The sequence below is a fragment of the Apteryx mantelli genome, chromosome 7 (genome assembly GCF_036417845.1).
Source record: "Apteryx mantelli isolate bAptMan1 chromosome 7, bAptMan1.hap1, whole genome shotgun sequence".
NCBI lineage: Eukaryota > Metazoa > Chordata > Aves > Apterygiformes > Apterygidae > Apteryx > Apteryx mantelli.
In genome coordinates this window covers 11,197,276-11,478,761 of record NC_089984.1, presented here as the reverse complement: position 1 = coordinate 11,478,761, position 281,486 = coordinate 11,197,276, and the positions used below count along the sequence as shown (strand labels likewise).

At 40.5% G+C, this 281,486-nt stretch overlaps 3 protein-coding genes across 7 annotated transcripts in view; all 3 read left to right on the top strand.

Annotated features, from left to right (window-relative positions):
• The first annotated feature begins 74,621 nt into the window (after window positions 1-74,621).
• LOC106495457 (protein NDNF-like) lies at window positions 74,622-82,510 on the top strand. Its single transcript, XM_067299505.1, has 4 exons — window positions 74,622-74,707; window positions 76,597-76,780; window positions 78,835-78,968; window positions 80,232-82,510. Exons 2-4 carry the CDS (start codon window positions 76,605-76,607, stop codon window positions 81,581-81,583), a joined length of 1,662 nt encoding a protein of 553 aa, XP_067155606.1. The 5' UTR covers window positions 74,622-74,707; window positions 76,597-76,604; the 3' UTR covers window positions 81,584-82,510.
• A 27,794-nt stretch (window positions 82,511-110,304) lies between these two features.
• On the top strand, window positions 110,305-225,879 carry BICC1 (BicC family RNA binding protein 1). 3 transcript variants are annotated; one of them, XM_067299792.1, is made up of 21 exons: window positions 110,305-110,585; window positions 143,632-143,678; window positions 161,893-161,962; window positions 193,975-194,054; window positions 195,992-196,150; window positions 197,565-197,618; window positions 198,570-198,764; window positions 199,734-199,985; window positions 203,695-203,826; window positions 204,916-205,102; window positions 206,545-206,703; window positions 207,079-207,275; window positions 207,570-207,708; window positions 208,819-208,975; window positions 210,365-210,530; window positions 212,306-212,345; window positions 213,021-213,175; window positions 215,465-215,621; window positions 218,490-218,650; window positions 221,361-221,460; window positions 222,904-225,879. In XM_067299792.1, the coding sequence occupies exons 1-21, from the start codon at window positions 110,381-110,383 to the stop codon at window positions 223,032-223,034; spliced, it is 2,943 nt and encodes a 980-aa protein (XP_067155893.1). In that variant the 5' UTR covers window positions 110,305-110,380; the 3' UTR covers window positions 223,035-225,879. The 3 variants fall into 3 exon arrangements, with proteins under 3 accessions (XP_067155893.1, XP_067155894.1, XP_067155895.1); XM_067299793.1 differs by lacking the exon at window positions 197,565-197,618; XM_067299794.1 differs by lacking the exons at window positions 110,305-110,585; window positions 161,893-161,962.
• A 10,190-nt stretch (window positions 225,880-236,069) lies between these two features.
• Window positions 236,070-281,486, top strand: part of PHYHIPL (phytanoyl-CoA 2-hydroxylase interacting protein like) — a 133,947-nt gene continuing 88,530 nt past the window's right edge. Inside the window, exon 1 of one of the 3 annotated variants that reach the window (XM_013955925.2) lies at window positions 236,070-236,184. The gene's annotated coding sequence lies outside the window, so the exon portion shown is untranslated. Of the gene's footprint in view, window positions 236,185-240,685; window positions 240,731-244,205; window positions 244,232-281,486 lie in introns of those variants that run through there. The other 2 variants (XM_013955924.2, XM_067299790.1) reach the window with 2 other exon arrangements.

Here is a 281,486-nt window from a genome sequence, read left to right as displayed (position 1 = left end):
AGTGGGGTGAGCAGACAGTGGTATTTACACAAATACTCTTCCAACCTCCCATAGTTGACAGACCAGGGACTTTAAGAGCCAAAGAAGTATTTTTCCCACAGATTTGTTCAGGCAGAGCAATTTCAATGCAGGGAGCAATAGGGAGGCCTAGTTTTCCTAGTAATAGTTGAGCAGGCATTTTCAGAGTATCCTGCTGTAACCTTGCTAGGTTCCTCAGTTTCACCTGACTTGCTGATAGATAATGAAATGAGATAGGAGTAAACAACCAGCTATTCAATATGAACTTTACTGATTATTGTAAATAAGAAGACTTCCAGCCAGTAGCTGTATCGCAGGCTGACTTGAAGGGAAACTCCTGTTCCTTTAAATTTGGACTGGTTTCTGTTTCATATATCTCTGCAGACTAGAAGTGCATGTGTTTCCCTAACTCCAGTAGAAAATGAAAGAAGGGTTGTTCAAATTTGTCCTTGTAACTGTGTTTCCTTCTTTTTACAAAACCTGAATCTGATGTTTCCCAACCCTTGCATTACAATGAAGCTGAGAGAGTCTGTTTCAGTTAAAGCCATCCTCAAAGCTGGGACAATCTCCTTCCTCATCATTTTTGCCATGATGTTCACACAAAACGGGCTTGTTAGGTAGCTAATATACTGTGACCACTCCTTACTATGCTCTTCATAATCATTTCCTTTTTACCTTGTTCACCCTTCTTGTTACTGTATCCAACTATCTTCTACTTATACTCCGATTCTATTAAATCTGATGCATGAACCATATTTTCTCTCTTTGCATTGTTTCCAGTTCAAAAGGGCTAGGCAGCTAGGTGCCACAGTTTTCTTCCACATGTAAGTAATAACTTAGTCATGGCTGGCATTTTATTTCTAAAAAAGTAAAACACTGTTGTATGGACTCTCGCTATCTAGGAAATATTTTAAAAAAGGAAAACAGATTAGAATTATAGAGCATATTTTTCTTGTGTTACAGCTGGATTTTTCATGAACTATATGACAGAGCACATATACCTGGATGGTTATGGCTTTAAATTCTTCATTTCAAAGCGTCTTGGCTCATTCTGTAAAATTTATTCATTGACAGGCATTAAAGAACTGTCAGTTTCAATCACTGTCCCCTCTGATACTATGAAGCTAATAGATAAATGCTGACCATAATTCCTTGAAAAGGCATTGAAAATAATTTTTCACTAGTTTATTACTAAGTATTATTTTTGCAAGAGGAAATTAAATTTTGTTTGTCCTAGCTAATAAAGCTATTTGCATTGTTTTCCTTATAGAGATGAAATACCTTTGCTACCTGGAGGTAGTCTTCTAGAAACAAATCTGTTTTCTTAATTTGCGTCTCTACAAATAGCTCTTTTATTAGTGAGTAAATCCTTTATATTTTCCAAGTTGTAACTTGACACGAGAGATCTCCTGTCTCCAGAATTACCTATTTCCTTTTCAACCTCTTATACTTTTGTAAGCTATACAAATAACTTCACTTTTGTAATACCTTAAAAATATGTACTAAAGCAAGTATTAAAAGTTGATGAGCTTATTTTCTGAGATTAGGTACAAGAAAAACACTGGGCTAATGTCCCATACAAAAATAATTACATGACTGTGGTAATATGCATACATATTTATTATTTCCAAGCACAGTACCTGCAGGTAGCTAAACTTTGTACCACTATGCAATAAATAGTTGTATAAGAATAAAATAACTGATAGGAAATTCTCCTTGGTGCAAGCTGAGGTCTTGACAATGATTTACGATAACCGTACCTCCCTTTGCGTACATGTGGGAAAACGCAGAGATGAGCTCAAACTTGTTCTGCTGGAATATATGATAACCCTATCATTTTTAAGACTAAGTCCTGTATTTTCCCTGGTTACTTGAAAAGGAATCCAGTTTTATAGAAATGAAGTACCTGAGCATTTGTGATACTTTTAGACATTAGTGATATTTACCACTTTCTAAATACATGCATAGGATAATATTTAAATGAAGAACTGTTCATTACCAGTTGCACAGCTAGTTTGCTTTCTAAATAATTGGCTCGGACATCCACTTTGGATGTGCTAAGTCAATGTTCCTTCATTTATGTTTTTAGTGAGCGAATGATGAACTAACCCTTCCTTTGCCTTCTCCTTTCACATTATCTTTTTTCTGTCTTGTAAGTCAAACTCTTCTTGTGAACTGAAACTGAACTTCTGAACTGAAAAACAATATTTAAATATCATTTCAGGGTTTCTGTTTTTAAATCTCCATAATATGTTACTCTGCGGCTAGCACTGCCGACTTCCAGAGTTGCTGAGAAGGCATTACATTGTCTACCCATGCTGTGAAAAACAATGAAGTTACACAAGCCTAACCTATTCTCTAACTTATTTTTAGTATTTCTCATGTAAACGAACAAGTAGGCAGAAAGCTTTCCACTCTGTCCCTTTCTCTCAAGGTGCCTCTGGCGATCTCTGCACCCTGCTGCTGCTGCTGCTGCTGCCACGGGCTGACCACCCAGCATTTAGTAGCCTTTTTGTTCCTTGCAAAGCTTCAAAACACTGCACTAGTCTAAATAATTAAAACCTGTTTAGGTCTAAAGTATTTAAACAAACGAGTTAAACTACTTAAACAGTCTAGTTAAAACTACTTTGTAAAATACTGCCAAACTTTTTCTACATATCTTTAGTGGCCATATTCCTACAATACAGAGCCCCCTCACAAACTTGGAAAAACATTTCTATACAGTGATTAAAGATCATATTGTACACTTCTAAAATTCAAATATGCTTTCTTTTTTTTTAAATATGCACCTTTCAGTATCTATTAAAATGAATTTGCATATAATATATTTCATTTAAGTCTGATACAGTTTCTTCTTTATTTTTTATTCCAACTCAATTTTTATTCACATAGGCTGAATCCCCCAAGGAATACAAATGTCTAACATTTCCATTAAGTCAGTGGGATTTTTGAGGATTCTGAAACGCAAATAAAACTGTTATTTCAGCTTGACTTACAGGTATGGAAATTATTTCTGTTTGTATAATTAAAAAGGATGCTAAGTCAGGCTAGATAAACATTTTAACCATATTTTATAAATGAAAGGTTGACTGTAATCTCAGAATTCAAGAACTAACTTTCTACTAGTAACACTGTCATGGAAATTAGTCTAATGTGTTTGGGTTTTCTTTTTTAATTAATCTGTGAAGACATCATTCAGTTACACAACAGTAAAAAAATAACTTACACTTATGTTTGTAATAACTACCTCCAAAATTAAGAGTATGAGAAAAATTGATTGGAATTCAATGAAATTCATAGAATTCAGTGAAAACATTCAAATAGATTTGGCAACATAAGGCTTATCTTTATGTAAACATTGTTACAAAGCATCTTGTATTGCATGAATGCTAATCCTAAACTGATTGATATGAACAATTTGTATTTTTGGTAGTTTTGTTATTTAATAACATTTTAAATAGTACAAAGCTTAAAAATGTTTAATAAGGATGAAATGCAACTTTATTTTTTGTTTGTGTAGCTACTGTGTCCTCCATTTTATATCATTGTTACAGTTTTTAATCCCATCATTTACAGAAGTAATAATCTACTTACAATCAGCATACAATGCAGTGGATAATACAGCAATAGAGTTATACATATTAAGAAATACAACATAAAAGGAAAGAAAGCATATAGCAAAGAATACATACAGTAAGCGCATTACAGTTATCTTTGTTTTCATTCACCTGATCAAAGCACAGTATTTGCATTAACATTCATCCACAGGGAGAGACTGTCAGCATCACTCAGCAGCTGGAAGCGAAGAACTAAGCATGATCCTTTTGAGTCTTGTTCAAAAAACAATTTAGAGATGATGAAAGACACCTGAGTGGTGTGGTGACCAAAGGTTTCTACATATTGCTAGCACAAGAATAAATGCAATATACGGAGTGCAGTTGTTCATTTATAGCCCCACTAATGAGTCTCTTAACTTGAACCGAAAAGACAGCTGAGAAGAGAAACACATCACTTTGATTCTAGTCAAACTCAGCACTTACCCCTTCTGCTAGGATTGCCAATAATAACTTTACCAGTCCTAACAACGGTTTGATTATGGGATGTCCCATCCAAACTCTTAACAGTCCTGCATTGCCTCGTCATCTGGTTCATTGTAACATTTGTTATTTTCCTTTAGAGTGTCTAAGGAGCATACAAAATTATCTTTATCAGCTACTAATTTTTGTTCTTTAAATATTATTGTTTCCCAGTGACAGATATTCTGTAATATGGTGAGAGACTATATAAGAAACCTGATACAGAAAGAACAGCTCAGACTCTTGCCTGACACATGCAGATGGCACTCCACCTCCCCCAGCCTCATTCCCCTCTCCGTTCTCCCAAAGATCTCCGCGCTGGCTGGGCACAGCACAGTCCTTGGCCCACCACTCGCGGGACCAGCTGCGCAATGTGCAGGATTTGAGCTGTGCAGAACTTGGCACAGGGAAGGCTCGTTCTCATTTACCTCATCCCAGAGGGGATCCTTTTAAGAGGAATTATGCATTTTCTGAGTCTTGATTCACAGCTGATGCAAACTGCAGAAAGGAATGAAATAAAGTGATACTGTTTTCATGAACCCTACTACTTCAACCATATCTTTTTTTTTTATTTAAAGGAAAATACAAGCAGACAGCTCCTATAGCAAATAGCACTTTCAAAATAGTTTAGTACTTTTAAAATACAGTTTTATTCCATATATATATATATTTGACCCTAATCTTTCTTGTCTGAACATGTGAAAACATCAGATAAAAAATGAAAGCTGAAATACCATTTTCAGTGATTAGATTACATTTTCAATATTAAATGACAATGAAAAACAAACAGCTCAAAGACGCAGATTAAAAGATGCAATTGCTTTTCCTGTTCTTGTGCACATGGCAGTAACACATGCATTGAGAAAGGAGCTGTCCTTATCCAAAATTGTATATGTAAGCAGTATAACCAGAATATCTCAATAATTAACTGAAAGTCTCAGAGCTTTACAGGAACATCAAATACAGTAACACTATTCAAAATCATAGGTCAAAATCATGGTTGTTTGGAAAAAATCATGAAATATTACATCAGAAAATATTTTGTGTCTTATGAGGACTTTTTCTCTTTTATAACTTGCCTTGCAGCTTTTCTCTGCTCTCACAGGGAATATATATACTTACTCCCTCCCCCCCCTTTTTTTCTTATATTAGCTGTAGTTACTCAAGAAAGTTATGCTTACATCTGCATGTGTATGTACATACAGATATATATATATATATATATCCTGATACATACATATATATATGCGTATATATCTCAACAAAGATATGTTAACGGTTGAGAATAGCCTGGAGAATATAACTGGAGAATTACCTTATTCCTAAACACTGATCCTGCTGGAGATATTGCATATATTGTTCACTTTTGGTTGCTCCTCCAAGTGGGACTGGTTAGTCCATCTTGACATAGGCTGTAGGATAAGATATCAATCTATCTCCAAGGTCCTTCATAACAACGAATAGCTATCTTGCTGGAGACTGTTTCCAAAGTCAAACACAGTTCAGTTGCAATGAGTATTAAATACTTGCTTTTGTGTCAAGTAAGAAAACTGAATTCTCACAAAGACAAAACAGAAGAAGTTTTATTCGTATAAGCTGGCACCTGCCTCCGATTCACAGACTTCTGAAGCCGTCATCCTGAGTCATTCTGTCAGGTTGCCGAAGTACAGCTGCCAAAGAGTCAACCACAGATCTACCTAGTAAGGTGCTTAGCCAGGTTCTATTGTACTTCTAAAACAGAAGATGTTGAAGGTGTTTTTCTCTGAGTTAATACTGACTAACTGTAAATGGCAGCAAGTTTGAAAGAGACTGAAATATTTTAGAAATGCATGCAATAAATAGTATTGGGTATGTTTCAGATGGTTGGCACAAGACTCAAGGACAAGTTCTGAAAAGGATAACCGTGGCATTTTAAAGGCTAAAAATATCTTCTATCCACACTGCGATAAATCAATTAGAAAAAGCTGGCAGACCAAAAGGTACATGCAAAATTATAAGTGAGTAAAGTTGCTGCTCTTCAGTCTCACTATAAAGATAGCTATGAAAAATATTTTGTATTCTAGATCCTTTGAAATCAAGGAACTCCTGGTGCTCTGCAAACATGAATGTATCCTCAGAATATGTTTTAACAGAGGTAGGGCTATTTCTAATTCATCTTAAATAAACTGAGGTACAGAAAGTGGCAGGGTCAAACTGGCAAGCTAGTGGCAGAGACAGGGCTGGAATCCAGAATTCCTCACTGTCAAATCAGTGTATTTATGATTGAGCCATGCAATACCATATGTATGAAACTAAACAGTATGAATACAGTATGAAACTGTATCCCATACCAAAATGGTGCAGAAAAAGAACATAAAATTCAATGTTTTGAACGTGAGAAAGCTTTAACAGTATTAACTGTGAGTAAATTAAGAAATGTTTGTGGATTTTCACCTAAATGTTGGTGGTTAAAACAAATGTGACTGAGGTGCGTGTAATTCTGAGAGAGACAGAAAAAGAGGACAACACAAAACACAAACAAACTAAAAGATATGCAATTAAAGTGCAGAACTAACTCAAATGACAGTGATGGACATACTTTAAGCATTATTGCATAAGCACTTAGGAAATGGTAAAGCTATGAACAATGCATAGGTAGGTGGACAGACTTTTATGGAATGTCTGGCTTTCCTCCATCCTTTAATACTGCTTTAAACTTTGATTGCAAGCATTTTTAAAGTCATATTTTATTTTTACGCTACATATTTATAATCCACTACAATCCTTTTTTCAAGAACAGTATGATACGCTGGGTCACATGAATGTCTATGCTGTAAAGAAAGTGAGGACAAACATTCTAGACAGAACTCAATCAGCAATTTAATGTCAGCTACTGGGTTTGAATATGGTGTGTACGTGTCAAGGAGGAGCCTTGTGAAAGGGGAATGCTCTCCTGAACAGGTCACAGATTAAAGTGAGAATGGTACTGCCTGGAGTGTGCTTTTTCCAGTGCATGCTGTGATATCCATTGCTGAATGTTTACAATATTTAATTCCTACTAAGACTCTAGATTTTGTTGCTGTGTAAGTGACATATGTTTCACACTATTGCAGGGATGATCATTTTTTTCATGTTCCTTACAAAACACTTTAAAAAAAGGTCTCTTTCCAATTCAGAATTTCTTGAATATAAATAGCTCAGGACGCACTGCAGTATCTACAGGGAAAATGGGTCTGGAAGCATTTATATTTTAAAAGAGATACTGTATTAGTCTTGTGAAGATCTTCAAAGATGGCAGCCTTCATCAATGTGAAAATTCAGCAACAGAAATTCTCTTACTGATCCCAAAATACTTCACAAGACAGAAGTTCATTGGGAAAAAGTCCCTATGTTGATCTTCTCCAAGGACAGAATTCTTTACAGGTATAATCACCTAAATAAATAACTATCCTTCATCCTGTCGGAGATGATAGTGTGCATTTAAAGTGACGTATTTCAGTATCAGCAAAATAGTAGCCTGTGCTGCTGATATATCTAACTCATGAGTAGTGGAGTAGACTCTAGCAAAGAGAAATGAACCTCAGTTTTCCCTGGAGCTGTGCTTCTCTTACAGGCTAAATGTCCAGCTTATGAAGTGGAAGTCTCTTGATTTTGTGAAAGGGATAGAAACAGCTGCAGATAAGAATATAAAGCAGTATTTGTTTAGATGCAGAGGAGCTGGAGTGGTCCACAGATGGGAGAAAACAGTGGGGAATAAGAGATTGAAAAGAAGGGGAAACAGAAAAATACAAAAGGAGACTGAAAAAGGTTTTCCAAAGCTGGAGAAAAAGGCAGAGCTGTTGGTAAGAGAATACCAGGTCTCAGGAAATACGGAAGAGGGCAGTAGGGAAGGGAAACAGGCCTGCCATTTGGCCCTGAAGTGGTGGAGGCCCCTCACCACACTCACTTCGTGCTGCTTTTGCTTCCTGTTCCTCATACAAGGGCACTCTCTAACTAGATGGATAATTAAGAGGAAACACAAAACTAGGGAAACTAGGAAAAGAATAAGAAAAAACGGGAAACACAATTACTAGCTGTAAAATCTTACACCTGAGGCCAATTATAAACACTTAGCTAACTATATAATTTGCATATTCAGTGAATGAATTAAAATGTATGTACCAGATATAAACATAATGGTCTTTAGATCTGTTTTCTGAATCAGTGTTTATGGGTACATGTAAATCTCTGTTAGTTTGTTAGTTGCTCAATAAATGATGCTACTGCAGTCTACTGTGTCATTTCATGAGTCATGGAAGTCTACTGACATTTTCTAAGAAGAAATGCTTACCAGGCAATTTTAAAATTTTAGTCCCCAAGTATAGTGGCTTTAAAAAAAAACCCTTAAGAATCTGCAGTCATTTAACACTTATAGTGCCGTCCTACTCCTCCAGGTGCACATTGTAGATTCAGTATCTGCTTGGGTAGTTTTTTTAATTGAAATACAATTTAAATGAAATAAATTCTGCACACATATTTTCTATAGGTTCATGATGGATATACAAATATTTACCATCCTCATAGGCTTTTGACTTACTCATAATGAATTTACAGGACTACTGCTTCAAGTAATGTGGTTCCATAAATAAAATTTTAAACATTAGGATTTTGGTTAAAGCCATATCAGAAGACTTTTTTTGCTTTTCTCTGCAGCCCCGAGAATGTATGTCACTGAGACACAATATATGTGTAACAGTCATACAGGTGAAACATAGATGAATTATGATATGAGTTAGAATTTTTCCCTAACATCAGCTCCCTACTGTTTTGTGAAAGTGCAATGGCTTTACTAGTATTTAATGTCTTTTGTTTCCATTACCTACTGTTAGATTAGCTTCAAGAAACACAGACTACAAAGTCAGTAGTATAGCTTTCTGCACTGGATGAGTGAGATTGACTTTTAAGAGGGACATTGACACATGATGTAACCACTGTAGTATTGAATAGCATGTGTTTTTTCTTACGGTTGCTCCTGAAACTCAATGCAGAGACAATATACTCGACACTATTTCCAAATTAGCTCCTTTCACTTTGAGAAATACTTTGTGGGAATTCATATCTTTTATCAAATTTAACTGATGACAACAAAATCAAAATATGTTCTTCTCATGTAATGATGGTTTTGTAATGATTGTTCAGTGCTGCTGCACCATGCCACAGTCCTGCAAGAAGAACCAGCTGGCTGCATATGCACATGCCAGCTAATGCCAGCTGAGCTCCGGCGGGGCTGACCTCGTGTCTACACAGAACGAAACAGTAATGTCGTTCAAGCGTTATGTGGATGCGCAGGTTTACCCATGCAGCTGTCTTTGCAGGATCTGGGCCGCCTTGTTTTAACAATTTCAATGATCAGATATCTGTTCATACATTTTGCATTACTTTTAATTTTTCATTTCTCTTTTAATACCCAGGAAAACAATGTTACAGCACAGGTGCACATTTCCTTAGTCATGTGTGTTTGTAATACAATTATCTAATTTTTTAAGAATAATGCACAATATAATTCACAGAGAAAGCTGTGCTGTAGTATTACATGTGCTTTGGCATTTATAATAATTGAGTTTTCTTTTACACATGTTCATCTTTCTAATGTTGACCAAGTGTCCTTAAAATCTGCTTCCTGTACATTTTTCACATTTGTGTATCTGTCAGTAGATAAAAATACTATTATAAAGTACAAGTTCAGTACTAAGATGAACATATCTCCTGTAGAAAAAATGTCTCATATCTTTATAGCTTCATCTTCAGTCAGCACCTTTGTTATTAAATATGTATCAAGTTAACTTTGCATGGCATAACTATTTGAAAAAACAAGTACAAAATATAAACTTCATCATAATTTTTCTCTCTCAAATGGACATTAAGAATTTTTTCCCAAGCCTGCTACCAGGATGTCATACATCTCCCCATCTCTGGAAGACCCTGCCTATAGGATCACTCTTGGTAGGGTGGTTTATAACATTATTCATTAGTAATCTCATTTTGCTTTCAAGCAAAGATCAAATAGCTGCAAAGAGAGAATTTCATCACAAAAGGCTTGCATTCCTGGTCAAGGTCCTGCAGACAGATCATTTGCTGCACTGCTCCATTTTCATTCACAAATATCTTGCTTTAAGGATCTGATATTGCCCTTAAAATTACTAGGGAGTTAATATTTTGCTTTGGTTTGTGATATGGAATTGGTCCTTATTGAAGAAAAGGTACCTAATCTCTCACCACATCTAAAAATCATGAAAATCACTCAGCTGCCTGAATTCATCACCAAGTTGTTGCATGAAGTAGGTTGAGACCAGCTTACATGCACCAAAACTTATTAAAGGGGTCCACAGCTCATGACAAACATCAACTCTAACAATAAAAGCTAATTTAGAGGAAAAATAAAAAATAAATATATTGATGGATCCTTTCAGATCTTTCCATGATTAATAATTCAGCAGGAGAATCATCTGGGCCTCTTATAAATTTAGAATGCTATGATGATAAAGGTACCAGACTAAGAAAACCAAACCTGAAATCAAAATCCTCTACTTATACATGATTTAGAAACAGCTCTAAGGAACATACTGCACTGCCAACATGTCTCTCCTCTAAGCTAAAAGAATCCTCTTCAGATGAAAAGATAGTTCAAGATCCATGTCTGATTAGCCCATGGCCTGTTTGCCAAAACTACAAACATTCTGCTTTATAGAATAAAAAGCACATTGCTGCAGAGCAGAAATATTGATACCCTCTAAGGACAGCAGTTTTAATGTAGAAATCTGACCACTGGGGACTTGACTAGGACTATCAAACTTATCCCGTTGCACTTTTAATAGCCACCAGATCATAATGTCTATGAGAAATAACACATCTTCGCTTAGATGTGGTCTAGTTGGTGACTGCCAATTGAACCTCACTGCTCCTTTACTACTCCTCTGAGCTAAGGAGCCTATTATCCATTATCTCTGTCTTTGTAGAGCATGTAACATTTCTTACAAAAACCACTCTCTCAAAAGCTAATAATATGTTTTTAGACCTATTTTAGATAGTCTTCTGTCATTGCCAAAAGGGAATGAAGCTAGCACTAAAAGTTCATCAATGTGCATAGTAAACGCAAAGAATAAAAACAGATGAGAGTGGCTTTTGCATTTCTTCTGCAACACTGAGTTCTGTAAAATAATACATACAGGTCAGAAGACATTTCCTTATCAAAATACAGTCATAATAGATGACCAAATTTTGATTAGTTTAGTATTTTCTGTATTGGTCATCCTACAAGTAAACTAGGGGGAAGAAAGGGGAGGAAAGAATATACTGAATATCTTCTGTCTACAGAGATTGTTCTTTCCTTTTTGGAAGGAAAAAAAATTATTATTATTACAGGTCTGGTACTGTCTTGTTTATACCTAGCTTTACAAAAATCTAAATACATACTACATTTTTATGCTTATTTTTATAATCACAGAATCACAGAATCACAGAATCACTGAGGTTGGAAGGGACCTCTGGAGATCATCTAGTCCAACCCCCCTGCTCAAGCAGGGTCACCTAGAGCACATTGCACAGGATTGCATCCAGGTGCGTTTTGAATATCTCCAGAGAAGGAGACTCCACCACCTCTCTGGGCAACCTGTTCCAGTGCTCTGTCACCCTCACAGTGAAGAAGTTTTTTCTCATGTTCAGATGGAAGTGTCTGTGTTTCAGTTTGTGCCCATTGCCTCGCGTCCTGTCGCTGGGCACCACTGTGAAAAGAGTCTGGTCCCATCCTCTCGACACCCTCCCTTCAGATACTTGTACACGTTGATAAGATCTCCTCTCAGCCTTCTCTTCTCCAAGCTAAACAGGCCAAGCTCTCTCAGCCTTTCCTCATAAGAGAGATGCTCCAGTCCCCTCATCATCTTTGTGGCCCTTCGCTGGACTTGCTCCAGTAGTGCCACATCCCTCTTGTACTGGGGAGCCCAGAACTGGACGCAGTACTCCAGATGCGGCCTCACCAGGGCTGAGTAGAGGGGGAGAATCACCTCCCTCGACCTGCTGGCAACACTCTTCCTGATGCACCCCAGGATACCATTGGCCTTCTTGGCCACAAGGGCACATTGCTGCCTCATGCTTAACTTGCTGCCCACCAGGACTCCCAGGTCCTTCTCCGCAGAGCTGCTTTCCAGCAGGTCAACCCCCAACCTGTACTGGTGACTGGGGTTATTCCTCCCCAGGTGCAGGACCCTGCACTTGCCTTTGTTGAACTTCATGAGGTTCCTCTCTGCCCACCTCTCCAGCCTGTCCAAGTCTCTTTGAATGGCAGCACAGCCCTCTGGTGTATCAGCCACTCCTCCCAGTTTTGTATCATCAGCAAACTTGCTGAGGGTGCACTCTGTGCCTTCATCCAGGTCATTGATGAAGAAGTTGAACAAGACTGGACCCAGTACTGACCCCTGCGGGACACCGCTAGCTACAGGCCTCCAACTAGACTCTGTGCCACTGATCACAACTCTCTGAGCTCTGCCATTCAGCCAGTTCTCAATCCACCTCACTGTCCACTCATCTAACCTACACTTCCTGAGCTTGTCTATGAGGATGCTATGGGAGACAGTGTCAAAAGCCTTGCTGAAGTCAAGGTGGACAACATCCACTGCTCTCCCCTCATCTACCCAGCCAGTCATTCCATCAGAGAAGGCTATCAGATTGGTTAGGCATGATTTCCCCTTGGTGAAGCCATGCTGATTACTCCTGATCACCTTCTTTTCCTCCACATGTGTGGAGATGGCTTCCAGGATGAGCTGCTCCATCACCTTTCCAGGGATGGAGGTGAGGCTGACTGGCCTGTAGTTCCCTGGGTCCTCCTTCTTGCCCTTTTTGAAGACTGGGGTGACATTGGCTTTCTTCCAGTCCTCAGGCACCTCTCCTGTTCTCCATGACCTTTCAAAGATGATGGAGAGTGGCTTAGCAATAATGTCCGCCAGCTCCCTCAGCACTCGTGGGTGCATCCCATCAGGGCCCATGGATTTGTGGGTGTCAAGTTTGCTTAAATGATCTCTAACCCACTCCTCCTCCACCAAGGGAAAGTCTTCCTCTCTCCAGACTTTCTCTCTTGCCTCCAGGGTCTGGGGTTCCCTTGATATTACATTTATATTGAAAATTTTAAATTCATTATATATAATATATAAAATTTTATAGTTTTTTCAAGAAATTGCCATCAACAGTGAAATACAAGACACATACCTATGTTTGATAAAATATCATCTATAATTATCTATTAATAAAGAAAAAGCATTAAAACAGTTGATATGTAAAGTACTAGAATCTGGCTTTCATACTACCATACACAATTCCTCCAAGTTTTCAGTGAATGATCTTGTAGGACATTTATCTCTTCATGATCAGTCTTTTGATTGGTAAAGATTTGTAGATTACACATCTCTGCATAGGCATTCATAGATATAATAAGAACACATTAAAAATACATTTCAGATGGTCCAGGGTAGCTTTTATTGCTTTTCATCCAATCTTCCACTGATTTTGTTCAAAACACCCTTGATCTTAATTATCTAGCCCTAACTTCTTGGCCCTGGAACACTGTCAGTCATAGCTATATTGCTTTTTGGACATAATGCCATCCATCCTAAAGTTGTCTTTTCACTGTTAACATGTTACAGCATTTCAAATTATGTGGAACTTGTGAAATTTAATTTTCTTTCAAGTTTTAAGCAACATCAATATGACTGTGGATCTGGGGGGAATTAGAGATGTGGTCTGTGCTTGTTTAGAAGGCTCTGCTACTACTGGCCCCTTCTTCCTGCTTATGTCTATAGATGAAACAATTATACTTCAAACCAGCATTTATCAGTAGCTGAGGTAAAAACAAAAACTGGAATTGTGGCTTCTGATTTTCCCTTTTGGTAACCATCTTGAGAAAGCTGCTCATGTGGAAAAGTTACCATGTATAAAGGACTGTACAAAATAATATAAATTGCATGCCTTGTATTTCCCACCTTAGATGGTATCAGTTACTGCTTTGGCTCACAGACCTTGCCAGCTTGTTATTGGAGGAATGAATTCAGGCACTCAGCCCCACTGGCTACTCTGAGGCTTGGCAAACATACATCATTGCTGAACCATTTCAGTCGTCGTTTTTAGCTGCCTTACAGGCCATCAGCTTATGAGAATAGTGAGAGAGAGCAAGTCATGTCTTGCTGATGCCAATTTTTTTTTAAGTAAAAGATGAGAGATAGGAGAGAAATAAGGCAGAGAAAGGAAAAGAGGTCTTCCCAGGTATTTTTGCTGCTGGATATGAGATGGCAATGTCAACATTCCTTCTCTTTGGCTTATCTAATCAATATGTATCCCTGGATCAGCCCCAGAAACGATGACGATTTGAGCGTGGGGAAGAGAGGGAAGCAGTTGGACTTCTAAGAAGCCTAGGGATACTAAAGAGAGCAAACACGACAGTAAAATTCCTTCCATTCCCCCAGCCTTTCTCTGCAGCCACTTCCCACGCTTTTTTCAAAACACATAAAGGACAGAATCATCCTCCCATTACTCTGTCTGCTAGTCAGCTCTAATTCCCAACACATCAATTATTATCCATTAATTTCTGGGTCCATTCTTCTCTTGTTTACCAGACATGATGTCAACCCAGTCCTTGGGTTGTATCAGAGGATGTTTTTGTGTTCATTAGTGCAGTAAGTCTCCCTCCCCACCGTCTCTCTTAACATCCATTGTTACAGACAAATAGGAGATTTTACAAAATGTCTCACTTCTTAAAAATCCAGCTTACAGTTGGGTTTGGCCTGATAAGACTTCAGTGATTATAAAAGAAAATCTGGTATGTGAGTGTCTCCTAAGAACTGATCATCTTCTTGCTCTATTTAAATGTTAAAGCAAATGTGATTACAAATTCAAATTATCCTGCCCTCTAGACCTGTAATAACATTTAAGTAGGAAAAGTATTATGTGCTGTGTTCACTTTGACAACTGTGTCACCCTTGAGTGCTCTTGGTACTGAGAGTATTTCCACAAGGGCACTATTGGTTTTGTTCATCTGCTGGGTGCAACATGTCAAGTCATTCTTTCTCTCCACATTATGTACTAATTAAAAACTAAATATATAGTATGACAAGTTAGATTCAAAAATCTCTGAAGGACAGATGTGCATATAGCAAATCAGCTGATATTTTGTTCCCTCCGCTATGACTTATTCCTATTCTCTTAAATTACACTCTACCGGCTGATCAGTTCATAAAGTAAATGGACAGCTGCAGTAGAGAGCAGACATTTTAATAGCAGAGTGCTGTAGACATGGCTGACTGCCAAAGAACACATTGTTAAAGCAAGCAGCATAAAATGAAAAATTAAGATACTGGCACCAAGACCTACTGGTAAGAACGGAGGGTCAGTAAAGGACACAGCAATAATCTAAAAGATTTTTTCCACTAGATTAAATTCAGGACAGGCAAAGCAGCCTTGCCTTGGAGAAGTGTTCAGCACTGCTGGGAACTGTGGCGAGTCTCAAAACAAACATAAAAGACACTGTTGGCTGTCCTGGCTGCTGCAGCTTCTGTTCTTGGCCAAACAGCAATTTGGTACAACCCTCTTTATAGCACAGCTGTCACAGCTGGACACAACCACACTCAGATCAGTTCTGAAATTCAGTCTGTCAGTAATCAATATATATATTAATGTGTGAGTTTTATTTGTTGCATTATTTTGTTTGGTTTATTTGGAAAACATTAACAATTTATTGAAATTGCCTTTTGTCTGAAACAGATGCCAGATAACAGCAGCAAGGCTAGACAATCGATTCAGATGCTCCTTCCTTAGTATCTGCCACATTTATCACCAGTTAACATACACTGCATATGAAAATGATTTTGAGAAATTCTGTAGTTACATGGCATATTCAAGAAAAGCAAAATGCGTGATTGCACGTCCTTCTCTATGGGTACATACATTTTACTCCAATCTTTAGTTATATCATGTACTGCTACTCAAATAGTATCATGATTTTTTTACTGTTGCCTTATACAATGACTACAGTATAACCTGTGATGTTTTCATTCCCCTCAAATTTTATTGTCACTATGATCCGCTGTCCCTTTATTGACTCTGACTTCTTTATGTAAGTTGTATTTTACTCCATGGATATGTTTAAGTAATTTGTCAGCACCTGTATACCATTCCATTTATTTCTGTGCCTGCGAGTACTCCCTTCCTTTAGCAATTTAGAGCAGAAGCAATTAAGCAGACAGCTACTAACTGAGACGGTGAGACTCTTCACCAATGTCTTATAAGACCTGTGACTTAACGTTACAGTATAACCCTAAACGTCTTTTGTTTGTTTGCTTGTGTGGATTCTGTCAAGGAGTATTCCCAGTGGCCCCTGCAGAGCACAGCTCAAAATTAAGAGAAGTCTCCTGGACTTTGGGCTCTTTGCAAGCAACAGGCAATAGCGGCTACAGTTTTTTATTATTTGGAATCATTTCACCAAAACCAAAGCTATGAAATACAGCTTGTATGTGGGCCAGAAAATCTTGTCAGATCTATGCAGTGAGGTTTTCTCTCTCAAAGCAGAGCAGCTGAAGTTTCTAAGGTAAATTGTAAAGAATGACCTTTTGTAAATATTACATAAAACATTAACATTCCTAACTCCTTCAATGCTTTACAAAGTTTATAGAGATTGAGCATGAACATCTTCAGCACAGTATCCATTATTCATCCATGCTAGCTAAGCATAGTTCAGTCCTTCCTTGCATTGCACTGGGAAAGTTAACAGTGTATTGTGTCTGTGATTATCAGCAAAGACAGAGACGACCTTGCCTGAGAGGCATTTAAGAAACTTTTAAGAAGGGGAGATCTGTTCAACCACATGATGGCAAACATGTCACAGGATGTGGGAGCTTTTGTGCCACATCCAACCACGCTCACATGAGGGAAGGAGAAGTGTATACCTTCCTTAGTTTCTCTTCTTTCCTCTTCATGCCAACTAAATCCAAGATATTTACCTTTTGGGGCAGACTTCAATTGCTAACTCATTAGACAGATGGCAAAATTCTTACATTTTAAGGTTAGAATTCTCATGTAAGGTATTTGTCTGACATGGCTCCTGGTTATTTTTAGACGTCATCAATGAGCTACTGTTATGAGTAATACTGCTTTCAGACCTTTCGGATTAGCAAACTATACAAAAGAGCTTGGCAAACACTTTTTTTTTTTCCCAGGAGCTTAATAAAACAGAAAGATTAAACTGGTGGAAAAAATTTAGCCTTTTTCACATTACACATATTGAGAATAAAGCATGTGACATTTGTAGCGTCATCTAATTTCTCTGATGCAAATGATCTCAACAGGTTGTGAAATGAAAAATCCCAGATTTATTCTCCTAAGTTTCCTCCAAGAAAGTTTAAGTGTAGATAACCCTGTTTCTGACACCCTAATCAAAAGATAAAAGACATTTAAAAATGCAAGTCCCTAAGACAGATAACCAGATATAGATGATTTATAACTACATCCATATGGATTGTTTGGGCTCATCCATACTGACCCTAATTGATTTTGACTGTCCACCCACTTTATTTTAGAGCCATCAGAGAGCCTGGGTCAATTTTTCGTTAGAAAATTGAATTGCATTAGCATTATGTAAATACAGGGTGAAGAAACAGGCTGAATATAAGGAAAGGTTAAAATCTGCCACAGACAAATCAATCTGACTCTGCTTATGCACTATTTCATTGTCTTGGGCTGTCCTAATCAGGGCTGATACAAATACAGGTATTAAGCTTGCTTCCATTTTAAGCAGCATTATTAAAAAGACCTGAAAAGTGGGACAACTTATCAGCTTAATATCACTCTAAACAATGTGGAGACTAATCTCTAATACCTTATCCTGGATGCTCCTTTTCTGGGTTCTCTGCCAACACCTTTTCCCTCAACCCTGTCTCAGCAGCTCTGTCTCCGCAAGGGAAGATCTAGGTCCCTGAGTAATTGAGGTCACTGGGGCAACCCGACCCAGTGATATAATCACGAGGCTGCCAACCACAGGCATTTGAGTCTACTGTAGCAGAGAAAATCACAGCCGCTGGCTGACCCACATTATGGGAGGGAAGAGACCCAGACAGACTCATAGCTGAGCCATCCATCAATACAGATGCCCCTAGGCCTGCAGAAGAAGAGAATTTCTCTTTAAGATCAAGAGATGTTTTAAACATTGTCACGAGGTTCTCTAAACAGAAGAATACCAGTAGTTACATCAGTACATTAAAAAGGCTTCAACAGCAGATTCTTTCCTGAGTTTTGGATGGAATAGGCTGGTCTAATCAGGGGCTGAGGACTGAAGGCTAATGGGAATCATCTTTCTCGTAATGCCTTCTACAAGTACTACTGCTGATAAAGTTGAGCTATTAATAATCAACGGTAGGAAATTTTTAAGGAAGAAATTTAAACACAAACATAAATTAGTGAAGCTATAGTCAAATATAATAGTAACAGCAATAATAATGAGTGCAATAAGAATATTAGTTTGTTGTATCTTCCAGAGAGGAGGCTCTCAGAGTAATTAAAAAAATATTTAAGTAATATATATACTAGTTGTGTTCAAGGTTAAAGTAACAACAAGTCTCTCTCGTTCCATTTCCTGCCTTCTGAAATCCTCCCCCTTAAATTTTAAAGCTTCAGTGACATCTACTGTTGAAGATCTATTTAATTAGTTAATTGTAATTTAATAGACGTTCCCTGTAAGTGAACACTTCTTCCACAGTGTTTGTGGTATTTGATTCTATTTGTAAAGTTCCTACCACTGTGGAGACCTTTTAACCTGATCAGGAGACCTCTGAGACTGAGCTCTTTTGCTATTCTATTCATCCAACAAGCTGTTAAATCACTTTTTTTTTTTTTTTTTAAGCAACAGAAATCTTTGGTCTCCCTGCCTTGCTCCTGCCCTCCCTTCTGATTTCAGTATGTAGAAATTCAACACTGTGCGTGAACACACCATGTTTAACTGCCAAAAATGCTATTCCCAATACATTCAAGTCCATCAGTGGAATTCCAAGATGGAGTTTATGATCAAAGAGCAAATATGCCAAAAATATGCTCTATGGAAAATGATTCTGAAGCTTTGTAAATTAATGCTTCTGTGCTCTCATGATAGCCTTTAAGAAGGACTAGAAGAAAAGAGTACACTACAGATGACCCTTGTTAGTCGATCTATGGTTCTATTTCATGTGCGAGCTTAATGATCCCGAGAGCAGAACAGAAAGGCCGTCAGGCTCCTGTCAAGCCCATAATCCGAGCAGTTCAGGAAAGGCTAAAAGCGTTACAAAGTGTGGTTCTTCAGCTCAGAGTGAGGACAGAAGAATTCAGAATTACGACCGCTGCCTTACTCTGTCACGAATACCAGTTATGCAACATGATGATTACTATCCTGGATAAAAGCTGCTGTATCAACATAATGCTGTATTAACAAGATATGGCCAAGCAGTACATAGAACACTGCTGTGGTGGTGTACTTCTCTCTTCTCACTCTGAAGAAAAATTCTTTTCACATTAAAATTAATGGCGCACACCAGTGGTGTACTGAGGTTAAGGCTCCAAAGTGGGGTCCAGACTTCGGCATTCTGGGTTCTGCTACAAAATTGCTGTATGAACTTGAGTAAGCCACAGGAAGTCCGATTTTCAAAAGCACACTACATTTCTGGATGATCAACTTCAGACGCTGGATTTGTCTTGCAGATGTGCCCAGTACACCCAGAGCAATAATGGGAGTGACTGGAACATGCGAGTGTTTTGCACCCAAGAAGCTTTAGTCCAAGCTCTTGTACCAGGCTGATTGCCCAGAAAAGGAAGTACTTAGTATTAAAGTGTCTCTTGGAAATAGGAATCTTACATCACAGATATATTGATACATTAATTCCCCAGTGTTTAGGCTGTACTTATTAGTATTACTGAGATGTCTATGAATAAAAAGCAAATCGTGATGTAAAAACTAAATAATCAAAATCCTGGTAAGATTATACCTGACTTATTTTCTATTGACAATGAATATTAGATACATAAATAGGACACTGTCTGGTTTGCTTGTAGATACAGAGAAAAGATTCAGGATTGTGAGTTATTTTTGTTTTAACATTTGGAGCCCATAGCAGGCAGTGACTATTTAATTTCATTTCATTAAAAACCCACAAAGATTAGAAGTTAGAGGTGAAGGAAGGAGATATAGAAACCAAGGGGAAACCTGCTGCTGCCCCCAAAATTTTCAGTCTCCACATCATTGTAAAGCCAGTGGAACTGAAACAGCTGCCAAATATAAGATTGTATTATTTATTCCTAATTCTTTTTTAAACTGTGGCTGCGATTGAAACATCCCTTGTCTTGAGCACTCTGACCACAGGATACAGCTGTAGTAAACAGAACTACTTCAGTTTAATATTTTTCCCCACTGAAGGGCTCCAGATCCAACTTTAGTTTAAACTGTCTTTAGATTCTTAAGAGTTTCTATACAGCTGCCTAAATAGGGAAGTGTACAAGACATTGAAAAACAACTGACTGAGGAAGAGAGACATCCAAAATGAGGTAAGCATCAGCAATCTATAAACTTAAAGAGCTAAACTAAGTGGTAAAAAATCTAAACTCAATTTTAGCTAATCCTTTCAGGAATAAATTGTGGCATAATGTAGAACAGAGTAAGACAAAAAACAGAATTCTGTCTGTCCAAAATGCGTTTAAAACGTAATTTGAAGCTGAACATACTATGCATTATTACATATTATCAAATTTTAAAACTTTTTTTTGTGATTTGCATAACTTCTTTGCCAATATTTATCAACTAAATAGCATTTCTTTAATATGGGCAACTTGTTCCAAGCTTATTTCTCTATTTTGGAATCAAAGCGACACAGGTGTTGTACCAATGAGAGGTTCCTCTCATACAGCATGAGCAAATGCTATTCAATTAAAATTTTGGACTTTGTCACTTGTTTAATACAGTATTTGAAATGTGGACACGGTTGTATTTTTATTTATTTGTATTTCTATGTTAGTTTTCCTGAAATATAAAAAACCAAACATAATAAAGTTTTTGTCATATTTAACAAGTTTAAATATGATGTTCTTTTACTTAAGTGCAAAGTCTAATGAGTAATAGCTCAAAATTCTCTTCCACGTTTAGAACTTATGACTAAGACTTCCTGATTTATTTTTTTCCATTCAAACATAAGTGGGATGTGGATAATACCATACATCTTTTTTCCTATAATTCTGCTCTCTTTTTGTATATTAAATACATTAGCTTTCAGGAGATATGTAACCAGAAATTTTATTTGGAATCCAGAGCTTATATTTTGCATAAGCCCTCTCTCCAGACTTGTGAAACCCGGAAACCCAAACCTATATTGAAAGCAAGAAGACTTGGATGTTATAAATGAAGAGTTACTCTGTCCAGCCCCTGCCCAAGCTAAGCATCAGAGACGGCCAGAGCTCCCTTTCAAGCGAAGCTGCCGTTCTGGCCAACTTGCTGCAGCCAGCCCGCTTTCCCTTTCCCGGGGCGCCGCTCGCTCGCCGGGGCGAGGCACGTGGGCAGAGACACCTTTCTGCAGCAGGACTGCTGCGGTGGGTCGAGCGTCTGCGGTCTGTCTCAGGGGATTTGTCCTCTGCTCCTTGGAGTGCCAAGATTCTGACAGACTGACGAGAATTAAACCAATTAGTGAATTTTTTTTTCCAGGATAGATGGCAACTAGACTGTTGTATTTAGTTGAGTACGTTCATGGTTTTACTAGTTGAATTAACATTCATTTTGAGCAATGTAAGTGCATGTTTGATCATACTTTGCACTTCCTCATAATCCAAACTAGCATTTATATTTCTTAAGAACATATTTCAGCTTACAGGAAAGTAGGGTTTTTTTTATCATATAATTTACAATAACTTTAAATCAGGCTTTTGAATATATATGCGTCCTGAAATAACTTCCATTAGAAATTAAGGACGTCATCCCTAGAGTGAATTATTTTAAACGCAAAGGCTATGATTATCTCTAAGATCCTGACAGCTAATCACACATTTTAATAAAGGCAAGTTAAATACTCTGAGTTTGACCTGCAAAAGCAACTACAAGATTGTAATACACTTTAATACCTCGTTTCATTTTTTCAAGACACTATGGGATTGAAGTTGTGAATACCTAATGACAATTCATCACATACCTGATTTTACGTCCTCTCACAGTTTGACACAAAAATCCCCAGGCTGCTTTATTCTTTGCTAAAAGATTAGTAGAACCCGAGTGCCAATAGTACGCTATCCCCTGAAAGCTGTGAAGGGGCTAAACATGGAGATTAGTAGAACCGTAAATAACCCTGTTTTCTCAGCTCCATTGTGCTCCCTTTCTCTTATTTATCCAGCTGTTTTTTGACATGCCTTCCCCATTTCTGCCTCTGTGGTAGTTAATGTAAAAAGCCTCCATTCACCTTCCCATTGCCTTGAAATTATGCTCTGAAGCCTAAGCATCTTCTTTTAAATAGCTTAAAGATATTTTCCTAGTCCTTTGGCTTGCAAAAATAACCCCCAAAATTAGATCAAAGTAGAAACTAATATGTTGATATCTGTTCAGGTCCGAGACCACCCAAAACAATCAATAGCTTTGAGAAATCAAAACTGGTGCATTCATCTCAATGGATTATTAGTTCTGTTATTTGAAAGTGAATATAAAATACCACTTAACTATTTCATTACTAATTATTTTAGCTAAAGTTTCCATTTAGCACATTTATGACAGAACTCTGAGCTAAACACCCCATATTTCCAGATGTCTAAAATGCCAAGTGTCCTACTCAGATAATGCCGCTACATTTATCTGAATGCTGTCAATATAAAAATATGCAGCTCACAGGTACAATATAAATATCTACACTTAAAAGGTACATGCAGGGCAATATAAAATCTATTTAATATTAAAAGGAACTATGAAACATTGAAGAAAATAATTATTAATTCTATTATTTAATCTAGATATTAATTAGAATTATTTAACATATGTATTGTAAATCTATTATTAAAACCATAAAAAAAAGGTAAAGTATTGTGGAATTTCTGCTATGTCTTCATGGAACAAAAAAGGAGAGGCCTTGTGGTGAAATACGTTGCCATTACGGTGCATGGCTATGTCTTACTCTTTGGGGGCATTTCTTATTTGTTTGGTTAGCTTTCTTTTGACATCAGGTAGTAAGAAAAGACATGGTGTTTTTGGCTTTCATTGTTCACACATCTCACACATCCAGTTCTCTGCTTTACCCAGGGAAATGCAACCTTCATTTTAAAACATAAAACATATTTCTGTTTCCATGGTTGGCCACATCTCTTTTCCCTCTGTTGAGTGTACTGAGAAAAAGGACTAGCCACCCTGCACAGGCGCAAACCCTGCTTTCAGGAGATTGTCTTGTCTTTTATCTTCCATGCATTCCTTAGGCAAAATTATTTCCAAAGAGAATGGAAAAGGGAGAGAAGAATACAAAGCTTCAGCTACCCCTTGTGCAGGCCAATACCACAGAGCTGGGTTTTGGCTCTCCACCCAGAAGTGTCATGCTGAAGAACAACGCTTTCCTTGCACTGTATGACTTAATGTGAATCAAACGTAAATAGGAGAGGCCTCTAATGAGTGATACTATGGGAGGCTTAACACGGGGAGGCTTTTGATAAAATCAGAATGGTACTTTTCTATGTCTGTCATTTTGCTGTAAACCTTCTCTTCCCTTTAGCAGAAAAAATAAATTTTATTAAAGATTTTTTTTATAATTTACATACACCTAAACCTAGCTGTACCTGTTTGACTCTTATATAATTTATTATACTTTGCAATGGCTAGCTGGCAACCTGAATTCCATGATAAGTCTTAGAAATATGCTTGGATATCTAGTTTTATTGATGTTGTTACGTTCAATGAGACAAATTCAATTTTAGTTTTATTTGAGGTATGTAAGAAACTTAGAAACAGTAAAAACAGCCCTATTGTTTTTGGTTTTTCATGCACATCCATGAATGTCCCTAAAGTAAAGCTGACCAGGATGCACAGTTCATATTTTAACATATAATCTAACACTGGCAGCCCAAACATGGGCAGTAGGTAGGCATATTCCTGGCACCGATTCTGCCAGCATGCTACGATTATCCTGAACTAGAGTAGAACATTACAGTGACTTGCATTCTTGATTGCACTCAAGAAACCAAACTCACTCACACTTGCATGGAAAGACCAAATACAAGTCTGAAAGGCAGCAGTCCTAGAAACACCCTTGAGCACATTTCTTTTGAAGGCTGAAAGGAGCAGATGGCATTTGAACCCTGATGCTATCAGTGCTGTCTGCATGATGAAGCGCTATATCCTCATTTATACTGATTGGGGTCAAATCAGCTCTAGCTTTTAATTCACCCTAACCACTAAGTATTTTTCCTAATTAGAATATATGTCATTATCTATTCCTACAATAATGATAACCTACTGAACTCTAATGAATCAGTCCCATCTGCCTTGCTGTGCAGAAACTCAGCCATTTCACTGCTCAGAATCAAAAGAATCCACGATGGCACACAAGCTCAGAATCAGAAGTACATTAAAACAGCGCTGCTCCATGTATTGCAATGTAAATTAAGCAGTTATGCTGAGCTGCACTGTGATTTTCCACAGGATTTTATTACTGAAGAGCTTGTAAGGTCATTCCCATGAGAACCTTCAATAGCCTGCAGAGCCAAACACTAAATACAAAAGCAAGGGCACTGATCTTCAGCTGAGAATTGGCAGCCTTCTGTGAAGGATAAAGGACACCAAACAGATGTACTTCATCTAAACACCAAATTTCAAGCTCCTGTAGGAGTTCATGCATTATACATCGAATTTTGCTGAATTTGACACCTGGTTTAAATCAGAGGTATTTGAGTATCAGCCCAACAGGTAACAGATGTGATCCTGGCAGCTACTACAAAGCCATATACTGAGCCCTCGCAGATGTGTTGATGCCCTGGCACGCCAACGCAATCGTTCACTGTATACTACCAAAGATGCCTTGCAGGCAGAAGAGAAGCGGAAGGTCCGTGTGCCATGTGTTAAGCGCAGAAACAATTTAGAAACTGCTGCTTGTTTAAAGAGGATTTAACAACTCATTCCAGTTCATTCTGCAAAAGACAGAAATGTTTGGCAGAAACAAGATGACAACAGTAGTTAGATTACTAACATTGTATCAGGTTTTAAAACAGATTTCACAGGTCTACAGTTTGTGGAAGAATAGATTTTCTATCTTTTTTTAGTAATTGTGAATATTTAATATTCTTGTCTTTATTGTCTTACATTTTTTCCAGTTGTGCTTTTCTTCTTGGTTTCATGCCCCTTTTTCTTCTTGGTTTCTAACTTCTAGCTTTTCATGTCCAGCATGATCCACCTTAGGTATCTCTATCCTTTCCCAAAAGAAAGGCTTGGGAAAATTTGGTCCAACATATGCCTACATCTTTTGATTAAGTTTCTATTTCTAAATTTTGGCAAAAGAGTCAAATTTAATTTCCAGGTTCAGACATTTGCTTCTGAAGCATCAAGAACAAAAGGCTTGTTTCTGGATTTCTCCACTGCCAGTCTGTGTTCTGCCAATAAAGTACAGAAGCGGAAAGAAACCCCAGCGTTTTTGCCAGCATAAAACTGATGCAGAGCAACTGGAAATCTCTAATGACAGACTCCATACCAAGTTCTCACATAAGGGATGCACCAGGGACGAATGTCTGTAGGGAAGGATATTAACCCAGATGAGTATCGCCCAGCTATTTGCTGCCAGCAGGCCTGGAGGGTCTCTTGGGTCACGCAGGCCTTGAAGCTGTACGAAGAGACAAGTCCAAGTGCCCTGGGAAGACCAGAGCGTCATACGTGCTCAGGTACAGTGCCGCTCTCAGTGCATGGGCGCAAATCCCTGCTGTCCTTCCATACGGGCTGCCTGGGGGCTGGTGTCCAGGGCTCAGAGGAGACTTGCCGGGTCCGTCTTTGCAGCTTGGAGCACAGAGTTTAGCTCAGAGGTGCAGAACTACAGGGCAATATATGGGGACAAAAAAGTGGAGCTGTAATTGTCTTGATAGATATCTTTAGCAGATTTTTAAGACCACGGAGTAAGAAAATATATATAGTACAGACCTCTGTAATATAATCATTGCTGAAGACAGGTAAGCAAAGTCACATTAAATCAGATTTTGGTAATTTAGTCAATATGGGAGCAGCTTTTCCAGATCAGTGCATATTCCAAAGTTCTCATTGTCATGCTCAGAATCTGATATTCATTATGGGATTATCAAAGTGATTTTTAACATTTCCATCAATTAACTAGCTACTGTTACTAACTGCTGGCCTTTTCTTCTCTCCGTCTTTTCATTTAATACATGGAAAAAACTCCTTTGCTTTTAAATTCTGATTACAGAAGGATTCAATGCTGAGAGAAAACCATTCCTGCCTGTGCAGTGCTTTGCCTCAGCTCTGGGACAGTAGGGTTTTATGGACTGAATTTCCTGTACTGGAAGCAGAGGCAGCATCCTAAACCCTGAAGTGGAACAGTTTAAGTTCAGCTTCTAAAAAGTCAGTTTGCTGCACTGGCCAACTCACTTGGGGAGCGTGGTTGGTTCTTATTGTTAGACGAATCTAATTAAAATGGCATTACAAAGATATCTTTGGTTCCTTTATTTGGGGAAGATTGCATAAGAGGAGCTGATGGTTCTTGGCATCTCTCCGATTAGACTAGTAATTTAACAAAAGAGCCTGTTCACTTAGTATTAATTATCTAAATTACAGGTTGTTGTTTTCTAACAGCTTGGTATAATATTTTACTTCAGGAGCATAAATACTTAGATTCTGCATAGAAAATGTCTAGTCTGGAACTAGCACATGGAGTAGGAGACAAGTGCCAACTTGGACAGAAAAGCAAGATTATGTACTTTGCATCTGCAGAGCTTTATCGGTTTATGACAGGACTATATGGCACAGTTGCCTGCAGTAGCAAGGAACTAGACAGAATGGCCTAAAAGAACAGTTCTAGCCTTCTGGTTTTGTATCACATGCTAGAATGCTTTTGGCCTGAAATATCTTACTCTGTTAGCAAGTTTTGATTGATCAAAGAAAGGATTAGATGAGCATGCTATTAATACGGGTATTTCATTATTCTGCATAGAGGAGGTATAAGGGTGACCTTATGTGGAGAGCTCTTCAGTAGGAAACATAAGCACAGAACTATAACCTCATGGAAAACTAGAATAGATTTCCTCTAAAAATCCTTTCTAGACTATCTCACTAACCAAAAGAAAAGCCTGCTATATAACGCATTCCTGACAGGATCTGGATATGTAGAATTTGCATCAGGTCCACAGCAGCTAAAAAGTGGAGCTGCTGCTTCGCCACATTGAGCTTCTTGATAGTGACTGTCCTCTGGCTGCAGCTTTATGATGTTCAGCTCATTGCTGGCTCCTCCACCCCTGCTTCATCAGACTCAAAGCCCACCACTATTGGGCCACATGGTGATTCTCCACTGCAGGAGCTTATTTAGCAGTAATAAAACTGCAAATATTCCTACCACACTGAGAACTCCATGTTTAATAGGTATCTGCAGGACATGCTCTACAGACTGAAAGATCAGAGTGGAGGAAATAGCTTTCTTGGTTAATATGTTATGACTGAGTTCATTGCAATATCATGACAATAAGCATAGAGAAGAATATAGTTATAGCTTCACATAAAAAGTAACTGATACGGAAGAGTTCATCTGCAGCTGTCTTTTGTAGAAAGACAAAGTGTGTATGTGACTCTTACTAGGATGAAAAAGAAGACAACTGGGACAAGAGTAGGCAACCTTACTCCCCCACCTGAACTGACTGAACCTTGGAGCAAATGTTCATCTAAAGGATGAACCTTCTAAATGAAAAAGCGCAATATAGCACTTAATTATGACATGTAGGTATGTATTATGTATCTTATGATACAACTTCAGGTCAGGATTTGAGTTTCTTGCTGATGATGTTTATTTGTCTCTTGTATTACTGAAATGCTAACATAGCCTGAGAGTCGACCATTATGCTAATTTCCTTTCTTGCCTTGTCTTGCCTGAGATTAAAAAAAATGAGAACCTTTAACACTTCCTCTTGGTCTAGAACAGGAGAGCAATCCTGTGTTATTAACTACATCACACCACAGATCTGTTAAGTGGGATTTAAGGAAGAACAATCATGGTTGTAGAACAATCATATGATCATTTTATCGTCTGATTTAAAATAAAATTTAATCTGTATTTTCTTAGTCAGATAATGGAAATTTTCATGCTGTACTTGTATTTATACGTAGATATATTTATACTTTTCTTACACTTTGACAAACTCATAATCCTTTCGAGGACAGAAATAATTTTCATATCATGTGTTTGACATTATAAATAGGTAACAAATTCAAGCAGAGTATTACTACAGGGAATCAAAGCCATCTAAAAAATAAAAATAAAAATCCAAGTTTCTTATGAAGAGCTGCAGTAACAGAGATAATAAAAGAAATGGAAAATGATATTAAGTAGACTTTTTCCCTAGAATTTCTAGATTTTAGCTTCTCTTCTTTTTCCCTAAGCAAAATATGTAAAGTAAAATATTGAATAAATTTTAATTAACAAGGATTATAAGCGCTTTGCTTCAATGTGAGGTTTCTTTGCTAGACCTTAGGTTAAAAAATATTAAAGGAGAGTTATTTCACCTTAATTCATGTAGTAAATATTACACTTACTATTTACTCCCCTTTTATTAATGGTATTGTACTTATGTATGTTACATCTCTGTTTCATCTTGACAGATGTGTGAACATATTGATTTAATTAAATTCCATGCATTCCTTTACTGACTTTGACCTCATAATCACTAAAACCTTTCCAGTCAATGGGATGCCTGACAGCAATGCCATATACCATGGAGTAAATCCAATTCAGTTAGTCACTCATGAGAAAGAGCTTCAGGTTGCTTTTGACGTAAAAATTCTGGCAGCAGTAACTGAACAGGCTGGTTACAATTACAGTGTCGAGGCAGGGATTTGCATGATACACTGTTTTGATCTGCAGACGCAGAATGGATATAGCTTTCAAGGTATGTCCTCATGATGTTAGGACACCAATAACAGAAGTTGCTCTAATGTTTTATCTAAACCGTAGCCATTGAACTATAATTTTCAAAGGAGCCTACAGAACTAAAAAAGTAGCAGAAAAGGAGTATGAACACTTGCTGAAATCCCTTCCAATATTAAAGCTTTTGATAGCAAATGAGATAAGGAAAAGTTTCCTATGGAGATAAGAGATCCTATCCCAGTTCCTCCCCTACTCATTTCCAGAGACTTCTGATTTACAGCATTAAAAAGAAAGCACTATTAGCATACTTTAGAGTCACAAATGTTAGCATTTACTTCTATTAGAAGCACAGAAAACATTTTGCAAGCAAACACAGAAAACACTCATACTACAAAGGCTTTTGCCCCTTTATTTGCTTCAGGAACATTCCTGTTTAGATGGTCCCACGATGCCAAGTTCTAATATGCTTTTTTGTTTTGCTTTTACATCTTTAAATTAACATAGCTGCCCATTAAAGTGTAAACAGAAAACAAACTTTTCTTTCTAGGCCACAGTAATGAATGTTTGTGTAGTGTCCAAACTATTATTTACAATAGTATTTGTTTATACATGTGGAAATATTCAAGGTCAAGATTCTCAGCTGGCATGAAACCTGGCACTCTTCCTCATAAACACACCTCTGATCAGTAGACCCTTTCTTTGCAGAAAGCTCAAGCTCAAAATTGTTCTCCTACTCTCTAAAAGGCAGGGAAAGTGTAGGTAAAATTATGATAAACAGCAAAAAATTTGCATCAAGTATGGGGCCAAGACCTGATCTCACTTATTCTAGTGTAAATTTGGAGTAAAGCTGGTGATTTGCAACCTCTATACGCAAGTAAAGGGAATGAGGGTTGCCTCTTTTTTTAGATATCTTTAGGAGTAATTCTAGCTAGGAGGGGAATGCAAGGGAAATAGGAAGCTGTGACCCAGACTGTGACACTCGCGCCCCAGGAACTCCAGAGGGCAAAACCAGCACTCAAAGTTTTGTCGCACTAATGAACGGAACAACGAAATGGAAAGAATAGTTTAGGAAATTACAATAAACAGAAAAACACATGTCAGAGTGCTGTTAAACCATGCTCTTAACTTCAATCCTGTGATTGAATTTACAGTACACAAAGAAATTCAAGGGCCTTTTTTGGCTCCTAGAAATCATATTGAGACTTTACCTGTACCATTTATATAATATATACAGAAGATAGAACACACTAAAGACCTGTTTTTCCCTGGGCAAAAGTGGACAGAAAGGGACAAACACATATTTTTGATCATGACAGAAGCGACAACTGGAAATAGCAGTCAGATGCTGGTGCGAAATTTACCTGATTTAGGTACAGATTTAGATACGTTTTTTTCTTATGCTATTGTGGTTTCCATTTTCCGAAACACAGAACCTTCACACCATGTTTCTTATATGATTTTATACTGCTTGAAAATCAAGTGAATATTCCTTCTGACAGCATCTGTATGTGCTGTAGCCTTAGAAACAGTGTGGGGAAAGATCTTTAGTTGTTGGTGAAGCTGTTGAGCTCCTCCAGTTTCCAGAGAGGGCAAGAGGATTTCTGGATATTTGACAACTGCCAAGTTCTCTCCTTGAGGGACAAAGAATTCAGCACTCTCCGCCGTTATGAGACTTATTCAATAAATCCATCAATTCTTTTCATTAGTTAGGCATTGTTAATATGGGAAATATACTGAAGCTTCTACTATATCAATAGCAAAAACACACCGTATTATCACCAAATACTATGATACTACTATAGCTTATGGAAAAGTGGGTAGGTAGGCTTGTTGGAAGCAGGAACCTCTTTTTCTCTCTGCTCTCACTGACCTCCAGCTTCACACCTTACCTGATCCTCCTGGCGGTCAGGGGCTGTCTCTGGAGGACTGCACATCATCTTGAAGGGTACAACACAAGCTGACTTTCCTCTCTTCCCTCCAGGCTGTGCGACCTCCTGCACCAACACAATCTTCTCCATCTGTCCCACCCCCATGCCCCAGACTTACTGACTGCCATCAGCACCACGTGCACAGCTATGCAGCTCTGCTCCTGGCCTCCCTGCAGAGAACATGGGCCACATCCAGCCTCTCCTCCTCAACTGGGAGCCTTCACAACCTGCACAACGGGGCAGAGGCAGGGCACAACCGGTCAGTGCAAAGCAGGGTACGACACTATTGCTGCAGAGGCCACAAAGAGTATCAGTCTAATGATTTGGGTAATCCTTAGCTTTGCAAACATTTCGAACAGCAGCACTACTTCTTAGAGTATTCCTAGTACACATCAGTCGATGGCAGTGGGGTTACGTGGTGTCTGTGGGGGTGCTGTGCAGCCAACCTCACATTGGTGCCCTTTCTGAAGGGCTCTTTTTTCTACCCTCCTGCGAGAACAGCAGTTACACATGTACTAGTGGAAAGATTCACATCCCATGTGCATTAGCAGAGTCCCACCATGTGGCTCGGCTCTCCAGTGCTGCCCATGCCCATGCCCATGCGTTGTTTCTCCCTGGCAGAAAACCCCACCTTCAGAGGGTGCTGGGTGAGAGAGTGGGCTTCCCTCGCATGTGGCACAATTTGGTTTTTGTTTTTCTTTAATTACAGTATTTTGTACTATAGCATAAGCAAGTATTTTCAGAGCACTTTCAAAATATTCACCATGTGCTAAAAAAGTGGCTAGATGTCAGACCTGCGTGGGTTAACCAAAGGGCCAGGGAACCGTTTGTCAGCAGTGGTAGTGCAGAATGATGCATCGCAGGATGACACTGCAAAATAAGGTAGCAATGCCCCGAGGGATCTGAAAGGAACTTTCCTGGTATCCGAGCACCATCAACGGGTATCTAAAATACACTTTAATGTGCCCATAGACTGAATTAGATTTAGAAATGGAAAATTCCCTCAGCTGTGTAAGTAAGCACATCCAGCAAATTCTGCAGCAATAAACAAAATGTTTTCCACACAAGTGAAACGGAAACTTAAAATGCAACCTCTATGGAATTTCTTCTTTATGTTTAATATAAGAGACAATAGTTATGGGACCTTGCTGGAAAATGAATCAAACTTGTATTTTTACTTTTGTTTCGGTCTGTGACAGCCTCCCTGGCTGCAGGCTGGAATGCCTTCAGTTCCGCTCCTGATCTGATTTATAACTCAGCTTTTCTTTTTTAGTCTTTTGCCTGTTGTATGTAAATGGCTTGAAAATTCAAGCAGCTACTTATTTACGGTAGATGAGTTAATCCTTCAGGCTTTCAGCTCTTATCTTCAATATAACGATGACAGTGATGAGAACAACCAGAACAATAACAATTATTAACAGTCGTTTCTTTGAAGCCTTTACCCTGTGGCACCTAAGATCTCCCTGGCCTCCAAGTGGAAGTACTCCCAGGGCAGCTGGTGGAAAGGCAAGGGCACAGCCATCCTCTGGGGATCCGGCCAGCCGAGCTCAAAGTGCATGGCACAGCCAAACGGCAAGGGTCATTTCTTTTTCTGTTTTAGTAATTTGTTATCAATTGGACAGTTTCCAAGCCAGCACAGAAACCGACTTGTGCTAGGAGCCTAATCCTAACAACTGCAGCATGTTACACGCGTTGTATTTATCTCACTATCACCGAGTTTCTTTTCTGAGGTACCAGCTGCAGAGGGAGCACAGAGCGAATTCTGCAGTTTCCCGCGGCCATGGAAAGCAAGCACGAGGAGGGCCGCTGTTGCCCAATAGCCCTCGAGGCTGCGTGCGTATCGCCCGTGTTCTTCACTCCGTGAAGGTACGCAGCCCCTCAAACCCTCCTTCCCAAGAGCTTTGTGTAACTCTGGAGAAGTGCATTGCATTAGCGTTGCTTGAACCTGGACACAAAGCTGAGTAATGCTGCAGCTAACCTATTTCTTCATAGCACTTACTAGTTCAAGTTTGGCTACGTGCAGTGTGCTGAATACATCTTGGGGTTAATACTGCGCGGGCATATAGGGGAATTCATGGGAATTACTTGTATATTCCCCGTATACCTTGAAAAGCAAATTTCCCCCTATATAAAAGGGGGAAAAAATTCCAGAAGAAAAGGAAATACAAGTTTCAGCAGTTAGCAAGTTGAATGGAGTAAGCTGTGTCTGCTCGTGAGCTACTGCAATGACCATCATAGCTAAATTGCCATGTCTAAATGGTGATGCTGTAATTATAGTTTAGAAGCTTTTTCTATTCCAAACAGTCATTTCCTTCCCTTTACAACTATCTTAAACTGTATAATAGCCTGAAGTAGATCATGCAAGTTCTAGCCCAGAAATACTAAATGAACAGCATAACCATTTTTAATTATGCAAGTAAAAAAAAGTTTAATATTAAAGGAGGACTCTGCTCCACAGGCTCCTGTTATTAGCCATGCCTAATCCAGCTCTGCTTCTTGCCCAACTCATATAGGCCTATTCAGGGCAGTACCTGGAGATGTGAGATTAAGACTGCTCATTGAATCCAAACTCTTTTCCCTTGTGCATCGGCAGTTTTATTACAGTCTTAAATGACCATCTGGCTCTCAAATGACAGGAGCCAACATAGGGCATTTTTACAAACTGCCTCACAAATTTAGCAACATTGCAGGGCTTTTGAAGAAATGCTCTACTCCTATTGTTTTTCTAGTGTATATCCTGGGGTATAGATAGGGTGTGGGTGGTTTTAGAGATTTCTGGATGAGTCATTTCTCTATATGCCAGTTGCAAGCACCTCTGTGCCAAGGATTTTGCCTTGAGGGACAGCAGACAAGTTACACCAATAACCTGGCACAGTCAGGGGCTTCACCTGCAGAGGAAGGTTAGGATGTGTAAATCCTTGGCAGATGGATGACAGGGTGCCAAAACGCTCTCATAACCTGCATACCCAGAGAGAGAGCTGGCAGCTGCAACAGAGGGGGCCAAGTGGGGGCTACGTTTCCTGGACAGACGTGCTGCGGGCACACCGGACTCGCTGCTGACCTGCGCGCAGTTATGTCCTGCGGGAACTGAGGGAGCCCTGGCACAAACTGGGGCCAGGCCAAGGTGCCCTGATATCAGCTTAGCACTTCCCAGGTCTCCAGTTAATCTCACACTACCCTGACATTATCAAGGCCTGTAATTCGCAGGAGCTCTGCCTGCTTGTTAGCCCGATAGCTGGCATACAGACTTCCAGTCACTCTTCCTCTCATCGTGGATGGTTTTAGTAACAGCATTTCTTTGTCCTGGAAGCTACGGGGCTGCTACGGGGCCCAGCAAAGGGCCCAAATCATCAGCTTTACATTGCCCTTCTGCTGAAAAGCTTGCAAAGGTAGCTGTAGAGCCACTACACAGAGACCAGCACCTGCAGCTCATTCCCACAGTCCTTCCAGGAAACCTGCTCACTGAGATGTACACACTGCTTTACTCCTTTATTACTTGCCTTTTTTCAATCATCTCTTACAGCTCTTCTATAAGCCCTACCCATGCCTACTGAAGCCAGGGGAAGATTCTCACTGGAGTAGTGCCTTTGAAGTTTTTTTTTTTTCATTGTCAGTTTAGATTTGAATTAACATTACAAACTTTCTATTATATCAATTTCACTATAAGTCCTTTTATGCAGTTCAGTAATTAATTTCAGTTCTCAATAAGGGCTTTCATTAAAATATTGCCATTGTTGAAACTATTTTCACAGAAGGACAGTATGCTCTGCTCTGAAAAGATATTTAAACTGTTCCTTCAATTTTAAAGTTAGTGTGATTGAAATTACTGGTTATATGCTATTCAATTTAAATGTTATGATGTTTCCAGTCCCAGATCTAAAATTAAAGTGAATACTAACTTCTCACAAGCTGATACAGAAACTGTATTGTTTCTAGCTCCTTAGTAGCCAGCTGCATTGATTTGCATTCATGTTGTATGTATATATAAGTTGACAAACCTCTATTTCATTTAATTATTTTGCATTATTAAGTAAGTGTGAAGAAGTACAAGTGACAGCCTACATTTTTTATTTATACATTGTATTGGCAGCATGAGATTTAATTATTCTGTTGAGTATTATATAGGATTGAAATCTCTTTTGTTCCCTTTTTCTTACATGCCTCTGAGGCATAACCAGTGCAACAGCATTTTATATGCATATCAAAGCCTGTAGTAAAACAGTGCATGAGATCCCAGTTCCTCAGTTTCCACAGGGGGAAGGGAGCAGGGAGAAGAGGTTGCAGCACAAAAGGTTTGTGCTTTGAAGTGGTGTTTTATGAACCTGGTGGTCATCTAGATTCTGCACAGCAAGCACGAACTGGAAGCAGCTTGGGGCATCTCAACATCTGCTCTGTTTCTCACAGCACCAAGGGGCAAAGAGCAGCTGTAGTTCAAGGTGCTGAACTTCCACCATCCCTCTTCCACCTTCCAGCCAGCTCTCAGTGCTGGCTCTTACTGGGAACCCTCAGGCTCTTGTATAAGGGGTACTGGGTGGCATTGGGGGAAGAAATACAGCGCGGGACAGGGTGCTGTATGGTATGGACTGATACAGCAGCTGAGTATTGACTCCCTAATCTGCAGGCTGAGCACAGGGCTTGGTTCCTCCCTGCACATGTGGCTGTTTTGACCGGGCTCTGGAAAACTGGGACAGGTCTACACACTTATTTGCCTTCCTGCATTGCTTTTCAGAAGCAAGCAAGTCTTTTCCTAGAGAAAGAATGAAGCAGGTATTTATTCTGTGAGAACAAACATGAGTTTTCTGTGCGTGCTTTGAAAGGAATAAAGGGCAGCAGTAAACCGAAAAGCTTCGGATTGAATAAGCTTCTTGAAGCAGCTGTGCTGATGCCCCCAGCCAGCAATGTGCTCATTTCAACAGCTGCATGGCATAAATAGAAGCTGCACCCTCTTATCTCTCAGCTAAATACAGGCCTGTGGGCTTTAACCCCTCTAAAAATCCTACACTGTTCCTTCAGGGGAAAGCAACGGTTTCCTAACTGAAATGCCTCTAAGCACTTCAATGTGAAGTTAAGTCGCCAGGAGGTCTGTATAGCTTCCTCTTGCGTATGTACTGAGAGCCCCCGAGGTGCACGCTGGGGTCCGAACAAAGGGAATCTGACCTGCTTAGATACCCCAATATGGAAAGTGTCCAAAATATTAAAAACAATTTAAATTAACAGAACACTTAGCACTTGTCTCCTAAACACCAGCAAAAGTATGTCAACAAGATACTGTCAGAGCTGAGACTTTCCTGTATTTATGCTTTGATGCTGCTTTAACAGAACATCCAAGTCTCCCGCAGGCGCCCCGCGAGCCAGACGTCCAGCCCACGACCCGCCTGCGCGCCGCACCAGCCTGGCACGTTTCTGCAGCCCTTAGGAGTTCGGTCCGACTTCAGCAAAATAAGTCATTCTGCTGCCCCTCAACGCAGCGAGGCCAGCGTAACAGCATCTCAGCAACGCGGCTCACCAAGGAAAGCACGGCCAGCTCCAACGGATCTGGAGTCCCGTCCCATCTGCCCCCACCCCAGCTCCTACTACATCCGCGCACACAAGTCGCCGCCTTTCCTAGCACAGAGCCCTGTTACACCAAGCACCAACCGAAAACCAGTTCACGTTGCTAACAGCTTGCAGAGGCAGTACATCGGAAGGACCACATCCAGAAATCACAGCAGGGCAGCAGCCCACTATCTGACTTTTACTTGCTAAATATTTTTCACGGAGCCCAAGATTCCTAGGTATGGAGCTGGACCACGGGTAGAAAAACACTGCAAGGGCGAGTGCTGCTTTCTGAAGAGAAGCTAGTTCTCCCCCACCCCCTCCCCACTGCCTCATATAAACAGTTAACACCAGATTTAGGACTTGATGGAAAGGGTCTTCAGATTCATTTTCAGAAGCAGCTAAAACTCTAGCATAAAAATTGTTTTATACAATCTTTAGCATTAGACTAACAAAAATAAAAAGCAAAACATTTTTAACACTTGCTTATTAAAAGTAATATGCAAAACATATTTAGGTAGTAAAACTTAGATATGTTCTAGAGTTGTTTGCTTTCCTTTGATTTAGGCTAAATAAAATCTTTCCAACATAATGTGAAAAAATAACTTAATTTTCTAAATGTAGTTTACACTTTGCCATTCATCTCCTATATCTCCCATAAATTGCTTCTCAGTTTGAGAGATAAGATCCACATAGTTTATTGGATACCAAAATTGAGTATTTCTTGATGAGGCATACAGAAGAGTAAAGAATAGATGTACAATATAAAAGTGATTATCGCGAAGGGGTTGCCCTGTCTTCCTAATGAAGTGAGCTATTTAACACCACGCACTGTAGTACAAACTGCTGTTGCACATATGAACAGGGGTGTTAAGCAGCACTTAGAGAGAACCAAGCACTCTGTCTGTAATGCATCTGACAGCGTATCCTCAGTGTAGGACTGACATAGCTTTCTTAATTATATATGAAAGATATGCTTCGATATGAGGAATTTTAGGTGAGAAAAGGGAAATATGTATTTTGGGGGGGATTTCTTTTCACTGTCTACTGAATTAATGATATTTCAGAGTATTTATGCCTTGCAATCAAGAGTTGAGGCATGAATGATAAATTTCTTTTAATATAAAAAACACAATGGGATGTTCATACTTTTTTCCTCAGTGCTGAAGAAATGTGATTTCTCTATTCTCTAAAAATTTTTTCAAATTGAAAAATCACAGCAAAAATAGATGTTGCAAATATTTCCAGATGAAGCCTCATAATAAGCATCAACAGCTACTTAGTGCATTATGCTAATTATGTTACCCAAATACCAGCTAATAATATGAAAAATGAAGGGTCCATTTTTAGCTGCCTTTACAGTATTGAACAATTATCCAATTAGACTAAGAGTTGCCTCCACACTAAACCCTGCCCAGATCCAGACTACCAGGCATTATCAGAAACAGTACTGATTGTCTGGAAGTGGGACTTATTTGCAGAACTCCATGAATCAAGAACAGAGCTGTAAGACCTCCCGAGAGGATGCAGGAGGTAGCCATTACAGAGAAAGAAAGCTTTGCCAGTAAGGACAGCTGAAGGTGAAACAGAAACAGCATGGATTTTGTAATGGGATAGCAAGCTTTTTACCCCTGTGCCACTCATTCAAATCCAGTCCAGATGGGAAATGAAAGTAATTGAGAGTCCGTAGCAGCTGGCCTGCAGCCAGTAAAATGGGCTTGTGTTCCCAGTCCAGTTTTAATGGACCGAATCTCTCTCCTTCAAGGACTCTAGGTATTACTGCAAGAACAAGCACCTTCTGAGCTTTTTGGATGCTCTAAGAGGTAGAAGAAACATGCTATGGTCCTAATAAGTGATTCCCTATGTTTGGGACTGTCTTGAAGGCCAAGGAGCCATGTAAAGCCCATAAATCTACCTTACAGACCAAACTTCAGAGACAGACCCCAGTTTCTCACAGCTGGAGTCAGTGTTTGCCACAGAGGTGAGAAAAAAGCTTTTAGGCTCATGTTGTCTGTAGCTGGTGAGCAGCTAAACTGTGAGCTGAGGGCAAGACTGTTAATTGAAAAGATTAGAAAGAGTTGGAGTTGTACCATGGAATGAGATGTGAACAGCAACACCACTGAGATGCTTAAAAGATCCTTTAAGTAAAATTTACAGAATCACAGCAGGGTTGAGGTTGGAAGGGACCTCTTGAGATCACCTAGTCCAACCCCCTCCCTCCCCCCACTCTAGCAGGGTCACCTAGAGCATGTTGCCCAGGACTGTGTCCAGACAGCTTTTGAATATCTCCAAGGATGGAGACTCTACAACCCCTTTGGGCAACCTCTTACAGTGCTGTGTCACCCTCACAGTAAGAAAAGTTTTTCCTTATGTTCAGATGGACTTTGTGTTTCAGTTTGTGCCCACTGCCTCTTGTTCTGTCACTGGGCTCCACTGAAAAGAGTCTGGCCCTGTCTTCTTTACACCCTCCCTTCAGCTATTTGAACACATTAATAAGATCCCCCCTCCCCTCAGTCTTCTCTTCTCCAGGCTGAAGAGTCACAACTCTTAGCCTTTCCTCATGAGATGCAAGCTCATGAATATGAACCTTTGGTTATCCGATTTGTTTCTACTCTCCAGAAAACACAAGGAGATATGACCATCACTCAATGATCATTTGTAACATGCACACACTGCATTAAATACTACACTTTAGTTAGCACTTACATTGCCCCCCCCAACCCCCCCCCCCACCCTTTTGCTCCCAATGCAAAACTTGGTTTGTAAGGGATTTTGCATCTCCTACAAGCCCTGGAGGTAGTTTGCTGCTAGAAATGAAGCGTAGGACTGATGGCACTTAAAATGGCATATGGATGGTGAATGTTTATACCAGTTGCCAGATTTGTGATCAGGAAGAAGTTACCTCTAGGAAGACTGGAAGGGTTTTGGGGGTCTTTGTCTTCCTCTGCAGCAGGGCTCACAGGGCACTAAGCAGCATGGGAGAATTTCAGCTATTAAGTGATCTGCTGTTAACATGGGGCTAATGGAGTCCTAGATCTCTCCTGTTTTCTTCCCTGACATATTGTAGTTATGATCTTTAGTTACCAGTTCAAAGCTCTCTCTAGGATATTAGGAGGTGTTTTGCAGTGCATGGAATAGATGCTTTATGAACATCTCCACACTAAGCAGCTCCACTTGCTTTTCTTTCTCCACATAGCTCAGGACTTGAGATCACACTTGAGGCAAGACTCACTAATTGCCACCACATCAGTTCTCATGGGAGAAAAACAGGATTGCTTCATGCTTCAGCTCCAACTCTTCAGACAAATTGGCTACAAACTCTAGTCTGAACTGAAAAACAAAATTGGAGTAGCCAGTATCTATCACATGGCTGTCTGGAATTATGGGGCACTAGACGAGATGCCATTACTCCCTTTTTGCTCTGTGCTCCTGACACATGAAAGCTTCTAGTATTGCTAGCTGGGCTTGGCCTGCATACCAGACATACAGCACGACTCAGAGTGCTTTTAAATGAGTCTTTATTTTGTATGTTGTTGTACTACACTATATAGGAGGATAAATGGCACAGCTATTAAAAAAATTAATGGCAGATCTGTATGCACAGCTTTGTGTTGCTGTTTCCTGAATGCACAACGGATACACATGAAACCTCTACTGCAGTATGGAAGGGGTCATTTTCACTAACCTTGTTAGTCCTGAACAAACAATAATGTTAATCATTTCTGCAAGCTCAGTTTATAGTTTAATTAATTTGCACCTGCTCCCAAGAGTCAAAGCCAGCAATAATATCATTGTTGAAGTATTAAAAGATAGTTACTCTTACATTCTCAGGTCATTACACAGAACTGTATTCATATACTTCTTATCAATTTTAGGGAGACTCAAGTGACTTAAATTCTACATAAGGCTTAAGAATCTAGGAGTTAAGAGAATTCAAACTTGCTCAGCACCCTGAGCATTCAGAGCAGTAGTGAACACTTGGCACAAAGACTGAGGACTGTGAGGAAATACACAGGTTTAGAAAAATTATTGAAGTTCTGAATATGCTCTGAACATAAAGACCTAAGAGTTCTGTAGGAGTGCCTGGAGAAACCTCTGAAAGAGACAAATATAAAACAAGGAAATTCAAAAATTGTAGAAAATAGAACAACCCCTGGAGGACATACATCCCATACTATCTTCTAAATAATACAGCAATACTATTAATATCTGAACATTACCTACTGACCCAAGGCCCTAATTCCACAAGTGGGTTTATTCACGTAATCCAAGCTAAACAACTGTTTTCAGAGTCAGAACACGGCAGAACAGTGCCATTTTCTAACCCCACCTTTCAAACATGGGACTGTTCTGCCTCTAGGCAGTGGTGCAAAGGCAATGTAGATATACTTATTTTTTCCTCAATTCATACCCTGGTGTGGTATCCCCAGGGAGGTCATGAGTGTTGCAACAGACAAGCAAAGGCACAGTTAGAGCTATGGAGATTTATATGGTAAACTTCTATTCTTCTTTAGATGCTCTTTTTATAAGTAGTAGGTTAATTCTGCTTATTGCTCTTACAGTTCCTAGTTATCAATTAGAAGAAAGTTGTGTAGCCAAATAACATTGTAATTATTAACTGTCCCTCTACCAGAGGCCTCATGATCTAGTACAAAACAGGAGTACAAAGAAACAATTAAGTATTGCTCAAGTATTACTTGCTGTGACAGGCAGTGATCTCAGCACCAGCAGCATAGCCTAAGTCTTAAAACTTCTTAGTTTATTGTTGTAACAAGGACAGTTTGGAAGAGATCTGGATGGAGTCATACAGGCATTTCTGTACAATTCTTTACTAACTCGTTGTGGAAAGTATAGAGGAAGTTTAGAAATCTGTTGTACTAGAATAAAATACAAGATCTTTTGCAGCCAAAGGGGTGGTCAAGATGGCTGTTGTGGGCCAGTCAGAAGCAGGGTTTGACATCTCACCATGAAAGGGCCAGAGGCACCAGGTTGTGAAAGCACTCAAAGGAGAGTTCAATAACATACCTGAAGCACCAGAGCAGGGAGGAGTGAAAAATGGGACACTCAAGACAGACTACTTGGCTTTAGCATAGCACAGAGATGCAGCACGGTTGTGTTTGCCAGGGACAGAGAGGAGTAAACTGCAGTAAGAGATGTGAAAGGTGACAGTCTGAGCAGATTCAGTATGTGGATGAACAGAAAGGACTAACTTATGCAGCTTTCATCCAAAGTCAACTTGTGAAATACAGGCCCATTCTGGCCATGAAGACAGAGAGATCTAGATGATACCCACACAGTGACCCTGAGTGACAGCAGGATGGTGGTGATGCCTGCAGTACTCCAAAGGAGAAGGCTCAAAAGCTGTGCTGAGGTGGACACTGACAGGGTGCCAGCAAGACTGGCTGAGGCTTTTGTTTGAAGGGAGGAGATAACAGGATGGGAAGGAGTAGGCTAAAGCGTCTATAAAAACAGTAATTACCTTTACTTTGCAGGCAAGATTCCTTGTGACCAAGCTGTAGAAGAAAGTGGGATTAAAACCCCTGACACCTTTCTGGTAGCATCCCAGACCATTAGAGAAAGATCTTCCAGCAGACCTAGTCAAAGGGCAGACAAAGGAGAGCTTGACAAGAACAGAGGCGCAGGAAGCAAAGGAGGGGTTTCCACAGGAGTGTGGGGAGGGGTGTCGAAGGCAGCCGAGGGGCCTGGGAGGATGGCAGTGTGCTTGTTACAAGCTCTGCAGGGTCTGCAGACTTTGGCAGTGCAGGGAGAATGTTAGCAGCGAAAAGCTAGGGAGCCTCAGGGCCAGGCTGGGAGGAGGGAGCTTCAGACAGCGAGGACAGACAGTGCATGCACACAGCAAAGGGGAAAGCAGGCAGCAATTGGAGAAACAGGTGGAAGGCATGGGCAGGCTTTTCTAAGGTATAAATTCTCATTCACACTACATTATCAACCAGTATACACATTTCACATTATTGGCAAGGCTGAGCTCCAGCTCCTTTTGTAACGCCTGTTATTCCCTCACTGCTTTCTGAAAAAGGTTCCTTAAGAATTGTAATTTTCCACATTTGGTTGCAGCTTAGAGGGTGAAACTTGGAGCTGCAGAGAAAAGTCTCAAATGAGCACAAGTCTTGTCTCTGTTCTACACTTCTGCATGTGCATACACAAATTCATAATTTAACATTCTTCATATATTCTATTTGATAGCATCTTTGACAAATAATGTGTAATAGAGGTGAAATCCCAAGTCATCCAAGATGATGGACAGAAGTTCATCTGGGCTTTGAACCTCAGTTCTGCATTCCCCTTTTGTGAACATTTGATTTCTTGATCTTAACATTGTATTTCCTGACATAAATGCTTGGTGATCAACTTTATCATATTAGCATTAGTATGCTAATTAATATGCATTAATATGTATGAAACATGAAGATGGAAGGATGAGATTGTTTTAGAAACAAAGCTGAAAAATGCCACCATTTTACTAATCTATTTTTCTCATGATTTATTCTGAAATTCTTTTTCTGAGAACTGTTGTGCTTTTCCACATGTAGATCCTCCCAGACAGGGGCATAGAGATGGTCTGGAGAAGTGAACAGAATTGCAACAACATTATATTTTCTTAGCAAATATGAATACAGGTCACAGCTTCAGCAAAACATTAAGGTATTAACCTTGTTTTGCACAGAAAAACTGAAATCCAAAGATCTCACAGAACAAGCCAGAAAGAGCAGATTTCTCACCTTCGATCTCACATTTGGTCCACACTGTCACACTGCTCCAGACACTGTACAAAGCGTTTGCTGCAGTGGCTGCGCACAGCAAGGGTGCTCAGAGAAGATGATGCAGCACCAGTTATACAGAAGTGCAGGACACCTTCTCAAGGGCAACCCACAGACTCCGATATCAACTCAGGAGCCACCCAAGTTCACTAGTAGCAACACTGCATGACCACTGTGACAAATTTCTTTTAATCTCAGGTCAACTAGCCAATACTTCTATCATCTGATCTGTGAGAGAAGAGCAGGGGGAGGTTTCCTTCCCTGTTACAAGCAGCTGGCAAGGACTGCAGCCTGCTCCAGCAAGCAACCCAGACAGATGTGCTGTACGTGCCATATAACAGGCCCAGCGAGAGCCTCCCTGCAGCTCTGATACACTAAGAGCAGAGAGCAAGCACTGTCCTGCTTCTGGAGACTTACTCCAGGAGTTCAGCAATTTAAGTCTGCATATTCTCCCAGCAGAAGCCTCTGAAGTGTTTTCTTGTTCAAACAGTGACTAAGACAATAAGGCCATGCCTAGGGCATGCAGCAATATGAATTAAGCATAGCAATAAGCTAGCAAAAGCAGAGCATGCTCTTTACCCAAATACAGGCAAACAAGCTATTTGAAAAGAGGTGGAGTAAGATGGTCTAACTCCCCTAATGTAAGATTGGCAACATCCAGCAGTGAAATAGATTGCTTTCTCTTATATCACAGCTAGCATAAAGTCCCAAGACAATAAAACTAGTGAGTGGGAAAAAAAATGTTAATCTTAAAGGATAAACATTTTATGTTGATGCTTTCAAGCATTAGCTTTAGATACACATTCCTTATAAAAATAAGGAAACAACTGATTATAACGAAATCATTTCATGACTGCTTTTATGGCTTTGTTTTCACTAAAAGCCTATTATTAGCATTTATTCATTTCTACAAAGATGCTATCAAGCATGTGAAACATAACATCTCATATTACTAACTGATCACTGGATAAAAAATTGCAGTCATTTACATGATTAACCAGCAAGTTTCAAATTCATCAAGCATTTTAATCATAAAACACAAAGCAAACTTGCATAGAAAGGCAATTTGGAGGTATTAGCATTTCTAATTGTTCTTTCTGTTACAGGACCTCTCAGTTATCAGAAGTGCAGCTTCTACCTTCAAGTTTGAGCTCAGCCTGATAAACAGGCTGACAACAAAAGAAAAAGCTTTTGCAGTATTAACCTTTCATTTAGTACCCTCTGCTGGCCAAAATGAGCACAGACAGGGAAGTCAAAAAACCCAACCTCCAGTAATAGGAAAGGTGTTGAAAAGCAATCAGTGACCTTCAGCACAGACGACCTAATTTGTCACGGGGGAGAAAGCTAACAAGCACACTCAGCCGAGAGGAGAAAAATCAATGCAGCCTAGTGCAATGCATCTCTCCAAGCCTAAGCAGATGTTCACAGTGCAGGAAGTGACACAGGCTCCCTCAGACATATCATTGGTTCTATTTGCTTTCCTAGCATTAGCTTTTGTCAAAGATAAAATTGCTGTTTAGCCACCTGGAAAGAATGGCGAAAACCTTAGATACTTGTCTGCTCCTTCCTCCTCCCACTCAAGAGGAAGTGAATGTGAATCACATCATAGCCAATATTTCTTCTGCTCCCATTTTACAGGGGAAATATCTAAGAAAGAAGTTTTTGGTAGCTATTTAAGTATGTAAAGACTTTTTGCCATGAACTGTATACTGCCTACAACTGGAGACGCAGCAAATCATTGAGTAGGCAGGGAGCAAGCAGCTCTGATGGCTCCTGCGGTCTCTCCATCTGACCTGTGAAGCCCTTTGCTGCCCTTAGAGCTGGCAGAGGCAACGTTTGAGCAATGCCTGCTTCACGCAGCAGCGATTTACAGCCCAGGCTGCTCTCGCTGGAGCCACGCTTGGCTATGCCTTTCCCAATAAGGGACTGTACCTTGGCTGCACTCAGGTTTGGACACACACCTGGCTAACAGATGGGGTGACTTAATTAGTAGGCCACCAGATGACAGGAACAGTCACCTCAGTGCATAGCTGACCCAATAGTTTCTCCCTAATCCAGCAAGGTTTGATGTATCACAAAAAACACGACTAAGAAACTCGGAGCAATTGTTCTCAGCCTGTGCTCAGCTCAAAATTCACTGCTTCTTTTCACACCCAAGAAAAAAGCCTGCCTCCAGCTTGTATCAGCCAGTCCATCTACAGCTTTACCTCTCCACTCCTTACCCTCTGAACCACCAGGATGAGGGGGCTGACTTGATAGTCACTGACTGAACTGAAAGCAGCACATTTACCAGGCTCAACTCCTGATCCAGTCCTTCAGTGCAACCTCACTGCTGGCCCTAGGAGCTGATATTGCAAAAGAGTTTCCTGCTCTTGAAATTAGTGTTCCAGTCACAAACTGGTGAACATGAAGGGAGAGACATCCTCTTGCATTTTTTATCCTGTTTCAGGAGGAAAGCTCTGCAGGGTTATGAAATGCAGCAACCTCATTGGACCCTAGTGTCAAATAGTGAAAAAAAGCTGATCAAGAGGCTCAAGCATGTGTCTGCAGCCCTGCTCCAGGTTAGGATGCGGCATGCAGTCCAGCACAGCGGAAAAACCATTGTGTAGTATCAAAAAGCTCAGTCCACTCAGGTGTTATTGCACACAATTCATTGTCTACATCCTCTACACAAAGAAACCCGAAATGCTTCACCAAGAGTTAAGCATGGGTACGGAGGAAGAGAAAGGAACTAAGAAAAGGGAAGTGAAGGAAAGGAAAGGGAAGATTTAACTTGGAGGAAGGTGTGACAGGTCTTGCTTACTTCATCATCATAACCACATCAGGGAGCATGCTACTGCCAAATATGTTACAGCATAGTGTAATCACTGCCTGACAGAGCAGACCGTATCCTCACAGTTAGGGTAAAACCCCAATGGCTTTGGTTCCCATACACATTAATCTTTTGAACCATGCCATTTACAGGTCACAGGACTGGCATTTTGTAGCCAAGTCATGACTTCAGTGATTGCTGAAGCCCAAAGGAACCACTGGGTTAACTGGACTTGTAGGTGGTACCTCAAGGAGACCATTGCCCAGATCCACAGCTATCCCGAGCTGCTCTGCCAGGCTGCTCGAGCCAGCCCAGAGGCAGTAGCACACCTGAAGCTGGTCTCTGTCAGCAGGGAAAAAGTTCCAGCAAGCAGCAAGATACAGAGGGCCCTGTCATAGCCTTTGCCAGCTACAAAGATTCACTCGCCTTTCACTGTTCACCCCCAGGCTGGAAAGCCTCCTGACCACAACTATTCGTTAGCTTCCCAGATCTCATGTGATCATCAAGTATGATTTGGTGTTTTCCCCACCATATTCATCCCAGAATCTGGAAGGATTAAAGGCTCCTTGTAAGCACTTATTAGGCATTTATGAGTTTTTTTTTCTTTTTTTTTTTCTTCTTTTTTTTTTTTAATCTTTGAGGGATAGTAGGGAAAGGGAAGGAAAGAAAAGCAAGTGTTGGAGATCACCTGGGGAACCACCTAGAAAAAGTTCCATCAGAAATAAGATTTTAAAACTAGCTAAAAAGTGCTGTCCAAGACAAACTTACCACAGTACTCTGGTTCATACTGTTGCCCTGTGTTTTGAGATCCTAATGTGATTTCCTTTCTTTTGGCTGCTAATCTGCATGCCATGTGGTGACCACCATCCTGAACAAACACTGCTCAGAAGAGGAGATGCACTAGGCTTCCTTGTGCCTTCTGGGGCGGTTCTGCCCTAGGCAGCAAGTGGGATCAGGGCCAGACAGCCAAGCACAGCAAGCCTGGCCTGCATGAACCCAGCTGAGATACAGCAGCTAACCTTTCCCAGCTCAGTGGGGAAAGCTGCACTCATCCTTCTCTTGGCCACTTGATCTCTATTTACTAGCAACACAGTCACTTAGAAACTTTCTGGGACAATTGCCAGCTCCAAGTCACATCTGTGATATACTCAGTGGGTATCCAGGCAAGAAACGAGGTTATAATGGAGTAAAAACAGGAGAGGGGCACAAAGAAAATTCTTCCTAACTACTGCTCATCTGTTTGAAACACATTTATTTCAATAAGAGGTTCATTGTGGGAGTTTCTGGAGTACACTTCCAGCTTATTCAGTCTCAGCTTCTCATGCATCTCCCAGGTTCCTGAGGCCCAACTGTGGGGGACAGTATTACATCACTTACTTGCTCTGGAACATTTTCAGTCCTGCTTTCTATCCCTTATACTCCAGTTGCCCGTTTTTTGACCTCTGTCACACAAGCTTTGCTGAGCAGTCCAGCGACATCCAAGTCTTTTTTCCTCAAGTAATGGTAATTGGTTAGCAACCCTTCAGTACTCTAACTTAAATGCTACATAATGCTGACTTGAAGAATTTATCAATTTTGTATTTAATTTGTCGTTGGAAAGAACTGAAGTCTGAAATCTTCTTGGAGTTCCTCATCATCTCACTTAACCTCAAAAATACCACCCCTTGCATATTGTGCAATTTGTTTAACACAGGTCTTAATCTTGAGGTGCATCATAATTAACAGTTTTGTGCTGAAGTTTACCTAAAACCTTTTCATCACTGTCTTAACCTGGGGATAAACCAAGATACTGCTTTAATTCTTAACATTAAATATTAAATTAGCTCTTAGGAGTGGTGTTGGCAGCAGATTTTTTAAGATCATAAGCAAAGCATGCCTTTTATCACTGTTTTGTTTGGGTACTTCATGTTCCATTATCCAGGATTTAACTCTGTTTAACTATCATTTAACCACTGTATATTTTGGCTGAAAGTAAGACTTGCAGCTCTCTGAACCTTTGCATTGCCCTTTCTTTCTCATATTTTTAAAAATACACAGAATATATCTAGTCTTTCCATACTACAAAATTGTTTTGATGTTATAACTTTATTAGCAAATCATTTGCTTTTTCCTTCCTTTTTTGGGATGTTCCAGTGCAGATTCCACATCTTGGATCATAACAGAAGTGGCAAACATGGCCAGCAAGAGTGAAAAAGCTTTGTTACTTATGCCTTTCCCTGGCACACTATGTTCAAGCATTCTTCCACCAAGTCATAAATGGAGAATCCCCTCCAGTTAAATAAGAATATATAATTCCTTTAAATTGGGCAAGCAGAAAGTTCTGCTTCCTATTCCAGATGTGCTTCTGTTTTCACACCTGTTAGATGCAATGCATTTCATTTCCATATGCATTACCTGAGGCCCAGGGGAATGGGAAGGTACCTCCTGAAGGCCACATCTCTGGGGATCTCCCCCATCCCTCTCTGTGTAAATAAGACCAGAGCCTCAAATTAAGAGCTGACATGCCAAGTGCTCAGCAAGCAGCAATACCTCCTGGAATTCCAAGTTTAACTAGAAATACCTCTCAGCTACACATTTCATACTTCCCAGAGGCTGGATTTTACACCAGCCACCCACTTTGCTGCACTATGATGGTAAGCCCCTCTCCTGCTAGCACAGCAACTTAGTCTGTGGAGTGGATTCTCATCTCATTGAGCCGATTTTACAATAGCCTTGGGGTAGTGTAAGCTACACTGATACGTAGAACAGGCTGACAAGCAGCTTGTTAGGGCAGTGACATGCAGGTGCTCTACAAAAGAACCTGCTAAAAACCTGACTTGCAGTGGAATGAATAATCACCACCAGGAAAGCTTTGAACACAGCTTAATTTACACTCGCAGCTCAAACTACTATTGCTTTATATGAAAACTAAACAGTCCTATTAGCTATGCTCACTTAAAAGCAATTTGAAATTTATTAGCTATCATAACACTAAATAAGCAGTGTATTTCCAATTTACAGTCCTAGAAGCTAAACCTGTCTGTAGCTATTCGTACGCTTGTCACCACTCTGGAGCACTCAGATGCTGTAAACACTAAATTACCCACCTCTCCCATTCCCAAGATGCGCACTGCTCCGACTGAACAGATAGATACACTGAGACCACATTTGCTAAAGGGCATTCAGAGGCACAGTGAAAGACTCCAAAAATATTTGTTAGTTCAAGTTCAGCCTTAACTAGGAAAGTTTAACCTATACCAGAGAGGACAAACTGAAGATTAAACCTTGAGAACTATTCTAATTAAACAAGAAGGTGGTGAAGTCTCATTTAGCAAGATCAACCTCCTTTTTGGCCCTATTTAGCTAGGTTCATGACCTCAAAGACTAGATTTTCTAACACCGAAAGAGCCAGCATGATATTCTTGGCCAATTCTGTGTACCAGCAATCCGAGTTGCACAAAATCCAACCCTTTATGCCTAGAGCAGAGGTCCCTTATAGAACTTCAATCTCTTCTACACATATTCTGCAAATAAAAACCAGTATCAGCAATCTTGCCCTGGCACTTATTTTCTAGCACTGAGCAGGTGAGAAGCAGAAAGGAGGGCAAGCACAAGAGGGAATGGAAAGAAACAAGGAAATATATGTGAAAAGGAAACACCGGTTGAAAAGAGAAGCGTGAATGGGCTAATAACACCCTGCTTCTTTTTAACTCCCATCCCTTTCTCCTTCATCACTTAGTTCCCTTCCAAACACCATTTCTATTATTTTCTGCTTCATTCTGAGCTTTGGCAAGCCTAAGCATTCCTGAATCAAATGTTAGGCCCTCAGAATTACTTGATTGATCTAAAGATCACAAGAATCTTGAAAATAAACACCCCTGTGGTGTCCCTGCAGGTTTACTTCTCCATCCAGAGCATATGCCCACAAGGAGCTTTGTGTAACAGCTGATACATTAAATGCTATTAGAGAAAAGAAAACTCCTTCCCAGCTCTCCCTGGCCCTAGCATATCAGACTGAGGCCAGCTATCTAAACCACAATGTTCTAGGGAGTCTTGCATTTCAACTCAGACATCAAAAAAAGTGAGGCATGCTTACCTATATTTGGTCCTTTACTTCGCTTTCTGATTTTCAAGTTATTAGGATTTGCTCAGCTCATATTTCTCTTCAACCATATCATCATTTTTTTTTCTTTTAACACAGAAGCTGTAAATAAAACTCATGAGAACTAAAAAGCAAGCCAGAATTTGCAATGCTTCTGGCTTTCTTTCAAATATGAGCTTACTTTGATTGATATTTAGCCCAGAGGTGCGTCAAACACTTGGGGCATTCCAGTGTTCCCACAGGTCTTCAGAGTGAGCCATTCTGCTATTTGCAATCTACTTTCTATCCTGAGCCCTGTGACACAGATGAAAACAAGAAGGTTAACCTGGATGAGTGGATCAGCTGTTTGGTAGATGGCTCAGAAGCCTGGTATGAGGATTTTATATGTAAGTAGCAAATCCCTAAAGCATTCTGTTAGCATGTGAATCAAATAACCCCTGCTGGGACCCCTGGGTCAACCAAGCACACACTTCTGACAGTTCTCAGTCCACACTGTAGATCTGTTAGGCATGTATTTGATAATCTCATAACTAGAAGGCTATAAAGCTACTCAGTTCATGACCATAAACCACAATTAACACAAATGGCAGTCCAAAAACTCCCAGAAACCAGCCGTTTTAAGTGCTACTAACAAAAAGCAGACAAACCAAATGAAAAGAGTTATTTAATAGCCAAAAAACAAACAGATTAACAACACTGTGAAGGACACCTTTAAATACTTAAAACAGTTATGGGAAAAATTACAGGCTACATTTCTAATAGATTTGATTTTGCAAGTTACCACTGCAAAGCTGTGATGAATTCTGAATCTATTTTGCAAGCCAGTTCAGAGAAAAGTTTAAATGTGAAGTACTGTCTTTTCTACGGAAAGAAGAGAATACTGTTTATTTCCACCAGCTTTGCATTTCCGGCAGATTATCTTTAAAAAGCTTTAAAATATAGCTGCAATTGTCAGGCTTGAGAGGTATTACAGAATGTGGAACCACGCAAAGGGATTAACTCCTAATATCATCCAGCTGAACAGCATGAGCTCATCTAGGCTTAACCTTCTGAATTCATTCCATTTGTAGGACCCAAACAAAAATAATAAATCACAGTTAACAAGTGAGCAATTTTTATTTTAAATATTAAAAAAAAGGATGATTTCCCTTGCATCTCCAAGAAGAAACCAATTTTTTCCTGAGAAGGGCATATTTATCCATTTATTGCTGTTATATTCCCATTAGTGCCAGGCAAATAATTCATAAGGGATCATTTGACACAGCACATCCTTTTGAGCTTGCAAATTGTCCATGAGCACACTAATCCTCTCCACTTTTTTTAAACTACACAGAATGAGGAGCCTCAGGCTGGCAGTGCTGTTTGCAGGGGAGGTGTGATTGCCGGGTGGCATGGGAGGCCCAGCATTACAAGGAGCACAGTTCTCAGGTTCCTTATCTGGGGCAAAAGAGAGAACTGAAGTTCAGCAAATTGGCTGTAGTGTTTGGTGGGGAAGAGGTCCATCTCCCTTCCCTTGCTCATTCTTGTTCTTCCATTCATATGTTGGCAGTGAAACTACTCAGAGACCCACTCTTAGGCCTGGTCAAAAGGGATAGATGGGAACAGCCCTTGAGCTTCAGCTGCCCCAGAGAGGGAGGAAGATGCCCTGGGCAGGAATTAATCCATGTGGACAGGTCCAAGACTGTCCATGCCAGAGGGATCTCTCCCTGTCCCATCCCAAACCCCTGTCACCACATCTAAGGGCAGCCTTCCCAACCCTAAGTGCCCTCCAGAGTTTCCTGCCCATACAACCTCAGGGCCTCAACAAGCAGGCCCCAGACTGCTTCCCAGTATCAGGAACACACTGCTATTTAACCACTTAGCATTAGCCCTGGCTGAATACTACCTGTGTAAGGGAAATACAAGGGAAGGCTGGCAGAGAGCAGACATCCTTCTTAACAGTACCTCTGGGCCCAAAGATTTTAGCAAATGAGGAGTATAGTGTCATTTGAGAAAGGGAATTAATCCTGAGAGTTCAGTGTAGACTTAATGCCTGATTTCATTGCTTTCGGTAGTGGTGAGCCAGCTGGCTGCCAGGCTCCAAAGGAAGAAAGTCAGAAGCTTTTCCTTTTATTCGCCTTTATCCTTTAAAATGGCTAGTTCTAGAAAAATTGGTGGCATGGTAGTGACAGGCACAATCAAACACTGAGGAAGGTTATCAGAAGAACAAGACGCACTGGAGTTGACAGAGGCACTAATACAGCCACTGAACACAGGTGGTGTGGATGGGACTATACAAACTGAACAGCTCTGTCAGCCTCTGCTCACCCTCAGCTGAGAGGGGGGCTCACTGCTTTGAAAGAACATTGAGAGCCTCTTTCAGCTTCAGTTTCCAAACTTCCCCAGCATGTTCGCAGACCTGCCTAGCCAGGAGGACAGAACGGGAAAGGCTGCAGTCGGAGCAGCTACAGGACAGCCTTCTCTTCCCTCCAGCCCCTCTTGGGCTCATCTGGGCTGGAGGGCTGCAGCAGGGCTTCCATTTTTTGTATAGTTATCTAAGACTACCTGATTTCTCCTCATTCTAACCCAGGTCATAACTTCTTCTGGCAGCCTTCATGTATCCTCCCTGTGCTTTGTTTTCAAATGAAAGCTCCCTTGGAAAGCAGCATCCTGTATCTGTACATACAGACCCAGTCTGAGCCCTCCAGGACTAACACACAGTCCAAGTGATAACAGTTCAAGCTAAATCATCATTTGTCTGAATTACTGCGTGTCAATTAAAACCAAAAGAATCTGAAGTCCAATGAACTTCACAGCACAGCAAATCAAACACTTCATTTTGGAAGCATGGTCCTCCCCAGCACTGCGAGCAGGAGCTGGGCAGAGGTACAGGGCAGTGTCCGGGAGGCCGAGCTCTCCGCCCAGCAGAGTAGATCCCATATCCCAGCATGGGCAGGCAGCGGGGACACAGCGTGGCTGTGCCAGCCCTGTGCTGCCCTTCCCGTGCAATACTCCTCACCCCAGGCTTTGGGAGGCTTCTTTCAAAAAGTTTTCCTTGCATTATAAGTCACACTAGATAATTATGTAGTTTTTACTAATCAAGCCAACTTGATTTGGGACAATTCAAGTAAGCCACATGGTGTTAGTTCTCATGAGGAATGAATGTACAAACCCTTTTGAAATGAATATCCATCCCGTGGCATTTGAATTGCAGCCAATATTCACGTACATGACTGACATTCGTTTTTTTAAAAAAAGTCTTTTCTAGGAAAAACCCAGATGCAAATATACAGGAGAAATTCTGGAGGGGTCTGAACAAGCCTGAAAGGAAAAAGGGAGGAGAAGTGAGCTTAGCTGAAGAGTCCATTCCATATTCAAAGGTGCTACTATACTCAAAGCCAGTATCTGGCAGAGTTTTCCTCCCTTCCAACTAGCACTGAATAGCTCTGCACAAACATTCTCCTTCAAGAAGATTTCAAAGGGAACAACTAGAAGGGGCATCTGCCTTCACTTCAGAGCCGGGACTCTCACCTTTCACTCCCTGTTTCAAAGGGCCACCCAAAATAAGAAGCATACATTCACACTACGGCAATTCAGGAATAAAAGATCCCCAAAAAATAAAAGCCAGAGATGGACCTGTTGGGCACTTATTGAGTAGCTCAGATTCACTTGCAGGACCTGTTTACTGAGTTTGTGCAGTTGTTGCAAAATGACTCTCAGCTGAGGTAGTTTAATAAGTTAAGTGTATCAAAATTTAACTCCTCTAGTTGGCTTCTGACCAGGGCAGCACACATGTGAGGAACTCTTGTTTACTACTCGTCTTGACTGTTGATCCCATTGAAAATGGTGCATGAATGAGGGCAGATGCTGGCTCCAGACCTTCTGGGAAAGTGCTCACTAAGGTCACTGCCCCAGGCATCTCTTCTGCCTTTTACTTATGTCCTTTGCTGCCTCTGACACTGCTGAACACAAACACTTTCCATGATCTGTGGAAATTGGCTGTAAAAACAGATTTAAGTGGGTCTTTCTCCAGCTTGTTCCACATGCTTGCAGGTAAACACTTCTTCCATGTCCCAGAGCTGGTAAACAGCCCAGCACAGCAGCTATGATTGAACTACATGTTTGATTTTTGTTTTCTTGCCTTCTCTAAAGAACTGCTAACTCCTCCGTTTTCTCTCAGCTGTCAGACTGAGCAGTCTGCCAGATAGAGGGCAACCAGCAATGAGAAGCTGTCACTCCACAGAAGCACCATCCATTTCCTCTTTGCTGCACAGAGGATTCACAGACCCAGAGCAGCCCAACAATTGCTGAGACCCACAGGATCACAGCTCCTAGCCATGGACGATTATGCTATTAAGCCTTATTTTTCCCTGCTCCATACTAACAGCTCTTCAAAGGCATCTGCAACACTCCTGAGGAGTGCCTGCTAGATACCCAGTGCAAAGGATGCTGCAATTGTAAGTCTGGTTCTGCTCTGGAAGCTTCACTAGACGCAGTGCAACAGCCCAGTGAAACACCTGGCTTGTGCATTAAACACAGGGAGGGGAGAGAGAAGAGTTAAATCACCTGGTGTCTCCTTTGCCTCCAGTGACTTTCATTTACTGCAGAGTTACAGCATATTTAGGGGATAGCTAGACACCTTTTACTCACAAAAATAAGTTTTGAACTCAAACATTTCTTTCATGGATAGAAGAGTTTTACTGTAACCTTTTCCTGCATTTGTAGGAGAGAGCATACACGCTGAGGTCATGGTCAAGAAGGGTTAGTTGCTTATTGTATGCAGTATCACGGTACCACTTTGTGGACGATGGGGGAAGGAGAAATGAAGTTATTCATGAGAACTGTCAGCAAGCTTTCGGTTCTTTCTGGGTCACAGTGCTCTGAGCACTCCACAGAGCAGCCTGGAGTGAGTGTGCTGTGTCCCACCTGCCTTGGCCCAGCGAGGAAGCCCGCAGCACATGCCCACTGCATCGTATTGCCTGCTGCAGCACTGCTCTGAGGTGTGACGCGGATTCCACAGAGCAACCAAGCCAAACCATCAAGAACAAAGATCCCAACGTAGTACTGGGTTGGGGTGTCACACTAGCTGATAAGAAGCTGCCATTAAGGCTGAAGATTTTTACTCAAAGATTTTATTCATAGCAACAGATATAGAGGGAGAAAATTGAAGTAGCAGACTGGCCTCCCACAGACAGCTGTTTCCAGGAGGTCCTGGAACCTACCTGCTCAGTGCTTCCCCTAGGGCACGCCAGGGGACAGCTACAAACTGCCTTAGTCTGCTTTAAGCAATCCAGCCTTCAGTGCCCTGCAGCAGTCCGAGAAATGGTCTCACTGTCTGATCTCCAGGACCAAGCAGAGCTCCTGCAAAGTCACATGCAAGCTTCTTGGCTTCAGCCCGCTCTGAGTACTGGCACACATTAGCCACCATCACACAGCCACTTTCCTCTGGGGTAAATCCAGGCTGCCAAAGGGTGGCACCTCCTCCTGCCTGCTCTGCCAGCCTCAACTGCCTCTTCCTGACACTGCAAGCTGTTGTACAAACACTGGGACCAGCACCAAGGAGGTGCTGGAAACCCAAGTGACACCATCCGACTGAGCACAGAATCCCAAACAGAACATGCCAGCCTCAGCATCCAGCTATGGCATGGGAACCTCTGCTCCAGGCAGCCTCCTGTGGCAAGCAATACCTATAAGCCCTCTCCTCAAAAAGAAGCACCTCCTCTGTGGTGTAGAGGGCACTTACACTAGTTGATAAATCCCAGAGCAGTCAGTGCTCAAGAGACAGAAAACATGCTGTTCCAATGATCACACACATCCTCAAGTTGCCATGATTTTGGGGAGCAGGGGAGCACAGAGGCCATCTGTATATTTAATACTAGCTCCACATTTGTACTTAATTAATAGGGAGACATGTCATTCTAGAGCTTTTATTTGTAAAAGCTTAGTTCTCAGTCCTAAACAGACTGTCCCAGGTAGTGCTTTGACCAGCGTCAGGGCCAGCTGCTCCCTAAGGGACAGGGAACTGAGCACAACACCATGGCCAGCACGGCAGGGGCCAGCACCAGCCAGAGCCCCATCCCACAGTACCTGAGCAAGGCAAGCAGGGCAGGCTGGAGGTAGCAGTCAGGTTCAACTCAGAGCCCAGACCAGCAGGCAAGTTTGTGGTGATATGGCAGGTCCACAGTCAAGCCAAGAAGCCAATCCACGGGTCAGGTCCAGTGACAATAATCAGGGTCAGACACAGCCCAGTGATCTCTGGGCAGGCCCATAGTGACAAGACAGGTCAGAGATCATACTGGGAAGCCAGGCCACAGGTCAGTGTCCAGCTCAACAGGGCCCATGGCCAGGCAGGGGCACAGCCATGCTGAGCTGGAGACCAGCACTCCTACAACACAGCTCAGGTTAGGAGTGAGGGCCCAGGGCAGAACTTAAATAGAGCTCCTGGGCCCAAGGGCAGGGCTGTGTGTGGAGGGCCCAGGTGAAGCTGGTCAGGGCAGTTAAGACCTATTAGTGCTCTCAGGGCCCTGACAGCTAGTTTCATGATGATACCCAGTATAATATGGGCAGGTCAAACCCTCCTGTATCATGCCAGGCCATCCCATTTGTACCAGCCTTTGATGAGGATATTCTGGTGAGGACTAACTAGCAGCTCATTGACAAGGACTTAATTAAAGACTAAATAACTCTTAATTAAAGAAAAATTTACCACCAAGAGGCAAATCAAATAATTGCCCCGTTATCCTCAGGGAGCAGTGTGGGCTAAGCCACAGAACATGCTTCGGGCTTTTTATGACCAGCAGCCCTGGACCATCCTAGGTCACAGGTGTGCAGAGGGGTACCAGAACTTGCTCCAGAAACAGTCGATGTTTACTCTGAAAGGAAGGAAACCAGCTGTTTCTTTTTCATGACCCAAAGAGTAAGAAGGACAACTAACAAGAGACCTGCCAGCATTGAGATCTGTAGCACAGTAGGCACAAGAGTAAATCTGGTGCTCCTTTACAGAAACCAAGCAAGCTATGCTGATGTCACTGTAGTGTTGAGAACTTAGAATTTTCCTTTGTCTATTTCCTCATCACTACTCTTTGATTTTTTTTTAATAAAAAAAAGATTCACTTTTGTCTTTCATCATGATTGCAATTGGTACAGTCTGGCTCAACCATGACTGTGGACTGGCGACTTGAGCTCATCACAAAGTTTTTTCACTGCAGAGATCCAGCCCAAGGACTAATTTCTTTACAAAAGGTGTCAGTCTTGGATTCCAGCAGAAAGCCAAGTAAACTACCCAGAGACTTTGCGTGTCTTTGTATAATAGAGACTGTAATGGCTTGAGCTCACTGGAGTACCTCAGAATGGTATTGAGAGAGAGATAATATTGAACCACACCAAGCTGTCTAGCACACTGACTTGTCTTTATCTCATGGTGCAGTGTGATTGTTCTCTACTCTAAAAATTAAGTGAATGTTGATGAAAGTTGTTGATTGGCAGCCCTGCAGATAGACATCCTGTGTTCACCCACAGAGCAGCCACAGCAAACAGAGACATGACAAATGCAATGCCAATAGATGCAACAAAACAGTGACAATTCTCCCACGCTGTCAGGAAGAAACTGCTGTGTAGAGCAGTTTCATTTCCACATAGAGTATAAGCAGTATGGTTGCTCAGGGTTTAGTCACTCAATGCAATGAGACTGCATGGCCTCAGTATTTTAAAAGTGCTTTTAAAACTATTTGAAGTGTTTATACAAGATGATCCTTTCAGATCTCTCAGGGGTAGGTAAGATTTCCATCCAGTTCACAATCACCTTGTGCATTTTCCATTCCTGTTGTGGTGGCAGGTTCTACACACCCTTTCACTGGGCTAGTGAGGCATTTATATATTTCATCCAAAGTACCCAAAAGTGATTATATAGAGAGGTATATAGGGGGAAGAAAGGGGACACAGAGAGAGAGGAGAGAGAGATCTTCCCCCTGGAGAATGGGACTTGCACCATTTCACAGAGGACAGTCATAACTCTCAATCATATTAGTAGGATCCCAAAGTGACCTAAAGTTGAAAAGATCCATATTCTGTTATCAGAAATCATGAAAGTGAGATGCCCTGTAATTTAACCGTTCACACAGTGGCATTTTGCCTCTGTCTTGACTACTTTGGATGTTTTGAAAAGTGCTATCGACTCTTCAGAATGATGCTAAACTGCTGGCATTTTGCAGTTGCAGCTACATATTGATTTTTTAATGATATTGTAATTCACCTTGTAGATCAATACTTGCACATGTGAATTTACACTTTTATCAGCTTGCATTCTTTTAGGAAGATTATTTTGTCATAGTTCTTCACAGTATTATAAAAAAATATGGAGCAGTGTTAAGAAACCCAGCCATTATGGCCAGTTATTACTACTGAAGACAAGCACACATCTGACTGTCTAAATCTCCATCTATAACCAAAACTGCACAGAGTCCCATCACTTTGTCCTCAGCTAAATGATTGCCTTTCAGCTGCTCACTGAGAGCACTATGAAAACAGGAAACACTCGATATTTGCTCAATTGTACTGCTCACTTCAGAATCAAAGAGAAGAACAAAGTGTTGGGAACCTAAGACTTCAAGTGGTAAGACTCGGACATGCCCAAAACAGGGATCTTGCTTGTGATTAGGTTGCTTGTCTGAGATCAGAAAAAGGACCTAAGAGCTGAGATCCTGTCTGGAAACACACTGCAAAGAAATTCAGGACTTCAGTGGAAGTCAGGAAACCAGGGAATTCTCTCTCTTTTTTTTTTTTGGCACCATCTGACTTTTGAATGGCAGCAGTGTTGTGTAACAGTGAATCAATGAAGAGAATAAATGATGTGAGATGAAAATCTAAACGGACTCTCAGCCACAAACTGTGCAGTACAAATCTGTCAGACAGTCCATCTCAGATAACATAATAAGTGTCATGAGACAAACCATAAGTAGGAGTAGATTAACTGATTATCGTTCATTTCAGAGTGCATTCATCTATTTGTAAATGCCAGTCTTAAGGCAATAGTCCTGCCTCCTAGTTAATTTGCCCTCTTCTGAAAATAATACACAGAAAGGCCCAGATCAGTGACTCTCAGCTTTTCCCATTTGTGACTCCCCACAAAAGTGTCCCATTAGCAGCATGTTGGGTCCCAGCTAGACTCTCATCCCACCCTGCTCCATTTAACAGTGCAGAAAAGACAAAGGGGTCATGATCTGCAAATAGAAAACAGTTGACTTAAATGTAGGAGGAGGTGCCTCCTCACATACTTGAATTCTCAAGATTAATTTGGGAAGGAGACAGGCAACCTGCACTCTCATTTATGTCCTCTCTGTGAAACAAGTGGCATCACTAAGTGTGCAAGTCATGGTTCTTGTTCCTGTCTAAACAGAAGAATTCTTTCTCTCGGCCTTAAGTCTGAGTCACCTTAAGTCTTTTGATTCTTAACAAAAAGAAAAAAAGAAAAAACCCTGAAGAGGGAATTATGCTTCCCTCAAAACTCAGGGTGTTAGAGACATAAGAATGAAGAATTCCTCACTGAATTGCTTAATGAACAATTCTGTGTTACATACTACATATGCCTGGATGGAGCTCATAACTCCACTTAAATTGGAAGTATTATTATTTCATGCTATTACTTTTATTCTTGTTTGCAATTATGATAATGAATCTATCATCCCTAGCATGGATGCTTTCCAGTGCTATGAATACACCTGTTCTTCCATTAGCAAGAGTGGTGGATGGGTAGATCATATATAACAAATGAAATTCCCACTAATAAAAGCTCCCTCTTCCCTCATGCCTGTGACAGAGAGGCACAAGAGTCATGCTGTCAGGTAGGCAAGTTTACAGACAGACATTGCTTCAGCTGATAGCTCTAAGATCTCTCCCCTAGCCTTGCCATAAAGGTGTACAATGGCTCTCTTGAGGGTGTCTGTGTTACTAGTACTCAGGGAGGAGCGTATTTTGCCCCTTGTTTAGTGGAAGATCTGCAAAAGGGGGAATCTCTTCTTCCTGAAATACAAAGCAAGAGCAGGCGAGGCAAGAACCTAGCCTCAAAACTTTTGAATGATAGGCTGGAGGAGCAAGTAGTACTGACACTGTCCTAAAAACCAACATGCCCTTCTCTCCTGCTTTAGTTTAAAGTGCTGCTGTGTGGGGTTCAAGAGATTTCCCATAGAGAAGGGGTTTCCCACTGGCTTCCCCACTCTGTCTCAAAGGGCACTGCTTCCCATTAGGAGTACTTCCACGTTTGGTGCAATACTGGCTTGAGATGCCTCACATCTGACATCTGCCCACCACCCACCCTTGCTCCCATCCCTGCACAGCAGTATGTCCCACTCCTGTTACAGAAATGCCTGTAGAGCTGTACTGGGAGCTAAGAGAAGGGCCCAGTTGCAAATAACCCTGCTGAAAGGGCTGACACTGCAGGGCCAGAAATGGCTCTGTCCACTGGCCTGGAAGAGGGGAATGGGCTGTCACTGACAAAATGTGCATGGAACAAGGTGACCTTACTCCTAAAGCAAAATAGTGCAAGGTGGCACAGTGAATGGGAGAATGCAGCCCTCTAAATCTGACTCCTCCCTGCCTTGAATTTTGTGGGGTCGTTTATACTTCTCAAAAGGTGATGCAAACTAAGTGTAAAAGTGATACATTTCCAGTGCAGAATGGACCTGATCATATCTATTTACTGTTACAGTTCTGTAAGTACACATTAAATATGAAGACAGTCTTCACAGTAAAATACAGGATTTCACATATGCAGGCTCAAACTACAGAGTACCCAAATCCACCAGAACTTGAGCCCCTCTCCCAAAAAAGACTTGTTCTTGCTTCATGTCAGTGTATGTTACATTTGAGGCTTTTATGTGAGTTTTCACATAGTGAAGTGAATTCTTCATTACTGTCTATGTGCCTTAAAGTCCCATTAGGGGCTGATATAAAGGGCTGTCAAAGTTAAAGCTGAGTCTGAGTGTATCATCTTCTGCCAAAAGCAGTATTAAAACACACTGTCTCAGGACTCTCAAGGTCAAAGACAGTGGCCTAATGTGTGCTGCAGATAACTATATACATTACAATACAATTAAGAAGCTGATATACCATCTCTCACAGGTGCCGGTAGTCCATTACTAGCAGACAGAAATAGAGGTAATCTCACCACACAGGAGTCATCATTCAGCTTTCTTAGATGTGTCTGATGGCAAAATTTACTGGGACAGCACAGCTTGGCAAACTGCAGCCTAACTCATGCCTTCTTTACATGCGTTTCAGAAACTGTTATTTTAATATAGGGAAAACATATAAGCAGCTTCAGCCAGGCTATGAATATTATAAGTTATGCTTTTATGTTGCTTTGAAATAGAGTTCTGTTGCCATTACTATCATTTCCAGATGGCTATTTAGTTGTTTTTCATTTCAAGCACTTATAATAGTTTGTATTTTTGCCAGGATTTACAAACACTTCCCAAACTTTCTTTAATCTTCCTGACATTGGGTGTAATAAAAAGGCAAAAGTGTCGTATTTTCCCATTAAACAGACAGGGCAGACCAAAGACACACACCTGCCCAGAGTCATAGGCTGAGTTAATAGTAGAGAGAAAATTAGAAATGCAGAGAAAACTGGAAACCCCACTACTGTACTAAATTTTCTTCACAGGACAATGTCATCTTCACAAACTGCATTGTAGGGAATCACGGCCAGGACTGACTGAGGCCGTGTGTGAAAGCATGATCAACTCAATGGAAAGTCTCCCAGTGATGGGTCTGGATCAGATTATCAGCAATGTGAAAGGAAAGTAATTGGGGAGGCAACATGTAGAGAGAAGAGGAAACTGGAAGAGTAAGAGACAGGGCTCAAGGAAAATGTGACCAACACAGTATCAGATATGACTTGTCTTCCTTTGTTTTGACCAGCTAACATTATGCTACCCCAGTTTTCATATCCAAAAGAAAGAAAAGCCTGGGGAAGACAGACTTTCTCTTTTTTTAACAAATAAAACACCATCACCAGCAAAACCCAGAACAGATTTTAATTAGATCTTTTTAATCAGATTGAGGCCTTACAGGAAGACTTTATAAGCATGCATGCTGAGTTTGAAACCTTTGCATCTGCATATTTAAATGCTGTATAGTACAGCGAGGGCACTTCCTTCACTAGTATTTGATCTACATCAACCAAAGGAACCTTGTAAGAAATGAGCTCTGGATCCACAGCAGCTCAGCCAAAGTTGATGACTTTACACAGTACCTCCAGGAGGAAGAAGAGCAACCAATCCTGCCAACCACATTCAACATGCAACCTACACTAGAAGGAAAGAGCAGTTTCTGCCACTCCCTCCTACCAGCTTCCACCCTTTTTCCACCCTGTTAAGCTGGAAGGAGAGTGGACATCAGCAGAGTTCAAGCCCTCCTGAACTACAGCAGAGCACAGGCATTAGCTAGCCAGGGTGGTCAAGGAGGTAAGACTCTGGAGACACTCTGCCATCAAGAACCTCTTTGTAGTATGGTTTACAGTGGGGGAGCTCAGGGGGAGCAGGTATCATATCCTTCCCTGAGCATTAATATAATCTGCACCTGTGCTCTCTTTGCACAACTTTTAGGCGCTTCTGGCCAAGAAGAACAAAGCAGCTCTCCCAGGGTCCAGTTCAGCCTTTGTGAAAATGCTCAGCCTGCTTCTCTGGTATGGGCTCACATGGAGCAATAAGATGCTGTGAGCAGCCTGATTGGGATCACCGAGCATACGGCCCTGGCACCTCTCCACTGCACTGCAGTATGCAGCGTGGATGTACGTCCCTCAGGCTTTACAAATAAGTAAGGTAGCTGCAGTCTCAGATCCTGCTGTGGGAGCTGCCAACACTGAAAAGAGCTTTTTGAGAAGTGAAAAATTTTGGAGAAGTCTCTTATGTCCAAAGTGAATAGGTAGATACTCTCAAAGCAGCTTGGAGAGGTGGTCACATATATTTCGTTTTAATAAGTGGAAAATATAAGGTCAGACTGCCAAATTTGTCAACATCATTTGTGCATTAAGCAAATATGGAGAGAAGATGAAATTGTGCTGGGTTCCTATCTCAAACACAAGGGGCTCACCTCTTGTTAAGCTGTGTTGTTTGTGGTATTATTCATTTTTTATTAGCTTTTTTAATCTGTGCAATTATAAATACATTCTTAGCACCTTTCTAAGCCAGAATGAGTTCTCTGAGCCAAGGGTTCAACTTCATAACCGCCTACTCCTATGCATAACTTCACCAGCATGAGAAGCTTTTTTAAGTGCAAGGGAATTATTCATGAGTATGTGCTTGCAGATTGGGGCCCTCAAGCATTTTTGCTCCTGTTGTGAAAGAAGGAAAAAAGAGTTCGCTGTATGAAGGTGTGAAATTTGTATTAAAAAAAAAAAAACTTTGAAAAGACTTAGCTGGCTTATTCATAACCACACAATGGAGCTAACTTGATCGTCTGCTCTAAAGTTCAGAGAGCTCACGTGTGGGCTTATGAAACCTAGGAATAGAGCCAACTTGGCCCAAACAATGTCTCATTTGTCTTGACCATTTAGACTGCTGACTTTCCTTAGCCAGCTGTTAGATTTCACATCTTTATAGGAGTGCAATGTGCATTCCCTAGTTCGGCTTTTTTCTATGGCTGGATCAGATTTGCATGTTGGAGTATGAAGGTGAATTTCATTTCCTTGGGGTCTTGGAGTTAAAATATGATGGCAGGGAGAGATTATTCCTTTGAATGCATTTTTCTGAAAATCTGCTTTGTATTTTCTGAGTAGATCCTTTGAGAAAAATCCACTTTCCTTCCCCATGCTTCTTCCCAAACTCGCTTTTAGTATCTTTGTCTCTACCAAGATGTTATATCAGATTTTATTTCACTCCCTCAGATATATGTCAGGAGCACACTGCAATGAAAAAAGCATTTTTAATCAATTAAGAGAAATCCCCTGCTGACAGCAGCGCAATCATTCAGCTACTGTGATCAAGACACTCATCAGAGGCGATTATGAAGAGATTAATTCCTTTAGGAATTGACTGTTGCTTTCCTGACAATAGTGCTGGGAGCAGTTTTGTTTTGAAAGGTATTCTCTCAGAGTAGACATTTATCAGCATTTGGTTTCCCAGCAGTTGCTTGTCCCTTGTTAAAAGCTCCACTTCCGTGATTCTTTCCCTATTTCCCTGCGAAAAGAGGATTTATTAGCATAAATCAGAAATATAAAACTGAGTCACCATATGTCAAACAATTCATCCTGGGAGCCAGGTGAGTGGGGAAGAGATTTTCATTCTTTGGCCTATGTAGTGCCAGGTTGTAGAAGCTAATAAAGGAAAATAACAAGTTAGCTTATGTTGCTCCAGCCAAGAAAATCTGACAAACCTGCATTGTAAAAATGGAAATAGAAAAAGAGCTCCCCCCATCCGTTAGAGCCCAACCTTTGGAAGCACTGACCTGGAGCTAAAATGGTACGGCTGCTCCCACTCCCTTCTCTGTCTGACCTCCTGGCTTTCTATTCACCAACTCATTCCCTATGCTCCTCAGATGGCAGCTCCTCTGTCTTTGCCTCTGCTCCCGTCTATGTCCCAGGGAGTAGATAATGCCCCTGTGCTGCCCCTACCATCTGGAACAGCATCCCTATTGCTCTGGGTCTAATTGAATTTGAAGAGAAACAGGGAGTCGGTCTCAGGAAGAGACATCTTTTGACCCTGCCTTATGATTCCTTCAAATATGGTGTCTGCTGGGAGAATTAGGCACCTCTCAAAGCTCATCGTTCTGCTCATTTTTATTTCCACAAGTTCAACAGTTGCCTGCCATTTACTCTGTGGTCAGCCATGTCTTGAAATGGTGCCTTTCTCCTACAGCCAGCTTGCCCTGTAGCTGTAAAGGTGAACAGGAAGCAGTCATGCTGGGAAGCAAGTTAGAGAGCAAAGCAGCTGTGACTGTGGCCTTGAGCCCCAGAAAGCCAGCTGGCAGCCATGACATCTGCAAAGGGAAGAGGTGAAGCATGTGGCCCCTTCCTTCTAAGATAGCCCCTTCTGTGACAGGAGTGACCCACCCTTGGCCCAATCCCAACCCTATGTCCTCATGGCTGTAAAATTTGTTTTTTCCAATGCTGAAGGGTCAGGCACAGCCTCCATCTTCCTTCTCACTCTGAATTTTGTGTAATACAACAGCCAGAAAAAATGAGTTCCCAGCAGCCTGGGAGGAAAACTCCAACCAAACATGAATGGCTCAGTGTGGAAAGCGTTCAGGGCAGGAAATAGCAAAACCTAGTGCCTTTACTTCCAATTGCACAGGGCAGGCTGTGCTGATGGATAGCCTGTTTTTTTGGCTAGTGAACTCTAGCAGCAAGCAATTTCTAACCATCTCTCAAGGAAAGTACCAAAAATGTAGATTGACATGCAGTTCAGATACATGTACAGATGCCAAGGCTCTGGCAATGTCACAACAGTAGGTAACTTCTTCTAAATATTCATCCTGATATTAGACAGACATCAATTCAAATCAAGCCTGAACCAAGCCAAGAACAATTCCATGCAGGGAAGGAATAACAAGGCATCAAAAAGTCCACAGAAACTCACAGACCAAGGAGGAGAGCTCAGAGATATCTAACTCTTTCTGACAACCTGTTCTTCAGACCTTTGAGGACACTTCAGCCTGAAATGGTTTGGCATTACCAGAATCCCCCCCAAATTCTTGAACATTGGAGAAGGGGGCAGGATAAAACAGCATAAAGGGTGGCTTGGAAGTCCCTACAGCGAGCAGCCTGCCCTACAGTTGGCCTGGCTATCCCACTTCCTTTATATTTCATTATTGGAGTGATCTGTGAGGGCAATAGGTTAGCATAAATTTTGAGGCCTCTCCAAAGCATCTCAAAGGGAAGAGGAATTTGAGATACATGGACATAAAGGTCCTAACACATGCTGATAGACACATGTCGCAGTCAGCAGCTGAGGGGCCACTGAGAGGGGCTAGCAGGCCAGGCCATCATTTACAGGACTGGCTGCTGAGACTAGCTCATGCTGAAGCAGTCCTATTCTGAGCAGCTTCCTGGAAAGCTGCATACTGATAGGAAGTGCTAAAAAAGTGTCAAAATTTCATTTCACACTGAAATCTAAAGACATGACTCAGTAAGAAATGGCCACTGGCCAAGTGGTGAAATAAATGAGGCCAGTGTCAGGAATAAATCTGCAATGCTGGACAACACCAGAGCTAATCTAATGTTAGAAATTTTAAGGCAGACTGAGCATGACATGTAAGCAGCTGTGTCAGCAAAGGGAGAATACTGAATCAGTCCCACGTTCATTTGTGGTGGTGTTTTCTTTGCATACATTTGTCTCTGGTGTAAACCCAGTCCCTGTAAGCACTGTGTAAAGACTAGAATTTCCCAAAATTGTCTGCAGTCCTGTTTACAGTGCCATCACCGCCTCTTTCCCCCATCATAGGACTTTCCTGAGACCCTTCCATGAGTCCAGGGATTTGCCCATGGAGACTAGGGCTCACTGAAATACAACAGAGGCACAGAAAGGGCAATATCTCTTCTCCCTGCCCCAGATATCTCAAGTAATTCTCCAGAATGAATGTGCCATCAGAGCTGCCTTAGTTTTCCATAGTTCCCCCCTTGTGCCATAGAAATCTCCTGGGGTAATTTAGAGGAGTCATGGTAGGGATAAGTGAGCCTGACTCATACTCCTGGGGGATAGAGATGAGGCCAGGTGGTTCTGGAGTCAGGACAGAGTCACTGTTTCTGCACAGACTCTAATGGATAGCCCATAATATACAGAACATGGGGGCCAAACATCTGCCACAGGAAAGAGGGAGCACAAGGAAAATGAGCTGAGAAGAATATTGCAAAGGAAGCCTCTCTTCCACCAAAGGGCTGAGCAGTGCTCACTGTCACTGCTGTTAGAAACTACCTGGAAGCGTAGATGTTAAAGTTATGCCAGATCCAGTGCAGAAGCAGTGATTCATTCCATTTCACTATGAAATGATACCAAGCACTGTAAAGTGTCAGCTTTCAAGTTCATAATTTATAAATTAAGTGTAAATAGCCCCTATTCTGAGCTCCTCTCCAGCCACTCACTTATCTTTCCCTAGTGAAAAATTAATGAGTCTATAAAATAGCTTGTAAATTTAGAGCAGTCATGTTCAAAAAAAAAATCAACAGTGTGACTTTCCTAAAGACCCTGAAGCATTAGCTTACTCCAGCCACTGCTGTTAATCACAGGTCTCAAGTGTTCTACTATGCTACAGCAAAGATCTTCCAACTCATGCTAAGACTTCTGCTGCAGACCAACATGTGAGACAGACTAATAACCATTGACTGCTTTATCCTATGTCCTGGCATAGCAATTCCTGCTTTCTGCAGCCTGTCAGACTGCTTCCTTCAGGGGGTGCTTGAGGACTTGCATCATCTTACCCAGGATGTCAAGAGAAGAATTAACAAGAAAATTTTTATAATCAACTTTTCTAAGTGGAAAATTCACCCCAGGCAAAACTTTTGGTCTATGGAAAGGAGCTGAACCAGATCTGCTAGCTCTGTATTTCCACCGTGAGGATTCCCTAAGGGACCTTTTGGCTATATCGGGACCTTTTAGGCTTGCCCCTGGACAAAAAGCTGTGTTAGTGGTTTTACAAGGCCCTCTGCAACTTTGCAAGGACCTGTACTCCTGCCCATTTGTGTGCACATTTACCAGGCCCATGTAAAGATCAGAGAGGAATAGAACACAATCGTCAGAAGGAAGTAGGAGACAGGTAGGCTGAAGAACACACTGGAGAAGGCACAGCATACAGGGGATGTCAGGGTTGTAAAGGAGACCATAACAGAGAAGAAGCATGGAGAATAGGCCATAGAAAGGTCTGGAGGGCACTGAAGGCACAGGAGGAGGTGGGAGTCCTAAATTCTTTTGCCAATGCATGCCTGGAAGCACTGGCTATCAGACCTGGCATGGAGGTCCCTGCCTTGCATGCTGTTTTGACTTGTGTGAAGGGAGATTTTGCTGTTCTCAAAAGCAGGAGGCTCAATAGGGTGGATGTAAAGGAGGTGGAATGGCTGTTTAGAGGAGGGAATGTTTGTGTGGGGTCAGTAGCTCTGAGATCCCTTAGAAATAGGTAAGAGGCTTGTGCTGAGCTTCTAGTTATTGCCATAATGTAATGATCACTGTTAATGGCACCCAAAGCCCAGAGAACCTGAATATTTATGGCTACACTCAATGCTGAGACTTTCTTTTGGAGCAGACGGGGTAAGACAGGTACAAAGAAGGCTTTCCAGGCAGTTGAAGACAAGCCCCAGTCTACCTCCATTCTCTTCTTCCATCCTGGGAGCATTTGCTCAACACCCAGATAAACATGTTCAAAAAACAAAGGCATTCCATTTATCAAAATGAATTGCTGCTTACTGGTCTGTGCTCAGCCAGGGATGCTGGAACAGGAGATAAGATTTCATTGCTGCTGTGGCAAGCTAAGTCACAGTGGGGGATGTTCTGTATCACAAGGGAGGGTGGTATCAAGTGATGTAGGATGAGATGGCTGTAGGATAAGCTCCATGATTTTCTCTTCATTTTTATACTTAACATTTGGAGGGATTTGCTCAATAAAGAATTTTTGCTAAAAACCGTTTCACAGAAAATAAACTCTTATTGTTAAGCTCTTCCATGAAATACCCAGCTTTTTTTAATTGAACAGAATAACAAAATTAGAATAAACAAAGCATGGGGATTATTTTTCCCCTCCTGTATACATATGCATGAGTATGTTTTGTTTTCCCTCTTCTATAGTCTATCTATGCCTATCATAAACTGTAGGTTCGCAAGGACAATTCATGACAAAACTGTCAGATTTTATGTCAGATAGATGTAATGTTAACTTATTCATGAAATTCCTCCAATCAAACATTAAAATGGATACTATTCCTGTGGGGACAAGACGGAGAGATGAACATAATAACTTTATCTCTGCTGCATGTAAAATATTCATAATTGAGCAGAAAGCCTGATCCCAAATGCTTAAAAATATAAGGCTGGGGCAGCAAATGTGATTGGATTTCTTATAATCTAATAATTTTGCTCCATATGTGGCCCCCAATCTGTTTAGGATTGTTAAAATTCCTGGGTATTGTAGTGCCTTCCCCAGAGAATGCCGGGAAGAATTACGGACAACGCCTGGAACAGATGGGATGCCAATGACTCCACGCCAGCAAAGGCAGAAAAGAGGACAGTGGTTAACTCCTTCTCTGCCAGCCCCCCACCACTGATGATGTTAGCACAGGAAAATTAATGCAGACTGCTTTTGTGTCAAAACTGTAAAGTGGAGTCTGTATTTTAAAGCTCCTGACAGCAAAGTGCTGCAGTCAGTGGGGATAAACAATGACCAATAATCACACTCTTCTGAAGACTTGTTTAGTGCTGGCAGGTGGAAATTTTAATTTCCTGCAAATCCCCACGGATAAGTGAAGGAAGGCGCTCTGGCAGAACCCCAAGAGGGCAGTGAAATGTTCTAAATGAAACCAGCACCTACAACGTGAAGGGCTTCTTGGTCACATTGAAGGTGTTTTTAAAAAACTTAGGGTGTAGGGCAGGATCAGAGAGCCTCCCTCCAGAGGAGTGAAATTTGGCAGGCCTGCACTTGATTTAAGAGCAAGATTCTGGCTGTTCAGCATTCCCTGCTCCTCTCCAACTTGTTGTTAAAAGGAATTAAACCGGCACTTGAGAACCTCTGCCACAGAAAACACTTGGATATTCCTTGTTCACTACGGTGGATTAGTTCTATTTATGTTAGTTTAATCCTTTGGTATGTAAAACAAGCAACACTGTAGCTAAAAACAAAATACAGGATTACCCTATTAAAATGGTGCACTGATTATGGACAATGCCATTTTCTTCCTCTGAGTTTTTCAATTGAGATACTCAGCAGCTTTTAGCTAAGCTGAAAACCTCTTGTTCTTATGCCATACCGGCCCAAAATAACAGTTATGCTGCTTTGATGGTTTAAAGGTAATTTTGTAGGTGTTTTCTAAGTCATTTTTTAACAGGACTTAACCTAAAACTCTGGCAGCCTGGGGGTACAGCAAAAGGAAAAGAAGATGAAAATAGCAGCTTAGGACCTTCAATATGTTTTCCTCTTTAACTCATGAAGAAGCTGTTAGTGCAATATCGAATCCTGGCTGGGGACTTGGATGTTTTTCTGTTGCACTGAACTTACTCTTGTGGAGGAACAAAGTCTGTCATAAAAATAAGAAATTTTCCCGTTAAATTGGATGCAGTAATTCTCAGAAGCAATCTCCCATATCCTGCAAGATCAGAGCTTTGCACAGAAACCTCCCCTACATCCTATCTATTATTTCTCATTGGACTCTTCTGAATAACTGTAAAAATACAGAGTTAAGAAAAAGGAGAGGGGTAATCCTGTCCGTAATCTTTAGATAGTTACTTACTAAAAGACCCTTCAGGGCTATCTTTAGTTTCAACATCACCAGAGAAAAAAATCATTTTCAAGTATCAGCATCTCTTCCTCAGGAAAGGGACTGCCAAGTTAAAATACTGTGCATCTGTAGTTAGCAGACATAGCAGTCAGCACTATATAACCCCACAGAGAACTTTTCAATGTAGATATGCCAAAATGGGGGCTATGAAGCCAAAATGTAAAAAGCCATTAGCTTTTACTCTACAAAGCAAACATGTAATGCCAGGATAACCCAATAGCTTCCAAAATAACCGATTCCTGCGCTCTTCACCTGGACGCACACTGCAGGAAGATTCCAAGTCTGTTTTTGACTTATGTGCAATTCCCTGTCTCTGCTGCTTATTAATGCCTCTGAATGGGAACAGACCAGAGCTTTTCTTATCAGACAATCCTTTGAGTGCTTGTGCATAGCCAGAGTTTGAAAAAAAGTGGAAGAAACAGAAACAGCTGCCCCACTACCATACCCCTGGCAGGTTTTAAGCTCCAGACTTTTGCTTAGGCTTCTCTGTCACATCTTTAAAACAAACTGTGATTCTTTCTGGATCCCAGCTGCGTATCTAAGAAGATATTTTCGAGCAATAGCACTAACTAGAAGTACATTAGCTTCTCAAAGACATATTAGGTCCTGGTAGCTGTCAAATATTGATTCTGAGAATCCCTCCACTTGGGAGGGGATTTTTACCAGAATTTGCACTCCCTTTCCATACCATTAAAACAAGTTAGAAGTTAGATTCTTTTGCCAAGAGGAATAGATTGTAACTTGCAGCCATGGAAAATGCAAAATGTATTTGGATGCTATAATTCCCTCTGCAGATGTGATATGGAACACATTCAACAATGTCAGACATCCATGGTTACTTCTGCTCAGGGCTTCTATGAACACACCTCGTAAATGCTAATTAATTTAGAAGATAATTTGTAGGCAGATAGGTAGTTGGGAGCCAAAGACTAATGATTTCAACTCAATTGTTTGTAGGATGTATGCGTGTGTGAGAGAGAAAGGGAGAATATTACTTGCCTCATAACTGAAAGACTAGATTTCTATTTCCCCATGCATTTTTAATGTGCTTACAGAGTTTCATGAAACAGAACTCCCTGGGCAGGGCTGGGGGCACAGGAAAGTTGTCTGTGTTTGGGTTATTGCCTGGGTTACAGCCAGGGCCTTATCCAGCTGGGCTGTGGATGGGAAGACTGCGCAGTCCTGCCACCACTCTCCTGAAGGTTTCAACGTACAGCCCTTCACACAGGTACCATTTCCTGATGAAGGTGACCTGACCGTCTCAAAGGTGGGTTGCCAGGGCAGTGGCACTGCCTCACCAGAAATAGATGTGGTCAAATTTTTGCATACCCACTGCCAAGTTTGAAGCAGTGTGGAGGCATTCTGCATGGGGAGGGCTGGGCAGTCCGTGCAGCTCCAAGGCGTGCACTGAGCACCCCTTCTGCAAGGCATGCTGTAAAAGGGCAAGCAAACGCTGCGGGCAGGAAGCGCAGTGGGACAGCTGTTGGGGACTGCGGGAGGCTCCTCTAATGTGCAGGATCCTTTATTAGAATACGGAAATGGGGACTGCAGTTCCAGGAAATTCATGTCTGAAGCTCCTTGGAGCTGGAACCCTGACTGTCTGACTTTTTGCTGAAGTTTCAACAGAGCTTCTTTGTTTTTAGTGTGACCGATCTTTTAGAAGAACTAATACATAAGAGAGTATAAACCAAGCCTCTGATGTCAAAGGTGGTCACCTCTGGCATTTCTGAAAGGTGTTGATGTCCAGCAGGTCTTGGGACAACAGCAGGATCTCTTGAACAGCCCTCTTGAAGTCACTCATTCAGCTCTGAGAGGCAGCAGAACTTGCTGGTTGTAGACTACATTTTTCTAGGTGAGAAGATGTTGTATCAATTTTATGCCAAACTGTTGGTCTGATTTATCCTTGTTATAACTCCACTGAGTTCAGACAAGTCATGAATTTAGCTCTTAACTTTCTCAACTGAGAATTCTTGTTTTTCCTTCCATGCTGCTTCAGCGAACCTCTAAATCTACCCACATACATCCTGCTCCAGCAAAACATGTAAGCAAATACATATGGGAGGTATGCGAGAAACCATAGTGAGATGAACTGGACTACTTCCATACTTAAACCATACAATCTCACTCACCTGATGTCCCGTTCATATTATTCAGCAAGAGACAGAATGTTCCTTTCCTTGGGAAGACTCCCATTGGCTTCCCTGGAAGTTGAACTGTGCCCTGGGTAATGGCTTGTCTTGATGGCAATGGGGAGGTCTGGGAGGATGATATAGTGAGTCCATTCCTTTTATAACAAACGTGTCTACCACTTTTATATTTACTACCAATTTTACCAGAAATGAGTGACGTCTGCTCCTGAGCCCTGCCCTACGATCTTGCTACTTAGCAACAGAAGTTCCTTTACAATTGTCTCTGCTCACTTCCACCCATGAGTCCCTCCAAATGTCAGTAAAAACACGCAGTAGTCCCTGCACTTATACTATGGCTAAGATCTCTTCTCTCATGCCCTTCTTTCAGTGCATTTTTTCATACACCTCATCTGATGAGCCAACTTACCCTGTGACTCCTTCCCTGATGCCTCAGGCCAAGAAACTAAGAAATACAAGCAACAGAAGAACCCTGGCTATACCACTGCTCTTGCTGCGCAGCAGCAGGCTTTTTCAGGGCCATGGCTTTGCTACAGCTGCTTTGTAACTCCAACTGCAGAAGCGATTGTTTGTTCTTGGTGAGTGGTTTCCCATGCACTCTTTTCCTGCCTGCTTCTCCAGCCACGATATAGCCCATCCACTTCTGTAGTTTTTCTTAGACAGCCTCAGCAAGCCAAGAAATCTGCATAGCTCTCTTCAGTAGATTCTTGACAGTCTTCAAAGGATTGCTATTCCAGTCTGCTTAAAAAATTTAGAGTATTCCCTCCCTTATAGGTTTTCTCCCTTCCCTTTAGTGAGCCAGTCAGCACCTGCTGGGTCATAAAAAACATACTGAAACACAGTACACCTGAAACAAGATGAAATTTCTCCAGTGCTGTAGGCAAAGAGATTGCACGTTCCATTGAAGGGCTATCAAGCTGCTAATGCAAAACTAATTTTCTGGAGGAGGTTGCTGTGCCCTTGGCTGCCTAGTGTTGTGGACTAACAAGGGTTAACTGTGTTTGCTCTCTCTCTCTCTCTGTGGCTCACCCCCTCCTCCTCTCTGTGCATTTCTGTCGAAGACTTGCTCTCTGGCCAGCCACCAGTGGGATTAGGCTGCTCTAACAGTCTGGCTGACACTCTGTGCAGAGAATAAAGTCTCGCTGTCTGGAGGAAGAACACAGGAATGTGTTTTGCAGCCCTCCAGAAAGAATTCTAGAACTCAAAGAGCAAGAATTAGAACTTTGAAGACTTCAAAATTATGCAAGTTTAAAATAAACCCTATAAAAAACAACCCAACAAAATACCAAAACTCCTTTTTTTTTTTCCTCTCTCTCTCTTTTCTTGAAAGACTGCAAGCATTTTAGTTACTATGTCTGTTCAGGAGCCATATGGAAAAATCAGTTCTATCCTGCTAAACTGGTTGCACAGTTTTGGTTTTCATCTGTCTACAGAGATCTGAAAAGTCTATGTTGTTTTATTTTATGCTTTTTCAGCAAAGAGAGAGAGAGTGGTCTGGGGATCATCTTGCCAGGAACAGAATAGGTAAGCAGAGTATTTTTATGTAGCATATTTCCAAGCATCTGAGAGTATACTGTGTAACTGAGAGAAATCAGCCTTTAGGATGATGTTCTCTTTGGGATAAGCTGATTATAGGTTGGTTGGTTTGTTTGTGTTCCTAGATGAGAAAAGCTGAGCTGCCGTGGTATCAGTTTGGTTTGCAAGATCCTGTCATTTAAGCAGCAGAAAGATTAAAAAAAACAACAACAAAAAACCTCTCCGAAGTGCAGAGCGACTCAGATTCCACTGTCAAAGGTAAAGCAAAATACTTTGGGATTATATGTTGAATCTGTAAACTATAGTTAGACTAAAGAATGACAAAGTGCCGGAGAAGTGCCTTAGTGTCATACAGAAAGCTATATTATAAGAATATTAAAAATGGAATTGATATGATAATGATCTTCTCAACTGTTCTTTTGACTTGTTAGCATGGTTGTTTAATCTTGCATTCAGTCAGGTGCTAAAAATATTACAAATACATATTGAAAGAGGAAGGGAAGGAATATCATTACTTTATTAGGATGTTAAATTAAATATTCAGATGATCTGGCAGTGATAATTTTCATAATAATCTCTCTGGTATTAAGAGATATGTCTTACTTTGGCAATCACTAATGAAAACAAGTTTCGTATATCAGAATCTACAGAGGTATTCAATATTGTGTTTAAATATATAGATTTGAAATAGATTTACAATGGAACTGGTCCTTTTATAAAGTCACTTAGAAAGTTTAATTGTAAGGGACAGCAGCTCTGCTTCCTGACTTTCTGACTACCTGAGACCTTCTGCACATTTGCAGGCACTGTGAGGAAAGTACAGATTATAAAGGATGCAGCATTTGTCTTTCATGCTCTCTTCCATCATTGGCTAATAATCAGATTAACCAGAATCTTTACTCCTTCTTATTGTTTGTAAGATGCAATAAGCTGTTTTTCTTCCTCAAAAGGGTTATTGCTTACAGAGCTCCCTCTGCTTTCCAAATCCTTGAGATACAGCTGGTACCTGTTTTAAAGGTTTATTCCCTTTTCCTCCCTTTTATGCCCCTTCCATTTCTTCATTTTCCTCACTTTTTAAAGCAGGATATGGCAAACAGAAAAAGTTGTAAGGATAATGAACAATCTCATGTAATAGGTACTGTCAAAATTTCTTGTCTTAACTGGATCCTTCTGCCTGTGTAGCTCTGTACAATATAAACAGCACAGTTTAAATAACATCAGCATTTTCACACATTTTTTTTGAATTGTTTGAGCTGCATACATTTCTTTCATAGATTCTAAGCTGATAATAAAGCCTCTTGGCAAAAGGGTGGGGGGACATGCATGATTTTGGAAATCTCTGGTAAGAGCGACTACTACAGAGCTGTTAGAGTTCCAGTGAGGGGCAAATACTGAGATGGGTTGGAAATGATGCTGCTATGAAAGCAATAGGTACTACAAGATTTCACAACAATTTTACCAGTTGCCCTACAGTGACATAGCCTTCCTCCAAATGAATACACAAAGAACTGAAAATCTCCTACAGGAAGTACTAGTTTAGGGATTCTTACCCAGGATCTTTTGCTTTTCATCTGATAGCATTTACCTGCTCTGAGAAATTTATTTATTTATTTATTTATTTATTTTTTACACATACCTATAGTCATGATGGATTTACAATCTGTATACAAATAAAAATTAATGATCCCTGACAGAATGGCAGAAATAGCGTTAGGAATGTAGTGACCTCTTGTGAGTTTGAAAGTGGCAGATAACTGAGAATAACCCAGGCTTGAAAATTAGTAAATGAACACTATAAATGAGGAAAAATATTTTAAATGTAGTTCTCCACTCATTTTGTCAGTAGTTCATTTTTTTCATAACTGTCTCATCCTATTGCACTTTGCTACATTGACTATATTTTTTTTTTATAATAACAGACTTCACAGTGGCTTCTGCCATTAAATCTTTGCAGAGAGATTTGCTGAGACAAAAACATTTCTCCACGAATTTTAAGCAATTTAGCAAAATGCAGACTGCCACCATTTGAATGCCTGGCTTGCTGTGATTATCATAAATACCACGAAAGGCACAGAAAGAGAGTGTTATTCATTATTTTCTCCCTTGAGATGGCAGTTTTCACTCACTTTTATCATCTCACTTCGTAGTGCTGAAGATGTCCTGCATCTGGTTTTATCTGCCCCTCCATCTTCTCATGGCTGTCTGTCTGTGTTATTCCATAAGAGCACCCACTACCAGTTTCAAGAGTGATCTCTTCAACTTCTATCATTCCCTGATTCTTGCTGATGGTAAGGAAACTACAATTCACCTGCTGAAGGATATACCTAAAAGGTAAGAGCAAATCAGTCACTCCCATTCTCAGCTCCATCCCTATGACACTAGTAACCGCGTGCTACCAGCACAAAGTCAAGAACTACTATATGCCTGCAGAGCTGGATCGATGTCCACTGAATTTGCTGAGATGAACCATGCCCTATTTCCCACTCAAGTGTCCTCCAGTGTTTGTAGCTGTCATTATCTTGCCCTGGAATGCCCCTCTCAGATAAAGTTCAGATTCACATCTGCATTTCAGGTGGCTTTCTGTGTGTTCATTAGAGGCCAGCAGGAGAGCTGATACAGAACTGGTGGGCTCCAACAGCCGACAGCTGTGTCACATGAAGAGCTGGGCTTCATAGCTGCGGAGGCACATGGGCCTTGCTACATTCACTGAAAAATACAAGGATTTCCCCTAGCAAACTAACTGCCCAAATTGGTTGAATATATGCACAGACTTCTTACCTTTTTTTATCAGAAAAACTTTCAATGTACTGCATCCTGAACTTGTTTTCATTAAAAGGTGCTAAAGCTTGCTAAGATCAAAACTGTTTTCCATATGGAAATTCCACAGATTCTTTACTTCCCCAAAATATCTGCAAATTTTTCTGTCAAATCTAGATATACAGGTGGCCTCGATTTTATAACTGCACTGCATAGTAGGTATCAGAGACTGACTGATCTGCCTGTTTGGGAAGAGATGCACTTCAAGTGGATTAGTCAGAATCCTCTTTGGACAGTAACCAACACATATAGATTTTGAAGTACACCCTAGCAGAATGGTCATGGAGCAGAGGGTGAGCCAGATGGTTCAGTCCTAATATGTATTGCACAGAAAGAAATTGGAACGTGGCACATGTTATATAATATGACAATGCTCACAAGATCAAAACTAGGAGCTCTTCAAGTTAAAGGGAAATGAGTTTGGGAAATCTAACATTTTTTTTAGTTTTGCTGTGTTCTTGTGGCATAACAGTAAGAGTTCAGTTAGGAAGCAAAAAACCCTTCAGTTTAGACAAATCACAATCAAGTAAGAATCTTAAGAACCTCAGTTATCCAAATAGGAAAATAGGAGATGACAAGTTCTGGCTTCAATTAAAAGACTTAGCACTTGAGAATGTGGAAATGCTCAGTGAAGGTGAAGGCTTAATGGCCCAGCAGCCCCACCCTGAAAGTAAGCTAGACCTTTAGGATGACATAATCTTTCCATAATGAATAGGCTTGTCTCACCAATGAACAAAAAACTGAAATTCCCTACGTTTAACAGCAGAGTGAGCTAACCAAGGCCAAACATTTCTGTGGTTGTACACAGTCCATATATACTGAAACAGCAGAAAAAGGCAGAAGCAGAAAAAGAGCAAAGGGGTGAGACAGGAGGCTGGGCTTTACTGTAAACAAGCAGGAATCAAAAATTGACTGAGTAGACTGATGGCCCTTGCACTGCTAACACACAGCAGCCTCCATCACGAAAGCAAATATGGTGGAACTTGCCTGGCTCAAACTGCCATTGACATCCGATAATCTTCAGGACTGGATAAAACTATTCTGTTCTATCCACACCATCTTACATACATGAAGAGCTAGGTATATATGGTATACAGAGCAGGTATAAATGAGGGTAGATACACTCTAAAGGCTTTCACTGAACCCCAGTCAGGAAATTCTGGTAAAAATGTACCAAATTCCCCAGAGTTATCCAGAGGGCAGTCAGTTTACCACATTCATCATGCAAAATGACAAGGTAAGAACTGAGATATTAAAGTCCTGATAATCACCTGAAGTGTGTTAAAACTCAGTGGGAAAAATATTGCCTATGATAAGTGGACAATACTTCCATTGAACATTTGTGGATTAGAAATAAGCACAGCAGCTATTCTTTCTACAGACGAAAATTTCAGACCTTCACTGTCCTGCTGTGTCTTTCAGACCTGTCACTGTCACCGCACCTGGAAGGGGAGCTGTCATTTCTACCTACAGCAGAGTGAACCACATCAGAACGGCCAGTTACTAGGAGTCTCCAGCAGACCTGAGTATCCTAAAGCTTTTGCTCTGTTTTTAATCCACATTTACAGGTACTATTTCGTTCTGGAGGAAGGCAGAGCCCCTGCACCTTTCACAATAACAGTGACCCCCTGTGATGTTCCCATTGAATGGAGCATACTCATACACAAGGCTTCAGCAAGTTTCCCTGGAAAAGCAGCACATGGTAAGACCTTCAATCTGCTTGAGCAGGGATGAAGAAAACCACTGGATGTTGTGTTAAAGGAAATTCTCCACAAGTTTAAACATTTCATGCTCCCCTCTCCTGTAAACTTAGCCACAGGCTTAACAGGACACCCCTGTCTCCATAGATGAATTCCTGGCCCTGCGAGAACCCACGGGATTTTGCCATCAACTCAAGTAAATTCAGGATTACATGTCAAAAAGTCAAAATCTCAGGGTAATATTTAGAAACAACAGGGGGTGTTTGGGGTTCCACAAATATGGATGAGCTTTAGTAACTGTCTGTACTGGCCCAGTCTCCCCTCTGCAATCTTGCCTTCTCTGGTGACAAAGCTAAAGTGATAGTAGTAACGTTACCACATTGGAAAACACTGCTTGTACACCTGGATCTTCATGCATAGTGTAAAACTCACCTTCTTCCCGAGGAAATCTTGCTCTACACCATTAGTAGGGCAGGCTTTCCAGTCATCCCAGATTGAGGGAAGAGCTGTCTCAGCTGTTTCTCTGTGGCCTAGGCCACTTCAACCAGTCATTTTCTGGTTTGCTCTCCACAGTAATATGCAGCACATTAAATTGTTTGATTTTCTAGGAATACCATCTACCATGGCAATAGGCATGGTGCTACCTTTAGCTTAAGAGGAAATTCCATTCTCTCTTCTGATTTCTGGAATTAATTTTTCAAAAATCTAAAATCTGGAAGCTGCCATTAACAAGTTCATACCTGTCGGACAGGTACACGCAACTGAGGAGTTCAAATAATGTTCCTTTGAAACGTTAAGTTTTACCTCTTCATAGGAGACAGTCAGTGGCATAAAACTAAACCAAAAAAACCTCCTTTCACAGAAAGTGTGAGTGTCCTTGAAGTAAAGTACCCAAAGAGGCAGCCATAGGAAGAAGAAAATTGTAAGGATATCAGGTATGATATAAGTCCAAGCTTTTGCAAGTTGTGGTTTTATAATAACAGTCTATTTGAAAACAGGGGTTAGGACTGCAGCCACACTCAGTGCTCTCTCAAGCTAATGCTGCTCTGAGGACAAGGCCTATGATTCCACGACTGTGCTGTTAAAATAAAAAGCTGCTCAGATTTTCTTTAAATAAACTGCCAATACCAAAAAGAATTTTTAGTTATAATTATTATTTTCAGGAAGGAAGAAAAGAGGATGTTCCCTGACATATGAACAATAAAACCTAAGTGATGTGCTGTATTTGAGGCCTATTAAAACAGAAGTCTGCTCTTTCCTTGCAGGTGATCATGACACCCAAGAGGTCTCAAAATCTCAAAAGACTCCAAGCATGGTGTCCACAATTTTTAACTATAAAGGAAATTCTGTAGAGACCTATGTGGGTATGTCTTCTTATTCTGCTCTTTACATGCTAGAGTTCTTATCCACTGAGCGAGATACACACATTACTGTGCACTTAACAACTGACACAACATCTGGCCACCTCTATCCAGAACTTCCAGTGGATCCACGTATAGATGTTATTGGCATTAGCCATACAACAGTAACTCTAGCTTGGAAACACAGTCCCTCTGTCCTGCAACACAGAGAAAACATCCAATACTGTCTTCTAGTTAACGAAAAACACAACTACAAGAGCTTGTGTGCTGCTGAGACAGCAATCAGATCCTCTGGAATGAAGCTGCCGCCTACATTAGTTTTGTCTCTCTCTCCGTACCTTCTTGAACCCCAGCAGGTAATGATATTGTCCAACAGTGAATTGAGCATCATCAACAAAGCTAGTAGTGGGGAAGTCAGGCAGATATGCATGGGCACCAAGAACACTTGCACAGTGCCCAATCTCAGTCCCAGCACTCAGTATTATTTTGATGTTTTTGTTGTCAATCTCCTCACAAATGCCAGTGCTGCTTACACCGGGACATTTGCAAGAACCCTGGAAGAACCTGAACCTAAGATGATGGAGCTGAAAGATGGGAAGGTGATTCAGGTCGTCCTGGATGCGAAAAAGCAGAAATTCTACAGTCTGCAGTACCAGGCGAGGCACAAGAGAATCCAGTTTACCTTTCAGTCATGTCGTGGCCAAGTCCGGGTTCACATAACAAAGAACAGTAAAACAGTGGCATCAGAAAACATTTCAGGGCTGAGGTATTTCTCACTGAAGGGAAACCTGCTGGACACATATTTGGTGCAGCTGAGGTCCACAGAGCAGTCTAATTCTTCTGTGAAAGTTCAGGTGTCCTCTCATTTCCACAAGCCCTTATTTCCACTTCTTCCAGAGAGCTTAAAAATCAAGTCCTTCAGTAAACTGAGGACCTGCAACTCTGTCACCATTGCCTGGCTCGGAACACAAGAGGAGAGCAAATACTGTGTGTACAAGAAAAGGATTGAAGATCATCAAGTGTGGATGGAACTGCAGAGTACAGACAGGTGTGCTGGACCTGAATCTCGGCACAAGTCTGAGAAAGTGCTGTGCAAGTATTTCTATGACATAAACCTCCAGCGAGCCGTCACCACAGAGACCATCAAAGGGCTGGATGCAGGGACACTTTACTTGTTTGATGTTTATCTTATCGGGCCATCTGGTATCCCTGTCAGATATCACAGCAAAGTTGTGAAGACCAGGAAAAAATGTTGAATCTCTTCTTCAAGAGATGTTTTGTAGTGAATGAATGAAGAATAAAATCAAAACCTATGACAAATCCATGTCATAGTTGTACAGCTTAAAATATGCTGAGGCATAAAAATAAAAAATTCGAAAGCTGTGAGATTCCAGGGAGGCATCATCTTAGTTGTCTAGATCATTCTTCTTACTTTTGCATCTTCTCTCCTATATAAGTTTTTCTCTCGGCTGTTTCATTCAGACATCAAAAACAGCTGTGAAACAAACCCATGCACACAAAAATAAAGTACCCACAATGGGACTCATGAGAAATCAATTGGTTACCTAAAATGCATGAGAAATCCAATACAGAAGTGCTGGGAAATGCCTCTCAAAGAGCACACATCATTATTTTAGAGTCCCACAGAGTTTTCCACTTTGTGTAACCCCATCAGCTAATGAGTAACTTAGAGACCCCACAAGTCAAGCCGCCTTTGAGAAACTGGATTTCCCTGCTGCTTGAACAGTTTGCTGGGAAGAAAACTAAAAAGCTGTAGAACTGGTGTCAGGTTGGTACAGCTCTACAGCTTGAGTAAAGCAGGTTCAAATACTCCTTCCCCCATTACCTGTATGTTTGCTTTGCTCTCAGTTCTACAAACTGTTCTTGGTGAGAGATAGACAAAGTTCGAGTCAGGAAGTAGTTCTAGATCTGACTTTGCTTCAGCTGTGGGTGTATATGAATACAGCACTCTGGTTCTGCCCATTGAGGAAAGGTTTGAGTAAGGAATTCTGTCATGGAAAAGAGGCTTTTTCTTCTACGGTGTCTGCTTTCAAGCCCATATCTATCCCTGTGTGACTCCTGAGTATAATAAACTCATTCTTTACATCCTCAGCCCAGCCTACATCAATGAATGTGTTGCTTTAGGAAAAAGTAAATGTGGTTTTCTTATTAAATATCATGGAGAGAGAAATATTTGTAGTAAAAAACTTGACAAACAAATGGTTATTGCTGTCTTGATTTCCTTGATTACCTTTTTAGATGACACAACAGAAAAGGCATGAAAAATATTTGAAAAAAATTAAGTCTTCATAAAAACTTACGTTCAATTTCAATTATCAGCAGAAAAGACTTTGCACACAGGCTCTTGGCAGGTCTGGAATTTACATATAAAGAGATGTGATAGATTCACTGACCCAGAGGTTGCCAGAGAAATCTGACCTGCTGTAATTCTTCTCTGCAATTACATTAAGCAAAGATGTAAATTATTAATTCCATTATTGTACATCTCAGTTCATTTGCAAAGCAGGATCATCAAGGTTTTAGCTTACTTTAAATAATTATTACCTTCAAGCATGTTTGGAGGCACCTTGTAAGGACTGAGTCCCGTTATGCTAGCACTTTGTATACACAGAGGATTACACAGTCCTGCTCCAACTATATAGCATTGTGCTAAAGGAGCAGTTTGCCCAGCCCCTCTGCTGTGCATCCTATACATTAGGAGACTTGTTAATCCCAGAAGAAGGGTTCTGGCCCTTTGCATGGGATCAGTTGCAGTATCCTGGCTTTGGCTAGGCTTTACATTCCTGCAGGTGCTATTCTGGATTGAAAGCAATGCCATGGTAGGAGCCATGTGCTGCGTGACCTCCTCCCTCAAGCTCTGCAGGCCTTTTGGCTAATTAAAGGGGCTGGCAGCTGCATTGCTTTCTTTCCAAAGCAAGCCTTCTCTTCATTTTGTTCCTGCCAAAAATAGTCTGAGCTCAAAAAGGACGACCCTGCTCACAGCAACAGAGGTCATCTCCACTTGTAAAACTTAATGTTTTCTTCTGTCTTCCTCTTCAATTTTGGGCATTTATATTCTGGATGAACTCACTTGGATGCCCTACAAATGACTGTAATAACAACTAGAATAATAGTAATAGAGGAGGAACAGGAAGATCTATTTAACTGCAGATACAATACACTTAATCCTCTGCCCTTAGCCTGTCAGAACATTAACCCTTGTTTTTGCCCTCTACATACAAATGTCACAAAATGTCACTTGAAGGAGGAAGGCACATTTCCACCCTGCCTGACATCAGTACTTCTACTGAAGAATACCCTTTATAACAGAACCAGCTGAAGACTTCCCAGGTAAACTACAGTTTAGCCAGGAGAGACCTGAAGAGGGAAGGGGTGGAGGGCTAGTATTGAAGGAGAGTAGAAAGAGGGCTAAGAAGAGTGAGAGGTGATACATAAGAAAAGGCTGTGGTGTAGTGCTGTGGTGGTTGAGAATTAATCAGGATCTGGAGGGAAGAGGGTGCAGGTCTGGAGACCAGCAGGGATTTTAGGGGGCTTTGAAAAGACCCAAGGGATTCTCCTCCTTCCAGCTTCACCAGATCCTCTGCACTCTTCCACTTCTCCCTGGCCATTGCTGCACGCAAAGGAAAGAGGGGATGGGCTAAGGCAGAGAGCCGGGGGAACTCTGTCTGTGAAACAACTGGAGCAGTGATTGCTTCTGCTTCTGCAAGCACTGACACTAGTCCCCCACTCACAGGAGGAGCTGCTACACAACCACCCCAACCCCTCCTTCAGAAAAGGGCTCTGTGCACAGGAGGTAGAGTTTGGCTGTTAAGCAGAACACACCGTTCTGTCAAAACCCATCTCATCTAATATAGACAGAGCAGGCAACCTGCCCTCAAAGTAGCAGCCCACTTGCTTATGTGTGGAGCCAGCCATGGTCTCTAATACAGAACCCAGGAACAGCAGGGAGTATTCCTCTCCATTGATCTTTAGGCTGCAATTCCTCCTTTGTGCACTAGATAGCAAAACTGTTGTCAATTCACTCATGTCCATACCTTGTTTATGAGGCAGCTCTTGGGTATGCTATTTTTTAAGTCAGGTGTCACTTTATTCATTGCTCTCTTAACAGTGAAGTATCAGAGGTTTATCCAAGACCAAAACAAAGGGTCTGTGTTAAAACATTGGCATTTTTCCTGCCCCTGCCTACTGCTAGTTGCAGAGCTCCTTATCTAAGACACTCAGAAGCCCTTTTTTCCCTTTCAAAAATGTTTGGCATCTTTCCATCTTCTCTCCCTCCCATTTGATGAGTACTTGCATATTTCAGTCTGACCATAAACCTTTCCCAAGTCACATTCATCTCCTTCATTTTCTTGATGTTTTCTGTTCAGTCTTTCCTGCTAAATTTCTAGGGAAGTTCAGTTCCTTCAGTCCAGCCTGTGCTAAGCTGTCATCAGCGTTTCCCATCTGCTCTCTGTCCTCTCTGAACCTGAGTCATGTAGGAAGTGCACAGACACAGATACCTTCAAGAAGAACATTTCAAGAGAAATGTTTTGCTTTTTTGGACGACTTAATTTAAGTCCTCAGTGGCTTTATCAGGCCAAAAGATTCATCCTAGTGTTCAATGGTGGGTCCCAACTTTAGTGTGTTTCCAGCTATGGTACCTCAAAGTCCTGTCAAGTCTGAGGTCATGCATTTCTTCCCAGCATTTTTACAGAACTGCCCCATTGCTAAGTTACCACTGCATATGGGAAGTGGGGGTAAGGGGATACTGAGAAAAAGCAAGGGCATGTAACACTAGAAAACAAGCTTCATACTCATGTCTCTTCCCCTCAGGGGAGGCTCAGTCTGACAAATCACCACTTGGGTTCCGGAAATGAGGAGCAGGAGTCTGAAACAGCAAAATAATAAAGCATGGGCCTGTGAGCCGCAAATCAGTACAGCAAGGGGCTCTTCAGTATCACTTTCCAGTATTTCATACGACTGCTGTTGCTAGAAACTTTGAAGTATAACTCAGCAATAATTGTTCATCCAAGTTACACACTTGGAAAGATACTGCTACCGAAAACTGAAGTAGGGGTTTGTCACTGGGTTCAAGGACTGATGACATTTATGAATTAAGTATTAATTGACATTTTGAGAATGTTTTGTCATTCCTTTTTCCTCTTGTATTTAACCACCCCTTACTAAAACTGTATTTATTGTATTTAACTGCCCATTACTATTCATCCCCATTACTAAAAATTTCCCTAACAAATGTAATTACCCTTCAAAATGTGTCTGGTAGTCTCTAAGAAACTGTTCCCTACCTACTTACAAATCCATCAGAGATGTAGTCACAGCTTTGAGCAAAGTATCTTTTTTTCAGCTAATGCCTTCCCTCTCTGAAGACTTGCTTCCAGCTTAAGCAACATGTTAAAAATAGTCTTGCTATTTTGGCCCCAGGTGCCGGACTGAAATCCAGCTCACTACTTGCTTTCAAAGACAGAGCTGATATGTTTGTGTACATGTATGTACACTGTTCCCATTCTCATTTTTATTACTATTAATTGTTATTTTTGGTGGGATGGAGTTTATGAACTATTGACACTGCTGTGAAACATCCTGGCCAAATGTGTCCTTGAGCAAGGCTTAAAATGTAGTTTTAAGAGCCAGACAGCATCAGCTCTGATGTCAAGTCCAAATCACTGACCCAAAAATGCCAAAGGCTTTCAGGTGCTGTTTAAGCAACTGAAGGTCTCTGGCATTTAGAGAGAAATGGATGACTTGGCAGCTGAACACTCATTCAGCATCATTACAAACATACAGTTAAAGGAAAATAGATTATTAGATCTTTGGGGATGCAGGTGAACAACAGCAGCACAGCTGCCCATTAGTGTTGCCTTTTCTGCATATGCTGGGTTAGGAAATCAACACATCCATGTAAAGAAGAAGACAGAGCTGAAGGCACTCCTGTTGCAAAACATAAGGCATTTCATGGGCAAATCTGTCAAGGAATAATAGAAATAGCATTATGAAAAGCAGCTAAATTTACATGAAGAGGCAAACAATAAGTCTGTTACACTCTCACATTACATTCTTGTGTAAAGAATAATTAAATATAACTAAGGGATAAGCCCAGAAGGTACTGGACTAACTGCTGCTGGTGTGAGCTGGTGTTGCTCCAGAAGCAGCCCTCCAGCAGCCGATACTGCCAGGAGACAGCCAAGCAGCCCAGGCAGCACTTGAAACACTATACTGCAGTCAGGCCTGCAAGCACGAGAGGGCAGTGTCACGCTGCCTGACAAGTGGAAGGAGCCCATTTGATAAGGGTTATCAGAAGCAAGTATTTCAGCAAATTTAACAAGCCAAGCATCTTGTTGATAACATCATTAAAGCAGAGAGGATAGAAGCAAATCTAAACAGCTTACTAACAGCTTTATTTAGTCTTTCAAGTGTTCCAAGATTATTCTGTTTTTTATGTTTAAAACTAAATGGTGTAAAGAAGTGACAGTCAATGAACAAAAAAAGGCGGGGAAGATGACAGACATTTTCTGGAAGGATTTTAACACCTCAGTGTTCCCAGTGCCTCTGAGAGGTTAAAAACTGCCATCACTGAAGAAAGGGTCAAAGCTCCTATAAAAGAGAGAAATGCAGAGGCGCCAAAGATAGTCACCAGATTTGATGAGATGACAAGTGGGAAATTTTAGTTTGGGAATAACCTGCCCAGCAAGTTGTGATCCTAGGCGTTCCCCTGAAATCTGCATATCTTCTCCTCTACTGCTCTTGCCCCAAGGGAAGCTCTCTAGAATGTTACTTCTCTTTCTCATAAAACATGATGATCAAAAAGGTTTAGAGGACACTCCCCTCCTCAGACAGGAGCAGATTAAGCTTGCAAAAAGACTCTCTATGGTAACAGCAACGTACTCCTTATGCATGGCAAACTTTGGAACTTCGGTTATGATCTGTCTCTTCTATTTTCAGACAGCAGTGTTCATGGGTAGTCAGAAAATCAAACCTAAAACTCATGGTGGGAAGAATGCAGGATAAAGCAAAGAGGGGGTCCAAGCACAGAAGCAGAGGTTTCTAACAGCAGGAGGGGAGACTGGAAGAAGGGAGCCTCAGTCTCCTGCAGGAGAGAACAGCACAGGAGGTCCCGATTCCTCAAGGATTAAGAAACACAGTACAGGAGAGTCCCTCTTCTTGGAGGATGGGGCAAGGAGCAGGAATGGATTCCACATCGCTGACAGGGTGGGAGACAGGGAACAGGAGTCTCAGTCCCCCACTGGCTCCCCTTCACTATGTGACAAGGTTGTTAGCAGGGACTTACCTCCCAGCAGAGCTGGATCTCACACCAGCACTCTGGCAGGCAGGCAGCAGTCATTCAGCAGACCCCTATTTGTCAGGGCTTTCTTCATTGAGGATACTGGTCAGTGATTACGTAGCCTCTGTGAGAAGTACATGATGATTTGCTTACAGGGAGTGAGGGTGCTGGGTCACTGATCAAAAGACCATCTCTGGAAAACTGTATTATTCTCTGTCCTGTACTGCTCTTGCTCTGAGGGAGACTCTCTGCAATGCTGTTCCCCTACCTCATAAACTGATGAAAATGTTTGAACAAGGATAGTCTGCCCCTGAGATGACAGCAGATTAGACCCAGAAGGTAAGCATCAGAAAGGGAGTGTCATTGCTTTTGTGGGTATTGGTATCAGTGACACAGGAGGGACTCCAACAAGCAGCCCTGGAAGCTCAGTTTGAAAAGGACTGTTTCAGACTCCTACTGTAATTTGCTCTAAAAGCAGAACCCAGTAAGAAAGGAGACCTTCAGAGCCCAGGGTGGGAACAGAAGAACAGCATAAAGAACTTGAAGGTAATAAGGTAAAGTTTGAGTTTACTAGAAGTTTCCGAGGAAAGAAAGGGCCTAACCTGCAAACAAATTTTGCATCTGGCTCCTATTTTTGTAAGTTGCCTACTACATGGGAAACCTTTTCACCCGGACAGAGATTTCTCCAAGCTGACATCCACTTTCAGCAGGGCTCTGCAACCTTCCATGACAAAGGCTGCCCATGGGATACACCAGTCCTGGCCCTTCCTGCACATCCTGCAGCATTTTCCATGTACTAGCACCACTGTGGTAACTCTGATGCCTGTCACTTTTCATTCTCTTTCCAGCAGAAGGAGGACTGTGCTTGTTTCTGAACTCCTCTACTGATTCATTCCTGTCCCTGAGATTCAGTGCCAGCATGTAAACCAAGCAAGCCTCTGGTGTTCCTGTCGCTCATGATTCACATGAATAGCAGAACTCAGCACGCAGCCTGTTGTCTATGCTAAGACTGTGACTCTAACGAAATACCCGGTCTTGTTTCTCCTTCAGGGGCCTCTGAAAATAACCATACACCAAATCCATATCTCACAGCACAATGCCTTATCATCTAACAGGTTAGCTATATATAAAAAACAATACAAAACCAGGAACTTGCAGCAAATAATAGCCAAAGTCTAGCTTTTCTGCTTTTCACTTTATTCTTAAAGGTATAGGTCAGAACCAGCCTGACAACAAGCAAGGTGGTATTGGTCAGAACCAGCCTGACAACAAGCAAGGTGGTATTACCCAGCACATCTGAGGTGATGCCAGTATTTGGAAAAATGTCCAATTTAAAGATGGAAAGTACCAGTCTCTGTGCTGTCTCCCATACTTCCTGTGGAGGCAGGAGGAGCCTGGTGATTGCTTTGAATAAGTTAAATGCATCTCCACAATGAACTTCGGTTATGATCTGTCTCTTCTATTTTCAGACAGCAGTGTTCAAGGGAAGGTGAGGCTGTAGCTAAAGCACTCTCCATCCTGCTCCACCCTTCTGGGTACACAGCCAGCTCAGGCTCCCCAGCCATTTCCAAGGCCAGGGACAGATTAACTTGAAAGTTTAAGGTCAGCCATTTGAGCGGATCTCTTAGGCACATGAGTGCAGAAAATTAACTTTTCTGACATGTCCCAATGGAAAGTTTTATAGTCCTACCACTGAGGACTGGCTGAGAAGCACAGCTAGCAACTTGGCTGGTTTTCTAGGCCTCACCAATGAGGTAAGGATTCACAGATGTTGAGAATAAGTGCCATCTGATTGGAAAATTATTTAAAGTCAACATTTCAGCATGTAAAAAACCTGACAATGCTGTGATAAAATACTAAGTGCATTTGTAAGATGGGTGGGGATCTGTAAGGCTTTCTCCTAAACCTATCTTCATTTTGATAAAACCTGTGCACAAAATAACTTTATATAGTGTTGCACAGTGGTATCTAGAGATGTCAAGTCACCCCAGAAAAATATGCTGTTCTGGACACCGCTAAGGAAGAGAGCTAAAGCTCTCTCCACCCACTCATACAGACACACGCACGCACCAGGCTTCTTGATAATTCATATTTTCAAATCCCACTGAACTTGTTGTGGAAGAAGTTAACCCTGAGCAGGGACCAGAAAAACTTGCCATAAAGACAACTCGGGAGATATATTTCATACATGGGGGGGGGAGGGGTATAAAGACAACTGCAAAGAGCAGACTGGTCAGAGTTGAGTCTTCTATAATTTCAGGAAGTAACGAAGCTACCAACAGTACACAGCACTCCAGGTTCTCACTTGGTTTCCAAGGGGCTTGCAGTATGGGGATAAAATTACTGCTGTGAGATGAGCAGGACTATTGCTATTCACTGCAATGGTGCCAAGGTTTCATCTCCTAATGCTTTAGCCACTGAAGCACTATAAATGATGAGTTAATTCCTTCATTTATCCTTTCCCATCTTCATCATGCAGAAAGTAATTGCATGCATGAGCTATAAAACCCCATTAGAAAACAAATGGCTTAACAGTATTTTTGGGAGATCAGTCTCATGAGTTGGAGGCAGATTCATGACTTTAAACGCTTGGACTTGACAGTACCCCTAACAATGGATAGTCAGAAGCAGATTTTTGAAAGTAAGAACAAAGTTCACTTACAGTGAAGATCTGGATGCTGACTGTATACGGGGAAAGTTTTAGTCTGGAGGATTTTTGCTGGTCTTTTTTATATAGAAGTAACCAAACAGAGGAAACCAATATTAAGCACCTACTATCTGTGCTCAGTGCCTTTGAGGACAACAGCTGCCCACCCACAGAGAAGGGTTCTTTTTATCCCTACAACTCAGAGAAGGAAACACACAAAGTGTTTTATCATTGGGTTGACCTAATAAGTAAATAAAAATAAAAGATTTGTATTCAGGGAGTCGGTTTCGTAAGTGGGCCAAACTTTCTGGTTTTGTAATGTGGTACAATCCTCTGTAAGCTAGACTTCCAAAAGGACATAGCGCCAGCTTCTCAACTCAGACTAAGAATCCACAAATTGGCCAGACCTTCAGAAGTGCTTTACACATAGAATCTCCTATTGGGACAGAATCTCTTAAAATCTGTCTTTAAGTCAATGAAACCACACCAGTTACATCTGCAAACAATTTGAACCATAATATTTTCCTCTCTCATTATGCTTATGCAAAGCAGGGTGAGAGGAGAGTGAGGGAAGAAATCTACTACTTTTATAGCAACTCTCTTATCCACATCATTCTTAGGTATTGTTCAACAATTCAGAATACCCAGGAAAAAAGAAGCAAGGTTTCTTTTTGTCCCAGAATAGAATAATTAGCTACATAGAAAAACAAGAGTCATTTGTAACTGAAAAATACAACTACACTATAGCTTAAAAAAAAGCAGTGTTTCACTTTGTCTATGATGAAACTTCTCTAGAAAATTATGGTGTGGTATCAGAACTCCTTTTCATACAGTTTTTATTTGCAGGGTAATTATGCATCCATGGTTCTTGAAGAAAGAAAGGACTCAAAGATAGAACTGAAAGGTGGTTCTGCATATGCAAAGAATCTGTAAATCTATAGTTCAAAACAGGACATTAGAGTAGAAATCAGCAAATCATATTGGGCACAGTTAATTCTGACAAGTGTAACTGATAATTACATTATTTTAATAGTCTTCCGAGTCTCAGAAATTGGCAGCAAACCTAGTATTTCAGCTATCTGGATAAAACTGTTCATTGCCTCTAGGGCACTGCTGTTTATTTGCCTCAACTCTATTAATTCAACCTTACCAGGTATTCAGAAAATGTGTGATAGTAGAATTGATCAATCAAAACATACTGAACATTCTTTTCCAGAGGATTGAGAAATAATTCATTTATTTAAATAGTTCTTTTGCAACATCCTTTGGCTACACTGTCCCTCCCACTAGCTTCTTACAAGGATAAAGAATTGTATCTATTATTGTCACATTATAGCTTTTTTTTTTCCCTCCTCTCTCTCCAAACTTTAGCAAAATATTCATAGTCTTATTTCATTTAGACCAGAAAGTTATATTCTTTCTTTCCATAGTAAGACACAATTCTCCACTCTAAAGAAGTGTGTTAAAAGTGATGGCAAGACACATGACAGCAAACAGTAAAACTGTAAGCATGCTCATGTCCCACTGCTAAAGCTGATATAAACTTAAGTAAATTACATCAGAAATGGAAAGACCAGATCTTAAATGCATGAGAGAAAGGAAGCTAGAAAGAAGTACCTATAGCCTTCATGTAGCAATGAGCAAATCTGTTCCTCTTAAGAGCTACTCTGGGCAGGGAAAGAAGCTCACTTCCAGGTGATGATCCCTCTGTGGGAAACTGATCTCTTTTCCAAGGGACTCACAAGACTTTGCAGCCTCTTCCTCCTCACACCTTCCCCCATGTGCTGCAGGAGCAGGAGTCCCTTCACGCGTTCTCCAGTGCGCTCTCTGTCCACTGGAGTGCCTTCACCAAGTAGCTATTGACTGTGCAGACAGTGCAACTCAAATACACACCCATTCTGAAGATGGTGCAGAATGAGTGGCAGTACTACCATACTACCATCCACACTGTACTTCCCATAGCATCTTCCTGCTTCCTGGAAACAGGACAGAACCAGCAAATTGCAGAGTTTTGGCAAGAATATAGACAAAATCTGGATACAAACCTAAGATCCGGATCAGAATTTTCTATTCCCAATAGTTTAAGGGCAAGTTGCATATTGAGTTTTTCATTTGGCCTCTTACAAAATTAGGGGTTATTTTCAGAATGCAGCTTGGATTTAAGGTCTAGTTGCTTTGGTTCAGGCTTCTATCCAAATCTTTTCAAAATCAGATCAGTTAAAACAGTTAAAGGAAGTAGTGAAGGGTTTACTATACTTTTTCTTGTAACAGTGAAATGTTTTGACTGGGAGGAATTTGGGTTGGGAGCCATCTTTTTATGGTATGTACTTTCAGGCCACACCACTGATCCTGATGGGCCTCTGGGCAATACTGTTACAATAATAAATGTGGTGAGTACCCACTGTTTATCCTCAGTTTAAAGTAATTGAATAATTTTACCATTAGGTGGCACCAGAGAATATTTTAACATTTAATACAAAGGATCATTAGAACTGAAATCTGGAAGAGTCTTAAAGCAGATGCAGCCACTAAATTAAAAAAAAATTACATAGTGATCTTTACTATGCATGAGTACTCTAATTACTTGACCATAAGTGATAGCTCATCAGAATGCAAGTTATGGCTAAATCCATGATTTCTTCATTAGCAAGATTTTTTTTTTTTATTCCTAATCAAACATGAAAAGTATTTAATGTAAAACTGCCACATAGTTGGGTTTTAATGAGATGAACTGCTCTGTAGTGTTTTATCTTACTGGAAAGAGAAACATATCTCTGTTCAGACAATTCCAAATGTAGGCTACTAACAAAACAAAAACAAAAAAACAAAATGAGAGAGAGACAGACAGAGACAGAGACCTTTCCAAGAGAAGAGTCCCTGTGCATATCTGGTACAATTCCAGCTACATCTATGAATAGCTTACCAGCTAATGACCTCTTTTCTGTTTATGAAATAATACTCTTAAGAATAGCAAGGCAGGACATAAGCAGTAGCCATATGTTTCTTCTCAAATTCCAGCTAGACAAATGACCTGAAAATTGCTGTTGCAAGAACTTCTAAAACATATGGCTAAGTACAGGGAATTTGTTAACTTCTTGTGTCAGACCCAAAAGTTTCCAATTATCAACAAAAGATGGCATACCAACCCAATTACTCCTGATATATTCCAGTCAGGACAGATTCCAAATAACCATAGCTATGTGGGTGTATGTGGTTTGAAATAACAGGAATCAGTGAAAATTTAGTGTAAATAAAAAAAAGTAGACCATTTACATATCACATCCAGACAATTATGTCCCAGTGTGCTGAATGTGCTTTCAACAGGAAGCAGGAATTTTTAGGCATTCTACCAATGCTGATTCTAAGCCATCATAAACTATTAGAGGTGCATTTACTTTCCAGCATTACAGAAGGCTCCTACAACAGCTTATTTATTTCATTTGTCAGAGTGGACAAAAAAATACATGTTTCTTACATAAGATGATAAAAATGTACCAAATCATTTTCAATTACATTTTTTAAATGATTAATTGCAGATGGCTTTTGAAGGCAACATCCTTGTAGTGCTGAATAAACATGAGGCTACAATTAAGTCAGAACACTGCTACATTATGCACATTACTGATACATCTGACTAAGCAACTGGGTCTGATCCCACGTTCTTACTCACAGGAATAGTTAGACACAGATTCTGTAGATATATCTATGTGTTTTCTTATCATGCCTTATCCAAAGAACCTCTAAGCATTCTACTTAACAGTAAGAGATGGAAAAATAATGAAATAATCATATGTTCACAACAATGAACCATAACCCATAGAACTGCTAAGAAAAAAAAAGCAACACATTTGTAAACCAGTCAATATTTCATATTCATACTATAAAGTTATAGTTATATCATCCTAAGAGCTATATAAATTCTGCCATTGCACTATGTCAGTGTACTGATCCAGCTTAATGAGAGATTCTTCAATAAGTATTTTTCCTGGTTAATTTTTATTTTATTCACTGATTCATCTTGCAAGGAATATAAAGATCTACAGGTCTCTTCATGCTGCATTTATATTTGAATCCAATGTGTTGAATGAAAGCCACTGCCTAGGTCCTTTATACTTAGCTTCCCACTATTGCAAGTGTTCTAAGGTTTAAGCCAGGGGTGGTAGCAAAACATACTAAATAACAATTATCCATAGGCAAGCCGGTTACTGAGGTGCTTGCCCTTTCATCAGTCACAGCCCTGCAGTCACTTCTCAGACATAGTTCCCCTTGGGTCAAATTGTGCAATGTCTACTAGAGCGAAATTCACTTCCTACACTATGAACCTCTGATTTGCTCTAGTGGCAGTTTGGCCTGACTAAAGGCTGTTGGTCTAACCGGGCTATTTCCTGAAGGAAAAGCCTGAGAGAAATCATGCTGCTGGTGAAGTGAGTGATGAAACCAAACCAAACCTATGAGGCTTTAGAACTTCGTCCTCAAGATTTTCAGCCAGTCAAGTTGAGTACAAGGAAAACTGTTCCATTCCCATTGAAATCAAACAAAAATTTTATTTGAGAGAAATAATCACAAAATACTTAACACAGGCTAAATGTTAAAATAACTGCATATAGAAAAACCTCAGAAGAGCTTTTAAGGAGTCTAGAAACGCAATCTTTTCTTAATGGCTCAGTTTTCACTTTCATGAAAGTGAACTAATTTCACTAATCTATCATTTATCGTATTGACTTTCAGAGTAAGGAATATCTGAGCTACTAATGTAAAGAAAGGCAGGTTTTTTTAAACACAAAAGCCTGCCTGGTCTCATTAACTTGTCATAAAGAAAAAATAAAAGTCACATTTTTGTACCTGCATAGGTTATCTTTAAATACAGTCAGAGGATTCAAACAGTAAAGATCATTCCAATGTTTGCTACCTCTGTGATACCTGAATGTAGATAAATGATGCATTTCTCCCAGCGATAGCTGCTGTTCCTTATCAGAGCAAATATCTGGCAATGTTCATAGGAATTTCTAATATTAACCCACCTGTAAACCAAGGAAAACATTTTCTCATAGCTCAGGAATCACAGTGCCATGGCAGCTCATTTGTAAGACACAGGAATGCTGATTGTGAAATTTGGAGGTTTTCCAGTGATTAGCTATTGTTTTATCAGCTCCATGATGCAAAAAAGTTTTCACCAGAACTAATGGCAATTAAGTGATAATGCTTCCTCATCACTAGAACAAATACTAGTAACCAGTAGTATTTCCTTTGGATCCTTACATATCTTTTTTTCAACTAAACCATGGTAGAAGTATTCAGATGGCTGCCCCATGAATCAAACTACCTACTTCTAAATAAATCAGCAACAATCCACCCATCAAAATACTAGTCCCCACTACACAATATGCTCCAGTTGTCAAACTTGGGCTCCCTCAGACCTCCATTAAGCAAGAGCCAAATACATATCTTTTCTTGCTCTTATTTTTGTTGTGGATTGTGCTTTCTCCCTGGAGCGGTTTGTTTCACATGTTGTAGATTAAACTACGCAACTCCATTCTAGCAACAGACTTAAGCAGACGCATGAATACAAGCACATTAGTAAGCTTACTGACTTTGGCAAACTTATTTGTTGCTTAATGCTACATTTATGCCCTAGTACCTTACTAAATTATGGTCTTTTTCGTGGTCTTAACTTACATATTGTCTAGGATCATTTAGCTACCTTCATATTAAAAAATATGTATGCATGACCAGTTTTAGCTCTTTTTATGTTTGAGAATAGTTTTGTCCATAATTTTATGCTATTAAACAAGCACTGGTATTCTGGCACTACAGTGTGCCATCATGGGGATCTGGGTCCTGCTTACTGGCTCTCCTGAGTGAGAAAGTATTTACACATGAATCTCTTTTGCCTGCTTATTACACTCAAAGGGGATTCAAGCAATCTGTTTCTCTGCATCTGTGTTTAGAATCAGTGCAGTTACTGTACATGTACTAGTGCATTATTTGTCCATCGTACTGTATTTCTGGACTCCACATGAATGATCATGTGTCTCATTTGCTTGCACTTGAAGCCTCACACTCCCTGTGCCTCTTTAGTACTATTCAATGCTTCTTACTCAAAAATGAGTTCAGGAAGGATCTAGATTAGTGAAGTAAGCTTAATTTAGCATCCAGCATCTGTGTAGAAACCTTTGTATTGCACGTCTCAGAAATGAGAGCCCTCATCTCTCTGCTTTCTTAAATTACTCTCCCAAATCTTGTTGCTCTTCACTTTAATTCTGCCAACTCTAAGCATCCGTTTCCTTTTGCATGATGGTGGTATAGAAGAGCACTGTGCTTTGTTAGTTGGAATCAGTGCTGCACCCCCTTAAGATTAATTTGGTTCAGTGGTTTCAGCCACAGTTTCATACTAGATATCAAAAGATTTGTGTACTTTAAATATCCTGGCAGAGTCAGATAAGACACACACAGTCCATGTTAGTATAAAATGCATAACTAATTTTCTTAGAGCAAATGTGCAAGACTCCCACAACTATTTAAGTTAATTATTAAAAGACCTTTCCAGGGGTTAACCAAGTCAAGTTAGTGATTCATCTTATTTAAAAGTGTGCATACTAGGATAAAAAGATATGGGATACTGTTTAATTGTTTTGTATTTCATCCATACATAGCTTTTATGTACTTACATAATTGCACACAGAAGTGCAATATGAATACAGAAAAGTAAAATATTGATAAACACTTTGTTAGTTGTCACAAAAAAATGCTGTGAGCCACATGCTTTGAAGCTATCTAAGCCTCTCAGAGCCCCTCAGATTGCTATGGAAGACATAGCTGCATATCTGAAATTATTTTGGTGACTGCAACATTTCTTCAAACACTATGGCATTCATTCAGAAGGGAAACAACAGACTTATACATGTAGAGATACATTTGCAAAGTCACTCCTAACCTTCTACCTCTTGTATGGTCCACAGAGAATTGTGGCCGATAGTCCTAGCCGGTAACTAGGCCAGAAATGCTTGAAAAACAAATTTAATTTAGTTAAAGCCCAATATTATTTGCAGCTTTGCAGAAATACTAAACTGTGGAAGAAAGTGAATGGGGGGGGGGAAGGCACTTCTGGTGGCACTAAGGGAAATTAGGTGTTTGATTCCTATTGTAAATGAATAGAAATTGAGTGCCCAATTCCATTCGTTTTTGAGAAATTCCACCCCCCCCTTTTTAAAATATACTCACAAACATATAAACTAAATCCAGACTGACAATAAAACAGTCATCATCACCATCTTCAGTTTAGCATTTTGGAAAGTAAATCTCCCGTCTCTCTTGCTGCCAGAAAACTGCTCAGCAGAAAAACAGAATGTCAGTGTGGTCAACCTTACAAAAGGCAACGATTTACTTGATACCAGCTGATGGAACATGCAACTCCAGGGAAGAGACTAGTTGCTGCCTTCTCTAGGCAATAAATTGTTCTTTCCTCCCAAACCTAACTCTCCCCATGTCCCCCAAGTATAGGCATCAGGAAGCATTAAGCAGTGCAAGACAAAAGCAGCAGCTTCAGTTATCACAGTAGGGGCAGTGTATTTCCCAAAGGCTGGGACAGTCAGTGACCATGTCTCCCTATAGGTGAGCCATTAGTGACCATATTCAAAAAAAAACCCAAACAAACAAAAATCCTCATGGGAAAAGTGACATTCCAAAGGAGGAGAAATGCACAAGCACAGCAGCATATCTTAGAAACAGGAAAAAGAAATAAGAAACAGGAAAGATGCAAAGAAGTTACTGGAACAAATTATTAAGACAACATTTTTTTAAACATCTAGAGCATAAATAGCTGTCAAGAGCTTAACATGCCATGTCATCTCTTAAGAAGAAGTAGAAGATGTAGTATAATTTGGAATAGTAATAAGATAAGCCTTCCACAAAGTTGCATACAACATCCTTCGAAATGAAATCAGAGACTGTGGTCTGGAGTAAGTTTCTAGAAAGATGACCACCCAACAACTTGAAAAGCAATTTCAGGAAAACACCAAAACAACCCCCCATAATTATTTCACTGTTAAAAGGGGATAACAGAATCATAGACTCATTTAAGTTGCAAGGGAACTTTGAAGGTCATCTAGTCCAGTCCCATGGTCAAACCAAGGCCAACTAGATCAGGTGGCTCAGGGCCTTGCCCAGTCAAGTTTTGATATCTCCAAAGACTGAGATTCCACAACCTCCCTGTGCAATCTGTTCTAGTATCTGACCACCCTTATGGTGGCCATTACAAGGTAGGTATTGGTTTTCCTACTTTGAGTTTTCACCTACGTGTATACCCACACTATGGGTGTACCAATACATGAATATTATAACCAGAAAATTCTTTACCTTGCAGTACATGTAGCAAAGGTTAAGGTTAGCTACCACCAGAAGGATTTAACAATAGTGACAATTAAGCACAACAACAGGTTGATGAGAACATACCTCTCCTCATGCCTGTGCCTGGCTTGGTCTGCTCTCTCACGGAAAGGTGTCATTGCTCCCAAAGTTATGTATCTAGTATAAAAGCATGCTGTGCCCTGGGGCAGCCTAGCTGTAGCCAGGCTTGCAACAACTCAGGTTCCAAAAACCACTGTCCCTGATGTGCTTCAGCTCCTGGAAACACGCTCCACTTGGGGCTAGGGGCTAAGCTCCCCCACTCACACACCACTCCTGTGTCTCAGCACATCTGATGAGGCTTCAAAGCAAAAGAATAACAAGATGACTTTCTGAGATCTGCCTCAGAATGAGGCTCAATTTTTAATGACACAGACATTTAATTCAGTTAAGTAGGAGTATTCATGTGTGTACACCACAAAATCATTAGGAAATACCCAGTTCTTCGTAACTATGCTGTCTGCCCATTTCCCATTTTTGGTGCATCAACTACTAACAGTTCCTAGCAAAACTAGTTTTCCAAAGAGTTTATTTTTTATTAAGGAAGAATACAGTATCATATCTATCAGAACAGAATACAGGAAAACAGTATCAGGTATTATAATATTTGAACATCAGGACTGCTACACAGTTCTGTTTTTTCCTCCACCTTTGAGGAAAGTTTGATCCAATAATTTAAATCTCTGCTAGTTTGTGATTCCCTTTCACCACCTCGCCATACCCCAACCACAAGGCTATTTATGTCTCTTCCTTCCTTGTACAATATTTATAATAAAGCTAAAGAGCTGAAGGATACACAAAGGTAACAAAGCAGTGTTTTATTACATATTTAAATTTGAAGTTATAAAATAAGCTTGAAGTATCCCAACTCAATTAACAATTCAATAAAGTCACAGGAGCATTCAAGCAGTTGTCTAAACTCATCTGTCAGTCTCCTCCAGAAACTCTCCTCCACCCTTTCAGCAGTCTGGGAAGCATACCCATTTCCTTCAAAGCAGTCTATCAAACCAACATCTTTCAACATGGCTAGAAGAGCACCAAACTCAGACTACTTCCAACAAGAGGGAGAAAGTTCCACAGTTTCTGTCACCTGACCCCTCTACATATAAAAAGAAATGGCTCCAATCAGGCAACCCTGCTAAATATCCAGTTTTACTGTGGGTGTAGATAGCTGAGGGTAACACCAATTGTTCAGGAGAAACACTGATAAATTCAGAGGTTTTATATGGAATAAATGGTAACAATTACGGTTCAAGCTGTATTTTTCAGATGAATTCTATGTCTACATATGATACTTGAAATTATAGTGTAAGCTCAAGTTTGGCTTTACTACTTGTAGCCCATTTGTTTAGTAAGATAGTAAGCATTCCTACATAATTGTTCTCTTGCTAACAATTGTGTCTATGGGTACTATATATATATTTTTAAGTGTAATACAAGCATATCACAGAAGTCTTCAAAATACACACTTCACAATTCTTTTTTAGAAGTGACATTTTTAAGAATTAGCATAATTGGATACTTATTAGGCAAACTAGAGATCATGCTCCATGGTACTGTCAAAGAATATTTGTTACACTGCAAGATCCAAATCTTTATCTGCTACACATGCAAATTCATTTACTTCAACAGGTCTGTGTAAATATGCCTGAGAGCAAAATATGTTCCTTCATGTCCACTGAAGTTTTTGGCCATTTACAGTCACTAACTTGGTAAAACACTATTACAGACTTGCGTTAGGAATGTAATTCAGTCATTTCAGTGCTTCCTGTCTCTGCCTCTACGGACTAGTAAACTTCACTTCAACAGTATGGTTACATTAACCTAGCTTTTCTTGCCATTACTATTATGTTTTTCTTTCTTCTGAGTACTATGAGTCATTTCCTTAAAACTTTGCTGGTTTGGCTGAAGTCTTTAGGATAGTAAGAACTGCCAATGCTCCTCTTCTCTTCCACTTCTGGTTCTAATTCCACTGTGTGCTAGAACCATTTTTCTATCCCACTGGTTTTATCTAAGCTATTTCTGAAGTAAGTAGATTTTCACCTGATGTAAATCATCCAAGCTCAGCTGTCAGCATAGCTTCTTCAAAGCCATAACAATTGACACTTGTTGAGGGACTGAGCCCTATGTTTGATAATCATACTGATAAAGCCCTTGTAGATGATTAGCCATCTCCCATGTGTTAAAAAAAAAAGTTGTACTACTGAATTATAGGAATAAGTAGAAAGAATCTTCACAAATAACTATGTAAAGCCTTCTTATGCATTTTGATGGCTCAGGCCTTCTTCTACATATCCCTAAGGATTGGAAAAAAAAATCCCCCAAAGAAACAAGAATATCAATACATGAAGTCTTTGACTTCCTGAATGTGAATAATTCATTTTTTATTCATCTCTTTCCCTACTGGATCATAGACAGAACTCATTAAGCAAATTCTTAATAAATACATCCAGATGGAGAATACAGATTTCCTGTATTCAAGATGATAGGTCCTGAGGAGATGGGTAAAGGTGGTTTGCATCATCTTTGAACCACTTGGGTTCATGACTGTTACTGCTGCTGAAGTAGCTCCTGTTGATGGTAGATGTTAAAATACTCTGGAAAAGTATAAAATACTAAATGGCATCCCACAATAAAAGCATCTATTTCATAGAAATGTTACAGAGACAAGAGAGAGAAGAGGATCAGTGCAAAAAAGCGAGTAACATCAAGTAAGAATATATTCTACCTCACTGTAAGACTAATATACTGACAAAACTAGGGCACTCTGGTCTCTACTGATCTTCCCATTAGCACATACTGGAATGGTGCATGTTCCTGTACCACATAACCCAGCTGCAGTCACAAGGCTGGCAAATCACTCCATTTAGATTAGGGTTGCATTTGCCTCAGACAGAAAGTCACTGAAAAACTAAGGTTACTCTTCCTCATCATGATCCATGTTTCATATAGGTGCATTAAACTAGTTTTACCAACAATTTAATCACAAGATAGCTCCTTGCCCTTGGTAAGCCCAATACATCAAACGGGAAGAAACCTTCACCTCTCCCCTTCCCGAGTTCAATATGAAAATGATTTCTTCTGGCTCAGACTTCATGTTATATATGCTGTATGATGTAAACAGGACCGTTCTCAAGCATCCATACAAGGCACTCTGGCTTGGATACAGCTTTCTGTGCAGGTATATTTAACATTGAGAGGTATTATGCTGAAATTACGGTAATAGCTAAGGAAGCAGACAAACAGTATTGAGGGACTTTGCCTCCTAGAAAATTCTGCCTGTTCTGAATTGCTATAGCAAAACTACTTAATCCTCTGCAATACAGTGCTCAAAAAAAAAACCCACATGAAAGAGAAAGATTATTTTAATGTATTAGTTCCTTAGTGCTAATGACGATGAGGCTGTCTCTCTGCCTCTTACTGACTACTTGTTTATCATCTTATAAGGACAAGAAGTCTTCTGCTCTCGTAGCTAGTTGTGTGTTGAAATTCATGGATCTTTTGTCTCATTTCTTTTACCAGAGTTCATAAGTTTATTATGTCTTTAAAAACATAGTAAGTTCTTCAGGAATCATGCAAGACAAAGACATCTTTAATTTAAAAGCAGAAAAGCTACTTAATAGTATTAGCAAGAAAACAAATTGAATACAAGCTAAAGAAAAGGTCCTTTCATATTTAGCTTTTCCTGCATGTCTATGATCTAGTGAAATAATAAGCGTGCCCTAAGTTTAAATGTGACTTTAGGTAAAACAAGTTAAACAAAAGCCTTCACTTTCCAAAGAAAAGGCAAGTCACAAAGTCCATATTTTTGTTTTGGTTGGACCCTGTAGCTTGTTCACCCACTTATAACTGTAAAAGTAGGCCTAAATGCTACTTGGGCACTAAATTGATGGAAATTCCAAAACAGCAGCATTATACACTGCAGGAACAAGTGACCACACACAACGAATGGTAGCAGAGAAACAGGTACCTGGAGTTTGCATTCCAGCAAGATTCTCCCCCCCCACCCCCCTTTTTTTTTTTAAGGGATTTTTTTTCCTTTTTTTTCCTCTGATATCTGGAAAACCACGTCCACATCACCCTGCATTACTGAAAAGCCTAATCTAATAGTTCAATCTTCACCAGCATCACCCCTAAGACTTCAGTCAAAGTTAGGTAACCTAACAAAGTTTACAGTACTGACACTTGGCCACTTAGCAGTTCAAGCTCCTTTCCAGAAATTAACAACAGCCAGCTGTTTAGGGATATTTGTATTAAAAAGAAAGAAAAAAAAAGAAAACAAACACATACCAGAAAGCAGCTATGGCAGGGCTGCTCCACAAGGAACATTACCAACCTGGACACAGTCCCACACAATCTGGGCAGAGCAGGGTGCTGATAACAGTCCCATCTACGGTCCCAGACAAGGGGAGGTGATGAACCAGGCCCAGGGCCCATCCAGGGAGTCCAGGAGCAGCAAACAACAGGACAGGAAATCAGCTATCTATGACACAAACTCAAGGTCCAGCCAAGAGAGTGGGCTGAAGACAGAGCCACTAAAAACATAGCACAGGCCAGGAATGCAGGCTCAGGGCTAAGCTTAAATGGACTTCCTGTGCCCATGGGCAGAGGGTGGAGGTGGGAGTCCCAGGTGAGGCTAGTTGGGGCAATTAAAATGTATTAGTTCACTCAGAGCCCCAACAGCACACAAGTGCAGCTACTAAGGAGTGTTGGGTAGAATGATAAGTAGTTGTGTGCAAAGAAAGCATTATTCCATCACTCAGCTAACCTCAACTGGCCTACAAAATAGTAACTCACAAAGTGCAAATCTTAGTAATGAGATCAAGAGCTTAATCTTATTACTATATGTTAGATTTGTATAAGAAAGCAAAAAAAAATCAAATCATATTTTTGTTAGATTTCATGTAGATAACCAAACTAGCTATTGGCCTTTATTACTGGAGTAGAAATGTATGAATTACACCAGTCACTCTATACAACGTGAAAGCCTTGACTGACCAGGAATTGTACCTGTGCACTGTAAAGGAGAATTTTTCACAGGTGATGCAGCATTATAGTAATTTAGTAAATCTTATTTGCTGATACAAATGAACTCACAGATTTTAATGATGCAGGATGCTAAACATGCACATGTTTGCAAAACAAAAATGCACAGAACATTATTAATAAAGAAGGTTGATCCATTTGGAACCTGCCTCCAGAAAACACTTTAACACATGTGTAAGTTTATTTTTATTAATTTAGGAATATTCAGGAAAAATGTTTAAGCATGTATTTGACTTCAAGTGAAGGATTAAGGCCCCTTGGCTATAAAGTGATATCAGAAATGGATATAGATACCCTCTCCAGAATTGCTCCATGATTCATGGCTTCAGAAGACTTTCTGCTTTAACAGTGTTGATATTTTTATTCTAGTTCTCTTTCTATGAAAAGGAAAGATTAAAAAATTAATAGATTTGATTTTTTTAAGTAATATCTGTAATGATCAGTGTCTTAAGTGGTCACTACAAAAAAATATATATATCTCTCTATATCTCTCTATATATCTCTCTATATATCTTTTCATGATCAGCTGAGGGCTTCCTAAAGATATCATTAAGAAAACACACACACACTATTTGAATTTGAATAGACACAGAATTCACCATAGAAAATCCTAAAATTCACCACCCCCAACCTACTTTACACTTAGTTTGATTCCCTTGAACTCAATAGAGTTAAATTAAGAATTAATTTAAGAAGCACAACAGGCTCTTCTTAGCACACAGTCTGCAAAATCATAAGCCTTCCATTTTGCAACAAAAACATAGAATCATACAGTAATTCAGGTTGGAAAGGACCTCTGGAGGCCATCTCCTCCAACCTCCGCTCAAAATAGGACCAATGTAGATCAAGTTGCTCAGGGCCTTGTTCAGTAATGTTTTGAATATCTCCATGCCCTTTTTCTACCTCTTCCTCTAAGAGGAAAAAATGAGATATTGAAACTAAATAAAAAATCTCAAAATACATGAACTGCACGTACCATGTGAAACATTTTTCATTTCACAACTACTTACTCTTTTAGTAAGATGACCAGTTTAGTAATGTGCATTCCCCACCCCAGTCTGAACGGGGGAGGAAGGTCACTGTATAGTCATATAGCCAGATACATATGCTATGTCGCAAGGTACAAAGGGAAGGCAGAACTACAGGTTCTGACATTCCTCTGGTAAACCCATGCTCACAGTATCCCTGTCATGAAAGCACGAAAAACAGCCATACACAAACATACAGGCTCACCAGATTTTATATATTTGGAAATTCAGATCTACTGTGAAAAACAAAAAAATTAGCTACTTATCAGTGTTCAAACAACAAAATGCATTCCAGAAGGCCATAATACAACGGTGTCCATGTTTTCAGTCCAAAGACTGACTTTGAAAAAGGTCAAGATGACAAAATACACACTTTGATAAAGACACTGTCCTGCCTGTCACTTGAAACTGATGTGGGTGAAATAGTGTGAAACACCTAAAAATCATCTGTGAAGATTACAGTGGCACTAGTGAGTTTCAGAACAGGAGTCATTTTTCCTAATCCAGGAGGACTCTTCTCAAGTTTTAAGAGCCAATCTCTCTTCCTCTTAAGTAAGAAAAGAATATGGTGATGAAATCCAGGATTTAGTTTTTAAATCCTAATTTATTGAAAACAATACAAAACAATTTTCCTAATTTACAGATAAACAATGAAGTTTCTTTGACAGCAAAGCAGAATATTATCTGATATGCCAATGAGATTCCCAGTGGGATACTCGTGATCTTAGTCTTTTGGGTTCTTTATAGTGGCATCTCCAACTACACTCTAATTCATGCTATTATTTATTAATTACTCTCCTTAGAGATAAGCCCGTATCAATATATTTTTCTCTAGTTGGTAATATTTAATCTCTCTTTATAGATGGTTTCTAATTGGATTTAGAATGTGACTTTATATACCTTGCCTTTGGGAACCAAAAGAGATAGGTTCTCTCTTGAGAGAGCCAGTATAATTTCCAAGACTGAAAATTCCTACGTTTCTGAGACTCATACATTAGTTTCTCATTCGTCTAACATTTCAGCTAAAATAAGGTTCACAAAGCCCTTTTGTTGGTTCTCTTTGTTGAAAAGACTTACAGTTAGATTAAGATACTTAATACAATAAAAAAACAGTACATAGACTGCATAAGGTTATACAGTACCTGAATGTTACCAAATACTGTTAACACATTCTGTGTGATCAGTCAGACTTTTAATTTGGCCTTTATTAGGTCCTCTGGTTTTCTGTCAGGTTCACCATGGCTGTACTTACTGGGCTGCTCAGTCTCACGACCATTAATGGCCTTCTTTGAAAGTTCTTAGGAGGTGGGTGAGGTACCAGAAAACTGGTAAACCAGAAAACCAGAAAAATGACTTCTGAGAGAAGGCTGAAAGAGTTAGGAGTGGCTAGCTAAAAGATGGGAGCACTTAAGGAATGAGCAGTACTTGATAAAAGTCTTTACAAGCATAGAAGGCTGATACAAAGAAGAAATAATCCATTCACCATGTCCATGGTGGAGAGGACAAGAAATAATGGCCTTAAACTGCAGCAAGAATAATTCAAGTTACTTATTAAGGGGAAAAAATACTTCTTAATGGTAAGTGAAGCACAGGAATTTCCTGGAGAGGTCATGGAGACCTCATCATTAGAAATTGTTAAGGACTGGATAAACAGATATCTGTCAGGAATGAACTCAGCATAGTTAGGAGATGGACTAGATGACCTTTCGAGATCCCTTTCAATTTTTCTTTTACGGTTCCATGATTAAGTATAACTAGAAAGATGTTTCAGAATCTCTCTAATCTTATGGTTAGAGATAATGAATTTATCTTGGGAATTTGAAGGATGGAAAAGTTTTTGTAACATCTGTGGAGGACCCTTTGTTTATTTGCTGATGTGCCTTAAGTACACAGTACTTCAGTACACAGCAGGCCACATTATATTATTCTGAGACATTGAAATTAATGGGGCCTACTTGGGGAATATGGCCCAACACAATGAAAGCCGAAATATTATGGGCTGTTTCTTCTGCTAAATAAATGAATGCAATAAGTAAAGCATTTCAAAAAGCCACCAGCATAAATTTTCACCAGCAACAAACCTCTCCTAAATAACTACAACCAACTTTAATTTCTCCTTAGGAAAGCATTTGCAGATACCACAGATCACTTTTAAAGATTCTGTATGCCTCCTATTGTTTTCTCCCACCCTCACTTCACAGCTTCCCAAAATGTTCTTTTTGCACCCACCTCAGAAAAATACAGATAATAGCACTTTGTTTCAAAACGGTGCTGTGAAGTAAATAAATTCAGACCCTGCTGTATTCACGTTCAGACCCTGCTGTATTAATGATACATCACATTGCGCCACTCTTCCATTTATAGACAACCTCTACATCTTGCACTTGTGCAGAGAGAGCCACCATCCAGCTTTGTGAATTGGCAGCAGCAGCAAGATGGACCCTCAGCCATCTGATGGTGCTATCTGTTTGGTGACTGTCACTTCTCTTCCTCAGGCCCAAGGCTAGACCCACATTCTTCGTAAGAGAGATAGATACCTCACAGTTCTAAATTTGGGGGCTCTATGCAGTCCCAAGGAGATGTGATTTTTTAGAGCAGATCAGCTAATTCATGAATCTCCTTTAAACTCATAGGATCTATTCCATCCCAATGGATATTATACAGGACTTAACATATAGGCTGAGTGTGAGAAAAAAGCTTTTACTTTTCTATTCAGTTATGCTTTTCTGAGATGTGCAGATACTATGTGCCCGTGAGGTGAGGAAAAGGGACCAGGATGAAAAAAAAGAGGGAGAGAATGTAGCAAAATAGAAATGGTATACCAAAATGAGAAAGATCCTGTTATTCTTTTCTTTGATCAAGCTACTAGCCACACAAAAAGGGCCAACATAAGCTACATGTGCCAAAATCAGCTTCATTTGATGTTCTCTCTAGCCATTTGATCTTTTATCTGCCAAATTCCTCCCATTTTCCCCAATTGTATCCACATTTAATATTATTTTAGCCATTAAAAAATGTGGTTTTCTACTTAGTTCGTTTTCTGTTTAACAGACATTTTATTCTTCCACTGCAATATACTGGAGAACTAAAATGTCATTTATAAAACACATATGATACTCTACAAAATATACACTACCAATAAAAACTTCGTAACTCTAAAACTGTTTTTTTTTCTTTTTGACCATTTACATGGATTTAAATTGCAAAGCAAAGAGCTTTTCTTTTCAGTCTAAACCACATCATGAAAGGGTTGCTTTCAATGAAAAAAACCTAAACTATGTACATTATTTTCAATGAGATCTTTGATTTACTATATTGTTTACATGGCCGCTGAAAAAATACTGCTGAGCAATAAGCTTTCTGAGTTTGACGATAGCTAATTTATGAGAAAGTAGGTTCTCTGTGACTATTCTGCAGGAACTGATAAAATGCAAGGCAAGGAACCTCCTACACTGAGAATCTCTGACTGTAAATCTCACTAGTTTATGAGTGGAAAATACACAAATAATTGTTTTCTTCAGAGGTGCTAAGCACCTGTAGCTGCTGCAGACTTCAATTGGCTCTGTCAACACTAATAACTTCTGAACACTGTATTATGTAACTCACCGATCCAGGCATTTAGAAGACAGTCGATTCCAGCTGGTGGTGTTATGGGATGAAGCAGCAGACCTCTATGAATTTCAGGCTGCTTTGATATAGACAATGTCCACTTTCCATCTGTAATAAAAAATTTTTTTGATAATTGTACACTTCTGGACTAGGAAGAAAACACTGGCCTGCTTTCAGTCTTCCCTCAGACTGCCCTGCACACATAAAATACCATCACGCTACAAGCAAACTATTAAGAAGAAAAATGGAGATTGTGCTGAAGACCTTGAAGACCTATATTCATATCCTGTTCTACTGTTTTTGGCTTTAACTATTTTATTTTCCATGGTCAGGCAAAGTACCAGAGGATCTTGCCTGCAAGCCACTGGCTGGAATCCATAGTTTCAGAGGCTGTGAGACCACTGAGAGAATTAAATACTACAATTAAATACCAGACATTTCCAATAGGAGTGCCTCCCTATATGCATATAATGTTCAGTAAAAATAAAACCGTAGGTGTTCTAGAATTCACACTGTTGTGGCACTAAGCAGGAAATACGTAACAACTCAGCGTGCCAGAATCTTAACCTTTGTAAAAATGACTGCATATTGCAACTAGACGCAGTGTGGTTACCATCAATCCGGAATACCAGTGCAGTTCCTGAAGAGGTGTTTTAACACGGTCCTTCAAGCTAACGTTGACTATGAGGTGAGTAGCCGTCATCTAAGTCAGTCATAATTTTTGTATTGCCTTCCAGCACGCATACAGCAACCTGGCTTGGCCGTCATAAATACGTGGGTGACAATGGCCTGTTCCAGTACTGGAGGAGAAAGATCAGAAACATCTGCAGTACTGCAGGTAAAACATGACGGTCATGGGATCTGATACCTTGTGGGACTCTAGACATAGAGCTGGCTGAGAGTCTTTTAGCAGACTGCTTTTTCACTGGAAAACAGTAATTCTTCGAAACAGAAAGTTTTTGTTGGAACACACCAGTTACAACAAAACTTTTGTCAGAAAGGATTTCTCGGATTCAGGAGAGAGAATCTGGCTGAAACTGGAGAGACCAAGACTCCCTCCCGTGCCGGGGATGCACAGGGAGCGGCAGTCAGAGCCGAGTTCCTCATCCGTCCGCCCGATTTGGGCAGACAGCAATTCGTCTCTGGTGCCAGAAGGTTTGACTACCCTGAAAATGTTGCCAATTATGTCAGTGAAATGAAACCACTCTAACTAGACTGGTATAACTTCTCACGTGGACACTTATTCTAGACTAATATATGGTTTTTGGCTGAGTTTAAGCTGTTTGCAAAGTGACACTACGCACGTTGTGGTTACAACTAACACTTTATACAAATTAAGTTTTCCTAGCAGACAAGCCCTGGGAATACTGTGTGTAGGTTAAGGCAATTACGCCCCGCAAGCGAGGGATTCCTGACCCTTATTTCTTTACGCTGCGTATTGCCACCAAAGCTACTTTACCTTTCCGGTACTCGGAAATACGCGGCGGCGGCAGCGGCGTGGGGTGGCGTGGGGTGGGGAACCCCCGTCACCTCACCGCACCTCACCTCACGGCACCGCGCGGCCGCCTCACGCGCCGCCGCCGCCGCCGCCGCGCCCCCGGCCGTTGGGGGCGGCCGTTGGGGGCGGGCGCCCCGCCCCGCCCCGCGGCGCGCGGCCCCTCCCCCGCCGCCAACGGCCGCGGCGCGCGCCCCCTCCTCCCGGCGGCGGCGGCGGCGGCGGGGATATCCCCGGCCCCTCCCCGGCGGCCGCGGCGGCCCAATGGAGGCGGGGATGCTGTGCGGGCTGCGGGCGGGCTGGGGGCGCCGCCGAGCCGCGGACGCCGCCGCCGGCCCGGGGCCGCGCGCACTCGGCGGCGAGCCGCAGGCAGAGGCGGCGGGCGGCGGCGCCGGGGCCGGGACTCTGGCAGGCGGCGGCGGCGGCTGGGATGAGCCGGGCGGGCGGCTGTGGGGGCAGATAGCGTCCCGCGGGGAGGCGGCCGAGTGGGGCGCGGAGCGGCGGCGGCGGCCGCCGGGCAGCGCCATGGCGGCGCCGCGCGACCCGCTGAGCGGGTACCTGCAGCAGCCGCCGCTCTCCGACCCGGGCTCCAACAGCGAGCGCAGCACCGACTCGCCCGTGCCCGGCTCCGAGGAGGACTCGGCCGGCCCGCCGCGGGCCCCGCACAGCCCCGAGTGGGGCGAGGAGCGATTCCGGGTGGACAGGAAGAAACTGGAGGCCATGCTCCAAGGTGAGGGCGGGCGGCGGCGCCGGGAGCGGGATGTCGTGCCGCCCGGGGGGCTCCGACATGGCGGGACGCAGCCCGGGGGGGGGGGGGCGGGGGGCTCCCTGCCTCCTTCCCTGCGGGAGCGGGGGCTTCCCGGGGCTCTTCCTCCTCCGTGCCTCCCCCGAGCTTCGGGAGAGCTGATCGGGGTCGCTGAAACCTCCGCGTTTAGGTGTTTCGAAACTTCGCAGGGAGCAGCCGGGACAAGGGGCGAGGAGGGGGCGATGCTGGGTACAGCGGGCAGCTGGCAGGGTCTCCGCCAGCGGCTGTCCTGCCTTGGCCTCCCCCCTTCTGCTGTTCTCTCTCCTCTTCTTTCTTTCTTTCTTCCTTTTTTTTTTTTTTTTCCTCGAGACTACATGTTTTGTCCCGGCGTGTTTTGAATTATCTAACCCTCCATGGGAGTTACGTAGGCAGCGTTTTGGACAAAACGGTGCAGGAGCCGCAGCCGCCGCTTGTGTCCTCCAGGAGCGGCGCGCGGACGGGCGCCGGCCGAGGCGGCTTCTCCGCGGGCTGCTCCGTCCCGGCCGTCCCCGGCTCTTTAGAGGGCCCGTGCAAACGGCGATGGGGCATTGCCAAACCCCGGCGACGGCAGGACGCCGTCGGCCCCGCCGAGGAGGGCTGTGGCGTGTTTGAAGAGTGACCTCGCTGCGCTTGAGCCTGCGCCTTAGCTCCTTAGAGTCAGTTAAACGCGATAATTCGTGTTTTCGTGCAAATCCTCGAAACAAACTGACATATTTTGCTGCTGTTCGTCTGGCGCGTCACGTGGAAGTCGTTTAATTCCCTTAGTTGAAAACTGGCTCTCCTTCACCAGAATGCCTGCCCCTTCCGCAGGTGGGAAGGGTGCGGGAGCTCCCAGGGGGAAGAAGCGGGCGAGCTGGGTCCCCACTGAAAATCTGCGGTGTGACTGGATGACTACAACCATTGGAATTTTTTTAAATGAGATTCTTTCTCCTGGGGGTGGGTTAATCTTTAATCGGTTAATACTTTAGTACTAGCAGAAGAATCCCATTATGTAATGCAGTAAAGAATAAGGAATTCAGAAATATTATAAGAAGAAACAACTAATTATAAAGATGCACTCATCAAAGTGTCTCAAAATTAAAGCGCAGATGGATGTTGAAAAGATGAAGTATTTGTGTGTATGAAATGGTAGTGAAAAAGGTCAAAAGTTACGAAGAGCTGTAAGAAAACAGAATTTTTTTCTCTACCAGTGAAATAAATTTCCATTATCTCATCCCACAGGCCATCCTACTGCTTGAGGTAGTAAGCATGGGAGGGTGGTAAACAAAGCTTGTAAGCAGAATCCAAATAATGTATAGCTGGCTGGTGTCATCCAGAAGTAGTCTCCATCAAAATGTGTGACTTCCTGTTTGCTTGTCTGTTTTCAGAAGAGGTTTTTCTTTGTATATCTGTATAAGAGTATACTAAGAAGTTAATGTTTGATACAGAGTACACTAAGCAAGTGCGAGCAGAATGCTGCGTGAATTTTTGGTGATAGATTGTTTTATACCTGTTCCAGAACACACATGCTTTAGATGGTTTTTGTATTCATTATCCTTTTTGTGAAGAACAGCACATGCTGAACTCAGTAATAAGTGATTTTATGTGAAAAACTTAAACTTTCTGGTTGTTAGTAATTAAAAAAAACAGATTAATTAGGAAACATAAGAGACAAACATAGTAGTCCTTTCTGTCAGAAAACTCTGAACTGTTTGTTAAATAAATACTAACACTTCATTCACTTTCCTCTCAGTACTCAGACAAATTTTTATTATACCTCTTGACTTTCCTTTGTGATAACTTTTACTTTTATCTTTTTTTTTTTTTTTTTAATAGGAGAATACAAAAGCACAGAGTAAGTTGCCCAAGGGGTCACATACAGTATCTCAAAGTGAGACCTGTAAATAGTACCCCAAAACTCAGAGTCAGTTATGTTGCTGATTACAAGCCAAGGCTCTTTTCTTAACCTCTTCCCTCCTTCCCTCCTCCCCCTTGATGGCCAATTTTTGGAAGTATAAGCTTTAACTAGCTCCTAATAGGAAAGGGATAGTGGGGAAGAAGCGCTGTACCATCTTCAGAAAGTTGCTCTTACTTACACTAGACAAGTTGTAGGCCGTGTTCCCTGATGTTGGTGGTTCCACATCCTCCCCTGGGAAGGTCTTGGAACAGGTGGAAATACCATTGGGGTAGGGAAGTGCCTCTTTATTCTAAGTGGTGATGATCAGGTCTCTAATTTCCAGAAATAAGCAGGCAACATTTTGCCTTTTTTTTTTTAATCTGAGCTGGAGTAGATACAGCTTTGTAATCATATTAGATGCTTAAAGGTGGTTCTTTTGCTGCTTTTACCATCTCCTGGAGAATGTGTTTGTGCTTGTAAAACTTATTTTTTTTAAATGATGTAAAAACTCCCAGCCTCTTCGTTTCAAGTGTTCACCGTAACTTTCTTATGGGAAAGTGAGAATACAATATCTTTAATTCAGTTGTCTTTAAAGCCAAGTTTTAAACAGCATCTGTTGAAGAAACCTTTTCAAGAAATGTTCTCATTCTTGCTTGCAGAACCCTTATTTTTCTGTTAGTCAACATCTGTTGTTTGCTTTACTGATGATGAAATGTAAGAAGCAGTCAGAAGTTGAAGAAGCTTAGAGTTAGGTTTTATGCTTCTGTTACATATCATATTTTGTGATTGCTTTGAATCCTGTATACACTTCTGCCATAATTATTTTTCATCTTTTCTGCAGTTGATGTTTTGTGGATCCTTTCTTGAGGGACAGCGCTGATTTCGGCAAGACTCATCTGGTCACAGCAGGCTATTTGCATGGGTTTATGGGTGGAGTAGGGACTTGGGTACCTTAATTTAAGAAACAAAATTCACAAATTTTCTGTAAGTGCTGTAGCAAGAAATTACGGTGCTCTCTTTTCAAAAACGATCGATGTGGCTAGTTTATTTCCAATAGCTGCTGAAGCAGAAGCCAGATCTGTACTGAGGTATCAGAGCATATTGAACAAGCAGCACCCTCAAACCTATCATTCTTTTTTATCACATTGAAATAATTATTTTGATATTTTTATTCTTGGTGTTTGATTCTGACTAGCCTCAAGATAAGTCTATTAAATGAAAGATGGAGGGAGCTTGTCAAAGAGCTTTACTTCCTCTGTTTAAAATTCCAGAAAATGCAGATGTTCTAGTGAAAGCTTTAAACTGAAAAGTAAATTTTTGTGTAGTGTCAAACTATTTTGTATTATCATGTTATTGCTTGATCATAGATGACTGCAGTAATGTTCAGTAAACAAATCTCAGTGTTTATAGCGAGGTATGCAATTTCTGGTGCTGGATGTCTTTATTAGAGTTTATTGGTGAAGAGATCTCCTTAGAATAGAGAAATTGTTTTTTTCAGGAAACAAATAGGAATAAAATGGTTTGGCTGTTGTTCTTAGTAGTGACATATCATTAAAGACAATATTTCATAGTACCCATATTAATTATAGCTGCTGTGCTCTAAGTTGTAGTGAACACTCGGTTGATTTAATAGTAGGGAATGATTTACTTAGTGATTATTTGAGTGTCTGTTAATATAGCAGCTGAGTATTATTACAAAAATGAAAAACATTAAACTTACAAAAGCTATCCAAAAGGTATAATCTAAAAATTAATGCTGCAGCCATCAATAAACTTAGACAGGTTTGCCATACAGCTTAAAAAAAAAAAATTTCTTTTGCATGGTGTGTCTTAATCTCTTCAGTTTGCTACAGAGTGTTATGCCAGTATTTTTTTTTTCCTTCCTTCCTTTCTTTCTTTTTTAAACCACATTATCTTCTCATATGGGGACTGTCTTGGGTAACCTTTTAGCTTTGGGATCTGGTGACTTTTTACTATGTCTTGTTCTTGGGTCGTCTTGGTTTTTGTGAGTTAATTCACCAATTTTCTTGCTTGTTGATAAACACAAGAAGAAAAGCACTGAACAATGAACTTAGGAAAATTTGAAGAGTAATCAGCTCCACAAACAGTCTTTGTTGAGATCATACTCGGAAGAAGGTTGTGTTGATACAAAATGCGAGTCTTGGAAAACAGCAGTGTCCTGTGCTGATTTAGTACTGACTGTGATTTGTTCCTTCTCACATTAACTGAAGTAAATCAAAATTTATAGGAATCATGTCACATCTTAATGCAGATAATGTGACTGAATATAGACTTAATTTCTAAGAATAATAAAGGATCACTTATTGTTCAGGCAGCAAGGATTAAGAGTACTAAAATTCAAAATTAATACAAACTGTCAGTACAAGTAGCTCATTTCAGTACATTTGTATAGCTCTCCTTCCATCTGCTCTTAGACTTCAGTGAGTACTCCCTATTTTACTCCCTTGTTTTTGGAGCTCTTTGCCCTGTGGTGGGGAGTTTGAAAAGTCCAAGAAAAAATGCTCAACCATCATACTTTTTTGCCAAATCAAGTCCTAGCTGTTCTGGAGAGAAGTCAGATAAATACTTAAATATCTTTTTCTCTTTTGTAACACTTCATCTTAGTAAAAATTACATATTTACTGTAAAGCTATTTATTGAAAGTGAATTGTTGAAGATTCCTTTGCCCAAAGTTCACCTTGAGCCCATTGCTCAATGCAAAGACGGTATTTATGTAATGCCTAGCTCTGATGCCTGGATGATAACCAATTGCAGATCTGTTAGATGAAACTTTCTGCAATTAGGTAGGGAAAAAGGCTTCTAAGTGTGACAAGCAAATGTATAGCAGGGGGAAAAAATACTTTAAGAAACTGAGCATATCAAAGAGGTTGGGGATGCTCTAGGAAGGCTGCGCCTATGCTGTGACTTTCTTATAAACAGTAGTTTTATTAGAGGCAAGTCACTGAAGATGTGAATTAATAGATTTAGATAAAGTTAGCTGCTTAATAGGCAATCTTAAATAGAAACATCCTGACTCTGGTTTCTATGTGGAGATGGCAAGATGTATATTAATCATCAAAATGCAAAATTTATTTAAGCTGCTAAGCAGGAATTACTGCTTTCCTTCCAGATTTTTTGTTGTGATGGCCACAGAGGTCTGTACAATAAATGTAAAAGCTATAGTATGATTGTTTGAATGAATAGTGTACCTTGCTTGTAACTGAATTTACAGATAGTTAAGGCCATTGATTTATCCTTCTGTTTAAAATCCTCCATGTCACTGTTGGAGCTGTAAGAGGTGTGAACTACGTCTTTTCTTTGACCAGCTTCTTATTAAAATAACTCCTCAAACTCTTATTTTGATACGCTCTAAACACAGTTTCTTTTCTGAAAGGAAGAAAATGTTTTTTCTACTAAATTGTGACATTTCTGTTCTTTTTTATTGGCAATGTATCAGTGTAACCTGGACAAGGACATAGTTGTGGGATAACTGGAACCTTTTTAATAGCATTTACATTTGGTGTTTAACTTGCATGTAGCAGAAAAGAAGTTCTAGTTCTTTGTCAAGCTTTCAAATCCCCAAAGTGCTGAATAGCCTATTTCTACAAAAATAAATATATGAAATGAATTTGTGTGACTTGTAGTTCAAAAATGTTCTTGCATTCCATTGTTAACAATTGTAATAATACCACTTTCTCAAGTTTCAGTATTTTTTAAGTAGTACAACGGACTATCATGGTTTGGCATGAACTGCTAAGTTAAGTATTGCTGGCTTGCACATTCCTGTTGGTTATATTGTAATCTTTACCTCCATTGGAAAATATGTCCTATTTTGAGTACTTATTTCAGGCTCTTGGCTTTATGCCTGTCTAACAATGAAACATGCTCGTTTTCTTCAATTTCAGAGCTTTGTCTTGAAGAACTAATATAAGTTTTGCTTTTGTTTTTTTACAATAATGTCCTTTATTGAGAAGGCTTTGAGTAATTTTCATGTCCTTTGAACATAACGCATAGTACTGAATACATTCGAGTCGGACATCCGATAGCTTATTAATTCTGTGTACTTACTCTGGTTCAAGGACAGTGTATTTGATTTAAGAATTCCTTCTCTGAAACTTTACTAGTCAATCAGTGGTAGGTTTTGGAATGATTTTGAATTAAGCAACTGAAGCATTTCTTAAAACTAACAAAATGTTTCCAAAAGTCAGTATCTGTTCTCTTGTTTATGTTCAAACTTTCAGTTTATTGAGTTAAGATCAGTATGACTGTATTATGTGGGGTAATGTAACTCTTCATGTTTCAGTGACTTTTATAGCTGATTTACGTAAAGCATAAGATTTCTACAGTGATCTCCTGTTTACTGGAATAGAAATATAAATAAAAAAAATTGTTTCCTCTTAAAGGTTCGTTGATGTTGTGAGAGAATATGGTCTTGAAAGGTGGAAATAACAGAAATAGCTTTTTCAATTTTAAAGGTAATAAGTGTATTTGTAATATAAAAGGAGCCTCTGCCTTATCACAGATTTGAACCAAACAAAGCAAAATATGCAAGGAGCGACTCTCTCTATTAATGTGAGATAAGACCCCTTTGCCAGTTCACTGTGTATGTAGATCTATTGAAATAACTGTAATCCTCATAGAAAACCCAGAGAGTCATAACCTTCATGCTGTTATCTCTAGCTAATAGGAGTCTGAAGAATCAGGGTATTCAACAGGTTCTGTCAAATTTCTACATAATAGTGTAGTTCCTGGATACTAGGAAAACGCTCTTGATGTGTATGCAAGAAGAGGTGGGTGTTACCATTAGGGGGATTCAGTCATGTAGAGAATAGAGAGATAATGTCTGGAATGGGTAAATCATTTGCATAGCAGCATAGCTAGGTTTGATTTTTATGCTGGAAATCTGGTTCTGTGAATAGCGGTTGGTGGGCATGTAGCAATATTGGTCTTTCCTGGCCATTATCCTGGCTGTATAGTTCTAGTGTAACAGAAACCAGGGCATACAAATAAAGAAGGTGCACAAATAAGGAAGTGCCTACAGGACAGCATTATGGGGGAAGCTCTCATACCTTTTCTGGGTGAACGGTTGCTTCTCTGAAGTGCCTGTGCACTAAACAAGTAGGAGGAATGAGAGGTCTGCATGCAGTTGCAGGGCAGTGATCTCATTGGGATCATGGAGATGTGGTGGACTAGCTCCCACGACTGGAGTGCTACAATCGATGGATACGGACCCTTTAGGAAGGACAGGCCAGAAAGGCGAGGAAGAGGAGTTGCCCCTTAAGTGAAAGAGCAGTGGGAATGCGTGGCAAAGGCACTTGAGAGCCTATGGGTCAGGATTAGCAGGCAGTTTATTCAGATTATCTGCAATGTGGGTGATATTGTGGGTGTCTGCTACAGATTGCCTGATGAGGAAGAAGTAGATGTGGTCATCTTCAGACAATTGGAAGAAGCCTCATATTTGCAGGCTCTGGTCTTCATGGAGGAGTTTAACCACCCCTTATTTAAGTTGCCTTTGCATTTTTAAGCTGCAGTTTTCTTGAACAGTTAGAAAATCACTGAATATTTTTGTATTTTTATTCTTCTTCTATTTGTTTAATGTGCTTACTGCTGTTCTTCAGACACTTACATTTTACAACTTGTGACAGTGGTTCCTAAATTTAGACTAATCATCAGTGATTCTTGCAAGTCAATGTTTGCCATTTTATAGTGTTACAAAAATTTGTTTTGTTGATGTGTGACAGTTTGGCAGATCAGTTGCTGCCTGCTGGCCTCGTTGGCCCCTGCTTGGGAAATGTCATTTCATGATGAGCAGCCAAGATCAAAATTTTGGGATGGCTGGCCTCTTCTTCCTTATATTCCTTTTTTATTTTTGCTGCTTATATCATCTCTGGTGCTGAGGCTGTCTCCTGTCTTATTTCCTTATTTGTTGTCAATATATAAACATTTAAGGAAATATTTAGGTAGTCCGCCTTAGATATTGGTGTGGCCAGAGCTTTAAATGAGCAATGCTGAGAACAACTGAAAATCCCCAGCAAATTCGTTAGCTTGCACAGACCTGAATGACGTAGTTCCTTGTTTGGTACTGTCTGATGACGTCTTGTGACCTCTCTCCTGCTGTGTGGCTAGACATGCTGTGCGTGCACAAGATGATATATAAATATGTAGTGTAAACCTGTATTGTTGAAGGACTGGACCTCCACTGCTGTGGCAGCAGGCGGTGGCTGCTGCAGGAGCCATTGGCTGTCCCCTGTGGGCACTGTCGAGTCGTTCCCTGTCCCGTGCAAGGAGCGCGTAGGTGATACACCACGGGCCGCAGAGTCCCTCACAAGACTGCGGCCGGACACAAGAGGAGGGGGCCCCTGGGAAGGAGGTTGGGAGGCCGGCAGCCCAGGTGGCCACGTTGGGTCACCACCAGGCTGTGGGAATGCATTGGGCACTGTGGCTCTGCTCCCTTAAAGTGACTCGTAGAGCAAGCCTACAACAGGGCTTTAATTGACTCAGGGTAGCTTTGTGTTTTGTAATTGCCTAAACGTAGATTGAGGCATCGGAGTTCACTTACACAAATGGGATAAACTAATTAGAGGTTCACTGGCCAAGCCGTGGGAGTTGATTGCATGTTGGAATGGTCTCACTGTTTAAAGTGCTGTAGCTTATGGATTTCGTGCTGTGGTTCATACTGTGTCCTCCCAGTGAGCCTTAAGTTCTTACTGATGTCACATTAGCAGCTTAGGAAAAAAAGACTTCTTAATGCAGCTAAGATTAGGGCAAAGTTGCATTATCTGTATCACTTGGAATCCACTGTATAAACCACAGAAGCTTGTTGCTCAGCGTACCATTTTTGAAAGTCTCTTCCTAGATGCATCATGTGTGAGTGAGAACAAACGAGAGAACTGGTTAGTTCCTATGGGTTCGTTTCTTCAGGGGTGAAGTGTGGTGTTTTGTGGTTTTGTTTTGCTTTTTTCATAAATATATCACTTGTGATGAGAAAGGTAATACTACACTTTGTACTTAAAGGTATGGGATTTCCAGTCATTCTGACAGTCTCCAAAAAGGCCAGCTGCCAGCAGTTGCTCCTTTGAGTTTGATGACTTGAGATCAATAGTTTTAGAACTGCTGCAGAATAAGGCTACTTCTTTAGTTGTTAATTTTTGTTATGTTATCCAGGTTTTTATTCCCCAGATCCCTTTACAGATCTGTGGGGGGGGGGGGTTTCCTTTTTTTGGACCCATTTTATTAGGAGCTAAGGGATTTTGGAGCACATTGCAGTCACTTGAGGAGGTCGCTTGCCAGGGCGCATAGCAGAATCTGATCAGTTGAAGATTATTTTGAGGACTTAATTACCATGTGATAAATGATACCTGCATATGTAGTTATGTGTTTTAGCTGTTACTCCACATCTAGAGGTGCAAATGCAGCCTAATAGAAATATTACTGGGCTGGGAGCTGTATCCTCCACTGATCTGCCTTGAGACTTTGATGAAATTGCTTTCCCTTCCACAGTCTATTTTGACTGTTGAGCCTGCTCTCAGAGGTAGAAAGTCAGTCAGGGAAGTGCCAACTACAAAGTGGCCTTGAATGCCATGTCCCAGTGTAAGTTGGATAATTACCTATTGTGTATGTGTTGCTACAAACCTTGTGAAAAATACTTATTATGTAGAAAACTTGATAAATCTGTATGGGAAAGTTTTCTCTCAAATGTTAATTTGAGAAAACAGTGACTCTCCATTCCTCTTATTTGGTTTTTTGCCTGTTGGGAACATGTGTAGATGCAAGTGAAGCATAAGCCTTCCATTTTCCATTTGCTAAACTTCTTTACAGGCCAGGCCTGAGAGGCCTCGTAGAGTCTCACTTCAATTTTCCACTAAAAGGATGTGATATGAATAAGGTCTGTAAGAATTGTTTCGAGGAAAAACAGGCAGTAATCATTGTGTTTATAACATTGTTTTGAGTCCTGCAGTATACAGATATTGAAGAATTTCTTCTTAGTACTATTGCTTTTATGAGTGCTTTTTTTCTCCACTGCTGCAAATAGGCTTTTCTGTTCCCCCTCCCCTCCTCCCTTAATGTTTTATTTAAGAAACTATGGGATAACCATTATAGAAGGTCTTTCAGTCATACTCTAAAACTTTTTGCTTGCAAGGATAAGTTAATTCTATTTATAACAGTTAGAATGCTACAGCATGTTTCTGTTCTAGATGCTGGAATATAATGCAGCTTTTGGAGGTGAATATGTTAAAAATAAATGCAATAAAAAATACCAAATGAGGAAAAATTAAAGTTCTTATTTCAGATCATTCAGGTGAAATAAGTATGTAATTTGGATAGGGTTAAAAAAAACAACAACAACAACAAACCAATGTTACCATTTCTGACTCCTTTGGTAGGAAGGATCTGTAAAAACTAGATCAGTTGCCCTTATTAGCAATGAGATGACAAGCAAACAAAACCAATATGCCACTTGTTACTTGAGGAACAGATCAGATCACAGGCCTTATCTGGTTAAACTTCATTCTTGGAAAGGTATTATCCTATATTTCCTTGTGAGGGAAACTTGAAACATTTTTATAATGCAGTTCAGCTAAATGGTTCATAACAGAGCAGCTCTGGAAATCAGCAGTACATCTCTCCTGAAAGAAACAGTGTTATTTGATAATTGGACTTAGAAGGATAAATAATACTAGTGATTTATTGTAGTTTAAAAAAAAATCACATGTATACATGTAATTCATTTTGAAGGGACTGAAAGAAATTTTTTTTGATGTAATATATACATATGCACACAAAAAACCCCTGTTCTTCCATCTATTTGTACTCTTAGTATTTTTCTGTATAAAGTTTTAAGACTTAAGTGTATCAGTATTCTAAAGTTTCATGGTGAGGTTATCAGATATTCAAAAGTTTTAAATGTATTTTTACTACCTTTCCTTTTTGGTTATAAAAGAAACTTTATTTTGCTCTATTCTAACAGGTGATGATACTCTTATCCATTATAAGCAAAGTCTGTTTTTTTGGAATCTGTACGGCCATTCTGGATTAGTAGTTTAAACTAACCTTTAAATTTGCTTTTTCCCCGTTGCCAATAACTTTGTGTGAATGGAGGGCTTTGATTATATCTATTTTTATTGGCTCCGTTCTGTTTAGAGTGTGCCTGCAATAAATTTATGGCAGTTAAATATATGAGACTGGTAACTTAAGACTAAGCATCCTGAGAAATGTTAAAAATGAAACCCTTAATTCCAAAATAAATATTAGGTCAATTAAGCGGTGCATTGAAGCATTTTTATGTTATGCAAAGCTTTAGCAGGTTGAGATGTATTTTGAAGATATACCCCCTGACCGTTATGGTAAGATAATTGAATTGCTTGAGGGAATATAAACTGAGATTCTGTGAACTGTTTGCAATATAATTCAACCACAAGCTTCGTTATAAGGTAGTTCTTGTACAGAATGTTACACTGTACTACAAAAACCGTGATGAGTGAAAAGTTAATCGCTTAATGAAAATCTTTGTTTAAAACCAAATCTGTGTATTTGTACATGTAAGTAGCTTCATCCTCCATTCTGCTACCCTGAGCTACTGACAGCTGTGGTGATTTTTTTTTGGGGGGGGGGAGGGAGGGGGTAATGTAAGTGATTTCCCCCTCAATGTATAGTGCATCCATGGATGAGGAGTGCTATAGAATGGTGAAATATTAAATTGCATTGAGTGGCTTTTGTTTATATGCAGTTAGAGCTGTTAAAATAGCACTGCGTTTAAAGAGCCTGGCTATGGAATACACTTTAAAAATACTGTCTTATATAGTGGAAAAGAATCTCAGTGCTTTTTTTTTATTAAAACAAGTAAGTGCCATTTTTCTTTAGAAAATTTACTTCTGGAGCGTGCATAAAATAGGGGATAAGAAAGAATTGGTTTTTTAATCAATTCCGTGTGCAGAAACAGTGAATAAATTGGATCAGATCTTTAGTACTGTATAAGCAGTTCTTTTTTGAAATATGAACATATCTTGCAGAATTTTCTTTTCTCCCTTTGTTTGGAAGACATTATTGTCATTAGAATCCAGAATACATGGATTCTCAATAAGTGTGAAACTTTTTAATGCACTAAACAACCGCACATATAAGGCTATTTTCTGGGTTGCTTAGCAACAATCAGGTTTTTATTTTAAATGGCCTTTGGTGACATCTTTAGATTATTCAGAGATTTGACAGAAAAAGTCATTTTACTGTTTGAAACATGAGGAATTGTTTAAGCCATGAAAAAAGTATGGTCCATTTATTGTAAAGTTCTGTTTATACTTAAACATTTACCAAACTTTATATTCTGTTGTCTTGTAAATGTTTGGGAGTACTGAGAGAAGAGTATCCTGTCAGATGTTAAGTGTAGTTTTAAGCGATTTACCACCCGAAAGATACAAACTTTGATACCAGATCAATTATCTTCCCTGAGTTAAGTAATTTTAAGCAGTGTTTCTCTAGCTGGAAGCAAGTTTTCTGTATTTATATATAGAACTGAATATTGATAGTGGAGTTTTGAATTGAGAATGTTTCAAATTGGCCCCCTCGAACTGGCTAAAGTTTAAAATGTAAATGGAAGAATGATTTTTTTTTTTTTAATGGAATATCAAATATACATGTATAAGGTCTTTTTCTTAATTGGGTAGGTCTCTGTTATTGCTACAGAGCTGAGTTTGGCACTGCCTTCTGGCTTAAACAGCCAGTAGAGAGTTTCTGAGGCAGGTTTTTAATACATGTTGAAGGGTTAAATGCTGTCAGCTTCCTGCTATGGCGTGCTCAACTTCGGATGCTTTTGGCCTTTACTCTTCCCTGTCTACTGTCTTTCTACACGTTACAAATCAGAGCAGTGTCTCTCCTCCAAAGAGAAGAGCAGCGTGCGAGGGTGGATGGCAGCACTGGGTAAGGCTTCGGAGAAGCGAGCGGCTGAGCTGAAGGAAAGGTTTTCCTAGCTGCCCGTGTGCGTTAGCCAGACCAGAGCCTCGCAAGAAGAGCACAAAGGCCAAGTTTTTGCAGATGGACAGGAAAGCTAGTAAAGTGAGAAATCTTGGGGCCAGAGAGGAGAACGGATACATGACTAAGATGCTTATAAAAGTCTGGTAGCTTTGGAAACATAAAGGAAAGATTTCCCGGTGGTGAGACAGCCAGACATGATATTCCTGAGAGGAGCTATTATCAGTACTTCTGTTCAAATTCTTTTCCTTCTTTCTGTTTGTATTGTTTTATGAGAGGAAAAGAGGAGAAACCGCTCGCCAGTTCCGTTATGCCTGCTTCCAGCAGTGTAATGAATCGAGATCAGTTGGAGTGCACTGCACTCACTTTTACAGCCGGTAGAGAGACGCGGTGCCGTTGCTACTGCGTGGGAGCTGCAGCAGGCCGAGGGAGGCACAAAGACCACTGAAGCTGCATCGGGCAGACGAATATCCAGCTTTCTTCCCTCCTCTCCTAATCTCCTCTTTAAGAGGAAATAGAGCTTTGGTAAACACTTGTAAACACATACGTATATATGTGTGTGTATAAAAATCTAGGCTTTGGTAAATACTTACCTACCTGTCTATCTAGGCTTGCTTTCTTTTCATGTTATGTATTGAGTAGAAAGATGTAGCTCATGCAGTTACTCCAGCTGATCAGACCTGCTTCACTGGGAGCAATGGTGAGGCAGCAGTAAAGCAAATTCAGATGCCTTAGTGCATAATGACTTCCTTAATAAAATTCAAGAATTAAGCTGGAGGACCACGCTATAGAGCTGTTGACTGTAGGTCAGCCGTTACTGGTTTGTATCATTCTGCTCTAAAGATGAAAGCAACAAACAAAATCAATGTTGTGATCTTCTAGATCGTTCTAGGGAATAAGATAATGGTTAACTTCTTTTGAGTATAGCTGAGCATTCACTTTTTATGTTGGAGTTGTGCAGTTTTATCAATCATCTCTCTGTGTTGCAGGTTATTTAAAAATAATGAGGAGAATATGCATGTTTTAAAGGTAGATCAGTTTTATGTGGTAATATCATGATGGTAATAGTAAACTTCTGAACAGAGCATTTTATATCCTGAGACACCTCAAAATCTTTATTATTTAATATTATCTTGTAATTTATTTATCCTTTCTTACATCCTTTTAATAACCAAAGGAATAGGAATGATGTATGATATAGGATCATTTAGAAAAGGAGTTTAACATCAACTAAAGTTTAAAACATTGTAGTCATTCCTAATTATAAAATAGAGAAGGCTTTCATTGTGGTCTTTTGTAACACTTAACTGATGTAATCAGGACAGAAGAGGATACGAAGAAGTTTGTTTAGGAGGAAGACATAATTTTAGGCATAATCTATAATTTTTTTAAAAAAAAGCTTGCTTAAAGAATCTAGTACTTTCTGCTGTAAATGGCAGCTTACTACCCCAGATGGACCACAGGCCCTTCTACCCCATAATTTAAAAAAGCCTATTCTGTGACTGTAGAAGGAACTGGCTAATTGCTGTGAAGTGGAGCTTGGCAGCTGACTAACGTATGCAGTGTGGATGATTAGGGATCAATGCTTGAGTTAGCTCCCTGATGCTATTTCTTTTGCAATGTAGGTAAAATTTTCTTTTCCGGAAGAACCGCTCCATTCTGTGGTTGAGTAGATATAGGCATGGTTAGAACTGATACGAAACTTTTCAGTGTGACGGCATAGTCAACACTGTTGACAAGTTTTGCATTTCTGTGAGTATATGGATTTAAGTTTCTTTTTCAACTGAAAAAGTAGACTTGAATGTGAAATCACTTTCCTAGTTTCTCAGTTAGCAGAGACTCAAACTTCCTGCAAATGAGTTGTAACTGCAGGAAGGCCCCAGTTACATAAAGCTAATAGTAGGAGACTTTGATGCTTATATGTAGGCCTGTATTTTTGCTATTGCTTTGGAGCAGGTGTAAGATGCTGCTGTTCTCTGAATTCAAAGTTGTTGTCACATTTCCCCCTCACCCCCAATAATATTCATTGTCAGCCCCAGGCAGCTGTACACTCCTTGTTCTAACTGCACACTTGCATTTTGAGGAGGATTTTTATGCACTGAAAATACTTGTGTTTTCTCATGTCCATTGCATCTGTACCATGAAAGTGGGAATACTGTCAACCCTGAGAGCTGAGCACCTGCTCTTCTGTTAGAGGTCGCTCTGCTTTGACTTGTCCGTACTCTTTCTCAAAGCCTTTGTGATTTAAGACTGCTTAAAGCATGCTGCTTTTAGTTTTCAGGAGGTAGTTTTTATGCAAAGAATATTTCATGCTTAAAAGTGGAAGTTTTTAGTATGATACACTTACAAGAAAGTTATACAAGTATAACTTAGAGTAATTAATCTTCTTTGTCTTCTAGTGCAGTCTTCTGCAGCCTTAAGATACTGTTTATTCTGCTTAAAAACTTACCAAACATGAACTTTCTGAAATGTTTGGAGAAACTAGAGCAGCAACTCCTGACTCTCTGCTCAGTTTTCCCTTTCTGCTTAGTTTTAAAGCTAATCTATTTTAACTGCACAAAGAATACTTTTTTTTTTTCCTGTTAGCTGTTTGCATTGCAAGAAGCTATAGTTCATTGTGGAACATCTTGAAGTCTATATTATTGTAGCAGAAGAGGAATGTTAGGAATCTTTTGTAATAGTTTATATTTTGCTGCAGTGCTTTGTGTATCCTTAGTTTGGATGGCTACGAGCAAAGACTGTAATCACTTGTTTAATTTTTAGTTCCTTAGTGTTTTCTGATCAAAAAGCCTCGATGTTCTGTCCTTCCCTTCCTGTCTTAGAGGGGGGAAAAAAATCTGTAGTGTTGGCAATTTTAGCTAAGATAAGTATTCTTAAATTTCACTTTTTCAGCTGGTGACACAGCCATGGTTTTTCGTTTTTGCTCTTGGATCATTTGGCAGCATTATTCAGCATTATTCCAGGCTTTGCCTAATTCATACGAATCTGTGAGAATACTGATGTGATGTTCTCTGGCTCATGCTATCTGTCCTGAGCCACTGTGTGTGGATAAGAAGGGTGAAATAGAGGGGAAGGGTTCAATATATTAAGGAGAACATATTTATAATTTGAGAGAGGGTGGCAGGTGAAGTTCTTAAATCATAAGAGGAAGAAGCATTAGAGGGTAAAGTCAATGTGCAGCAGTTTGCAGAAGTGTAAACCTACCTCAGCTTGTGACAGATTTCTTTGTGAGGACTTGATAAAAGCCAGAGGAAGTAATGGATGACTTCAAAATTTCAGATTCCTCTGTGGTTGTGAATTTGCCTGTATGGATTGCAGTTTGGTGTTAAAAGCTGATGTAGTTTAAAATAGTCATCAGAAAGAGAGAAGTGAGTTATAGTGTGTTTGTCTTTTAGCTAAGCTATATGCTTTTTAATGGGGGTTTTATATTCCTGCTTTACATTATTTATCACTTTCTTGTATATTCTCTTAGTACAGACTTTGGCAGATGAGAACATAAAACAAACCCGTTCAGTATTTGTTACTTTGATCTGATTAAGGACTGGGGAAAGGCTTTGTTGCTGCATTTTCTGCTAACTACTAACCAGTGCTTCGGAGAGACAGTAACCAAATCCAAGCAAATAAGCAGTGTGACTAATTCCTACTCCAGTTTTGTTTTTGTTTTGTTTTCAGCTGAAATATAAAACTGAGTTCCTTCTGGCTCACAAGTGACAAAGATTCCATTGTATTTTTACTCTCTAGCAAAAGTGATTCCTCTAGATATGGCTCACCCTTACTTAAGTTGGACATTAAAAGGCTATCTTTTTTGGCTGAAGATATTATTGATGACCATTGCAAGCATATAGTTATTTGTCACTGATGGGTGACTTGTTTCCTTCAGATAAGCCTGAACCAGTGCATGCTTATGTCTGGGAATGCTGATTTTGAGCTACTTCACACTGCTCTTAGGTAAACTATTTTTCTGCGAGTAGATTTGCAATTGAAAGGCCCTTGCCTGTTTAAAAACAAGAAGTGTTCCTGAATTAAAAATGGAGTATTCATATAATCTTCTTGTTTTCCCACATTTAAACTACAGTTATGCTTATTTTAATTAATAACTTATATGTATTTCACATTGTATAAATCAAATACAATTAGGAACTTGTTAGGCATAAATATCACTCTATTAAATAAAAGAGCACTAAAGAGCACTTTTTTTTCCCTCTCATATTATGCATCTTTGTTACTAGTTAGAATTACTTTCAAGAACAATCTCTTAAAAAGTGTTCTTCAACTGTTTGTTTGCTGTGCTTCTTTTATAAGGACTTTTGAATAATATGGCTCCTTTTGCTAGGCTTACTTGTGATGCAAGTTCATGTTTTAGGCTAGCTATTTCTTGGTCTATTTTAAAGTAATTTATCAATACTTATGTATCTGTTTAATCAAAGCATGGTTTCCTGTAGATTAGTCTACTGGTTTCAAATGTTTTCTGTTATTGTAGCAATCTAATTTTTACAAGTTCTTCAAAAAGCTTATTGATGTTTTGTTTGTCCCACAGCTGGCCATGGCTGTGGTTTCATTTACTGTTAGGTCCTTAAAGTGACATTATTCTCCTTGATTATAAAATACACCTTAAAGGATGTGGCAGTGAATCTGCTCAGATTTGACATTTAAATATGGCTGTGAACATTAAGTTATTTTGGTTAATTATGACTCTTACAATGAATGCAAATTGGCAGGTAATGAATAAGGCAACAGACAAGGTTTTGAAAGTATTCTTGTTTGTATTTTTGTTTTGTTTGTTCCCCCTTCCCCGCGTTATTGGTTCACTGATGTTCCTTCCAAATTAGTGTAATTTCCATGCCACTTAGAGGAAAGCCAAGCATTTTGGCAAAAGCTTTATGCAGGCATGAAACACATCTATGAAACTGTGGTATTTTGCAAGAAGTACAACATGTTGATGTGTGACCTAAAGTATTGCACAATGTGTAGTACATAGCGCACAGAAGTTCAGTTATGTTTATAGGTGGTAACTTCATTCTGTGCTTTGTGATAAAGAATAATGATTTTTGTCTTTGTCACACTATTACTTAAAATCTCCAATTTCGAAGAGCTATTAACCTTATGAGGGTTTTTTACTAGGTATCTTACAGGCTGTCTTTGAGTATTTTTTGAGGAGTAAGATGGTATGCGATATGAATAAGGGGCGCTTAGCATGGTACTTGAGACTCACTAAGCTTTCTGCTTTAGTATTGAGCTTGCATATACATACAAAAGAAAATGTAAATATATACTTTAGTGTGTTGTTTATGGTGGTAAATATCATGTTAGGATGCTCTAAATGACATGAAGTCCCCAGTGTAGACAAGAACGGTGATGCTTATTGTCACTTCATTAACTGCAACACAACTGTGTGCTTTGCACTGATCAGCTGTCATTTATAAATGTGCATTGTGATGTATTAAAACTTTCTCATATACCTTAGGCCTTGATTAACTTTATTTCTCATGAATGCAAGTTACTTTATTACTGTGTAAATATTGAAAAAGGAGTTGATACTTGAAGTGAAACAGAAGAAACATACTCATCTGAACAATTTCTTAAAAGTATCTGAGTTGATTAATGTGGAGCAGAAATGATACAAATTATTCCTAACAGCATTACATTAAATCAGCTGAACTAACATCTTGCTACTTAATATTGTTTTTGTTTGCAAAAATGCAGTATTTCTTGAGTTAAATCTCCCACACAGGAACTGGAGGCAGAAGTAGGCCAAATATTAGTTCCTTACTCTTTATCGTTTGTTTTTCTAGATTTTGGCAGAAATCACACATTCTTTGTTTCAGTTTTTCATTTCCCCACACTTGACATTTTATATCCTTTAAGTTTGCAAGTCTCATTCCAGTTTATTTTGCATGAACTTAAAGGTTTTTGGTATTGTATCAGCTTTTCTAAGCAGGACTTTTTCCTGAATCTTAAAAATGGAAACGAGGAGCTTTGATTTCAGAAATACTTAAGGTTACTAGATAAACAAGTCACATAAGTCAGAATTAGAGTTGTCTAACCTCAAAACAATTCTTTTGTTTAGTTATGGTCATTAGTGAATTTAGCTTAAATATATTCCTTTAAGTTCGCATTTCCTGCTCTGTATCACAAGTTTGTGTAAATGGAGTTCTGTAGTACTTCTCTGCTTTATACGTTTCATGTAAACAACAGTTTTAGAAATAGCTTTATGTCCATAAAAATACAAAGTAGCTAGAGGAGGGGCTAGATACTAGTTGTCCAGATTCTATACTGTGGACTAATAAGAAAAAAAAGGCAAGCAGGGGCCTTACAATTTCAGTAATGTATTTCAGGCCCGTTTGTGTAGGCAACATCACTTCAGAACAGTTCTCTGTTTCCTGGCTATCCTGACTGTTTCTTAAACAGCTCACTTCATTTAGCAAACTTTGAATAAAAGATTCACTGATTCGCAAAGACTGGTTTCCAGATCTTGTTACACATATTCATAAGGGATGTTGATTTAGAATTAGTCTAATAACTATAGTTGTCTTGCTATATCCACTTTGGCTGCTTAAACCTGTGTATGCAGAATTAGAGGTTTGTTTCCTGAAAACTAAACAGCACAAACTAGATTTTTTCGCATCTTGCAAATATAACAGTTCCAAAGGTACTGCCAGGGCTTTACAGTCTCTCGGGAGCTTTCCTGCTACCATATGCCAGGACCTAGCATGTGGGGGAAAAATCAGGAAGGTTGTCTTGTTTAATAGATCTGACTTTGAAGATATACCAGGGGGAGGGGGAGCTTCATATGTCAATATATCTGCTATGTCTGCCATACATCATTCAGAAACCAAAGAAAACGGTATCAAACAAAACCAAAAGTTGACTTGAGTGTGTTTTGCATATTTGAATGTGCCCCAAAAATTTAAGTTTGGGATTTGATGGCTGAACTATAAAGTCTGTGATAATCTTTACTCCTGTAGCTTGTTGATATCTTGTATTTGTTCAAATATTGCCATGTATGAATCTGAATCTATTTTTTTGTCCTCTTGATCAGCCTAAATTTGGGAAGAATCACCATGGACATAACTAACAGCCTATGACAGTGCTCTAAGGTGAATGGAACAGTTAATACCTCTTAATATATTTTTTTCTTTTGGTTGACTAACTTACAGTCCTTTTCCAGGGACCCTTTATAGTATATGGATTAAGCTTGACTTCATAATACTAGTGCTATCCTGCATCCATGTGAGGTGCATCCCATTTCAAGGCAATCTAAGGAAGCTTGTGGATTTTATAGCACCTAGGACAGTCAAACTTTGAACTGTAAAGAATTCTCTAGAAAAATGTAATAGCATTGGTGGCTCTGCTGCTTGAATATGTGATCTGAAGTTCTGCCGCTTTTACTTCCACTCTTAAAGTCAGTTTGACAGGAACATTTACATTTACAGGAATCTTATGTAGTAAACTGACCACAGTGTGCAATTGGTAAAATTTATCCTCGTGTCCTGTGCAGAGAATAATATATTTCAATTTTTCAGGAGGTACTGATGAAAAGTGGACTAAAAACAGTTGGGAGAATGTAGTTATCATCCATCTGAAGTTCACAAGGATTTGCTAATATTCTGGAAATGTATCTTCTGGAAGAAGACCTGCTCAGAAAAACATGTCAGTAATAGTGAGGTATCTACCAGTGCTAGTGCAGAACTTCTGTGAAGCTGCGTCTTTCTGTCCATAAGGTGTTCTCCTGCTGTCACTTCAGAGCAAAATTTTTTTTTCTGGATATAGGCATATGCTATGTCTCAGTCCAGTACTTTTTATATGCATAGTATTACTTCAATGAACAAGCACATGGGTTTCCCAAGTGGAATAGCATAACTTTTGAGATAAAATCAATATAGTTGTTCTAATTAGTCTCCTCTATCTGTCTAAAATTTGGAATGCTTTTGCTTGTCTTAACCTAGCTGTCCTCTTTTTTTGCTGAACAGTCCACAACACTGAGACTTTATTAGCTAATGCTGTCCAAGTCTTCTGATGTAGAATGATCAGAGCAAGTATGGACACTAGGCTCCCTGTGAAACTTGACCACTGCAGTATAAAACAGGCTTGTAGCAAACTGCATCTAGAAATCCTAATTACACAATTTAGCATTCTTCCTTCACTCTGTGTGTGTGTGTGTGTCTGTGCATGAATACATGCACACACATGTGTGCACACATTTAATCATTTAATTATTTGGCAGCTGTATATAGCAGGTTTTTTTAATTTGGGAACTGGTCATAAGAAAAAATTCATGTAGATTTTGAAAATGTGGATGTATAAACAGCTGTGAAAATAAAACTTCTTCACCTTTACAAAGAAAGGTCTAGATTTTTTTGTGCTTTGATCTTCTTACCTAAACAATTACTTCATTTCCGTAGTTTCTTAAAAACGGAAAGATTTTAATACTTGTGAGTAAACTACAGTTTGGAGAAGTAACTCAGTACTGCCATGTTCTTGTGATAATGTGTAACTTGGATTCTTTGTCTCTCTAATGTATGGGAAAATGGGTGACAAATTAATGCACACTTTGTGGTGATACATAGCTCTAATTTTGATATATAAATAAGTTTCTCTTTTCCTATACCCTCTCCCTTCAAAGTATTATTTTGGGTGATCTGTCCCACTCTGTTTTTTTACACAACTATTCTAGAACCTCCAGTACCTCCAGTGTACATAATATTGTTGTTAGTTCTGTGCATTGCAAAATATAGAGCAAATCTTTCCTTCTTGTTCAAAACTAAAATTGCATTTAAGTGAAACAGATGAATTGATTTTATTCAAATGCGGCTAGTTATCTGGATTATGGTGGTATCTAACAATAAGCCATAATAAAACAAAACTTTTTTTTAAAAAAAGCTGTGAACAGTACAAATTGAAATATGCGATACATTGCCATAGGTTGGCTTATATGTACAAGTGTGATATTTAGCTTCTGTGTTGAAGCTGAGGTTTTATACTTTCTTCATTTTTGATTTAATTAGCTATGGCAATGCATTATCCCAGTGCTTATACATGTACTTATTTCAGTGTAGTAATGTATTTAAATCTAGGCAGGATCAATGTCTTAATATCTTGTACTTTTCTTCTTGAATTGTTTTTTTGACATTTGCCTTAAGCTATTTTGTAGTCTATAGCCCGGTTATGTTTAATATAAAGTATCTAAGTGGGTTGACATTCTTCTGCATGTAAACTCAGACTTCTGTTTTTTTTATGCAGAAATAAAAGATAAGAGTCTGATTTACTTAGATACTCAAGGTAACAGTTGGTATAAAGCGGACACTGCTCTAGTTGTAGTTTCAGTAGTGATATACATTATAAATCCAATCTAGAAGAGTCGCAGTGTTATACTGAGCTGGAAAACATGTTATTCTAAATAATTTCTCAACAGCCTACTTCTAGAGGTGTTCAAAAGTCACACGCCTTACTTCCTAGAATTAGAAAATACCATGCCATTACTAAAACTGGGAGTGAATGAGATATGATTAGTATTTGAAATATTAATGAAGGTATTTTATGTTTGTTTATGAAATGGAATTTTATAGACTTGTAAAATATCTTCTGATAATTAGTAGAACTTATTTTCTTAATGCTGATTATTTATAGTACAGTAAATATTGAACCCATAAACTGAATACAAAATATGTTGTAAGGTGTCCTTGTTTGTGAAGCAAATTAAAAAGATGTGTGATTGGTATCTAGGAAAGAATTTATATCTGAGGTGATCCATCTATTTGCAAACTGATCAATGCAAAATAGAAAAGGACAAGCATCCAGAATGCTCAGTTAAAAAAAAAAAATAAAAATCAAGCTTCCTAGATATTTGGAATTGTGAGTGTGGTTTTTTTTTTTTTTTAATATGTGGTTTTAGACAGTGTGTAGACATGCAGAAACAGGAACTGAGAGATCTTCAAAAGATGCATAGTCTGTATCCTTAAAAACTCCCTGGGACTGTTTGTTGTGGGGGGGGAGGGTTTTGAGGTTTTGGGTGTTTTTTTTGTTTTGTCATGGTACGGGAGGCTGAAATAGAAAGAAGGTGGTATTTCTGGATGGTGTAGGCAGAAAAAGGGAACTATTTCTGTTTTATTCTCTGAATACTCTAGTTACCTCCAGGAAGCTGGTATGTGCCTGGTTGGCTTTTAGAAAGGGAAGAGACCTCTCAATTCCAAATGTTTTTGTCCTTGTCTGTATGTATTTGCAAAATCTCTTCTGGTGTAATGGTTCCAGATATGCATGGTGTCTCATTACTGTTTGGAAAGGCTTTTTTCCTTGTAGCTCAGTATGTAGCCTGCATTGAAACAGACCTAAACTGGTTTCCTGTATAAAGCTTTGTCTTTGACTTAATCTTGGCTTCTATCCTGTAACTCCACATCTGTGAATGACTCATAATAAGCAGGCCCATCAGAAAAATATTGTGTACATTTTTATCCAAATCTGTAGGGTTTTTATTTCTAATTTTTTTTCCAGCCTTTCTACATTCTTCTCTCCTATGTAATGAATCATACAGTATCTGTGCACATACCTGACAAGAAAAGTGGTTGTGCATTGAGAGAAAGTTGAATGCTAAACAAATGGAATATCCCTAGTCATCAATCTGCTGAGAGCAGAGCTTTTGTATTTGGCAGCTATCCTCAGTCAGCCCCTGGGGCACTTTTCAAGTTATTTCTTTCCCCTGTAAACAGCAAGTTCCGTTAAATGGATACTGCAGCTTGGGGGCAGAATCAGATCTGTCAGTCCCTGGCAGCAGGAGAGGTTTTGCCTCCTCAGGTGGTACTCAAGGGTTACTTGGGTCTCCACTGCATCCAGGGACTCAAGACTGCCCTGCTGCAGGGTACTTAGGAAAATGCCAAGCTTTACATCTCTTACTTCTGACAATGTTTTGACTCAACAGTATGTCTCCTTCTCAGCTGTGTGACAGTATGGGAGGCTGCTCAATCAGCTGGTACTTTCCCTGGTGAAGGGCTTGTGGTGGCTAGGTTCAGGGAAGAGGAAAAGCGCTAGAGCTTAAAAGATAAGACTTTGTCTTCCTCTCACTGAATATCTTCTTAGGTAGAAAACTGCTGGCTGAATTCAGCATGAGGAGGTGCTTGTTAGCTCACAGATAAATAGCAAGAAGGCAGTCAAAGCAGAATTAGGGGTGTTAACTATGGTAGGCAAAATGAAAGCATGGCTGGAGTGGATTAACCCAATTGCATTGTTTTGATCTCCTCCCTTGTGCTGGAGAGTAAGCATATAGTAATGGAAAAAGAGGTTGCCTGGGTTAAATAGCTTTTCATTTCTGTGACAAGAAGCATTGTATAACAGCAGTATATCCTGTGGGACATCAGTGAGATTTTCCTACAGCTATAAGAGCAGCTCTGTTCTAGCTGTCTCCTCAAAAACTACCTCTCTTTGGATCACGGGTCAAGGGAGTTGGTGTTATCTAGGCTGTTTCATGTGCGAGAGCATTCTTGCTTTCTTGCTGACAGCATGTCTGGCCTTTGACTGGTTTGCTCAGTTTTGTGCCTACACAGTATTTGGAATGAGTTAATATAATGTGAAAATTGTTTCTGGCTGGTCTATAATTTTGACTGCAGGGTCCCAAATTTCCTGAAAGACTGATTTGAAGGGAGGCTCATTAAAAGAAGGGAGGTAATTAACCAACTCTTCAAGTAAAATGACAGAAGCCAAACCACCAAATCTTTCCCTTTCATATCTCAGTACAGGTGCTATTTTTTGGGGAAATAAATACTTATAGTAATGGGCCTACTGATGGTCTTATTCTGAAAAATACCCACTATCTTTTATGACTACTGGTGCTCTAGCTGAGATACTCCGCTTTGCAATTTCCCTTTCCTTTGAGTTCTTACCTCCTTGCATACAGCCTGGTGACTTGCTATACTTTCTACATAGGTGGTCTAAAATAATTCTAGCCTTTGTTTATTTAAAAAAAAAAAGCTCTTACAAACATGACAAGGAGTTTTTGCATTAGCTTGGGACCAATTATGCTTTGAGGAAAATCTTGAGTAATATTTTTTTTAAAGACAATGGTTTGGTTTTTGTTATCTGAAAGATTTCTTACAAGCCCTATGCTGTTCCCAGAAGGATGCCCACTGGTTTAATTTCACTCAGTCATTGAAATGAGACTAAATGAAAGATTCTCACATAGCTCTTCAGTATGATTCAGCTATAATGAAGCTTTTGCTCTCTCTGATCTAGTATTTATGCTAACCACCACTCAGATACAGAAATCAACCCTCATAATGAGAAATATCGTAGTTCAAGCATCAATACTTAAGAAGTTTTTTGAAGAGAAGTGTAGGGCATACAGTATCTTTCAAATAGGCTCTTTACTCTTTGGTTTTCAGCTTCTGTTTGGACAGCTGAGTATCCCAAGGGGGAAGAAGGTTTCAACCCAGATTTTGATAGTGAGACTAGAAAAGCTTGAACAGGCTGCAGGCTCTGGAAATGTTAGCATTAAAAAAGTTAGTAAAAGTTTGGATGAAAGTAGAGGAGAAGTTGAAAGTTTCATCTAGAAACATGAGCTGGCATGTCTGCTGTAGGCAACGTCAGAGTTGTCGAAGGCCTCTGCAGGACGATGCAGAAGGCTTTCAGGAATATTGTACCCAGTATGTTAAAGCAGTGAGTAGAATTGACTTGGGCGCTGTTGGGCTAGACTAGCAGTAATGACTGTGCTGCCCTTCTCTTAGTTTCTCCCTGATTTGTGATTGCAGTTCTAATGTCACGATCCTAATCAAGTTATTAAGGGAAAATTTTGTTAATAGGATTTCCATGTGCAAGGGAAGAGAAGCAAAGTAATTGAGATGACAGGTGTTTTATTTGTGAATTTTTGTTTTTTCTGAAGAAGTGTCAATTTGAAGCAGTTTATGTAGTAGTTTTAATCAGGTAATATAGTGCTGGTAGCTAGTCAGTTTTCCTGACTTCATTCTTAAGAGTAGATGGCAGGAAGTGAAAAATTCCCTTTATTATCTTCTTTGAAATCCTAAATCTTTGGCCAAATGGTCTATTATGCTTCACATAAGGAGGCATTCTGTGGCTGCCTGAAGAAGCTAGTCCTGTGTGTGCCTTTTGAAGGAGCGATTTCTAACTAGGAAAATGGGGTTCCCAAAGCAACCCCAGCTTCACAACCTATTTTCCATCTGTGACTTGGCTATGAAAATAAGCAAATAAACTTTCAGTATGCGTAGACCTGGCAGATAGCATTTTCTCTAGAGATAAATTTGTTTTACAAAATCAGAAAAATCTGTTGGGATATATCTAAAACTTACAGTTGTTACGTATTAAATTATTGGTTCTGGATGGACTTTTATAGTTGGGCAATTCTAAAAATATTGACATAGGGAGAAAAAAATTGACAAAGTGGTATAGCCTGTAGCGTAATTTGATTCTTTTTTTTTCCCCTGATGTTATTAGCCCCCAAATCCATGCAGTCTTTAAAGAAACCAGGAGCAAATAACTAGGAATATTTGTTCAAAATCTATGTCCTATTGGGCTTTAGAGCATATCTGAATAGGGTTGTCATCTTCCGTTTTTGTGCTGTGTTGGCTTTCAGTATCTAAGACTGGTTGCTTCTTTCCCTGCTGTGGGACCCGCAGCAGTGGAAGTGAAGGCACTTCTCCCTGGGGATACCATTTTTGACACTTTCATGTCTGCATCGAAAGATACCACTTATTCTGCATTTTCATCTAACTTCTCACCCATGAGAAGTGCACACATTCCTACGCTTGTCTCCTTGGTATGTCAGGTCAAATGCTATTTGCCAGCAAGTATTCTCTTATTTTACCATTAGCTCTTTACAGTAATATTGAACAGCCTTAAACAAGCAAAAAAAACATTTAAGTGCACTTTTCTTTTCAGCTAAGACGATTATGTTACTAGGTCTTGCCACTTTTTACCACACCACACTGAAAAGCTGTCTATTCCTTTTCAGTTCATGCTAATGCAGATATTCTTGTATTTGTAATTGCAGACAGCTCTACTTTCTTCCTTCTCAATCTTTTTAAAGGAAAAGCCTCAGCTGAAATTTTTTCTCACCTGATAATAGAATAGTACTTTTTTTCCTGGGTATTTCATCTTCCTCCTTGCCTTCTTTAAAGTGCTATAACTGGTAGGAAATAATACTAAATATTCTCTTCAAATATCAACCATACCCATTTCTGATTCCAGAATGTGCTGCTTGGTTTGTGGTAGTGGAAGCAATCATTTGTCTTTTAGGGTTTCCCTTTTTCTGTGCATTGTTCTCTTTATTCATCACAAATGATGGATGGCTAAAATTGTCTGGATTTTTTGCTGTAGGATGCTTTTAATTATTTTTCCAACAATCTTATTTGTATTATAGTATGCAGGGGAAAAGTTTCTTCAAAAATAAACTGATAACTGAATAAGCATACACAATCTTTGTGATACTGTAACTGAGTAAGGGTGAATTCAAGAGGAGAATGAAGAATACAAACTTCTTACATGTCTGTTTAAATATGCGTTCAGATGATCTAGGCTTTGATTCAAAAAACCTCATCCATCTAGCAAGTAGTTTGAAAAGAGGCCATAGACGCAGGATTTCAGGGTGTTCATAGAGACTGTATTTCAATGACAGGGTGAGGATATCCTTATATTCAGAATCTGTTTTTTCCAGAATTAGTTATGTCTATCAGAAGTTACAGCACACCTGACCTTTTTATGAATAGCTTGATAGATTGTGTATCAAGTTCCTTCTAGCAGGAGGAGATACAGTGGAACCCACCCAAAAATGTCTAGTTATTTAACAATCTATTTACTGTCATTTATTGAACACACTGAAATTCTTCTAATTCTTCTTCTTTGGCTGCTCTATCAGAGCAAGAAAGGTCACATATAAACTTTGCAAGTTCTATCATGCACGTCTTCAATGTTTTTTTTAAAAAAAATTGTCTTTGTTAACGAAAAGTGATATTCCTGATTTTTCACCTTCAGTACTAGAGTCCATTTGTCACAGAATATGTAGGCCTTTGGGAAATTTATGTAATACTGCAGACATTGTTTAGTTCCTGACCCAGCAAATTTGTCAGCGTACTATATGGACAGCTATGCTTTTGCTAGTTTGGTTGTTCAGTTTTTGCCTCCCTTAACCCCCTCTGTCCTTCCCACCCCCCTTCCCCCCCACCTCCCTTTGACTTTGGCTTTACTCTGACCGGTCTATGCTGAGCATCTTCATAATTTAGAGGGTACTTTCATATATGAACCTAGGACAGTTTCTAAAGAGCCTGATTTTCATTCATTGACTCCGGAAAACTTGGTCACACTTATGAGGCTACTTGAAACCCTGAAATATGGAGATTGATGGCATGTATCTCGGGCTACTTGATCAAATTTGTTCTAATAAAATTAATGATTTTTTTTTCCTTTTTCCACAATAGCAAAGTTCTGTCTTCCCATGACAGCAACGTTGTGTTAGTGAAAGAGTGTTTATAACTTGAGTCAAATGGAGAACTAGTCACAAAAAATCTAAGGCACTTTCCAATGCGAAGAATATGTAATTGGTATGCTAGCGAAAAGCCAATTGAAAAACAGAATTTGGGTTGTTTATTATGCAAATCTCTTGTTTATTTAGGCCTTGTTACCTTTTTTCTTCTTTAGCCAGACTCTTTCATTTCAGCATAGTGGGTTTTTCTTCTATATGACTTCATATTCTCTAAGCTGAAAACTGGGAGTGAGAGTACCTTTATAACTGCAAGAAAAATGTAAGGTTTTGTTTTGTTTGGATTTCAACAAATGCAACTTTTTTTTTTTTTTTTTACAATGTACTATATCTTTTTTTCCTAAAGGTTTATTTTAAGTAATTTAGCTTAACTCGGTGGCCTATGGGGGTGGAATTCTTTATCTTGGCTTGATATGAGCAAGCTTTCAAAGTATGTATGGGTTATAGTCAGACTTCTGTGCACATAAAAAAAAACAACAATCTTTGTCAGTTGGTTTTTGGCCTAGCTGTTTAATGAAAAATGTTTTCTTAATATGATAAACAGCTTGGTAACTTCTGAAAAATACCTCTATTTTTACTTTTCTTTTGAATAACTGTCTATTTCAGAAAAAAATAACTGTGTAGTTAGCACCTTTTTGTGGCAGTTTCAGAAAAGATCAAATCTAAGATGATGAGTATCTCAACATAAGTGTCATGAAGTCATTCTCGTTTAGTGGATAGGAAAGGTGAAAGATAGTTCATTATTTGTCTTGAAGTATATTATTCTGCACTTCAAATCCCATAAAGTTGACTTGTCTTACTGAAATTCAAATAATACCTAGTTATATTATCTTCTCTGTGGAAGAGCTTTTTGATGCAAGGAATAATTTTGTTTTGAAGAAGCTGAAATCTTGAGCAGAACATGTTACATTTTCTTCGTCTGCATTAAAAGACTACATTTATAGAGAGAATTTTTTGATACTAGTCAACTTAAAGGCAAGTTAATAAATGTATATTACATTTTCAATAACAATTTCAAGAACTTTGAAAATGAGGTGCAAAGCCGATGTGAGATCAACAAAAAATTACAATAATTCATTTAAAGAAGACTTACTGTGTACCTTGTGTTCAGTTCCTGTAAAACATGGCCTATATTGTAACAATTGTTTTCATAATTAAAATAACATATAAAGTAGAAGTTCAAGTTCACTTTTTTCATGTGAACTTGCAACAAATTACGATTGGTCTTTTTTATGCTTTGATTAAGTAGACAAGATGGGTGTACTTCATGGGTACCATAATAGTTAACACCTGTTTCAACTGCTTTATATTTGTATTGGATAGAACCTTGGCAATGCAATATATCTTGAAAAGCAAAAACCTGATATTAAATATTTCATGGTATGGAAGAAATTATAATAAACATAGAGTACAGCTTAAAATACAAAATGCTTACCATGCACATTTACATAGTCTTTTTTCCATATTTCTGAAACCAGTGTTAGGATTTTGTGTAAAAATAATCCTGCTTTTTGTGAAGGTCAACTGAGTGATTATTTAGTACCATAAAATAAATCCTGTTTCTAAGATGATGGTATTTCCTGAGTAGCAGAGGTTGGCAGAGATGAACAGGTTTGTCGGTCGGTGCCTTGTATTAATTACCATTTGGTTTGATCTGGCTTCTGTCAAATCCACTTTGGGGACAAGGGCCTTTGGCAGAAGGGTGAAGTGGTCATCCGTGGCTAACCAGGCCTGAATTTCCAGAGCTCATCTGGAAATACTGTCCAAGCATTGATGCTTTCCTGTTTCTCATCAGAAATGCTGCTTGCAGATCAGTTGTCATTATACATATTGAAATGACTTCAAGGAGTATTTCCACTGACTGGTAGCATTTTTGCTGTAAGACGCGCTGTTGGAAAGTTTAAGTGCTCTTTTCCTACTTGGGTTGTATTCGTGGCACCAGGTCCCCCTGACAGAGGAGCCTGTGGGTCTGCAGAAGACTCGGAGGGACTCCTCTGTCCAGTGGTCCCTTCTCTAGGCTCCAGGTGCACGAACACCTGCAGCTGGCACATGCAGGTCTCCTAAAAGCTGCTTTTTCTGCTGAATTTGAAGCTAGCTCTGGTCCCTGACATGGCTATGCCAGGCCATAAATCAGGTCACCAGAATGATGCAGATTAAAAATAAAACTACAATAAAAATTCTGGAATTTGCTATGTCAGCATTCTATTTAAATACCCTTCAGAATGTGTCTGCTACTGTCTAATCCATCTCTCATTTTTATTCAGTTTAGAAATCATATATTTGTAGCTGGAATGAAATCTGGCCATTCTTAAAACTACAGCTTAGCCTTCCATCTATTGTGTTCTTTTTTGTAATTTATCTTCTGTACTTTCTGATTAAAAGCATGTTGGTCATATGTTTCACTTTAAATACAGTGTGTTACTCCTCATTTCCCTAATGCATTTCATAGCCATTCCTAAGCTAATGAAAAACTTTTAAGGACGCGTATTGATGAGGTGGCTGCCATCAAAAATAAAGTTAGCATTCAGTTGTCTTTTTTTGCTAGTATCTGTGGCTCGTAAATCTGAAAGACTTCTTGAATCTCTTCCAGTTGTTTTCTCTGCTTCCAGACAACCTTGTTCTTGGTTCACTGTTCTGTTATAGGCACTTGCAGATTTTGAGGGTGAGGACAGTGTTGTTTTACTCTCAAATTTGTGGACTAGTGGACTGTGGAATTGCACCTACAGCAAGACTATTGCTTGGTAGGCTTCATTCAGCACCTTCATTTTAACCACATTTGAGTTAATACAATTCAGAGATTTACATTATTTAAATAAAACTCTGAAGTGTACAGTTTCTCCATGATATTTAAATGTTGCTGTTGGTGCTTTATGAGAAGCTTGTATTTTATACATCTTTACATTTTTATTGCAGTGGCATTGCTTCCTCAGGGGTAAAAAGAGTAGTCTCGTTTAGTGCAGAGGGAGACGCTTTGGAAGACATGCCTCTAGTTTGTGTCTTCAGTCGCATTCATTTGCCTAGACTGATTGCATTAACTGAGTTAATGTTAATGTATGACTTTGGAATTGTTTGTGTAATTTGAAGAGTAAGGGAGAGTTAAGCAGCTGAAAACAGAGTTTTGAAGCCGTGATGATGGGCAAACTAGAGGTTTTGGACTTGAGAAATACAAACAGAAAAATCACAATGACAGCGAGTTTCTTGCTTCAGCAGCCTGACACAATTCAGGAAACTTTCTGCATTTGGAGCTCCATATGGAGGCAGCTTTTTCTGGGAAAAGGAAATTATCCTTCTCGTGATTAGCTTTGGTTCTGGAATTGGTTACTAGGTCTCAAGTTGCAACACACATAAGCTACAGCATATGCAAACAGTTGTATGTTTCTAAGTGTGATCATTTAGATTAACTAAATATACAATTAGGGATTTAAATACACAGGAGAGAATCCAGGCTCTAGCAGAGGTCCCGCTCTTGACATCAGTGATTTATATGGTCTCTTTTCAGAAGCTTACAAGCCCTGTTCTAAAATGGGTTAGTGTTTGTTCCCCTTGCTGATTTTCCTGCACTCTGACTGAAAAGTGCTCTCAAGGCTGTACACTTTGTTTGCAGCCTCCATATATTTAGGTTAGTTAATACTCCCTCTTCCTAATGTCAACTGTGCCTTTTATGTTAAGTCCAGATGTCCCCACTGCATGGTCAGGACAGCCCCAGCGCGCAGGGCGGCTCCCAGGCACTGGCACATGCACATCTGGTGATGCCCCTTTTCCCTGATACAGTCTTTTGGATGCAGTGTCTTGATCACAGAGCTCACGATTTTTGCCTTTCGGCCTTTGGTTCATTAGGTGAAGCGGGTCAGGATGTTTTAGGCCTTCCCTGTGCGACCAGTCCACAGCTGTCCACAGCTGCCTAGCCATGCTAGTAGCCACATCCAGGGCCAGTGCCACTCTTTGCTTGAATTCATCTTTCTCGAGTGTAATTCTTGAGTGTTTAGCAATGTGACCGTACATCTGGTTTGCACGATGGCACTGTAGCTAGCAGCAACACCGAGGGTTGCATTTGGCTCTTCAGCTGAAGAGTGACTACTGCAGAAATTCACTAAACACATGAGAAAGGAATATTTATACGTACTCAGATTTTTGTGGTGCTTTCTCAGTCTCAATGAGCCAAATAGTGAGTATTGCATCAAGATTTTATATTTAACTTTGATATAATAAAAATAGTAGGATAGAGGAAAAATTTTAACATGATTCTGGCTAAACACAATGGTGTGAGTTTGTTTTTTTTCTACTCTAATTTTTAATCTTGATATAGTAAATCCTGTACCCTTTTAGCTTTTTTCTAAACATCTTAGTGGTAAAATTACCTGGCAAAGTGTACAATGTGAATAAATCATTAGACTTAAACTGTCATATTTACTTTGTTACTAAAATATAGATTAATATACAATAGCTCTACTGGGCAAATATAGGCATCTACTTGGGCTGAGACTTTAGAAAATGACTGCAAAAGGCTGTTCTAAGTATTAGCCAATTTTTCAGAGTTCAAAATGTTTACTACATGAGAAAAAATAGTACCTGTAGTTATAATTTCAGTGGCATGGCTTCATTGATTATTTCTATGCATAAACTTATAAATTTTATTTTTATATACTCTGTAACCAGATGTTGTCTTTTTTTAACAGCTGCTGCTGAAGGCAAGGGGAAAAGTGGGGAAGACTTTTTTCAGAAGGTAAGAAAGGTAGTTTAATTCTATAACAGCAATCTATTAGAGGAAAAATTATCCCTGTTATTCATTCATGAGATCAGCTAATTAAATTTAACATGGGACAGTTTCCACTGTATTAATCAAATATTTTTATTTGTTTTTTGTCATTTAACATACCTGCTAACCATCAGCTGTGCATAGAATGTGATATGAAATATATTCTTTGGTGTATTCTACTCTCATTCACACACAACAATATAATTATTCTTCACTTTAAAACCTCAAAATATGCCTTATAAAAATCATCTTGATTAATAAAGAGGGTTCACCTAAAAGATGATGTGCGGTGGTCTTAAAGTTTTCGTGTCTATGGATAGACACTGCATCCTGCTATAAGTTTAATATAGTGGGTCCTTTTTTTTTGGTTGAAATATTGACATGAAATGTATTGTGGAATCATTGAAAGCATGAACATTTGGACAAGAAATGCAAAGTCCTTTTAAGAAGGAAATAAATGATCCACACTGATTCAATAAAGTTTGTGGTTAGACAGCTACGGAGTCACGGAAGGGCTGGAAAAAATAAAGCAAGTAAACTACAAAGCGAAACATGGTCAAGAGTAATGACTATGAAATTACTTTTGCAAAGCAGCATGTTTTTTCAGGAATAGTGTATAAAATGTTATTTAATGAAAATCTGCATACATTATGCAAATAAAAATGATGAGCTGTTTTGTCTTCCTGTATGATAGAGAAGACAATGTCAATCTTTGCTGTATAATGAAAGACCTTGAAACTCTTTTTGGTTGGGTGTCTGTTAAACAAGCAGTTTTGACGTATTTTGCATGTTTTGGTTGTATTTTATAATAGAAGTGGTATTCCTAAAAAGTTTCTTTTTAGATGTGAAAATACTTTATCTGGTAGGAACGCACTTGTCAGATGCTTTGATCGAGGCTAGTGAAGGGGAGTGTGTATACTGCCAAAACGCCTGTTTTAGAAAGGATTTTGTTGTAGGGCAAATAATCTTAGTGGGAGACTTCAGATTATGACTGTTCTTGACTGACAATGACAGTTACTTTTTGGAATGTGCTGCTTGTATTTCCCTTTCCAACATTAGTGTGTATAGAGCAGAATGTGTCAATTTTTCTTCCTTAGGATTTCATCAAAATGCATGAGACTTTTTTCCACTTGCTGCAACAAAGTTAAGTTTTAGTAATGCATACTTCAGCACATCATTTAGTTATAACACATTTTCTCACACCTGAATAAAACAGCTTATAAGTCTTGAAGTTAAACACAAAATGCTTCCTGTCTGTGTGGCTGAGTGGATTATGTATTTGATATGTGTAACTGGCTACTTGATTATTGTATTTACTGTAAGTATAGTGTACCTTACAGCAATTATGTAGTGGTTGATATTATAGCAAAAAATACTGTTTAATAGGAAATAGAAGTTTAATAGGAAAACGAAGTGTGCTAAAACACTTAAGCGTGTGAATAAGAGTTCTCTACTTAACATACTGGTAATAAGTGTGTGTCATCTGCCTATACTGACATTATGTCATATATCTGCATAATTACTATGTAGGTATGACTTGGATGCTGTGGTGGGTTAAAGTTGCTTCACTTTGGCTAGTGTTCTTTCTAGTGTCGAATCAACTCGGTAGCTTATTTTTAGATGACTACAGTTTCTGTGTACATACACACCATACTACAGCTAATAAAAACAGATGGAAACGATCGTCTTTGCAAGTTTTCTTTTCAAAAAAAAAAAAATTTTTTGGACAGTTGCTCATAGCTTACTCACTGTCTCTGTCTGCGCAGTTTCCTTTAGTCAGGGTTAAGCTTTTTCCTTTCTCGTGTGAAGTGAACGGGGCAGAGTTTCTGGCGGTACAGTGAGGAATCTCTTCATGTGTTTCAGGCTGTGTAGTGAGGAGGAGGATTTGTGGCATTAGAAACACATTGCAAACCAAGGTGGCAGGATGCTTTCAGAAACTTAGCATGACTTTGAAGCTACACTAAATGCATTTTAAAAATAGTCTTTAGAAGGAGGCTTTCTCGGAGCTGTGTTGGCATAGACTTGCGTGTGGCATGGCAAGAGGAAGTGCATCGTTAAAGAGCAACATGGAGAGCTGAGGGTGTCATTTGCCCAAGAGCTTTGCAGCGCAGTGCATGTGACACTTTCCGACAAACTGCCCTCAAACAGCGTGCTGAAGTTACCCTGGGCTGGAAGCGGGGTGTGGGATGGAAGGCTTTCTCATACAAATGCTGAAATGAGGCAGAGATTCAGGCAGGCCATCCTGTATGTCAGGAGGGTCACGGAGGAGGAGGAGGAGAGAAGAGGCCGGCTGCGGCGGGAGCGAGACAGGGCTGATGGCTTGCTGGTGGCCTCGCAGGTGGGTGCTTGGATGAGGGGAGGCAGCACTCCTCGGGTCGGTGGCTCCACCACAGGAGGCGCAGGACTTGCTCGTGACTTGCTTGTACCCGTCAACAGGCCTTCCAGTCAGGCACTGCCCGGGGTTGTGATGCCGTACGTGGTATCAGCTAATGAACCAATCGTGGTTTTAAAGAATGAATTCTCTTACGTTAGTACGAGGTTTCTGGTGCTAAGAAGTCTTTCACTGGCCTGCAAATATGTGAGTAAGCCGTACTGTTTTCTGTTGTTATCATCAAGCAGACTATCAGTGGATGTGAACTGCTCCTATCAACTCCTAACTTTTGAGAGTTAATAACAGTTTTAAATGCATTACTTCACAGAGCATTTTAGCAGAAACAAGGGTATGTTCTGCTATTGCTAGTGGAATTAGAGAATAAGCCACTGTTCTTCGGTCAGTTCTTGGCTACAGTGGGTAAATTGAGCTACCATTTCCACACTGTCATGGGGGCAAAGAATCAAGTGGTGAAGCGCCACTTCCTCTTCCCCTGAATTAAATATAAGAAAGTGGAAAAACAGCCATTGCCTGTTTTTCTGTAGTGTCACTTTAAAAAAGTTGAAGAACTTGAGCATACTGTCTTTGAATATTTTGTTAGTACTGCTTCCATCCCACCTACCCTCCCGAAGAACCCTAAGGTGGTCTAACGTGGATCTTTCATAACCCCTGGAAGGTGCTAATGTTCTAACAATAAATAGGTATATAATGTGATGGCTTTCTCTCCAGAGCTCACTGCTCTGCAGTTCTGTGACAGGTAATCTTAAATAAGCATGGATCGCTTTGCTGTTGTGTTACATATTATCTTAAGTAAAAGATCCTTATGGACCTTGCTGTATATATTATTGTCCTAATTTATTCCATCAGAGTAATACATAATATAAAATTATTGCTTGTTCTTGATCCAAAGTCCATTTTCAGTTGATGGTGGAATTTTTCCATTGAGTTCCATAACATCTGGTTCATGCCTCATAGGCAAGCAAGGCCCTTCCCAGACAAAGCCAAGACATTGTTCCAAGGAGCATATAATTTATGTAGCACTATAGATATGCAGGGCACTTTTATGTAAATGTAAGAAAGTGGTGGGTCTCTGCCCTGAAAAGTTTATAATCCAAAACAGATGACGGTTGTGTGGACAGAGGGGAATTCAGTGCATCGTTTCCATTTGCTTTTAGCTCTTGCCTCATCTCTCCTTTTTAATTTTTATTTTATTTTTAACACTTGCAAATCTTGGTGCTAATGATGACCTTCCCTTTTGAAACTTCTTACCTTAGCCATGGGAATGTTGTGTGGGGTTAGATGGAACTGCATGTGCAAAAGGTAGGGTGGTGTTTGTTCCAAGTGCTTGACTCTAAGTCAGATGTAAGCTCTTCAGCATGTGCATGTGTTAGTCATGCACATGTCAGTCATGTTTTTGGAGTGTTTCTGAATGAGCTCCTCAGCTCTCTTTCCTGGCTTTCAAGAGTTGCAGTTTGGAGAATCTGGCTTTGTGGAATGCCGCAACATACTACCAGACAATTGTAAATTTGTGCTTATGGGATTTATTGTTTCTGAATGTTCAAGGTGTGGGTGGGTGTTTTGCTTTTTTTTTTTTTAACAGAGAAATGGTATTTGTAGAAACTAGTATTCTTTTACACAGTTGCAGATATTCAGGATTTTTAAGCTATCACTGGACTTAGGTAAAATGTGTGTTTAAATGCTTATGCTTGTGTCTTCACTATAGGCTGTGTTATACAGTAAAGGAAATATAATCATGCCTGGAAGCATTGGGAATGTAAAGATGCAAATGGAAAATGTTAGATGTACGTACCCAAATCTCATCTGTTGATTGTAATAGTCTCATGCATGTAAAGGAAGACTAGGGTTCTCTTCTCCTTTTTCTTCCTGGCATTGTATGTAACACAAATTTCACCAGTAGCTTCTTATTTCATTATATGAATAGTGCTTTAAAAGCTATTGATGCCCTTTTGGAAGCAATATTTGGTGGAACCATCTGTTAAAGTTGTCTGTTTTTCCAATACAGAGGTTGGAAAAAACAGTAGCCATAAGAGATGAGGAAAAAAAAAATGTTTTCAATTTGAATAAATAAACAGTAGGTGTATCTCACTGAATCTTTCGCCTTTCTGTAAAGTTCCTCTTCCATATGCAGTAGTTCTTAATGAATGTACATTACCTTTTATTTGTTTGAGTGTCAGCAACGAAGGTGGGAAGGAAACCCTGTTTGCAACATCCTCTATTTTCACTCACATGTAACATTTTTCAAAACATTTGTTGGGCTGACATGGGGCAAACCTTGTAACTTTTGAAAAACTGAATTACATTGATATAGCATTTGTATATACATAAACACCTTTACGTATACATTGTATATCTTGATACAAATCCAGACTTAACCAAATGAGGTATATTGTTCTGTCCACAGTAGGTCAGGCTGAAAGTTGGTCTTTCTTCCTTTCTAATCTCTAAACACGAAATATGTAGGTAAAGCTCCAAATTTGAATGGCTCAGTGCACTTTTAGGCATAAATATTAATCATTGACCTGAGACTAAGATGTCTCAGGCTGATTATAATCCATGTTCAGTAGTAACTTTTGAAGAGCTTTCCATGTGTTTTCATCCATGACTTCTCTCAAACTGCATAGCTGTAATTTGGTTTTCCTAAGGCTATATTCTTCTTTCTGATGGCAGCAGCTCAGCTGTTGGCTTCTTTCAGTGCTATTTGTTTTGCTGGATGAACATGATGGATGCATGCTTATTTATACTTTGTTGTGGGTTTTGTATCAAATTCAACGACAGGAGCAGTTTGTGAACTGCAGAAACTGGTTCCACTCCTTCCATTTTCCTGCATAGAGATCAGTAAATGCCTGGCATTAAAATAAACTCTTGATGTAAAGTTATGTTCATAGTATGTGACAAGGATATATTAGGCCCATACACTTCCAGAATTTGCTTGAAACACCCAACTGTGCTAGTCAGTGATGGGAATGTGAGCATGAGCTTCTGATTTACATCTAGCTTCCTCTTCCTGGGAAGAGAAGGCAACTGCTTAGAGATGCCAATATGGGTTAGAGTTGAAAGAACTTCAGTAGTTGTCAACATTGAGAAATTGTGAGATCAAGACTCTTGTCTCGCTTTTAGCAAAACCACACCCATTGTAAAGGAGAAGACTATTTAGATTGGATTGGCGTCTCTAAAAGGGTAAATTGAGAATGCTTACTTAAAGTTTTGCTTAGTTCAGTCACACTAAGTGCTGGGAAGACTTCATTCTTGTGGAGAACTGCGCTTACTGTATCTCTGGTATAGCAATCGTTATGGGAATGCAGTAATTACGAGGATCTCTTTAAATCATCTTTAAAATGTTTTATAGTTTGTGATGTAATGGAGACAATCTTGAGAGTTTCTGTGGTATGAAAGCTGTCAAAGTTCTCCAATAGACCTGCTCCTTGGAGTGCCCACCACGTGTGGAAGTCCTGGAATTGGTGACTCCCCACTGCGGTTGCTGGGAATAAGTCCCTGGGCCAGAACAGAAACAGTGGGCGGATTTAGCTCCCTTTACTAAGCGAGTCGCTCTCTACTTCACTGCTTAGGGCTCATACTGAATTCTGAATGAATCATATAGTTTTACTTGATGCTGAAGTCTCCTTTTATGCCACCTCACTGCTATACTTAATGTTATCTGCAAGACTCTCTTGCATCTTACAGCAACAGTTAGAGAAGGAATAATTTGTCACAGCAGTCTTAGTTGTGGTGGTTAATCCTTTTCACTCTGAAAGCGAAATGGTTTATTAAAATAGAGAGATCGGTCCTCTGAAATGCTTGTACTCTTTCCTCTCCCTCTGAAATAAAATGGGGAAAGAGGAGGTGAGTATGGGAATGTTACAAATTGATAACATACACTGGATTCCTCATTCAGGAGACTGCCTGTTTTGCTTATTCTGCTTAGAGTGATGAGTTAGCTAGGTATCAGTTTCTAACAGGCTTCAGTGTTAAGTAACTTCTTTCTCAGATAAACTTTCCCTGTTTTTCTGCTACTTGCCAAGAATTCATTAGTGCTGTACACAATAGATACCATTTTTGCATGTTCTTAGATAATCCTTTCACATTTGGACCATACCTCCAGTCATTTATTTGCAATAAAAACATTACCTGCAACCACTGATTTATTAATGCTTTCATTCAGGCCTAACAAAACATTAAAGTCAAGTGAAGGAAGGGCTTTAATGTTTCTCTAAAGGAATGGACATTTGATCCTTAATCTTCTCCATCTTAATTTCATTTGCTGTATTTGTAAACTAGGTACAAAGTTCTGACTTTTATTGTTGCAAAAGGTTCACTTAGTGCAGCTTTTAGATGCAGCAATAATACTGCAATACTTGCATGCTTAAAGACGACCTCTGTTTTAAGAATATTCTTTCCCAGGGCATATAAGGTAAAGTGAAAGTTTAGTTTAAAAAAACAATAAAAACAAACAAAAAAGTGTTCATGCATGTATTCTTGCACCCTTTGCCTTTCTCTCTGCACTAAAAATATCCTAATGGAAAGGGAATGACACAAATTCCAAAGCCATATCCATGTATGTAATGTTCCCCAATTCTGTTTTTCCTAATTTAGAGCTTTTATTTATAATCTAAAATTTTGAGTTGTAAAACTGATTTTGTTTACACTGCTGCCTTTATTGCCCTTAATTCTAATATGTTAATTGGCTTTTTGAAGTATTGTCAGTTGATGGCCATTGACCAAAACTATGTCTAAATAAATACATTGCCTGTAGTATTAGTCATCTGATTTTAGTTTTAGTATGTCTTTGTCCTGCACATGCTTGCCTTAATTCTTGGTAATGTAACTGTTCAAACAATAGGTATGAATAGGTAGTTAGTGACGATGTTAAGTTTCTTGAGCATTATTTTGGAATAGTCTTTTTCAACAACATGCTTGCTTTTTTATATAAGTCTCAGTCTGTTCATCTAAACCACAAAATTATTCAACATGAGAAGTTAAAGGAAAGCTACTTTTTTTTTTAGTACTTTGCTTAGTTTGGCATGAAACTATGTAGAAATGTGTGTTGGAAATAGAAGCGTGTTTTTTTTATGACACATTTCTGTACCTGATTCTAGATTAGCTAGAAATTTTTGAAATGCTCAGTTTTTTGGTAAAGTTACCTTGGCATTTACTAAAGCTTAATCTAAAATTAAAAATGAATCAATTTAACAAAAATATACTACTTACATATGTAAAGATCAGATTCCTGCAGTACTGAAGCACTGAATGACTTCCAATCAAAGCATGAAATAAATCAGTTTGTATCAATACTGAACTTTATCCATATGGGATATCCCATATGATAGTCTATAAAATCTTTTTTTATTACCCTTTTCCTAGACGGGTAGGGTTATAGGATAAGGCCTAGCCAAGTTGTTATGTACAGATACTTGGTAAAAATGTGTTTGGGTTTCTGACAGTGGGAAAATAAAAAGATCTCCTCCTGCTCCGCTCCCTGCGAGAGATGCAGGCATTCACCTCCTTGCACCTGAGGGATGCCACATTTTTCATATTGTTCCTTCCTATAGAGAGACTTATGCAATTGGACATCAGTGTTTTTCCTCACCTGTATATGGTTTTGCTGCATATTTTATGTTTACATTTAAACATAATTAGTCTAGGCAGCCTCAATGAAGAAGGAACTTACAGAAATGGTTCCTAGATTTTATAGTTTAAATTCTCACTGTGTCTCCAGTCTGTTGGAGATGCTTTTTCTGCACAAGAACACAAACTCTCTAGTACTACTGGTGTTCAGAAATATCCCTTTGCTTTTACTCAAAGGTAGCATCAATACTGTGGAGTCGGATAGTTTTACTGCTTTCTTTCAGGGACATAGATCTAATGTAAACAGTGAACTCCTAGTTTTGAAGTTCATATGTAGACCAACTAGCAAATTTTTCTATAGCCGAGAGTCTGTTGCACTAAAAAACAAAAAAATAAACAACAAAAACATCAAAACCAACCAACCAAAAAGTCTCTGGGTGCTTTTGTTTTGATTAGTTGCAGAGTATCTGCTTTCCCTTTGGGGACTCTGCAGATGTGATGTTTGAAAGCTAAAATACTATTTTTCTTGCTTGTCTTTGTTTCAATTTTTATTTAGAATGAGTTTGTGCAATTTGTATTTTGCTAATGTTTATAGAATTATTACAGTAAAATTATTAGCAATGCTTTGTAATGAATTCAGTTGATTGCAAAAATCTTCCTTGCAAAACTTGTTCCAAACATTTTTAAAAGAACTTTCTCATGAAATGTTAGGAAAAATAGAGCCCTAATTTAAATAAATGGGAGTGGTGGGATTGTTGGGGTAGGAATTCCTTACTATACCCAAAATGCAAGCCAGACTTGCAGAACTACATATTTGCACTTTCTTGCACTTAGCTTTGGGCTAAGTTTTGTCATCTCCTTTTGTTAACTTCTTACATCCCCCTATTTCCTTGCCAGACGCGGTGGTCCTTGATCCCCTGCCATTGATGTGTTCTGGGTCTGGCATCTCAAACACGTACTCTGGCATAACCAATGTTAGAGGCTGAGTCCACAGCCTGGATAACTGGGTTACTTTACACAATTCCTTTTGTGTCTTGTTCTCCATTCCCATCCCTGTTTTCCCCCCAACCGTTAAATAAAATACTCCTTCTGGTAACAGCTACACCCATTGCGCTCTGTTCCTGCTGCCAAAACTCTTGTTCAGGAATTAGTCATCTTGCTTTGCAGATATTGCTACTTTACCATCTCCGCATTAGAAGAATAAGCATCAGCTCATTTAGATTTTTACTTGCCTGCTGTGACCCTTTAGCTCAGGTGCTGTCCTGCTTTTTCTGAAAGCATTTTTCTGATTTTATGCAAACTGTTCTGCATGTTTAGAATAAACTATAGCAGTAAACCTGTTTATACTGGTATTAATGTGTGTATACCAAGGGACCTTCACTGCTCTAAACTAACACATCTTCTATTTTCAGAGAAGTTCTAAGATGAGCATTTTATGCCTGTGAAACAAAATATTTTGAGACTTGACTGTTCTGTGGGTTTTTTACTAGGCATCCAGTCAGCCAACACTGCATTAGATGGATAGTGTTAGTCATACACTTACAAAAGTAAAATTCTCATTTGAATGTTATAAAGTTATAATGAGCAAAACCCACAATACTGAATTTTAGCTCTTTATTTTTCTGAGACTTCCTAAATTCAATTCTTAATCCCTTTATTCTGGTACTTTTGCTTTGTTAACTACAAGCACTTTTTACAGCAAAACTGACTATTTCTGATGAACTTATTTTGTTGTCTCTTTCTTTCAAAGAATGTCTTTGTTAAGATTGTAACAAATTCACTAATCAACTGAAACTCCAAATTTTTAAATGTACCAAATTTCATTGTGGTTCTTAAACCTGTATTCAACATTTAAGCTTATGATTTTCATCTTCAACTTGCTTTAGAAGCACCTGTTGAGTTCTCAGTTCACTTTGTGGCTATTCCATTGAGCTGAAGCATTTGGAGCACTTAAACTAGACATTTTAGAAGAAAATTTTGGTATCACAGGCAGCTTTTGTGTATTTTTTAATGATGGTGGGTAAGGATCTGGATCTAACTTCAAATGAACATATGTGTCTGTTCACAAGCCATTCTGCAGTTGTTGCTGAGATTAAGATAGTATTAAATCTCAGTTTTATCTCAGCTACTCAATTTCACCATTTATTTAAGGTTGTTTTAGGTGTAAAGGAGAATTAACAGGCATAAAATATGAGGATGATGTTTATCTTATGGTAAAACAAATATGCTTAGACTACTCTGAATTGATTTCCCTCATAGTATTTTCAGTTAACTACTGAATTAATTTTATATCCTGAAGAATAATTCAGTAAATATTTGGAAGAAACCCAGTGCTTAAAAATCTCTATCCCATGATAGATGACAGTACAGTACTATCACGTTTTGCTTACACTTTTTGTAAGGCACCTGGCTTTGCGATATTTTTTAGCTTTAAAAAAAAAAAAAAATCAGACTTCCTGCAGTCATTGTGCTCTTAAAGCTTGCCTTGTTTATCCTTTGAAACCATTCCTACGAAGCTTTCTTAGTTGATTCATTTTAATATTCTCAACTGCCATTGTGATTTTTTGCTTAAGCGTCTTTCATTTTATCCTTTATACAATGTGTTTCCTGTGAATAATTAAGCAATTAAAATGTCCTTTTAGAAAAGCAAAGAGCTGCCCTTTAGAATTCAGCGATCGGGTGTGTTGAGGGACGCGCGGGTGGATATTAATGGCAGGAGTCTTCGTTTCTGGCTGCGTAGCTTAGTAGAACATAAACATAATGCTTGGCTGGGTTTCTCCACCTACAAGTGTTAGTGAACAACTGTTTGACAGTGTTTTGGACCTGCATAAAGAGTCTTAATTTTTATAACAGCAAAGCTATCATGCCATTGAAATTTCTTGCTTACAGAAAAGCGTACTTGTCAAGTTTTGAAAGGCCATTACCATATTACTGCTTTTTCTTATACTATTGCTACTTCCGGACTTCATTTTTGGCTTTGCTGTTTTGCACAGCAGCTTTCACCTTTGGGTCTTACTCTCCTGTAAAATGGATACAACGATTTTTTGAGGTTCGGGGAAAAATGGTTCCCAGAAAACAGAAATTAAAAATGGGTATGGACATAGTAATGTAACTAAACAGTCAGTCACCTTTCTTTCAGCAGTCGTTTATGAAATGTTTATCTTGAGTATACATACTCCTCCGTGAACATAGCAAGCTATGGTAATCCATAAAGAACACTAATTACAGTGTTTTTAACCTGGTGGAGATTCAAGTTCAAAACAGGATTACCAAACAAGTCTGTCTATTTCTATTATCATCACCTTTATGTATATAATATTGTTCAGTCCTCTGTCTTTCCCAATCCCTTTCCTACCTTCATGCTTGAATTTTTCTTCTTTTCAGGAATTTTAACCATACATGTATATACTGGGAGGCACTTGTTTCTGGCTCTGTGAGTTTTGTAGTTGTTTTTTTGACGGTAGAGAAAGGGATATTTATTGATGCTATGTTAAAATGGAGACTAGGAGTCATCTTGAAGTTGCGGATGCATTTGTGTCTGAAGTTCAAGATGGTAACGTTGCCAGGAATAATTCTCTGGAGGTGTCCTCACACGGAGGTGCGCACGCAGAATACAAACGAGCAGAGTCTATCCTGTGTTTTCAGTTCCTCTCCAATATCTGCTTGAGTTAGAACTTGATCCTTGCAAATATTTTTTTTGGCTAATGTGCGAGTTCAGCTATCTGTATTTTATCTTTTCATTTCAAAAAAAAAATTTTTTTTTTGATTCAGAGTAGTTTTTCTCCTTTTTCCCATTTTTGTTTTTCCCTGGACTTGTTAGGTTTGCATTACCTCAAACTTCTTTCAGTTTTAAACTTCATGCCGCTTGCAAATGTTGCATCTTATTTGGACATGCCTTTTATCTTGCTGGAAGATGATTTGATATTAGGAAATACTCTTTTTGTAAGACATGCAAACATAGAGCTGAGAATTAGCACTGACTCTAAAGGCTTTCTGAAGGTAGTTTGAGCCCTGTCTTGATTGTACGCTTTGTGGTGCGCTGCTTTTTTTTTTTTTTTTTTTTCCTTCTGTCTGCATGAACAGGCCATTTCTGATACCCAAAACCAAGAGGTTTGCCTTTAGCCTTGAGGATTGTGGAGGTAGTTCCCCTTGTTGGGGAGGCAATTCTTTGAAACTTACTTCTTGGTGCCAAATTAAAGCAGAGGTCGGCTACCTGCATTATCTCCATTTGCTGTAACTGAAACTTTAGGTCCTTGCTTACAACATAGCCAGAATTGTATTGAAATATTAGTGCTCGCCACCTCCACCCCCTGAAATATTTTGCACAAGTTTTCAAACTTTGAGCTTTTATCACTAGGTCTTTTGCCAGGATTTGAAGTCTCCTTTTAAGAAATGGAGCGTAGTCCCTGCAATGTTCCACATAGCAAAGAAGCTACGTGCTGTCTCACCGTTGGTGTTGTTTAATGGCTGAAAATAAGGTACTGCTGCAGTAGTTCATATGTTGAAGCCTGGAAGGAGCAAGTGTCGGGTGCGTCCTGTGACACGTGTGTGCCTTGGAGAGGCTACATTGCCTAAAATGGAAATGGATATTTCTTTTTAAGCCCCTGAATTCTTCCAAGTCTGTCTTTGTGCAAAAGTATTTTTTTGTTGTGTTTTGATCCTATAGTACCAGAGTGGCTTCCTCACTGGCTTGCAAGGTTAAGTGTGTAAATTTTTAGGAGCCAAATAGGATTGTACTATGTGTTGCCATTTGTACCCCTTTGGGCTAAAGTGGTGATGACTTAAGTACTGTCTAAACTCTTCTGTTGATGTTGTTGATCTAAATGTAGGTGTTTCTGTTTGTTTCTAACACGCACAGGGGAAAACCCAGGAAAAGTCTTTTGAAGACAGGAACTCAGCTGTTCAAAACAGTACCTTGATAACAAAGCCCACCAGTGGATGTAGAAATTCATTGCTTTTTAGGTCTTTTAGGTTTTTTAGGTCTTTTCATCTACAAAACCTAGTTTTATGAAAATAGGTGTTGGTATTCCTAAATGTAGATTGAGATTAAACATACAACTGTTCTAAAAGTAGAGTTTAAAGTTGGTGTTCATAGGGTTTTGAGCATACACAATTATTCATCATTTAAGTACTATATATATTAAAATGGTACATGTTTTCTGTTGTGTTAAACAAGATTGAACCAAGGAAGCTAATTTGTCGCCACCAAAAAAGAGGGTAAAGCTAAAGTTGAAGAAAAAAAAAAATTGCAGAAACCCCCTGGCAGTTGCAAAAACATTCAGGTCCCTCTTATCCATCTTGCCTCTCCTCTCACCCTGACTGAGAACTAAGGCAGGAAAGCCTGGGGTGCACTAACTCCGAAGGCTGGCAGCTCCTTCACCAACTGCGACTCATACTGCTTTGGTTTCATGTTTGTTCTAAATGAGAAGAGGTCTGGCTGGTTGGTTGTTCTTCATCTAATGTGTTCAAAATACTTCCTCCAAGTTTTAAAATGCTTGTGGGTTTCTGAGGAGTTGTTTTGGTTTTCTTTTTGCATTCAGTGAATTCCAGTTTCCATCCAAAACATCTAAACAAAAATTACAATTTAGGGAAAAATGACTTTTTACTGTCTTAATGTAAAAGCCCCCTAGAGTATTTAAACTATAACTTTTTCCAGTATGTCCAGAGTAGCTGGAATACAAGGAGGCCAAAAGCTTTTCCTCCAGCTGCCTTAGAACCTGAATTTTCTCCTGAAGGCCTGATGACCTGCAGCTGGAGCCAGTTTTTTGGAGTCAGGGCGCAATCCCATTTCTCTTCATGGTACCTTCCAGTATTTTCTGTTATCTTCTATATGTTCTCCACTGAGATTAGCTTATATATTTTTAGCTACATAAATCTCTCAATTTCTGTTGGAGGGAGGGGAAGGGAGAGAAGGGAAGGTGTAAATTCGTGATTTCTCAGGTTCTCAGAGATTTACTGTGTGCTGCCAAATGTTGCTTCTTTGAGTCAGCCCCTCCTTCAAGCTGGGAGAGCCCTGGTTGATATAAACCCCATTGCTTTACATGAAGAGAAGGGAAGCCCAAGCAGAGCTGCGGTTCTGCGGTCTAGATGATCATGAACTTTGATTCGCTCATCCCAAGGCTGAAATTTTTCTAAATGCTTTGTAGTGAAAGTATTTGTACAGTTAAAATAGAGGTGTATACATATATCATATGTAAAGTGCACTTTTGTTTTCTTCATTTGAAAGAACTGCTGCTTTCAGGATATGTGGCTTAACACTGAGTTTTCCCAAATAAATGTTTTCCATTGCAACGTGCACTTGAGGGTTCTTATGGAACGATTTCAATTTTTTTTTCAAGAAAAAAATATAAGACTGGTTTTGGCTCTCAGAACTGTCAGAGTTAGAATGGTAAAGTAGAACTAGAAGGTGATGCAACAGAGCAATCTATATTATGCAGACTTTTACTGTGGCATAGTTTTCAAGATCATGTTTAGCTTAAAATGCTTAATGGCTGTAGTAAAAATTCAGCTATTTATTTTCCCCTTGGGCTTTGATGCTCCTGCTTTAACAATAATTAGTTAAAAAGGAAAGTAATTGATAACAAGCAGAATTCAACTCTTTGCAGTTCTGGTTCTTTTCTTGAAACTTCATGAGCTATTTAGATATTGTAGTATATGTGAGACTTATGAAACACAGTTCAAATTCTTTTAAGGGTTCCTATGAGACCCTCAGTTTCTCAGAAGTTATTTTCCATTGCAAACCTTTTTAGGCAGTCAAAATTCTCCAAGATTGCTGTATATGCAAAAGAAATTCTTTTCACTGGGGAAAGAAAAATATTCAGTGCTGCAGCAAAAAGTGATTTTTTTGTATAATACGTGGTTTCTGAAATTGTGGAAAAGACTATGATTGCAATCAATTTGGGATTTATCCTCAAGTTTATTGATTAGATTTCAAAGGCAGTACACTCTGTGAGCATTTTTTTGTACTTCAATCAATGCACTTTTTTTATTACTTTATTATTATTTACTTTATTTTTTATTATTATTATTATTACTATTACTTTCTGCTTAACTGCCTAAGATAGGTGACAGATTTGTATTTATAGTGACCAAAGTGAGTCTTCCTTTTGGTCTAATGTTGTAAATTTTTAGCCTTGTATTTTCAACAAAGTTTGAGGATATTAGATGACAAATTCTCATTGACTTGCAGTATTAATTCCCTCCTTTTGACGATCTCATATGCATCTTTCTTGTAGGTCCCCAGAGTGTGTGCATCTCTCTCTGGGCTTTAATTTCACTTTGGATTAGCATGAGAAGGGGGGGGGGGATTTAATTTCTTTAAGACAGAAGTTTCCAAACTTTGAGAGGATGAGGGTTTGAGATACACGTTACCTTGAATGACGTTAAGTCCTCTTCTGCCTTCTTTTGTGGTTCCTTTTATGCTGGATCTTGTTTTTTTTCCTCAGTTCTACATCATTCTTTTGTTTTAATGTCTCCCTTCTTTTATCTAACTCCTTCCTATTTTCTGTGTATTTCATTGTCTTTTGCACAATTAAGAATAATCTTGGCGCAAAGCTTTGTATCAGGCACAAGTGAATTCTCTGAAGTAGCTTTTTCACATCTGGATTGGAAAACTGAAAAATGTTTATGTTGCTGGTAGAATTTCACCATTCTGGAAATGTCTTATTCCAGCTGTAGTTTATTATCCTGTAGTTGCTGAAACCAGTCAAAAATACAGTGTAATGAAGTCTGACTGACACTTTCAGTTTTTCCACATGATATGCTAATCTAGAAGTTGTTGTGGTATAGTAGGGATTTGGATGAAAAAGATGAAAATGTAGGAGTTCTTAGACATGTGTGCATTAGTCTTGAATTGTGCTACTCTGGAAAATTGATTGCTGTTGTAGCTGTTTTCTTAATGTATTCTTCTTTTTCTTGGAAGTGACTTTGTTAATTATTTTGACATTTGACTGTATAAATATATATTCTTTTATTATTGCTTATGCTTGTTCCAGACAACAATAAATATTAAAATGTATTGCCTTGCTTATTTCCCCGTCCTTTCCCCTGACACTGTCTGGTGAGTTGAAAATTTTTGATAATGTCAATTTTTTGTTTTTAATTTTCATTTGTAACAGCAATTAAACAGCATAATTAAGCACAAGTGCATTTTAAGTTCTTTTGTCAAAGTGGTACAAATGTTCTTTATTTAGGAAGGAACTGGTCCTACCAAGAGAGATGCACCTAAAAAACTTTTTCTTCCTCCTTTCCTACGTCTTTCCTTCTTCCACTGATCAAGTAATCTTCTGGTTAGTTTTCTTCTAATTTTCAGCTAAATTTATTGTTAATATCTGTGTTAAACAGTCTTTTGCCCTTCTTTTGGCGAAAGTATTTTAGATAGACTGTCTAAAATAGTATGACCAAGCAGATCAAGGGAAGTGATTATTCCCATCTATTCAGCTTTTGTGAGCTTATACAGCTTTTGTATATGGAGTACTTTGTCCAGATGTGGTCTCCTCAGCATATGAAAGACCGTAACAAACTGGAGCGAGTCAAGTTGGTCAGGGGGCTGGAGCACTTGATGTAAAGGAGAGGGTGAGAGAGCAGGGCTTTGCTCAGTGTGGAGGAGAGCAGGTGAAGGGGGGGGTTCTCATCGCAGTTTTCAGCTACCCAGTGGGTAGTTAGAACTGAGTCAGACTCCTCTTGGAAGTTCACAGCAAAAGAGCAAGAGGCAATGGCCAAAGTGTGAGCAAGAAAAAATCCAAGTAGACATGAGAAGAGTTTCTTGGTGAGGGTGGCTGAACACTGAAGTATTGCCCAGTGAGGTGGTGGAGTCTCCATCCTTGGAGATGGTGAGAACTTGACAGGACAAGGCCCTCAGCAAAGTTGACCTAACCTCAGAGTTGGTCTTGCTTTGTGCAGGAAGTAGGTTCCTTCCATCCCCAATTGCTCTAGGATGCTAAGCCCCCTTGTAACTGACATTTAATCAAGCTAAACAAACTGATCTCTTTTAACTTCTTACATAATAAGTCATGGGAATTGTTAGAGGAGTAAAGAGCCTTGGCCTAGACACAGTACAAGATGACATCCATGTGTGAGCAGAACCAAACAATGTTCTGGGTGAAATTTCATCGGGGCCTTCTCTAACATCTTTATTAAAAATGCCTTGCCTGATACAGCGCAGGACTGATTTGCTTATTTTAATATATGCATTTTCTTGGTGTCCTACAACAATCTCCTAATGGTCTATTACAATCAGGTCTTTCTTGTTTCTTTGGTTTGAGATCCCAGTATATAACAAAAGTTCTTCAGCCTCAGTAGATGTGCCTGGCATTTTGTAGAATTGAATTTTGATCCGCTTCTGTGAAGTCTGTCATTCAGTTTCTTCTCCCTTACTATTACTAAATGTTTTAGTGATCAACCAGAACTCTGTGCTGTTACTGAATTTCAAAGGCATATGCCTATGGCTAGTGGACTTCTTCACTAAAATGAAGGCAACAGAATAACTCTACATTGAGCCAAATTAATACATGGTTTTAGGAAGTTATGTGTGTGTATGTGTGTATACATATCTATATAGATATATATCTGTGTAGGGTTTTTCCCCCTGTTTGGATAGCTTGAGATTTACAAATAAACTGTGCACTGTGTTGCATCAGATAAGTGGAAATCTGATAGTGTTTGACCTGCTGAATCAATAAGTAAAACTTTGGAGGTCTGGATAGTATCTCAGAATGAAGAGCTGTCTTCAGGTGAAGTGGAGGCAAGGAAAAAAACAAAAGAAAAAAACCAAAGAGACCTCTAAAACCAAAACAACAACAATCACCCCTTGAAGGCAACCTGATGTATCTTAATTTATGATGACCCAAAATGACCTGACTTAAATTTGATAGGGTTTATTTAGAAGGCATTTTCATGTAACTAAAGAAATATTTTCATTGAATTTTCATTAAATTCTATTTCCTCTGAGATGGACCTAGAGCATGCTGTAGCCAGTGGCAATCATTTGAACTTCATGGAAACTGGTGAGCAGCATTCTTGGTTTGCTTTTTGGATTTCTCTTGAATCATCAGAAATCAGTTCCACCTGTCATCAGACAAACTCTTCTAAATGCCAACCCCCAAAAGTTAATGACTTGTGCTATATAAAAGTAGTAATAGTCAACAGATTTAAAAACAGTAAACATTTTCCAGAAATGAACTCTTAATAGTAAGAATTTAATTTTGCATAAATACTTTCTTTTAACAGATTATGGAAGAAACAAATACACAGATTGCCTGGCCATCAAAGTTGAAGATTGGAGCAAAATCGAAAAAAGGTATTTTTTATTATTATTATTATTTTTTTTATAAAGGATTAGTTCTTAAGGTAGTTAAAACAACTGAAAAAGCAGTTCTGTCTTTAGATTCACCTTATCAGTACTGGACATCTGAAATATTTTCATTTCAGTCTTCTGATTTCCATAACGGCTTCAACAAGAAATTCTTATCTAAGCTATATATATATATATATATATATATATATATATATATATACACACACACATATCTTATATATGAATCAAGTGTGTGTGTACACACGCACCCCTGATGTACAAATCCATTTCAAGTAGCTTAAACGTCTACAGATATTTTACTATCAATATTATTGTACTTTTCATCTTTAGTATAGGTGATTTTTTTTCTAGCTCCAGATGGAACGGTTTCTTCACTTTATAGTAGCCAAAACTAGATAGTTGTTTTGGTAACATCGTAGATCAGTCTTTTATAAAGTACAAAGATGTCATACAGTTGTTCAGGCCCCTGTAGAACAATATATACTTGTTGTGTGCTTGACAGACCAGCTTGCTTTTTGGTTTCTTAAACTTAGAGCTGTTCCTACTAATGGCCATTATTATGTGTGTTAAATTGTGGCTCTTTTGGATGTACAGCCTACCACGTACCAGTATGTACCAAGTATATAATTGTGAGCATCTATATTTGAAATAAGCTTTCTAATTCTGTTCTTAAAAAACTGTTATGACTGCATAATGTAATGCTTAATTCCTTTACTGCAGGAGAAATGAAATTAAAAATGTTTTGCAACACTGCATGTGTCTTTGTTCAGGTTGATAGACACAGGTATTAAAACCAAGAAACTATGAAGTCCAAATAAATTCTGTGTGTTTTATTTGGAATGTATTGATGGAGGTGAAGAATAACCTTTGTAAGTAAAGAAACTCTCATGAGGGGAAAAAAAAATCCCTTTAGTAAGGTGCCAGATTAGTAACACTTTATTGTTTAAAGTGAGATTTGGTCTCTCAGGTACTTTACCACATGGTTTTGAAGTACAAATTGGTGTGTATATATATTTTTTTTCATCTGCGTAGAAAAGGTTATTTTTCACTTGGAAGTGGAAAATGGGGAAAGAATTCAGACTATGGAAAAATTCAAGGGTTGTGTATGTATGTGTTTATTTGTGGAACTAATGTTTATAGTAAGGTGTGAGTTGCAAGGTCTTTGTGCAAACCTCTGCTTTGCTTGTGTTCTTTCTGCCTAAGATGCTGTGAGTTGACAGAGAGCTAAAACTCCTCAGGAAACTGAGGCAGGAGAGAGTGAGTTTCCTTTTGTTAAGAGAGGGGAGAGAAGAAATAAAGCAGCATCTACATTTGTTTGTTTTCCTTCAAATTTAAATTAACCTGGTTCTGAAGATTAAAAACATGGATGAAAGGCCATGAAGAAAGGGGTAAGAGAAATGGCTTGCTAGAATTCTGAATTGCTACTTAGTGGTGCAGATTAGTTTAACCTCTTCATTAATGATCTCGGAAAACAATGTTATATTTGTGGGGAAGCTCTACTAGTATATAGAATGAATTTGAATACCAAGGGAAATAAAACAGCTAAAAGTTATGAGCTGAGAACAAAAATAACAATTGGGGGGGGGCATAAAATAATACAGCTGGGCATACTGAGCTTGTCTGCGATGGGAATTGATTATCTTGGAAAGTCTTAATGCCAAAAGAAACTTTAGATAGTGAAGGGCTGCAAACTAGACACTTCTGCAATATATTATATTGTTAGAAAATGTTCCAAATGCCTGTGAAGAGAGCAAAGACTTTTACTCTGGCCAGTTTTGCTCTAGAAAGCTGTATATGCACCTAAGATAGTAAGTTACAATATGTGTAGAAAGAACCCCTTAACCTAGAGGTTCCTAGTTCTGGTGAAATAAAATGTAGTTTATGCAATACCCTATTATTCTGTTTACATTTGGCGTCAATTGTCTGCAGTTCTGTAACCTTCCATTTGCAGCTTCAACAGCTGCAAATTTTGGGGGAAAATATTCAAATGCCTAACATAATCTAGCTTTACTTAATGACATTTTGTGATTGAGATGACAGTCTGTAACAAATAACTGGCCAACTCTCTGTTGACTTGAACTCTGAGAAGATCTCTTCCTTCCCTGTCTTCTGGAGCGGGAAGTGAGTGTCTAATCAGGAGTCCCTCACTGAGGGAGCAACAGTTATTGATTCACAAGCTTGTACCTCAGCCGTGTATCTCTATCCTACCATAACCAAGTATACCAAATTTTTCATACAATCTTCCAGTAAAGTTTGCATGCAGTTTCAGTGGCTTCATATTCTGTAGTTGTATGTTATGGCCTTTGATCATCCACAGTCTTCTTCCCAAAATACAAGAAAAAATGAGTAGGAAGACATCTCTAGCAGCGCTCTGTTTCTGCTGTGTTGTCTAGTCTATCATGAAACATTTAGGGCTTAATGTCATGTTCTTCTTACTGTTGTGTCAGTTTTTAATTTGAGATTGTTAATACTATTTCAAGAATCAGAGTACCTATAGTTTTTAATATGAGATTCATACTATTTCAAGAATGAGAGAGTATGTACTGAACCTTGTTATTACAAATGTCAACATTCGTGTGCTTATAATTAGAAAGGGTCAGTAAGGGTCTGAAGCATAAGATCTGTACTAGACCCAGAATCTTTCTCATATTTTTCACAATTGCTCTGTTGATAAATTTGAAGCAGTAAGAGTAGATGACTTGCGAGTTGCTAAGTTCTTTTTTCTATTTAGTATTATTTTGATTAAAAATTTTTAATTGATTGTGAAATAATAAAAAATCACCATTATGAAACTTACATATAACTCAATATTTTCTGAAACTTTGAATTAAAGAATAATGTCTGGATTTAACATATACAGAATTTAAACAATTTGCTAATTAAAATTTCTGTTTTAAGATGAAATTGATAAAATATCTCTTTAAAAAGGCTAGAATTCACAAATCAATTATCAAGTCTCAGCAGTTTCATAAAGACCAAAGCAGGAATTTCCTGGCTAGAATGAACACCAGATGCTGCGGTTTTGTTCTAGTGATGAGGGATGATCAGGCTAAAGTATTTTGAAATACGCATTTAGAAAATGCACAAACAGAAATAAATTTTTCCAACAACATTTTCAAGAAAGTCATTTTTTTTCATGTTGACAAAGAGATCCGATAACATTAAGGCTTCAGAGAAGTGAAACAATTGAAGTTTTTTGTAGTGCCTGATTCTTCTCTACCAATGACAGAAATAATGAGAGCTCTCATATTCTAAGCTGAGTGCCTCTGCTTTGCATGAGTGAGGTAAGAGGTAGAGTTTAGGGCCTACCAAAAGCTGATATTTGATAGGTTTCTGATCTTCCTTAGTTCAATGAATTAAACATCAAACAGAGGCAGAAACTTCTCTGTCCGTTCCTCTCTTGCTGTCAATACTACTTTTCCACACTGTTGTGGTTAATGTTCCCTAGGAATGCTATTAGTTGTCTTTAAAAGATTTATTCCTTAATATGAAAGTTAAAAATAGATCACTAAATGCTACCTGGTTGGATGCTGTAGTTCTGCAAACACTTTTAAAGCAGGCTGAAGTTAACAGCATTGCCCTCTCCCTTCCCCGGATGTCCTCCTGCCCTGCTCTTGATCTTGGTCCCCTTCTCACTCCTCTCCAGCCAAATTTCCATGTGTTGCCCCTGGTGCCATTGTTGTCATACGGGGACCAGATTAGCTTAAAACTGACTGTGGAGACCTTGGTTTGTTGGATAACTTTTTTGTTTGCTAGCTCTTTTAAGCCAAACTGTGTCCTCAATCTGACTCACTGTGTGGTTGTATGAACTGGTAATGGCATAATGGGTAAAAGCACTGGGGGCAGACGAAGACTGCCTTACTCTGCAGCAGCGCTCCTCTACGGAGATCTGAGGCGCTCTTGGAACTTCGGGAAATGTGTATATATGAGGTTAAATTTTATCCATATATCTCACCTCTCTTGTCTTAATTTTTTCTCTCTATATAGGTATGTGTCTTTGCATTTCAGCAGCCATAAAGAAATTAGGGGGCAGGGGTGCGGAGCGTGTGTGCACACGTGTTAGGAATGCTGATAATCTTGCAGTAACACTTGGCTAACAACCAGCAGAAGAATCATTTCAGCTGCTGGTGACTTGGTGGCACTAGGTAGGAATTTGCTCAGATGGATTTGGAAAACTGAAAGTTTTGGAAGGTTAAAAACTGATAAGGGGAAGCGCAAAGGAAACTGAGCTCGGAGTGGGGATAGTTCTATCCCTTGCACTGTTCGGACAGTTCAGCCCTGTCAAAAAGGGCTGCTTTTAGTCAACTTCTGTTAATCTTTTTTTTCCTGCTCTCCCCATATTTTCATTCCTCTTCCTTTTTCTTCAGATTTCATTCTCTAGCTTTTTTAATGTCTCCTCTGAAGTTACCTACTCTCAGTTCTCTTCTTCCTTTCTTGAGCTGTTGTTTCATTTCACCTGTTCTTGTTTCATTTGTTATTCCTGGATTTGGGGCTCCCCCCCCCACCTCTTTGTATTGCTGATGCATTTTAAGTTGGTTAAGAAAGAATATCCAGTCTGTTCTGTTTGCATATTACTTTTTCTCATCTGACTTGTCCTTCTACTTCTTTCATCTGCACTAGAACTCAAACTTCAGTAATTTTTGTTATTCAAACTGGTCTCTATTATCAAAACAAGTATTAATATATGCCAAGGGTAGATCAAGTACTTAGCATGTCAAATCCATGTCTAAGGAGAGTGACAAGAGGGAAGGAAACATAGTGGCAGTAAAGACAATAGGAAGAAGGCAGCAATAACTAGAAGTGGGTGCTACTGGCATTCCTTGCTCTGATTTCGTTTCATGCTTTTTCCTTAAATTTTGTCTTCTGCCATTTGCGAACTGTCTTGCAATCGGAGTCAAATACTTCCCCCTGTGCATCCTAAGCTGCTGAGATAATATGAAAAAGATCTACATCAAATACATTATTATGGTTACTAATTTAATTTCTGTGTAATGAGAGGTGTAGTAAAAACTTCAACCAAGTAAAACCAAGTGAAATATTGCTACTGTTTGTTCAAGCATTATTTTGATGTAGGGGAAGAGCTTTGTATGTTCCAAGAAGCACTGTGTTAAAATTTTAAGTTTTTTTTTTTTAAACAGTAATGTCACTTTATGGTGAATTTAAGGCCAAACTTGTATACAACTTACTGCCTTAGATTTCAAGGGTAAGCCAAAGTATAATCACTGTCTTTTTTGCTTCAGACCTTTAATTCAGCTTTTAATTGTTTCCCAGTATTGTATTAAAAGCAGAATTTTACGTTTTGAGGGGAAGAGGGAAGGGAAAATGTGTAGTCAGTCTGTGCAGCCCTGTTCATGCATGCAAGTGTAGTGACGTGGGTATTTGTTGTTTTGCTGTAGGTTTTCTAATATAACTGCAATCTCATTTTATGCTTTTCAACTCATCTTTCATTTAGTCTTTGAGTGCTTAATTTTCTCAGTCTAGTTTGCCAACAAAAAACTTAAAGTGAATAAAAACTGCTTTTTATGCTGAAACTCCAATGGTAGTAAAATTTCATATATGCAAGATTGGCTTACATAAGAGCATTTCAACATATTCCTTGCCAGTTTTTCTTGTCACACATGTAGACACTTCATAATTTGCATGTTCCATGGAGAGATTACTTCATTTTTTTTTAAGACATGAATGCATCCCTGACCATTATACAATATAGCTTTCATTACTGGAACTGGGGTGAATCCCAGACTCACACAAAGTAGAGGTTACCCTTCTCAAATAGAAATTTCGGTGAAACACATGGCATAGAACTATGGATAATACTTCAGAATTGTTTATTCCAATATGTCATGGATGCAAATTAAGGCATTGTGTATGGTCATGTTTAAAACAAGTATGTTATGATGAAATGTCAGCGATAATGGAAGAGCTATTAATTCTGCAGTGCAGCTCTATCGTAGTTCTGTGAGCTTTAAACAGCACCATAACCTCTGCTAGTATGTGCAGAGGTCTCTGTATTTCCTAAAAACGTAAGCAAAGCACCAAACCTCATTCCTTTGGCAGTATTGGCCAAGGACTCAAGACGGGGATTTTTGGCACTCGTGTTGTACTCTGTGGATGGAAAAAGTAGCCAAGGATTGAGTCCTGCCCCGGACCACGTGAATGCAGTCTGGCAGGTGGCAGCTGCTGTTCTGCTTCTCTCAAGTAGGAAGCTTACTGCTTGCAAGTGGCACTTCCCACGAGCGTGGGGCCAGCATAGTCAGTGAGCTAACCTGCTTGGAAATGAAAGGGGTTCAGGTAAGGCAGGAATGTTGTGGATGTGCTTCAAGGGTGGTGTGTTATGTCCGTCATTCCTCTTCCGTCTGTTGTGACGCTTGCTCTTGTTGCTGCTCTGGCATGTGGGCCATCAGGGTCTCCTAGCCTTGCCTCCCCTCGCCCCCTGCCTGTACCGAATTTTGCTGGCGTTGCCCACTGCTGGCCTGAGGATCTGCGTGGTGGCACCAGGAGTGTGATGTCAAAATGCATGTCACTCTTTTTAGGTGATTAAAAATCAAATAAGAGGGGACCCACTGAGGATTGCCTTTCAGTGTCTCTGAAAATAATGTTTGGAAGCACACCTGGATGCCTTGTGTAGGGTGCTGGCATCTAAGTTCGGTGCTGACACACGGGAGAGCCATTTACGGGACTGGTTATTGTCATTTTCCTTCCTGAGCTATACGCATGGCCATTCTGTATTGAACACTAATAGTGGACAAAAATGTCATGGCTACAATCCTCAAATGTGAGTATTTCAAACTGAGACTAATGAGGCAGCAGTTAAGAAACTAATGGTATTATGACAGATGTTCATACGGCATAAAGAAGTGGTCTTGGACCCCTACTTCAGACAAACATCTGTCTCATTGCACCGTTGATTTTTATTATTATTATAATGAATGCAAAGTTTAAAGAAATGAACAGACTTGTTTTGATTTCAGTGAACACTGGACTCACTGGAATACTACAAGGTTTTCAGTATATTCTGCTTAAATTTAAGTTACTTAATGTTTTTCTAAATGCCGGGTGAATTGGTCTACTTCAGAGGCTGGCATATTTGCAAAGTGCAGTTATATAATCTGAAAACTTTGCCAAGAATTTGGCAAAGCCTGAAGCTAGTCAAGCAACAATAAAAGTAACTAAAATGACTTGATAGTTTGGGCTATTTACTACTTTGTCTCATCTAGCTGTTTATGTTGAAAACTGGAGAGACTACTTCCAGAAGCTTGGCATCTACAAGACTGAAGTCCTTGAAATTTAAATATATAATGCTATGTACTGTATTTCTTTTAAAACTTGTCACCCGGCCAGGTTGGCTGGGAGAACTGAGTGCCTTCTGTGAGTCTATTGGCTGAGCCGGACCCAGGACTGTTGTCTCTTAGGCCACTGGGCATTAGAAGCATTGCAGAGCTGGTGGTGGTTTGTGGCCACTCTTGAGGTGACGTGGTAAAAATGCCATTTCCTTTTTCAGAAAGGTCTGTTTACTGACTCACCTTTTGGACATGCATACTCCTGTCCATTGTTTTCCCATGGCTCTCCACTTATCCCCAGAGCAAACAAGCCATTTATGTACAATATATGCACAATTGTAAACTGTACTAAATTTAAACCACTGCTTTCTGACTTCATGGTTCTTTGTGTAGTGACATGTACCAGATCTACTCACTTGTACCACGACCAACTAAAATATTGATAATGGACTGTTTATTGACCAGAGTTCCAGCAATGACTGTAATGAATGCTTTATTTTTGAAGTCTTCAATATTTTCCTTTTCTCTGGTGTTAGATGTATATGTTATCCCCTACTTAACTATACTTGCAGCTCTAATGTGTCTTTTTAATTCTGTGTTTTCCTTAAATGACTTCATCATTCTGGTCTGAAGAGACACTAGGTGGTGGTGGTTTGTTTTGTTTTGTTTTCATTTTTTTGACAGTGCATGCATACTATGCCTGCTTTGAATTTTGTTCTAATTTTGACTGAGAAATTATTTAGGACTAACTATATTGTGAAAAACTGTACTATCGTTGGCAACATAGCTTCTGTTGATTATCCCCATTGAGTTCATAGAAAGATATCTTTACCTACTCCCTTTTTTAGACTTTGTTATTGTCGTCCAAGAAACCAGAACAACCTCCACAACCCCAAACCCATTACAGGGTCATGAAAACACATTGATTTAAACAGCAAGATGTCTTATATAATGAATTATGTAGCTGAGCATGCCTTTCAAGAATCATAACATTCTGCATGCTATCATATGACCATTTATAAAAGTATTCATGGAAGTGAATGGCAAGGATGAATTGCTTGGCTTTATCTTTTATTCATCCAACTATATAAAACTGACATTTCACAAAATGATGAAATAGAAGTCTCTAACCTAAGTTGGTACTCTGTTAAACATAGAGTAGAACATGTCATCCTAACCTTGTTGAGTATGAACCTCTTAGCTGTGTGTACAGAGTAGTGGAGGAATACAGTATCAATTTTTGTTTGAACTGTTGTCTTGGAGGAAAATAAGCAGCTGTAAGCACTTTCCTGTGAATATGGACACTGAAGAAAAGAATATTCTCGGATTTCTTTATATTTAGACAGTGTATGGCCTCAGTCTGTGACAAGATAGATGTTTGAAATCAATTATTCTTTATTATATATGCTCTACTTTGCAAATTGAGACTTAAAGCTCTAGAGATAAAAAGGGGAATTTACAGCTGTGTATAAATTTGAGCTACAGCATCAGGGTAGAATAGAAGTCTGAATAGAAATCATAATTCAAACAGAAGCATCTTGGAAATATATAACTTATGTGAAAATACTTTCTTACAAAGACTAAATTTCTGATTACACTTGGTATGCTCTTAAGTCTTTGAAGATAAAAGTGAATCCTGCTCCACTGTACAAGAAATAAAGCTGCTCAGTGCAGTAAGTTCTATACATGGATTACAGAAAGAATTCTAGTTGCATTTATATATTTTGCTGAAAGAGTGCAGTTGCCCAGATTGGTGGTTGCTGGGCAGATTGTATGACTGATGTTCTTGTTTCTTAACTTTTTTTATTGCTAGTAATATATTAGAAGATGAAGTAGGAATTCAGGTGTAGGTATTTAGTGCAGTAAATGGGCTCTTATCATTAGTCAAGCCTTATTTTTCAATTAAACCAAAGTATGTACCTTTGTGCATAAGAAGTAGTTTTCAAATCCTATGGAAAGATAGGTATAGGGTATAAATACCTTTTTGCCGCGGTCTGTTTGAAATCAGGACTTTCAGGTAAATGTAAGAGGGCTTTGATAGGCTGGATCTTTGTTAGTACTCTCTGTGCATGGAAATTTTATATTAAGATTGTTATAGCGATCAACATTCTGTCAAGTAAAACGTAACTCTTTGTACATCCCATTAGAAAAAATGAGAAGCTTCTCTAACAACATAAAACATGACTTGGGTCTCACTGGGCATTGTGCTTTGCCTTAGTTTGCCTTAGTATCAAGTGTAGTTTATGGTACCAGATCACATTTGTCTGCTAGCTGCGAATTAGTTGCACCTGTCCTATACATTTCTCCTCTGTTAAAAGAATAATATCATATGGGATGCCCTACCATGGAGGAGTTAAGTTGGGGGTGTTTTCAGAAGATTTGTTAAATCCATCTTACACCACTTAGGGCACACAGGAAAGAGCTGGTTTGTACAACAAGAATGCTCTAGAGGGACACAGGACCGTAAGCTGTGGCTTGCTGGGTTTCAGCCTTTGTCTGCAGTCCTGCACGAATCAGGTATCCATTGTGGGTGCAAGGAGGAGGGTCAGGTGCAATAAGACTAAGTTTCAACTTCTGGGGTAAGTTGTGAAATCTTAAGCCATAGGTAAGAATGGTTTTATCTGAGCCTTTTAAAGAAAGGAGTAAAAAGATCCATGGATAGAGTCTACTTCACTATACTGTGACTGGCGGTTGTAGCAAGAACATGTGCAGTATGGATGGTCGCAGAGTCTGTTAGATATGTGTTATAAAAGGTTGAGACCTGCTATTTTAGTAAATTAAAAAATATATATATAGTAAATATCTTAAAGTGCATGTTGTTTTCAGCCTTCAGCCCAATCCAACTATGTCAAACACCAGGGGCAAACTTCAGAACTGACCATCCTCTGCACTCTGATATACATAAAGTATGTGCATAGCATGTCAAGTAATGTGTGTGTATATACACACAAAGTCTACTGATGCAAAGACTGAAAAACTGTTCCTGTTCTCTTCTTTTCGATTTTTCTGGTGTGGTCACTTTTCTCCTTCTATTAATATTATTTTCCTGACGCTGTCAGTGCCTCTGACAAGTAATTAGCGTGAATGTCAGTAAAGCCAGTTTAAAAAAAACCTATCAACTATTCCAGAAACATCTACAACCATACTTTGCTATTTGTTGTTTAGTATTTGTTTAAAATCTGGCAATAGTATTTTCAGCCTCAAACTCTTATTAGCTTCACGGAATGTGTTGAGACTCAACTGATGAAGAATATTTAAGACCCCAGTGGGGTCCCATTGCACATACTCTTCCAATCAACCAAAGGCGGCTAGATTATGTGATGCAAGACTCCTGGTGTTTGGGCTTCCTGGACCAGAGAAAGGTCGTTCCAGGCACTGCAGTGAAATGGGCACTGCCTGGCAAACTGGCTTCAGTGTCCTCCCAAGTTTTAGGAAGGCTGACTTTGAAATATATGGCCAATCTAGCCAATGTACTTGGTGAGATTTAGGGTAGTGTCACAACACAGAAAAGTTTGAGTTGATCAGTTGGCTTCTTGGTAAAGAGCTACCTAACAGCTATAATTCTTCCTAGATTCCAGTGTACATAAAACAAGAAGGAGTTAGATAGCTATGGGATTAGTAGTACTGGCAGCCCCATGATACAAGTGCCCTGTCCCCACCACCACCTCCCCAAGACAGATTTTGGCTTAAGAAGAACTGAGCAATGATGAATTCAGTTTGGTCTGGTTAGTGTGTTTTTTTGTTTGTTTGTTTTTGTTTTGTTGTTGTTTTTTGTTTTTTCAGGGGGGAGGCAGAGGTGTTCAGACATTCAACCCTATTTTAATGTCCCTCAGAGCTAACTGTATTTTGTTTAATGTTAGCACGGGGGTTTTGTGTTCAGATGACTTAACTTTATAGAATACCAAGTATTAGCTTGCTTGCAGGGTTATTTAGTCAGTGCTAGACAGCTTAAAATCTCAGCATTTTCAGACTGTGGCTGCTTCCGCTATAGCAGATTAAATAGGTGTGTCAGTGGGCTGCATGTTGCACCCTTTCTTTCAGTATTTAGCTTAATATGTGTTAGTAATAAGGGTTTGCTACTCCTCTAGGGAATATCCACATGTAAATTCTGTGTCAAAAGTCTTCATGTGCATAAGCACTTTGAAATATATTATGAAAGTCCTCCTGTAATTTCATTTGTGTCTAAAACAATGCTTTATGGGGAACCATATGTACCCTCTGAAACTGCATGAAAATGATAAGGTGAATAATGGGAAACAAAGCTTAATGTGCTGGAGTTGCTTGTGTGCTTGCCAGCAAGTAGCTGTGTAGCTAGTTCATCAGTCTTTAAACTTCTGAAAAATACTATTCTTACTATAAACCTGTAGTAGTAGTAATTCATAGTTTCTTGTGTTTCTGTAAATGCAATAATACATTCTTTCTACAAGTTTTATTCTACATGTTGGTCTGTTAAATGCTAAGCTGACCCCACCTGAGGAGGGCATACCAAATCACGGGACTATTGCATGCATCAGGCTTGTTAGTGGAGCAAATGCTGTTAATAGCAATTTTTCACGGTTTTGATCAACTTTTTGTGCTTGACCAACTTTCATCTCGTTCTCTGCTGTTTCCAGTTAAAATAACTGTCATTTCTGCTGTTCTCACAAACAAACAACCACTTCCTCCCCTGAAAGTGGAAGAGGAAAGAAATGGAGATTGAACCAAATTTTTTGCCTTTAAATTTGATGCTACTTAATTGGCTAAGAGCATTAAGTTTCAATTAAGAGGAAAAAAAAATCGGGCACTTGGAACCTGCAGTGGTGCACTGAGCTTTTTGACAAACCTTAGCTTCTAATCCACTGAGATGACTTTGAAGTTGTGCCAAGTGTCTTGCGGGGTTATAGCCTAACCCTTCCTTGATAGGAACTTTAAAAAAAAAAAAAAAAAAAAAAGCAATGATGTTCACTTCTAAACAACCACAACCACAAGATGTAGTGATGCAGGTTTTGTGCAAAAAGAGAGCAGGTAAACTTCTGTGATGTGCTTAAGCTTAGAAACTTATGTGTTTAAAAAAATAACTGTGAACTGATAAAGATTTATTTTAAATTCTAATTTCATGTTGTTTCCATATTGACTTCATTGTGGATGAATGAAATATGGCTCAAATTACCAAATTTTGAAGCTACTTCTCATAAAAGATCTGTAAAGAACTTGCCACATATCATATCCCAAGTTGACCTTTGCTAGTAGATCCATCTCCCTGAGTTTTGTCTGACCTTAGCATGGCTTCTTTTTTGAAATTAAATAAGAATCAATTATAACAGTTGCCCCCCTCCCCAAGGTGACACTCCAAACATGCTGAGCTGACAGCTAGAGTGAACTGAACATTAAATCTTGAATTAAGGAAACGTGCCCATTCAAGCAGAACCAAGTAACAGGGCCTTCAAACCAGCTGGAAAGTCATTCTCTGCATTACAATGAGGTGGAAGGCATTTTCATCTAAGTATTTTACATAGGCAATCTCTTTTAGGAGATTTTTACCCATTTGTCATGATTTTAAATCACCACTGCTGATCTGAGAATCACTTTAGATGCTCACAGTGCTGTAGCATAGCTTCCCTTGCGCGTGCCTGGGGCTCACCTTCACAGGGCAAGGTGAGCAGTCCCCTGGCAGTCGGAGAGTGGGTCTGCTGGGTGCGTTGGGCTGTGTGGGGCTGTGTGGACCTGTGCTGCCCTACCGTTGCCTAGTGGGGGGAGTTCTCCAGCTAGTTTTGTGCAGGTCAGCAAATGGTTGTGAAAGATAAGCCTTTAAAGGTATGCCACGTGTCTTTCCTATCTGTAGGTGGAAGAAGGATCTTTGTACATCAGTGTGAGACAACTTCATGTATAGTATAGGCATGGTGTTTTTAGATTTTGATACCCCTAGAATGACTTTATTGCATATGTTGTCAATACTGGAAATGCTGTGCTTGATTGTGCATTTTATTCTTCAAGACTAGTAACTGCTTTTACTAGAAATGAAATAAGCCACAGAGACGGACTGTTTTCACAGCTGCTAGACAGTGCAATTGTGGTCTTATCTCTCTTGCTTTCCTGCATACTTCAAGTGTGTCTCCGGGTCGCCATAGCTACTTGCTAGGCAGCTGCATCCTGCAGCCTGGCATGCCCCGGTGTCAGAGCCCGCTCATGGAGAGGGAATGCAGGACCACTGGTTTAGGGAGACCTGTGCGCTTTTGTCAGCAGATTTCTTCTTTTTCTTTGAGCTGTTTAGTTTTGGCTCTCAAGGTATAAAGTGTAGGTCTGACTTTATAGCAGTTCAGTAAGGGTTTTCTTAAAAATCTTGGCATTTAAATGCCTCTTCCTCATTGGTCCCCTCGACAACAGGGCTATTGGTTTAGGTATTCTGTGTCAGCTTTGCTGTGGGTTATGCATGAAGCAGAATTCTTTCGCAGCTTTTTTTTTTAACCTCACTGAAAACAAGAAAGACTCATCCTGATTTGTAGTTCTCCTACATTTGGTAACTTTGTACCTAAGCAAATTTTTTAAATTATGCTCATATCTTGGAAGCACATGAATTTCGTAATATTTTTGTGCATATTGCAGATAGTCATGTTGAAGATAAAGGATGCTCTATAATGTTTCTTGAAAACATTAACAAAAGACTTCATGAGGGGAAAAAATGGTGGTTTCTTGTATCTGCAACTGCTTCGTAAAACCAAAACTTGTCAGATATGGTACATAATTCTGGAATTTCTAAGTTCTTTTTGTTCTTTAGAATGACATTCAAATTACTTTTGTGCTTGCCCTTTCTACACCAAGATTAATATGCTATTTTGCATTTCCACTTAGATAAAAATGAATTAATTTAATCATCAGGGCATTTTATCTAGCTTTATTTGGAAAGCATGTGACTGTTGGGTGAAACAAAACTGAACAGTTATGTAATCTGAAATGTGGAATATCTTCATTTGGGAAATTATAGGATAGAGAAGTACTTGCTTGGTTTTTCTGGCATTCTGTAATTATGCTGGATAATAACTCATATCCTCTGAAGTGCTTAAAATTAGTTCCTCTGTCATGATCTTGCTCTGAGTTGAATCAGATAGGTACTTCTGAAACAATAGAATCACAAAAATGCTTTAATAACCCATGTCTTCAGTGAAAATATCAAAATGCAGAAAATGATGGTTAAATAATTCCTATGAATCGGTTATATTTTAGCCTGTTAGGCTTCAGAATGCAGTGGTCTGAGATGCTGGAGTCATCCGTTATTTGTAATGCTCTTTGCTATTAGCTCGTTAACTATTACTGCTCATTAATGTGTTTTTCCTTTAGATAAGGGATTGTTCATACTCTAGGATTTTTTATAAGAGAAAAATAAGTTCTGGGTTGTCAAATGTCAGTTGTAGGCTGCAGTATGCTTTTGGGTGTGTGTGGTTTTTATTTTTTTTCCCCAACATATACTTTATCCTGGATTTGGCTGGAAAAGCATTGAAAAGGGGCAATGTCCTGTTTTCTCTGTTTTTTTAATAAACTCATTCCCATTTCTATTTGTTAAAATCATAATGATTTAGAAGGTTTTGAGTGAAGTTGAGAAATTTTTGATGAAAATCTAATGCTATGCAGATGCTTGACACTAATATGAAAAATTTAATGCAAACCTAGTTACAGATGCTAATTTAAGCAAATAAATTCTGCATTCAGCTTTGGTCAGTGAACACTGGTGATGTGTTAGGTTAGTAAACATGATGTAAATTGCCGTATTTTGTTTTGGAACAAAAACTGCTTGAACAAAAGAGGCCAGGACCCCAAAACAGCTTTCTAGATCATGGGGGAAAAAAGGTGCACATGGCAGAACTCCTGTTAAGGATCTTGTCACGCTCTTCAAAATATTCATATGCACACTGATATTAGTTGCAAGTCAGAGCACTGCACTTCTGCACTCCGAAGGAATAATACTTAATAAACAGTGTTCTGTGGATAGTAAAATATTTCTTCCTGTCTTCTCCAGTTCCTTAATGCTATTTCTGTTGCTGCCATCCAAAGAGTGACTTTCCCCATAGAAAGCTGGTACCTCACCTGAAGTTTCTGACTTTCCTACTGACTGTAGGAATTACAGATAGAAGTGGCTACTCCAGTCCCCTCTTCAAACTGCTGCCACTCCAGTGAACTGTCTAGAATTACAGCCTAGGTGGATATCATTGAGTCTCTGTAGACTACTTTGTTTTATAAATGAAATTCTGCAATGTTTTTTTTCAAATTAGTTTGGTTTCAAACATTCTTTATATGAGGGATTCTAAATATAGAAAAAGTCTGTGTGAAGGACCAAGTGCGAACGTACTAGACCATCATTGATAGGAAGTCTATTTAATGACTTCCTGTGGAAAATCTCATATGAATCATATGATTTTTCTTGAGTAAGCAATAGTAGGGAATATGTGAAAAATAACATAGAATGGTTTTCAGAATTTTAAGGTTTTCATCTGTACAAACTTAACCTTGCACAAACTGTGCTAGTCATATTATTCCTTGATTGTTTGGCAAGAATAACCTTTCCTGTAAAGCAAGTCAAATCTAAAGGGAACAAAATCCAGAGAATAAATAGTGTTTTTGATACTGTTTTTTTCCCCCTTTCAGATTTTCAGCAGCAAAGATATGATTTGTTGTTTTATGGTAAATTAGTAGTCATGAACTCTGGTAGCCTCTGGTTGTGCTTGTGTGGCTGCAATTCAAGCTGCTGAGTTGGTACAGTTTTTCTAGTGAGATTGACACAGTCTGGCAACATGAATCAACCAAGGCAGAGTCATTGAGCACTGCTGGCAAAATATACTCCCCGTATGAAGTGGTGTGAAAGGGAAAGGCTAAAGATCCCCTGTTAATGGGAGGAAAGCTGTGGGAAAGGGAAAAGCTGGGGACGAGGTGGAACGAAGGAGAGAGAGATGCTGAAAGGAGATGGGGGGCTGAGGACTATGAGCAAAGAACAGCAAAAACCATGTAATTCAGCAAATGAATTGCAGAAACAGAGTTAAGAGGGAGCGTTAAAGCAATGCTGATTTTGGAGGAGCAGAAGAATAAAAAGCGGATGGTGGAAGTGATATACAGAGAATAGGAAAACAAGTGGGAAGTAGAAAGAGGAAGATGTGGGGGAAGGAACCAGTGAAAATGGATTTTCTAAGAAATGGAGCGGAGGTTTACCAGACAGTGTTTGTAGGTGTCTGGCATTGAATGCTACTGCATATTCTGCTTTTGGAAATGAGATCACACACAATTTTGAAGCTTCTACTTGATCACTACCCTGTGGAAAAGCTGGTAAAGATTGCTATAGATACAGAATTGCAGTACTATCTTACCGATGATTAAATATCTAACATTAACATGTCCCTATTCTCTTATTTAATGTCTTTATGCAGTTTTCATAAAGATGCAGTTTAGATGAGTACAATTTCAATTTGTTAAATCTTTAACAGATATCTTGTCTTGCATAAAAACATATGTATGATTTAAAATCCTGGAAACAAAGCATTAATTTCTAGTCTGTGGGAACTGAGGATATTGGCGCTTTCTGGTAAAAATCACAAAACAGAATTGTGTGCAAGTGAAACAAGACAGCAATAAAAAGGTTTAAATTTGAGTGCAACTGTCATCTAGTTTATTAGATTTGTGTCCAGTGCAGTGTCAAATAATATAAACTGTCTGGTTTTGCAACAGTTGCGGAGAACAGCCAATAAAGTAAGCTGAGAGAATATTGGGCTTTAAAAAAATGCAAGCTATTTTGTGGAATTTGTTTAAAATACTGCAATGCCAGATGGCTGCCTTCAAGATTTTTAGCAATATTTTTGTAGAATTACACTGAACTCTACCTGTGGGCATGTACAAAATCCATTTATATATATACATTTATATATTTCATTCATTCCCCTTTTTCTATTGTAACAGTATGCAGTGAAAACTTAAGAATGCTGTTGACGTTAGCTTTTCTGCCTGTGGGTACTGTCTCTTGGAGAATTATAAACATGAACTGACTTGCTCATAAATATACTTTTGGTCACTTTAAAGAAATCCAAACTTTAAAAAACAAGCTTTGGCTCTCTGAGAAACACTGTTTGGGTTAAGTATCTGTTGTTGTTTTCTTCTCTGCTTCTAGGATATTTGCCTAAAACCAAGGAGGTCAGGTGACTTCCCATCCTTAGAATGACTGAAATGCCGCATCTTTTCTTCTGTTACGTATTTTGACATCCTGCCCCATACTTGTCAGTGTTTTCATTGGCCATTAATTGATGGAATAGAATATATTCATAAAATTTGAAGATGCCATTAAGTTTGCAGTGAACAAATTTAAATTCAAAGCAAATATTAAAAAAAAAAAAAAAAAGCAAAATCAGTAACGACTCAGTAGTGGTAACTCAGCATATGCTCCTTAGGGAAGAAGGATCAGATGCTCAATATGGAAGAAAAGGATTTAAAGGTGATTATGTACCACAGATTAAATAGATACCACAGTGTGATGCTGCATCCCAAAATAAAGCAGACTGGGTTATATTTTCAGGCTCATCGTTTGTAAACAAAAATAGTTATTTTGTGTTACTTAGTACTGCTGAGGTTTTGCCTGGAATATCATGCTCAATTGTCAATGCCGCTCTTCAGAGCGTGGACAAATTGGAGAAAATCAAGAGGAGAGCAACAGAAATGAGATGCTTTGAAAACAAGAAGTGGGGAAGGGTTTAAAAAAAGATTAATTGTATGTATATTAAAAAATACATAGGTTATGTGGGAATAGGATCAAGGTGATTGTCCTCAGTGTCTCCTTAGGACAAGATTAGAAGCAAACATTTCTGTTACAAAAGAGATTTCTCTTGGATTTTAGAGAGAACAAAGATAGCTAATTATAATAATAAGTTGCGTAAACTTTAGCATCCATACCGCTGGTTTGTCAGGACACATTAAATAGCTATCAGCAATGCTGTAGGTATACTGGAGCTTGCCCCAAAGGTGGCTTAAATGATGCCCTGTAATAGTTCAGTCCTTCACTTCTGAGACTTTTCTGAAAAGATCCTATTTTAGATGCTTTTTGAGGGATGCTGCAAAAAGTGTAGGTAAAATACATGTAACAGTGAAAGCACATCTGTGCACTAGGAAGGAAACCAAATTTTTGGATCCTGAAAGGAAAGAGAGGGTTTATTCCAAAATAAAGAATTTAAAAGAAAACATTAAAAAAAGCTGTAGAGAAGGCTACTTATAACATGAAGTATTGGTTAAAATGCAGGGAAAAAACAGCTAATAAAGTCCATGAAATTGGTAGCTTATGACAAATTGAATCTTTTTTTTTCCAGTTTCTAATTAAAGATTGTGCTTTTGTTCAGCTGACTCAAATTAAAACAAACAAACAAAAAACCCCACTACTCAGCAGTGTAAATAGGACATCAGCCCAAAGGAGTAAATTATCAAGAAGTAAGAAACCTTTTGGCAATTAACCTTTTTTTTCTTCCTGAATAAACAAGGGTGCTAGACAGTTTTGGCATAACTTTTGCTTCTTCCTCTATTGCCATTTTAGTAAGACTTGCAATGCAGTCATTGCTGACTTCAGCTGCAGCTGAAAATGAATGTCTGGTAATAAGATAACTTACAGTTGAGTGCCTGAAGTTTGATTCCTAAATCTGTATCTGCAAGTGTTGTCCTTTGTTGTTTTGTTCTCAGCTGTTGGCAGGGAAAAGGGAATGCAGAGAGTGACCACAGAGCTGGGATGGGAATGGGTGTTGGAGAGATCATTCCTCACAGGTCGGGACTCTTCAGAGAGAAACGTTTTGGCAGGTCTTTTTTCTTCCTGTCACTCTTGCTTTCACAGTGCCAACCGTGTTTAGTTATGATTTCAGTGTCACAACTAGCATTTTGGTATTAACTTAAAAATTTATAAGCAAGTGGTGGATATTCTGCTGTCCTAGCTGGTTTTGCTAGTGGGTGGCAGAGCACCCAGACTTGGTACCTTTTCAAACCAAGACCATCATGTGCAGCAACTCAGCTGTGCCTCCCCTGGCCTTTCGTTGCCTTGCTAGGAGGAAAGAGGGTCAGGTACAGAGCAGAAGTTGGCCGAGTGGTTATAGAAGAGCCAGTGTGATAGCTCTTAATGCCCCCACTTCACCAACTTGCTAAAGAAGGGAAGAGGAGAAGGAGGCTGCGGGACAACCGGCTCCTGTACTCACACTGAACTGAAAGGCCAAGCCATGAAATTGCTGTGAGAGGTTGGAGAATTTATTTTTTAGACCTATTGTGCCTCTCCTTAGGAAGGTGGGAATATAGAGTGTTGAAGGAATAAATTAGGACTCATAGGAGACACAGGATTTGTATTTTTTGTGTCACTGAAGAGTTTTATTCTGAAAATACCATGTATCTATACACTCTGCTATTGCATTGGGCTTTTTTGCCTTCCTCACTGACTTTTTTCAGTTGCTGCTGTCTTAACCATCCTAAGAATGTAGCTTTTTTGCATGAGAAGGCCAAAAGCTAACTTGATAACGAGTTCAAAATTCAGCACTGGTATTACAAACTGGCATGGTAGCGTATGGGCAGTGCTAGGTTGTACCTTTGAATTACACTCAAACAGCTTCTGTGTTCTGCAAGCCTTGTGTTGGCAGGTCGTGTTTGCAAGGGCTCCCATGCTTAATAGTAGTAGTAAACAAAACAAGTATTTACATGAACTTTTTGTTTAATTCTGTTTGGATTTTGTAAGAGTAAAATCAATCTTCAAATATGGCATAAACTTATTGTGGGTTGAAAAATCGATGTTTACCTTTTTTTTGAGTATACTAGTGAGATAGAATTTGGACTTTTTGTGGTTATTTTTACACTTAATGGAAAATTTGTCTTCTCCCACAAATATTTAGATGGCTATACTGTGGGGATAACTTTCAGCTGTTTTGTGTTGTTTGTCCACAGCTGTTGCTCTGTGCATTTTCCTGGTTTAAATTGGTGGGACATGACAGACTTGTAGGAGATACTGGAAAGGAGATAAAATTTTTCTGCTATAGACAAGCATTTAATGGCAAATTAATATGGGAAGATTTTTACTTTAAACTATGAATATAGAACTCAAAACAAAGAAGGCTATTTATCCTTGAATTTCTCAGCATCTCAGATAAAACACAGCCCCTCCCACTGCTGGCACTGTTTTTCAAAGTGGATATATTCTCTACCTGAAGTCCCACATCTCCTATAGGTCATTATTTTCTACTCATAATTTGCCAAGATTGTTCTTATCTGCTTATTTCATCTGGAATACAGAGCCCCCAATCCACACACTCTTTTTTGTGAGTGGTTGCTCTCATCAGGCTGAGATATAAAGGTGGAAAAGTTCTGCTGTTTTCCGTCTTTATGATGTTTGGCTTGTGAATAAATAGAGGGAAAGAATCTTTGTAGCTTTAATGGTTCTCCAAGTATTCACCTTAAGTACTCACTGTGCACTCCACTTGCTGCAGCGTTTTCTAATTGACCTACGAACTAGCTGTTGCACAGTAAGGAAAATATTTACCATTTACAGAGTTGTGTTAAGACAGGGAACAGTTAAAATAATGTGTTGCTAAGGCTATCAATATATAATTGACTAAGATTTAAAGCAAGTTTCTTGGTGACACTGTTTATTATTTGGAATGCCAGATTAATTATACCGTGTATTGCAGTCTCTGTATTATGAGCTACATCTGTTTCTTGTTAACTTTCTCTGTAAATGAGAAACTGTCAGTGCACACAGTTTCTCATATTCTGAAGAAAAATCCCCGAACCCTATAATCGTGTATTTTAAAAATTAAAGAACAGTTGTGTTTAGGTCACAAGTTTGTTTATTTCTTTTGTCTCTGGAGGAGCTGACCCAAGCATAGATGTATCCTCCCTGTTTTGCAATAAAAAAACGAACAGAAGAGACTGTCCCAGGCCCTTAGAAACTTGGCCTCAGGAGTTTGTCCTGCTTCTCTTCTATCTGAGCACTTAGACATGCACAAATCTGCAGAATCCCTTGTGCCAGCAGCTGGCAGCAAGTGGTTCATTTACTAGAGTTATTTATATGAGCCTCTAGATTGCTCCCGTTTCAGAAACCAGCCAGTTCAATTAATTCTCTTTCCCTTTGAGTGCAACATAGGTGACAAGTGAGAAAATTTTTCGAAGAAAGTCGTATTTGCCTGATCCCTTTATCTTGTTTCCAGTAAGACTGCTGATTCTTCCACGTGTATGTTGTACCTACTGCAACAAATCCTGGTTCTACACAAAGACATAAAATCATTAATTTGTATGGGCTTAGGGAAAGATATAAGACACTTATGGTCACAGTTATGAATAATTTAAGGAGACAAATTCTAGGAAAGCAGCAAATGAGCCGGCAGGTGGGTAAGACAAAATAAGAAGCCCAAGAATTTTATGTAAGTTTACAGAAAATGTGGTTTGAACTGTGATCGTTTCTGTAAGAAGAGTGAGAACAAAGATTTAAGGTGTGTTTGTGGGTGTGGGTTTTTTTGTTTGTTTTTTTTAATCAGAGCTTGCTTTATGTCTTGAAAAGAATAGCAATTTGCTTATACTCTGGCAGATACAGGAGAGCCAAAACACAAACATAAATGTATTATGAAGGAAAATAGCAAGGGGCTCAACACCCAGTGAGAGTGCTTGGCAGTAACTATGTAAAACTAAAACTTCAGACCCTGGAATGTAGTAGTACAAACCCATATCATTGTAATTAAGTTGGGAATACAGGTTTGTCAGTCTTGCTAGACTAAAACTGGGATTAGCTGATATATTGTTTTGCAAGATAGGTCAATGGCTAGAAGTTCTAAATTCAAAGACGTGTGCTCTATACTGTGTCTTCATGTAAACTAGACACTGACAAAGTCTTCTACTATGTGATCTCCATCCTTCTACTTGAATTCAATTTCCAGGGTTGCAAAAAGCAGTTTATTGGAATGATTTTGCTGAAGTTTGCATTGCTGATGCTCGGCAAGCAATTGATTTCCAGAGGTGAGCTCCACTGCTGGTGTAATAGTGGAGAGAGACTGAACAGATGCAGAGGAAATTAATCTGAGAACAGCTCAGGGCTTGTTTGCCACCTTCAAAATCAGCACTTAATATGTATGTGTTTCAGGTTTGTGTGGTTTTTTGGTTTTTTTTTTGTTTTTTTTTTTAAGTGTAGTACAATGAATCTAGCGTTACATGGAAATTGTGTACACAGCGCATTGTTTACTTGCTACGAACCCCTCCCAAGAAAGAAAAGCAGAAGCTGTAAAGTAGGTCAGTGGTCTTAAGAATGCCAAAAATTTCCTGTTTAAAACACTTCTGAAGTTTTCAATAGTCATAAATAATTGCCACTAAATGACTAAAAATTTCTGTAGATTAGGTCTATCACAGGTGGGTTTGGAAGGGAGATGAAGAAAAATACTTCCCCCAGCTGCCTAATCTGTTTTTTCTGTTGTTCTCATCATTTTTTCCTGGAAATTATGGCCTGCATAGCAGTGATGCATGGAAAAAGGTCTTCAGCTATCTCAATTTACAGCCAGTATGGTAACACAGGCAGCTTGTGTTTAAAACAAATTAAAAACATAAACAGTATTGTCTGAATGGCAGATAAAGTAGATGGTAATCCTATCTATTTTTGAATCCGAAATTCTTAAGTATTTCATGCATTAATTTAATATTATCATACATTTGAATATATATTCATATCTAGCATTTCAAATTGGAAGCCCAAGATGTGGAAACGTTAAATTATTTTGTTACACAGATTATCTGCTGTATCAAATAGAAAAGTATTTGCCTTCTTGTAGCTTCAAAGAAGAGCTAAGAGAGTTTCTTCCTTGGTACCTATGTGTATTGTAAGTGATATAATTTGTACCTGCTACATTAAGAGACAAAGTTTTGGGCACTGAACATGTTTTGTTAATGCATTCCGATTTACTTTTATTTGAGAGTCTATAAAACATTAAATCAGTATTAGACCATGTAGCTGAGTTTTATTGAATTATTAGTGAACTAGTGAAAGGGGACACGCAATGACCTTCCTTTCATAGGGAGTGAAGATCAGGGAAGGATGATGGACGTGGCTCAGTAATGTCAGTGAATCCGGGAGAAATTTTAAAAGAAAAAAAAATTCCTCTGGAGTGTTTCTTACACTACTGTCTTTTCGGCAACTGAAAGAAATATTTTTGTAATGTAGTGGTTAAGTAATTCAGGGGTTCTCTGCGGTCCTTCCTCATTGAGAAGGCAAAATGCATTTTTTATACTAAAAGGTATTCTAGAAGACCAGTTGTAATGTACTAGAATATATTTAGTTTTTAGTTCTAAAATATGTTTATCTGCAGTAATGATGTTTATTAGTCCAGCTTTAAAACAAACAAACAAAAAGACATGGCTAATATAAATACCAAGCTTGGAACAACACAGGTTTTGCAATGGGTCTGTAGATGACCTGACTCTGCGTGGCTGTAACTTGAAATAGGAATCACTCTTATGTACTTGTTGTAGCTGTTGTTACTTGGTTATCTCTCAAGACGACTGTCCAGCTGTTTCTTCATTGGACTTTTTGTTTTTTTAAGACAGCAATACAACAAGAAACGTGGCTTTAGTCATGAAGTGTCTGATGTCCTGTCAAGAACTAGCTGTTTCCATCTTTCTGATGCATTTTAGTTCGTATAGATTCTCAAAACAGCAGTTCTATTTGACCTATTCCCTCAGGTGTATTCAGTGCAGTGTTCTTTGCTGAAAGACGAGCTTCATCTTCCTGTTCAGTCACAGGATAAATACTAATCATTTATTCCAGCGATTGTATTAAAAAAATAAAATAAAATACACTGGAATGCAGTCGGTGAGGGCAATAAGATGTTAAAAGTCACAGCAGTAATCGGGAAACAAAGACACAAAGTAAATGTAGTTGGATTCGGTTGTGGGAGAATTTGGAAAGAAGATTGGCCCTGAGGCGTGCGTTTAGGCTCATGAGTCAGATGTTATGAAGTTTTCCCCTTTTATTTAGCAAAACACAACTACAATGACTTTTTTTGCAAATGTGCATGTAAAAAGCTAAAATTATCTCCAGGCTTGTGTGCTGAAATTGTAATCTTGAACTTGAGTCTGTGTGCAGTGAAGGTATAGTAGTGCTATTTTTATAGGAATTTTGCTTCAAAGAAAAGTTCTCTATTAAAATAATCTTAATACTATATATTTTTTCTCCCTTTATTTCACATTTTCTTTCTCAAGCACTGTGGTTCTGCATTTGTGCTTTGAGAGATACAATGGCAACAGACCTCTAGCTAATGAACCATGGAATCATTGGTTCTATGCTGAAAATGTAAGACATAACAGATTGTGTCCTGCTGAGAGATTGCCTTGCTTTGGAGGGCTTGTTAGGCTAAAGGCTGAAGAACAGCTACCCAAGAAGTATTGCAGCACGGTATGTGACTTTTAGTGTCTGAATGGATTTATAAAATGTCTGTAGCAGTATCACTTAGAGAGAAAAAAAATAAAAATAAAAATAAGGAATTTAAGCCAGTTACATTTATAACAAGAAGAAAATTGTTTGAGACTCTGAAATTGTGTAATTGAAATGGAACTCTCTGGGTGATTACAATTAATTCATTCTCATTTCTCCTTTTCAGGTTTTCTTCTCCACCTTGGCCTTCCCCTTCTCCCTTCAAATCTGACCACCTTTCTGTTTAAATTGCCATGTGTTCTGTACCTATTTCTTGTCTGTCTTCTATGCTTGTGCTTTAAGAGAAGTCTTTTCAACTTCATTTCCTCTGTCACTGGATCCGAAATCCAGTCATCAATAGCTTTTTTCTCCAAAAATAATAATATTGTACAGGTAATCCATTTTTCTTAAGCTTATCTAATATGTCTGGCATATTTTCAGATAATTGTAGGCATTCTGAACTATTATCTGACTTCCAGTGTTCTGCCATGATATTTCAAGGCTGCTGAGATAAATGTGGGATTTCCTAATGTATTTTGGTAGATAGTTATGACTTGTTCTAAAAGCACGCTTCATTTATTTCATTTATGAAAGTACATTAAAGAGCTATTTTACTTGAAGTAGCCTGTTAAAAATTTAAGTTTTCTTTTAAACTATCCTATATAACATATACTATGAAATCTTTGAGAAACAAGTTTCTTTTCACAACTCCTACGAGATATTGCACAGCATATCTTCAGTCGTTTGTTTTTGGGGTTGTTCTCAGTGTCGTTTTATCCAGTTTCTGCTGCAGGAATGTGCAGTCAGATGGACCTGTCTATGTATATTTGTATTTATGTGTGTATATGTATACATATGTATATTTTATAAAGGTTGAATAGAAGTAAGGAGGAGACAGTAGGTTTGACCATCATGTAGTTGAGACAGTATCATACTGAGAAGTAGTGCTCCAAAATATAATGCTTCTCAGGTGACCACAAAGGAATAAAAAAATGTAAAAAGAGTAAAAGGATTGCATGCATCCTGCTGTCTCTGAAACTGGGGCAGAAACAGTGCAAGAAATATTTACTCTTCAGCTTCCTTCTCATACTCCGAGTAGAACAGCAATTCTTCTAAAGGTGATTTGGAGAGAGATGCCAATAATGCTAAATGGCAAAAAGTTCTGAGAAGAAAACAAGCTTTTCAGACACACGCATGCACGCATGTAGGCGCTAGTCGTAGTTCTTCAGAAGGGCATTTCATAATCAGCTGTTCATCCACAAGAAATAGATTCCCTCAAGTGCCGAAAGCCTCAGGATATGTCTGCTCCGAAGACGCTGCTAATTGTTTGCAGCTTGTGTTGAGTTCTGCGGTGCTATGGATAGGCTTTTGTCAATGCCCAAGTTAGCTAGTTTAAATCTAGTTCAGATATGACAATGCTGCACTCAACTATGTAATTTCAAAAATCGTGCCTGTCTAAGGACTTACATAGTCTCCATCGTGATAGATTGGGTACCTCATGCATCTGATGAATTTTTCACCAGATCACTATGGATCTGTTTTTACATCCTGATCTGATGGGGGGAGGGGGGGAAATCCCCCCAAATCCCCAAACAAACAAAAAGCCTATGGCACTAACTGACTTGCGTGAGGATATACAGGAGGTGTGTGGTAGGAAGTGACCCGTTGCATACCGCCTTAATACGCGAGTAGGGTTTTTTATTTCTGTGGTCCAGATACTGTGAGGTAACATCTCCAGTACTGACCTGCATTGGAGAGAAGGGCAAGAAGTCTCTTAAACGGATGTAAAATGAATCCACAGCAAAAAGTGCCCAAATGACAAATTTCCTTTCTCACTCCACTGAGTTAGTTTGTGCATGCCCTGAATCACAAGGATTTGCAGCACACTTTTAGCCTTAATGCATTCTTCTCCATGGGAATAGATTGAGTTTATTTCAAATCTGTCTTAGCTATTGACTTCAATCGATGTCTGGTCAGTGAGTATCCACTCTAACAACTGTATATGCAGTATTGCCTAATTTATTTAAAAGAGTTAGATAAACTTTTAATTTTATTGAAGTAGCTAAATACTCCTACCTGACCTTTCTTGATTAACCTGCTGTTTTATAGACCCATGTTTCATCCTGTGGTGTAAATAATGTACTCTTTCAGTTAAGAAGATACCGACTTATATGTGTTCAACTGATTTTGTTTTTTTCTGTTTTCATTCCAACTTTCAGTATAGGTTGGTGAGTTTTTGCTAATACTTTTTGGGCAGATATTTTCATAACTTATCCTTAAAAATGCTAAGTGTCTTCTGTCTATTTTGGCTTTGTTTTTAATTTGAATGGCTCATGTTCAGTAATACACATGGGCTTTTCTCATCCTAATCAGGTATTTGTCAAGAATGACTGTCATCTGCCCTTGCATTGGCCAGTTGTCTAGCTATTTTTAGGATAATGGCATTTTAACGTCTGTCTATCTCGTAAACAAGCTAGATGCATAGCTGTGGTCTGAAAAACTTGCTCATTAAATGTAATGCCTAATTTGCAGTAGAGGCTTACACAGTGAAATATTTAATTATTTGAAATACTTCTTGCCTGGCAAAAGCCACAGTGTAGATGCATTTGCACTGGCACAAATGTGTTTTTGCTTGGAGGAATTTTATTTTGTTTACTGAAATGTTGCACACAATAGTAGCAAAAAAGCTGCAGGCTTCCTGGTATAGCTGTGGACAAAGACAGAGAAGGTGGAAACTCTGCCAAAGTGTGGAGTGAGGAATTTGAGGATAGGAGCAATAAAAGGCCACTTCAAGGTGGGAGTTTGGCAAAATGAAGTATGTTGGGGAAAATGTCCTGCACTTTCTTCTGTGCAACTTCAGCTTTCTACTTTATGTAAATAATCCCCCATTCTTCAGAAAGGAAAAATTCCTAAATTAAATTCTTAAATTAATCTTTTCCATTCTCAGGAAAGAAGATACTACCCATGAAAATTGATTACAAAACAGATTACAATACAATGAAATTGTTCACATTTTGAGGAACCCTAATCATGCTTCTTATAAGGCCACATCTTGTCCAGGCTCTGATGCCAGCTTATTTTTAAAGTATATGAATCATATATGCTTATATCATGCAGACTTCTTCTAAAGCCTTTGGTGTCAAAGTAGTAATAGTGTGTAAAATATTCAGTGTCTTGTCATTCATAAATGGCATCTGTTCTTTGCTCTTATTCTAACTGTATTTAAAGTATACTTTCAGTTGAGGGAACTGATGGCTATGGAATCATAGCTCCATTGCATTTAAAGGTTTTAATAATAAAACCCTCAAGATTTTCTTAAAAAAAAAAAAACAAAAAAAAAAACAAAAAAAAAAAAACAAGCTCTTCTAATTGTTTTCAGTGAGAATAGATACCAAAGCCAATGTTCCTCAGATAAAGTAGTGACGTAGCGTCTCTGTGATGTGATCCAACAGTCATCTGGACAAATAGAGCAAGACTATGGTCCCAGCCTCTCCAGGTGGTGTTTCTGGCGATCGAGTGCCCTGATCATTAGGTGGGCTCACTCAACCTAAGAGCCTGTGCAGGTGCTGCAGTGAATTGGGTCAGTCAAGATGCAAATGGGAAGGTGATTTTACGCTTATCTATACTGACAGTGTTACAGATATGTTACATCTGCTATACCTTTATGCCCGGCACCTCTCTTTGTGTATTAAAACAGTGCTAATTATCTTGTTTGGGGTTTTGTCCCTTGAGAACGCATTGCTGCAGTTGCACCCTGGAGGTGTTTCAAATGTTGAATGCAGGGCTTTATCTGACAAATGAAGATTTTTTTGGCTCAGTAAGGCAAAAATAGTAATTTGTTATGATTTTAAGCATGGAACTGAAAACCATGTAGGTGGCAGCAAAAAGTCTTATATTCAACCCAATCTAATGCAAAGACAACAGCAAACAGACATCACTTGCCACATGTAGTTGTGGAACAACCCTCTGCTTGCGGTGCCAAGAAATAATATATTGTTTGGAACAAAGATTTCTAGGTATTTGGCTTCTTACTGGTGGCAACAGCTTCAAAAAATATTTAGAAAGCTTAAGTCAACTGAATGTTTTAATTATTGCCTTGTACAGATGCATAAAAACCTTATGTGCTCGTTTCGTTCCCACTCAGTGATTGAAATCCTCCAGACAATTCTCAGAGAGACACTGTCCAGTTTCAGACTTTTCCATAAAATAGTCCTGGTTACCTTCATTTTCCAGGTGAAATTCTGATGCTATTAGTGACAGATTTTTCCCTATTTGGCAGACAGTCATTTAAGGTCAAATGTAGCCTGATCTGAATGGGGGCGGAGAGGACTGTACACAGGCTGCACTAGGCAGCTTGGAGGGAGAAGCTTACATTGAGGTCATCTCCTGGTAAATCTGCCTACGATAGTGTTTAAAAAAAAATATATATATATATATATATATATATATAAAAATATATATTTCCTTCAAATATACATGATTTAACCAGAAAAAACTAGGGAACATCTCTAGCTCATTTTTCTTAATGGTAGGTCAAGTGGGTGTTTAGGGGTTGGCTCAGAAAAATAGGTGGTGTAATGATGGTGATTTGATTAGCGTTCTAAATACCTTCACTGGGAGAAAGTACATTGAGTACTGAGGGTTCTTTTATCTCTGAAAAAAAGATAGAACAGGAACCACTGAGGATAAGTAAAAAAATATTTCAGAATTTGGGCACAAATCTGGGAGACAAACTAATGAACCGTTAGAGCAGACTGCCAGTGGGAGTTTTCCACTTTTCCACTCTTTTCAGTGGAACTGCAATGCAAACGAAGTTAATTGGTTCTGTAGAAAAGCATACGTAAGAAGCTTAATGTTTGTAATATACAGAAAATCAGACTAGATGATCTAATTTCCCCCCCTTAATTTTTAAGCAGTTCCTGAAAGTCATTTGTTTTGTGTACATCAGTTCAGTGTTATTGCAGTATCTTGGTTTTCTTTGAAATCGTTCGTAATTCCAATGTGCTTCTAACCCTTGCAAAAACAATTTGAAGAATTCAAAATCTATCAGTTGCAAGCAATTTTTTTTGACACAAAATTGAGATTTGGATGTCTTTCCTGATTGTATTTCCTTGAAAGAAAGAGCGAACAAGTCTCAAAGGAAGAATTCTGCTAACTGCTTCTTCGTATTCATTACCAACCGTGCTGTTACTGAAAAGAAGTCAAAGGAGAGGGAACTTGTGACCAGTTCTGAAAGATTTCATAGCGTACTTGAGAACTGTCGCTGAAAGAAATAGGTATTCCAAAATCTACTTTCACCCATGATGAACAAATAGTATCACTGAGTAACAGTAGTCTTACTTGGTACTAGGAGCTATGGGCTATCAGAAGTGATTTGAGATACTTTTCATACTTTTGACCAAACATGTATTAAAATGTGAAAATTGATAAAACTGAGTGGCGGGGCAGGGGGAAAACCCCAAAGTGATGTTCTTTTGGTTTTGATTTTTTCCTAGTTGCCTCTAGAGAGCATTTGAGGCATACATAGTGTGCTAGGCTCTGCTTCTGGGAATTTGTGCCTGCAACATCCACTTCAAATATCATTCACAGCTTAAACACATTAGAACCACATGGCTTACTGTCAGCTTAAAATGGAAAAGAAAAATTGCCCTTAAGACTTTTTTTAACTTCATTGTGAAAAGACTGAAGCAGCAAATTTTCAGAGCTTCCGTAGATTCCATGCACATACCATGTTTCTCCAACTAAAATTTTTTCCATTTAAGAAAAATGCAATATATCTGTTTCTCAGAACTCAAAATGTTTATTTCTTGATTTTCATGAAACTTGACAGTGAATCCTGTGTTCCTCCAGCATTTCTTTCCCTAGCTGAATGTGTTCAAAACTTCATAGTGGTAAAGACAACTTTTCTTTTGCTCAAAAAATAAATAAATAAAAAATCCAGGCATGGCTTAAACAGTTTCAATTTTCAATTGACTACAACAGGCTTACGATTTAAAGTTGTGTTGTTTGGCGTTTCTTTAGTACTGAAGTGATTACAATCATTGAGTTGATGGGAAATGCAAATATACTTTGTTACAGCTATGTTTTTTCCTGCCATTGAAAAAAATATATCCTTTTACATATTCTAAACTGTATATATCTGTTTAGTATAATGAGTTAGATGAAGATAGTGTTTGAGCCAGGAGAGGTTTTATTTATTTATTTATTTATTTTGAGAAAGAACAGTTCATCCTATCATAGGAAGCACCCTGCTGTACTGCAAGCAGGCAGATGATCCCAGAATTAGGGAAAGAGGAACGGAGCAGGCATCAGCTGCAGAATTGCAACTGTGTCCCTAATACCTAGAAATTTAGGGGTTGTTTTTGTTTGTTTGAAATTATTTCTAGTATTTTGAAAGTAATTTTGCATCGTGGTACTTTATGTTTCTGGACACCAGGTGGTGCTGTGAAGCTATCTAATGTGTAATTCTATTTATTTATTTATTGATACTTGATTTGGTTCCAAAGTCAGTTTACATTTTGTGGACACAGTTTCTAACCAAGTGTATATTCCAGGAGTCAAATCTCTACCTAATAACACACTATTTTATTATTAAGGGCAATGGTGTTTAAAATACAATGTAAACTGAATTGCGTTGTAGAATGAATACGTTAGATCTGACTGGACAAAAACTTCAATTGCATGGTGTTCCTGTCGGCTGAATAGCTTAGTAGCAACTCCTGAACCAGTTCTCCAAAGTGTCAAGTATATGCGTTAGTACGTAATAATCATTTAAATGTGATTTGATGAATTCAATTAGAAAACTTCTTCCAGTGGAGGAACCTTTATTTTTATTGCCAGGTTCAGACTGCAGAGGATAGTTATAGAAACCAGTTAAATAATGAAGTTCTGATGAGTTTTTACAGGCTGTCTGTGTTAGAAACATGAGTTTGAAAGCTGTCAAAAGGCTCTTGCCCTCTGTTAATATTTGAGAAGACGTGGTGGCTTAGCTGCATATCTACATTGCAGACAATGTTTTTAATACTGTGCTATACATTTGGTATTTGATCTTTATTAATTTTAAGTTGTTTATTGCATTTAATAAATTCATCTGGTGATCCTAACTGCGACTGAATAGGTTGAATGAAATGTTCTGTTATATAGCTGAAATTCTGCTGGTTGGTGGTGCAGTTAGTCAATAAATTGTAGATAATCAATACAAACAGTTTTGAAATGGCTTTGGAAAATTGATAGATATTTTTCTATATATTTTTTTATTTTATTATTATTATAAATTTTTTTACAAGTTTCTATTTCTTTCATAGATCCCCATATTAAAGTTTCTGGAAAAAAGGAAAATGTTAAAGAAGCTAAAGAGAAAATCATGTCTGTCTTGGACACAAAAGTAAGAAAAACTCATGTAAAATTTGATACCGTAACCCTGTGTTCTGTGGTATACTGACTTTTTTTTAAGTGGGTTCATTTAAACAGAAGGCTTTTAGATGTTCTGAAGCAAAGTGTCCAAAATATTCGTTGTGGATGTTGGTATATGGCATATATGCAACAGGAAAATACTTGATTAACACTTTTTCCAGATCTGACCTATATATAAATAATGTTCCTAACCATATGGCTAAAAGCATAACTAGTTTGTTGTTCATTTGTTTGGGTTTTTTACTTTAAAATATGAAATACGACATCACTACAAGTGGTAGATTATCTGGCCACATCAGCAAACCAAAATTTCTGGGGAAAACCACATTTCTCTACATTCTTGGTATTTGGGAAATAAAGCACATAGAATAAAGACTAAATATATGTAGATTTGAATTTTAATATCCTGTACTTCCCGTTTCATGGCTACTGCTTGTGACTCTAAGCATATGCCTATTTGTCCACTGATGTTCTCAAGTACTTTTCTCTTCCGAAAAACTATGAATATCATTGCTCTGAGAGTCCAAAGGTAGTGATGGTAGATGTACCAATTCATACACTATAACTTAATACAGATCTCTACAGACGTGCGTACGTTGAAGCCGCAATTCCAATTAGATTATTATCTTAGTGAGGTTATTCTTAAAGTCCAAACAAGTTCTTAGAGAAACACAGAACTGGTAGAACATCACAGAATTGTTTCATTTTCCTTGTATCATGAGCACTTGAGTCCCACTCACTCTGAGTTGTATGATAAAAACAAATAAAATTTGCAGAAAGTAAATTTAACAAGTAACTTGGACACAAAATGATTTTGCTTACTGAAAATATTCTTCACACTCAGGTTCAAAATAGTTTTGCCTTACGTTGGTTGTATTGTCAAGAACAGAAATAAACTAAATAACGCCTTTAGTCCTCAAACTTTTGTTACGTTCCTGAACAGAAATGCTCTTTCCCAAAAGAAGTATTTTCTGATTCCTTCTACTCGCTGTTGACATCAGCTGTTTCTGACATAACTGACTGGGCACTATAAAAGCTATATAATTTTAATAATATGCTTAAAATTGTCAATTTCAGTTTTAAGTTCAATTTCAGGAGGTTTTATATACTTCTGTTTCTATCTGTTACTGTGTTCTTATACTCCAAAACATCAGGACCAGAGTTTCTAAAATTTGACCAGGTCTCGTATTCCTCCGATTTTCATTGGTCTGATAGCAAGTGTTTTGGGGCGATATATGTGACTTCAGCTTAGTTTTATGCTAATCTTTTGATCCACTAAACAGATTGCCAAAGGAAACTCTCCAGTGCTAAAAGTGCAAATTTTTAAAGTAACTATTAACAGCCTTATTATTAACTCTTAATGTTATAACTATTAAGAATAACTTTAAACTGTGTGTTTCAAAAATTGATGTACCAGAAAAAGTTATCTACTTGTTGGGGGGGGGGGGGGGGAGAGAAGAGTATTTATTTTAAGTCCTTCAGCTTTCTTGTTTGCCAAAGTTTTCATCACACGATCATCTCAGATTAGATGGGGTCTCTGCATCTGCAATTGGAACAGCCTGGACTCGTAACAACTGGAGTAGGTTGCAAAAGGACATTGAAATCACGGTTGGTGATGGAATCTAGGGTCAAGCTTCAAGAGCTTTTGATGATTGTGAAGATGTACCCTTAGGGTATTTATTTCCATGTTTATCTCCTCACTGGAAAGAAAACATTAATGGTTTAACAACTGACTGTGGTCCACATTAATTAAAAAAACAAAACAAAAAAATCTTACTTGAGTTAAGTATAAGCCACTGCCAGCATAATTTGGAAATACCTTTTTAAATGTCTCTCATGAAGTTATATTAGTATGAAATACTATGGTTCCATTCTGAAGGAATCTAATCAGAGGTGCTTGATTTCCAGAGCAATCGGGTAACCTTGAAGATGGATGTTTCACATACAGAACATTCTCATGTGATAGGTAAAGGTGGCAATAATATTAAAAAAGTGATGGAGGAAACAGGATGCCATATCCATTTTCCAGACTCAAATAGGAATAATCAAGCAGAAAAAAGCAACCAAGTAAGTATTTTATATTTTAACTAATTTATACTGTTAATGTCTGAGAATATAAACATTTCTAAACTTCTCTTGTTGATTTGGGGTTTGGGGGATGGGCGAGTTAAAGTTCATTGAGATAGATTTTTTGGGATATTTCCCTTCTGTAGAAAGCACAGTACTTCCTAAATGATCAAAATATCTATAAACAGATGGAAACAATTTATGATGGCTCATGAATCATTTTAATTTTTTTATTAAAATTATTTTGAGCAAACAGAAGTCAACAACTTAGTGTGAACATTATGATAGACAGGCAGTGCAAACAGCAAAGCCTTTAACTTTTTTTTAATCTGTTCAACATCTGGCTTAATGATTGATAAATTTTTGGTAGTTTTGGCTCATGGCATAACTTATTTGAAAATTAAAGTTAGTGGCAAACTAACAAAAATGAATGTCCTGTTATAACAGTTCAACTTTATTAGAATAAGTCATTGAACCTACCCTTGCTACTGGAGCAAGTCCAGCGAAGGGCTACAAAGATGATTAGGGGATTGGAGCATCTCTCTTATGAGGAAAGACTGAGAGAGCTGGGCCTGTTTAGCCTGGAGAAGAGAAGGCTGAGAGGAGATCTTATCAATGTGTACAAGTATCTGAAGGGAGGGTGTCGAGAGGATGGGACCAGTCTCTTTTCAGTGGTGCCCAGCGACAGGACGCGAGGCAATGGGCACAAACTGAAACACAGACGCTTCCATCTGAACATGAGGAAAAACTTCTTCACTGTGAGGGTGACAGAGCACTGGAACAGGTTGCCCAGAGAGGTTGTGGAGTCTCCTCTGGAGATATTCAAAATCCGCCTGGACGCGATCCTGTGCAACATGTTCTAGGTGACCCTGCTTGAGCAGGGGGGTTGGACTAGATGATCTCCAGAGGTCCCTCCCAACCTCAACCATTCTGTGTAACCTGAATTGTGAGTCTTCTGTAATGCCAGTGTTAGTGAAAAGCTTAATTTCATGTCTTTCATCATTGTACTTAAATCCCTATTGTGTTTCCTAGCGGCTGCTCAGCAAAACACAGTAATTTCAAAACATTCAAGAAAACATGCATGTGTTGAGTATTAGCATTGAGCACATGTATATAGTAGTAATTTAATTATTTGATCCAAACAGCTGTATTGATAGCTTGATATATTAATTACTTTTAGTTGCTTAAGCTTATTTACCCTAAGGTACTAGGATATTCGAAGATGCATTATTTAATGGATTTATTTTCAGCTACTGTTTAGAAAATGCTTAAGATGACACCAGTATTTATTTTTATTTTTATATATATATATATATTTTTTTTTTTTTTAAAGAAAACACAGGTACTTGAATAACTTTCCAAATGCTTTATTTGAGAACTTGATGCTATGTTTTGTGTATTCTTGCCCTTTCAGGTGTCTATTGCAGGACAGCCAGCTGGAGTGGAGTCTGCAAGAGTTAGAATACGGGTAATAGACTATTTCAGTATAGTGTTCCTTTGAAAACACCTGAAAGGGACAAAATTACAGTCTGTTTTTGAGAACCCTAGGGTTGTCAGGCTCTGTTTTGAGATCAGAAATACATGAAAAATGTGAGTATCGATATGAGTAGAATGCAAAGGGTATTATAAAAACAGTGATTCACATTCTGGCCAGGTTTCTAACTAGCCCTAGGTGGATCTCGAACACAGAGTCTACGAGATATAAAGTATCCCATACGATATTTAAAAATGCATCTTAATTTACCCTCCACAAATTGTCTGTAGAAGCTCCAGCATCCTATGTGAAGCTTGGCTTTGCAGAGACAATTGGTGTCTTTTATTTTAACCATTTCATGTATAATTTGTGTAAATAATTTGGTGGAATTCAGTTTCATTCTGTATTCACTTGTGCTCTTTTATCTTCACCTTCTAGTTTTGATTTGTATATGTATTTTGGTATAGTTAGTAATAAATTAATAAATTCTGAAAACTTTTTCACAACTGTCGTGGTGAAGTATGTCATTCACACAACATTAGTCTGACAGTTAGAAAAGAAGCTGATGTTATGTAGCTTTGTAGCAGACTTCAGAGCTCCAGTTCATTCACGACAGAAGGAATTCTTTATGAATGTTTACAAATATTGCCTCTAGTTTTAGGTCTTCATGGATGAATACAGAAAAATAATCCGGCTTTATTGTTCCTGCATAATTGCAAACGAAGCCGGTAACCTGGAACAAACAAACAAAACCTTTCTTGTGTCCCAGGGAGAACGCGGCGCCTTTTTCCAACTGAAGATATTATGCCTTTTTTAATAAATGAACCCTGGGTAGAAAGTAATCTCAATTGAATCATCACTGACCAATGAGTCAGTAATAAAATTGTAGTAATTTTAGTGAGTATGATTTAGGTTTTCAATATTTGCTCTTCAATCTTGTTCTAGGAGCTGCTTCCATTGGTACTCATGTTTGAATTGCCTATTGCTGGAATTCTCCAACCAATCCCAGATCCTAATTCTCCCACAATTCAGCATATATCTCAGACTTATAATATATCCGTTTCCTTTAAACAACGCTCTCGAATGTATGGTGCTACGGTCATTGTCAGAGGGTCACAAAATAACGCTAGTGCTGTGAAGGTAATGAATCTTCTTAAGTAGGCTTCTACATGTTGTAAATGTAGTCATAATTTAGATACTTAAGCACTATATTACTGTTACATCCTGCTTCAACAGTACATGTTATTATTGTATAATTGCTCTTAAAGTCTGAAAGTACTAATTTAAAAAAAACAAAACACTTAACTGTATGTGATGTGTATAAATGGTAGGAAATGATTTTAAGTTTAGTATCTAATGTGGTTTGTGTTAAGCTTTTAATCTATTTTTAATCTAATGCATGCCTGCCGGGTTTCCAGCAATTCTGGAGTATGTCCTAATATTACCCCCCCCCCCAAAAAACCCCTTCCCCTCCTCCCCCCAACCCCCCACCAAAAAAACCTGAAGTTCTACACACTTCAGTCATCTCAAAACATTCAGTCAAATATATAAACTTAAAATTTGTCTTAACAGTCAATAAAACTAGTCTTGCAGAACCACGATTGGAAAAATAATTTTACTTTCAAGTAAAGGAACTGCCATAAGCCTATTTATCTTTATTAAAATAATCTTCTTTGTTAACAACTGGCAATGCAACAGAAGAAAAGATATGGTCTTAAATGGATGTATCTCAAGCCAGTAAGAATATTTTTAGGCCAGAAGTGAAGGGCAAACTTTGCAAGTATACCTACCCCAATAAATCTCTATTGACTTTCTTACCACTATATGTAAGCACAGAAGTTCCATCAGGACCAAACCATTAGATGTCATCTTACTGCCTTTCATGATGGCAATTACATGCTACATTTATTCATTAAGTGGAAATAGTGGGTGAAGTTTAGTCTACCTCTTGCCCTAGTACAAATTAAGCAAGTTTTTAAACAAAACAGAATTTTCTTTATCTTGAGTGTGAAATGCATGATGACTAAAGCCAACAATCTGAACTGTTGTTTTATGTGCCTCTGAGCGCTATTGCACTGTTTTCTATAATGCCCTTTTCTTCCTTTGCAGGAGGGAACAGCCATGCTTTTGGAGCACCTAGCTGGGAGTTTGGCCTCTGCCATCCCTGTGAGCACACAGCTGGACATTGCAGCGCAGCATCATCTCTTTATGATGGGTCGAAACGGCAGTAACATCAAACATATCATGCAGAGGACTGGTGCTCAGATCCACTTCCCTGACCCTAGTAATCCACAGAAGAAATCCACTGTCTACCTCCAGGGCACAATTGAGTCTGTCTGTCTTGCCAGACAATATCTCATGGTAAATATTTTCAGTGAATGTGCTTGAAAAGTGACAGATAACAGAAAACATGCTCATTCTGTGCGTATTTATTGGTCAAATGTAAAGTAGCTTTGGAGGAGAAGGATTACTGCTTACATTACGAAATGTTGATTCAGTTGAGTGCTCTAATTTTGACAGTGTTTTGTGAGCTTTCATCAGTTGAAGTTATCTTTATCTACGTGATCTGTGGTATCATGATTTAAAAAAATACCTTGCCAATATAAATGCAGGATAAGCAATTTAAATTAATGATAATGATGTGCTCCTGATTAGGCAGGTATTTGGGAAAGATGCTCTATTTTTTTTTTTTTCCTTTAGCCAACTGCCCTTTTCCTTATTTGTCAGGTAAGCTGTTTGTGGGAGGAAGTGGCAGGAATTCCTTAGTTCTTTTGTAGGTGAGATTTAAAGGAAATAGGGGAACCACAGGAGACATTTACTTATTCCCCAGTGTCCTGCGTTTTCTTTCACTATAGCAGCAGTACTATAGCCCTTTTATCACTTATACAGGTTTTTGTTACATGGATTTTTAAACCTAACAGAAGCCTTTAGGCATTGTGACAGTACTAATGCTTGTAGCTGTTTTTTGTTCGTTTGTTTTGTTAACGTACATGTTTATGAACAATACGTGGGAGGATTGGACTCAATTTTTATTCAAAGCTGTTAACAGTATAAAACATATCAGAAAGTTCTAAAAGTCCAGATCTCTGCTATGCTACACTATGCCTTGCTGCATAGGGGAAAACAGAAATGCAATGCCTTTCTATTTATACAGCTATATTCATGATTATTATATTCTAGGATATTGTTTGTAAATACTAAGAAATATTCTGTGCATTTCCTTGCTGAGCTTCAGATAGTGTTCTTAGGTAGGTTATTGAAGTAGAAGGAAATGCAAACTAGATACTATGCAAACATGAAAATACCGCTTTACTATAGTAAACTCATAATTATGCAAATGCCATTTTTGAGATAATAGTTTGATTTGGTAATTACAAACACAAGTACAATATCGTATCATTCCAAATTGTACCCAGTATATAACCCTCTAAGAAATATTGACTTAAGTCCATGAGTAAGTTGAGATGTAATCTGTTTCAAGTCACAAGATTACATGTCCTGAAACTATTGTTGATGTTTCTAGTTTTGTGGATAAAAAGATTTAAAAGCAAATTTTGCAAAAGCAGTGTATATGTATTTTAAAACACTAAAAATTTGAAAAGCTGAGGTAAGGAACAACTTAACCAGGTAAAACTTACCTCCAGTTTCTAACTTAGTAAAAACAGTACTTTTCAGTTTCAGATAAAAACATTTAAATATGCCAGCTATGCTGATAACTACGTTGGGATAGATAGCTGCATTCATTCTCAAGGTCTTTTGAAGCAAATTTCAGTTGATTGTTTTCTTTGGCGTTGTTCGGCGGAAGCAGATTTTTGTATTTTTGAGAAACTCCCTGCAAAGTGTGACTGCGTAATAGCATTCAAGCCATGGTCACATCTATCATTGGCTCCTTCCAACTGTTTTGATTCAGTCAAAATAACAGCTGTTATTGTTTCACAGCTAGGCAGTAGAGCTGTCCTGGGGAATAAACGATGTGACTGGAGAAAAAAAAAAAGGGCAACTTGATCTTTGCAAAGCTCCTTAGAAATAATTCTCTAGAAGCATCTGAGCGTCACTGATTAGAAAAGAAACATTGCAATCTCCTTCTGAACTACTAAATTCTTATTTGCATGTTATTCTGTAATTGTCATGAGACTAGTATTTGAGGCAGAGTTGACAATATCAACAAAGCATGATGCAATGCATAAATTGCATACATTCTAATAACATACGTATAATGTATTGGTATTATCTTTAAGAATTATTTAGCATATATCTCAATAAAAATATTAATATAAGCTAGTAAATAAGTTCTTTAAGAAGGTCATGAGTTCTGTGATGTATAAATTGAATATATCCCTCATCTCTGACAAGTGTTGCACATCTCAGATGGTTTCTAATCATAAGTATGTTGCTTGAAAGAATATACTCAATGTGGAGGTAAAGCCAATATCCCCAACAGTGATTAGGGCAAACTGTAAAGGGAAGAAAGAACATACAATGATTTCAAAATACTTTTCTGAGCGAGCATGTTTGGGGGCTTTTTAAAAATGTCAATAAATAAAATGGCTTCTATGGCTTCCTGTCATCCCAGCCCTTTGGTTTTAGCCATATCTTGGTAATCACTAAAAATAGACAGGCACTTAATTTTTGTCAGTCTTGCATGTAATAATGTGGGCCGTGCTAGGTTTAATTACAGAAGACGTATTTAAAACTTAGTTTTGTTCATTTACTCTCTGTCAAAGGACACTGAGTCTGTATCTCCTAATTAATACTGGCTTCAGATTGTGAATATATTTGTTTCTGCTCCCCCCCAACACCATCATGCAGGTGCTCTAAGCATGCAATAACAAAACCGTAGTGCAAAAACCCAACCATTTGATATGCTTATGAAACCAGACTTCCATATTTCAAAGTTTCCATTTTTCCTGTGTTGTTTGTTAATCTTTAGTATGTTTTTGTTCCGTAGGCTTTCAGTGAGACCTATTGATAATTTTTTTTAAAATAACTAACTACTTTACAAAAACATTTGGAAAATCCAGGTACAAAATTTCCTCAGTGGTTCTGTTATAGTAGAACTCTTTATTGTGGGGCTATTGATTTCAGTGTGTTATTTAATCCTTATTCAGAATTCTGTTTTCTTCAGCCAAGTTCACTTTATGTAGTTAAGCTGTGTTCTTCAGTCTTCCCAAGCCAAAACCATAAGATAATTTTTGACTTAAGGAAAAAGTAAAGCTAATTTAACTAATAATTTTATGTTCCGGAAGTACTCTGTAGCTACAGATGTTGCTATCTGAATATATAAAGTTATATTTAACTAGAAATCTGAAGAATATACTGATCTGCTACTTTTCAACTGTAATTTTGTGTCATTTTTCTAATACATGCAATATTGTGCTTAGTTTATAGTGAATTTATATTCAGAATAAGTAGGATTTTTTTCCACTAATTTTGTACACTGTATTTCTGTTATGAAAACTAGCAATCTAATAATCCCTCTATCATTTGAGCACTTTTTTTTTTTTTTTAACTTAAAAAGGTTAGTATTTCAAAGATTTTGGTCATGGAATGTATTTCACCTGAAAATGCTGATGTAGCTGCAGAGGACAGGCAAAAAGAAAGGTGAAAGTTAATTCTTAGACAATAGTGACTTACAGAGATTTTTTTTGAGATTTATTTTTTTCCAAAATCTAATGTGGACCATTTGAGTATATGTGAGTCTTACTATCTCCTCTTGTCAACATTTTGTTCTGATTCAATAGATAATAGTTGCTTCTGAAACTGAATCCTCTTGGCACCTCTAATCTTGCATAGATAGATAATGCAAGGCAAGTATGCACTGATTGGAATGTCAAAATATCCAGCAAATCATCTCACCCTCACTTTGCCAAGCTGTCAGTTCAGAATTCCAGGGCAGAAAAGATATTCTTATGAACACAGAAATTGCTTTACTTTAATCCCTCTTACTTTGTTCTGAACTTTTTATATCATGATGTACAGGTATGCAATCTGTATACTTCGGTTTAATGCCAACATTTATGTGGGACAAGGATAGGTTGAATTGTATGAATTTTTGCACCTGTCTTTTCAGGGTTGCCTTCCTCTTGTGCTGATGTTTGATATGAAGGAAGAAATTGAAGTAGAACCACAGTTTATAACACAGCTAATGGAGCAGTTAGACGTCTTCATAAGCATTAAGCCAAAGCCAAAGCAACCAAGCAAGGTTGGTGAAAAGCTAATGTATTCCTCTTAGGTTTCAATAATGCTCTTCAGAAGTGAGGAGTTGACATGTCTGCTCTTCCCCCCTCCTGTAATGTATCAGAAACTTGTAAAGAATATGTATATATATACACACACTGCTTGAAATATATCAATTTAAATTTTACAGCAGTTGTCCTTAATGGCAGTTTGGCTTTTTCATTAAATATTTGACAAAACAAAGATTAGCTTTTGTATGGAAGATACTGGTAATGGAAAAAAAAAAAAAAGAGATGATGAACAAATTGTCTCTTATCTAAACTACCCTTGATTTGGGATTTTAAAGAATTGTTTTAAGTTGCATCTTTTGCATAATTTCAGTGCTTTTTAGCAATCAAAAACACCCAGTAAATAGAACTATGAGAAAAGTCCATCTGCTACAAAGAATGTTAAAATAAAAACATGAGAACTAGAATTAAAAGTACTTATAAGGACAAATGTTCATTTAAAAACATAAATTTGAACATGCCCAGTAAGAGACTGCCAGTTATCTGCATTATTATATATAATGACATAACAAACATAAATTTCAAAATACCAAGTGCCTATACCATTGTGTCAGCAATGTAGCTTCTCTATGTAGAGAGATCTAAAATCAATACAAGGAAAAAAAAATTATATTTTTATAATATAAATTCTCAGGTACTTATGATTTTGTTCTCAGGCAGCTATGAGTGTAATAGCATTCATATGAACAATTTTTTTTCCATGTGGTGTTATAGACCTCCGATAGAAAAAGATAAGTCTTCAACAGTTGGCTGACTTCTCTAGATCTTGGGGCACTTAAGATTTGGTAGTAACTAGCAAAGTGCTACTTTTTGCCATTATTCTAGTAGTAATATGTTTTTCTTGGAAGGGAGTTTCATCATTCCCTTTGTTATAAGGTTAGGGATTTTGTGTTCACTTTATCAAGGACGCTGAATTCGAGTAGTTGCACTACTATCTCGCAGATAGCCATGAGGTAGTAGTAAGCGTTGTGTGTGTTGCAGGTCCATGTCATGTAGTTGTGTTGGTCATTGGTTTTCCTCTTTTTTTTCCCCTTCTCTCTCCACAGTCTGTGATTGTAAAAAGTGTTGAACGAAATGCCTTAAACATGTACGAGGCACGGAAATGTCTCCTAGGACTTGAAAGTAGTGGAGTCACCATAGCATCAAATCCCTCTACTGTCTCATGCCCTGTTGGTCTGTCTTGTCCTGGTTTGGATATCTTGTCTTCAGCAGGACTAGGACTCACTGGACTTGGTATATATGCTTATTTATTTATTCTGATATATGAAACTTAATTTACTAGTACAAAAAAAAGCCAATATTTTTGGATAACATAGTGTTAAAGCATTAGAAGATTCAAATTGTTGTAACGCTTCATCCAAGGCTTTAGTAATCAGTGGCAGGGATTGTCTCTGTGTAGAAGATTGTCTGGAAGCTTGAAACCCACGTTATCTATAGCTCAGCAGAAAGTGAAAGGGAGAGAAATACCGGTGAGATAGGACGTTGCTCAAAGCTTTCAGAGGAATCTTTTTCAAGTGAAATCTTTCCTTGGCAATACTATGGTGTCTCAGGTTGTCCTGAATTTGTGTATGTACATTAGCGTGTCAACAATAACTTGAAAGTTAACATAGCTGATAGCACGTTTCAGCTCTAGCTATATTTCACTGTAATATTGTGTGATGCGTATGCTATTAGTTTTTAGATCTTAGTTACCATTATAAAAGGTAGAACAGGAATGTTTAAGCTTTCTCTTTTACGTAATTTTATAGAAGAAATATGCATCATGCCAACTGGAATTACCATTTTATTTTCAAGCTCTGCAAATATTTGATTACCAAAAATTGAGCAGTCCTTGAAGAAGTTAGTGACAGATCTTGACTTTTGCTCCTGAAATTCAGGGCTGTTGTGTAACCACCTTGCTCCCTTGCAACCTGCTATCCAGGAATGCTTTATAGTTCCATGTCAGATTATTTGGGTGTTGCATGGGGACAGGTGTTTGTGCCACCTGCCAGCATTTTTTTTGTGCTCTGCTTATCATCCTTGTCATGCCTGTTCTTCAGGGCTTCTTTTTTGTGGTTTTCCCTCCCCCCACCTGCCTTTTTTTAGAGTAAAGAGTGATGAACGGGCTCATGAATGCTCATAAATGAGGAGCTGGTTTGAGGGAATGCTTTGGGAATAAGCAATGCATTTGGAGGATGACTTGTAATCAGTGCTGAAGGTGGAAAAAGAATTGGTTCTTAGTGAGGAAGTGGTGGTTCATCCATACGAGCCTCTGAGGAAAAGAGAATTGTCTGAAATGAAAGCAAGGTTGTGAAGTGTAGTTGCTTTCTTGTTCTTTGAGATGCTTCTTTGAAACAAATTGACAGAAGCAATGGAGAAGATGCAAAGGGGGGTGGGATTGAGAAGCAGCCAGAGGAGACTCTTTGATGTTGCAGTAGTTAAGAGTCCAGTAGATGGATATAAGGATGCTACAGTTCTTGGCTTTATGATTTCTAGTTTAAGAATCCTTCTCCTTGATGTGCTTTCCACACCAAGCTCACAGCATGTTTAATGTTAACAGTTGTTAGTGTGTTTAAAAAAAAAAAACAAAATCACATTAGTAAAATTCAGGGTTTTTTAATTAATATTTAACATTTTGTAAAAATGCTTTTCTATAAATCTTTGATAAATATCCATATGTATCTTTTTTTTTATAGGCCTTTTAGGTCCAACAGCCCTGTCAGTCAACACCTCAACTGCTCCAAACTCACTTTTGAATGCCCTTAATAGCTCTGTGAGTCCCTTACAGAGTCCAAGTTCTGGCACGCCTAGCCCTACGTTATGGGCAACATCTCTTGCTAACGCAAATGCCACAGGTTCGTGGAAGTTAAATGTAAATTAGGTGAATTGTGCAACAAAGAGTCATTAGTGACGGCTGAAACATCCAGAATCATTCATGCTTTAGACACTTAATTTCTGGGTTTATCTTCATGCAGATGAAAAAATTTCAAAATCTGAAGTTTTTAGTTAAATTATGATATAATGTGACATGCAATGTTTTGATGTGTTTTATATGGGAAACTGTGTTAACCTAATAATTATTGATAGAGCATTATACATTTGATGTGGAACTACATTGGAAATTTGTTTACTTATGTGTCAAAGCTACGTAAAGATAGAGATTTATTTAAAGTGCTAAGCATATCAGTTTGAAAAAATAAATCAGAATATGGCCAAATTTTTTGTTGTAGGTTTTTCTGCTATTCCACACCTAATGATACCATCTACTGCCCAAGCCGCTTTAACTAGTATTCTGTTATCTGGAGTACCCAGTTATAGTCAGAACACTCCCTCACCACCACCAGGCTTGACTCCTGTTGAAGTCCATGTCAACGGCATGCAATCAGAGAATAAAAAAGGATCACCTTCTTTAAATGGTCATGTAAAGGTAAGTGACATGGTCTCTGGATAACCACATCTATTTGCAATGAACCTTCTAAGAAAATCTGAAAGAAAAACCTAGTTGCATTAGTAGTGACTCTTAAAGCTACTAAGTTTAGAAATAGGATAGGAGGATTTACAAAATGCAACATAAAGAATAAAAAATGGAACATACCATATTGTTCTTCTAGATCAGAAATGAATCTCTTCTCCTGTCTGTGCAGGATAGCGAAATATTTTTCAATATTTCCTTAAATATGACAAACACTTCAGTGATTTTTTTTTTTAACCATTATTTTAGACCAATATCAAGTATGCTGCACTGTCTGCCACGTCGCTGGGAGAAAATGTGTTGAGCACAAACCACAGTGATCCATCAAGGCAGACAAATACTCATGGTGCCTCAGAACAAGTAACTGCCAAGTCAAATAGTGCAGAAGGTAAGAAAGATGCTGACATTTTATTCTTTTGCTTGGTAATGTTTGTGCAGTCTACATACAGTTTATGAAACCACAAAGTAAATTTTTTTTACCTGTGCACTGGTTGTGCAGCTGTGTTGAAGGAGAATATCACCCTATCTTATAGACCTGCTGTCAAAGAAAGTAAATAAAAGCTGTACTATTTGAGCTATACTGGTGTGACTAAAAAACCTTGATACAAGCACATTTGTATCGTTTATTTGTTCTTTTATGGAATGGGAAAATAATCTATGACAATTTTATTATGTTTTATAGCTTAACCTCATTGCTAAAAAGAATCTCTGATGGTTTAAGCTGTTGTATTTTTGCCTTTTATGAAAGGAAAGGATTAATGCCTTTGAGAAAGTTACTCTGACAAACTTGTGTGGGGATCAAACCTAGATGTCACTGATGAATTTTATTTGCATGTTTTACACCAACATTTTGATTAGTTCCTTTAGCTCCTACAAAGCAGCATACTCAACTGTTTCTGTCGTTCTTGGTGGGAGGGAAAGCCAGTTCCTTTTCAAACTTGAACAAATACATGTAAAGGCCATGTTTCCTATGCAAATACCGACTTCAGCAAGGAAAGGATCTTTTTTTAAGGCTTGTGGGCATCTTGAATCCTGACCTGAATAAAAGGTACATTGCTCAATTTAAGTGATAAGTATTTGCAAAAATGTATTCCAAAGATATTAGAGCATTTTAACGGAGAGGTTTTATTCCAGCCCAAGACTATGAGTGCCCAGTAAGGTTTATTAAAGCAGGATACCAAAGCAAAATCATTTGAAATAGTCACTTCAGATTGTGAATCTTTAGACTTGGTATTAGCTATTACCTGGCTTTTGCTTTAAAAATAAACATGGACTTGTAAAATGCAGTAGATGTGCTGCATGAGTTATTGATGCATTTTTTTGTGTGTGTGAAATTAATTTCTGACTTTAATTTTGAACAAGCTAGTCTGCCTGAAGGCTAGACTGACTCTAAAGGAGAGACAGCAGGTTTTGTTTAACAATAGTGATTCATGTAGGAAGTGCACTGGAATACGAAGTTCCCTTCCCCCCTGCCCCCTTCTCTTTCTTGGCCTTGTAGGTTGCAACGATGCTTTTGTAGAAGTGGGCATGCCGAGAAGTCCATCACATTCAGCAAATACCAGTGACCTGAAGCAGATGATGAGTTCTTCCAAACAAGCCTGTTCGAAGAGGCAAACAGTGGAATTGTTGCACGGCACCAAAAACTCTCATTTACAGTATGTTAAATGGGCAAATATAAATTAATGGAACTTTCAACATAAAATAATACTTAACATGTTTTTGTAGGTAGAATGGATGGTTCAGTTGTTAGATATTCATAGTACTGAATTAAATTGGACTTGATATTTTAAATCACATTAAGTTAACTATACCCTCCAGTTTGTCATTCATTTGTTAACTTTGTACATTCTAAGAATTTTTCACTTTTGTACACTTATTGAAAGAAGAGAAATGCTTTTCCTTTCCCAGAAGAGGTTGGTTTTTTTCTTCCCCAGAGGAATTTTGTTGCCTATTTCTGTAGGATTTATTTTTACGCTTTTCCTATTTTAATGATTGCTTAACTGCCAGCCTTTTTGCTTTTGTATATACGTACATACCTGGGGGGAGTGGGTAGTATATGTATAATACACACTTGAGGCTGTGATATTCAGGACATAACATGTTCTAAAAACACACGAGGTTCCTCCAACCCAAGGGAAAGGCTCTTTTGAGTCATAATATATCTTGGCAATACAGGTTTTGTTCTTAACATGCTATTTTGTTCAATGTTCAATCTACTTTAAGTAGTGTTTTCACTATTCCTTTTGCAGATAGTTTATCATAACTGTTTTGTGACATTGTATTTTCTCTTACCTAACTTATTTTCAATGTTAAAGCTGTAACACATTTCATTAATTCTGTTTCCATAGTTTAGAAATCCAAGGATTCTTGCTAACCAAACTCTCTTGGTTTTTTTGTTGTGGATTTAGCGCTCAAAGTTTCTTTAGGAAATTTTTTCTTTTTTTTTCTGGGGTAGTCTGTAGCATCTAAAATATGATTACTTCTCTTTGCTTTGAGGTAAGATTTCACACGCCTTCTCTAGAGCAGGGATAAGATAAATCTGATTTTTTAGAAAGAAAAGATTTCAATAAGAGGCGCTTCTGTGGGACTGGAAACACTAAAGCTTTATAAACAAGTAGGATCAATGCTACCTTTCTCAGTCCTCATTACATTTCTCTTTATCCTACTACTTTCAGTCTTTTAGAACTGCTGAGCAGCTGGCCTAAGTAGGGCTAAATAAGTAACGCTATTTAGTGATTGCAGGTGATAATTCCCGATCCTGGAAAGCTCAACTATGGTTGTATTGAGACTAAACTAAACCTCATACTTGGTAATATAGGAAGCAGCAAATATGCTCTGTTTCACTGATAGAGAAACAGCTATGTATGCCAAAGGAAAGTTGAGACTCTGAAAATATTGCTAAAAACCCTGGGATGTATTTGTACTGGCTTTTCTTGAATTTGGCTGCCAAACTTTTGGGGTAAAGCTTGATTATCAAAACCCCATTGAACGTTTACTCTTTGCGAAAAGAAACACTGGAGTTAATGCTGACTTTCCTTCCGCAGTACCACCGAGAGGTTGCTCTCAGATGCAGAGCTGAGTGCCTCTGAAAGTCCCATGGCTGACAAGAAGGCTCCTGGGAGCGAGCGGGCGGCAGAGCGCGCGGCGGCTGCCCAGCAGAACTCCGAAAGAGCGCGCCTCGCTCCGCAGCCATCATATGTAAACATGCAGGTAGGTCTTCCTCAATACACCCAAATCCAGTGCAAATTTTGATAATTGCAAAATGAAATTACCAAGTAATGCAAAGGCGATTGTTGGCTAGCAGACTTACATTGACATTACGGTTGCAATAAAAGCATTTCTCAGCAAAGTAGTTCTTTTGCTTGAAGGTAAGTTTTCATGTGTTCCCCCCCCCCCCCCCCCCCCCCCCACACACACACACATTAAAGTGAAATGCTGTTGAGGTGCCTGTTCCTATAAGGTTAGATAAATTTGAATCACTTATCACAAGAGGATACAGGTGGCATACAGGAGACTTCCTTCGATCTGTTGCTTCACTCACTGACTTTGCCTTTCCCTTAGTTAGCAGATGCCTTCTGGGGGGCAGTATCTTACAGAGGGAAGAAAGTAAGGTTATATTTTTGTGTGTTCTAACTGCTGTATCATTACTAGGTATTTTTATGATATGATGCAGCAAGACCTTCTCAAATAAGTAATTAAATATGGTTACGTATTTTCATAAAATTTTTATTTAGAAGCAAAAGATATCTTTTCATTTACTTGTACTCCAAAGTACATGAAGAAAAAATAGTTTGATATTCACCAAAAGTCTTGAAGACAAAAGCCCTTTATGCTTCTGGTGGACGAAAAGAGCTGGGGAGCAAAGTAAATTTCATGGATATATTAATGTGTATGAGCACCTTGTGTGTAAAATTTTATATTATCATTGCTTCAAGAAGGGAGAATAGTGTGTACAAAAATACATTTAGGCTTTTCATAAGCAATGTCAACACAAATTTTCTCTAGCTTCAGATTCATCTGTAGGGGGGTTTACTGGAATAGCTACACTGTTTTTGCCTTACAAATATAGTTTTGTTATGAATACCCTTTCCTGTGTTCCTACTTGTTTAACTACTGTCTGCTACTGTATTACTGTGGTAATATACTACTATACTTTACACTAGCTACGACTATTACTGTAAGTCTCCCCAAAGAGAGACACCCTTTTGACTGTTTGTCAAGCGGTAGTAACAGAGTACTTTTCAGTGTCGATCTTCTGTCAGTGCTGCATGAAGTAGTTGAGCAAGTTTGTTTAAGGTTGGTGTTTTGCAGACCTTTTCCCTATCAGTGCTCTAGTTAAGTAGTGAACTTGCACTTCAGGCTAAATACTGCAGTTTTGGTGGGTTTGTATGTTTAGACTTTGCTAATCTGTGATTGAAAGAAGTGTAATTAACCTAATCAGTAACGTTTAAACTTCATCTTCCATTGTCATAGGTAGTGTGAACAGATGTTTTATTGAATTCTGTCAAAACTTACCTGTTTTTCTTTTAGAAAATAACTGTGCTGAGAATTCAACTTGAAAAAAGATTATTCAAAATAACTGTAGTGCCTAGAATTGCTGTCTAAGATGTATATTGTTACTTTAATTTGTACAGTTATTGGATGTTTTGGATGCTAAGGAGATGATGTGGGAAGATAAACTATGCTTGAAAAAATGTATTACAAAAAAAATCTGCCTAAGCAGATTCTAAATACTGCTATAACATCAATCAAATGGAGGCTAGATAGTTATTTAAAATCTTTCTTATCTAAATTTGAATGAATGCTTTAAGTAACTGTAGGCTTTCACTGGACTACTGTCACATTATTGTGCAGTACTTCATGTTTTCTCCTGGATGTATTCATTGGCTGCATTCAAAAGCTTTGTTTTTAAGAAGAGTTAATTACTGGGATGACCTTTAGTTTGAACAGTAATTAAGCCACCTTCTGCCTGTTTAATTTTTTAGGCATTTGACTATGAACAGAAGAAGCTACTAGCAACCAAAGGTATGTGGATAAACAGACTTCTGAAAAGTTTGTTAGCATACGTCACTCAACTTTCTGATGTTTCAGTTTTACAATTTGTTTTTTAGTCAAATGTAAAGCTGGTATTAAGTGAAGCATTTGTGTATTGGTTTTCACATGTTCCAAACCATTTTTAATACCAGTGTAGTATAAAATACTCATAGTGTAAACAAATTGCAGATGGGACATTCTCTGTGTAGGGGTATGTTCATATGCAAATTAACCAGGTAGTTTCAAAGATCTCCCACTTGTAATATTTGAAGTTATTTAGATACAGTTTAAATTTTAAGATGTTTGTCATATTGGCAAAATTGCTCTTCATTTCAGGATAGATTCAGTTTTGATATTGATATGGGACTGCACCATAGGTTTGGCCCTGTTAAACACTACCACCCAAAAGAAAAACAAAAATTTTCTTTTTGAAACATAGGTTTGATTCTTTTCACTACCCTGCAGCCCTAAATGGGTTAACTAACTTCCAACAAAATAAATTGCCTTAAGGGCAGGCAGGATTCAAGCTGTGTAGCAACTGGAGGTGCTCAGACCTTACTATCTGGTATGTTAATGAAGTCTGTTCTCATAGATGCCTTATGGGTTTCTTATCTCCCTACCTTTACATAGACTGACACTCACTGGTTTTTCCCTGTATGTTTTCAGCTATGTTGAAGAAGCCAGTTGTAACAGAAGTGAGAACTCCAACAAATACATGGAGTGGATTGGGGTTCTCTAAATCTATGCCTGCAGAAACTATCAAGGAACTAAGAAGAGCTAATCATGTATCATACAAGCCATCTATGACAACTACATATGAGGTATATGAAAACTGTACTGTAATGGAAATATATCTGTAGTAAATAGTTTAATTGTTTACTTCGAGAGGTGTCTATATCTTTTGTGAAAACCAGTCTTACAAATAAGATTCTTAGCTTTGTTTTTGAGGTAATAAACATTTTTATTCTGAAAAATGTTTCTTACATAATTATTAAGGCATATGGAATACATTAAGCCCAAAATGCAAAATTATATCATCTTTGTAAATCATGCTCCAAGTTTATAGAAGTGTGCTCCTGAAAATGTTTGTTTAAACAAACTTCTGATGACTTAGGGGATAAAATGATTCAATAGCTGTAGATAAGCAGTGGAAATCTGACCTAATTAAAAATATATGTGTGTGTGTGTGTGTGTGTAACAAGTAAGCTATATAATGTAGATTACTGCATAGTGATACAGTGATAGAAAAAGGAGCGGTGTCATGAGAACTTTGTGGAACCTTATGTTTCTTTCTTCTTAAAGGCATTCTGAACCTGCTTTTTAATGCATTTCCATGCTTTAATCCTTTCCAGCTTCCATGCAGACACCTTTTCCTTGATTTTTGTCCTACTTATCAAATGTAAATGGTATGGTTCTTCAGCAATGGAACTTCAGACAGCTTCTTCTCTAGGATGTACCTATCCTTTAACGCAAAAGAAGTGATAAACCACGATAAAATGTGCCTTGGTGTTCCTCACTTGATGGTTGTTAACTTTTTGAAACATTTAGTTATATATAATAGGCTCAGATACATACAGTAAGTTTGCAGTAATAACTTGGCAGGGAGGGAAGATGTACGACCAAAATCTGATCTATTGGTTTTTTGTTTGTTTTTTATGACAAATATTTCTCTATACAAATTAAGCTGGGTGTAGTTTTCTCCACATCATGATGCACTGACCTTTTCTAAAGGTCTGTAAGCAGACATATTATCCTAAGTAGGAACATTTTGTGTTTTAGTCCCCTGGAGTCAGTGCATGTACAGACCACAGCCTTAACTCTTTCCACTGAAATGATACCTCTTCAGTGTTCCTGCTTTCACTGTTTGGCATGAGCTGTTGTGGAAACATTTGCGGAAGATAAAAATCTTGGAAGACAAAAACCTTGTATCCTGCTGCTTCTGTTTGGCAGTCTTCAACTCTGTCCATTTGTATCCGAGCAATACTGTCACACTTCCTCCCTACATGGTCACTTTTGATATGACCCGTATGGGAGGTGCTGAAGGAGAGTTCTTTGAACAGAAATAATACTGGTAGTGTAGTCTAATGTTTGGGAAGCTAATTTGTAAAATAAGGTCCCTGAGAATGTCTCATCTTCATTGTAATATTTTGGTGTGCGTTCAGTTTTCCAGGAACATTGGATGACCTCTTTTGCTTCACAACTTTTAGCCATCACCTTGATCAAACAATATAGAGACCTTGTCTGTTCTTGCCTGCCCCTGCCCCTCTTTTTTTAACAGACTTGGAGGCAATCCATTCCTTTCTTCATTTGTTGAGTCATACTGACCCTAGTTCACACCTTCCTGATTTCTCCAGTGACAGGGAGCTGTTGCCTTTTTTCCTCCAATGATGTCAGTTTTTCAATACAGTAGAAAAGACTGCTACCTCCTAACTTGTGTTTTTCAACTGGAATTCGATGCAAGCAAATAGAATTAAACTACTAATTCGGTTCAGTTGTATTTAGTTCATGTATGTGTTTGGTATCAATAATGTCAATCTTTTTTGGTGTACATCCTCACAAAATTCCATGGTCATCTGCAGCTTTTTAGGGAATGCTGTTGCCTTAGTTTGGAACATTGAGTCATAGTGAGGATGAAATTTGATAATAAGTACTTTAGAGTAGTGTGTAAGAAACCATAAATTTTTTAGCAAATTCAGAAGTCATTATTGCAGAATTGTTTTAATTTTTTGTACTTGATTCAGTTTTCTTCAGATAGATTAGTTCTGTAGTATTCCCTTCACCTTGAAGAGATGTAGAAAACAGACTGCTTTATATCCAGAACTTGTGTGGGAATTAGATATCATGTAACACTTTGAAACAGTTAGATATATTGAGCAATTTATTTGAAGCATGGTCTTTAACTTCTGCTTAAAATCCACAAACTGCTTATGTTTTAAGCACACCTGCTGTTTTTGTGTACAGTTTGCAATTATTTGACTATTGATCAACTGCCAAACAATGTTTACAAGCATTTGAAGCTTGTAAAGCTGTGTTTTTACTGAGCTGCTTCAAAGAAAATACTTGAATCACAATGAAACTTCTGTTTTCTGCCCAAATTTTGTGTCTTGAAGGGTTCATCAATGTCTCTCTCACGGTCCAACAGTCGGGAGCACCTGGGAAATGGCAGCGAATCTGATAACTGGAGAGATCGTAATGGGCTTGGACCCGCAGCTCATAATGAATTTGTGTCCTCGATTGGCAGTCCCAAACGGAAACAAAATAAATCAGGTTGATAATTTTTGAGAACTGTTTTTTAATTATGTTGAAATCAACAAATATTTATTTTAATATCAATATTTTCTGACATCACTAGGGATTTAAATTACCTGTGCATGTAAAATAAGGATTTTTTTAATTGAAAAGTGAAAGCTTATGTAAGATTATGTAAAACAATATAAAATTGATGGTCCAAAAGGAAAACCTATATGGAGAACTTTAAAATTGAAGACATTCTGTAGCTTAAAGCCTTTTCCTTTCAGGGAGGGGGTTTGTCAAGTTTTACTGAAAACAGAACTAACAAAAGCTTATTTCTAGACAGTCATGATTCTGCTCTGTTATCAGTGCAACAACAGCCAGGTCTTGTGCCAGGCTATCTAGGAGCTGGTGGAGAAATCATAATCTGCTGATGTTGAATTTTAAAGCATGATTTTCTTTATAGTGATTAAAATAAAGGCTTCCATATGTTTGTCAGGGGCTGGCACATGATTTGAATCACTCATTTCTGTGGACGCAGGTTGTAAATATTATAATTACTTTTTAACAAAGCTTAAAATTCACAAATTTAAATTTTTACATCAGTTGAACTATTTGCAACTTATTTTGATTTTCAGTAACTTAGTATTTGCCTTTCTGAAAGGGGAAAAAGTGGAGAAGAGAAAATACTTGTCCATATTGAATGTGTAACTGCATTGTGGGGAAAGTAGTACTATGGCTGTTTTTATTTTTTTGTTGCATTTTTCTTATAAAGGTGAATAAAACCTAAATCCCAGATTAACTCCAAAGTAAACATATAGTAAAAGCTGGACATCCTAAGAAAGGATATAGCTTCACTTAGAGGAAATATTCATGGTTGGTATATTTGTAATTTTTCATACTTTTAAAAAGCAGACTAGCTCAGCTATGAATGGCTGTATATGGTATTCTGAAGTACTCATGGTACAAGAGAGATGAAAAGTTTATCTTTGAAATCAAGCCAATGAGTAAAGCTACAAGTTAATTGGATGGAAAACAGAAGCTCTAGATGAATCAAAATAATTAAGTGAGTTAAGGGAGTTATTTGCATACATGTAGATGAAAATTAGAAGTGTGAATCCATTGCATCTGTAACTTCTTTGCCAGAGAATGAAGTACCTGGAGAGGGGACAAAGCTTTAGTTGGTGTGTCCTTGTCAGTAGGTTATGCCAAGGCTTGTAGTAACCTTCTGTGCATTGCACTCTAATGGATAATAGATTAATACATATTTTAAAAAAAAAGGGGGAACTTAATAAATGGAATTTGAGAATTATGGTGCAAATTGTGCACCTGTGAGAATGCCTAGGTAAAACCATCTAAGGCTCCAGGTTTTTTGCTGTAGGTTCACAGTTCAATAAAGAATTGTTGAGAACCAAAACATTAATACCTGTAGTCTGGTGGGGCTTCAGGGAATACAGCAGGAATGAGAGAGAAAACAAGCGGACAAAATTACAGACTGGACACAAAAGCTATCTCCTACCTAAGAAACAGCTATGAATTGACTGGACAAATGTTTATATTTACCTTAATGAGTAGGTGCAGGAGTACTAAAATGTAAGTTTTCATTAGCACCATGACATAATGGTGGTGGTTTTCTCTTTTGTTGTTAAGATGATGCTTCCCAACTGCATCAATAAAAAGTATTTCTTAATGTTTCATTTGGGTTTCCATACAAACACTGCTTCTGCATAATCCCTACTGAGTGTAGGATTACTGATTTGTTTGGATCTTTAGTGTTCTTTTACTCTGATGTGGAAGAAATTGAGGCACCACCTTTTAAAGTCTAAAATATCAACTTCTTTATGGCTGCTTCATTTGTCCAACCTAATGTTCACATTTTCAGCATCCACCATGTTTTATAGTTTACTGTATTTTAAAATTCTTCTCCAGAATGGAGCTGAGGTTGATGCAAATTGCAGATATGATCCCAAATGCTTCTAACTGCTTCATGTCCAGAAAATAAACCTAGCGTAGCCACTTGTGAAAAGCTGTGTTCTTAACATCCTATCAGCGGTCTATAATGGAGGCTATAGCAGAAGTCTCCAGGGCAATCTTCATTTTATCCAACTGAGAAACTATTCAATCTTCTGCAAGCCCCTTATGCATTCACCATAAACTTTCCAGTGTTTATAACTAGTGAGGGAGAGCTGTTTACTCACAGCAACCCCATTTGCACAAATTCTTGATGTGTTCACTGGAAAAAATAGTCACTAGTTTTGTGATTGGATACTATCAGTGTGTACATATAGAGGAAAAGGCTTGCCCAGCTCAATCAGTTGTCATTTTCTCGTGTTTAAGAACCTTACCCTGCGAACTCTTTTGAAGATGTACCTTTTGGGGAATGTAGTGAAAAGCTTACTAGGGAGAGTACTTCCAGATTTAATCATTTACCCTAAAACTATTGTGTTTCTGTTTTGTGTCCTTACTGAAGTACTTGCTAAATCATGTGCCTACTTTGCAGACCTTCTATCAGTAATTGCTACAGCATGCTCTTCTCCCCGCCTAGACCAAAAGAGCTGGCTGTGTTTTGTGTGCAGTGGTGTTTTCCTAAGTATTGACTGGAGAAGAGAGGGGAGGGTTCAAGAGAAAGGAGCAGCAATGGGGCCTTGCAGCTCTTTCCCCTCTGAATTCAAGGTCCTGAGTTCTAGCTGCATGAAAGTTTGTGTAATGTGACTTAATTGCCTAAAAGATACATCCAGACATCTTTCTATAGAAAACAAACACTGGAACTTAATAAGCAAACCATTCACCTTGTTATTCATTCTGTCAGACCGCTGAAAGGAGTTCTTTGCTAAATAATAGAATTTTAAGTATTTTGGTAATTTAATTGAATTTGAAAATTCAAGTGCACTTCTTCCCTTTCAGCTGAACACTATCTCAGTAGCAGTAATTACATGGACTGCATTTCCTCGCTGACAGGAAGCAATGGCTGTAATCTGAACAGTTTGTTTAAGGGATCTGATCTGCCTGAGCTGTTCAGCAAACTCGGTTTGGGCAAATACACAGATGTATTCCAACAGCAAGAGGTCAGTAGTCCTTTAAAAGACATCTTTGTGTTTGTAGTGTTTTACTCGTGGTTGTTCTGCTTCTTGAACAAAACCACTAAGAAGTCTCTGTTAGAGGCAGGATTTTCATGAGCTATTCTGTCAAAGCTGTGTTAACGTATCTTGTGAATTCCTGGATTGCCAGCCTGGAAACATGTACTCTTTTGTCCTGCAGTTTAGCTTAATTTTTTAAGTATAAATCAAAATTCTTTCATTCAAGGAGGGCTGCTATTAGTAAGATAACCAGGAGTTACTTTTCAGTCAACTTCATTAGAGGGTGTGGAAAACCAGTCTGCATCCAGGAATAATGTTTTGTCTAAATTCAGTGCTCAGGTGTGCGTGTGTTCATCCCTCCCCTCCTCCTTCTCTGCCTGCCTGTTTGCCAATTGACTGGACTTCTGACCCATTCTGAACGAGGAGATAGTGTCTCCATTTAGTCCAAGCAGCAGTAGTTAGTGTCCATAAAATACTATACAATAGAAGTAGGGTCAGCTAGGTTATCTGCAAGTAGTTTATTCTGGTGACTGAACAGCATCAGAAAAGCACGGTGAGCCCAGCTGCAAGACTTACTAGCTCAGACATAGAGCCACCGAGCTTGTCCTGAAAGCACTGTAGTTGCATGCGGAAGTTCTTGGTCCCACCTCTGGAATTGGGTGTACTGAGGACCAAGCACAGGGATATGTGCCTGTGTGGGGTGTGTCAGCAGTACTGAACTGTGTGCTACAAGGGAAGGACCACAGTTTGACTCAGCATGCTCTTTACTTTCTGGACCCGTATGTCCACTTTTGCATCTTTGTCACCAATGAGGTCTGCACCAGTTGCTGGTCCGAGCTTCTCACCTGTATGTCTCTCCCTAAGAACACGTGAAGCAGGTTTCTGTACAGACGGCCTTGTTATTACGAGAGTAATAATTGTGTGTGTGCATAAAGAACAAGCTCCTGGAGGACCTTGTGTTCATGTTGCAAATGAGTTGCTCTGATGGCGTGCCCATGTTCAGCTTCAGATTTGGTTCCACGAGAGGAGAACTGCTTTGAGCACACCAGGAGTGCTCACAGGGGGTACTGCAGGAGTCAAAGGGTAGGCACAAGGCAGACTTGTGTACCCCGTCCTCTGTGCTATATCACTAATGTACGTGCACCCACAGAATCGCGCTGAGTCCACCAAAGCCTACTGCTGCCATCTCAGCCCTGGGGCTGCTGGATCTGATGTGTTTCCAGCCAGTGTTTCTTAGCTTTCTAATCATCCTGCTTAGTGCTGTGGCGGAATTTGTTATTTCTGTGTGGTATGGCATAGAAATACTTAGGAAGTGGCTGCACCTGAGCTAACGAGCTGCTGTGGAAAGCAAAGTGCTGACAGCTGCAGGGGAGACATGGGAGTGGGTTAGCCTCATGCTGGCCATGATGTGGCAGGTCAATACTCAATTTGGGCGGAGAAATCCAGCTGTGCCTCCAGCTGTTCTGTGTGCAGTCCCTCAGGTTTATCTGCATTGTACTCCCCTGCGTATTCCATAATACCCATATTATCCAGGTATTAATCCTTTCCCGTTATCTTAGCCACCCACTATGCCTAAGAAAGGAGAGGTGGCTCTGCTGGTTTTGAACACTAAAGATAGCTTTTGTTTGGAAGTCTGTTCATGTTCTTTGTATGTATGTCCACTTTATTGAAATAGATGATATAGCATGTGTATGTATATTCAAATCTAAGGTTTCAGCATGCTTACTCCTTTTTTCTTTAGCTGAAACACACAAATACATTTGTTTCAAGATGATGTCTGTCTTACCTGTGTGAGGGTAATGCAGTCTGTGCTACTCAAAGCTTGAGGAAATAGATTGTATCCTGGTTCTGTACGCACACTTCTGAATGCTGTTGGGGGCCTAGACAGACAGCAACACTCCGAGTCCTATGTTAATGTCTGATTGGTTTCCTCAGCTGCTGGTGCTGTTTATCTTAAGTGATTCAGGTATTGAGATGCAGTCCTCGTAGATAATTTATGTTGGTCTCTCTTCAATCTGCTGCTGGCCCATTGTGTTTTAAATTAACTACAACTTTGACTTTCTTCATTTTTTGTATTATCTGTCTCCCCTGTGCTCCAGCTTCTTATTTTTTACTTTTTGTATCTCATGAGGAGCTGATTAAGTGTGATGAGCAGAGTGGTTTGGCCAGAGTAACAAATAATTTTCCACTACATTTCCTTGAACTGTATTAGGAGCAACAAACCACAAAAAAAAAAGGCTGCGCACACTTCAGCATGTTGTGAAACGGTCAATGCTTTAATTAAATATCACTGGTAGTTAACCAAATATCCTCTGCTAAATTACTACAGTTTGAAGTATGTACCGTTTCTACAGACATATCTACCTCTCTGGTTACCAGTGACATTGTAGCGATTCTGGTAAATACTCAATCTCAAGAGTCACAGTTAAATCTGATTAATTGAACTTCTGTGCCTTTTAAAAAAAAATGCTTTTTTTGTTGTTTATCTGGAATACAGAGTAGCAAATTGAGAAGCTGTGTGCACTTAGTCATTGGAATGCAACGACTGCTGTTTACATACAGAGAATAGGTTGGTAGGGTAACTGTAAAAAGCAGTAGAAAAAAAACCTGTGTGGCAGTCCTGAACCGCTTTTATGGCTTAATAGTTCTGGGGAGAGATTTGTGTGTTGCATAAACTTCCTATTTCTTTTTACTCTAGATTGATCTGCAGACATTCCTTACTCTTACTGATCAAGATTTGAAAGAGCTAGGAATTACCACTTTTGGTGCCAGAAGGAAAATGCTGCTTGCAATCTCAGGTAAATAAATGAATTCAAACAGGTTATCCTTTTTTGACTTTAAATGAACAATGTTTGTTTTCTGCTCACTTGAATTGCAAGTTTACAGTTGACAAAGGAATTTGGAGTAAGAATCTGGTTCACAGATCACATTGGCTTGCCCTTCTTTGGAAAGCACTTTTAAACCTTTGAGCTTTATAGTGGTTTCACACTGAGTAATGCTGTATCTTGTTGTAAAGCTGAAGCTTGCTAGAAAGAGTTTGTTTCACAGAAGATTATAAAGTTGGCTTTTTTTGACCCAAAACTGCAAATCATAGATGCTTTGAGATTTCAGACTCAGTGGAAGTCTGAATGGCACCACACACTGCAAGGATCTGGTGTTTTCAGGCTTTTGGTTCCTCTCCACTTCACTGGGTAGCAAAGCAGTCACGCTAGCTGGAAAAACTGCCTGGGTTCTTTTTTCCAAGACCTGTTTTTTTTCTGTGAAATGTCTAGGTTTGAATGAAACTAACTCTTAGCTGGCATTTTTTCCAGCCATCTTTAAGTAAAAGGTTTTGTGTCCCACTTGCAGAAGGATAAAGGCCAAATAGGGTTTCTCACAATGTGCTGTAGTATATAGAGCTAAACAGAGCTTTTTTCTAATTGTGATAAATAGCAAAAGATATCCTATTTACATAAGAGTACTCTATCATCATGGCAATGAATTTATATCAGAGGAACAGTTTTCTTCAGATGCTTCATGGAGCATGAGGGTGTTTTTCTTCTTCCTCCAAAGTGCATTCCTTTTACTGATGCCACTTGTGAGTGTTTTTATGAATTTTAAATGATGGCATAAAGAGGGTAAATATGCAATATACTTAGTTAATAGCATTCATGAAAATCTGTATAATCTTTGTCAGTGATTCATATCTATCATGGAGTTTGTTCACAAGAGTGGAAAAGTGGGGAAAGGAAAAATATTTTGGATGCGCATTTGTACAAACTTAGGATGCAGATTTGAATAAGTGAGCACCTGTTTTTTATAAAAATCCGTATTAAAATATTGCTTCAGTGTTGTTTAAAATAATGTGCATTGGGAAATGGTCTAGATGCATATAGGTTATGCTGCAACCATCCATTTTGTGTGAATGCCACTTCAGAAGGAAATTGCAGCCTTCTTAAAGTGTTCCAGCAATTTGATTTCACTCAGCATTGCAAAATATCTCCTGCATACCGTATCAGCATAGATTAAGAATTGCAGCAAATAGAAGCTTACTTCCCGAGTAGGCTCTATAAAGTCTTAACCTTGCACTATCCTGATGAACTGCTATATTGAATGAGTATCTCACTTGCATTTTCAGTTGATACTGTTCTGTGTCTAAATAATGTTTTGCTTTAAATAATAGTTTTGCTTTTGGTTTAGATAAAACTATTAAAGTTAATTTCTGATAAGAGTGGCTTTTTTTATTTTTGTGGCCTTTATAGAACTGAATAAAAACCGAAGAAAGCTCTTTGACCCATCAAACATACGTGCCTCATTCCTGGAAGGTGGAGCTAGTGGAAGACTGCCACGTCAGTATCATGCGGACATTGCTAGCGTCAGCGGTCGCTGGTAGCAGTAAGTTGTGGCTCAAAGTCAACTGTAAAGATGGACATGGCAATCCTGTGGACAGCCTTCACTGCACACCACCCTCTGCACTTTGGGAGTTTGGGTATCAAGGACCAAAGCATTTTGTCTGCACAATACTGTGCCAAAAAAAGAGAAAACACATTTTGTCTGTTGTCTTTCAAAACACCAAATGTGGGTTATGTTTTACTCATGTAGATTGGACAGAATTTGCAATAATAATAATATAGGGTTCTTTGTTTAGTATTTTATTACCTATAACTATAATGTATGCACTGAATTTTTACTTTGTTGAATGAAGGAAGAATGAAGAGCTGGGATGCCAGAGAGCATAGATTTTGGTTTTATCAAGATGGATTTTTCTGGTACTGCTTAAGATAATTATTGAGGTCTTTCTGCACTTTACATGTTCTGATTTCTTGTCCTGTGGAAATTTACTTCTCTTTCATTTCCATATCAATTGTTATATTGGCACTAATCAAAAAATTTTTTTCAGATGTTCCTGCATTAGGTCACATCTCACTATAATGGTACTAGGAATTGATTCTTATGCATTCTTCTGCAGATTTCTTCTCTCTCTCTGTCTCCCCGGTAGTTATCCAAAAAGATTGTTCCAAAATCAAACCACTTAGTAGTGGACCAGTCCTATTATGCTCTTATGAAGCAGTCTAGAGCTGCTTGCAATGAAAATAATTCACTGTAACAGATGCAATGAAAGACCAAAATGGACCTTGCAATATTAACCCTTTGCAGTCATCATATTTAACTGCTGCCTGTAATGCTAAAACTGTTTTTAATGGTTGTCTCAAAGCAAAGGGCTATTTTTAGTATCCTGCCACTAAAGGACACTTATTTATATCAGACTTTTATTTTTAGATTCTATATACCTACAATACGTAACAGATTAAACTGATCTACTGCAGATTTATGGTAGAGAATGAAAGGCATTCATCAAACTAGAGCTGTGGGCTGTCAGTTTGATTAAACAGAAAACTAATCTAATTTGACAAGACAGCACTGTTGCCATTTAATAAATGACATATATTACTTACATGACTATGCATGCAGCAATTAAGCAACCTACAGAAATAGGTGTAATAGCATCTGTTTTGTTCAATTTAGATTTGTAATTGTCAGCTGCAAAACTCTTGATGAACTATTTCTGAAACAAGTTATGTTCAACAGAAAGAGTCCGTATTATAAGTGGATAGAGCTAACTACTCCATTCTTATACTGTGAAAGTCCAAAAAATTTGGCAATACTATTCCTCTGTCTTTACAGATGTCTTGTTATGGGTTTATGAAGGGTTCTCGTATAATGAAGGAATTCATAAAGTGCCTCTTTCTGCAATGCAATATGAAATTTCCAAATTTAATTTGTTGAAAAGCATTCCCATAGGAAATATTGTGAATTACCTCTACTGTAATGTATTATTTATGTTCAGTGTACAAGCCTTTTGAGATGGACATAAACCACTGTCAAGTGCTCTTAACAGAAGGCATTAGAATAACATTTACAGTAGTTGGTTTTTATGCAAAAATGGGTGAGAAATAGTTTTGACACTTTCCATGGATAATTCTTTTAAGGTGAAAAAAACAAATGATGTATAGAGAAATTTGCACACACAAAGGGAATTTAAAGAAGCTATTACTTGAGGGCATAGATGATCAAGCAATAATAAAATGACTTGTTGCGGTTAGCAAGAAGTGACTGCTCAGTACTCATGTCAGCCATATCTACTTAATGGTGTATAGCTGGGTGACTTCCACTGTAGGTAAAGTAGCAGTTAACTTGCTCTGGTTTTAAAGTTGTACTACAAATTAGAATGGATAAAACTGCATCTTGTAGGCACACAGTGGTTCACATCAAAATTAACTGTGCTTAAATGCCAAAAGTCCATATCCACATATCCGTGAGAATTGATATGTGTGTCACACAGGCAAGAGCAACTTCATGCAAACCCTTGTGGAAGCCACAACTCCTAATTCTGAAAGTATTTACACTTGTGCTTACTTCTAAGTACATAAATAGCTCCATTGACATGGACTACCTATGTGCTTACAGATGAGCCGTCATTTCAATGTTTGCATTCTCAAGACCAGTGTTTGAAAATGGAATTGTATTCAAGTGTGTTAATTTTATAAAATATTTTTAATAGAATAAATATTTAGCAACACTTTGTACAGGATTTTCTGCAACCCCTGCTTGCTGCTTTTGACTATATTTAAAAGCATCAAACAAACCTTTACACTCTTAGTTTTTTAGTCTTTAATAAGTACATGGTATGTATCTAGACAGTACTATATTTGGAACTGAATTTATTACAGTATTAAGTTGATGTGGTCTTTCACTGAGCAGTGCTTATATCATCTACACCGGAGTGAAGAATTTCCCATTAACAGCATTATTTTCAGTAGGGCTTCACACAAAAAAGAACACACTGGAAAAAAAAAATTTCTCACTTATTTTGATTCCACAAAGGGAATATGACAGTACAGCATACCGTATTGTTAGTGTTATATTATGCACAAATATTTGACTTGCTACATTAAAATGTTAGTTTTAAATCTGTGCCTTAATAGTGACCAGTTATCTGTAAATATAGAGCAGATACAGATTGTATTTTTGTGGGTTGTGTCCTTTTAGTGATTTTTTTAAATAAAAGATGGAATTAAAACAGTAAAAATGGGAATTTTCAAAACTAATCAATGTTACATAAAATAAATTTATATAACTTCCTTGTATTCTGATTGGTTAATGAAGTGTTTTTATTTAGACCCCATTCCACAGATGCTTGCTTGTTAATAAAATATCAAAACCAGTATTTCACATAATTGCAACATGTTTCTTTCACATGCTAGTTCTTTGTGTGTTTTACTGGTCTTTTTATATCACATGCAATGCTTTTGTCTGGCTTTTAAATGAGAATACTTTTTTGAGAGATGTATCTCAAGAAAGCAGTATGAAAGGAATTAAGTTATGTCAAGTTCAATTCATAGCGGGTTTAATGGTTTGGCATACAAGAGTTTGATTCATTTTTTGGTCTTCCCATTTTTAGGACTATATAAGCTTTGGTCTGGTTAGCAGAACAGTTGCAAGTATTCTTTCATAATGGTCATTGTACTGGTGTTTTCAGTGCGAAAGAGACAGAACTCAATTCCTGAAAAACAGTAGGGATTTTTTATTTGGGATGCTGGCCATGCAATCAGTAAAATCTAGTGAGAGGCATAACCTTTCAAAGTGGCGTAGTAAGTCTAATGTTATATCAGTCTAGTCTGTTCGCTTGGCATGTAGTGATGTAAGTTTAATATTTAAATCATTAAGTACATCCAGGCTCTTCATTATTCCAGCCTTATATTTTCCTTGTTAATTATTGTGTTCACACAGCTCTACACTTACTCGAATTATAGCATTCCTGGCTCACTGACCTTTAAAATTCTGTAATTTCTTGAATGCCTACTGGGAATTATGGAAATTGTGGGAACGGGGGTGGGGAAGATGACAAATCACCAGTCTTTTCTGTTGAGGACAACTGGAGGGTGTGGTGCTGAGCACCAACTCCTGAGTCACTGGCATAAACCAAAGGGAAATTGCGTAGGCAAGAGGAGTTGCAAATTGCACAGCGCTTCCAGTGCCTGAGCAGTGCAGAGATATGAAACAGAGCAGCTTTCTCTGCAGACCCCTTATTTGGAAATACTGCCTTTAATGGACCACCTATGTGACATCAGTCAAGCGAGTGGTAAAAGCGGTGTAGTTGTGCCAAAAGGAAAGAGCAGGAGTGGTGATGGAGCGGCAGAGCAGCAGGGCTGCTTTCCTGTCAGTGCGGCAGCGTTCCCTGGCGGCTGACATGGCCGGTCGTGAACAGGATCGCTCTCTACATAGCGGTTTCACCTCCTCAAAGCTTGTCTCACCCTGCTCCCAGTCAGAGTAGCGAATGTGGTGATTTGCAGTGCGAAGAGGATGTACAAACAGACTTTGCCAATGTGTGAGAGAAAAGACACTGATTCTCCAAGCTGTGTGAAGGTTGAGTGGGACATCTGTCCTTACTGCTTGTTCCCCACACCAATCAAGTACTTGGTGGAGCAGACTTATTTTTCCAAAGCACTGGAAAACATGGTTATGGAAGGTGTGTGAGTACTAATACAGACTGATCAGGAAAAGTGCAATATGCAATGATACTCAAACTTGTGCTTGCACCATGAAAAAAGCTAAGTATTTGTTTCCAGACAAGTCTGGACACTGCTGGAACTACAGTTTCTCCTCTTATCCTTGAAGAACCTGCTGGCTTTGCTTTACAGACATCTGAGCAAAAGAAAGGAGAGATTTGGCTTTTATTTGAAGTTGCTGCAGAGTTCTTGAGCAGCATTTGAGAAGATGGGAAGATAAATGGTCTGTTTGAAACTTTTGTGATATGCATGATTAGTATCATTTTCCACAGCTGTTTTGGAAGCAAAAGGGAGAACTGAAAAGATGTGTGAGCAGCTGGGAAAGGTGCCTTTGCAAAATGCCTGAAGCAGTTGGAAAATGAAGTCTCTGAACTGGGGATAGCTGTGAGACAGGACTATGCTGTAACCTCAAATGCATGAAAAAATTGGAGCAATTGAATGTGGGAAGTGATAATGTTGGTGGATGGAGATGAAGCTCCACAGAAGTTTCCTGTAGAGTTGCATCACAGTGAATTGAGATAGTAAATAACTGCTGTAACCACTGTGGAATAAAACTTCATGCTCTGATGTAAATGCCACATTGAGCAAAATGGAAAAGAGTTGAATGACCAACAGCTGGAGTCTAATCCTTTCTCTTCCTTCCAGACTTCATCTCTTTCTACCCTACTGTACTCCTACACTACCTTCTTGGTTTCCCATGCCCAACCTGCTGACCACTGAGCGATGGTGCCCGCAGGCTCATTGCAGGGTGGGTGTAGCCTGGCAGTGCCCTCATGCCAAGGATTTCTAGCAGAGGAGCTGCTTCCTCAGTGGTACTGTGGAAAGGCACCAGGAAGGAGGCAGGGGTTTAGAGGAAGATTTCACTGGTGCTTCTGCCCCCCTGACCAGCGATGACTGGTACCATCTCCTCCTTCTCCTCCAGCTTCTGCAGCTTGCTCAGTGTCTCATCCCAGGGCTGGCTGCTGCCTTGCCCCAACATCCCAGGGCTTAGCTGCTCGGGAATGAACTGCCATTTGAACTGCATGGATGCAAAATGAACTTACTTGAGGCTCTCCAGAAGGTGGGGAGAGTCTTTGCCCATATCGGGAAAGGCAGAGGTTTTAACTCTCACAAGTCAGTGATATCTTAGCTATGAATAGCTGACATGCTAGTAAATAGTCTTAAAAAAAAAAAATTGTATGTGGTATGCCTGAAATAATAACCAGCCTTAATATTATGCTTAAATCTTAGTTAATACATGGTGCTGTCAATTTTAAGTACAGTTGTGCAGCTGCTAGTGTAACGCTTCTGTGCTTCATGGTATAGAAGTATGCTCCTCGTTAAGACTGGCACTGCCATCAGAAGCTATGCATGAACGTACAATAACAAGGGATTATACCAGGGAAGGCACATTATCTAGATTTCATAAAGATGAGCTTTATGTGTGTCTTTTCTCCACAAAAACCTTTTTTCAGTAACAACCTTGAAAGTTCTCCTGTTGTCTTTATTGCATCCGAGATTTGCATTTCATTGTGCACTTCTTGGCAGGCTTTAGCCATTAAATGCTGATCAGCTCCTAGATGCTTAGCATATCGAGTGATCTCTGCCCTATCTTGTGCTCCCTATGGCTTATTTAAAGACTGGAAAATATTAAAAACCTGTTTAAACTTTTCTATATAGTGCTTTGAACCATTAACATGTATGTTGTTACTTTTTTCATAAGCTAATGTTTCTTTATCTGTCATTGAGGTGGTGAATGATAGCATTTAATGCCATGAAAATTTTCATGCAGTCTAATCTTGCAAGTCTAGAACACTGGTCTGGGGAGTGACTTTTTTTTTCTCATTTGATTCATGTCATTTTCATTACTTCAATTTTTCCAAGAAGCTTATAGTTAATATTCTCATTCTTTATTGTAATGTTTTGTTGTTAATCAGTCTTTCAGTACAAGTACAAGAGGAAGAATAACATTGTAATGGGCATGCCACTAACCAGTCAAGCAGTTGCTTCAAAAAACAGCAAGAGCAAGCTGATAGCTATGAGGAGGATGTTAGAAAAGATGTCTGATACAAAAGCAACAGGAAATCACTGTGTATAAGCTTCAAAACCTGTTACAGGGAGGAAGAACCTCTGCACACCTGGAGAAGGTACCTAGCGTAAACCACTCATTCAGTATGCATACCAGTAGAAGATGTTTTTCAGGTGAGAAATGATAGAATGAGAATCCTTAACACAGGACCTCCCAAGTTTCAGGTACTATCTCCTACCCTGTCCACCAAACCGCTAGACTTAAGTCACTCAGAAATCGTGCCACCCTTGCTCTCTTTCCCTTTCATGAGGGAATGGTGTTTATGTCCTGCTGGATTCCCAGTCCAGATTGCAGACCCAGGTCTGGCTTTTGGTACTAATCCTGCCAAAGGATGCATTTTCCACTGCCCTAAATATTTCTTGGAAATTTAGGAGGGGACTTGACAGTTGGGAAGGATAAGAGCAATTGCTGATAAAGTTGTAGATTACTTGTCTCTTGTTTTCCCCTGGGCACAGCTCAGCACTGCTCTGATTAACCAAATTACAACATCAAAGAAGAATGACTGTGAGACCTCTGATTCAGAAAGAAATTTTCTATTAAAAAGTCATGATGGGGGGTTGTAAAGATGAGGCATAGCAATAATTGTCTTGAGAAACCCTGCTTAAGAGTAACTATCTCTGTATGGTCCTTATCTTCAGTGCATTGCAGCATTAATGGATTTTACAGCTTTTGGAAGAACAAGAAATATTATCCCTTTACTAAATCTGTGCAGACAGTTAACATGCTTATCAGAGTTTTAATGGGAAGATCTGCATAGGCATTCCAGGAACTGAGCCCTGTTTTCTTGTTTCCTAGTCCAGTGGTCCTTTTTCCTATAACTTTGTTTTTGTACATTATATCACAGGAACCCACGAATAGTCTCTAATGATAAACTTGTGCTTTTGGTATAAACTTCCTTTATTTTTCTTTTGGCTTAAGATACCACTTGGTACACTATTAATTTCTGGATTTAGTCTTCAGATACAAAAGAGGCTTTTTGCAGAAGCCTCAGGTCAGAATATCCCTTATCGCATTCAGGAAAATTTGGGTTTTCTCCTGCACTAGGGATATACAGAAGTTTCTTTTTATAATTTTCCTGGTTTTAATATTTTACATGTTTTCATAGAGTCAACAAAGCATATTTTATAGATCAAATAAGTATAACAGTCATATTTGCCAGCTTTGAATATTGACACGGCTATTAAGGGGAGCCAATTGTTCTAAATTAGATGAGATTTTTTTCCTCACTTAAAATTATTAAAGAGCAGACTCAAATGTTATCAAAATATTTACTATTAATAAAGTTTTTAATAACAAAGCATCCATAAAAATAAGTTATAAGCAAAACCAACCAACACATTGCTTTTCAGCAAAAAGCAAGTTTTCAGCCTTGAAGAAAAAAAATGACGTCTGCAAACTCTTTTATTTATAGTATTTTAAAATACTCCCAAAAATACTCACTGAAATTCTTGGAATTATGCTTAAATATATTTACTGTATATTATTTTATTCCTGGTACTAAGAATATCTTGGACTATAATTATGAAAATTATTCTATGAATTTCTTTTGACATTGAATTTAAACAGTGTAGATCTCAGTTATGTTGTGAAATGAAGATTTTTTTGTTGTGATGATGCAGAACCTTATACCCTTGTCAAAGCATCATCCAGTGTCAAGTTTCTTCATTTTTCTAAAGTTGAAGATTTGGGCAATGTTTGCTCTGCTGAGAGATGCATAACAACTCCAGATGTTTGACAAAAATATGAAGAAAGATTAATACATCATGATGGAAATTGCCTAGCTTATGCCAAAACTGTGTTGCAACTTCATGGAGACTAACAGATGGAAAAAGCAAAACATAACATAAAAAAAAAAAAAATTATATAATGGATTAAAAATTTGTCATTTCTAACAATGTGTGATGAATGTTTTAAAAAGTGATGTTACCACGAATATAATAATCCTAGAAACATGAATTAATACGGTTATCATTACCTTTTTTTTTAATAATAAAAAACACCCAGTTTGTCATCTGTGAAGAACAGAAGGTTTGAAGAGGTCTGAAAATGTGTGTGGTGTTAAGTTATGGCTCCTAAAATGAAAACCAGACAAGGAAAATACACTCAGTGCTGTATATGGACAATACAGAAAAGCAGTGCAAAACGTATAAGGTTTGGGGAAAGTATAAGAAACTTTCAGTGTTAACCAACGTCGAAGACAGTTCTGCTGCTTTTCAATATCAGTGTAAATCTCATTGTATGTAACACATGAATGTGCTAAGGGAAAAGAAGATGGAAACGAAAAGTGAATCCATTTTCAAAAGAAAGGAAAATTCAAATACAGCAAAATAGTCACAAACTTATCATCTAGGAGAAGTCTTTTTCCACCATACAGTACAGCAGTTCTTGGTTTCTCAAGACTAAGCCTCTATTTTCCTGCCTAAGCTCACCTCAGTGTGCAGTTGCCTGTTGCATGGTACCAAAGTTATCCGTACTCTGAAACAACTTGAATGCAACATTATATGCTTAGTAATGACATTTCAGTACTAAAAATGGTGATTCTTTTGGTACTGAAAAATAATTTTTATGTTGCCTAACATCTAGAAAACATTACAAACCGTGCTAACATGATAAGTGAGGTCAAATTATTGACAGATTTGAATCTTGGTTGGAAACTGGACAAGAGACAACTAGCTAGCTAGTCCCTGTGGCCCAAAAGATATTTTTGTGCAACTCTATCAATATTATCTTTGCCCCAGCAGTGTTTCTGCTTCCACCAAAGCAGTGACAATTGCCAGCCGGCTCAAGGCAGGGGTCATGGAGAAAGGCTCTTCCTCAGTATGCCTCTAGCATAGATTTATCTTCCATCTCTACTGGAAGTGGTTGCAGATGGTCCACTGTTGATTCAGCACTTGCTTTCCATCATACTTACTGTTGGACTTGAAATGCTAGAAAGGGCTATTTTTTTTTTTTAATTATATACACAGTTTCATGAGCACAACATTGACTTCTTTGCCTAGGAATGATTAACAGGGACAGTATCCAGAACTGCTAGTGTGGATGAGAGTTTTAAGCTTTTTTTTTTTTTCTTCTTCTTTTTTGTAAGGGATTTAAAAGTCACGACTGAAGACTGGAAATAACGCTTTTGGCACTGCTGGCTTTCTTGGCTGCTGGTGTTGTCTGCTCACCTCTCCTAGATCTTGGCTCTCCCATGTTTGGCTCTAGTTTCTGCTTTCTTTTGGTGAGCAGTCAAGTTTCAGACAAATACTACTGGGAGGATTTGAAGCTTTTTAAATTTTCAAGCAGACTTGTATCGCCATTGCTCTGTATGTGGATTTCAGCACTCTACAAACCACGGCAGTGAAGGTACGGATGCTGATGGTGATCATTAGCCAGTGTGAGAAATGAAATTTATAAGCACACCATAAACAGTATGTCGTGATTGCAAGGCCAGCTTAAATGAGGGCATAATTTCTTCAGCTAGGCAGGTTTTAATGAAGAATGAGCTAAGGAAACATTCATTTTCTTGTTTGGTTCAGAATTTTTTTTATACATTCATAAAAAGGAGCATCTGACCTTTTGTGCTGAGTTCTTACTGCAGTTTAAAAATATGATTATGTGAAGAGACTCCTCAGGGCACCTCCTGCAACCAATAATAAATACATAATGATTCATAGACAGGAGCATTTCTTAACGTCCACCCCCTTCCTCTTTAACAATTATTAGAGTACAACGGCACATTTCTTCCTTGCTTCCCATCTGTCTGGAATATTTCTACTGAGGCCAGATTCTGAGGCCAATGCATCCGTGATCTGCACTGGTGTATTAATGTGTTTTTTCCCTTTCCTGGAACTGCTGCAAAGACAAGATAATGAAACCCTGAAAACAAGATCACTTATGATCTAATTCATCAAGTACCTGCTCACTCTGTAACCATGTCAGGAGATGAGAGAACCTCTGGACTGAACAGATCTGTTGGTCCGCTGAAAACATGAAAAATCAAAAACTTTAAAATCCTCACTCTGCCTAATCATTGTGTGATGAATTTGGAAGCTTCAAGACATTTCACATCTGGTTATGTTTGCCGAGTTACTTTCACATGTTTCACATATTTTTTTAATTATACTATCTGGGATAAAGAGTGGCATTAAATACTGAATCAAGATGCATTTTCTTATAGAGGGTGGACTGGAAGTTGAGTAGTGGAGGGACTTTGTAACCTTGGTATACTTTGGGTTTAAGTGAAATTTTATGCAGATTTCAGAATGTGTATATACACAGAAACAAGAATGTTATGACAGACAATCACTGAGACTCTCTGTCCCTTCCACCTCCCTTCCCAAAAATAGATAAGAATTCAGTGTTTCATCTCTAAGCCTTTTTTTTTTTTTTTATCTAATTAAGATTTTTCCAAGCTCACAAAATTTGGCAGGAGACAAATGAATTTTTAATGGTTCCTGCAGGGAAATCATTTTCCAGTAAACAATCTGGTGTGTTTTCATGTGCTATTCAACATGGGAGGTGTGTGGAAATCTCAAAAAGATGTTGAAAGCTTTCTTGCTTGACCTCTGACTCTTCACCAGGTCAGTTTTTCTTTTTGCTTGAATGTAGTGATAGTTGTTCCATGTTTAAGCACAGAAAAGAGAAGTCCAAGATGGAGCAACACTCCCTTCCTCCACACACGCTGCGATCTTGCATACAACATTTCTTGAAACCAGGTTGTCCAAATATCTAGACCTGATCGTACACTAAGAAATGTCTGGTTGCTAAATTTTCACCTGCTCGGAGATGAGAAACTTGTGCTCCATGATGGACAGGCTCTGAATTTGTGTACCCCCAGGAGCCAGCTTAGGTCATGTTTCATGCTCAAGCATGGAAGAAAAAAAAAAGAAAAAGCTGTCTTTCTCTTGCTAAACTGCTCCTAAAAGCAGAGTTATTTCTATTCCTCTTGATCGAAGTAGGCTGCTCCCTGTTGGGTAACTATTTAGTAAAACAAAAGTAATGGCCATCTCCCAGTGGCCACTCAAGTCCACATAAAAGCGTGTTTCACTTGACATGGACCCACAGCCAAAGTGAATAGTGGCAAACGCTTGCTTAAGGCTGTATTTTGCTTTTGAAGCAGTCACAACTTTCATTGCATAACTTAATAACTCTTCCAGCACCATTTATTTTTATTTATACTACATGATATTGCTGTATTATACACAAAATGAGAAGCTGGATGGTCAAAGATGAGCATAAATGACTGGAAAACTGCGTGGAAGAGCTGCCACAACAGGCCTTGAATGAAGGAACAGAAAACACTGCATCCTTTGCTTGCTTTGCCATCTTTTATTAGATGGACTGGTAACGATTAACAGTAAGAGGAAGAAACCGGCTCTTGGTTGCGCGCGGTGTATTTTCAGGGCAAGCAGAGAGCACCTCCTTGGAAGTACGGGGCCGCTTTTAAGAAACATCACCAAATCCGTGCTCGGAAGGGAGAGGTAGCGTTTCATGAAACGTTTTTATCATTTCACCGTACCGAGCTCACGTAAACGTGGCTTCGTGCCTCTACTGAGAAAGCGTTTGGAAGTTTTCAGTTTGAAAACCCATGAACTACAGTGTTTCTGGGGAAAAAAAAAGGAAAAAAAAAGAGAACCCCCCCCCCCCAAACCCCCAAAACCTCAGGTTTCCGCCTGCGGTCGAGGCACCCTTCGGCTCTGCCCCGCTCAGTTGCACAGACCCGGTTGCACGGGCCTTTTCCCACAGGGCGGGTTCGCTGCTCCGTCCTACGAGAGCCTCCCAATTCCCAGATGCCCTCCCGGTGGCGGGGGCTCCGCGGTGGCCGGGACGCACCGGACGCTGCTCGGAGCAGGGGGGCATCTGGGTAGCGCTGCAAAATCCCCTGCGGCCCTGCTGTGCCGCCTGCTTTGGCTGAAATTTGGAACACCTGCGCTGGGAGAAACAGCAAGTTTTTTGCTTTGGGGAGGGGGGCACTTTTAGGGAGGTTTTGGGCCTCCCGTTTGGCAGCTGAGCCCCCAACGAGGCGCAGGTGGGATGGGGAGGGCGGTGGGGGATCACACGCACCTGGGGCCGCCTGTCGCCCTGTAAAACCCCCCGCTGGGGCCAAGGCTGTGGCAGCTCCAGGCTTGAGCTCTGCTGTGCTCCTGCAGCCACAAAAAATAACTATAAAAATAAGCGTGGCTGCCCCAGTTGTGTGGTAATGGGGGTTTTTGCCAGCAGTGTGCTGTGCTGGGGGAGGCCCTGCCATGCCGGCCCTGTGGAGGGGCACCAGGCCCTGGGGCTGGCCCGTGCCCCCTGGAGGTGAGTGCCCCCAAGACCCTCTCTTTTCTCCTTTCCTTTCCTTTCCTTTCCCTCTCCTTTCTCACCTTTGCGGTGCCGTGTCGTGTGGGCTGGGCCGGGCAGCCGTGCGGGGCCTGTGCCGCCTCGGGAGGGAAAGAGGAAAACCCCTGATGGGGCATGGCCAAAGCTGCCCAAATCGCGGGGGGGGTTGTTTGTCTGTCTGTTTGCTTGTTCGTCCTAGAAGCACCCCCAACTGTCACAAGAAATAGCCGCGGGGCAGGCTGTTAGCGATGCCGGTGGCCTGCGCGGAGCCGGTGGCCGGAGCGGTGCGAGAATCTCGGCTTTTGGCCTTGTGCGGACCCGGCTGTTGTTTTTAAGGGCTTCGCGGCGCCGTCCTCGGCAGCTGAGGGAGGGAGAGTAAAGGGCTCCCGACTAACCTTCTTCTTCTTTTTTTTTTTTTTTTTTTTTTTTTTTTTTTTTTTTTTTTTTTTAAATAGAGGGCTTTTTAAGAGATGCTGGTCGATAGTGTTGCCGGATAACAGCTCTTGCCCGTTTTGGAGGGAAACGGTTCACGGCGCGTCCCAAACGTAGCACGAGGCCGCTTGCAGCTCCAGTCCGGGTCGTGAGCAACGGAAATCCTCCCCGTAAGTGTTGCCGATCGGTCAGCGAGGTGAAGGATTTTCCCTTCCTTTGGAGGTAGCAGGGTAAAGCCGCGCTCAGTGCAGCGTTAGCAAAAAAAACTTTTTTTTTTTTTTTTTGTAGCTGAACTTGCTCCAGGGAGCGGGACCAGCGCGTTGCGCTTCAAACCCGCATCAATGTCGCTGCAAATACTTAAGAACTTGAAATGCGCTTTTACAAGATCACTTAAAAGCCTTGCGTATTTGAAGACTAGTTGCCTTGTAACTAGTGACAGAGGAGGAATGTGCCTATTGCTTGTTAAACTTTCTTCCTTTCTCCTAATTCTGTAGTTAACAACATTGAAATACTTCAGCTGTTACCCTGTTATTTTTTTAACCAAACAGAAGAAAAAAAAGTTTTTTGTAGCGTAGACACTTCTGTGATAAATAACTCTGTACTTTATAGGGTTTGTGGAATTGCCATAAATTCTGCTTCAATTTTTTTGTTTGATCGCATGATTTATGTAATTTCAGGAAGGAAGGGAAAAGACCAAGATGAGGTTAGAAAGCCAGCGACTGATGTTTTATTTCAGTAAATGTCATAGGGTATCCTAAATAACTTTAGTTAGGGACTTTTTTTGAGAAGCTGTGGTGCTTTGGCAGTGATGGTGTTCTTGTGAGTATATTTATTCTTGCTTTTTTCTCTGGTTAATATTAAATTGAAATGTGGCACTGGAAGCTGAAGATCTAGTGAATCGTGTGTTCTTTCTACTAAAGCTTAATGTAGATTAAGTGTTTTGGCAAAGCCTTGTTGCAAGAATTTAAGATAAGCATGTGTGTTTTCTTTCTTTTTTTTTTTTAAGTATGGAAAGATATTTTTGCTCACATCTGTGAATGCAGGATTTTGATACAGGTTTCTACAGTTTGCTAGTTGTTTTGTTTTGAATTGGAAGATTAGAAAATGGTTCATCTTCAGAGGCCTTGAAATGGGAGAGAAGATCTTCCTGGTAGTAAACGAGAAAAACCTTTTTTTGCTCCCCAAGCAATGGAGGAGGGAGGGGTAAAACTTCTGTTAACTGCATTATTCTGTGCAAGTGCTTTAGCTGTGAAGTACTAAAGGGGGGGGAAGGTGACTTTGTAAAGCCTTGCTTGCTTGAATTAGATGACAGCATAGCCAAGGGACTATCTAGTGCAACATCCTGCTGCCAAAAGCAGTGACTATTCCCTAGAATTTCCTCATGGGCTCCAGTAAATCATTCAGAGCTTCCGGATGATGGGATCAGCTGTCAAATTGATATTTTTAAAGTCATTTTTATGCTGAAAATATTGGGGGGGGGGATTTGGTTTCCAAAAAAAACTTTTTTTTTTTTTTTTTTTAACCCCCAAGTGCCTCTGCTGAGCTCACTGACGGCTCCAGAGCGCACGGTGTTGGCGGCTGCCGGAGGGGCCCGGGAACGGCCCCTGCGGCGGGGAGTCACCCCGCGCAGGGGCTCGCTCTGCCGCCGCGGGGTCCCTGGGGCCCGGGAGCAGCCGGCAGCAGCCCCGCTCCAGGGCAGTGGGGAGGGAGAGGTGGTAACCTCGTTTCTTTTATCTGCCCTAATCCCGTCCGAGTGAGATGCACAGGTGCGTGGTGAAGGCAGTGTTACTGCCTGGTGTTGTCCATGCAGGCACCAACAGTAGAACGGGGTAAAACGAGCTCTTCAGTAGCTCAGGCCAGGCTCATCCCTGGTGAATACAGGTTGCAACACTCGCCCACCGAGTGACGTTGTGATGGTACAATGCTGGGAAAATGCTGTGTGGTTTGGGGGTTTTTGTTTGTTTTTTTTAATAGAAAAGTTGTTTTTGTTGTTCAACTCTACAAGTTTTCTTTCAAGTTCTCCAAGAAATCTCCTGAGTTTCCCCTTCCCAACCACTGCTGGTGTTGATTTGCAGTTGACCCCTGTGGGATGAAGTCATGAGGAGAAAGTTCTTGTTTCCCTGCGTCTGTTTTCCTACGCAGCCTTGTTGCTTTACTAATCCCACCAGAGTGGGAACGTATTTCAAGTCCGATGGCTCCTCTTACGTTAGGAAATCCTCCCACAGCACTGACCTTTCTAGGCACTGTTTGTTGACTTACTGGAACAAGACCGTTCCAGTTGCTTCGCGCTGGCCTTCAAAACAGGCAGACACTTGTGTGTGGCGGCCACGTGCCCTGGGAGATGGGGACAGCTCGGTCCCCGTCCTGCTTGCGGAGTCAAACAACAGCACAAGAGAGACGCTCTTGGCCAGCAGCGACTCTTGCCTGCGTTAAAACGCGTGGCCAGGCAGCTTTGGAGAGACGTTGCTTCTAATAAATGGAGGTGTTTGCTGGCAGGAGACTTCCGAGCACCCCGCACACAAGCCTGTTGGGAGGTGGAAGATGGGTCTGTACCTGTCAGCCTGGCCGAAAGAATCGGAGCAGGAGCATCCGATTAAAAAACAACCAACCACCAACTTCCCTGTTTTCTAATCCACCCCCCCCCCCCCCAAAAAAAAAAAAAAATAAATCCTGGGATGGGGGGAGGAGAGTATTTGGCATTTCCCTGCGGAATGTAATAATCCCAAACATGGCTCGAAAGCACTTCATGATCACACGCTGGCACTGGTTCGCTGCGACCGCTGCCAGTTTCCCTCCCACGCATGTTCGGTCTCGAAGGTAATGTGATTCTGGATGCTGGACAGTTAATCAACTGCAGGAAAATTAATGTTTTGGAGATTGTTCTTGTGTTGCGAGGTGTTTGCTGTTCAATAAAATGTAGCACGCTGTCACGTATAGCATACTTGCGCGACCCTGCTGGCCGCCTTTTCTGTTGGCTTGTGTTTTTGGCTGCGGTTTAGCATTTCTCAGTGTTGAATTTCTCTCTTCTGCTGCCGTTCCTGCGTGGAGGATGGGAGGGAGGGACGAGCTGTGCTGGGGAAGGGAGCTAAGTCCAGACCGCTATGGCGCTGCTCTTCTCCAGGGCTGTGGGAGAGGAGAGCTCGGTCGTCCCCGGGGAGCTGTGTGCAGCTGGGGGAGACACGAGCCGCTTGGAAACTGTGTTTTGAACAAGCTTGTGAGACTACTGCGGGGAGAGCCTGGTGAAGGGGTGCAGAGGGTCACCTGTTAGGGGGTGTGCGGGTGTGTTTCTTTTGGTGGTTTTCATGCAAATGGGAGACTGCAAAGGCTTCTGCGAAGGATGGCAGCAGCCTTGCGCTGCCTCCTCTCAGCGGTGGCAGCAGCTGGGGCTGGCCACCCCTCTCTCTTTGAGGGCACTGCTGCTGGTGCGTTGAGACCCCTCCTGCAACAGACCCCGCTCTGTTCAAGGTGAGGATCACCGAGCAAGAGTGGGGAGGCCCTGGGCTTTCTAAAAACACCTGCTAGCAGCTGCGCTGGTGTGGGAAAGCCGTGGCAGGGCCATGCGCATGAGGGCAGAGCTGTAGGCAAGCAGGAGAGGAGAGGAGGTCCGCCTGTCGGTCTGGGACCTCAGGTTGTGCAGACCTAACTGTGGCATTGGGACTCTGGCACGTGTGAGCTGATGCCTCCCTAGAAGGATCCCCCAAAGGTGTTCTTTTGCTGTGTGTGTGTGTGTGGGGGGGAAGCTCCCCAGAGAAGCACGTGAAATATTTTGCTATCGTTGCCTGGAATTTGGGTGACAAAAGTGATGTCTCCTTTCCGTGAGAGCAGTCTGAGGAGTGGTGTATGAGCAATGTGGTGCATAAATTGTATGACGGTAGTATGTGCGTGTGGAGCACATCAGTGCCCTGCGTGGCCAGATGTGCAACCCCCAAAGCACTATCAGTCTGCATTAGCTCTTGCTTTGGAAAGCCTCTGTTTGCCTTAATTTTACTTCACTTATATCATTTAAGTAAATATGTGAAATGGATAATCAAAGAACAGACCAATGCGTATCTTCTAATATAATATCCTGAGGAGATTGCAAATAATGCACCCTGGTTGTTAAAGCAGGATTTTTCCCATTGGCTTTGCATAGATTGGAATCTCCATTACTTTACCTTTTTCTAAGTCATCTAAATAATATATTTTCCAACTCCCTGACATTTGAAGAACTTAACAGTAATTTTGTTTATTCATTTGCAAATTCTTATAGAATTTGGCAGCTCTGCTAAACTTAATTCTCTTGGGCACTGATCTCGGTCTTTGTAGAGTACCCACAAAGTCAGCGTTGGAACATTATGGGCCGAAGCTGTTCTTGTGAAAGCTCTTTCCTGGTACGTGGAGTGCCTTTAGGAACTTAGAGGAAAAATATTCATGCGGCGTGTCATTTTGTGCAACAACTTTTTTGTTGTTGTTGTTGACCTTCATTTTCAGAACAGTCCTCTTTCTGCACGCTGTTTAAATAGCTGGGGAAGCTCCTGCCAGCCCAAATGGCTGATTAACATCAAGCAGTTCTGCTAAGCGAGCGCGGTGTGGTGCGGCGCGGCCCGGGCAGCTGGCGTGACGGCGCGGGGAGGGGGGGAAGGCAGGAGCCTGCGGGGAACACGCTCCGGAGCTGCGCTTGCCGACCAGGAATGGAAGCCGCAGCTCAGAAAAAGCCGAGGCATGTGGTTTTAAGAGGTATGCAATTTTAGGCTTGTCCAGAAACAACTGAGGTGAATTTTGAGAGGGATAATTTAGCAGAAGGAAATCATTCTCCTCCCACCCATGAATGCAGGGAGGGGAGCTGAGACGGCAGCAGAGGAGGGGGGATGTTTTGTACTGACACGGCAATAGCTCTTTGTCTGGAGAGCAGCACAGACTTTCTGTCCCTGTTTCAAAATAAACAGATGACTTTGGATGCAGGAGAAAATAAAGCAGCTCCTCAAAGAAGCCATTGGCCGTTATCACCAGTAGAGCTGCACTCTCCCTTGCCACATGGAGAGCAAAGCTTCATCCTGGTCGTGTGCAAGAGCTCTGAGGAGAAACTCAATTTCCTGGCGCTGGCTTTCCACCCGTGCGGGAGAGGAGCCCAGCGGTCTCTTGGCTACCCATCCATCCTGACCGTGTCGGCTGTTGGAGCTTGAACTAGGAGACCGCTCACCTTAGCAGATAAAAGCGGTGTGATACCACTGAGGAAGGAGAGTGCTTGAACTCTTGCTCCTGCGTCCTAGAAGAAAATCACTATGAAGTCACTAGGGATATTTCCATGGTTAAGGAGCAAATGGAAAATATCAGCATGGGAAGAATTTTAATTGTTAGGGTGTTAACCTTTCCTCACCAACGAAACTGGTCCCAGCATTCCTCGCTGCTGTTAGGGGAGCCAAAATACAGTCACAATTTAATTTAAGCTGACCCTTTATTACTTTTATATCTTAATATTTGTCTTGGGTGCCTCTTTAAAGTCCTGTCGATAAAGTAGAAATTATTGCACCCAACCAAGAGATACAGGATCTCAAAAGTCTTCCAACTAATGCTGCAGAGTAGGCCCTGGCTTTGGAAAAATGCTCCGCAGGTCTGAACCTTAGTGGTACTTGTCCGTTACAGCTTCCTTGGGTGGTGGGTGCTCAGGAGATCTGGTCGATGTTTGGCCTTTCTCAAAGCAAGGCTTGTTAGCGAGCCAGTCTGCTACTCCACCTATTGCAAAATGTTAATTTTGTGGTGTGGTTTCCCCATGAGTGAGCTCTCCTCTCCACCCATGTTGTCCAGCAGACCAGGACTGATTAGGCTGGTGCCGCAGGCCGATGCAGGGATTTTAACCTTTTTTGGAGTTGAAAAATTCTTCGAGTCCTATGAGCTCTTTGAAGCATTTTTGGCCCTGGGAGCATCCAGGGGCTGTAAATGGGAATTGCGACTCGTGAACAGTGCAGTAGTGAGGGCCACAAACTCATAACTCGCTGTCTTTCTAGATGACAATAAGTAACAGAGGTACAGCAATAGATTGGCAGTGGCTTTTGTGCCTCCAGCAAATAAAAAGTTTTGGTTCTAAGATAATATTCTGTCTAAAGGCTGGGTCAAAACGACAAAACTTTCCCTGCTCCTTTCCTCTCCTCCTAGCTTCTCATGTCCCCTCCAGTGTACCACCGTAGCTGGCACTTACTGTAACAAAATCTCTGGTTTGCACCTCTGTACCTCGGTGCTGCACCACCTGCCCCTGCAATGCCTCTGGTTTCCAGCCGGCCCAGGTGAGACGCCGCACGACTCAGTGGCTTGTGGTACGGAGGCACAATGAGGATGTTTGGAGGTGGTTTTCGTGAGTCGGTAGAGCAGCCTCTGTGCACTTCGCTATATCTGCTGGCTGGATTACATTTTCAGGTCTTGGCCATTAAATGAAGCCTGGACTTGATTCTCGCTGCCCTCCTTGGAGAGAGACTTGGCATCCCATGGGCCTTTCTGGAAGCTTCAAAGAGCAAATATGTTCAGAAGCTCCCTACACATAGAGGACCAAGCCTACCTAGGGTATCATTTCTTGAAACCCTTCCCAGCAGACGTTTCCTTGGGGCGTACCGGCTGCCAGGGGCTGCACAGCTCTTGGCTTGCCCAGGACCTGTGCAAATCCTCCACTGTTCCTAAAACCATGTTGTGCCACAAGTCTCCTTCCAGCATTTGCAGTACGAAGAGAGATGCATACCAGGACCAGTTCAAGCATTTATTTAAGTCCTTGCAGCAAAAGTCAAATGTAGGTTTCCTTCTTTCTTACAGAACTATAACGATTCAGGCTCACTATACAATAAAAGGCAGATCAGTTCACAAAGTCCCAGGGAACACCCATACCAAAGCAACCTGGTTAATTTTAATATATCCATATGCTGCTTTCCACCACTATTTTTCCCCATCTTCAAGGTGGCCCTCTTGCAAGGCCAATTTGCCTGGAAATAAATGAGACGAACTCTGTGACTAATGGCTGTAAAGCAAAAAAGCAAAAAAAAAAAAAAAAAAAAATCTGTTCTCAGTTCCTCTGCTTAGGTGTGAAACTTGCCAGATGGTTTTCAAACCTTGTAGGTGCTTAATTCCCAGGAAAAAGTCTGGTCTGTCTCTACAGTAATGAACTAGCTTTTTCAGAAGATGTTAGTGCTATAAGAAAATAAAGGCTTTGCCCATCCAAGCGGTCATTTCCATTGCACTGTCATCATCCCTATTGTAAGGTAATGCAAGAGGCAACAGAATGAAATCTAATGTGATAAACTGATGTATTTAAACTAGCAAAAAAGGCGTTCTTGATTTACTTAACTTCCCTCAAGAAAATCTAAGAATGCCTTGAATTTTTTTTCTACCTTTGGCTCAGCCTGTGCTTCCTCCTGTCCAACGTCCGACTGGTGATAGCCTGTGTGGAGAAGGACAGCTTGACTAAACCCTGATAGGAAATTCCACTGACCCTTTAGATTCCTTTTGTAACAGCGATGGCTGTTGGGTGTCGCTTGTATCCGAGGCATCCGTGCTTTTTGTAGCCGTGGAGCAGGAGAGCACCGCTGCAGCATTTCGGTGCGTGGCCAGTGGAGCAGGGAGGCGGTGGGGGCAGCAGGATGCCTCTCCCTCAGAGGCTGTAATTTCCATCTGTTTCCCGAAGGGCTGCTTCTGGCGGCGCCCGGCTGCCGCCCCATCTCGCTGCTGCCCTGCTCACTGTGTTTCCTTTCCTTGTTGCCTGCAGGTGTCTTTAGGCTGGAGCTTCAACACGGTCATTTTAGTGGTTGCTCTTCAGAAATACTGTCCTGTGCTGCCAGTTGCTGCCCTCGCTAATCTCCAGATCCTTTTTTCTCTGTTAGTGCTGTGCTCCTTCCAGACCCCCAAAAGTACAGGCTGTCACCTCGCCCTCCTTTTGAGCCTGAAGGCTGACCATGGCCAGGTCCGTGCAGTTGGCTGGGACATGCGTGGTGCCCCAGCCCCGAAGCTTAGGGAGCCGAGTTTGGAGAGGAGCCCTTGTGGCCTCGAAGCTCTTGCTCTTCCAAGCTCACTGCTGTGTTGACGCATGCTAAATTGCTTATACTAATTCATATTTATTTAAATCTTGAGCCAACAGCTGTTGCAGTGCAAATCTTTTCAATCTAAATGTATTTATTGTTTTAAATGTAACTCAGCTATGAAAAGTCAACTGCAGATCCTGTACTGCTGCTGAAGGGTATCCAGCAGGGTGTGGGTGAACTGGTAAGCTAATACTTGTTGTTGTTCTATGCTTCTCCCCCACCACACACCCCCTCCCCAAAAAAGAGCAATGTTTAAGTGGAATCAGGGATGTCTTCTTTAGAAACTGGGTTTACTGACTTGCCCAAAATGACGATGTCACAGCTTTGCAGAGTATGGTGCTTTATTTCCACAATGGGGCCTGAACCACTTTTTTATATATTTATGTGTGTGTGTGCGTGTGTATGTGTGTGTGTATATATATATGTGGAAGAATGGTTAAGTGAAAAGGGGCATGATCTCTTAGAAGTGAGCAATCCTGTCTTCACAATAGAGGGAAGATCCCACGGCTATGTGAACTGTCCTTGAGCATTCCTAGACCATTACAGAAGGGGAAGGCAAGTAGTGGTAAACAAGTAAAGGAGGGGGCTGACAAGCCCCTCCACGTGAACAGCAACTTTGCACCAATCGTGTATTCGCCTTAGGCACGTGAACAGAGACTGTAAACCAATCATACAGCTATTGCTAGTGCATGCTTATTGCTTGTCTATATATACTCTGTGTAAGCTCTAATAAAGGGAGAACGACCATACTCATATTGAGACTCATCGTTACTCCGGGTCCGTCTCCCACTCCGACATATATACACACATGTGTGTGTGTATGTATGTATGTATATATTTCTATCTTAAAGTTCTTGGTAGTCCAGGACAGGAAGCATTATGTTGTTAGTACATTTTAAACATAATTAGTATTTTTGTGGAAGGATCATGTAGCTAAAAAGTTGGTGTTTTCTTGCAGCTAACTTTACTTGCTTGGAAAGCAACCGTGCTTCAGAGTTATTGGAGGACCCGCATGCAGTGCGGTGTCGCCGTGATAGTATCGCTGTGTGTGAATCGATGTGAGCTGTAGTGCGTCCCTGAGCACCAGGTTCACCTCTGGACATATTGCTGAGAACCGCAGTGGCCTGATCTGTTAGAGACTTCTTCTTGCTTGAGATTTGTGTAAATCGCTTTTTGCGGTAATGCTCTAATATCGGCACTTCTAAAAACATTTACTATTAATAATGAAAATATTCTGGTTGTGATGGGAAACTTTGCTGCATTTACAGAAACTATGTCAAGGATAGAACAAATTCGCATGTTATCAGCCAGGATTGTTTTATTTTATTGTCATTCCTAAAATAGCTGAGAGTGAAAAATGCCACATTTTATCAGGACTTTAGGATAGCTTTCTATAGTGGATTTTCCTTCCTTTGAAATATTCTGCATGATTAAATTTGCACTTTTTTTTTTCCACAGCAAAGCCTGTAAGTAAAAACTAGAAGTAAATAATGTACATATTCTCCTTCACACACAAACCCACGAGTTTTGGGGTTGTTTGATTTTTTTTTTTTTTTTTTAATCCATTTTTTTTCCATGTGTTGGGAAGCTTTCAGGAACCTGATACCGCATTCCTGCATGCATTAAGGAAGAACCAATATCCCTAGGCTAAGGCATAAGCAGTTTACGGATGTCTTAATGGTAGATAAACATGGGCCGGTGTTGTTTCTCTATTTCTGCTGGAAGCTCGCTAGAGGTATGTAAACAGTGCTTTGAATGTTTTAGACTGTCCTGGTTTACATACGGTATTGGAAGCCTTGGAGAAAGACGTGAGTGCGAGTCACCTTGCGGTTGGGGATAATCCCGCCGCACGAGGGTTTCCTCGGAGGAGGAGCTCGGCTGGGCCCGCATGGCTGGGCGCCCTCGGTCCCCGTCGAGGGGGACGGGCCGCCAGACGAGGGGTGTGAAAAGGGGGCAGAGTGCTGCTCACGCGCGTTTCTCTGCCGAACGCGCCGTAAGTTCCTGGGGCACGGACGATGCTCTGTGAATCAGATGTCAAGAGCTTTTGACGTGTAGGTTGGGAGCCCCTTGTTGCCTGTTAATGCTTCGAGTAAAGACGATGGATGGGAGTTTCCGTGGCTGCAGAGCTATGCCGCTTTTTGGTGGGAGCCTTTCCTGCAGGGCAGGTACATGTGGACACCCCTCTGTGCGGCTGGGACCCCTTGGGGTCTCTCCCACCCGCAGTCACGGCCCAGTGGATTACTCACTACGGGTTAGAGGTGGCAGGTTTAATTTTGAACTGTCCCACCCTTATTTCATATCAAAAGTGCATGAATGACATCCAGAACACAAAACCTGTTGTTGGGAGCAGAATCGTGCCGCTTCCTTCACTTAAGAAAAAATCCTTATTTGTGTTAAATTCATGGTGAGCCCTTAAAGCTCAAGTGGAAGGTGAATCAGCATGAGCATTTCTCATAACCAAAGCAAATGTATTTTAAGGTCGGGGTAAAGGTTGTAGTGTTCATTTCTCCTTTATCAGTGTTTCTCCGTGTTTTCTAATTTTCTTCAGGCTGGAAAATAAAGTCCCCAGATGCTGAAAACTATTTCCCTTCTGATGCTTCCGCTGTGAGCCCAACAAGGAAGGTATACTATTCTGATAGGAAACCCGTTCTCATTAATTTGCAAATCTGTTTCCAGCTCAGGCACTGACTTGACTCTAGTTCAGCAATAAAGCAGTCTCCAGATGTTTGAGTATGGTGATAATAGCTAAGTTCACCCATTTGTTGTCAAATTATATCCTTTTTGGACTGCAGTTAGTGTTCTTTGACAGACAGCAGCATATTGGGAACCTGGCTGTTCGGTGCGAGGGTGATGACAGCCGCTCAAACTCATAAATCTGTTTTTCAGATATATGCATGTATGTACTGGAGAAAGAGTTAGACCTTGGATGCACAAATCGGTAAAATAAGGCAACGTTAGCTGCCTAATTTCTGAGTTGCTTTGCTAGAGCATTACACTGTGCGCTTAGATATAATTTGCTCTCCGTTGTCACAGTGAGATTGTCTTTGCCATCACCGTTTTCAAAGACTGACAGAGTATCAGTCGGGTTCCCTGTTTCCCAGATGCATTAGTGCAGGCGTACTCGAGACCAGCTGCATTAGCTCTAGCAGTTAGGTCTCTCTCCACTTTTCTTCAGTGCCCTGGGTATTTAGCAATGTCTCTAGTCTCAGGTGTAAGGGTCTCCCAGCTTAGGTTTTCAGGTCCTTTTTCTGGTTCAGAAAGGGCCTAACCTTGGCCTTGAGAAGCTCTGGTAGATGCTACAGGGACTTTGGTTTACAATTGCTCTTTTCCTGAAGCTCTGTGGCCTGCTTTGTTTCCATTTAATTGCATTTCAGCCCAAGCCAACTTCATTAATAGTTTCCCTCAGGATATCAAACAGCAGTATATCAGATTCCTTACTGAAATCTGTAAATGTTAAACTGTCTCAATTCATTTCTTTAGTCTTTAACTTTTTTAGTTTCTTTTAAAAATGCAATTAAGCTTGTCTGGCAATATTTTCCTTTAATGAACATATGTTGTTTGCTTGTCAAGTTGTGAGTCACCTTGACCTCATTTTGAAATAGCATTTCACACTTTGTAGTGAAGAAGATGCTCTCTTGCCACATCGCCTGTTGAAAATTCACTTTTGATGCAAGCCTTTGGAAAGTTTAATTCCAAATTACAAAACAACCACAGTTTTTTTTTGTTTTTTTTTCCCCTCCCTCTTCACAAACAGCCTCTCTGTCAAGGAGTCTACTAAGTGGGCTTCTTCCAACCTGTGAAAATTGTGCTGCTGCAGCGGAGCAGAGATTTGTGGCAAGAGCGCACGGGAGGGGAGAGGGAAGGGACAAGCCTGCAGGTTGCATCCCATGGCTGGGAGACGGCGCCAAGGCTGGCGCAGGGTAGAGCAGATTGCCAGGCAGGAGGAGACAGTTTCCCAGCGCGTGTGCAGTGAGCTGCGTTGGTGGTACCCATAAGGACTGTGTGGTGATCTGCCTGCTGGTTATAAAAGTCTTGGGCTTCATAGGTCAGCTAGGCAGCTTCTTAGCAGGGGCTGTGGAGGAATCGCTGTTTGAGATGTACTACTAATAATATGAGATACAAGGGAGTGAGTCTGAGGCAAAATTTTGTTAGTACACGAAGTTCTCCATGGTAGCTTTTTCAAAAGTGTGCCCTGCACTATGTGTTGGGCCAAGTCTAAAAAGCGAAGGAGGATAGTTGAAAAGATGGTCCTGGTGTGCAAAGTTTGGGCTTTTGGGGAACTGGGACAACTTCTGGAGCTTAAGAGTGCATGATGTAAGAAAGACGGGCTTTGCCTGAGCCAGACGTGGTTGGTTACGGTTACTCTGGTGGCACTATGCATCAACCGTGCATGCAGGGTTTTTTTCAAACTGAAAAAGCACTTGCAAAAGCCATTGTGTATAGAAGACTGTACAAATCTGGGTGATGCATTGCGAGGAGGTGAAATAATGCAAATCCTGTAATCCAGGGAAAAAATGATGGAATTTAATAAAATTTGTGAGGGAATAACAAAGAAGGTTGCCAGTAAATAGCCCCTGATAATCACAGCACGTAAAAATAGGCAGATCAGAACCAAATGGAAATACATTTTATGTACAAATGGTGTAGATCTAAAAAACTCAGGTGCATGAAATTGAATGCCTGATTTAAATGCAAGTGTAGATATAAAACATATATCAGAAACTTGGTAGAAGTGGAACACTAATAAGAAGAAACAAATCATACGGACATGACAGCTCTCACCATGAGAAGTCATTACTCATGAATGTATCGGGGGGGGGGTTTAAGGTGTCAACAAGAACAAAACAATTTCGTTAGTGTATTTGGATGTGTAGAAAGGTTTTGTAAGTCCTTCAGCGCATCTGCCTGCAGATACTAGTCTGCTGTAGGATAAGAGGGAATGCTTTTTTTCATGGATTAATAAGTGTAAATAGATGAAGGGGGAAGAAGGGAGGAGTAAATGGCCAGTTTTCATGCGGGAGGGCGCTCTTTGGTGGGAATCCAGAGCAATCCAGGCTCTTTGAACTCACAAGCGTTTGGAAAAATGGGTGATGTCTAGTGAGTGACACAGCTTGCCAAAGATTTCAAATTATATGGGACAGTTCAAACTTCTGTTATTCAGGATTGTTCGGGGTGGTTGGACTGAGGTTTTTACAATTCTGAGTGGCTAGATTTAAAAAAAAACAAAACAAAAAACCCACCAACGCAGGTATTTTGTGTTAACAAAAACTCCGTTTCAAGTCAAATAGCAGTAGAAAACAGCTCCAGTGGTACAAACCCTGGGCTGGGCTCTAAATGAGCCATTGCCATTTTGGAAAGAGGCAGTAAGGTCATTTTGGGTAGTTGTCTGAAAATGTCAGCGCAGTGCTGCTAATTAACCTAACCAACAAAGTTTTCCTCCCTGATGACCAACAGGCCAGGTTTGCCTTATAAGAGGTTTCTTGCTTTAAGTAAAGGATCCTGCTCACTTTATCATGTTAAGTAAGTGAAGTTTCATTATCATTTCCTTGTGCTTCCAGTTGAATCCTCTAGCATTCGGGCATGAGTCAGCCTTCCAGTTTCAACGCGTGCTGTCTTGTTTCAGCACCGACCTAGTTCCTAGTGCAAAGCTTTTGCTCTGAGTTTTCCGAATAGCTTTCTGTTGATATTTTCTTTTAGTCAGTTTGTACAGAGTTTCTTAGTGTTCGAAACTTTCACTTCCTCTAGATCAAGGATTTTTTTAATCCAGTGGAGATCTAGTGCTGGTGAGTATTTTATGTAGCTGAGGTGATACATGGTTTGTAGACTCGGTGGCGTTGGGTAGATTTTCTTGAAGGAGTTTCTCCTTCTGCTTTATAGACCAGTTATCTATAGTAGATATTTCCAGCTTGTTCTGTTTGCTCAGTTTTCTCTTGATATTAGTAGGCTTGGATGCAGTTTGAGAATTGTACTGGAAACAGTTATTTAATAAGAACAGTAAAACCCATTTCATAAAACTTTAATTTCTGAAAGATTAGGTCTTTATGAGCTTTTGTTTGGAGGTTGACTGCATGGTGCTTAAAATCAACCTGTCTTAAATAATCAAAAAGAACCTTCTGGTTGAAAAGCCTCTTGAAATCTCCCATGCGATTTTCACAATTTATTTCATTTTTTAAAAATAAATTTTAGTATTTGCAGTATTCTGAAATGGGCATGAATGTTTAAATCATGCTTGGCCTGCTGACCGGTGCAGCGGCTACGACGGAAGAGTCCCTTGTATTCACTGACTTGAGAACTGTATAGGAAAATAACAAAAAAGTGGTAAATCTTCATCTTCCTTTTCCGGATCATTACACGTTGAGAGCGAAACGCACTCCCTTCACATTTGAGCCGGGTTTTGCTAACCCAAGCTGCTGAGCAAGTGAAATTTATCTCCTTGAGGAGCTGCTTTTAGGATTTGTGCCCAAGAGCAGCCGGCCAGACCAGGTGCCTGAGCAGCCGTGGGGCCCAGCACGATGTAGAAAGAAGGGAGGCAGTAGATCATTTGCTGTATGTAATTAAAGCAGTAAAACGAAGTGTAGCCCCAGGTTTTCATGATTGGATAAGGCCTCCTAGATGAAGGGTCTATCTGTATAACAAGCCATTTTTATATAGAAATATATACAGCACAGAAGCTTTTCCTTCTTACTGCTGACATTTATTCAGCAGGTTTTTTTCCTGAAGATTTGTTCACTCCATTGACTGCACAGATGCATTTGCTATTCTGTGCTGAACTGACCCAGGTTTAAAAACCCTCAGAGGGTTTTTCATTGGAGTCGCTTTTCATTAATGCTTTGCTGATAATCTATTCAGGAAGATGGAAGGAAATAAGTCATTTACTCTGTCATTTAAAGAAGTTGCTTGGGATTAATAAGGTTGTTATTTTTTCATGGAAATTGTAATGTCTGACCTTTTAAAGAATGGGTTTATTGTTCTGACAAGATATCGAAGACCATTTCGGGAGCAGATTATTTTCAATCAAAATCTTTTTTCTAAGTTTTATCTTATTCTTAAGGAATGTAAGTTATTTTATTGCTTACGGTCACTTATGTCAAACCACTGAGATCATAAACAAGAATTTAAACAGAAGGAAAAATTAGCTACTTTTTCTCCCTTCTTCTCTTCTTCCCCCTGTCCCCTCCAGGCCTGGTACGATGTGAATGCAAGTTGTAAATAAGATAGTACACTTCTTAGAAGCAGGTGTTTCCTGGTTGCACTGGAGCTCAGCTGAAGCTTCAAATGTAGAACACGAAGACAGAATTATCTCTATACATTAACTGCTGATTACTTATCTTAATCCAAAGAATGGTCGCAACTGTGCAAGTCACAAATACTTGCTTTAGCTTATTTTAAAACGAAGCTCCTTCCCCGCATGTATAAATCCTTCTGAGAAACACACTGGTCGGCCTGAATTCCAGACAGCCCCTCCGAAAGGTAAGCCCAGAGCCCTGCAGCAATTGCTTTTCCTTTAATTAGGAAAACCATTTATTGTCCTATTTTTATCATCCTCTCAAAATGTCTCGGGAGCATCCTCCACTAAGTGAGAGCTAATTGGAGTTGAAATCCACCTTCCTGTCTCCCATCCCTTAGATGGGAAGATTAATGTAATGCCTTGCTTTCAAGTAGGAATCAAGTCGGAGGATCTTCAATGGGATCAGGGAGGAGGATTTGACTCTTGCACCATCCGGTGCACCTTCCTCCTTGGGGTATCCGCCAGCATATTGCTCTCCATTGCCTGCTGGCGTTCCAGCAAACGGCAAGGAAGGAAACTGTCTATCCCCGTGCGTTCGTGGCACGCACGCCAAAGGCTCTCAGCGGTGCTGGATCAGCACTCGCCGGTTTGCTCCTGGGAGCTGTGTGAGGACAGAGCCAGGCCTGGGGCGGGAAGCGCATCCCCGCATCTCCCTCCGGCTCTCAGCTTCTTCCCCGTTGAGCCGCGCGCTGCCTTCTGCTGAACTGCGGCAATTCCCGCCCGTGTTGTGCGGCGATAGCCCCCTTTCCCTCTCTGGCTACCCTTCCCCTTCGTGGTTTCAGGCTCTTGCACGGTGCTTTTCCGTCCCACCACTTTTGGGCAGGGGAACTGCATAAGGACCGAGAGCATTCCCGTCTCTCATCTGCTTTGTCCCAGCCAAACTGTGCTGACCTGATGGAAGCAATTTCTGATTTCTATAGGTGTAAGTAAAAAGGGGCTTAGGTGCAAAAACACTCATTTGAGCCTCTCGGAGATGAAGTTATAATGAACCCCCTTGTGCTTTCTGCTGCTAGACTTTCAGCTCGTCCACAGGAATGAGAGCATCCAAAAGGAAAGTGTGAAGAGTCTGGGAGGGGGGGAGAAAGCAAACAGGAAAATATTTTATTCCTTGAATGCCAGCCCCCCACATTCCTCTCAATCTCTGTATAACCTTGGTTTCCCCCGGTGTCCCAACGGTCTGTGACGTTTAACTCCATGTTTTGTAGCGCACGCGTGTTCTGCAAAGCAGACGCAGTGTCTGTCTTTGTGTCTGGGAGGCACCTAACGCGTTTATGGCATTGGGTGTCAAGTAAGTAAGCGTTATCTGCTGGGAGAGCTGCAGAGCCCTTCCCAGCTCAAACTCCTCCTTAGGCTGTCTTCTGTTTGCTTTACCTACTCGGAGAGGAGACCAACCTCCCTACTTTTCTGGCGCCACCCTTGCAAGTTGGCAGAGTTGTGTATATATATATTTTTTATATGCACACACACATATATGTGCGTATATATATACTTATGTATTAGTTTTGGGTAAGCTAATGCAATTGTGAGAACTTCTCAGTTATTTTTTTTATTGCCATTGGCAGGGCTTGAAACCGTTTGAAATGCAGCCGTGGTGGCCTGTGCTCTGTAAGAAACAGGGGGAAGGAATCGGTGCCTGCCAAATGGAAAAGGATAAAACTGGCGTAATGATATGTTGCAATCGCGCTGCAAAGCCTACCACAGTAAATTACTGCTGTAACAATCTCCTTCCTGTTGCGAAAGGCTCCAGCCCAGGCTTTCTGGTGTCTCTCTTCTTGACATTTCGCCGCTTGAGAGGAACTCTCTCTGCGCCCCGGGAGGAGTGTTGTTGGGGCGCTAAGCTGTGCAGAAGACAAACTGCAAAGCAATGGTGGGAGGTGAAAGGGGCAGGTGCCCGATTTTGGGATGGGGGATGCTGCCCGCAGGACCGGCGTGCTGTCGGTCCACGGCAGCGTTGGCAAGGTTTATTCGGCGCGTCTGTTCTTGCAGTATAGGTTCACCCCCCGGCGCCGGTTTGCTTGTGGGTGTTAGTGTCGGGGTTTGTGGGTCTCTCCAGGCTCTGATCATGATGCCTGTGACATTGCCCGTGGGAAATGAGCCGCAGTTCCCGCTTTTCTCTGTGACGGGCGTGTGTCCTCTCCGCAAACATCACCACTGTGTTTGACACAAGGTCGTATTTTTGTTGGCCCTCTGAACGAAGAAGTGAAAAATGGAGAGGGCCAGAAAAAACGAACTGCTGTCACAGTTACCCAGTGATCTCCCTAAAGAGAGGGGAGAAGGCGACAACCGCAGTGTGGGAAAGCTTCAGGGCTGCTGTCCGAGTTGTTTATGTTCTGTGGGGAGAGCGGTTTGGGTCTCCTGAATTCAACTGCATGTTTTAGAAAGAGTTGTTCTTCTATTTGGGGGAAAGAGGATGGAAAGACCGCTCCTTGAAGGGCAGAGCAATGATATCCCAACAGTTTGGGAGGTGTAAGGCGAGGGTCTGTTGACAGCGCTTTCCAGAAAAACATCACACAAATCTTCATCTGATGGCTAGAACTAAAACAGACAAATCTTGGAAGAAACTCAGTGCTGCCTCGTGCCTAAAACCTGAAAACCAGCCAGTGTCCCTGGGTCAGGCACCCAGGCTGCAAGTCCGGCAACCAAGGTGTCCACCTCCTTTGGTTAAGTTGGAGGCCTTGGCCTGGAGGACGCTGGGCGCTGGAGATGACACGTGGCAGTCCCCGAGAGCTGGGTGTTGCAGAAAATCGCCTTTCCCTAGGCGCTCCGCAGAGCGAAGGCTGGGGCTGCCCCTGCCGCTTTGCTGGCGGGGCCCGTTCAGCCGGCCCGAGCGCTCCACGGCCGAGGCCTGCTGTGCCGTTTCCCCTGGATATGAATGGGCTCCTTCTGTTTTGTTCCTCTTGGATAGTGTTTATACAATTAGATTTGCGCTTTTTCTTTTTTAACATGGTTAGCTTCCTGTGCCTGAAGCTCACCACCACATCCTTGCGCTCCCCGAGTCCCCAGCCTCTGCTGCCTCCAATAATAATAATAAAACGTGAAAAAGCCTGTTTTGTCCTCTTTACAGTTACAACAAAATGGATGTAGCTTTAGCTGTGCTTTTCCCCTCGGATACCTGGCAGTGCTCCCTTCCTCTCTCTCCAAGTCCTCCCTGGGAAGAATGAGCACAGCTGATCGCCAGGATAAGGCTCTGCTCCGGGGAGTGTGTGTTGGCCAGGGTGGGTTTTTTTTTTTTCTTTTCTTTTCCCCCCTCCTTTCTTCCCTTTGATCCTCATCACTCCCTACCTCTTGTGTCTCGGGCGCATTTCGCCTTCTCCAAGTTCAAAGCCGGCTGAAGGTGCGGGCCGGGAGCAGCTCCTCTCCCCCAGCCCAGCAGACCAGGACACCCCAAGGGCATTTTCCAGTGTTAAAGCTGTTAGCAAAATATTTTGCGTGGCTTAAGTTGAAGTATCAAACTCTTTCCCAGCTATGTCCAGTTTGACCAGTGGCTGTTGGGAAGAAACGCTGGTCTGTTATAGTAATGTGTGTGGTCAGAAAAAGCCGCGGATAAAAGCTCTGGATAGACAAGATGCTGTTTGCTAACTTTCTTCTTTTCTCTAGTGAGGTTAACTGGACTTTGTCTCTTAAAAGCAAGTCTGATATTTATGGAAATGTCTCATTCTCTCTAAAGCTACAAGTTCCCTGGGAACAGACCAAGCGCCACACAGACCGTATGGAACAGATAAGCTGCAATATGTTGAAAAGCAGTGGATGTTTCTGTGTCACAGAAGTGGGCGTCCCTCATTCTTTCATGCACTGTGGAAAATCCATAAAACCAATAGGAAATGAGAAACTGTTTCTCTGCCGTTGATGCTAAATGATGGGGAGGAGGAAGTTTCTGGATTACAATGGGTCAAGCAAAAATACCTCCTTGACTACTCTTTCCAAAGGAAAATTGAAAAAGTCAGAAATGCTGCGTACTGATGGGATCAGTCTGGGCTGTTCAATTAAGCTTTGCCTCGGTGGAGTTGTGTTGTTACTCGCGTTATTGAATTCTCGTGGCCATAAGCATCTTAAATGCGAACGTCGCGGTGCATCTGCTTCCAGACACGCTTGGGTCATTGCCCGAAGCGGAAAGCACGAGGAGCGGGTTGTGGCTTGGGTGTCTGGCAAGAAAGGGGTGGCGCGTCCCCGCGCACGGGGGTTGAATTTTGGGGTCATGAGGACCAGAGACGGTGGGAAGGACGAGGGCCAAAGGCCAAGAGGCGCCCGGGCTCCGCAGGGCTGCGCGGCCGAGGCAGGGTTTCCGCTTCCGTAGCACCAGGCGGTTCCCGGGCTCAGCTGCCGCAGTGAAGGCTGCGGAGGCGTGCGGTTCGCCGCCGCTGGACGCTGCCTTGCCGACGGGGCCGAGTTTGCTGTTTCTGCAAGCGTGTTGCTTCGGCAGCGCTGGCGCTCCGGCCGGCATGCAGCGAGCAAGGGTTGTAGCGGGAAGCTTCAGCGGGAGGAAGCCGTTTCGTTGCTGTCGCAGCCTGTCGGAGTTTCCAATGTAACTCTGATTTTTCAGAAGACTGGTTTCTCTCCTGCTTCAGAAAACAGTGGGTTTGATTCCAGATCAGCCGCAGGAATATATGCCCGCTTTTCTTTGGAGCGTGCAGGAAGCAACTTTGCTTATTTGCTTTGTTTTCCTTTTTTTTAACCTCTCTGAGCGGGCCTGCAGGCTGCCCCGGGGTTTGCTCTCCGGCCTGGCGCGCGGTGCGTGCCGCGGGCGAGCCGCCTCGGTGGGCTCTGCGGGAGGTGGTCCTGCCAGATGCCGCTCCCCGCCAGCCCCAGCAGCGCAAATCCCATTTTTACCCTGCTGCACCGCTAGATGGGGAAATTGTATTTACGTTTTCAGGCCGTGAAACGGAGCCTGGCGGAAGGGCTGGCGGCTTCGCTAGTAATGAAGCGTGTCCAGGGTGTTACTGGCAAGAGGTGCGGCGATGACTGGCATCGCCGTCCCCCGCTCTGCACGGCGACCTCCCTCTGCCGGGGCCAGGCTCCACCAAGCGTGACGCTGGTGGCCCGCGTGCTTGCCGGAGGTTTTCTGCAAAATCGTCCCTTATGGGTGCCTCGGCTCGGAAAGGTTTCTCCGGCATGGGGGAGTGGAGGGGTGGCTCCCGGGTGCAGGCGCGCGCCCCTCGGCTTGGCACGTAAAAGAGGGAGAGGGTGTAAACCTTCAGCGTACCTCTCCAGTGGGACCTCTCAAGGCCAGCAAACCATCTGGGCATCTAACAGCTTGCGCTGGGTGAAGGGCAGGAAACGCAGGGCAGCGCGCGCGCAGGGCCTTCGCTCACTCGCAGTGTTTTGCTGCTGCTAAGCCATTCACTGTTTCACGGAGAAAGTATTCACGGGAGCGCCGAGCTGACGGCTGCATGGGAAGTCCGGGTCTGGCTGCGCTGTGGACAGGCGGCTGGCAACAACAGTGCAGGGCGCCTCACAGCACTAGCTTGAGGTGGCTGGGTAGATAGACGAGCATTTTGGAGCTGGAGATTAAAGATCTTTGCTCAAAACATTGTGAGCATCAATTTTCAGCCATTAGCTCAGTTCAGTTTAAAGCGAGCACTTTGGGTGATCGTGAACCCCTTTTACCGCAGGAGCGCGGTAGGCACAGTTGCAGCCAGCTTTGGAAAAGCCAAAGCTGTAAGCCCACGAGCTGATGGGCGACTTGGTAACGCTACCTAAAGAGGCAGGTCCAAAGAGAAAAGGGGGGGGGGGAGGCAGAGTAGAAGCCCCAGGGATGATTTTCCTTGCCTCAGCGTGTGACTGAGATCGTGGACTGATGCAGTGGTTTTTGATTTGACATAGCAGGAATTTAGTAACAGCTTTCTGTATGCATTGCTGCTTATAGACCAGATGGGTCTTCCGTTAAGGTGTGTAAAGTCTTCCAGACTTTCTGTGGATAATATAACTTCGGAAAGCAGCTTTGCTCCTCTTAAGGTGTTGCTGTACCATTTGGGGGGGGGGGGGGGATATCTGAAGCAGCGCAACCACAGCGGTGTGAGAGCAGTTACAACACCGCACACCTACGCTGTGCAGGAAGGGAAGCGAGCCATGCCGCTAGGGGTTACCTTCACACTGGCATGAGTGAGCCCATGCGGATGGCTGCTGTGCCCTTTTCCCAGCCGTCTCCGACCAGCGTGGAGCCTGTGCCTCGGGCCTGCTGCGTGGCAGAGACGAGGCTGTTGTCCACCCGTCGAAGCTGCCGAACGCGCTGGCAAGACCTCCGTTACCCAAACCCAATGTTGGCTCGGAGAAGGGCTGCGGGGGTACATTTAAGCACACCTGCATCATTTTGGCACTTGGAGCTACTCCGAATAGCCTAGCGAAAAATACGGATGAGTGCTTATGTCCTTTCAGATCTCCCCACCAAGCAACGGGAGTGCCCAAGGTTTTTGCAGTAGTTGTGTGGTTATTGCTGCGTATGCTTTGCAAGAGAAATAAGGTCTTGGGGATGGAGTCTGGAAGTCAAAGGCATTAAGGAAAGAAGATGCCGACAGGCAACAGTTACAGCTGTCCCTGTTTGATTTCTGTTTGCTGTTAAGGAAGACATGTTTAACCAGGCTTGCCATGAGGACTCTGGGCTTTATTCACTAAGTCATATCAGATCCTTTATTTCCATGCCTTTGGCAAGGAGAAGTCTCTGTAAAATGCTGTAACATGTGTGGGGATTGATGCTGTGTGGAGGTTTTTCCCCTTGGGATTTAAAGAAACGCTTCCATCAGGGAAACCCTGGGCCAAGCCTCCATGGGACCTGAGAACTGTCCCGGTACAGAAACAGCAACCTGGTGTGCAGTCACCAAGGAGCCAAGGTGTCCAAGCAGTAGGGAATGTTACCTGTGACACGCAAGGGAGTTTCTTCTATTTCATGAAGTCATCTTCCTTTGCATTTTTAATTCGGGTGTCTTAAAATGATTCACAGAGGATGTAGGTAGGATTATCTCTATCTTAAATACGAAGAAGCTGAGAGGAAAAACTGCAAACAGGAATAAAGCGTCTCCCTCCTGATCCCAGGCTGTGCGCTGGCTTTAGATGGGATAAAGTACATAGGCCGAGAAGACCTCAGCGCCTGGAGGCAGGGGGCAAGCCTTCTCCAGGATGTCAGCCCTGATTTCGTGGTTGGAAAACCTACAGTAGGGTACTGAGTCTTCATCTCCTGGTGCAGCATCACAGACTGCACTGCTCGGTCCCTTCAAACGAGCAGCCTGTTGCTGCCCGAAACCAAGACGATCACCCAAAACACCCTGGCTCTAGTCTCTTGTGGTAGTTTTTGGCTTTCCTTGCACAGCTCCGGTGTACTGGAGACACGGCCACTGCGCGAGGGGGACGTGCCAGCAGCAGTGCCGGGCTCACCAGCCAGGGAAGGCGCTCTGATGTATCCTCAGTCATCAGGAGCCCTTTTATGCAGAATTAGATGATGCCTGTCAACTCCCCACGTCTAGTGGGAACTGGGGTTCAAAGATGCTGCATCAAAATTAGGTTTACAAAATCCCTACATGAGAGGCATAAAGAAATCTAGGAGACGAAACAGAATCATCCAGTCCAGCCTTCCCTAGGCACCGAAGTGTAGTAGAAAGGTTGTGGCTGTTACAGTCTGAGCTTGTATTTCATGCTCGTGGCCAGCCAGCGTCAGTTGTCCTGATGGGTTTATGGCCGCCCTCGGGCCGGGGCAGAAACCACCCCGGCACCTTGCCGCTGCCACCTCTCGCCCTGCTCCTGCAGCCGTTGGGAAAGCAAAAAGCCGCAGCCCACACGCGGCGCGTAAAGGCCGGTGCGTCCGCAGGACAGCTCTGCGGCCGCCGCGTGGAGCCGCTTATCCTCTCTTTTGGGTTTTCTAGGCTGATTTCTGGAGAGGGGCGTAAATACGGGGCTGGCCGTTCCTCGGTCCCTCCAGGGCTTCCCGGAGCTCCCCGCCTGAGCTCTCGTTGTTGGCGGGGGACCATCTGCTGCGAACTCTCGTGTTCGCTAGCAAAAGCCTACCTAATGCCGTTCTGGGTAACGGCCAAAGTAGATGAAACAAATAAGGAAAATAGGTGGTATGTTCTTCTTACTTGTTTAGTTCATTACATTTCACGGCACATCGTATACTGTCACTGCACCGTCCATTCTCCTATTCCCCTGTACGGTCTGTCGGATTTTGTTGTTGTGGGGTTTTTACACATGCGTGGTGAGAGATAATGGAGAAAACTGTAGAGGCTGTAAAATCTCAAAATAAATAGCTGGAATCCAGAAGTGCAGTGCCTGAAGCTTTCTGAAAGCTGAAAGTGGCTTGATTTGTAGTTAAGAGCAATGTTCTTTCAAAGCCCAAGTTATCTTTAGTCTACAACGGTAAATGTATAGTTTCTTGCCATCTCCCTGTTGGTTAGGGTTCCCAGTACAGCTGGGAATGGTCCCACTATGCTTTTGAGAGCCTCTAACTACAATTAATTAATTAAAGGATAGACATATCTCATTTGATTTCTGGAATGACTTGCTGAACTCGCATCTTTGCTTTCAACCTTCTTGACATCTAGACAGTTTGTACAATTTGCATATTCAATTAAAAATGATTTGCTGCTTTGACCTTTGATATGCAATGTGAACTTCAGTTGGCCGCCTACTCTTTCATACCCAGTGTTATTAGCAAGAGCCTGTTAATTACTGAAATATGGTTGAATTCTGAGAATTAACATTTACAAAGCTAAGCCCCAAAATATTTTGATGCTGCAGATGACCATTGCTAAGCTCTGAGACTCCATTAATCGTAAAACCTTAGCCTGAATAGAGCAGACAACATGCGTTTTCATCCCCCCAACCTTTGCCGTTGTCTGGGTAGCTGCTAATGAAAGGTCAGAGCTTGGGAGTCTGTGGGAATCAGTTGGGGTCCATCACTACGTGGTGTTGCGGGTCTGATACCAAGCAGACCTACAGAATGGCTCTCCCCAAAAATAAGGGTGTGAAGCCCAAGTGTGAATAGTCAGGCTGAGATGGTTTCGTCTCATGATTAATTTTGGAAAACTTGGGCTTTGTGCCTGTTCTTCTCCTCTTTTCCCAGCCACTGCTGGTGGAGACCAAGCTCCATTGCATGAAGTGAAACCAACCAAGGGGCAGCAGTGGTGCTGGCTTGCCGGGGGCTCTGCTTCCCGGAGCACGAAGCCTGGAGGGAGCAGGGAGACCAGCACGTCCCCTTGGTGCCCGGCAGCCAGCGGGGAACAGGCCACTTGCTCCCCGCCACAGTTTGGGGGCTGGCGGTCGCGGTCAGAAGGCACTGCCTCACTGCCAAAACGTGGGACCAACTGCTGAGCCAGGTCCTGGCACAGTGCTCCCCTGCGGGCACTGGGCGGCCCTGCCGTCCTCCCTCCTCGCAGGCTGCCGACCTGCTGTGCCGCCCGGGCCGCAGCATCCCTCTTCCTTCCCTCCCAGTAAAAGCAGAAAGCACAGTGGCTGCCAAGCTGATCGGGCTCGGAGAGCTTTGTACTGACAGAGGTAATAGCTGCAGTAAATCTTAGTTTCCTTTCAGCAGTAAGTAGGGTGTTTTTCTTTTTTTTTTTTTCCTCCTTCCATTTGGGAAAAGTACAGTTCAGCTACGCAAGAGCAGCTCAAAGTCGTGCAGTTAATGGTACCCGCTCTCAGCTGAAGGCACCCTTTTTGCTACCTATCCCTAATTGAGTGGGCTGTCTCCATGTGAAGCTGGTACAGCAAATGTCTAAATGAGGATCTAGAAATCCCAACTGGGGGTTTACATAAGCCTTTTGCTTTCTCCAGACCAAGAGCTTGGATAAATAATAAATGCATCTCTGCTGGTGTGTCTTTGCAGACCTACCCCCAGACAAATGCCTGCTTGTTCTGATATAAAATGTCCCAAGTGTCATAAGCCAAAACTAAAACGTGTTGTTTTCTCTCTTGCTCACTCTCTCTTTTTTTTCCCCCTTCTTTTTTTATCTTCTTTCTGGCTTGGCTTTCAGTTACATCAGTGATGCACACAGCTGCAAGCTGAACAGGGACGTTGTGTAATCTAGCTGCCGTGCAAGTGGTATTGCATGGCACAGCCTGGAGAAGCAGTCAGACTTTCATGTCCTCCAAAGTCGGCCACCTCCTCGTGACTCCACCTGCCAAGCACCACGGGTGGATGCGGGGAAGTGGCATTTCCACCCTGCTCTGGGTAACGCGCGCGGACGTTGCGTTTCCAAATTCTTTCCCTGCGCTCGTGCTGGGCATCACAGGTAACCTAAACGCCTAGAGAGGGGCTGCTCCTGGGATCTTCTGGCAGGCCTTTGTGTCCCGAGCTTTCTTTGCTTTTTGTGACTTACCCTCTACCCTCCCTTGCGCCCTGGTTTGGGGTCGGAGGGGTTAGCGCGGGGCTGCTAGCACGGGTCGTTGCTCGGGTGTGTCATGCTGCTCCCTAGCCCTGCTGTCAAACTCGGAGAGCTTCGCGGGGGTTAAATGCAAGGCGGCAGCAAACTGAAAACCTGCTCTGGCCAGTTCTTGTAGTGGGGATGCAAAGCTTAAGCAGTTTCTCTGTGCAGAGAAGGAAGTGTATCAGTTGTCTCTGCCAAGCGCGAGACGTCATCTGAGTACCGGAGCTGCTCAATTAATTTGTACCGAGTCCTCCGGGTAACTTTACCGAGGCATGCTTGGCAAAAAGCTGGGAGTCAGCTCCTGCTCTGCCAGGACAGCTGAAAAACAGCTCAGCTGGGTACTGCAGGGTGCTGCAAAAAGCCCGGGAGTCCCAAACCGAAAGTGGCTCGGTGACCTCCGGGACAAAATTGCCCGCGTGCTGGCTGCGGGCTGGGTACCGCTGTGGGGGCTCGCGTTGGCACGCGGCCTTCCAGTGCCCAAGCGCCTCAGCCCGAGCCCTGGTGACTTGGAAGAGTCCAGAGGCCAAGTGTGAAAGTCAAAGAAAAACGAAAGACAGACAGTGAGGAGCGAAGCTCCAAGTTGGTGGTAGCAACTGCACAGCCCATCTAGCTTTCTGTTAATGTGGCTTCTCCCTGTGCTGTCTCTGCAGCCTGTTTGGTAAAACCAATTTTAAAGAGCCCGTGTAATTTACTGCCCCGTTTGCTACAGCAAGCGCACAGTTCATTAAAAGAATTAAGGGATAATGTCGCAGTGAGAGAGTGCAGTCTGCAATGTACACTCAACGGCTTATGGGCATGGCTGAACGTCAGCACATCGTGGAAGCATTTAATAACCACAGAAGCCGCTCATTCCAAATAAAAAAGACAACACGAGGGAAAACATTTTGCTTTGGCTTGCGAGCATCCGAGAGGTCTGAACGGCGTCGCCAGCCTCGCAGGCCGTCCCTCGACGCTGCCGGGAGGGACGGGGTAAGGAAGCGGCTGTGTGCAGAGGGCCGGGGAAGCGCGTGCTTAATCTAGGCCTTCATTTAAGGGAAAAAAGCGGGTTGGCGCTAGCGGCCTGGCTGAGGGGCTGTGGCACCCGGGTTGCTGTCGTGCGCTTGCCCGGGTTGTTCGCGCCGGGGGTTGCAGGCCGCCTGATGAGGCGATCGCCCTTGTTGAGTGAATGTGCCTGTTGTTTGAGAAAGGGAGGCTTCGCAGCGTTGTTTGAGGTGGCACCTTGCATGGGGAAGAAAAGGGGGCAGGTGGGGAAGGAAAACGGCCCTCGTGTCAATTTTTTGCATCCCCCGTGGAAGTAATCATGACTTTGACAGTGATGCCAGTGCCGCGCAGAGTCCGTCTTGCAGGCTGCCCAGAAACGGCTCTTTAAAAAGGGCAGTTTCCTGCAAAACACCACGGGCTCTGTACGCCCGACCCGCTGCCGGGCGCCTCTTCCCAGGCGGAGACGCGGGCTCCGACTGCTCTTTTGTGGCGCTGCTGCCGGTGCCGTGAATCTCATCCCGGCTCCGGGCACATGGCGCGCTCCGGCCCGCGTTTCGATGGGCGCGATTACCCGCGGCAGGGAAAGGCAGGGCTTGACGGGGCGCCTGCAGCCTGCCGTGGCTGGGGAAGGGGGGCGGTGGAGACGGGCTCCCGGCCTCCCCGCGGGTCTGGCTGCTGCGCTCGCGTGGGCAGAGCGGAGCTAGACGGGGAGGGGAGGGGAGGGCTTGCCGGGACCGTCCCCCTCGTGCTCCACGTTCCCCATCTAGGAAAATTTCGAGACTTGTTTCTGTATGTGACAGAAAGCAAACCGCAGGGAGAAAATCCCACATTCAGAGTGTGAAGTTTCTCACTTTTTCTAGCCAACGGTGACATTTCTCAGCCCCAGTAATGACGTTATTAACCTGGCGTAAGCTCCTCAAAGGAGAAGCAAGCTGCTGGAAAACAGTCTCTCTCCGGTTCAGGAAAACACGATTGCTGTCTGAAAGGGAAACGTTTGCTGTTGGCTTGCGCTGCAACCTCCGTGCCCGGCAAACGCCGTCCTGCCACGGGACAGCACAGCGCCCTGCAAGCAGGAAGGGCCTAGGCCCTCATAACGCTGCGTATGGTGCCTTGTGGAAAGTGTTAACTGCACTAAAGACTCGTTAACTTCATGGCTTCTGGTGTGCTATCAGCTTTCTGAAAAACATATGTAAAATGCACAGACATGCAGATGTCACTGCTGCCCGTTGGAGGTTTCCCCGTCACACTTAGCTGCTGCTGCCAGTGAGAAGGCCTCGGCCATGGCTCTGCAGTCCTTGGTGGCCACTGGCCTGAGATGCCCGAGAGAAGCTGGAAATGATTCATATTGCAGGTTGTTTTAAAAATAAAAATCGATTGTGGTTTTTACATAACACATCTTTTAAAGTCCTGACCTACATCCCTGTGAGGCTCCGATAAGGAGAAAAAAAAAAACAACAACTGTTCCTCACTCAAATTGATGAAAGTTTTGGTGTTGACTTCAGTAGGGCCAGAATTTCCCCCTTTGTATTTTTGTGTATTCTTCACTTTAGCATTGAAACTGCGCATTTTGCTTTGTTCTACCAAAAAGTCATGCATGGCATGAAAAATGTGTCTTCCTTTCAAGTGCTGTCTCTTAGGGAGGCCTTCAGCAGGCCTGGAAGAAAAGACTTGTTTCTCTGTCCACGTCCGATGCCTTTTGCCTGTGCAGTTCTCCTCCTTTGTGGTTCCCTGCTGTCTGCAATCTAAGCTGCAGGACAGACAGCGCTGCTGGTTTTACCATGGGCTTCTGCCCGAGGCTCGTGCAGCAGTGACACCCGTGGCCACAGCGGCGTGCGAGGGCCGGGGCGGGATGGCTTTGCTGCCTCCCTGCCCGTGCCCATGGGACACTCGCTCTTCCGTGCTGCCTCCTCCTCTGTATCCCTGGGTTCAGCCAGCCCTCGTTGCGCGAACCTAGGAAACGCTCTTCCAGCAGAGCCAGAAGACAGCCGCCCCTTCCCCCAGGCAGCGCGGCCGCTCAGCAGCGGATTACATGGCGGTGTGCTGGCAAGCCCTTGGTCCTTCCCTTGATCCGTCGTTAGCATCTGAGCCATTTTAAAGACAAAACTGAAAACCTCTAGGAGAAAGGATCCTTCCCTGCTTCGGCGTTCAGCACGCGACGGCTGGTTGCGTTGCAGTACCTGGAGGCCAGGAGCTGCTGGTGTCTCCGTCTGGGCTTTTCGGTCTGCAGGTTGAAGTGGATGTGGAGACACGCTGAAGAGAAGAAAGCCCTGGTAAGGGAAGAGATTAAATGATTCCAGATGAAGATCAGGCCAACCGCTATGGAATACTGTAAAGAAAAAAAAAAAAAAGGCAATCTTTGTTTCCTCTAAATGAAGTGTGTTCAGCAGCTCTCTCCATCTCTCATCTTTCTTTCCTGAGTAAGATTGATTTTTTTTTATTAGATTGCAGTCAATATCGAAACTTTGACTTTTCTTGGAAATGACTCTTTTAATCAAAAAGACTTGCCGAGAAGCACTGGGATAAAATATGCACCTTCTGGACCTGTGCACTGAAGAGATGTAGATTTGAGATAAGCCCCTGTGTGGTCTTAAGTAAATTATTCTAATTTTGATGGGAATACAGTACCTAGCATAAATCCTAGATGCTGCTAGGAAGTATAAATATGCTACATTTAAAAACCAAACCAAAAAACCCCCCAGCAGCAATATAGCTTGTTGTTAATAACTGCATGCTTGAAAGCGTGAGTTAACTGAATTAAACACTAATTTCCTCCTTTCCTGTGTTTCACTGCCTATAGTTGGGTTTTCGCTCTCTATACTGTGGACGTGTTGTTGCAATAGATTTAGAAGTTTTTTCTACTTTCTTCAGTCTGGAGAACCCCCAGTTTCGTGAGGTTGGCTGCTGGGGTTTGCAAAGCGGCCGCGTGCTGCCCGCGGGGGAGCAGGCGCGAGGCAGAGCCGCGGCGCAGGAGGGCGGCCGTGTCCCCAGCGCGGCTTGGCCGGTGAGAAGATACCGCAGAGCCGGAGAGGAAAAGGGCAGAGCTGCTTGATGGGGTATGGGTGTGATGGCTTGGGAACAGCACAGCGCTAATAACACATTTCCCATCTCTCAGAGAGTGTGTGTCTCCAAAAAACATACAAATAGGAGCCTTTTCAGGCAGAATTAATTTCACTCTTCACAGTCCAGTGGGCACATCATTTGATGGAGCCACAGACCCACCTCCACCGAGTGCGTTCACCTCCATTTGTATACATATTTTTGAGCAGTCTGCCCTGAACCAGTGTGAACCTCTGCAAGAAGAATCCAGGGATGTCTAAAGTCTCCAGGAGAGCTGAACCATACTTGGAAACCAGGGGAGGACCGATATTACAGTACGGGTCGCCTCTGCTGCCAGCATAGTGCCTAGGCAATGTGCTGTGTTAAGGTGTAGCTAAGACTATAAAGATGTCTTGCGTACGTGGGCTGAAAGCCTGGTTACACTAAAAATATACTGCCAGGAGTACAGCAGCCAGCTGACCTAACTCTGAATTAGGGTTAAATTTATGAAAATGAGAAACTTGTGAATTTCGAAGCCTAGATCTAAGTGACCTTCAGCTCTAGGCTTTGGGAACTTGTTCAGCTCTGTTCAGTTGATGGATGAAAGTTTGTGTGTAACTTCTATGGATCTGGTTAATTTTACTGTATATCACTTCAACATGATTTTAGGATTTTATATTGCCTCCTGAGGCTGTGGTATCTCAGGTAATTCTCACCAATCAATAGCAATAGTGAAATCCTTAGTAGATTTTTCTCTCTGGCACACAGGATAGAAAGTCTGCGTGGGGTAGGACTTTTTACACAGGGTGCTTTTGGTCGTTTTTTCTATCAAATCTCACACAGGTATGCACACGGTTTGTGGAGCTGAGGAGCAGTCATAGAGTGGGCGAGTGCTCGTAGCAAAGACTCATGTTTCTAAAGAGGAAGGGTTTTGTTTGTCCTGTGAAGCTCTTGGGGCACTAGATTTACCTCCCCTACGTTCCTGGAGCCAGACCCTCTGGATCAAGAGGCAGCAGAGGGACGCGAGCTGGTGTGGGTTATGGTCCAAACTGCTGGTGGCCACCTACGCCTGGGAGAGCCCTTCCACTGGCCAGGCTCTGTGCCTGCCGTCGCTGCAGCGTCCCAGGCCGCTGCCCTGAGTCGATGCTATTAGTTGTCGAGACTCCTAGAGAAAGCGGTCTGCGTTTTTAACGGCAGTTTAGAAAGGCTTTGCAGTGCTCCCTGGTTAATCCATGTTGCACCTGAGGATTAGGCATAACTGAGCGTCGCTCTCATCCTGGTCTGCTTTTACCTCCTGTTGCTGTAACCTGTGAAATACTCGGTGTTCCCGATTTGTTCCCTAGCATTTCACCAAATGTCCCCCGTGATTATGAATAGTCCCTCTTACGGCAGCAGATTATCCAAGCGACAAATTATTGTAAAGATGTGCATCTGGGACGAACGGCGTCAGGTTCGCTTCCCGTAGGCGGTCTCTGCTCCCCGGGCAGGCGGCATTTCGCGGCGGGCAGCGGCAAAGAGCTTGCGCTCGCTCTTCGGAGCAGGCTGGGCTTTTTGTGCGTGCCTGCCCTAGCATCTAGCCTAACCTGAGGACTCGAAGCCCTTCACGCCAGATCCCCGCGCTCCCCACCAGTAAGTGCGGCTGACGTGCCGCGTCTAGCTGACGTTGAACTGCTTGTGGTGATGGGACAGACCTCAGCTGAGGGTCACCTCGCCTTCCCGTGAGCGAGAGGCCGCGGTGGCACCACTATGGCTTTCTAAAATCCCAAGGTTCCCTCGGCAGGCAACGCTGGAGGGAGAAGGAGGGCTGCCCCGGAGGTGTCTCTGAGACCTGGCAAAGGGGTGGGTTGGGACACAGCAGAGTATTCGGTACATGGACATATGTCGATGTGGCTCTGGAGGGTTTTACAAGCCGAGTTTGGAGGCATTCCAGAATTTGGGACCACTACCATTCCCTAAGTTATTCTTGGGGTCAAACTGGAACTGAAACTCACAGTGTTGCAGCCTTTTCTCGCTGCAAATTCCTCGTCCATTCATAAGGAGGAGAATTATAATGCTGCCAGTTGAGGAAATTATTATATTCAGGAATTTGATGCCCAAATTGTAAACAGGGAAATATTTTTATCTTCACCTAGCAGCTTCTCTACACAGAAATGGCACGTTCACCTAGATAACTGCTGCCTCTTGCTTATGAGTTGACGTTGCTTGTGTTTCCGTACTGCTTTGTTACTAAGAACCAGCTCGGATCCCACTGGGTCCTCAGTCATCATGGAGGAGGACCAGCACCTTAAAGCCCTGGTCCAGCTGACGGCAATGGTGCGGTCCCCTCCAAGACTACTGTCGACTTGGGCAATGAGCCCCGCGCCCTCCCGCAGTGGGGCACCTCCGAAGGGGCACGTCTCCCGTTCGTGGTTCCACGCGTGGGCCCTCAGGAACCAGAAGAAAAATTGTATTTGTGAGGGATGAAGTGCTTTGCCTAGTATTCCTACTTGAAAAAATATTTTTTCAAGCTACGTGAAAGTATGAGCATCAAGTAGCTGTCCTTTTGCTTTTTATGGTTCAGATCACACTTGCATAGTACAAGAATTTCGATAAATATAGGCTGATAAATAGAAAAATACCCATCCTAATCTGAACTCGGTGTATGCACCAAGTAATCCGTCTTACATAAACGCTTTCCAAGGCGCGACTTCAGGCCGCCTGAGAGGCACCGTGCTCAAGCCGAAATGCAGCCGCCTTCGCAAGTCTCTGCAGGGCAAAAACGAGGAATAAATGGCTCATTTGAAAAGCGAGGGGAATTTCGGTCATTCAAGCAGAAATCTGTCCAGGATACCGAGAGTTAATGCCCCAGGGCTGCAGAAGAGGCCGGGGGGCTTGTGGCGGGTGGGCAGGCAGTCGTGCCGGCGCCGAAGGAGTGCCTCCCGGGCCGCGGTGCTGCCTGGCGTCACGCGCCTCGGCCTCTGACTCAGCACTGCGGTGACATGATTGAAAGCCCCTGTCTCCGCTCTGTGCAGCCGCTGCGCATCCGTCTTGATGCAATAGCCGCGGCGTCCCTGTGACTTGGAGCCTGCGATTTGAGGCATGACTTTGCAAAATATTTTGGGGGGGGGGATGGAAAAAAAAAAAAGTGTGCTTCTCCCCTGCCCTATTTAGCTCCTTATCCCAGGCTGCTCTGCCTGAAACGCAGGTGCCTGAAGCCGTAAGTGCCACATCCGATATTTGTCAGCTGTGGTTCTCCTCCCTGTCCTCGGGGAGGAAGGTTGCAGGTGGGTTTTTGTGGAGACGGGTGAGGAGCAGCCCCATGCGTGGGCCAGGAAGCGGCGAGGTCCAAGGCGGCCGCCCGTGCCGCTGGTGTAATGCTCCTCAAGCCTCAGCCCGGTCGTAATGTGTACGTATAAAAACGTCAGGCTGCGACAGCCCACGTACGGCGCTGAGGACAGGATCGAGCCCAACCTGCGCCGTGCCGCTGGGCTCCAGCCTCGCCAGCGCTGGCAGGAAAGCAAAGCAAGCTCTGACCCGGTGGCTCTGAAGAGCTGGGGTCGAGGAGCGTCTCTCCAGTGGCTGCTCTCTATTTTCACTAAAACAGATGAATTTTAGAGTAGATGCTGACCTACATAACGTGGGAAGCCTTGCCTGAAACCGTTCCTGGGAGATCAGCCGGGGAAGCAGGGTGCCGAGTGGAAAGGGGGTAACATCTTCGTGCTTGTTAGCTATTGAGAGACCAGTCTCATTAAATCCGTGCATTACAATCCAGGGGCCTTTGAATGAATGGATTAATTCAGTGTTATTTTATCGCTTCCCTCCTGCACCCTGCAGCTGTGCAGTCTAAAGTTATCTTGTTTTCCCATTTCTAAGTGCTGTAAAGGAAGCTCCCTGGAGATGGTGCAGCGTGCCGAACATGAAAGCCTTCGTGGCGCTGAATTGCTGGGAACAACCCGACTAGCGGCTCCAGGGAGCTGCAGCGGGGGCCACGCTGCAAGCGGCATGCAGCAGCCCGATAGCTTCCCTTTTTGCCATCCCGTCTAGGCAGCTCTGTGAAACCCTCGAAAGGCGCCGAGCAGCAAGGCAGCAGTATTGATTAGTGAGGTTTGTGGTGGCTTTTTGTTCAGGATTACTGTGAATTACACCTTCTAGCAACAGCGTCAAAGCAGCTGCAGGCCTGGAAGAAGAGTGTGAAGAATTGAAATTTGTGCTCTTGATTGCTTTCAAATAGCAAGTGCTGGAGTTTTGGTTTTTAGTAAACAAAAACTTCTCCTGCTGAGCACAGCAGCCTTCAGAAACCGTGTCTGGTGTATCGTGGTCAGCCTCTGCTCAGCTGGTGCTAGGTGAGGTCTGGTAACCTCTACGTCATTTTAACGCAAATCTTCCAGAGGCTTTGGAATAACATTTGAAAAGCTACATTGGTTTTTGTCTATCCTGGTAGAGAGTGAAAGTTAGATTTGATTTTCTGGAGAGGTAATTTTGGGCTCTGTAGCTAGGGCCCGTGAGAGCGCTGTGCGTTCAGCACGTCTGTAAAGCGTACTCGACTACCCCGGGGCAGGGATCAGTGGTGATAAATCCCACCCTCGGATGGGTCTGCAGCAAGCACGTCTGCGTCTGACCACCCTCTACAGCCTGCGGGAAGAGAAGCCAGCAGCATTTCGAGGGTACGATTCGTGCCACTTCTTAAGCGCTGACTTCAGGCTGAGATAAACTGTGCTCGAGGCCACCCTCTTCTCCCTTGATCCTTTTTCCCTCCCGCAAGCTTTACCCCCTGCATCTCTCCTCTTCTTTGCGTGTTTTTATTTCAGATGAAGCCGGCTGCCCGGCTCCCCAGCGGCCGGGGGCAGGCGGTGGCCAGCCCTGGTGCAGCCATTGGCAGAGTAAATAGGGGGACCGGGGCTTCCCCCTGGTAAATGGGGGCTGCGCGGGTAGAGAAGGGAGGGAGGAAGGGGAAATTTTCTTCGTGGCTTGGGCAGAACAGTGACAAGCTGCGGGAGCTCCACTGAAGCAATGTTAGTATTTCAGAGGGTGATCAGTAGATGTGACAAAATCTGTGGAGTCCTCTTCCTCCCTCACTGCGTGCTGTACGCTTCTGTCTTCTGGGAGTTGGTTGTCTTTTGCTTTATCCAGAAGGTCTGGTTTGGGTTGGGTTTTTTTCTTGGTTGGTTGGTTGGGGTTTTTTAGGTTAAACCTCTCCTGGTAGCTCTGGGATAACAGCTCTCCCACTTGGGTTTTTCCTTCCCGTCTACCCCGGGCTCATTGCAGCTGCATCTCCGGGTTGGGAGGCCCTCGCAAGCCAAGGGCCGCTCCTGGGGCAGGGGGACAACCAGAGGAGCTGTGTCCCAGGAAGGCCTGTCTGGGTCTCGGGAGCGAGCCACAGCCTCAGTCCAGGTGTGCTTTTCTCCATCCTGCGTCTTTAATTTCCTGTTTGAAGCTAACGTTACAGCAGGGAAGAGCTGACAGGTAAAGGTCCGTGAAGAGTTCCCAAAGGCAACGCGGTTGGATAAGCTGGAAGACTTCTTCGGCTACTCCCTCTGTCTGCGGGTAATTAATGAGCTCCTCACCGAGATGTTTCCTATCAGCAGGTGGCAATAACCGTGTAGTCCTTATGCCGCTTCTGGTTTGCTGCCTGGTAGCTAGAACCCACCTCTGGGTAAATGTGGAAAGTAAATTACTCACCGCTGCTCGTTAGCTGTAATTCCAGGTTCAACTGCGCGTGGGCCCCCTTAATGCTGCTTTGAAAGGGAGCTCGTTTGTGAGCAGCTGGATGCTAGGTGGGCGAGAGGGAATTAGACTCGGTGTGCTCTATACCCGTTAATTGAACGAGGGCGAAGTGAAAGGGTCTTGCAGGGAGGTCGTATCCCGAAAACGTCAGGGGGTTGGTTTGCGCCTGTATTGCTGGAAGCTGGAGCTGCATCTGTTTAAAAAAAAAAAAAAAAAGCCGAAGGAAAATGATGCATCGTTTGCATCGCTTGCAGTCCCGCTGGTGCCGGTGTCCACCCTGCGGGGCGATTTCAGCCTCTTTTCGTGCCCCTGCGGCGCGACCGGAGCAGCACGCTTGGCAGGACAGGCCGTGGGCTGGCCAGCGGCTCCCCCGGGCCCGGGAAAGCCCGCGGCTGCGTGAGGACGGCCACTGAGCTTCGCAGCCCCTTGCCGGCCCCGCTGGCAGACTGTGCCAATGTGGTAACTCCATGCGGTGGAAACGTTTCTCTCCTTGGGTAGAGGCAGCATCCTTTTCCGTCACGGCCGTTTCTTTGCAATTAGCTGGGAAGAGCAGGGCCCTGTAGCGCGGAGATAAAACACCAGCAGGATGAGCCAGATGTTTGCTCTTTTCCTTGGAAAGGCCCCTGTTCCCGGGGCTGCTGGGGCTATCATCCCATAATTAAGATCTGGAAAATTGTCTGTCGTTAGATGGAGGTAGTAGTGAGGAAACAGTTTTTTGATATTAAAATCTAAGAATATTTAGGCACGTCTGGGCTGCTTTTATAAAATGTTGTAAAATACAAATGTTTAGGAAAAGGCTTCATATAACAATCATTAGCATCAGTATTAGGTCAGTGCGCAAAATCCATTAGTGCAGCCATTGCCTTCTGGTTTGATTTTGGCTTCTTCTCTTAGAAGTATTTTTGTTTTGTTTTTAACCAGTGGTGCTGAACTTGACGTTCACGTACGTACGCAGTGCCCTGTGGGCCTGGAAGGGACCTCGGGAGGGCGTTCAGTCCCGCTCTGAGACACAGTCGCGTTCGTCTACCTCGTCCCTGAGAAACGCGTGTGTAGCCTGTCCTTAAAGCCCTGCACAAAGATTTCCCCAACCTCCAAAGGGAAAAATGAGTGACAGGCCCAGACTTTGCTCGTTATCCCAGCTGAGGCCTCGCCAGCGCTGATGAGAGGCATAATTGCCTGCCTTATTAATGCAGCCCGCGCAACCTGCCTCCCCGTCATCAGCGCCGCATTGCTAACCGCTCTTCAGCGTAAGACGACTCCTAAGCTTTTCTGCGTCCCGCTGCCTGCCTCGTTATCACTGACATTGTGCCGTGTGTTTGATTTTGCCTTTCTCGGTGTAGCGATTTGCATGTGATAAAATATTTTGAATCGTATCAGACAGGAAAGATATCTATCAGAAGCAAATGCGGCTTTGAAAGTCGATGGTAATTTTTAATGTACAGTCAGTTACTCCATGGAAGCTGCTCCGATAACATTGGAGAGTTTTCGTTTCCATTTGGTAGGTGTTGTGTGTTTTGTTTCTAACAGAAATGGTAAGAGCTGCTGTAGATATTCACTGGAAATTATTCATTTCCTGGTCTCTCCAGTACACATCTCAAGGTGTGGAATATATGACTATATTCCAGACCATGGAAAATCTCCTGCATTTATTGCTACAGTACTTCTGAAGTTTGTGACATGAAAAAAACAATGTGGGACAGGATATCTGATGGTTAGCAGTGTCTTTTCATTGACTTCGATTAGCTAAAATGGCCATCTGTACATGCTGAAACATCTTCCATTAATACAAGGATTTGAGCTCAGTGATACGTTCAGCTTTGGTGCCAGTGTAACTACCTGGGGAGAGGAATTGCTGGCAACATGTAGCTCTATTAAATGTGGCTAAAGAATTTTTCAGTACTTGAAGAAGCTCTGCAAAATGGCTTAGGGTGTGCTTGAATTTCTTGATACGGGATCTCCATGCATGGAGCTTTTGTTCTTCTGCTTACTGGTTCACAATCATCTTGGATATGTGCAGATGGGGACGTTAACGTCGGCTTCAGGCAGCTGCAGTGGTCCTAAACAGGAATAGGATGGTTCACAGAAACTTGTCAACAGGCTTGTTTTCAGCCTCCTGCTCTAGGCTGAAGCCCCGCTTTGTGCGACGGCACAATAACCAGTGGGCAGATGACTCCCGGCTCCGCGGCTCTCAGGGGCACGTGAGCGAGACCTGACGAAAACTGCAGCGAGACAAAGGGCGAGAGCTGCCGCGCGCGGAGGTCGTTCTGTCCAACCCGTGACACGTCTGTAACAGTCCACATCTACCACGCGCTGGCCGGGGCAAACAACAGTAAACAGAGTTATCGGAGCCCCGTGGGGGCTGAATGCACGTCTCTTCCAGATAAATTAACACAGGCCTGCTCTTCGCCGCCGGCGAGCAAATACAGCAATTCTTTGTCGCTCTGCCAAAGCCTGATTTGAAAAGAGCAGTTTTAACCAAGAACGTTTGGAAATGGAAAGTCAGTGGTGGTGCGAGGGTGGTCAGTAGTTCATCTTTCACTGTCATCTTTGTTGTTGCATAGAGAGAAGGGCAGTATCTAAATATACTGCTCATGAGGAACGTAAAGAAACGTAGAGAGAGACTGTAGCTTCAATTCCTATTTTTCATTCTGGTGTCTTCATAACCTCAAACCGGGATTTTCCCTTCCCTGAAATGACATTTGTTCTCTTGCTCAAGGAAAACAAAAAGATGGTGCTTTTATGAGTGTTTAAACCCACATCCAATAGTAAGTCAAATAGACTGAACAAATCTTCCACCTACCAAAATAAAACAACATTCCAAAAATGACATAGCTCGAGTTTTGCTAAGAGACAAGTGAGTGCACCAAAATACATGGGATCTTTGCCTGACAGTTCTCACTAGCTGCAGCAGGATTTTAAGATACAAAATATGCAGCGCTATTTAGAAAGCATAGATCTGAAAATAGCTCCATTTAAAAAAAAAAAATGTAGCTGTGATTGTACGAACACAATAATAGTCTGTGCAACGTTAGCCAGGAACAAAATCTTTACTGTATTACTATGAAAAGCAAATACATCTAAAGTAGAAATAAAATGACAATTTCTAACCTTCCCAAAGAAACAAGGTGGACAAATAGTTTGTGATGGAGCCTTGCTCAGGGACAGGATGGCACGAAACTCAGTGGCTCTCCTTTATTTAGGAAAATTGCATATTAACTTGAGGACAGGGTCCCCCCTACCCTTTAAAAAAAAAAAAAAAAAGGCAAGGTGGCAGCTCTTGAGCCCTTGCAAGGCTTTCATCGCCTGCTGGAGAACCTCTGGTGGTCAAGGGATCAACCTGCTTAGTCCCGGGTTCAGCAGGGCTATGCGCTGCCACCCTTGGAAATCAGCAGGAAAACTTCCATTGCCTCGAATTCGTCAGGCCCTGGCCCTCACCCAGGCCCGCTGAGGCGGCGGAGCATCCACCGCGTCGGGCGGTCAGCTCGCAGCCGCCACGGGCTCGCACCCGGCGCGCGGGGCCTGCAGACGTGCAAGCATGGTAGAGCCTGTGCCCCCGACCCGGCGAGCGGCTCGGGGCAAACAGTCCATTACGCGTTTTTTCCTGTTTATTGCCAGCTATCTGTGAACAGGAAAACTGCTTCGTAAATGCTTTTGGAGCAGAAAATGCCAGTCTGAAGCATTTGCTTTGACTTCGTCTTGACTGTTCACCCTCTCCGCCTGCCGTGAGGCTGCTGCAGCCCTTGCGGTCGGGGCGCTGCAAAGCTGGTGCTTCGGGTGGTAGCCCGAGGGGGACGAGTTCAGCCTCCAAAGCCTCGCGGTCCCCCGGGAAAAGGGGCCTGCGGCCAGCTGGACTGAAGCCCTGCCAAAGCCTTCGTGCAAAGCCTGGTCACGCGGAGATTTAAAAGCAGTGGTGCAGCTTTTTCATACGGGTCGTTAGGTTACAATTAATTGAAAAACTCGGGTGAACAAACCTAGGACTTGAGGCTACGCTTAAGTCACTTCAAGCCTGCATCTATCATTTTACAAATGCTCTCTAGAATTCACTGGTTTTCTAGTTAAAAGGAGGATATGCTTAGTCATCTTGCCTGTATTCTCCTATAGCTACTTTTCTATATTATCTTTTACACTATTGTAAGTTTTAACTCCATTTCATTTAATTAATATATATTACTGTGGTTTCTAACCAGTCTTTCAAAGCTGAACTTGATTTTCCTAATTTTGAGGTATGATCTTACTACTGTTAGTTCAAGTTCCTTATTAATTGGTGTGTCTTTCCCTGGCAATGGCAGGGGAATTACTTGGCTTGCTATCTTTTAGGCACCACCTAGGAATTAAACTAGCGTATTCTGAAAGATCCTCTGTAACTAAGTACTCAAAGTAAACCTCTCAAATGATTATTGTCAGGTTGCCAGGGACCACACTACTAATTACATTTCTTTTGCTGTCAAATGTATATCTTTGAAAATTTAGTGGAGCTTTTCAAATTTTTTCCCCACCTTATAATTAAAGGAAAATACAGCATAATTTGTGCAAGATGATTAGTGTGATAGGGAATTGTCTTTCCCTGGGTTAAAATGCTCGGAGCAAGTATGCACCTGTGCGCAGCCCATACCATACAATTAATTTCCTTCTCATTTAGAGCCGGTCACTGGAGGGTTGGAGCAGTGGGAACTTTTTGCAGAGACAGCGTCTCCGGAGAGCTGCCCGCCGTGCTCGCTCTCCCTCCCTCCCGCGTAGCCGTGCGTGGCAGCGGGGCATCCCCTGGATTTGCCCCAAAACACCTGCTAATCCAGCTGCCGTCGGCACGCGCGGGGTGACCCGAGAGCCTGAGGCCGTGCAGCCTGAGGCGCCTCTGGACTGCGTTTTGACTGAAATAGAGGTATTTGCAGCTCCAGCAACTAGCGGTTTCTATTGATTCCCGTTCGCGGGCACGTACTTCCTTTTGCCGTAATGAAGCTACGGATGCACACGGTTTGATTTAAAGTATGAGCAAAGCAGTTGGCCCAGAAGCCTAAACCCATGTATTTCTGCCGAAAGGAAGCCCCTCTCCGGCTGGAGTTCTCTAAAGGGCCTGATGGCATCGTTTCTCCAAAGTTACACAACATTAAATTTGTATGTTTTTTTCAGAAATGAGGCAAAATTATGTGAACATCTAATGTAGTTAATATAAATACGCCTTGTGGCAATAAAGAAAACCAAATAATGTTATTTCTTAATGTAATGGATCAGTTTAGAAATTTTTAAGTAATAAATGTATCAGGCTGCACAGTTAACACTATGCTTTGGAAAAATGATGTATTTAGAGCCACAGTTCCAGAAGCGTTATGTTTGTCTAAGATACCAACAGGAAAAGAGAAACCTCAGCTGTAAATAGAATAGATAACCTGAATATTAGCATGTTTCACGTCTGATAATTACGAACGAAATAACAATATTGTGTGATATACCAGGCTCAGCTGCTTTTGGCATTTTGGGGACCTGAACCTCCAGACTTTTGTGTAAACGTAAGATTTTATTCATGTGAACGCTGTCGTTGCCAGGGAGACAGCCGCTCGCCTACCGTTGCTATATAGAGCGCTTTAATCGTCTGTTCTCTGCTCAGAATTCTTGCTTTTAAAAATAGCAGACAAAGGTTCCTTTTCTCGCTCGCTCTCTAGCCAAATATCACAGTCAAATAAGTCTCACATCAGGTCACGTGAGATGAGGAGAAAAAGTCATCCTGGGAGAGAAGAGCAGCTCCTATTACTAGTGCTCCTAAGACATGCTCTTATAAGACCAAAAAAAAAAAAATTGATTTTTTTTTCATTCTTGATGTGTTCTGTGCTGATGCTTGTTATTTTTGCTGTTAGCTTTTCAGATTTTTTTTTAATTTTTATTAAAGAAGCAGCCATCTGGCAAAAAAAAAATGAAAAAAAATTGCAAGCCGGTGGGAGAAGAGTGTCTTGTCACTGAGCTCGGTAGACACTGCCAAGACCAGAGTGCCGGGGAGTGCTGCGAGCCGCGGTGCCGCTCGCGAGTCTTTGGTAGTAGCGAATAATTTCTATGTTTGAGGGAAACGTGCAGACTCTTTCTCACCTTTTATTTCTGTCTTCTCTATAAATTTAACTTTCCCGGTGTGAGAGTATAGACCTGCCAGAAAACTGAAAGCCGTCGCACAAGAGTGTCAGCCCCGGTAATTTAAAATGTGTGTGTGTGGCAATGCAGAATAACTGCTTCGCCAAAGATGAGCTGCTTTGCCTGCAAATTCAGTCTCTTAACGCAACCCCTCGCCCCGAAAGGCCCCGGGGCGCCGCCAGTCTGCGGTTCGGGGCTACGAGAAACACAGACGGATCCGAAAGGCACCGAGCGGCTGGCCGTGGGCGTCCCCGGGGTGTCCCCCCTTCCTCGGGGCAGGAGCTGGCCTGGGGGGCAGCGTTTTGAAGGCGCTTCGTCCTTCCTGCCCTGAGCTGTTGAAAGGGTTTTTCCAGGGAGAGGGAAAAGCAGGGAGAACCGAGGCTCCGAGGAGTCGTCCACCAAAACACTGAGGAAATGGGGCTAAACCTTGGCATCGACATCAATACATCTCTTTTCAAGATTGGTTTGGAAAGGAGAAATTCCAAGGACAAATTCTTTAGCTTGCCTTTCGGAGGTGACTCTGTGAGGAAGTGATTTACTGCAGGCATAAACCGTATGATTGCAAATGATCTCGGGTTGCTCCGCAGAGCAGCCCAAGGAGAGGCTTTTGGTTAGCCACGAGGCTGGATTTTCGGGGGGTTCTGGCTGCACTGTGGGGCCTGCCCTGTGCGATGGGCAAGCTCACCGAGACCGGGTCCCCCTAGAAAAAGGGCAAATCAGTAACAGGCCACTGCCTTCCTTATCTCCGTTGTCTTTATCGGGGTGTAGGATTTTCGTGATGGAGATCCCCCTTTTCCTGTTCAGGTTTTAACAAAATATTCCGGCTGCCCAATAACACTTGCTAATCCCTGCCCACCTAGTGATGATACAAGGAATTGGTACTGAGATCTGCTCACCATTATAGTCTGCACAGGTATATTGAAGGCCCTATAGCAGAGCAAACTTTTTTTCCCCTAAACAATAAATTTTCTTTGAAAGTGGGATCATAAAAAGCATTTGGGGATAAGCAAAGCTGTTTCCACATTTAGTTTGAATTTGGTAAGCAGATTCTTTTGGGAATCTCATATAAGTAGGGGTAGGGGCTGAGAATATATAAATAAAATGTATCTTTATAATTCAGTTTGGGGAATGCTTAAATGCAAGGAAATCTTTGATCAAAAAATGAAAACTTAATGTTTCATTTCAGGTAGAACAAAATATTTCTAATAACCTGACCAGGCAACCATTAAAATTGAAATAAAAAGGTTGACTCGGCTCTACTTCCTATTCTCATATGTAAGCTTCTTCGAGAAGTAGAATTTTCTTCCTAGAGCACTCTGGCATAATTTTTGCACAGTATCCGCTTTGATTAGCACCTCTGGGCACACTTGTGCCCAGGTTCCACAAGTAATTTATAGATTAAGTAACAGGAGAAACCATCCTGTTTGCAAACTGCACAGCTTTACAGTTATTCAAAGTGTAATTCATCTTGCTCTAAAGCAAAATTTTCACAGTATGATTCTGAAACTAATAATATATTCAACAAAACGTCTTCCCAAGTGCATGCAGTGGCAGACGTTTTCATAGAGTTAATATAAACTGAGATGACTTGCAACAAAAAGGCACTAGAATTTTCTAAAGCCAACATGGACCTTCGTATTATGTAAAAGCACAGAACGTCTGTAAAATAAACTTGGCAGGACCATTAATTTCCGTTCCTGTATAAAATGCAGTTTTGCTGCTTATGGAGGTGAAAGAAAAATTCTGAAGTCTCCAAACAACTGCATTTTTTTCGCAGCTGCCTGTGCAGAGCCGGTAAGACTGGTGGATTGAGGAGACGAGGCTCCCTGTACATCATGATGCAAAGTGCAGTCTGAGCACTGCGTCTTCTAGTCATGGGGCATCTTATCAGGCTAGACTCTTCTCCTAATTACACTGGCATAAACAGCTGTAGCTTAATTGAATTCAATTGAATGGTGTAATTGCAGTGAGAAGAAAGTAGATCTCTCTGAATTCACGGTTCAAATTGATGCTCTTCAGTCAATACCAATACGCTAGGAAGCTACACAAAACGCGTGAATGCTTTGCGTTCCTGTAGCGGTTCAAAGGAGCTGCACTAGACGGATGGCGAATCCTCAGCTGGGGTACAGTAATAACCGAACTAACCTAACTGCACCTTTTTGTGTGATGTTACATAAGCAATACAGCCACGTGTAAAGTTTAGAAACTGGATGAATTAGCTTATTTAGCAACAGATTCTGATCCTCTTAATTCCCATCAGCTTATGAACAGCTGCAAGGGCTTCTCTTGGGAGCGCTTAAGGCAGGAGGAGTGCTGTGGGGACCTGATCCTTAGGGTGAGCTACCTTTGGATGGGACCAGTCTGCTGTTTTTAGGGAGACTTCTTGGAATGAAGTACTTCTCCGGGTGAGCCAGTATGGCATGGAGGCGGATGCTCAGAAAAAAGGAGATGCAAAAACGTATTGCCAATCAAATGCAAAAGGAGTAGCAGGCAAGTCCGTAAGCTGTAGCTATAATCTTTCAGTCAAAGTGCTTTAAAAATACTAGTTAAGGCTCAGGGCCTCCTTGTGGGATGAGGAAACAGTGGCAAAGACAGGAGTCATACCTGGAAACCCCAAGAATCGGAGAGGCTGAGGGTGTCCCTGATAAAAGAGCAACGAGCCCTGGTGAGTCCTTGGTTCGCGGTAGCAGTGAGGATTGCTGCCCTGCAGTCGAGTGTCCTGGCTTGTGCAGCCCTGGTAAGGTAGGAGTGCCACAAAGAACTATTATGCATGAAATTATTGTGTGGGGAAAGTTTACCTAACTGATATTTGACTAATACCAGGAAAAATTTGTTTCCGGTGCCATAGAGGCATCCGAATGGCTTTTCTAAGCTCCCTTGAGGAGCCTTAAGGTGATTTTGAAAGTCAAATGCAGCATAACCAAACTTCACCCTTAGTGACAACTCCTGAGTCCGGCACTAACAGGCTCATCGGAAACTGTGAGGAAAAGCTGGCCAGCAGGTAGGTTGGCGAAGGCAGCGGGAAGCCGTGGCAGTGCTGCTGCCCCAGCGAAAGCTGGGGAGTGGAGTGCCTCGGCCCCTCAGCCCAGCGGCAGCGGCAGCAAGCAGGGCTCCTGTCGCACGGCGCGCTCAGATCCTTTCTAGGGCTGTACATACTGTGCGTGTAATCAGCTGCCATTCAGGTTCACTCGTACGATGTCCCCTACGGAAATAAACAGATGAATTATTTACTCTGCAGATGATCTGATACTGAATGCTGTGGCAGCTAAATACTGTAGTTACAGCATGTTCCCGTGAGCAGGACATAACTTATTCATACTCAAGAAGTGCAAGAACTCTCTTGCAAGCTAGATTTTTGTCAGTCGTGGTGGTTTTCCATGCGTGCTGTGCTACTGGAAGTCCTCTATGGAAAGAGGAGAGTAAATTATTTACCGCACAGGCAAGATAATACTAAATGGTACAACAGATAAACCATGTAGCTAAAGTGAACTAACGTGAGCATGATGTGACATTCATGAACCGTTTATTTAACCTGGCTTCTATGCGAAGCTGGTGATCTCTGGCAGCCCATGGACGTTTTGCAGCCATGAAATGAAGCTGTCTTCTTGAGAGCAGGCACAGGTTAGTCCTTTGAAATGCACAGCACCTTCAGCGCTGTCCAAAAAACGAGCGATATGTTCTCAGAAAGTTGGAGAAATAGGAAAAACAAGTGATTCTTGCCAGCATGAATATAAAGGAGGTATCTAAGACATTATAGCATCTCCAAACAGTGCTTTGCTGTTTAATTTGCTGTCATCCGCGGCCAAACCCTGCCACTGGTGGGCAGAGGCGTAAGCTTCTCTCTGCAAGGGGACATGCTGCCAAGCGACGCTCTTGCGGCTGTTTTGATGTGGAATTGCACCCTGCAGCTTAGGTACAGCATGCTCTGTGCACGCACTGTAGTCTGCAATAGACACTGATATGAT

Bases quoted from the DNA above. Each gene is read 5' to 3' on its own strand.
- LOC106495457 (XM_067299505.1), top strand. From the start codon at position 76,605: ATGTCCTGCATCTGGTTTTATCTGCCCCTCCATCTTCTCATGGCTGTC. The intron at 76,781-78,834 runs GTAAGAGCAAAT...CCACATTTACAG, and splicing joins CTGAAGGATATACCTAAAAG to GTACTATTTCGTTCTGGAGG. The intron at 78,969-80,231 runs GTAAGACCTTCA...CTTTCCTTGCAG, and splicing joins CCCTGGAAAAGCAGCACATG to GTGATCATGACACCCAAGAG.
- BICC1 (XM_067299792.1), top strand. From the start codon at position 110,381: ATGGCGGCGCCGCGCGACCCGCTGAGCGGGTACCTGCAGCAGCCGCCG. The intron at 198,765-199,733 runs GTAATGAATCTT...CTTCCTTTGCAG, and splicing joins ATAACGCTAGTGCTGTGAAG to GAGGGAACAGCCATGCTTTT. The intron at 206,704-207,078 runs GTTCGTGGAAGT...TTTTTGTTGTAG, and splicing joins TGCTAACGCAAATGCCACAG to GTTTTTCTGCTATTCCACAC.